The sequence below is a fragment of the Styela clava genome, chromosome 12 (genome assembly GCF_964204865.1).
Source record: "Styela clava chromosome 12, kaStyClav1.hap1.2, whole genome shotgun sequence".
Lineage (NCBI taxonomy): Eukaryota > Metazoa > Chordata > Ascidiacea > Stolidobranchia > Styelidae > Styela > Styela clava.
Window position 1 is genome coordinate 8,069,682 of NC_135261.1, and position 245,160 is coordinate 8,314,841.

General features: G+C 34.8%; 22 protein-coding genes and 1 long non-coding RNA gene across 28 annotated transcripts in view; 8 read left to right on the forward strand and 15 right to left on the reverse strand.

The window, feature by feature from the left end:
- Positions 1–6,754: 6,754 nt before the first annotated feature.
- LOC120330104 (dTDP-D-glucose 4,6-dehydratase-like) lies at positions 6,755–14,378 on the forward strand. The gene is made up of 12 exons (XM_039396932.2): positions 6,755–6,835; positions 7,494–7,560; positions 8,921–8,989; positions 9,244–9,350; positions 9,646–9,778; positions 10,149–10,250; positions 10,461–10,520; positions 11,005–11,048; positions 11,333–11,498; positions 12,054–12,109; positions 13,161–13,258; positions 13,802–14,378. Exons 1-12 carry the CDS (start codon positions 6,786–6,788, stop codon positions 13,933–13,935), a joined length of 1,086 nt encoding a protein of 361 aa, XP_039252866.1. The 5' UTR covers positions 6,755–6,785; the 3' UTR covers positions 13,936–14,378.
- Positions 14,379–18,748: 4,370 nt separating this feature from the next.
- Positions 18,749–20,655, reverse strand: LOC120329524 (microtubule nucleation factor SSNA1-like). The gene has a single exon (XM_039396170.2). It carries the CDS (start codon positions 20,597–20,599, stop codon positions 20,252–20,254), a length of 348 nt encoding a protein of 115 aa, XP_039252104.2. The 5' UTR covers positions 20,600–20,655; the 3' UTR covers positions 18,749–20,251.
- A 4,094-nt stretch (positions 20,656–24,749) lies between these two features.
- On the reverse strand, positions 24,750–28,350 carry LOC120329606 (NADH-ubiquinone oxidoreductase subunit 8-like). Its single transcript, XM_039396315.2, has 2 exons — positions 28,042–28,350; positions 24,750–25,274 (listed from the first exon to the last, which is right to left on the reverse strand). The coding sequence occupies exons 1-2, from the start codon at positions 28,313–28,315 to the stop codon at positions 24,931–24,933; spliced, it is 618 nt and encodes a 205-aa protein (XP_039252249.1). The 5' UTR covers positions 28,316–28,350; the 3' UTR covers positions 24,750–24,930.
- A 3,511-nt stretch (positions 28,351–31,861) lies between these two features.
- LOC120330270 (arylalkylamine N-acetyltransferase 1-like) lies at positions 31,862–34,227 on the reverse strand. Its single transcript, XM_039397151.2, has 4 exons — positions 34,021–34,227; positions 33,228–33,386; positions 32,946–33,073; positions 31,862–32,272 (listed from the first exon to the last, which is right to left on the reverse strand). The coding sequence occupies exons 1-4, from the start codon at positions 34,177–34,179 to the stop codon at positions 32,053–32,055; spliced, it is 666 nt and encodes a 221-aa protein (XP_039253085.2). The 5' UTR covers positions 34,180–34,227; the 3' UTR covers positions 31,862–32,052.
- A 12,451-nt stretch (positions 34,228–46,678) lies between these two features.
- On the forward strand, positions 46,679–50,065 carry LOC120329949 (protein SSUH2 homolog). The gene has a single exon (XM_039396756.2). The coding sequence runs from the start codon at positions 46,993–46,995 to the stop codon at positions 48,451–48,453; it is 1,461 nt and encodes a 486-aa protein (XP_039252690.2). The 5' UTR covers positions 46,679–46,992; the 3' UTR covers positions 48,454–50,065.
- A 10,444-nt stretch (positions 50,066–60,509) lies between these two features.
- LOC120329881 (uncharacterized) lies at positions 60,510–61,370 on the forward strand. The gene has a single exon (XM_039396674.2). The coding sequence runs from the start codon at positions 60,510–60,512 to the stop codon at positions 61,368–61,370; it is 861 nt and encodes a 286-aa protein (XP_039252608.2).
- Positions 61,371–64,646: 3,276 nt separating this feature from the next.
- LOC120330342 (T-box transcription factor TBX5-like) lies at positions 64,647–67,208 on the reverse strand. The gene is made up of 5 exons (XM_039397251.2): positions 66,674–67,208; positions 66,410–66,575; positions 66,022–66,298; positions 65,704–65,844; positions 64,647–65,612 (listed from the first exon to the last, which is right to left on the reverse strand). Exons 1-5 carry the CDS (start codon positions 66,813–66,815, stop codon positions 64,875–64,877), a joined length of 1,464 nt encoding a protein of 487 aa, XP_039253185.2. The 5' UTR covers positions 66,816–67,208; the 3' UTR covers positions 64,647–64,874.
- A 3,782-nt stretch (positions 67,209–70,990) lies between these two features.
- On the forward strand, positions 70,991–74,646 carry LOC120329612 (T-box-containing protein 2-like). Its single transcript, XM_039396322.2, has 6 exons — positions 70,991–71,434; positions 71,817–72,018; positions 72,376–72,484; positions 72,570–72,731; positions 72,945–73,091; positions 73,354–74,646. The coding sequence occupies exons 1-6, from the start codon at positions 71,152–71,154 to the stop codon at positions 74,509–74,511; spliced, it is 2,061 nt and encodes a 686-aa protein (XP_039252256.2). The 5' UTR covers positions 70,991–71,151; the 3' UTR covers positions 74,512–74,646.
- A 1,495-nt stretch (positions 74,647–76,141) lies between these two features.
- Positions 76,142–78,155, reverse strand: LOC120330124 (uncharacterized). Its single transcript, XM_039396963.2, has 3 exons — positions 77,973–78,155; positions 77,164–77,363; positions 76,142–76,366 (listed from the first exon to the last, which is right to left on the reverse strand). Exons 1-3 carry the CDS (start codon positions 77,984–77,986, stop codon positions 76,182–76,184), a joined length of 399 nt encoding a protein of 132 aa, XP_039252897.1. The 5' UTR covers positions 77,987–78,155; the 3' UTR covers positions 76,142–76,181.
- Positions 78,156–79,064: 909 nt separating this feature from the next.
- LOC120329883 (uncharacterized) lies at positions 79,065–81,297 on the forward strand. The gene has a single exon (XM_039396675.2). It carries the CDS (start codon positions 79,129–79,131, stop codon positions 80,098–80,100), a length of 972 nt encoding a protein of 323 aa, XP_039252609.2. The 5' UTR covers positions 79,065–79,128; the 3' UTR covers positions 80,101–81,297.
- Positions 81,298–83,975: 2,678 nt separating this feature from the next.
- On the reverse strand, positions 83,976–87,460 carry LOC120330107 (ribosome biogenesis protein wdr12-like). Of its 2 annotated transcripts, none has more exons than XM_039396935.2 (2): positions 87,217–87,460; positions 83,976–85,324 (listed from the first exon to the last, which is right to left on the reverse strand). In XM_039396935.2, the coding sequence occupies exon 2, from the start codon at positions 85,310–85,312 to the stop codon at positions 83,996–83,998; it is 1,317 nt and encodes a 438-aa protein (XP_039252869.2). In that variant the 5' UTR covers positions 85,313–85,324; positions 87,217–87,460; the 3' UTR covers positions 83,976–83,995. The 2 variants fall into 2 exon arrangements, with proteins under 2 accessions (XP_039252869.2, XP_077974896.1); XM_078118770.1 differs by lacking the exon at positions 87,217–87,460 and adding an exon at positions 87,036–87,065.
- Positions 87,461–95,115: 7,655 nt separating this feature from the next.
- Positions 95,116–96,241, forward strand: LOC144430365 (uncharacterized). Its single transcript, XR_013479491.1, has 3 exons — positions 95,116–95,229; positions 95,765–95,836; positions 95,925–96,241. It is a non-coding gene; the product is annotated as an uncharacterized LOC144430365 (long non-coding RNA).
- A 5,589-nt stretch (positions 96,242–101,830) lies between these two features.
- Positions 101,831–123,486, reverse strand: LOC120330486 (uncharacterized). Of its 3 annotated transcripts, none has more exons than XM_039397448.2 (9): positions 123,330–123,450; positions 115,878–116,078; positions 112,819–113,015; positions 110,945–111,148; positions 110,468–110,556; positions 106,132–106,332; positions 105,448–105,582; positions 105,142–105,249; positions 101,831–105,034 (listed from the first exon to the last, which is right to left on the reverse strand). In XM_039397448.2, the coding sequence occupies exons 2-9, from the start codon at positions 115,936–115,938 to the stop codon at positions 103,060–103,062; spliced, it is 2,970 nt and encodes a 989-aa protein (XP_039253382.2). In that variant the 5' UTR covers positions 115,939–116,078; positions 123,330–123,450; the 3' UTR covers positions 101,831–103,059. The 3 variants fall into 3 exon arrangements, with proteins under 3 accessions (XP_039253382.2, XP_039253383.2, XP_039253384.2); XM_039397449.2 differs by having other exon boundaries at positions 115,878–116,098; positions 123,330–123,344; XM_039397450.2 differs by lacking the exon at positions 115,878–116,078 and having other exon boundaries at positions 123,330–123,486.
- A 1,814-nt stretch (positions 123,487–125,300) lies between these two features.
- LOC120330308 (P-selectin-like) lies at positions 125,301–133,840 on the reverse strand. The gene is made up of 19 exons (XM_039397196.2): positions 133,585–133,840; positions 133,071–133,156; positions 132,719–132,829; positions 132,403–132,523; positions 132,076–132,216; positions 131,848–131,971; positions 131,662–131,774; positions 131,311–131,505; positions 130,698–130,919; positions 130,424–130,618; positions 129,456–129,647; positions 129,132–129,326; positions 128,233–128,430; positions 127,709–127,897; positions 127,444–127,629; positions 127,046–127,157; positions 126,465–126,616; positions 126,097–126,260; positions 125,301–125,775 (listed from the first exon to the last, which is right to left on the reverse strand). Exons 1-19 carry the CDS (start codon positions 133,646–133,648, stop codon positions 125,599–125,601), a joined length of 2,937 nt encoding a protein of 978 aa, XP_039253130.2. The 5' UTR covers positions 133,649–133,840; the 3' UTR covers positions 125,301–125,598.
- A 6,336-nt stretch (positions 133,841–140,176) lies between these two features.
- On the forward strand, positions 140,177–144,477 carry LOC120329787 (uncharacterized). 2 transcript variants are annotated; one of them, XM_039396568.2, is made up of 8 exons: positions 140,177–140,553; positions 140,817–140,856; positions 141,367–141,572; positions 141,909–142,199; positions 142,646–143,008; positions 143,254–143,404; positions 143,496–143,690; positions 143,804–144,477. In XM_039396568.2, exons 1-8 carry the CDS (start codon positions 140,419–140,421, stop codon positions 144,127–144,129), a joined length of 1,707 nt encoding a protein of 568 aa, XP_039252502.2. In that variant the 5' UTR covers positions 140,177–140,418; the 3' UTR covers positions 144,130–144,477. The 2 variants fall into 2 exon arrangements, with proteins under 2 accessions (XP_039252502.2, XP_039252501.2); XM_039396567.2 differs by having other exon boundaries at positions 140,182–140,553; positions 141,906–142,199.
- A 796-nt stretch (positions 144,478–145,273) lies between these two features.
- On the reverse strand, positions 145,274–148,798 carry LOC120329788 (uncharacterized). Its single transcript, XM_039396569.2, has 8 exons — positions 148,640–148,798; positions 147,719–147,888; positions 147,391–147,464; positions 146,774–146,916; positions 146,447–146,581; positions 146,195–146,316; positions 145,793–145,909; positions 145,274–145,449 (listed from the first exon to the last, which is right to left on the reverse strand). The coding sequence occupies exons 1-8, from the start codon at positions 148,742–148,744 to the stop codon at positions 145,314–145,316; spliced, it is 1,002 nt and encodes a 333-aa protein (XP_039252503.2). The 5' UTR covers positions 148,745–148,798; the 3' UTR covers positions 145,274–145,313.
- A 468-nt stretch (positions 148,799–149,266) lies between these two features.
- LOC120329789 (dehydrogenase/reductase SDR family member 4-like) lies at positions 149,267–151,350 on the reverse strand. The gene is made up of 2 exons (XM_039396571.2): positions 151,078–151,350; positions 149,267–150,979 (listed from the first exon to the last, which is right to left on the reverse strand). The coding sequence occupies exons 1-2, from the start codon at positions 151,318–151,320 to the stop codon at positions 150,386–150,388; spliced, it is 837 nt and encodes a 278-aa protein (XP_039252505.2). The 5' UTR covers positions 151,321–151,350; the 3' UTR covers positions 149,267–150,385.
- A 2,181-nt stretch (positions 151,351–153,531) lies between these two features.
- Positions 153,532–201,349, reverse strand: LOC120329891 (uncharacterized). Its single transcript, XM_039396682.2, has 17 exons — positions 201,163–201,349; positions 200,071–200,249; positions 199,519–199,665; positions 199,034–199,158; positions 198,169–198,271; positions 197,649–197,815; positions 197,262–197,330; positions 196,915–197,056; positions 196,205–196,566; positions 159,863–159,988; positions 159,307–159,467; positions 158,233–158,386; positions 157,402–157,562; positions 156,299–156,506; positions 155,824–156,003; positions 154,911–155,226; positions 153,532–154,191 (listed from the first exon to the last, which is right to left on the reverse strand). Exons 1-17 carry the CDS (start codon positions 201,283–201,285, stop codon positions 153,987–153,989), a joined length of 2,928 nt encoding a protein of 975 aa, XP_039252616.2. The 5' UTR covers positions 201,286–201,349; the 3' UTR covers positions 153,532–153,986.
- Positions 201,350–203,579: 2,230 nt separating this feature from the next.
- Positions 203,580–205,068, reverse strand: LOC120330205 (deoxyhypusine hydroxylase-like). The gene has a single exon (XM_039397065.2). The coding sequence runs from the start codon at positions 205,065–205,067 to the stop codon at positions 204,171–204,173; it is 897 nt and encodes a 298-aa protein (XP_039252999.2). The 5' UTR covers position 205,068; the 3' UTR covers positions 203,580–204,170.
- Positions 205,069–205,305: 237 nt separating this feature from the next.
- On the reverse strand, positions 205,306–207,513 carry LOC120330204 (RNA-binding protein NOB1-like). The gene has a single exon (XM_039397064.2). The coding sequence runs from the start codon at positions 206,648–206,650 to the stop codon at positions 205,517–205,519; it is 1,134 nt and encodes a 377-aa protein (XP_039252998.2). The 5' UTR covers positions 206,651–207,513; the 3' UTR covers positions 205,306–205,516.
- A 1,877-nt stretch (positions 207,514–209,390) lies between these two features.
- LOC120330203 (uncharacterized) lies at positions 209,391–229,938 on the forward strand. 2 transcript variants are annotated; one of them, XM_039397063.2, is made up of 21 exons: positions 209,391–209,619; positions 210,344–210,410; positions 210,830–211,130; positions 211,538–211,633; positions 212,853–213,118; positions 216,052–216,210; positions 216,749–216,889; positions 217,310–217,372; positions 217,633–217,798; positions 218,485–218,660; positions 219,083–219,220; positions 220,045–220,248; positions 220,473–220,520; positions 220,900–221,177; positions 224,672–224,840; positions 225,306–225,450; positions 226,363–226,448; positions 227,242–227,337; positions 228,040–228,154; positions 228,817–228,914; positions 229,349–229,938. In XM_039397063.2, exons 1-21 carry the CDS (start codon positions 209,582–209,584, stop codon positions 229,460–229,462), a joined length of 2,964 nt encoding a protein of 987 aa, XP_039252997.2. In that variant the 5' UTR covers positions 209,391–209,581; the 3' UTR covers positions 229,463–229,938. The 2 variants fall into 2 exon arrangements, 1 of the variants encoding a protein (XP_039252997.2); XR_005567818.2 differs by lacking the exons at positions 226,363–226,448; positions 228,817–228,914; positions 229,349–229,938.
- A 3,558-nt stretch (positions 229,939–233,496) lies between these two features.
- Positions 233,497–238,627, reverse strand: LOC120329960 (scaffold protein ILK-like). Its single transcript, XM_078118497.1, has one exon. It carries the CDS (start codon positions 236,580–236,582, stop codon positions 235,239–235,241), a length of 1,344 nt encoding a protein of 447 aa, XP_077974623.1. The 5' UTR covers positions 236,583–238,627; the 3' UTR covers positions 233,497–235,238.
- A 4,970-nt stretch (positions 238,628–243,597) lies between these two features.
- LOC120329962 (trafficking protein particle complex subunit 3-like) overlaps positions 243,598–245,160 on the reverse strand; it is a 2,056-nt gene continuing 493 nt past the window's right edge. Inside the window, exon 2 of the mRNA XM_039396768.2 lies at positions 243,598–244,944. Within this exon, the coding sequence (XP_039252702.1) occupies positions 244,587–244,944 (358 nt within the window). The 3' untranslated portion in view covers positions 243,598–244,586. The remainder of the gene's footprint in view (positions 244,945–245,160) is intronic.

Consider the following 245,160-nt stretch of genomic DNA (forward strand, 5'->3'; position numbering starts at 1 on the left):
AACGTATAGTATACAAATTAAATTAATAGAATTGGCATACATGAGTTCAGGATAGAGCTAAGATCAGAAGCCCGAGCCTGACCCGATATTCGGGCCTGAAATGTCAATCATTACGTTCGGGTCGGGCCACGAGAGACCGTGGTCTGCAAAAAAACAGAAGTTGTCTCATCAACACGGCACATACTGTATACTAAACTCTAGCAATAACAATTCAAAGAACTCCTAAATAAAATATGTAATTTGGTGTTTGCTCCGGGCCTGCAAATCCAGTTAATTAGTCGGGCTCGGGTCGGGTTTAATTCTCACGGGCCTGGGTCGGACAGGGCTAGTATTTTTGGGCCCGATCTTACCTCTAGTTTTGGATAATAGGACCAGACGGATTAGTAATGTTCAGCATACAAGCAGTAGTGACAATAGTTTTTTTTATCGTCATTACAAGCAGAAGTCCCTTTCTACATTAACCTTATGGACACTCTTACAGTTAGTTGAGTTTTAATACATCCTGGTAATTTCACGTTTTAGCTACAAACAAGAGAGAAGTGGTCAAATATATGGACACAAAGTGCGCAACAGATCCAGATATTTATTTTCGAGCATGAAGCTCACAGGTCCCATAGAGCCCACAGTAATTTTGAAAAAATAAAAGTAATAGCCTTCTATAGAAACAACAACTATCATCAACCGCTAACAATTTCAAGGCAATTGGTCCAGTAGTTGAAGATGAAAGCTAGAAACAAGAAATTGAATACCAAGAATGCTAATAACAACAACAGCAACATAACAACCAACAAAACGACCCATAGGCCCATTTCGTGTCCAATTAAACAAATGTCAGTTTTATAAAAATTTTGGACAGGTTTTATTGTAGAACAAGTCTTTAAAATTCAAGAACGACTCGAAAATGAATGATAGTTTAAAAAAGAAATGACGAGTCCCGTAAGGCTTGGTAAATCTGGCCCTGTTGATATTTCATTTTGTTGTAATACTCCGGCAGATGAGGGCCTTTTTGGGCTCAACCTTGTTTTCAAACATAACGTTTTTTTTCTTTGTGATTATTCATATTAGGGTCATTGTCCAATGTCCATAATTTCTACATTGGGTGTGGAGTTTGCAGCCTTGAGTAATTTTTTTTTACGGCTCGATATTTATATTAGTGTTCTTCGTCAAATCTGTGCACCACAATGGCGCACAACCTGAACACTGATCTGTTACAATACTATGTTCAGGTTGTGTGCCATCTTGGTGCACAAACTACGCAAGCACCAAATTTACTAGGAAATAAAATCAATAACTTTTAGGTATTTGTTGAACCCAGCTGTGGGTCGCGACCCATATATATGGAAATACTGTTGCAACATACGCGTAAAATACTTTTTCAAAATATCCGCTTTTGTTGCAATTAACAATACAAGCCTGCTAATGCAGTCGGCAGTGGTTCAAGTGGATATACACCCGGTGAAAACAGTCAATTATTTGTTAGCAAGGATTGTCATGCAGCGGGATGATCACGACAATGCAGTGAAAAATAATGCTATCACTAGAACAAGTAAATATATATATATATATATATACTCCAACCTTATATACTCCACAACCACCCATCTTCAGATCGGTAAGTATGTTGATAGGTATCTGTCTGTCTGTTAGAGCCTATTGATTTTGGATGAATTATGTCGTATAATTAGCGAGGTATTAATTAATTAGTGATGGGACACGCGGTGTCAATATATAGTCATGAATCGAAACCGCTGTTTCGATCGATAAATCTTCGGTCTCCGACCGATATTCTCGTTATTTATGTCATTGACATTATATCTAAACAATAAAAAAAACTTTATGTCCCAAAATAATGTTAAACCCCGATTCTGCCGGACTATAACGGATTCCATTGTAGCGAATGTAGCATTATTAGTATGAATTTTAATGTTATTTCACTCCTTTGTGTTATTAGTACGTTGAATACAAATAAACTGGGTCATTATTCGCGACAAGCATGGTGTCGCGCTATGTGCCGAGAAGATCCATACGAGAGTGGAGAATAATACTGTTTTCAAGATTTTTGTCCAGTTCTGAGTTTGGATTTCAACAATATACTTGCATTAGGTTTTAAGTGTTCACTCCAATATACATTTTATTTGACTCAATTCGACTGTGCAACTGTACAATATATGAACATTTGGCATTACAATCTATTGCGTGCATATTTGGCCTCTGAAGGAGTTCAGTTTGGGCTCACTCTGTTAAAGTACGTTTGATAGTTCTAGAGAAAGAACATGCAGAATAGGGCCCATCTTTCCTTATACCATAATTCCCATAAACCTTCTTAAACGAGCTGTTGATGATGCGTATGTTTTGCACAAAGCTTCTTTATCAGGTAATGAATAGTCTGCTATAAAGATAATAGGTTAGTCCGCATTCGGTTAGTACATTATCCTACATACATAGCTTCCCGAGCATCACCGCCATCCGTTTTAAACGGAAGTAATGATATTCGTATGAACATAATACTATGATAAGTGGAAGATGATAACTCCAGATAGTAAAAACGAGATGCGGGGTAAAATGTTCACTTTCAGATGGCTATAAAAACAGCCATGAACGTATACGAGGCATACGATTTTTATTGGTAGTGCGAATCATATCTTTTCAATTGTAACTAAGAAGTTGCAAAGGTGGGAAACTACATGTCAAACGAGGCGTCTGTGGGGGGGGGGGGGTCACGGGGTCCTAGATTCTATATAAATGCTTCAAGTATTTCAGAATAAGTTTTTTCCTTCAAATTAGGTACGTGTTTTCGATTTAACTATGTTCAGTATTCGTATTAAAGTCTTGCGCATTAGAAGAAACACCATCACGCAGTCGCAAACAGCTCCAACGACAAATCACATTACTTAGTAATGGTACTACTTAATATTCGTCTGTCGATTTAAATCAGTTTAAAATGGTATTGAACTACGTTGTAATCCATTGATTTTTTGCTTATTTTTTTTTATCTTATAGAAGAAGTCAAATTTATGAATACAGTTCCGGTAGTTTAGATATTTCTATCATGAAGTGATAAATTGCCTTTAGTCACTTTCTATAGTATAAGCGTCAAAAGTCAACGTGTTTCCTTGTTATTGATTATAAAATACGTGGCCATCTTATCCGATATCATATCTAACAAATAACACAGTTATACTAAGCGAATGAATCGAAGTTACCAGAAGAATAGATAGGAAATCATATTATCCATCGGATGATGGAAATAATGATCAATGTATGTGAATGTGAGGTCTAGTCAGTACCATATGAGTTCGTCCGTTTCAATTAGCGATTTTTATTTTGAAATCATCACGAAGGTATGACAGAATAGAATGTATGACATAAGAATAGAATAAAACAGACAGGATCATTTCTTCAGTTTTATATTTTATTTGAACCAGCGTCAGATGAATGATAATGCGTCGTTTAGTAAGTGGTATACATAATGTTATTTGGTACAAGTACATTAATACACTCTCACTGAGTCTGTTAACAAAGCTTACGATCATTTTGAAATGATGATTTTTAAGAAGCTCAACCGAAATTATACATAATTTTCAATCGCGAATTCGAACTGTTATGCGATGATACTGCATTTTAGATTCCATGACCAATCTTCTGATCCGTCTCGTGATACATCCTGTAATAAAAACACTGGGACCGTAGAAGAGTTCAGTTGACCCGGAGTTTGAGTGTGTTGAGTTCGAGCATTAGGTTCGAGTCGGTCTTCGCGGGTTTATAACTCCGGGTGTTTCTGTGCATCTTTCAAAAGTTCTCTTGCGGTTCAAGAACACACGGTTAGTATGGTACGTGATAATCGTGGAATGTCTAATATGGCACTGCGGCATCTTTCCGATCCACAAGAGGCTGGTGGGAGTTCGTCAGAGAAAACTTCCAATTTTTTGAGAACCACTGTGCACTCTTGGATAGTTTCAAAAACGTCATATTTTGTTCCTTCGTGTGTGCCGACTGAGTATTGAACGAATCCACGCATTTTTGTGACTCTGATTGCACATCGAATCCGTGTTATTTTTATCGAGTTCTTATTCAATTCTGTTTTTAATATTGTCGCCTCCGTTATGCGCGTTCACCTTTATCAGGTCGGTACAAGCATTATGTTAACAAAAATTTGCTAAAGCGACAAAATTATTCTCAAATCAAAGTTACCACTCAACTCGAAAGTAAAGAAACAACAACAATTGTACCTTTATGGCTAAAAGCACCTGCAATAATGCAGACGTATGATAATCTAAATTGAGTTTCTTTAGATTGACACGCTAAAACGTCCATAATGAAAACTAGGTTGCTGAAGTAGTCTAACGGCTACCTACTATACAGTTTGGCAAGAAGATACGGGATACAACGTACGCAGTCGGAAAGGTGTTCTGACGTCCCCATTGTTACGTAACAACTCGGAAGATTCGAGTCGTTAACTAACCTATTACTCGGATTCGCCGAATATTGTGGTTTTTCACAAATATTCAATGCTAAGAGAGATAGCCATTCATATTTTCTGTCTTCATTCCTAGTTTTGATTGTAGGTTTACCGACAACCTGACAAAAATTTTGGAAAGCTTTTTTTTTTATCTAAATATTTCTTTCTATTGGGACTGCTGGGATATCTGATTTTTTGGACATGCAAAACGCCTTATTAGACACGATGTTTTGTTTCGTCTTGAAACTATTTCCTAAAAATACAGCAGGAAACGAGCTCCCCGAAAGCTGACTAGTTCAGGTAAATAATAAAGGCAAAAATGTTCACTATTCACCACCGTGAAATCACAACGACAAGGAACACGCATGCTGAACCATAAAATAAAATAGAGTTTTTTATCAATTCGTGGGTAGGGAACAACTGAAAAACGACCTAATCATGTGACGAATTATTGCCTTCGTACAACTATCAGTAAATATTTTGTGAATATATTATATATATGGGTATAAGCGTTATCTGAAATCAAGTATAATTTATTTAACAAACTTTCAAATGGCAATATTTGACTGTCTGATAAACAGCGCCGTACGAACCTTGGCGTCATGAATATGTTGATTCGGTAGTACATCATTTTTTAAGTGATTTTAAAGCGTTGGAGATAACGGTGAAACATCGGGAGCTCCAAAGGCGAAGGCTCCGAAGAAATAGCCTATGTGATGCGATAAAAGTTGTGAGTACTGAGAAAGAATCTGGAAAAATGGTATCTGGTTGAGGAACAGTCGGATTTTCGGTAAAGCGTCATATTGTACTATAAGGAAGTGTAAAATACTTTTGTAAAGTATTGAAGGACAAATGGAGCCGTAAAACGCCTCGATAAAAAATTAAAAGTCAATTTGAAGCGTCGTACAGAACATTTAAAATCGATTAATTCGTTAATTGTGGTTAAAGGCGGGGACATTTGAAGTTTGGCATTTCGTATTACGTAGCTTATGTGGATTATCTACAATCAAATAATATAGATAAAATAAATTTTTTTACCCTATTTTATAAAGCTGTACGCTGATATCATGAATCATTATATCATGTACCTGTACCTGTGTACCATATTGATACTGAGTCATTTACATAGTCGTATTCCTGTTAAATTTAGTAAATTCGTATTGTAACAAGAAATATCGATCGAAAAGATTAGTATAAAATAGTTTTTCGACAGGTGAAGTAAAAGTTAGTAAGTTGATAATAAAGTGTAATAACGCGAACTAATTCTACTTAGTCTAGACATGCGAAATAGACTAATTATCGATTAATAACATATGTACACAGAAGATAAATAAATAAATATAATAAGTAAATAAAAAAAACATTTTGATTTGACATTTAACTGGATTGGATTTAATCTTTAAAATGTTTGTCAGCAACAACGCGGAGGGAATTTGCATTTGCTTTTGTGAGAATGAAACTTCGCGACAAAGAAAAGTTAGGAATTTGATAAATGGAAAGTCAGCGTATAATGCCTCGAGTTCAGTGTACCGTTAATTGTTGTATCCATTGAACATTATAAATCTAGTTGCATTTAGCTCAGATAAGAATAGTAACTGCGGTCGCTTGAAAAGTCGTACCTCGCCGACCGCATGAGGCTATACTCTGCTGTTCGCATTTTTCATTTGGCGTAACCCATTTCATATATACACTCTAACTTGAATTTCTCCAAAAAAATTTACCGAAAACCTGGTGCAATACTAACGAATTTTTTGAAATCAAAATATTTGTGTTCTTGGTCTCTTATCTGTTGTAGAGGATCTTAATTACACGTCGTTTTCCTGATTACTTTTCAAAAAACATTCTTTTTTGAATGTCGATTTGTCTTTTGTCGATTCATGGCACATGCAATTATCGATAACAAAAAGTATCTGTTGCCTCCACACAACTGTAATTTTGGTAATTCGTAGAACAACAAGTAGCTGCCACCACAGGCCAATTTATATATATATATATATATTCACACATATAAAATACGCCTAAGGCTTTCCTTCAAGTCCGTCTAAAATATAAGATAATAATATATAAGAATAATCTCACTAATCGGTTAGTGTAAACTAATTTTAAGGCATAAGGGAGCATATTCAACAGCAGGTTGTCAAAATAGACTTTAATTTGAGAATTATTCGAAATAAACGTAGGAAATTACTACGCAGCATCATAGAATTTTTAGATAAGACCAAAACAGCTCTTTGTGATATTTAGTAAGCATGTCGAGGCCAGAATATTATCAAACGGAATATTTTGTTTTGGCAGGTTTAGGATTGCTGTATATCCAAACTGAAATATGGCAATGTTCAAAAAAACTGTTCTCGTTACTGGGGGTGCTGGATTCATGTAAGTCTGGACGTTTTTATTTGCTCAATGACTTGATTTTTAGGCGCTTCAGAAGTGTGTGTACCAATATGGAGGTAACTAATTTTGTTCGCCTACTTTACATCAAGTTGTGTAAAGGGACCGAAGCCTATGGGCAGTGTATTCATTTGTCTAACACAGACAGTTCCCGAACTCGTAATACAAGTAAAATAAGAAAATTATCGTCTAACCCTAACCACTACGGTACGGTACACATACTACGGGAGTACCGATTTTTTATACTTTTGTCAATGGTGTCAATATAGCATGTATATTTCCTAAATACATTGCAGGGGCGTAGCCAGAAATTTTCAAAGGGGGGGGGGGGGTCTGAAATTTCTATTTGTCAAGTTAGATCGAAACAGCTAGCGGGTCCGCCGAACGCCGGAAAACTTGTGTTTTCATGAGCCTTGAGAGTCTAAAAAGCGTTTCAAATTACGGAAAATTGCTATTTATGATACAGAAAGATGCTTTCTATTTTTTACATTTCAAAGGGACTCCTAAAACCACCCCCTAATACACTGTGACAGGGGAGAAAAAAATCGATAATATTAAATGGGATTTAGAGTTGTTATTATTTGAATTAATATTCATCATTCTGTTGTGAATAAATTGAATAAACCTGTATTCAATTTTGCAGTGGTTCTCACCTTGTTATCGGACTTGTCAATCAGTTTCCTGATTACAGAATCATTAATTTGGACAAGGTAAGGTGACATTTTTGATAACATGACAATTATCACAGTCTAATATGTTGGATAGGTCACGGGGCAGATATTGTAAATGTTTTGAGAGATTGACTTGCTTTTACCGGTGACACTACGCTGAAATTATCGAAATTGACACGTCGAATGGTTTCAGCGGTTTCTTACACAAATTGACTACAAATCCGAGATAAGATGAAGTTTTGACGTATTAAAATTATTGTAGATCTTTGAAAAAAAAAATGATTGAAATCCAAATTTTTTTTGAAAAAGAAGTAAACGAATCGAATATAAAGTATGGCGGGGTATTTTTCATGGCATTTGTTTGTGAACATGTGAGAGTAAATGGAACGGAACTCTCAATAGCTTTCTGTGTAGTATTGCCTCCAGCTATTATATGATGGAATGATATAGTAAAATTTTGAGAAATGTACGGCCCTTCGTACCTGGAACTCGTAGCGCCCATTGTCTAGGTTGTGCCATAGGAATAATATTTAGAATTACTATTTTTAAAAAGGGCTGATAATAAAGAGATCCTTTACGATACGCACCAATTACACGGAGTCGGAAATTGACGAATTGTCGCGTGATATGTCCAAGGAAGTGATTAAACAATCGCATATTTTAATTATCAAAACAAACAAACGATTAATGTTATGATGAGAGCAGATTGCATTTTGCGGTGGACATATTAGATTGCCACACAAAATAAAGTATTAAACGAAATCGGTTACAACTGATGGTATAGGTAAAGATGAGCCCCATATGTTCTTCTCCAGTACTATTAAGAGTACTTTAGCGCTTGAAACCCCCAACTGAACTCCCTCATAAGTCAAATAAGCACACAATGATGTGTTGCCAAATGTTCGTATGTTGTAAAGTTACACAATCGAATTGTCCCAAATACAGATATAATGAAATATACCCTTGAAGTTTAATACAAGTATATATACGGTTGAAAACCAAATCAGAACTGCATACAAAGAAAGCATGAAGGCCGGAAATACTTCATGTCTCGGATAAATCACCATTAAGAAACAGGCCAGAATAACCCACTTTCATTGTATTCAATAAACTATTACCACCGGGGGGTTGAAAACCATAAAATCCATATTAACCATTTCACCTTCGCTACAATATAAAATCAAAATAACGTGCAATCTGCAGGTTGATTTCAAATCACAAACAGTTTATGAATATAAATAAAATGATATAAAAAAACGTAATGTAATTACCTCTTTGCAATTTTCGGGCACCAGTAGAGCTAAACAGAATTACCTCCAGTAGTTACTACGACCAAAAAAACTTTTCATGCTAGAGGTTACAGTATATAATTTATAATGAAATCTTTACTTAATTCCAGCTGGATTACGTTTCAAACTCAAAAAATCTTGAGGCAATTGAAAATGCACCAAACTATTTGTTTATTCTTGTAAGTATCTTTTTATAAAGTTTAGTGTTGCTTGTAGTCAAAGCCTAACTGTATTTTTTTCGAGATTAAATTTCCTTCTTCCTTACTTGAGTGTATTAAAAAAATTTGTGAGGGATCAAGATCAACATTAACCTATATCGTTTAATATAGAGTTTGCTAGAGATATAGTAAATATTATTAGATGTTTTCCTCTTCGTTTCTAATTTTATTTATAACAAAACCCTTTCTTATTTCATTTTTCTAAACTTTTGTAGGGTGATATCACAGAGCCAATAAGCATGAAGAACTTGTTTCTGTCGGAGAAAATAGACATTGTTATACACTGTGCTGCAAAATCTCACGTGGAAAACTCCTTCTTCAAGTACGTTTGGAGATTGAAAAATTAGATGACAGATATATATGTTTTCTTTCTAGTAGTTCTCTCATTTCATGTCGATTTTTGACTTTTTCAAATCAATCTACTTTTGTATAAAAAAAAATGAAAAAATTATTAAAAAAGGCGGTTTGTAGGAAGTGAACGTAACATGATTAGATGAAAAACCGATATCATGATCAAACAGGTATATTCGTTGTTAAAAAGGCGTTTTTTCAGTGTTTCTATTTTGTAATTTTATTGTTCCAGTTTTCGTTTTGGTATTTTTTAGTTTATTTTACAGTTCTTTGGAATTCACTCGAGACAACGTTTTGGGCACACATGTACTTCTCAATGCAGCATATATGTTCAGTACTGTCGAACGTTTCATTCATGTCAGTACGGATGAAGTGTATGGGGGAAAGACAGACGACGCGGTTGGTATTCGTGATTTTTGGTCGAAGTTTTTACCAATTAGAAAATTGATTCAAGTATTTACGATGGAATATCATAAGCATTGTCACTTGTTGTGCACCTTGACAATTTGTGTTCGAATTTTTTTTTGTTAGGGTAACAATTCCTAACCAATTTATATAATCATCTAATAATTCGACAAGTTATCCCATTCAATGATACGCACTAGTTTTCAAAAGATAAGTTAATTTTATCGTCCAATTCTATGGCCTGAAAATGTAGTGAGTGCAGTTCATCGCAGTAGGTAGATCAATGTTTCACGTCGTTACAAACTAATCTACATTCAACGTTTCAATAAATTTATTTGAATTGTTCATTCCTTTCTCTTTGCAGACGATAAACTACGAGACCTCGATTCGTCAACCAACCAACCCTTATGCGGCCACAAAAGCCGCGGCAGAGTGTATAGTCCAATCGTACTTCGAATCTTTCAAGGTATTACATATCTGGGAATTCTACTTAAATGTGTTGATACTTATGTCAGTAGAAATGATGCAATTGAAAATATAATACCTTACATTGAAAAACTGGTCATTTTTCTGTACGCTGTATGGCTAGAATTATATGCATCTTACTTACTAATCATTATACTCACTAATCATTATTCATACTCCGGAAAAAATAACGTTCTTCTTTTTTGTACAGTTTCCTGTCATAGTTGCCAGAATGAATAACATATACGGACCTCATCAATACCCGGAAAAGGTTTAATAAGAATTGCGATTTTGTTTATGTATATATAATTTTAATATGTATATGTAGGCATATTTGAATACGTAAATTATACATATCCGGTGAGAGTTAATGATTCTGAGCCGTTCACATACTGTTTCCATTTATGAAGTGTTGAAAAGATTATAAATTTACTATATAGCCACAATTGAGTGGTTAAAATATGCGAAAGGAGAAAGAGATTTAGAATAGCGACGTGGGGGCATTAAACAAAAAAGGAAAATTTTTGACTTGACTTTTAAAAATGGAAATCGGCCTAATGCCAAAATTTAACGTCACGTACGACAGTAAGCTATACTGTCATTATTTATGAAATAACACACAAATATGTATTTAGGACTAAAACAAAAAATTCGAATAAAGCGTTAAAATAGACATCGAGCCTAAAAATTATCTATATAGGTAACCATCTAGAATTGACGTCCAAACGTTCAATATTTTCCACCATATGTTTCAGGTCATTCCCAAATTCATCGAATTGCTGAAAAGGAAGCGAAAATGGTAAGATATTTATTTCTGCTACTTCCCCCATGTACACAACATAAACTATCGTATTTTTATCCTAATTGACCTAATACTTTAGCGGGAAGACACTCTTCTGAAGCTACAATAATCAAGTAAGCAAGCGTTCATTTATGCCCGTCTTCCGAGGTGCTGCCTCATTGTTTAACTAGGAAATTGTTAGTGAAGCACGTGTGCTACATAGCCACATATATATTTATAGAAAATAGATTTATTTCAAGATAACATATATGCAATAAAACCAAATTAATTTGACTTTACAGCTATTTACATGGAAATGGTTTGCAATTGCGTAACTTTCTGTATGCGACTGATGCCACAGACGCACTGACGCTTCTAATGTGCAGAGGAAAGCCAGGAGAGGTATACAATATCGGCTCAGAATTCGAAATTACGATGAAAGATCTGGCTGTATTTTTAGTAGAAAAGGTAAGATTCGTGCCTCCTACTTTTTAGTGAAAAAAATAGTTATCGAAATAAAATTTTGTATAACAAGATAGAGTTAGTTTACAAGTTAGATTGACTCGGGGAACACAATAGAAATGAATAACCCAAGAAATATTTTAAAAACAACCAATTTTAATAGTTCACCATAAAATTTATAAATATTTAATTCTCGCTTATTGTTGCATTGGATCAAGTAAAAATTCCATACAACTTTTTGTTTTCTGATAGCAACAGTAAATTTAGGATTTTTGCTATACGAGCAGCAGTATCCAGTCGCGAGGCCCTACAATGTAGCAGATATGACGAACTCTCTCTCTATATATATATAATTTGTACAAATTACACAAATTAGATATGGTAGGAATTATATCAACAAAGCTTGTTACGGTGGTGGCAATCTAAAAACCGAATAACCACTGATTTACCAATGAATAAACTGATGGATTTTGAGAATTTTTCTCAGTTTCTCGGGTATTAGGTAAAATAACAGTAAATAATTTTGCAGTGTGACCAGCTATATTGTAATTTTTTTTCTAGATTCTTCACTTGGATACAGAGAAAGCCGAAGAATATTTGGAGTACGTCAATGACAGGTAAGGCGTGCGATTGGTTGCCGCTTTGGTATGCGATTGAGATCATGTTGAGCAAGAGAAATCACGTACCAAGGCAGCTTTATGACGCCGAGATCGCATACTAAGTGGAACCTGCGAATCTGTGCAATATGTCACTTTTGAGACGATAATAAACTTGAGTCATATGTTAAAGGCGAAAATTCACGCAACTATGACTGTAGTGGCATCGATAAATGACCGTCGAGGCGTCGATACTATTGCCTATTCGTGTCATGGATTACTCGTCTAGCAAAGTGGTTCCCAGCATTACAACCTCGGGAGACCGGGAACATTAAATAAAATGATCTCGCATATCGAAATGAAGCAGGAAATAAAAACCTGAATTCGAGTAATATACTTCCATGTTTTGGCGCCGAATCATGCAATTATGGTATTAGACTATTAGATTAAAGTCACTATAATGTCATCTGCGGCGTTGGAAAAAAGGGAAACCCGCGGAAGATTTCATAACATGCGGTTGCATATACAAACCACAAATATTACGAATAATAAGTGAACGTTGAGTTATTTAGTGAAAAGCAGAAAAACTTGAACATATTTCGGATCTAACTTTGTATATTTCAACATTTTTTTTTAATTTCAGTCCAATGTTGAAATATTACAGATTATCCCATTAGTAATTTCAAAGTAAAACAAAGCAAGAAAATAGGTAAAACCCGCACGGAGTCTCATGTTAAAAAGTGTCGTTTCATTTTCTTGAATTTGTTGTCGTGTTGTTTTTAATTCGAAATTATAAAATAGGACACTAGAATAGCAATCAATACCATACTTGTCTAATTTAACGACGGAAGAGAAATTGCGTATTAAAACAACGTTACAGTTATATTTTGGTAAGCAAGCGGTTACACTGGCAGAGAAATAGCAAAACAAATTTTCTCGCGGAACGGTATAAAAAAGCTTCACGGAATGACAATGGTCCAGGGACCAGCGATTGAGAACCACTGGTCTAGCACATATATTATGTATAAAAAGATTTCTAGTATTATTTATATATATATACTTTCTATTTTAGGCCTTTCAATGACCGACGATACACAATGAACAGTAACAAGATGAAATTGCTAGGATGGGAACAGAAAGTCACGTGGGAAGAAGGAATCGAGGAAACAAGTAATTTTACATATCATTTAGCTATATAAAAATATTACACCCAGTATGTATAAGATTATATGTTTGGCGAGTGTTCACGCGCGATGCCGAACTACGAAACCAAATATTCTGTTGGTGATCAAGTTCAACTGTTCAATTTTTTCCGTACGATAACTTCGTGCTTCGATAACACGATGGAGATTTGGATGACATTTACACTTCATATATATATACATATCTAAGTTGTCACAACAGGAACTGGAATAGTCAACACCAAAATATTTTAGATTGTTATAGTTAGATTTGAACGGAATCAGAACTTCACATCATAAAGTAAGACATGTTCCATTTTTTCGATGAAGAAAACTTAATCTTCTTTCTATTGATACACCACATTTGTTTCTTCCCCGAATGTGTATCGGATTGCCTCGTTGGCTATGCAGTGGACAATTTTTAGTGGTTTATAATTATAATAAATTTTCACACCCCAAAATTGTCATGTCAATTACTATATATAATTATTTCTACACAATCCATAATTTAATTATTTATTACATATTCCAGTTCGCTGGCACGAAGAACATCCCGACAGATGGCCTTGCATGGAGGACATACTGAAACCCTTCTCAATAGCTCCAGGATATGTCGACAGACACCCAAAATTTCATGACCGAGGACAGTACCGCGATATTAACTAAAATTACGATCAATCGATAAGTTTTTGTAGCTATTATAATTTTGTAAACCAATAACAGGATTTGTCAACAATTATGCAGAGTTTTGCTTATTTATTACAAAAATAAGGGCAGTAGAGTACCACAGTAATAAATCATTGCCTGTTACAATTTGTGCAGCGTGTTTCAGCATCTAAAAACATCCAAAGATTATAACGACTCATTTCTTTCAGGTTGTTTAAGTTGAAGAAAATGTATTTGCAATATATATATATATATATGTAAATATATTCAAGTATTTTTGATTTTAAAATATATATTTAAAGATTGTTCTGTAGCCAGATCTTTTTCTTATGTTTACAATTCAGCGTTCGAGGAAATATATACCTCCAAACAGTTCCTCCAAGTTTAAACTGATGTATGATCATGCAGTCATTATTTTTAATAAACTTGCAATATATATTACTGTTTTTCATGTATTCAGACTTGAAAAAAGCTTTCTTTTATACAGGAAAATAAAATATTACGTAGTCCACAATTGTGTATTGACTTATGCTAAGATAATTTCGTCACGCTAATAACCGAATTGCGTGGGTCATTTTTAGCAGTTTTGAGAAAAACGTAAAAAACTTCCTAATGATATTGTTATGCCGTTGAGAGTCAATAATTTACCATGGTTCAATTTTTTGATCGTGGCTGGGTTTAAGTTAATTTGTATGACGCAGTTATGTGACGTCATAATGGCGCACTGTGACTTTGGCAGAAATGTGTCTATGGCTTGGGGACATAAGCAATTTTGCAACTTGACTATATACACCAGTCCTGAAAACCAAACAATCCAAAAACGAAAGCAATTCTCAGTATCTACGATGTCTAATCTCCAAAGTAGCTAATCTGTTTCAGCTACATTATTTTTCATGTTCAAAAATATATATTTTATAAATATAACACGCTCTGCACACCCGCCGAAATGACACTAATATCAAAAAATATAAAGAATAAAACAGCAATTGACCCTTATTTGAAAGCCAATCTAGGTGAATTGGACTCAGACAGTGAATATCACAAGTACACGCCTTCCTATACTGAAGTATAAATTCAAATTTATAAGCGCTAAGCTAGAATCTGAGATGCAAAAACTCGGAAATCCTTCGCAGAGGTTATTTTGCCTTTGTGGCGTCACAATAGTCCTACATAACAATGATAATACATTATGACGAAACAATTGCACAAATGTGCATGTCATACAAAATCTCCATTTTTATGGATTTTTGAATTCTTAAAATAAAATCTGAGTTAACAGACAGGTGCGCAGCATTACATAAATACTCATTTTATAAAAAAAAACTCAAAAACCGCAAAAAATGACTTACGCAATTCGGTTATTAGCCTGGCGATTTGCTTTTTAATATTTGTGATACAGAAAGAAACAAACTTGTATACTAGGCCTCTATAATTTCAAAGTCAACTAAGAGTCTTAAGCATCACAAACCAGAGAATGACTTTCAAATAAAAACGCCATGCTATTGAAGGACGAATAGTATACGTCACAGGGTCAAATGTCGTGGCTGTTTTCACGCGTTGCTAGATTTTAAGACATAAATCACCACAATATTAATTTTGGAAGAGAGGAAAAGGGATAAGGTCACTCAACTAAGTGGCAAACGACGAATTCTCGATTGAATCCGAAAACTAGTGAAGCACACACCAAGGCAAGGTTGCGGAAAAACAGGATGTTTTGGAGGAAATTTACGTTCCTACCTATTCTACGATGTTTGACTGAAACAACATGCCATGAATACATGAACAACGGAAACAACAATATGCATTGTCGTGTTTTTTGTAAAAAATCAAGTTAGTTTTTGAATATTTGGAATGCGTGCCACTTCTTTAGCCTAGCTTGCTGGCCCAGAAGCAACACTGTGCGATCACAACGCATACAGCAAATCTATTTTGTACGAAAGTTGGAACTTCGCATATTGTTCCTCTACTATTTCCAAGTAGTGAAAAGCGGGATTTTTTTTCGTGGAAATACCTTAAACATATTTCAGGTTCATTGCCCTTTCTCATCTCTATAGAAAGCTAAAATGGAGTAGGACTGTAGATGGTAGGGCGAGCAAGCATTCTGATAGTTGGTGGGTAGGTAGTGACATAAGCTAGTGGTCTGCTACAGTTAGGGAAAACATGCTAAACAATTAGAATGAAGTATAAAACCGAAAAGAAATGCTGCATTTGATTTAAGCAATGTGTTGAAGTACGGTGCGCCTAGCCGATGCATGGAATTCTAGCGATTTTAATGCAAAAATAACATCCACCGTTTACGATAGTTAGAACTTTGTGCATGATTGTCTATTTCACTGTTTGCAACAATAGGATTATTTTCTGGCAATAACTATCACCTATTTCAAAATAATGATATACCGATGTCGTAGTTAGGCAGGCAGATATAAATTATGGCTAAAGTCGACGGCCGGTTTATTGGTGATTATGGCTGTCGGGCGGAAACGGGACTTACAGGGTGGCAGTAACATTCGTGAATAGGCGAGTATTTAAGCCAAATGTGAATCATATAATAATACTTCTCGTTTCTGTGCGTCGTTTCACGTCGGGATTCTATCTGCGAAAAAAAAAACACGACTACAGCTGGGGGCTTACGTCTCTTTACTCGTCATCAAATCTTGCGCTTATGGTTGTCAAGTATATATATCGAGAATAAAAAATATTACTAGAAATAAACAGTTTGCTTGTAACCAGGATATATTGCGCCACTTGAATCACGCCCTCTCCAGAATAGAGATGTACCGATACCACTTTTGTCGCCGATACCGATACCGATCCGATACCAGCTAAAAACGCCGATACCGATACTACAAAAAGGCCGATATTACCGATATTCCGATACCGATACTATGTAATTATTACTTAATTAGGTGTGCTGTGTAGGGCAGACGGGTTAAAACAATGGTCTTTGAGCGTTGTTCATAGTACACATTATTTCAGATCGAAAAAAAAGATATATCACATAATATGAAATTGATGTCTGGTGTTTGCTTCAACTGATTAAGAAACATTGTACAGTAACGCTAGTAATCTCGGTGTTCAATTAAAACTCATAAGCCGGGATGTCCAATTTGAACTTGATATGAATATCGCGACCTTCGAATATCGTTATTCGAGTTTAAAAGAATATCGAATATCACCCACACATTCTAGCGCCGCCGTCCTACGTTCAAATTAAAAGCATTTTACAAATATTTTTTTTCGTGGCTAATCGTAATCGTCGACGCAATAAGTCAAAGCCAAATTGAACGAATATCAATCAGCACCGACAAAAATAAGGCCTACCTATAACCGTCGAGGATGTTTTTTTACTTTACTATTTTATAATATAAAATATTTTACAATTGCTATCATAAATTTGAATTTCGGAATTTAGTTTATCGATGTCGACGGACTAAATGACACTCGTACTTGACGACAAACAGTCAGCATTTATAGCCGTGCCAAAAGTCCTTGTGCCGTTAATAAGGACCCCAATTCCACTGTATGATTTAAAACTGGGCGCCTAGTTGCTTTTTGTTATGTGCTGATATATTTCTTCATAAGTACTATGTAATATTAAAAATGTCAATATAAAAAATTGACAGCGAAAATAGCCAAATTAGTTGAACTAGTTTGGCTGATAAATAGCTAAAAACATGTGAATCCTATTCTTTCGCGGGGGTGGGGACATGTATGTCTTATAGCTCATGATCTCTCCAGACAAAAAATAAATTAAAAAATAGTATTCCAACTTATCTTTTAAAACATTCTGGACCATATCAAAAAGATAAATATATCGGAAATATCGGCCTTAATTCAACCGATACCGATACATGGCCGATACCGAAAAAATGGCCGATATTGCCGATACCGATACCGATACATCGGTACATCTCTACTCCAGAATGCCTACGTGGCTATTCTAATTCATCCGACACTAGGAATCTGGATTCAACCAATATTAAATTGGTATCGCGCGCAATGTTATTTCATCCAGATCCGATGATGAAATATAGATTAGGGATAGGATTTACATATTTATCCCGGGGGAGAGGAAAGCCGATAAGACGGCTTATCCATATGGCGAACCACGGCCTCTCGTCCGGTTACCATTCCAAGTCGGGTATGAGATTAGTTATATAGTTTGTTTTCGGAAGCATGGACTTGGTGGTGGAGGAAGCCGTAACCGACCAGCGGTTACGTGAACCACCCAACGACGGCGAGGAGTCCAGCAATCCTCTCGCACATAACCATCCCTGAATGGGATTCGAACCTGCGAACCCACGCAGAGTAATTAGAGGTGCGGTGGCGAGCGTATTCCTAACGCTTAATATGCGAGATTGTTTATGCTACGAATTGATTTGACTGTTTCTGTTTCAATATTTCACGTTTTCCAATTTTGCCATCGAGCTGTTTGCAAATCCACAACGAATACATGGAAAGTGCGTTCTTGATGCATCGATACAAACCCCGTTCTCTTCGTTTTTTCATGATTTCGAGCGGCCGACGATTTCCTGCACTCGTGTTTTGAACCTTTAATTTCCCCCCAGTGTTGCCGGTCTATTGGTCTAACTCTAGGGTTTTAATGGCTTTTTAATTCCCGCCTCCATTCAGGGCGGAATCCAACAATCAGTCAGTATAATAGATCACACTATGAACTTGATCCTGTAAGAATCAATTATGTTGCAAAAATATCTGACACATCGCTAAAAGTTGTCTGTAAACTGAGTAAAATGAAAAGTTCTGTATCACCTGAATGAACTCTACATTATCTATGAAAGCATCAAACAAAAAATCATTATCACTAAACTAATATATTTCTATCCAAAATATAGAAATTAGACAATTAAATACGGAAGACAATAAACAAAAGATTTCTGATTTATCCGAATATAAGATGCAATATATAATGACTACTTTATGAAACTTAAGTCATTCATGTATACCCAGTTACAATAAAGATTCAATACTCGAATTATAAACTCAAAAAAAACGATAAGCTCTGGCGCAATCAAAAATCATTTATTAATATTTTTAAAAATCGAGGTGAATTTTTACTTTAATATACCGTTAGCTTCAGAAAGTCTTCACCGAAATACTCCGGTATTTTAAAACAAAATTAAGATGAGCACATAAATAAATATGTTCTTTTAAAACTAATGAATTACATTATATATTTTCACCTTTGAATGTAATAAGATATATACATTCTTGACATGGCCTAATTCAAAATATATTGGATACTACAGAGTCACTGGTAATTTTCATGTTCTTAGAATAAAAATCATGTGGTAATCAGATGTTTTGACAATCAAGTCAGCACTGCCAAATTAATCACAGAGTTGATGTATCCAAGTTATCATTTAGCCATAGAATGAAAAAATATGATAAGACAACTCAATTTTGTCACACATCACACCCCTGATGTTCTGGTTACTAATACGAATCAGATATTGAAATACAGGGTGCCCCAAAATCAATAAAACCTGTTAATATAATTACCAATTTTGTGGGATTCCTAGAGTAGTGCTCTTCAACCGGCTATACAGTATACCGGACCATAGGTTGGGTATACAACTGATAAAGGGTATACAAAGGGTGTACACTGTACAGCCTAAGTCAAGGATTCTAAACTCTAATATAATAAATTATCGAATATTCAAGTGGAGACAACAATGCAAACGCGGCGCACATGAAATATAAAATGTCATTAACGTGAGCACATTGTTACATTACAAATTATATAGATAATGTGTTCACGTGTCTGAGTTGATGATTTGGGCTGCCATGCACTTCGTTTCATTTACGTTGAACATTATTCCCATTGACGCTAAGGCGTCAGTCAAATTTATACCTTGCGAACACTAGCCTATTAGATGGCATGATGATTTTGCAGTACAGTATGCGCTTAAAATTTATTGTTTATTCAAGCCTTAAATAAACATTGGTATTTGTAAGGTATACAAAGTTCTTGAAAAATTGTAAAAGGTATATCACGATAAAAAAGGTTGAAGAAGAGAGTCCCCTGCTTGTGGACTTAGTAACGAGCACAAAAATCGCACATGAACATCAATTATAGAATTAGAAATCATTTTCTGTTATCAGTATGACAACCAATATTGCGAACATAACGGACAGCATTGAAAACTGAACACTTCAATTTTTTGGTCATTGGCCGCTGGACATCCTTTTACAAATATTCCCTCATATACTCGAAAAAGGTACATAACATGTGTACAAAAAAAAACAATCACATTTAAGTGCGCAGGTATTCCTACAGATAAGGAGTGAAAAATTATCATGAGGCATAATCTACATCATGTCGTTTTCCCCCTTCAACGTGATTTAAACTACCTTTAACAGAGTTCAAAAGAGTTTGAGATGTTTCCAGGATTTTCATATAAGCTGCTTCAGTTTCAGCAATCGTTTTGTCAAATTCATTTCGAGAAGACATTTTCTTAGCAAGGCTTTCATTAATTTTTGCCAAACGTTCAGTTAAGATTCTAATATCACTCTGTAACTTTTGTTTTTCTTCTTCTTCCTGAGATATTTGACGGTGAAGTTCGTCTCGTTTCGAGCACAAATCTTCAATACACTTCACCAATTCATTGTTATAACTTTGCAATGCTGCACCTTGGTGTGACATTTTATTATAAAAAGTATTACAGGTTTGACTCTATTTCTGGAAATTATAAAAACATTAGCTCAGTGCTCGATGGCAAGCATATACATTTTTCAACTAAAAGTTGATTATTTCATTGCACTATTGGGCTAATAAAATTCGAGGACATGATATCATATTGCACAAAGTACAAATCCATTGTCAAAATCGGATGAAGAACATCATTCCAGCAAAACGAGTAGTATAAATAATCAAAGCCACAGTATTTAACAGAAAAATCCATTTTTATCTCGCACCCACTGTGTACTGAACTTTGAAATTCCAAAAATCATAAATAAATGTATATGTGAATAATTCTTAGTTTTTGAGTATGATACATAATGACTTAAAAGGGTTGTTGTGAATATGAAGAGCCAGCGTTCTGGGGTTTGATGTCATATGGGTAGGCCTATACTCCACCAATTAGTTTGCAATAGGATACTGAATAATTAACATAGGCTATTATTCTTATAAGCAGCAAAGAAAAAGTGGACTAGTCACAACCCCAAAAAAGAACAATATGAAAAAACTAAGAATGCGATGCTGCTGTAGTAGTAAGGTTAAAACCATTATCATGGCGCAATCGCCACTAGTCCCATACGATGCCTGGATAGGATTTACACATTTAACTCGGAGGAAAGCCGATAAGACGGCTTAACCATATGACGAACCACGGCCTCTCGTCCATTTACCGTACCATCCCATGCAGCCATGCCTGTTACAGTGTTATGCCTGTTGCAATGTTTAAAGAGACAGACGGGATTCCGTTTGCACCAACCATATATTATGACAAAATAGCTGCCATTTGTCACTACATCAGTACGGTACCGGTACCGGTAACAACCACATAGTAATAAACAACAATACCTCAAACTACTCGAAGACAAACCGAATTTCTGAATGAAGGAAACTGTAGACTACCAGGATTTTCGTATCCAGCGGTTACAAAACATCCTTGGTCACGCAACGTCAGTTTGGTGTTATTTATTCGACATCGACTTTGCTCTTGGACGACATCTTACGAAAAGTCAGAGATAATAAGTATACTGTAAGTATATTTTGATTTTCCCGCAAAAAAAAACATACACGGGTATCGTTCGGGCGTCAAACTTGTGTAACATAAACACTCGGTGGGTCCCAATTACACTTTGACAGGACGGAATGCATGGCTATGGTATGTGTATTACAGTGCTTTTCCTACAAAAATAAGGAATAAAAACACTCATTGACATAAAACGGTGATGCCGTAGTTCAATTTCATTGCAAAAATAACAGAGTGAAAAAAATTGTTACTAAAAAACAAGCTCTGTAAATAGATTGAATGTTTCATAAGTGTATGCACAAACATGGATTGGGATACCGGGTTCTTTTGTCGTTTTCGATTAGTTCAATTTGAAATCATTGTATCCGTTCCAATGCTTCCAACATTAATACCGATATAGATAGATATTTTCTTGAGAGAGAGAGAGAGAAAGAGTTTATTTTATTTGTCAAACCATGAAACACACAATACATGCATAAATATATAAATAACCAGCTGCTTTGGTATATGACTGGGAGACAACGATACGACCTTTTAAAGTCATCAGTGTCTGTTGTCACCCATACAATTATATTATTAGTAATAAAATAATTCAACGGGTATGGTGTAAGCGTAAGGTAATTCACTACCTCCCGTTAATTCATTATATACACTATTCACAAGACTCATTTTTGAAAAATAAGAAATTTCGTGTTGAAAAATACTTTTTGTAACAAGATATGCTATTCAACATATATGTAGCTCAAAGATTGTTATATATTGCATAGTATCCAACCGTAAATATATACTACTACGATCTAACTGCATAAAATTATGCAGTACGATCTTACTGCATAAAATTATGCAGAATATAAAAATGCTTGAGGTGGAATTGGTTCGCAAGAATGCCAAATACTTTGACAATATGTCATACTAGTACTGAATGAAATTGGGCATGGATTTTCAATGTGCATACATGGGGGAAATTTTATTACAATATACACAAAATGAATAGAAAAATAAAATTTCCGTATTTCCGTAACAATTACAAATCAGCAATAAGCTAACAATGACGTACCAATTGAAATTTATGCCGTCGCTCAGACACTTCTTTTGCTCAGACAGATATTCGAGCGTGGTTGTCAACATTGCCTTTTGGTAGTTTTGCGTGTTATTCGTCGTTAAATGGGCTTCGAAAAAACAGGTGTAAATCAAATACCTTAATTGTCATTATGTCTCCCGGGGACCTTCAGTTTAGTTACAATAATCAAAAACTGATACCGTAAACTATGCGATAAACTAGCTTAAAATTAGCTATCAATCCTTTTAAGCTTTGCGCGTTTTAGTTTTTTTGAAAAAAAAATGATAGTTTTGAACATGTGAGCCAGTTTGTAAGCGCCAACTCCCCAAAACACTCTCAAAATCAGCGTTGAAAATATTGCAATAATAAAGCGTCCATATCCCAGCTCTCGGCTTCAATAATATAGAACCGTGTTTTGCCGAAAATAAGATTCAGATATTTTAGTCTCTTATTTCATTTTTCTTCCGAAAATAAGTATTATTTTGTGGGAATGTCTTTTATGTTCATTTAATAAAAACAAAATTGCAAAGTAGAGAATAACGAGTTTCTTGATATCGACTAAATCAGAAGACTATAATTCTTTAATAATGGAATTCCTTTTCAAACTCTCCAAAAAAATGTGTGGGTTCAAGTCCGACTATTGACAAATGAGGTCCCACTCGACGTCACCGCTGATCATGTAGTTCCCTGAAATCGCTCTCTGGACATTCAAGGGTGTGATTTGATGTGTGGAGGACGCCCGATCAGGCTGGAACCACTGGCCACCTCTAGATCTTCCAAGTGATATCAAGACCTTTTCTCGGCACCATCACGTGGCCTTAGGCATTGACCGTTTGAGCCCTTTTATTTTCGCCTTAAACCAATACGACCGATTATTAAATTTTTAATTAACTGCTTGCTTACGCCATGCCGATGATCGGGACAATGGCTGATCCCGTTTGAGTAATTGATACAGTATATTATTTGACATTTATTTTCCTTTCTATATACAGTGCATTAAGTTGCATCGTTGGTTGTGGATTTTAAGAAACATGCTCATAACTGTAATGTTTTGCTTTTACAAACCACTCATGATCATATTTTTTAATATTTTGTTTTGCTTTTTTTCTTATAATATTTTTTGAAGTGTTTTGGTGTTTCATTAATTTTTTGTGCTCACTAACCTGAATCAGCGAGCTTTTAAGGTGTCGCTGCCTGAAGACCTTATATGAGGTCCCTCGCGACTCCTGTCACACAACTTAAGTTCATATTGTGTTTGAAATGTTTTTTTTCCTTATGAAACGTTTATTTTGTGCTGACGAATAAAATGATGATTGATATGCTATGTTTGGAAATGATTACCCAAGCCGCGCACTTAAACCGAGTGCAACGGTCTCAGCGGTCTTTCCTCAGAGTTGCTGTGCCGAAGTAAGCATTATTATTGTTAATGACATGTACTGACAGCAGATAGTGCGCTTCAGCTTAGACCAAGGGAGTTATTGACAATTTTGCGTAACCGATGCAAGTCTGTCTCGAAGGTCAAGAGGTAACTTGAAACATATTCTAAATCCACAAAGAACATAATTTTTGTACCAAGCGTCCTAGATTTTTGAAACTTTTCTGTATAATCATACACAAACAGAAGTCATAGCGCGAACAAAACTAAATAATTTTTTTTCATTTTCGTAAGAGTGATTACGGAATTGATGGCTTTCGTTTTTTTGGGGCCACTCTGTGATCCTATCACAACAGCGGCAACCTGCTTTTTTCTCAGTAGCAATGATTCTACCCAGAGAAAGAGTACAAGCTGCCGAGCCCCTTCAGAGTTGTTCATCGACCCCCTTTTAAAAGTAGAGATGTACATGACCAATACGAACAATCTTGAAAACTTATTGAAAGCAAGAAATATTTTTAAATCTCGGAATTCACATCCAGGTTTCTTCAGCTTCGTCCTTCCCTGACCATAATTGGTTAGGGTAAGATCTACAAAAAAAGAAGAAGAAGAACGAAGATCCCAGCAACCGTTGCCAATTTCCTAATTTATCAGACTTCGGTAAATTTTCCAAGATGACATTGTTAAATCTAGGATGCATTTGCTGTAGTAATAGTTTACCCAAATAATATATTAAGTACCAGTAGCCATGGAGAAGTACAACTACCCGAAAAAATATTTTCAATCAACTACAAAAAAGTAAAGAACTCAAATTTTATCATGCAAGTACAAATAAAAACTGATCATCTGTAAAGATAATCAGCTTCAATATTCGCTGCTATCTCCGCTTCCCATTTGTCACCATTATTAAGTAATTTTTCTTTGTTATACAAAAGTTCTTCATGTGTTTCTGTAGCATACTCAAAATTGGGACCTTCGACTATGGCATCAACAGGACAAGCTTCTTGGCAAAAACCACAATAGATACATTTTGTCATGTCAATATCGTATCGTGTTGTTCTACGACTCCCATCACTTCTTTCCTCGGCTTCAATCGTGATTGCTTGAGCTGGACATATTGCTTCGCACAACTTGCAAGCAATGCATCGCTCTTCACCAGTTGGATATCTTCTTAATGCATGTTCGCCTGAAAAAAAATTAATGATTTATGATATCATTATTTCCATCTGAAGTAATCAGATTACTTCAAAGATACGAGGTGTGGCTAAAAAGAAACGAGACTGACGTCACAGATTGCGCAACACGATTAACCATTGGTAATCAACACTTTTACAGTGTGGTGTAATATGTGTTCTTTGTTCAACAGCTTTTTTGACACAATATCGCAATTATTTTTGCTCTTTAGGAGCCATAGGTGAATGTGATTAATTGCTTGTTGAAAAAAAAATTGCCGTGCGAGATCTGATTGAGTTTTTTGGCGATAGGGGGTTCAATTGCAGAATGACGATTGAGCAATGAATTAACATTAAATTTTGTGTCAAACTTGGAAAAACGGCGACTGCGACTTTGAAGAAATTGTGTGATGTTTATGGAGATTCTTCCATGTCCAGAACAAGAGTTTTTGAATGGCACAAGCGATTTGTGGGATGCAGGGAGGATGTGGAGGATGATTCGAAGTCAGGAAGGCCTTGCACTTCCACAACTGATACCAACATCGAAAAGGTATCAGTTGTGAGTTCAGTTGTGAAAGGCAGTTGATTCGCAGCGACCGTCGCTCAACAATTCGCGTCATTGCGAAGTTGGAAAAGACAAAAAAAAACGGTTCGCACCAGTTTGGTTGACACTTTTGGCTTGTGAAAGGTGAGTGCCAAAATGGTGCCAAGGCTGTTGACTGAGGAGCAGAAAGCTCAACGATTAAATGTTGCCCAGTTGACATGCATTTTTCCAAGTTTGACACAAAATTTAATGTTAATTCATTGCTCAATCGTCATTCTGCAATTGAACCCCCTATCGCCAAAAAACTCAATCAGATCTCGCACGGCAATTTTTTTTTCAACAAGCAATTAATCACATTCACCTATGGCTCCTAAAGAGCAAAAATAATTGCGATATTGTGTCAAAAAAGCTGTTGAACAAAGAACACATATTACACCACACTGTAAAAGTGTTGATTACCAATGGTTAATCGTGTTGCGCAATCTGTGACGTCAGTCTCGTTTCTTTTTAGCCACACCTCGTATGTATTTCATTGTATTCTGCCTTTATAGATGGAAGTCTTATATATTAACTGGAAAGTTCGCCAAGAGGAAACTTACATGCATTACATATTTATCAGTGGAGGTTACGCGAGACTAACCATCCTTCCTCATTGCTTTTGCGCTAGTGGATCCGTATGCGTATAATGCAAGGATGCTGTAGCAGAAATATCAATGGTCCTGCTGCACACTAACACAAATGTATTTCTGTAAAGTTCTTTTCCGGTTATTGTTGCAAACTGCTTGTCTGAGGAAGTCTGATTTTTGTCAGACGAAACGTTACAGAAATACAATTGTGTTAGTGTGCAGCAGGACTCATGAATTGCATAGTATGTATTATATAGTTAGTATATTAATCAAAATTATCATTTCGTCATTATCATTTGATATTCGTAGTTGGATTCAAAGGCCCCTAAGTTCATTCATAACCGAATGAAGTCAAATTATGCAAAGATTTCACTGAAAGCATCTAAAGTTAAACTCAATCCACTGTTCAAGTTATTAGTTGAGTATCATATTTCTCGTAAGTTGAGTCATTCCAGCGATTTTAATTTTTATAGGTCATCCCCAGTTGGGTCATAATATAAATTGGACTAAATTTTGGTTGTTGTCATGAAGTCTACTGTTGTAGTTCTATCTCAAGTTCTATACCTATAATGTAACACACTACACTTCAATAGTGTGTGAAAATGTGGCATTGTCTATGTGGTCTGATAAATGAAACAATATGCCGGCCTTAGGCATATGTTGGGATGATGATGAAAACTTCGTTCAAGTATATAAATTACAGAATTACTATTTTCTAATTTCAAATTGGATCAAACTGCTTTAAAACACAGTATTCGAAATTTGATTTTCAGCATTGTCTCAATGAAAATAAATGTGCTTGATATTTAAAAGACATATTTTTTACTCACAAGGGCACACATGAAACAACTAAAACTTCAGGTTGCATGAATAAATAAACATAAAAAAATTATCACGTAATACATAGTAAAATCAAATGTTGGTGCTACATTTGATTTCTCCTTCAACCGAGAAGTCCATCAATCCCTCTATATTCCCACGGGATTCAAAAACACTAAACATATGCAGCATGCATAATGATGACTAGCTTTACAGTACATGTTTCAAAAAAATTTGGACCACCCATGGAAAAGATTGCTAAAATGTTTATTTCTTACTAAACACAGATGAATAGGATACATGGATAGAAATCAGTTATTCATTTCCGATACCTGGACTTGAATTTAATCAATAACATTGATCTTTCCACTATTGTATTTTTGTATAAATTTACATATTTATAACAGGGTAGCAAAAAGTGTAAGTTAATTTTGACTTCATAATCAGCAATAGACGATAAAATAATAGATAAAAACGAAAAATAAAAGTAACTGATTATAGAATCGGGCAAAGCAAACAAAACCTCAAGAAGGTTTGAATCGTACAGATTGAAAGGTATTGAAAAAAAAGTAGTACATGTTTGCTCACCCAAGCTGATAAGACAGATTAATCATACAACTCTTAATATCATACGGCCGGGTATGGGATTAGTTAGTCAGTTATTCTGTTTTCAGATTCGTGGTCTTGATATAGTGATTTACCTATTACTGGTATGTATTAACCATTTGCTGTTGATAAAGTACGTACCGGAAATATCAAATCAGCATATCGAATGAATATTGAGATGCTCACCTCGAAACCTTGGGCTGAGGGGTCCTTTTTCGAAAGGATAATTGATGGTCGCTGGCTCAGAAAAAGTCTTCGCGAGAGCCATTCCCAGTCCACGTAACATTTCTGTGGCAAACAATGAAGTAGCATTTGCGTCTGCAACATTTTTCCATGTAGGGTCGACTTTGCTTGCATTCACATACTTATACGATGAGACCGTCGGTGATACAGAAAACTCCCTGGTGCCTAGTTGGCAAATCAGGCGATTTCTCAACACGCTCACCCCGCGAGCTGCCATTCTTGGACAAGTTGTACTGGGAATGAAAAAATATCCAGATGCAACATTAGCGGTAGTGGTTGGAGGCTGTAAACAATATCTGGTCTGAGATGAAATGCGCTACTGAAACGAATTTAATCATTTATTACACCCACCGCCCGACAAAGTTCATATTTATTAATCAATAGTGAGTTTTTTTTTATTGTTCTGTATCTATATTCACATTTAACATATTCAGTATTCACATTTAACATATACCTGTCAATTGCGTTAAGATTACGATAACCTCAACTTCAAAAGAATATCCCATATACATGCCATACAAAATATAAAGCTTAGAATTGCAAACATGAATATATACCGTGTTCCCCAAAATAAAGACTTAGCTTAAATTTTATAAATGATTTCAATATAAGCCTTTCCCTTAAAATAAGACCTAGTCCAGGGTGGTCCAAACTCAGGCCCGCGGTCTCATTATCTGTGGCTCGCGTTGCATTTGCGAGAGGGTAAACAAAAAATTGCATTTGGTGTTGTTTTGTCATAAAAATAACCAGAAAAATCTTTTGATATATTGTTACATCGCTGATCTCACTGAACTGATTAGTCTTATGGCTAAGTTGAATAATGTGCTTGACTAGTCTAAATTGTTACTGGCTTTCCATCTTTTTGGTCGAGAATATATGCTAACAAAATAGGCTTCGTGGAACACTAAATATCGAATGATGAATCTATTAGCCTATGTTGGCTATGCCTGATAACTAAATATTGATGTTATGGCCGAACAATATACTTCCTGCCGGGTGAATAAACAGTATTACAAAAAATGCTGCCTATATGTCAGCAAATATAGTATGTAATTACCCTCCCGTATCTCAAGTTTGTAATCTTCAGTTATCATCAACCCGCAGTTATTTATAAGTTATTTTGGAAACATATGTTTGAAAATAAAGTTGACCTATTCAAACAGATTTTTGACTGGATATGAAAAGGTAAATACCACAAGGCTTGCTTGATATGTCTGCAAGTTGGGTCGGTGACAATCTAAAACGGCATTTTCTCTGTTATGAAAAGTTTAAAATCTTACATTAAATGTAGATTTAGTAAGAATTTTGCAAGTTTTAGTGAGTTTTTGCGTTTTTTACCTTGCTAAATGACAAATAATGATCAATGTGTTTGGACAATAAAAGTGTTTGTGTTGTATTGCACTGTTTACCTATTCTTGGCACTATTGTGGCCCGCAAACAATAAAAAAAAAAAATAGTGTGGCCCGCGAGACCAACAATCTTGGACCACCCTGACCTAGTCAATAAAACGGATTCTTTTTTACTTACCGTGTTTCCCTGAAAATAAGACCTAGCCTGAATTTTAAGAATGATTTTAATATAAGCCTTCCTCTTAAAATAAGACCTAGTGAATAGCACGATTTTTTTTTCTGACCCAGTCGATAGCAAGAAATCCCTCCAACACGTTTAAATGATTCATCTAAAACGTGTGAGAGAGGAAAACGTGTTGTTTAAGTAAATGGATATCGGTTTTCATATTTTTATCTTTATATCTCGTATTTCTCTACTTTGTAATTTAGTTTTAGATAAATGAAAATGAAAGACATTCCCCGAAAATAAGTCCTAGTGTTATTTTTCGAAAGAAAATTGAAAGAGGACACTGTCTTGTTTTAGGGGAAACACGGTAGTCGATAGTATGAAATCTCCTCTACACGTTTTATGATTGATAACCTATGTTTTGCAGTTATTTGAGATAAAAACGTGCTATTTATAAGTAAATAGATATCGGTATCATATTTTGTATATTTAAAAATCTCGTATTTTTCTACTTTATAATTTTGTTTTTGATAGATGAATATATAAGACATCCCCCCAAAATAACTGGCGCACTGGTTGTGTACTTTCTGTTACGTAGTGTCTGCCTCTATTGTAAAATAACTGTTACTGGTAGATACCACTCGCTGCAATTTTGGGAGCTGCAGTTCGCTGAAGCGAGTTTAGCAAACATTATTTTTTGTTTTGTTTCAGTATTTCAAGAACAATCAAGCAGAGATGGAAAAGAAGAGTTGGCCTTTTGCCTTCATTCCTCAGGTCCACATGTTCAGGAACTTTGAAAAGCATAAAGTACACATTACCCATCACAAAATTGTTTCATAGTGACAAAAACACGACTTTAAAAATTATTTTCCATCCACCTCCAGTCATAGTGTGTCTTCACAGAAGAGTGGTACAATATGATATGATATCATGTATATTTCAGATCTAACCGATTGTAGCAAGTCTAGACTTTGGGCTATATGATTAATATTGCTCAATAGATAAATACAGATGGCAGAGATTATACGTTATTTTTAAATTTTTTGTTTTTTACAGTTTATATATATATATATATATAAATACGACTGTTACATCCGAATACCTCATTCATCTTCAATATTAAACTAAGTTTCATAATAGTTGAAAATTGAATTTTATATTTCCATACATTCAAGACATTAAAATTAAGGCGTATATTGAATTGATCATTATTAGCTCAAGTATTTTAAAAGTATAACAGCCCGAAAGTTCCATACATTCGCGTATTGTTGTTTGTTTATTTCTGGCCCGAGCCTCATTTAACTGGGTTTGTGATCTTTGTATTTTGTGTTTGTGTGTGCTAATGAGCGGGCGCATGATATTTTTCATGTTTTAAACTTTTTAAAAGGATTTGTTCGCTATACAAAATCTCCATATTTAATTTGCGTGTATTATAAAGTTTGCAAAATAGCCTATCTATCTATTCACAGCTACAAGTATGCCTACAATATTATGTAATCTGTGTAAGACTTGTTTCTTTGTTAGTTATTTATTTAGATACTTCGGACAAGAAATAATTTCAGGTCGTATTCGAACATTATCATAAATTTAAATAATTCGAGTAATTATTTTAGAGATGACGATTAAATTACTTCGAATGTCATTACAGAAAACCATTACATTGATTTCATTTAAAACAAATATTTTTTAATTTTCCGCAAGAAAGAAAATGCTTTCCTTACAATAGGTCACAGGGATGACGATCCTTTTTCAATGAGTGGGTCAAAAATTATATTTTTATCGCGGAACAGAAGAGAGTGGGTCACATATTTAATCAATGTTTGTATCTATAAGAAACTTCCGCACTCTGATAGTGTTATATTTTTTGATCAGCTTTCAACTACAGTAAGGCCATTTTACACTACCCCGTTGTTATTTCAGATTTCTAGGTTTTTATTTCAAGACTGTAAGATTTTGTTTTCTCAACGGCATTGTGGGCGGGTCACTAATAAAACGCGGTGGTTCACTTTGTGACCCGCGGGTCAGTGGTTCGCCATCCCTGCAATAGGAGGTTATATATATTACACCAAAATATAGTCACTGCTTCCCCAAATGAGGTTAGTATGGTAAACTAAATCTACGCTTTCAGAAAAACGTAAGTTTGTGATTAAACAATGGTCGAAAGTGAAAATTTCCATCGCCACGTTTTGGGACTACATTATCGAAAAAGTACGTAGTGCTTCATTATTCTCTATATATAAGCAATATATGGAAATTAATATCTTATATTTTTATCGAAACGTTCCCCTTATAGCAATGAGAAATATTTAATCAATCATATAAACAATAATATACAATATCGATTTCAAATGATTCCAGTTCGAAAGCCGCAACATATTATTATTAGTAAACGTAATACAATTTTATTTATACAAATTTATTCCGGCGATTATTTTGCGATTAGTCGTATTTCAACGATTTGTTCAACACTGTTAGCACAACGTGAGGTTTTTTCATATTCTCCAAAATGTTCTTATTTGTCAGGGGATCAACGTAATCGGCGTAGTTGACATGCTTCTGGGCTTTCCAACCAAGCTTAGTTGTAGTTTTCAAGGTGTAGGCACTTGTGCAGGCAACAGGCAAGATGTCTATACCCCGACTTCTGGCAATTTTTTCCGACCTGCGAATACAAGACATCAGAGCTTTGCTACAAGAGAGTAATTTATTAGAATAATTAGGACACTTTATCAAAGACATATCTTTCATTATGATGAAAATGGTAAATTTTAGTTTAACCATTTTGCAGTGAACGTGATGTATCAATGGAAAAGTTATGGAATTCTGATTGGTATAAAAAAATTATTTTAGCAGAAAGTATGGATTCCTACTTATTTATATTCGCTTCAAATTGAATTCCAAAATTTAAATTTATTCTCTTGAAATAAAACGTAGAAAAAATCATTTATTATTATTTGATACCTTGTTTCGACAAACAACTTCATTTCTTTTATTCATATTTTATTTTTATTGACATGAAAAAGTAATAAAAACGAATTCCTTCAGAGTTTATCAATATGATTTCGAAAAAAGCTGAAGTCGAACATTATACAAGTTTTAAAACTTCCTGCCAGTTCACAATTATTGATCTATAGTATTTGTTTATAAATATAATTAAAAATACATTGCGCAAAGGTACATTTTCAAAATAAATTTAGTTTAATCTAGTTTACAAATTTGGTGATTTTTATTAACGGGGTGACTTAGTGTTTGTGATACTTGTATCAAGTAGAAATGTCAGGACTTTTTTCCGACAAATTTCAAGATGACTTCTCGTGTGATTAACTTTTTCTCACCTTTTATAAAGTTCAGTGGTAATTCCCTTTTTTCCGTAATCCTGTCTCACAGCTACCAAGAATAATTCCATATAGTTGGAAGTACCCAACGACTTTGCCATGTCAGTTCCGAATAAATAAATCAGAATCTAAACATTTTTTTCTGAGGGTCAATTGTTTTGAAACAGAAAATGGATTTGTATGGAGTAAAATAATCCTCCACGCTATGTGTACTGAAAGAGTCAGTGCTATTCATTCAAACATTAGCTATAATAAGTCTCAAATACATATAAAATATTTTACCTGGTCAAACTGTTGAACATTGAGGGGCGCTTCCTCCATGTTATAAGGCAGTGGTTGTAGTTTATCTTGGTTTTCTCCAAGAAAGTTGATTCTGATTCCGACAAGTTCGCCAGTCGCCTTGTCATATACTCCGATGCTTACTTTTTGCCACAGAGCATTCTGGTGAACGAGAGTCAGAATTGATCGAAATTAATTAATACCGTGATTGTATTGAGAATGCAGTCATAGTGCATTTCGACGACGTTGTTATACAGATAACCATAATTTATGCTATATTATTTACGAACGTAAACTGTAATTTTAAACACACTTATATGGGCAAAAACAGGTTAATTTTATTCTTCTATCATCAGACTAAATTCAATGTCATTGACATTGTGCTAACGGGCATTTTATATATGAGAATATTCTATTTTTAGTATATGCAAAATATGGTAATAAAGTTCGTCACACTCTAATTTAAATTTCCAGATGTTCCATTCCATCAAATGCCGCCCATATATATAATTTCTATAAAACAACGAAATTGTATGTTTGAACGAATTTTTTTCTTTAATCACGAAGTATGTGAACCAAGATGGCGGACACAGGAACGTAGTATGTGTACCTGGTTAGGCGATAATTTTATTTCAATTTTCCTTATTTTAGTTCTCTTATGAGTCCAAGTGACTCCCATAGTATTTGTACCTAAAATTATGGTCTCACCCTAACCTGGTACACATACTACGTTCCGGTGTCCGCCATTTTTGTTCACATACTTCGGTTGTTTCTACGGCAAAAATAGTCATATTACCTTTACATATGGACCAAATAGCATTTCTCCCTCCTCGGGCGACAACTGTAGATGTGTAGATATAGGTTCTTCGCCAACAAAATGCTTAACCATAAAAGCAGTGATGACTTCACAATCACATTCTTCTAGTATACGATAATCGTACTCTTCCTCAGACATTTTATTGCTTGATAATTATTTTATTCAAAACTGAATACATTATAACAGTTATATATTTTAACACAAATTGGAATCTGATATTCTGATGTATTCTTTTATATAAGATATTCTGAGTATTCATCTCATGTAATCATAATCGCAAAACTGAGGGATCATGTATGCTTTCCTTGACATCTGAGTACTGTTAGTTAATATTGCATTGTTAGCACAGTGAAAGTTGAGTAAATAAAAAATTCGTTATACGCTGTTATATGTGTAATGAGTAGTTTTATACCCAGTACATATATTTATCATTTGTATCGTGTTACTAGTTGTATATAAGACGGGTCAAAACGACACTGATCCGGACGATGCTCTCCCTTAACAACGCTTATATACGTTTGTGCTACCACAAATATGTCCTCAGAGACTATTCTTATATAATGTGAGTTATAATAAATTATATAAGTATTTAGCGATCGATACTCATTTGATGAGTTAGACTTAAATTCCAATTTCGAGAACTTTGTAATTAGTTATTTTTAGTCCTTTTCTGAATTTTTATAAACATTAGGTAAAATTACCAATTTATCCCTAAACTTTCACCAGCAAGTAAACGTTAACAAGGATTTCTCAGCAGGAAATCAGATATCTCTCATGTTTGCTGGGTAAGTACGCTGTGGAACTATGCAAATATTTCTCACAAAAATAGATAAAGACAGTTGTATCATACGTTCAGTCTGACTTTTTACAAACTCTTCCTCATTGCGCCTTTGTGGGCAATTGTTCAGACGTTACACATGCTCGCATAACCGAAAACAAACGAAGTGTATAAAGACATAGAAAGAGAAGAGAGCGTTAACCCATCCGTGCAGTAATTTTACGCAATTCCATCGCAAATCATATTCTTCTACGTAAATCAATTTGTGAAGTATTCCTGCCCATTAGCATACTGAGGGGAGTGCATTGGGACACGTCCTCTCGTGACTGGAATGGGCATTATGGCGTGACATCTCGTAGAACTAATGCATCGTAATTAAGTATTTTCTTAACACTTTCATCCAACATTTTTTAGTATTATTTAACTCATTAATTAACTCATCTTCATGAACTGGCTCTATAACTGTAGAAATATTTTTGATAGCAACTATGGTAAATATTTTATGACCAAATTTCTCAATAAGACAAAACATAGAATTTTGGACACCGGATCTTATCGACCAAAACACATAAGTTCAGTTCTAGATAATGCACATGTGAGGTTCGAATGATTGGCATTTAACATCACAGTTTATTTGAGGGCATGCGTGTATTAACCTTAGGCAATATTTTGGGACATAATATTTTTCGGTTACCACAAGCACATTTTGGTTTGTTTCCCTTTACTACACATATTTATCAGAAGGCATATTTATTAAAATTGCGACTCATTAATTATTTGAACCGATATCAAGATCTAAACCAATCAATGGGGCTTTTGTGTACATGCGAGACAAATCTAAATTTTAAACGATTCACACAACTCATGCTGAATAATTCTATATTTTAGTTTACTAATGTAGACTTTCAGTTTTTTGCCAATAGAAAACGATTTGATATAATTAACTATATTATCGATGCTCAAGCCACATATCTCTCTCATCTGTTCTTACTCAACGAATACAGTATCGCTACCCTCGGTGTTTCGTTCAGGCAAGATTTATAGCATATTTACCGGTAGTTTTTTTAAATTTCAAAAGCTTCAGAGAGACTTGTAAAAGTAATGGCTGCACGATGCCTGGACTCTGTCTGGCATTTACGAGCACGTAAAATATATTTTTCAAACACTAACCGCTGTGTGAGGGGCAAATAAAACTTTGCCGCGGGGGTTTCGACTTCCCGCTACAATAAACTATACTTAGGTGAAATAAAGGGCGAGTCATGTTAAACGAGACGGAACGAGTAGACAATGCGTTATAGTTGTGTGACGAAGCCGATTTGATAATGCGCCCAGCAAGGACAATTGGGCAGTCAAAAATCCTTCGTTGGATATGATATAGATCAGGGATCACCAACCAGTTGCCCGCGGGCAGCGAGTCGTCCGCAAGGACGGCATGAGTCGCCCGCAGGTCTGCTTTCAAATAACGACGATTATCAGTAAGCTACATCTATTGATTTTATTCTTGCTATTTTTGTTTAAACCTTATATGAAAATATATTAATTTTTGTTACGGTCAACCTTTTCTATTTATGACATCGGTAATATTACGGGTCATTCCAATTGTGACATCACACACACTGGGTCAGCTGGAGCCATGCGCGTCGTACATTTCTAACCTTTTTAATGGAACTTGGATATGTCAAGCATTATTGAGCAGCGTACAGCCTTGATGCGACAGATGGAGCTTAAAATTGTAATTGTAACACTGCTAAATCATCTCCACCTCAAAGCCATTTAGTGCATGTCACATTTTAGGGTTCGAGTTGACATAGAAAATGCCGTGGTGTATGAACAGCAGCTTCGATGGTCGCAAGCTTGTTTTGTTCAACTTACCTTTGTGAATCAGCCTTTTATTATATGAACTTCATCAAGAACAAACACTGAATAAACACTTGCAAGACTCACTAAACCAGAGTACAACACAAGGGTGGAGAACATGCAATACCAGGTTTCCCACGTACCGAGGAGGAATACACCAGATTTGGTCTTCGTTAAAAATATGATGTTCATGATTTGTTAAATGTTTTGTGAAATATAACATTTGTTAGCACAACTGCTGTTGATAATTTATTGAATAATTAACATGATCAATGTCTTCATGGCTAAATACCATTATTTAATATTAAATTGGCTTTTCAGAAAAGTGCTCTTGGCTTAATCGGTACTCAGAAAGTAGCCCGCTGCTTCATAAAGGTTGGTGACCCCTGATATAGATAGATGGTTCCTTTACATTTGAACCCACGACAATTGCACAATAGATATGAACCCGCGGATATATGGGTGCAAATGTATGGGTTTAAATGTACGTGGGTTGAAATGTACGGTCACCGATATAGATATCTTGGTAGAGCAAACTGAGTTTTAATCTTTATTGATAATAAATTATGTAAGGAACTTGTTGTTAGATAGTTTGATACACAAGGAAACCCGTTCCTAAAATTCTAAATCCCACCACAGCATGTAAAACTGTCTAAAGTGATATTAATTTTCTCAGCAACACGTTAAATTTTTACAGGAATGTGATAGAAACACAGGGTATTTATTTAACGGCAATTTGAGTACGTCGTCGTGAAATTACGACTTCTCTCTTTCGCTTTTTTTTGGTAATGATTTATTTCAAATTATTTTCAAAATAGTACGCATTGGTAAAGTAGATTGTTTTCACGTTCATTGCACTACAATGCGCTGGCGTACATTTGATATTTATTCTGGGTCTTATTTGGAGATATGAGGTAAATGTTTCATTTTGAACGAAAATAATCGACTAAATCTTATTTTTTGATAGTTTCATTCCCATTGTTCATCTCAAAAAATCAATTTCTACGAAAACACCAGAACTGATACTAAATTGCGGCCAACACGTAAGTGTCTTCGTGATGTAATAATTGTGTCTATTCGAAAATAATTTTTAAGTGATTTTTTTCTGTTTCAAATTGACCCTCTTCAGCAAAAAGCTTCTACACTTGAATGGTATATGGTGTAACCAGATGGTAACCGTCAAGTCCAGAACAAGTCGATTGATTTTATCTGGAGTTCTTGGGTTTTTGCGATGGACGTGATAGTAATAGGGTTTTTTGTATAGTGCGATTTTGAATTGGAATACGCCGTCGTCGTCTGATACGATGCAGCTATATAATATAATGGCAATGATATAGAAACACATCCATTTTACATCAAATTCCTTTTTGTATTAGTTCATTCAGGCCTTGTTTGTTGTAATTCCAAGCCTATGGCTATATGATATGACCAATGTATTAAATGTAGCGTACAACTGACTCAGGTCCACATTAGATGAGAGGTGACAGCCAGGGCCGGATCATGCCTTCCAGGGGCCCTAAGGACTTCAGATTTTGGTGTCCCATATATAAAAAATAGTATTAATGAAACTGGTGTTTTCTATGTTAACTGAATTTTAAAAAAATAGGAAAGTTTCAGTATTTATTACTGATGTTGGTTACTGATTTGTATTTATTCTCTCCATGTTAATTTTTCTTGTCCCGCTGCTGATTTCACTTCACAACTTGCTTGCTCGAATGTATTTTGTTTTTTCTATTTTTATCTATCTAGATTTAGCTATTTTCTGTTCGAAGCATCAATAGTCACGGTGACGAAGTTGGCTTTGCCCAATACTTGTTGTAGATCAGCAGCTACCATCGGGCCAATGCATATCACAGTTACTGCTTCGCATTTCGTCTGCAACGGTACGACTTAACCGGAATACCGGTAGGTGCTCGCCACTGATACAGTCTAGTAATACTGTAATAATTAGTTCAGAAGATCCAATGTGCTGCAAAGACACACAAATAGGTTCGAAGTTCACGATGCAAACGAAGAGACTTTATTAAAATAGTGTAAAATCCACGCTTAAAGCAGATAAAATAAGAGCGACAAAATACGGTTTTTACTCAGCGACAGTAAAAGCAAAGAAGACAGACACTGCGAATCCGAAGCGGTTCACATATGCAGTGGTGGTTGGAGTCGAGTAACTGAATACAACTATTGGGCGAATTAGGGCTCAGACTCCACACACCAATGCATATGCAATAACCAGACAAGAAATATAAATAAAATAATAAACAATAAAAAATAGTACAATTCCAGTCCCGCCACACGTCCTTGCAAATTTAGATTCAACAAATTTTGAAGCTAGATTTAGTTTGAGGTATAATCGGAGCTCTTGAATCTCTCTTCGTGAATACGCTTTCTTTGCTGCTAACTTCAAAGATGGATCAGAATTAACCGGTTTGTAGTAATTTGTTACGCGCGACGACGACGCGGCAAATAATTAGTAAATACAGTGAGACAATTCAATAAACCAGCCTACTGCACCGCAAGCATAACCTGATAAAAGATTACCTTGACCATTACGACTACCAGGCTACCGAATACTGCAAAAGTAGCTGACCAACACCCTTTTGACATATCACGCATTCACCTTCCGTAAGTAGGCTACCGGTACGCTACACAGCAACAAAAGTAACGAGAACATGCCGATTGGTAATGCCGGGACTTTTGGACGTATGGTAAGCCTAAAGATAATGAAACCTGGATGTGATAATCTCTTTTGTCGGCATAACTGAAAAGTCTCGTAATGGTTGAACTTTCGTATATTTACTTCAGTTGAACATGCCCAGATGTAAACAACTGAAAACCTGTTAAATTTTTCTCCCGATATTTCATGTACTGATTCATTCCAAATTCGTTTCGGAATGGCACATACGTATTAGTGAAAGTAGATTCGTCATTTTCCTGACCCTATTATCCTAAACAACGCAGTAGTGGACACCCGTAATTTCTATATCTTATTTGGAAATATAAATAAACAGGCCTGCCAGAACGTCCTTACTTCTAAGATTTGTTCTTATTTTGAAGATGTTTGTCCTATTTCTAAGGAACGTCCTTATTTTGACCATGTGATGTTGATCATTATTTTTGTTTTATTTTGAGGGAGAGGTTCTTATACCAGGCACGTGGATTGGTCAATACGAATAATTGATTTGCCATAACGGATATTAGAACCTCACTAATTGCTAAGCGCGTTAATTGTATAAACAATTGTTCGCAATTAGAGCTGGGCATTTTCATATACCTAGTGGTTTCAGAATTAAATAGAATATTTTTCGAATCAAATCTCGAATACTTGAAAGATTGGTAATTAGCGACTTTTTTTTATTGAATTACTGCAAACATATTGTACATCACTCAGGCAGTTGAATTAGTGTTCACGCAGAATAAGAAACCTGTTTCATCAATAAATCACTCGCATGTCAGTTTGTATTGTTAAAAATATGCCTCAACAAAAAAAACCGACCTAGATCTTTGGTAAAACAAAAAAAAAGATGGCGGCGATTCGAAATTTTAGTCTGCATGGACCGATTCCAAAAATTCAATATTCGATTTAAAATGCCCAACCCTATTCACATTTCACAATGTTAAAAATCAAGTGCATAAAAAGATTTATCATCAACATAATATATATTTTTATTTTTCCAACTCTTACTTTGCTTTCAAGCATAAACTCCAAGAGTTTTATGTAATTCCACCCACTACACATTTTGTCAATCTGTAAAACCATTGTTGTTGTTAAAACACAATTCCGAGTTTATGCTTTGAATACAACTTGGATATTCTGCAAGATGAGACAATAAATTATCATCAAAAACAGCTTTATAATGGCGGACTGGGAAAGGGCCATTCCTAAAGTTGCGACCAGGGGAATGTCTAGGTGGGGGCTATAGGGGCAGCCGTCCTGGGAAACGCGATTCAGGGGCGAGCTTGTTGCTTAATTAGAAGATTTAAATAATAATAATACAAATATTTCACTCTTACTTGATCATTATTTGCTTCATACTCATGTATAACAACATCTATAATTTGTTTATCTATAGTATTATTTTTGAAGTTAGGTAAGTGGGGTAGGTTAGGTAGTGGGAATTATTACAAGAAACTCGCCCCGGGTAGCAGTAAAGTTTGACACGTCCCTGCAACTTGTAACGCAAGTTTTTCTCGCTGGCGCATTCAAATTCCAGCATGTATTTTAATATAATGCTTTCAATACCTGTCTTGGTGAATGTAAGATACAAGACCCATTTCCTGATTTTCAATAAATGACGCAAATATTCTACAAAATTGAAAAGTAGTTGAAACATATTTTTTTAATTCTAAGCAGTGTGTCGCTAATTACATGCAGGCCTGTTGTTTCTGCAATTTAGTTGTTCAAATGAACTGTTGTAGCCTCTATAAATTGTACGACCTCATAGCAAAATAAAATACTTCCCTAAAATTAATATTGCTAAATATCGCCATCCCATAATTTCATGATGTTGTTTGTCAACAAAAATTATACATACGTTAATTACTCAATTACCAAAGCAATGTAAAGCAAACGATTCCAGCATTGTTCCAGAACTAAACCTACCAACTACGGCCATATTTTTTTATTTTCATCGATAATTAGGTTATCGTACGAAATTCTGCCTTCAAACATGCTCAATTTCCAATCTGCATTGAAAAATTTTCAACCTACTTGTTTCTAAACTTGTCAAGACAATCTTAAACTATGGAGGTTCACTAAACCGTCGTATTACATGATGTTGTCAGCAAACGCGCAGTTTGATAGCTTAGTGGGTATATGGGCCAACCTATCACAAAAAATGTATGTGTTGTTAAGAAACAACGAAACTAACGAAAGGGTTAATTCCTATTATATATCTGTTATTTTGCGGACATTGCGGTATTTTACTGTGCTATGCTTATTTTTGTATTCATTCATTTGTTTGTGTTATTTGATATGGAATTTACGGTCTGGAATAATAAACGAATTGCATCATTTTTGGAAGCAGATATACTGAACTCGTGTGCATGGCATACTGCCATGACAAAAATTAAATGGCCCATAGTAATTGGGGACTTGTGACTCCTACCATGTTTATATATTGATATATAGTCCCTGTTATAATAGCACTTGGCCTAACAGTTGCGGAAAATTGATGAGCGTTCAAAATGAGTTTGTAATCGCTTCTCTGATCATTTTGAGCGGGCTCAACGCTGATTTTGAGAGTATTTTGGAGAGTTGGCTCTTACAAGCTGGTTCGCATGTTTAAAACTATCATTTTTATTCAAAACAACAAACCACGTGCCGATTATAGCTACTGATAGCTAATTTTAGGCTAGTCTGTCGCGGAATATTGTTTCTCATATTAAAAGCTGTTTATATGAATCAATAAATTCATTTTACCTTTCTATGTCGTTTCCCTAAACTTTAGGTACTTTCTGTTATGGTTTCTACCTTTATTGTTAGGTAACAATAAAAGAAGTAACTACTTGCAAGCTGCAGTTTAATTATCCGCTGAAACGAGCAAATATGAGTGATTTTTTTTGTATTTCAAATTAAAACCAGATAAAGATGTGGAAGAAGAGTTGGCATTGCAGGAATTCTTTTTTTCGTGTGAGTGCGCCGTGAGTTTTTTTATGACAATTTGCCGCTGCACGATCAAAAAGTTTTGGAAACCGTTGGAATATGGGATTGAGTTGATTGATGACTTGAGTTGAACTTTTCCCTAAGCTTCAACAGAATATAATGCCCATATCTGATTAACCAACGCTTCAAATTAATGTGCTAAATTTATTAGAATTTTGTTTAGCGCCATACTAATTACGCCAGAATACGCATTCTATGTTTTAGAGCGGAAGTCGGTATCCATATTGTGTATAACTCATATATCGATATATTAGTTTTTTCTGGTTCCATGTTGTTACAATCTTTCCGATTATAAAATTTCAACTATTTCCGTTCCTATTTTGTTCTATAAATAAGTAACCTATGGTGTTTTTTAACGTAATCTGTATTGTAGTGAAAGTTGCAACAGTTTTTTATGGTTTTCTCTGTTAGGTATGCAGTAGCTGGTACAGTAGCTGCAGTATCAAAATTGTTATAGCTAGTAAGAAAAGTAATGAACGACCAAAGGAACCAAGTGAGCTGCAGGGTGCCATAAATTATAATTTGAAAAACTTTACAAGCGGAGGAGAACAACCAGTTGTGTGTATCGTCGCAGAGGGAAAACTCTATACTATAGTACTACAAATACTACTTACATACTTTTACAAGTATGTAAAATTTTGAAAACTGGTTGGAGTCAATGGATGTTTCCCGATCCTTGACCATGGAAAATTCTTCTGGAAACACGACTACGACTGAAAACAAACAAATACCATGCAAAATCACGAAAACGGTGCAATATTTACAATTATGCTTGAAAGTATATTTGAGCGAAAGAAGTGTTTGATCAGAGCGGATGCACAATTTGCAATTGTTACGGTACGTCATTTTGTTGATTTTGCCATGACGTATTGTAGCGCCACCGTTGAAAATGTGACGTGAATACTACATCACGAGTAATATTTGCGTAGCCTCATCGGATTCTCGAAATGGCGTTCAAAAGTTTTCATTGTGACTTACGTTTGATGATTCAATCTTAGTTTTAGAAATTCTTTCGTTAGTTTTGTGGACTTGGAGCAATAATCACTGAACTGGAAATATAGGCTAGCTAGGCTATGGACCTTTCCCCGACCTTTGACCCCCGAAAAATTCTTCCTATATTTTACCATTGCAAAATTTTCGGGGCTATTTTAGGAGTGCTTTTGCGAGTTGACGCATGTACAATGGGGTATGTGCTTCAAACCATCATTATGATTCATCGCATACAAAAATCGGTTTTCAGAAGTACCGGTAAGGAATTTTAGCCTAGTCTATCCCAGTTATTTCTACACTAATTTTTTATTACTGCAATTAAATTAAAACTTGTACGAAGAGAGAGAGATTTATCATTTGTCAACCAGAAAAAACATAAATACATTGATAATAATAATGAATATAAAGCAATACGCATAACGTTTCTTCGGTATGGACTGGAGGGAACGATACGACCATGCGGTCATCAGGGTCAGCTCCCACCATGTTCGCACCAATTGAAATAAGTTCATAGTAAAAATATTCATTATTATAAAGCGGTTATATATTCTAGAATTCTGTATCTTTGGAGGGACCTCGACCAAGGGTTTGGCCTGTTCTTAAATGAGAAATATGTATTAGGAATTTGAGTACAAAAGTTCATAATATTTGCTTAGGATTTATAGATTTGGACATTATAAAAACCTTTGTATTTCATCTAATACAAATAAGGAAGTGGCAAGCCATGAATAGGACATATTTGGTCCTATCGTTAGTCGTTGGTCCTATCAGGAGATTAGAAGACAGAGTGATCATTGAATTATCTGATTTGTATTTAGGTTTACTAAACAAAACTGAAAACTAACGAATAGAGTTCAAAAACGCAAAAACAAGGTAATGTTTACGACCACGCTTGAAAATCTGTTTGAGTGAGAAAAGTGTCTTAACGGATGCGAAAAGAGAGCATTGTTACGTCACTTTTTGCATCTTGCTGATTGGCCAATGTCACGAAATAAACAAGGAAGTTGAAGCTCCGGGAAAGGTCCATTCCATACCTAGACTATAACCAGTAACTTTGTGGCAGCATGAAACCGGGAACTGGTATTGGTTCAGGGGAATTCCACTTGTGAGTTTCTCCTTTAATCTTGTGATAAGTCATAAGATGCCGGTAGTGCAATGGCGGGGAGGTTTGTTGCAATATTCCAGTAGCAGGGTACGGTACCGGTACTGCTTTGTACTGAGGTTTGGTACCGGTAACTGTTGATTTTTCCCAACTTTCCTTATTACGGTACCATATGAGCTGTGTAGGAATGTTTCTCCGTACCGGTACCGGTGTCGTTTGCAATGGCAGAATGGTGACGTTGTAGACTATTCTTGGGAATGAAATAGCGTACCGTATTACCGATACAGCGATATTGTATTAAAGTCATAATTCTGTCATTTGCGTTACGATGATTGTATAAAGTAAACATGGCCAATATTCTGATATCAATCAATTTTATTTGGTCAATCTGATAGAAACAAAACACAAAACAACAAAAAAAAAAAAAGAAAATTGTATTATATCATTGTAATTATTAAAAAAACATTATTATCGTTGGATACTTATTACTGATGAAACAAACTGGAAATACTGTTAAACTCAATTTAACAAATGGATCATGAATGGAATGTGGACTATAATTTATTTTATTTGTTTATTTATTTTTTACATATTTATTGAAATCACTCAATGAGTGAACCAATTAAAAAAAAAAAAAAAAAAAAAAAAACAACAAGAAACGGACAAACAAAATACAGAGGACCGGGATATTTGAATGGGAATGTTTTAACTTTTAACACATTGGATAATACAAAAACACTAGTTTATTATTAAGTGAAATGCCTCTTTTTCAGTGAAATTTCGAAATACAATAATAAATCCAGAAATCAGTACAGCAGTAGGGTAAATGTTACGAACATTAAACACTGAAACATGTACAGTTGTATCTTGTGTGTAAAAATGTATGGACCCATATCTTTATGATGTTGTTGATAGTGTTGTACCTTATCCTGTTATCTCAGCATCTGTATATCATATGCAATTATGGCTTTAATTATTACTTATCGATTTTAATCGATAAGTATGTTGATAAGTATTTGTCTGTCTGTTTGTCTGTTAGATGCACGCGACATCTCACGAAAGCGAGATTTAATCTGCTCCAGATTTTGCATGTGCATTCATCTTATCTCGGACCAGAAGCCTATTGATTTTGGGCGAATTATGTCGTATTATTAGCGAGTTATCAATCAATTATTGATGAAGTGATCCAGATTTTTGTAAAGCGAGAGAATTTTGAGGCCCGCCGAGTATGTGTGTGCGATGGGCAGTGCGCAATTACAAGAGCGGATGAATCGAAACTGCAGTTTCTGTTTTGGGGGATCCCCTAACTATCGATCGATAAGTCTTCGGTTTCCAACCGATATTCTCTTTTTTTGTTATTATGTTTTGTTATTGTTTTTTTCAAGATAAAATAGCATAGGGCTTAGTCTACTAACATAATTAGCATTAGGCATTGGTTCAAATCTATCAAACCTGCAAACTAGACAAATTTGAGCATTCTTAACGCAGGATAATCAAATATTCTTTTTGGATTTCTAAGTTTTCATAACAGGAATGATTACGTTAAGTTGCCAATGTTGAATTTTTTAGGATTGCACTGGATGAAATGTTTTCTTTATAACTACAAAAAATGTTTGCCTTTTGTCACTTGCAAACATAAATAAATAAACTTAACTAATATCTCATCTCATAAAAATGACAAAAATTGGAAATAACTCATGAAATGGACACTAATATATAGACTACATGCTAATTGATATGGTTTATAAATCAATGTTATTTCATAAATTAATATCAGAATATGTTACCTAAATTAATGATATCCCAAGGGCATGATCAAAACAATGACATTTTATGATCATATAATTATATGTATTTTTGGTTGCGAAATTTTTAAGTTTCTGCTTTTTTTATGTCTGTTTTCATTCACAAGGTGTTAGGGTTAGTCAGTGTACAGGTGTATTAAGGTATAGGAATGAATGATTGGCATCTGCGTGAATTTAGCTAATAGATTTGACTTAATGTAATAATCGTCCAACGCTGATGAAAGAAAATTAGGTTTGCATTAGTTCGACTCAAGTAGCTAATATCAGAATATGGAAAAAAATAAAATAAATTGCATATATCTCCCAAAACAAATTTGAGTATCCTACGTACACCTTGCTCGTATTTTTTTGTTAATCATTTAACAATACGAATTTATGTTTTATTCAATGTTGTTTGAAAATTAACATTACGAGCAATACGAAGTTAAGTTTGTTTGGAAAGCAGCCATTACACTTTCACTCTTGGGTAATCAATATGAAACTGTAATTCGAGTATACGGAACTGTTGAAAGTGAGCGCAGAAAACAAAAATGAGTGATGCACAAAAATAGCAATATCACATTTGAAGTAGGCCTACAAAACTACCATAAGTGATGTTTCAAATATGACTTATCAAATTAATATAACAGTTTTTATTTATGGAATAGATATAACTGTATAAGAAAAATACTATTCCTTAAATATTAAACACTGATTTTTTCATTTGCTTGTAATAATCTTTTTATCGAATTAGCAGATTAAGCTATTGTAGTTTAAAATGGCATCCAATAATCCAAATATGGGTTATCAACAACAAGGATATTATCCCCCTCCAACCCAAGCAGGCGGTTATACGGGGCAGTATCAACAACAGCCTCAGCAATATCAGCAACAACCTCAGCAATATCAACAACAACCTGGCTATGCCCCTCTGCCGCAAGGGCCATACCAGCCCCAGCCTGGCTATGCTCCTGCTGGTCAGGTCCCCCCAAATGCATATGCCCCTCCAGGTGCCGCTGCACCCCCACAGGCCTATCCTGCAGCATCTGGTGACCAAGGGCAAGTGACTGAAAAGACCCCATGGAACCCAAACCAAGCGACAGCATACAGTGGGCCCGATTTGCCAACTGATGATGTGATGGAAAATCAGGCTGGAGATGCACCTGCTACTGCTCCACCACCAAGCTATGATCTAGCTGTTTCTGGATATGAAAATGTTGGGGTCACATCAGATAATCCAGTTGGCCCTCCTCCTGCATATGAACCCTCTGAAATGGTGGAAGCCAAAGTAGATACATCAAAGATGCCAACTATTTCAGATGATGAAGCGAGAGATGCGTTGTTGGTGCTTGTTAATAAAAGTGCATGCTGGGGAGCTGGAGCGGCAAAGAAAATGAAATTGAAAGATATGATTGCAACTAATGCATATCACTATACTCTCGAAACATACACTGAAGGTCGCACAACCAAGTATGCTCAAACCCCTTTCAGAGGTGGTTATGTTGATGGTCCTGAAAATGGTCAGGCACCGCTTCCATGGGAAATCTCATGTAATTCTACTGCTCTTTTTAAAACTGAGCAGCATAAGATTCCAGTACCACACACTGAAGTTGTTAAGACATGTAATTGTTGTTGGGGACGCGGATTCAATCGTTGCACAAGATGTCATGGAAGAGGAAATGTCAGGTGCTCGTTTTGTCATGGTTCTGGCACAAGACATGTTCATAATTCAGATGGCCATTCACATCACGCCCAATGTACTTCTTGCCATGGCCGTGGAAGAAAGCGATGTATTACTTGCCATGGATCGGGATGTGTTTTGTGCATTGTTTGTGCTGGGTATGGCAATGTAAAGCAATTTATTCAGCTTACTGTATTGTTTACAAATCGTTTGAGCGATCACATTGTGGAGCGCACCGATTTACCAAATGAGCTCATCAGAAATGTTCAAGGAGATGAAATTTTCCAGCAAACGTATCCCCGAGTCAGCCCAATTGAGAATTTTTTTGAAACGGAAATAAACCAGAGATCTTTGCAGCTAGTCAATACTCATGCATCCTCATGGCCAGCGGAACGTATCTTACAACAGAGGCATGTTCTACGTTCAGTTCCCGTGCATGAATGCCATTTTGAATTTAAGGATAAACCAGGTCGTTTCTGGGTTTATGGTCACCAACGTGAGGTATATACAACAGATTACCCTCACACTTGCTGTTGTTGTCAGTGTGCTATTCTCTAAATAACAGTCCTCAGTTTTCCAATCAAAAATGATCAATGGAGAAATTATAACTTGTTTATATTATATTTTGTTTTTACAACTGATTATGAGAAATACAGAGAACTGTTTTTGATGCATGGTGATTTTGAACAATGTTTTTTTTTATATATATGACAATTTCAAAAAGCATGGTGAATAACAAAATATGATTTTTCTCTCATGATATTCCTATTTTTGAATGTGGTTCCGTCGCTTATCTAATCTATGTGCAATATGTACAAAACTTTAACACTAGCCAAAGTAAATATTTGTAGTTATGCTCTGCAGTATTTTAGTTGCTTAAAATACATTATAGATGTTATTTCTTACGTTTATATTAGCGATGTTCAGGACTGAATGATTTATGAATCGAAATAAGTAAAACTTCACCTTCAATATATTTAAGACTGCTTTTGTTATATATATTTTACCTGTCACTTGTATCATATCTGATTTTAATTGGTTGGAAAGAAATCCTAATCAGCTTATATATATATATATATATGACCAATATCTAGTTTAATGCTATATTCTGACTGTCATAACAACTTTATACATATCCTTAATGCTTCCTGACGATTGCATGTGATACTCGAATGTCATACAGTCATACTATACAGATTTTTAACTAACTAATGATTCTTTCTGGTTTTTATTAACTTTTTTTGATTTCTTAATAAGAAAAGAACCATTATTATACATTTGTATATGGATCAACCGATCAACACATACCTTGAGCACCATTGCTACCTGTAAAATATCTCAAAACAACATTTTTTGATTTCTTCACATATAAAAGTCAAATCCTTTTTTTGATTGCTTCACCCTAATACCCATATAATATACAGTATTGTAATTCTCAAAGTCCGTTTTATATATGCTTAGCAGCTTAGTTATTATCTTTTATTTCACATTTCTTTGCAGAAATTGATTCTTTCCTAAAGGTGCACTATATTTAAAAAAAAATTGCTTTTGCTATTTCCCATAAAATGTAATTATAGGGGAATTTTAGGCATTACAATCGAACTTGAAATTGTAAATTATTTTCATAATTAAATTAATTCACCCTTCAGAAATCAGAAAATATAGGTATTGAAATAATGGAAGATCTGATTATGGGCTTTTTGACAGGTTATGGAGTAAGAGTTTTTATTCAAAATTCTGCACGGATTTATAGTTTATTAGCTGCGTGCTATCTGTAAATTATTATTATTTGTGTTCAGGTTTCATTTGCCTACATGCCTTTGCCTGTACAATGCCTATGCTGCTTCCGTGAAGATTTATTTCATGCTAATATCATTCAGCAGTTTTATTAATTTCATATATATGTAAAATAAAGACCTCATAATTAAGAAAATTTGTTTCTGTTCAAGTTGGATTCAATTTGGGAATGATATATGGGATACAAAGATTGCAAGTTTTGGCCAGGAAATGAGTTGTTGGGCCAAATGAATGTCGCCGTGTGGTTTCCGACTTCCCACGAAGTATTTCTGAAAGCTGCTTTTAACATGAACGAGAATGTATATGTCGCAGGTAGGACTGGGCATTTTTGAATACATTGTGATTTTTAGAATCGAATAGAATATTTTTTTTTTAGAATGGACGCTCGATTACTTGGAAGATACTTACTATTCAAAGGTTACATGTGTATTTATTGTAATGGTCGTCCAGGCTCCAGTCACATAAATTACTGAAAACAGAATCCATCACTCATTCAGTTCGCTTAGGTTTCGCACATAAATAGAATCATGTTACATCTAATATCTATAAATCATTTATTTTTTTAAAGAAAAGAGTCATGTCAGAATTGCGTTTTAAAAATATGACTTCACAAAATAATACAAGATGGCGGCGATTCGAAATTTTGGCTGGACTGATTCAAGACACGTCCAGCCCCAGTCGCAACTGTCATGAAATTAATGCCTAGAAATACCGATATATTTGCTGCAAATAATTTAAGGACGTCAAACTTCAAATGAGGCTTAGCGTGCGACAAAAAAGTTTCACCTTTCCAAATAGAATGAAAGTGAAATATCCAATCGGATTACGTTCGTTAACTATGGTAACATCATTCTTTTTTCTTGAACTCCGTAAATACCGAAGATAAAAAAAAGACACAATCTGGGTACAATCTTTCCTAACAAAAACCAATTTTCTGTATATTTAATCATACATCAATACCTAAAATGTTCGTTCCGAACCCCCATATATCCCTCGTATTCACATGTCCAGTTTCCATTTTAGAATGTAGATCAGAAGGATGCCTCTCCAACGTAGGTAAATAGCGGATTAATTATCGTTCGCGCCGCCCATTTTATGCGATAGCCGATCGCCCAGATTATATATATATATACGTTCCCCCTCATTTTTTTGCCCGGCAATTGGGCCGACAAAGAATGCATTGAAACTTATACATCCCAATTTAAATCTAGCTCAATTTTGGTCTAATCTAGTAAAGATATTCACATCATATGCTGCGCGGCCGCATTGTTCCCCTATTATATTTCCGTTATCCTATTATGTTTATAATAGTGTTGACTTTGTTTTGTGGCAGTAAATCTCTCTATCTATGTGTCCATTGCACAGAATAACTCTCACAACTCATTCACTGAATCCCTCCAGCTGTATTCAATATTCACTATGAACGATGCAAAAAATACATTCACAAATAGGCTACACGCTTTGAAGAACTTCAATTCAAACAAAAATCAAAAAAATTATTCCGGGAAGTATTCAATTAACCCGCCGACATCTTGTTAGCAGAAAAACGAGAGATTCGTATTCTATATTCTTCTCAAATCATACGTCATAAACCTTTCCAAATTGAAAATGTGACAGGCAAAGTAAAATTTCGAATGGTATTGGGAATAACGCAGACAGAGAGGGTCCTAAATTACTTAGAATACATCTCACAGCGATGGAATACACTGGTATAATGCTCCTAGATAAAGTCAACAAAAGAAAAACTCGAGTGCGTATATCTGGGTGTTCGGATGACATAGCACGCACTGATGCATTGGCAACACAAAGAAAATTTACATCATTAAAGCTAAATATTATGACGTAACTTAAAAATGATAGAACGTAATTTTTAAAGTTGAGGGCGAGTGAAAATGATACACAGCCAAACAAAAAAATCAAAAGACTCGAAGCTAGCAGAATATACTTTCTTTCCAACTTGTCTAGAATTCGTCCTCCTATTATTGACATCAGCCAACCAAAAGCACTTGCCACACAAAACAACAATCCTGCGGCCTTATCGGTGAATTCTGGGAATGCGTCAAGGATCACTGAAGAAGTAAGTACATTAAGCAACGGAATACCTGCCATATATAGAACATATTCAGCAAACATGCGTAAAAATTTACGATCGCAGAATAGAGAAAACGTCATTTTAATTTCAGAATAGAAGCCTGCGAAATGTTCAGTGTTGATCGTCCTTTGTTTTTCTGGAGGATAATCAGTTACGAAGCACATTGAAAAAACGTAACATATCAGCGCCACTACAGCTAAGATAAAATAAATATGGAGAAACGTGCTGCAGAACACTATCATAAGACTGTCTTTTTCGCTGATAACGGTTGTAGCGTTGAACGTGTTATCTTCATTTGAAAACCGAAACGTCTGTGTCGCAATTATATTTGAAATTACCATGGAAGCACTTCTTGTAACCCATATAATTGATGTTGCCGTTCCCTGCTGGTTACGAGGAAACCAGTTTTGTGACATAGTTTGAACAATTGGAGTCGAAATTGCTGCAGCCGCACCACTCAAAATTTGCCCAATTGCGACGATTTCATAATTTTTCCTAGAGTAGACTCCTGTCGCTATTAGAGTGTTTCCTGCAAACACAGCAGCAGAAGCGAGGAGAGTCATCAGCCGAAGATTGATGCACTTGGCCATGACAGCCAAAGATAACGCAAAAAGACCTCTAGTCATATGATAAAGGTTTGATAATAGATCAATTGTATCTGGAGATTTTTGAAAATAATCTGAAGCGACATCATTTACAAATCCAAATATGCCTTGACTGAAGTTGTCCAAAAACACAATTCCAGATATGATGCACAAAATACCCCATTTTTTATAAGATATGAATCCAGTTCTTCCTTTCGCTACTAAACCGGTCCTAACAGATATATTATTTGAGATAGAGCTTGCTGGCTTCTCTTCATCCATCCCCTTATACATAAGTGTAATGAAATTATGAATATCAGGCAAAATCACTTTTAATTGATTAATTATATTCGCGACGATGTAATGCAAACGTCATATTATTTCCTGTTCTGCTTATCACGTATAATATTACAACGGTAAGTATAACGAATATAGAGTATGTGTATATGGCGACAATATTTAAAAATCTTTCCCGGTAAGCATTCAGACACTTGTTTTTGGTTCCACTGGACTCCAACAGTCACTGAATGATACGAAAAGTGACTACATAACAGATTCAATTACATCTGCAGTGCAGGGTATAGGCCTAATATCATATATCCAGCGTACGAGATGCACAGATCTTTTTGATAAATGTTTTATTCTGTAGGCTATACTTTATATATACAGGGTGGCCCCAAAGTAGGTTTGTAGTTTTCATTTAGGCACTTTTAAAGTTCAAGAATGCGTACAGTCTCAGCATTTTCATACTTTCAATATTTCTTTAATATCCATTTTCTTTGCTCTTCATTTAAATTATTTGCCATTAACCCTCAAATAAAATAACGATTTACAAAATGTATTACTTTCCAAGCAGCTAGAAAACTAATGTAAAATTCACACTAGAGTTATTATCTGAAAAACAAGCAATTTTTGTGGTACTTAACAAGTAACATAAAGTGAACTGCAAGTAGCTTCAAAGCATATAAAATAGTTTAATAACTGTATACCTATTTTTGGGCCACCCTGTATATATATATATATACATATATCAATTGTCTCAAAGCCAGCTCAACTCAGTGGAAAGTCATTACCAATTTTGAAATTGTCTACAAATGTAGATAAATTATCACGAATTAATCATGGTTGCATAAAGAGTGGCCCATATGCTTCCATGCATCGCATTGTAACGATATTTGAGGTTCAAGTCAACGCGCCATGTCGGAGCGAGTAAGATATCACAGCCAATGGATGCTTCCTCGACCGTTGAACCAAGGAAAATTTTTCTTATACTTTACCACTGCAAAATTTTTGGTGCTCATTTTTAGAGTGGTTTTGGGAGATGGCGCCATAAACCGGTTTATATCTTTCAAACTATCATTTTGATTCAAAACATTCAACAACTTGTCTATCAAAAGTACCGACAGAAATGTTTAGCCGAGTCAATCACAGACAAATTGATCATTGCGTTATATATATTTTGTTTTATGCTTAAAATTTCGAAACACGACTAAAATTAAAAAAATACCACGAAAAAGCACGAAACGAGGTAATATTTACAACCATGCTATGTCTTAGTGACCAAAGTGTCTGAGCGCTGTTAAAAAGATCTATTGTTACGTCACTTTTTGCATATTGATGATTACCCAATGGTATCGAAGTAAATAAGGAAGTCGATATGCGGGTAAACATCTATGAATCCCGAAGTCTGAAATATTTACGGCGTTGAACTTCCTACACCATCCGCGCTTCTTGGATTAGAAACAAAGACGTTGTGTGGTTCACCATATGACTATGCAGTCTATGGTCTCCAATCGGTTGATTGAATACTTAAATCTTATATCAATACCCCACATAAAGACGTAGTACCATGTCCGTACTCATTTTAGTTCGCGCCCCACGAAATGGAAATAAATGCCTTACTGAAACTTTGAATTTCAATTTCCAGCATTCGCTTGCAATAGCAATGGGCCGTTCAATTTGCTACTGTAGTGTATATTATATATATATATATAATAGGGTTCATTTTCAACAAAATGTTAAAAGGCATGTACTTGCCAAATTATTGTGCCAAATTGTGATTTTCTTGTAGCGGGAAAATAGACTCGAAATAATTGTTGCGCCCAGTTAATTTGATTTTACCAAGAGTCATGACTCAATGTCAGATTTTTTATTGACCCTGTTTCGGATTGAACTTTTCTGAGATTCCACGGCCCTGGATGAAATACCCTTTATCGTTGTCACACAATTTGGTATACAGCAATTCATTTATGGTTGTGGTGATAATGAAAGATTGAATTAGAATGGATTCGTGGATAGATAATGGCGTAGATATTATTATTCACAGCCCGTTTTTGAACCCAAAGGTTGAGATTTGTGAATTTTGGAATCTTCGGAGTCCGATAACATTTTTTCTGACCTATAGCTTTGGTCGCGATCGTCGACAAGCAAATATAACTCAAAACCACAATCATGCACATATCTATACTTTTTTTTCTTGATAACTTCATAACCAATCGGCGATCCCTCTTCATGAAACATGATTATTACTGGTCCTATGTCTATTGATATGAGGAATAATTCATGATGCTTCGAAAAGCGACGTGGGACGTGCTAACGGCGCAATGTCTAAAATTTCTAGCTTTTTTAATCCTGTAGATTGTAGAACACTAGCACACCGTTCCCTAGAAGATAACAAAATAAACTAATAGACTTCAAGAAATGGCAAAATTTCTTTATCATGAAGTAATGTTTAATATGAACAAAAATATTGAATAAGAAGATAAAAGTATTTATGTTTTTTCTTTGAAATATTTTGTGAATTGATTCGCCATCTTTGTATGAGGATGCTTCTCTTGTCCTGGGTGCTGACTAGCGCGTTTTGATATTCTGTCTTTCGCAATTCAATACATGAACACTAGCCTTCATGTCCTCATTGCAAACTGCTTATTGGGCTTATATGAATATTTCTACTTGATCTGTGGTTGTTTGATTTTTTCAACAATGCTTTTTTTAGATACCTGGTACTGAAATTGAACGTCGCCCCACAATATACTACTTCTTTTTCTTAAATTGGTCAGATACCATTGTGCGACACAAGTCACAAAACATACATGAACCAAACCGGTGAAACAGCAACCAACGAACCTACGCATGCTCATATAAACAGCTCCATGTGCGTCTATATACTTTAAAGATCGTTGAAAAACAGTGTGTTTGGTGTGAATAAAATTTACGTTTCACGATAAACGATGTGCATAAATGTTAAGTAATGATTACTGCATATCAAATTACATATTTAATATATCATTGTTTTATTGTCACTGAACTTTCATAACAATTTGTTGCATCCCGACTCCAACGACACCTTCTTTTTGTAGAGACTGAAAGTGTGTTACAGTGCCGTCTATGTCTACATTCAATTCTGTTCTGTATCGTTTTGATGGCTGATCGTTTCCATTAACCAACACTGCCTTCCATAGTATTGACAAATCCATATCATCTTGTTTTGAGTGCTCGTCAGCTACGTCCGTTTGGGTAGATTTGGTATCGGTTTCTAGTTGTTTTTCCATGGTTACATTCAAATTGTTGAGCTGAGTATTGGCGGCATCCTCCGAAGAGGCGATTTCGTTCGTTGGAAGATTTTGGTCATTTTGGGTTGTTGACTGTTCTTTTTCTGTGTTTATTTTATCTTCTGAAATTTCTAAATTTTCTTGATCGGTCCTCGGTTTATTATTCCAGAGTAGAAATGCCAAGGCCGTAGCTACCACGGCGAGTGTAATTTCGAGAAATAGTGAATAAGATGGCTCGTTTTCTGCCATTCCGCCCCGATTACGGTTATGACTATGAAATAATAGTTTTCTGTTTAATTTGTAAATAGAAGTAAATAATTAGGAAAATATATAAATCACATTTATTACATAATAAAAGTATAATCAATGGGTATACATATAATATTCTTTCAGTGAAAATAAAAAGCAAACAATTCTTAACATTAGCCGTTATAGAAAAGCTGGTAGCCAGAGCACAAATTTGCATATTTGCGTAAATTTGGTCAGATTACGTCACGTTTGTCGGCTACTTGGCAAAATTCAGCTCAGTTAGGTACTTTTCATAACTTTCGTTCCTCATATAGTTCGTTCATTTTTCGTGAAACGATTTATAAAGGGTGAAGTCTAGTTTGATATTTTTACGTGGAAGCTCGATCTGGCATTATAGTATCTTGCCAATAAGAAAGTGTTATTCACCGAATTAATTGTTGTCTCAGTTCAACACCAAGTCGTAGACTCGAAAACTCAAAATCGTGTAACGTGGTTGATTAGTTCCTGCTTTTGGAACGATTACCTGGATAGGTATTCGCACGTAGACTGGTAACATACATATCATACGCCGTGGGATAAAACAGAACAACAGTAATAGTATACGGTCTCTGAACACCATCACAAAATCAGATGCAGCCAGTAATTCAGCGAGAAACTTGCTCTTTGAATAACGGCATAATACCGAAATTCCACGAAAAAATATCGAGCCTTCCAATCTTTTATTATCGAATGTAAAGTAAATACTGAAGCTAGCTGTCGTAAAAGAATACGAAATATGACTAAAACCACCGTACCAATAATGCAACACATTCTTCACACCCCCTAATGTTGAAAATTGTTCGTTCGTGCCATTTTCTCGCTGAGGGTGTGTACATTTGATGCTATTAGGTACAAATATACATTCGTTTAAATATTCTTGTCGCAAACTGCATTCCCCAAAATAGGCAAAATTTTATTCTCGAAAACATACTACATTCTGCAAAGAATCTATACTCTATAATAAGTAGTTCGTAGTACAGTTAACTGATGATCAACATTTATGCTATAACGAAATATTACAGACTAAAGAGTATAAATTATTCATAATTTGGAAACCTTTATTCTTAGTTGATAATTACATTGTCGTTGCGTGACTTTTCTACGTTATTATAAGAGCATTTAAAAAGTTCATATATTGACACCCAAATTATCTGGAACGATGGATGAAAAGAGTTCAAAAAGTTTGATTAAATAATTAAGTTCCATTTATTTTCGGAAATATCATAACGGCATAGACATCGGATATCAGTCACACAGGCCACAGCATAACAATTTGCTACACCTATTTTCGAGATAGACTATCGGTACCTGTCCTACCATAATCAAACTGGTCCAAAATTTGCAATCGCATTTTGTCTCCGCAGAACTAATCAGCCTATTAAGTCAATACTACCATCTCTGCTCTTTGATAACCAGCAGTGTGAAAGCAACCAGCAGTGAAAGTATTGCTTACGTCGCAATTCACCAAACGCAATTCTGTGTGAAACCGATGTGACCGGGTTTATCCAAGCGAATCCAACGAGTGATCATGTCGCAGGAATAACCTTGGTTGAACTGTAAAATTTAGGTCGCTGCAATATTGATGAAACGGACAGACTTGGCATTTCGTTTCTCAACGCTGCTGACGAGAAAGTCATAGAGAAATCTAATATATGGTATAGCAATTTAAACGACGTGCCTACCTAGCGATTTTGAATAATAGCTAATAAGTGATAACTCGCCTCAAAGTCTGAATATCTCTCCTGAATAAATCAACTAATTAAACCTAGGACTGGAATTTGATAGGAAAGAAAAGCTATTCTAAATTAGAAATTTGAATCCGCGAAATGCCTCTGGGATATAAACAGCAGTTAAAAATATTACCTATTAAAACCAAGCATGTCAATTTTGTTGTTAGAAAGCCTTAACTGAAATACATCGTACATTTCCAGGTTGGCGAATATTTCACTAGTTGTGAAAAAATATAGTACAGAACTCAGAAATAACCTTCCACAGTATACTATTCAATTAAGAACAGAGCTTGCTATTATATATTTAAATGTACCAAACTGTGACTATAACACAGCGTAGTATGACGTCAACCTTTCGACTTTGACGACAAGCAGCCAGAGATGAACGTCAAATATGTCCTTTCACGAATACGAGAAAGGTCTTCAAATTTGTATTATGTATCGCAGTAAAAAATCTCATTCGGTTTATACGCTTTGTCTAAAAGAAAATAAGATAGTAAAACAGTAATATCTCAACTTTATTTAACGTTTCTGTCTACCAATATATACAGCTAAACACTTTGACTGTCCGATCGCACTGATTGCGAAATCACTCTGTCTCTTTATCGATGTTATGCAATAAATTTATACACGAATATATGTAAACATTTCATTAGTATCGAATTGACTGTAAACCGTATATCTGCTGGCTGCTGCTATGTTGAAAAATCTATAATTTACTCAACATCCCACTCGATATAAAAGGGAACGTGCATGTTCCTCCGTTGCTTTTTGTTTTGCACCATAAATGTATTTATCCAGTGGGTTAAACGAGAATGTTTTATTTATTCCAAAATTGTCACAGCGAAATGGTCATATCAATACATTTAAATTATATCATAATGCCTCTGTACATTGTAAAGATTGCTTACAATAAGAATAACATGACTCTTTGTCTTACCTAACAAAAGTGAACACTGCGCTTGTCTGTAATAACTGCAACAGGAAGTGACGTGAAACAAAACGTTTGGTATTGTCATTTATTGAGTGCATGAGAATGTCGCACGTTGTCATTATTTCGGTTTTGGCATGATATATTATATTACATAAAACTTTTAAGGAAATTGTGTTGAAGATAATAGTAATGATTGCAAATGAATATATGGATATGTCATTCGTGCTATGATAGGGAAAATAAAAAATGATTTTTGTGTGTACAATTGATGGATATGATATCAGAAAATGAGCCAGAATCATGCACTCAATATTATCCTTCATATTTAATTACGTTTATAAATTATGTTATGTCCAATCGTCAATGTATTAATTTGAATACACTGGCTCCAACCTTTTGAAATAAATAACGTTCTCTTCTGTCACTAGGTGCGATAATGTGATACTGAATGTATAGGTATATCGAAATACAATATTCATTTCAAAATGTAAAGTATAATGAAATTGATCAAGCAAATTTAAAGCGATTACTTTTTCCTCGACCGTGCAAAATGTTATTGAACAAAGCAATTCGTCCAGTTGTTCCAGAATTATATAGGCCTACACAGTGTTTGCAGTATTCTAAATCGGCTCCATTTATATGTTAATTATGGTGATCTCTCAATAAATCCTAATTGGATACGAACATGTGCTTCAAATTTTCATCAACCAAAGACTGAAGAAGTTGTCAGAAGTTTATTGCATTCAATTATCTACTTCAATTCGCTGTTTTTGTTAAAGTTCTTTTAAAGTACTGCCCAATTCTAAATCGCGTTTTTCTGTGTTTGTTTTATTTATTCTTCGGTGGGCCGATGATTGATTGATTGTTGACGAGAAAGGACATGAAGAAGAACAACATAACTAGGGCTGGGCATTTCGAATCGAATATCCGAATCAAATCGAATAGTGAGTTATTGGAATCTGCTCAGACGAAAATTTCGAATCGCCGCCATCTCGGAATTACTCGGAAGTAGGTCATTAATTTTTTGTCCAAATTTTGAATGTTAATTTTTTTCTTGACAAGATTTAATGTACATGGATGGAATTTAAGAACCCCGAATAAATCACGGTAAACCAAAAATGTTACGGATTAGCAAACAATGTTAAACACTATTCGCAAGAACTGCATGGATGTTTGACATCAAGTTCTCTCGTTATACAGTACTGTGTTTGTAATAATTCTGTGTTTTATAATTAATGCGAATGCGACCAAGACAAGCGTAGACTCAGATCGCTCATGCGTGAAAACAAAACAAGCAAATCCTCTCGAGTTGCCGACGATTAGAAGATATTTTGTTCCATCGCAGCGTTTGGCAATGCCAATCTGTAGCTAGTATATAATATGTAAACCAGTATAATGTTTTATCCCATTACTAGTACAGAAATGTGACTGCCTATCGGTATAATTTCCTTGTAGAGTTAGTAGATATGTGAGGTGTTGGCACAAGATAGATGAGCATACTATCGCATCTCACCGTTTTGTGTATGTACCGGTACCTTAATTAAAGTACCTTTGATTCAAAATTTTAGGTTAGAATTTACTTTGTATCCCTACCGCACACCTACTGTGATTGGTTACTTGGGGGAAACACTACCTACCATGGAATCCAGCAATTTTATTGACTTATATTCAGGGGAAAGTTTAGCTGAAAAATATTTGAAATATCGACCTTCCTACCCTAAACACATAGCCGAAACTATTATCGACCAACTCAAAAAATCGGGCGCTAGACAGTCTGAAAATGGAAAATTTTCGCGCATGCTAGATGTTGGTTGTGGCAGTGGGCAAGCCACTTTCGGATTTTCTCCTTACTTTGATTCCATCCTTGCGCTGGATATCAGCGCCGATCAAATCAAAATGGGTAAAAAAGACAATAAATGCGACAACGTATCATTTCAGCAAATGTTTGACAAGTATCTACCAGTCGAAGACGAATCAGTGGATTTCATGAACTGTGCTTCAGCAGCACATTTGTTTGACATCAAGTACTTTACTGAGGAATGTCAGCGCGTACTGAAACCGAATGGTTGTGTCGCGATTTACTTTCGCAGTATAAAATCAATAATGACAATTCCTGTAAAGCCTGCTCCAAACCAAGAAGAACTTAATTTGAAACTTCACGGATTAAATTTTCAGTTTCTCCGAAGTGTTGGAATGCATCCCAGTATGGAAATTTGCGAAAGGAAATATGTACCTATCTTCGAGCAGATCCCAGCATCGTCGAAGGTCTGGCTCCCTGGTTTGGAATTTTTCGTTGAATGGACGCTGAAAGAATACCGTCACTTTCGAACTACTAATGGCGAGTACCATAAGTTCATGGAAACAAACCCTCCAAATGATCCATTAAATGAAGCAATGAATAATATAAAACAATTGCTTAATGTTGAAGGACAAAGTGAAGAACAAATCAAGACTAGAGTCACTTGGGATGTCCCTACTATTATCTTTAAAAAGGAATGAATCTGTTGGGATTTTATTGGTAATGTTTGATAGTTTATTCGTTCGATTAAAATGCATTTTGAAATGTAGTTCGTTACTAAAATGTGCCGTATTTTGAAAATTGACAACATCGAGACCGCGAATTAAATGCACGTACGTCATGCACCCTCAATATTTCTAAATGGTTGAAAAGTTGAAAATATTTTATTTTTCTTCAATTTTGACTTTGATGATTTTTGCCAAATAGTTGTATATCACAACATTCGTATTTACAATAATCACTAACATTAGTTTGAAACATTTCTGAAGATGTTAAAGATATATATGTTTATGTAAAATACAAGCAACCGGAGCAAATTAATGAATTCTGTTTTATCTTGGGTGGTTGTGATTCATGTGTGCATGAAAACAGGGATTCGGATACATATGAATCTTTTCATGAGTTCAAAAGAGTATGGGAAGCTGTCAAACATATTTTCACCAATTCAGCCAAAGACAGATTAAGCTGTTTACTGTTCTACCTCGGCCATCGCTGTATATTAAGTTTCAAATTACCTACTACTACCCCAAGTCGAACTTATATGAATGGCGAGAAGCATGTGATTTCATTTAAGATATTTATATATCTCCAAATTCAATATAAAATCAGCGACTCTAATTCGTGTATTCTTAGAGACCATACCAAGCCCGGCGGTCTAATAAGCTATTGCGGGGCCCCATGCAAAACGGATTCGCGGATTCTGTATGGGTAAACGGGTCCTCTGCGAACAGGTGGCCTAAGGTCGGTTTTCAATCATGCTTTATACAGCAGTGTACTAAAAGGTCAGAAACATATTTGAAATAACACACAAAACAAAAATGAAAAAGTAATAACGGGACAAACACTATTTCAACAAACTCATTGGAAGCATTGCATGAATTTTCTGAGTTAATGAGTCATATACATGATTGTTACGTCACAAGTGAATCATAAAACAAATGATTGATTAATCTGTGTATTGAAAGCACAATTGTTTTATCGGACAACGCTACAAAATTAAATGGTATGGTAAATGGCCTATATTCAAATTTGTATTTCATATTTGTATTTCAGTTCTTCATCTATTGAAAGAGGTCAAGGTTGAATCATCAACCTTTTGCATTAAAAACATGAAAAATCAAAGACGACAAGCCCATAAGATTCGAGGACTTGTCAGTTCGACTATGGGTGCGGCTGTTATTTATCGAATATTCGATATAATATGTTAATATACGTGAAAATGCTTGAGATACAATAGAAAATATCAAGTAGTAAAGAAGTGTACTGTGACAACCGAGTTTCAAATACCGAACCGTTATTTTAATGTCTTGCTTCATTTTGTATCAGTCTTAGTTATATTATTATATCAATAGTTTTACATTAATATACAAGTCGGGCGATTTCTTTGTTTTAATCGCCATATTGGTTTTTATCGCGATCGACGTCAGGAATGGGTTCTTCCCTATTGTGGCAGAAGCCATTTTCATTCCATTCATTATGCTCTTCTGCTTCTTCGATATATTCGTTCCCAGTGCATCCGAGGACATCATCAATGACTTTTGCGCTACAGTAATGCATTCTGCAATCGAACTTAGTCCCGGCATTCGAACGAATATCGTATTTTATATTCTCATCATCGTCATAATCAAATTCAGCGTCTTCATCGAATCGGCAAAGATAATTATCTTCTTCAATTCCAAAATCGGTTACGATTGTGAATTCAAGTTGACATTCTTCTCTGAAAACTTTCCTACGTTGTTTTATATTCTTTTGACGACCTTTTCGACGATAAATCGGACTTCGTTTTTCGCGAGACTTGTCCAACTTATCATAAAAAATTTCAACATAATCACTATATTTGCATTTTTCAGAATTCCCTTCACACTTGTCGCTTCCTGTGTCTTTAAGGCATTTTTGTCCAAACATGCACACTAGCTCCTTCTCCCTCCTTAACTTACGAATTCGTCGCGATGTAACATTTTGGTTGTTGACTTTGCCAGAGCAGTAATAAATAAGCATAACAGTTGTAGAAAAAATTATTTATGAACAACCTTTTATAGATGAAACAAAATATATACATATATATAAGTTTAGAAATTTTGTAATAAGTCAACATCGCAACCCATTATGTCTTTTTATCTGGGTTACAAATAAAATCATGCGATATCTTCTAGTGAAATAGAAAATATGATAAAATGAACCGATAACCCAAGCAAACTTGGTTTGACCCGACACGACACGTACGTGATCTCGTACCCAAGGTGTTCCTTACTACGCGTCTACACATTTGAATGAAACTATAAAATGATGAGGCGTATGACAGGTTTAAAGAAACGAGGAAATAAGATGATGAATTCCATTTAAAACAATGTAAAAGTAATTAGATTTGTTTTTACGTCTGGCTCATGTTCGTATCAAGAATGGTCCGCTATCTGAAAGCATGATTACGTCATACATCCCGGGTTGTCACATTAAAATTGAATATTCAAATGAATAGTGGTGTGATTGTGAGTAGGCGTATCATATATATCACAAGATTATTTAACATGACGTGGATCTATCAATCGTTTTGCTAAATTCTTTTTGTTTGTGGAATTGTTGTTGAACGAGCAGATTTCCAATCATAGTCATGGTGGACAAATGGCGATATGCATCTTGACTATTCTATCTAGTTGAAGAGCCCTGCTGCGCACTAACACAAATGTATGTCGGTAAAGTTTCGACTCGCCAAAGTCACACTTCCTCACACAAGCAGTTTGCAACAATGCGTGACGTTCGTAAACGTCTATTGAAACAACTTGTGTTTGTTGGGTCATTTACGTTTGCTGATATTGGACACGAAATGGACTTGTGAATCTATTTGCTAAATTGTTGTTGTCAGTACTCTTGTTGTGAAAAAATCCCTTTCTTTTCAACTACCGGACCTATCGATTTTAAATTTCCAGTGTTTCAAGATTGTTATTGTTTCTCGAAGGCTATTATCTTGAAAAATTTCTGTGGGCTCTGTAGGATTCGTTTGTCACTCCAAAGTTTTGTGTAATGACATCATGGAAATGAAAAATTTCGCATCGTGTGGCGATTCCGCGATCGCACTTCAGAAATATGATGGTTTGCAGAATCGAGAGTTATATGATAAGAAAGACTACCGGTACTGTAACATATTTGATACTACTTTGTTTTGGCTTTCGTGTCCATATATTCGAGCATTCCAATATTCTTCATTCTACATTTTTCGATATTAAAAATAGCCCTATGTTACCCTGCATTATGATGTCAAATCGTGTTCATGGTTATTATTTATTTCAAATAGGCAATGGCAAATGAGGAACTAATAGGGATAATACAGCACAAAACAAAATTTATATTACATTACATCCAAGTATATACAATAGCGCGAATTTTCGAACAGTGTACATGGTGTTGCCGGCCTTTCTCCAATCGAGGCTTGAACATTTTGGTGGTTCTTTGCTCGACATCTACTTGACCATGAACAAACACATGGAGATTTAGTTGGTTTGTACGATGTTGTCATTGATTGGTGAAGAATATCCTTCATCTGAATATGGTTTGTAAAGAAATTCTGTTGAGTTTTCGTCCGAACATTCGTCGATTTGATGTGGAGTGATATTCTGCACATAGGGTGTATTCTCGATAGTTTGCCATTGAGGTTCTCCTGGATGTTGTTGCTGCTGGTATTGATGTTGCTGATCTATCGACTGAGCAGGTAGTTCGCCATATGCAGTCGAGTAAATTTGCTGGCTCGTTGAAGACGCAAGATTCATATGCTGGGTGTACTGTTGCACATGCCCATTTGAGTAGTCTTCTTCCGTTATATTAGTTGTAGGTAAGTATTGCTGTGCTTGGACTGGATATTGTGGGACATGCGAAGCATAGTCGGAATATCTGTAGTTGTTTGTAGAATAATAACCAGTATTGTGGGGTAGAGAAGCCGAAGCGTAAGTCGATGTCACCAAATCATCGGGGACATATGTTGACGGTAATGAATCTGTGCAATAGGGTAGGGCGGAATATTGGCTAGGATCAGCTGATGGAATATTGGAAACAACGTTTTGTACGTGTGGCACACTTTGTGGGTAATCTGGTCTAAATCTCTTTGCAATAGAATAGTCCGGTATTTGATATTGTTTTTGTTGGTATTGGGCTCTTGCTGATTTACTTCCTCTTGCTCCGTCTTCGCGAAAGCCTTTTGCGAATGGATTATTTGCAATCTTCAGTTTTGTTAGCTGATAGAAAAGAATTGATATATTAATTATCAGGAAATTAACAATAAGAGCGTTCGACTCAATTTTTTAAATTGGAATTACGAACACTTACCTCTGTGTTCTGGTATGCTGTAACGGTAATGAATGATGTCACTGGCAGTGGAAAGGTTTGCATTGTTTCGAGATTTGATGGATCTTCAGATTCAATAATATGTATACGAACGTGATATTTGTGCATTGAATGCATGATCAACTGAAATTAAAAAAATAAAATGTCAATTGTATACAATTTAACGTTACGAACCAATGAACAGGACAAAAATGATGTAGTTTTTTTGGGGGTTGCCATTGTATAACTCACAAACAAATCTATGCTCATAGACAGATGGTAGCTAAGTTTGTGCATTCAATTCAATTTGAAATAACTTACTTTTCCGTTAACGTAATTTGCAGCCGCGTTAGAGTTTGACAATTTTGCTTTGTGGAAAGATACGAGCCCTTTCATTAACTTTGCTCCAGTAGCTGGTGAATCTTGGTGGACAAAGTAGCGAGGAGCAAATTCAACTTCCCCTGGACCAGCAGCAGTCCATTCTCCATTTTGAAATCTGTATCGATAAGAGTCATCTCTGGCAACGCTCATCAAAACACAATACTTTGATGCTGGCTTGAGTCCTGTTAAGCGTATTCGACATCCAGGGAACATTCTCCTGTGATAATCAGAATAATAAATAAACTAAATTTCCTTACTTAAATTTAAATTGATTAAATGTAAAATAATGAATATATATAAAAAGTACAAGTGAATAATATTAATATACCTTCCAGTTTTGGTCAAAATCATTTCAGTACCGACATTGTGAAATTGTTCCCACAGTTCGTGTTGATCTAGCGAGACGTTGATGGAAGAACTGATGGAACTGGATACTAGTTGTGGAATAGTTGTAGAAGTGGTGGATGATTGTGCTGAGTATGGATGGAGCCGTTCTAAAATTTTAAAAATAATTGTTTAAAATACCCATTCATTTATTATGTATACAAACATTATTGTAACAAAATTATTTAGTTACAACAATGAAACTTACCTGTGTTCAAATGACCCCAATATCTCTGTTCGTATTCAGTATTGTTTTGTTGCCCCTGTACATCGCAGGGCTGGTATCCATAAGCTCCATATTGGTTGGAATATAAATCCGTTGAAACTGCTTTATGGCTCAACAAATTCATGATTGAATATATATTTTTAGTCAACGTTTTCTTGTACTTGATTGCTTGATGGTGGATGCTTTGCAACTGATGTCTTCCTCGAGATTTTCGGGAGATTTATACCTTATGATATTCGTACTCACTGAGATATTTTTTTTGTAGACGACTATAAAAATTGCATCTGCTTGTGCTTTGGAGATATTGATGCCGCCGTCAACCTACATTTTCGCAGTTACCTTCGCAGGAAAGCACAGAACTTATCTCATTTCTCACCTAATGCTCTTGATCGGTTGCAATCTTCTCAGTGGGTTCCTGAGCAGTAAACTTAAGTTACGATATGGTATCATGCCGTTAAGATAAGCTTTTGATTTTCCGACAAGAACAGTCGAGTCGTATATTCTGATAACAAAGTGACAAAATGATAACGACAAGTTATGATAAGCCTTCATTAAAACGGGAGATAAGAAATTCGATATTAAGATAATAAAAATGTTTAATATACGCTAATGAACAGATAAGAAAGTAAACCTAAACAATTCAAAATGGCGTATATTATTAAATTCATGATCTTTTGTATGTTCAATGATACAACCCAAAACTTTAAATTTTTAAATTCGAATTTTCAACAAACCCAGGAAAAAGGCTGCAAACTTTTGTCTCTACTATACTGTAATTTTCCACCTTACAAATACGTTTTTAAGTTGAATATATAATTTTTACATTCTCCTGAGAACGATTACCGTGAAACAAATAACTAGATTATATGGACTGGTATTGACTTTACAATAGCGATACTGTACAGTTGTTCTCAGATGATAGAATGGAAATGAAATAATATTTTATGATCACATGAATTAGGTTTTCTTTTCTACCCAATTTCACGCGTGTTGTTATGTATGTTTCCCGTTTAAATACAATAAATTTACGATTTAAGGCGATTTCACGCATTTCAATGAATGGTTCAATACAAATGTCATGGCACACTTCACACTTCCTAACAACAGGTAGATGACTGTTTGGATTTGCAATAAATATTCATTGTAATTGTCCGAAGCGAACTATCTCCTGTTTTAAGAATGTTTCTTCAATATATTGCTCGTTTTTCATCAAAGCAATTTCATCATATTTTTGCATTACAAAATTTTACTTCCATTATGAACAATAGTTTTAAGTAATGTTCATCGCTGACGAAGCCAGATACTTCTAAAATATTTCGATTCACCATACACTTATTGTATTGCAAATGTACCTATGTTGGTCCAATCCGAAATTATTTTTCAAATCGCTAAAACAATAGTCAAACATGTTTTTCTAGCAATGAAATCCCACAGTCAAGGCAAAACATTATTATGAAAACAAAATATTGTCAATGTTAGATTTAAAAGTATTCTTCAATGCACCAAACAACCGTGAATATTGGGAACTTCCAAAAGAATATTCAGTTTAGTACAGTAAAGTTCAATCCACACTGTATTTGGCGCATAAACTAACAACAAAACTAGCACTGAAATATTATTAGGTGCACATGCTTTTCCTTCCACGTCCACGATGTTATATTACAATCAATAGTTTAAAGCAGTAGCATTTTAGCGTAGAATAAGTACAAAATATACTTTCTTTAATTTCCACCACCATACAATAAGTCCATCAAATAATATATATAATATAAATTCACCGGAAAAAATATAGTAAAGAATTTGATGAAAGTAAGACAGTAACAAGTAATAAATACTAAATGATGCAAATACAGAAATTACTTTTGACTGAGAGATATAGTATGGAAATGTACTGCCTGTTTTGGTGACATAGAATGAAAAACACAATTGTAAAGTTAATAATAATATAAATTCTCCCAAAAAATATTCACTTCAGAAGTGCGAGCAAAAGTAAATATTATATTATATAATTATATGTAATTTCACTCTGTTCTATAAAAAATAAGGGTATTGTTCATCGAACCAATGAACATCGTATATTGATAACATCCGCAAAGCCCAACATATGCGGTGATTACATATTGTTATCATCGGCGTAAAAACAACTGTCGGGAACTTCAGGAGAACGCGAAGGCGATAACAAAATTGTTTTCATTTCCGTTATCCCCGCTAATTACCGTTAAACAACGTTGATCAATTAATATTCTGATAGTGTAAAACATTCTCTCAATTAGTCAGTAATAACTGTTTGAAAAGAATAAATTAATAACCGTGTAATAAATATTATATTTCCGTTATGATTTTAATGTAGCAATTTTGTAAACTCGTTTTTGGAAATTGAATACATAAACTTTCAAGGTGAAATTTACGTTTTTTTTAAATGTATTCTGAAAGACCCATATTTATTTTATCTCTGATTTTTACAAACTATGGAATTATTAATATATCACATGTTAGACTAGGATTATTTTGAACAATCTGCAGAAAGAAACACCCAATTTACATCCTGGGTAACATTTACCAATTTAATTTACAGAGTGTCGACAAAGTTGGGGCACTGGTGATGTACATTTGAAGTTAGTGTTGAAAGAAGTAGAATTAACAAAACAGACGCATACTTGAGTTATAATTCAAATATGTCATGTGTTTTTGCTATTTTGCAAGAATTGTACTATATCAACTTATATATTATTGCCTATTCTTAATTTCTAAATCTACAAAAAATAATATTTCCTCATCAACTAATAAAAAAATTAAAATTAAGTATACTTCAACAAAAATGAGCATTTTAGCTCTTCAAAGAAATAGCACATATCCAATATCTTCTGCATTTACTTTATGAAAATTCGAGTATCCAATCAGCCTTAAGTTGCAAGTCTTTCGAACTTGAAGAGACTTGTTTGGCAATAGTTTTTTAGTTTTTCTCACTTACTATAAGTTATTTCGTTTGAAAATTTAGGCGCTGTCATATGTTTCCACGAATGTGTGAGATATCGTGCTAATAATGTTTCTCCTAGCAACTGCCAAAATCGTATGTTTTCACAGTTTTGCGTCACCATAGGCTTTCAATACCGAGAGATGAGTTTAATTCATAGCACCCTAAGCTCAAGCAGCTGCGATTTATGTCGCTGCTATTCGCAGAGTAAAATTTTACAGTTGGTGAAATTCCATGGAAAAAAACAAAACAATGACAGTGCACCGTACGGAATTATGACAGTTACGCTTACATCTTTTAGTTTCATCTACCCGAATCTTTGATCTCTTGCTTTCAAATAAAATACCAGTAGAATTTCTTATTTTCGATTTGTATGTTCATCATTGATACAGAAACTTGTTGAGAAGTTACTGAATTTACCTCACTCAGTTACAGAAATTGTCAACAAAGTCCATTACTAGTCCACGGTGTTCACCCAATTGGAGTAAAAAAAGAGACCCCAGATCATTTCAAATATAACATTTTCTACATCAATGCAATGTAACCTGAACTGACATTTATTTTATTACAAATAGTAATAGTAATATTACTCCGAAAATCTAAACACAAACAGAGTATTAAAGTTAAAGACAGAAGGCAGTGGTTTGTTACAACACGACAAACTCACATTATAAACCTGTGTGTAAGTATGACTGTTTTACAGCAACATCCTAATTTCAACTTGTATTATGTGAATTGGGATTTAGCTCTTTTGTTGCTTTGAATTCCCAGCGTCATCTTATTCAAGAATCCTGGAACAGTACAGTACAGGAACGAATAATAGACAGTTTGTCACATTATCCCACAACAAATATCCTGAATATTTGAGTTGAAATCTCTCATCTTGCGTAGAGTCTGCCTCGATACAGCAAATATCACACAAATACAGCAAATTTTAATCAATGGAATAATTAGAATTCCATTGTAGGGACATTGGATATATTAGGATCTACTTTCTGTATTCTCCAAAAATATTGGTCCCATTTTGTATAATTTTTAAATGAATTGAAATATGTCATTTTTACTTTAGAGAAAATTTTTGCATATTGGCCAATATCTTTATTTAGATAAATGTTGCATGCCGCCCAAGTGCGAACGAATGTATCTTGATACCACCCACAGTTTTACTACGTCAGATAACCGCTGTATTGGGCGGTTGAATAGGAGATGCCGACACGTTATCTTGCATCTGTACGAAAGAGCGAAAGTGTGAAGAAGAACAATAGCGGACGACAATACAATAATTCAGCCACCGATAAAAAGTTGCGCGCGATACAAAAGCTACGGAACCAAAGAGGAAATCAGTCATTATAGAATTGTCAGCTTAGTAAAAGGTTCTATATTTTGTTACACCGATTCTCTGCCAGAATATTATTATATTGAATTATAGTTTGAACGCATTTGGTCAGTATTGAAAGAAGAAACATTAAGTTAAAGGTTTCTTACAATGTCGGCTTTCCCAATGCCAGATGTCTCAAGCACTTGGGGCTACCATCCAGGAGCTACATCGACGAGCGTATCAGGATATCCAGGAAGCAACGCTACACTGCCTATGCATTTTAACGGGTATTCATATATGGGAGCAACACCTTTAACACAGCAGCCACGGAGGCATTTTCCCAATGCAACACCAGTTTTGGGAAATTATATTGGAAATCCAACAGAAAACGACCTATCGTTAGATCCATACGTTTCAAAGTTTTCACCAACTACACAATGGCAAATGACTGGTGAGATTTCTATTTTTTTAATAATGTTAAGTCTTGAAACAGCAACTGTAAAATCTTAGAGGATTAGTAAAAATATAAATTGCCAAAATTGAAAAATTGCTAGTTTCAATATCATGTTTTATCATAAAACCCACGCTCAATACGTCTGGAAAAGAATATCTTGGCCCAATGTATCGATGGAGATTTCATAGAAAGATATTCTTTTTGTCTAGTATGGCCAATTTTGTTATAGCGCAAGTGACAAACTTAAGTAATGGCCTAATAAATCATATTAATATTTATTACTATCTTTCGGATATTGTATGTTTGTTTTACAATGAAAGTTTTAATTAGCAAAAAGATAACATAATTATTTATTGTTCAATTAAATTTGTTCCCACAGGTAAAACATACACGGGAGATAATGATCATTATTCACCGCAAGATAACATCGATAACAATAAGAACTTTTACGACTCTCCGGTTAATAATGGACAATTAATGGAATTACCGGATCCAAAAATGCAAGTGCAGTTATGTGACAGAGAATTGTGGGACCAGTTTTCAAAAGCTGGAACAGAAATGATTGTTACTAAAACCGGAAGGTATGGTTACTCACATTGAATTTGGTGTACTGATGAAATATTAAGCATATATTCTGATAATTTGAAAATCACAGGCAATAAAAGTCTGATACATAATAAATTAAATATCTCATACTTAACACCCTGTATGTGATTTAATTTTTTCGATCAGAATGCTCGTACATGTTTTCAAATAGATATTTAGAGTTATAATAATCACACATCAGCTACTTACGCATAATGTAACCAGGAAAACTGCAAAGCATTGAAACTGCATTTTGATCATTGAATGAACAATCGCGAAGAGTATCGTTGAATGTAATCCCATACATTTTATAAAGCTCTGTTTTTTAATTATGACTTTATCTTCTCTTTCAGACGAATGTTTCCTGGCTACAGAATTAAACTCTCAGGGTTAGACCGAGACGCAAAATACTGTGTTATGATGGATATTGTTAATGTGGACGACCACCGATATAAGTTCCAGGTAAGCAATATATTAACAACATTATTGTAAATAGCGAGCTTTTGTATTGATATAGATTTGAAAAATCCCCATTTTATCTTGACAGCATGGTGAATGGACAATTGCGGGAAGGGGAGAACCACATCTTCCGCAGAGATTTTTTCTTCATCCTGACTCTCCAGCAACAGGTGCAAAATGGATGAGTGAAATTGTGTCTTTCCATAAAGTGAAACTCACGAATTCAGTAGGAAGAGACGTGGATGGCAAAGTGAGTAAAACATTCAGTTTCTTTATTTTTTTTTGTGACTAAGATTTTTACTTTTTTCACATTGAGATTGATTTCGTGTTATAAAGAATCAAAACTATATTTTTCTCTATTTTTCTATATTTATGACTTTCTCAAGCAAATTCTATTTAAATCCTCTAAATCAACCAACTTTTAAAATAATGAATTTTACAAATGTTTATACATCATTTTCAGATTGTCCTGAATTCAATGCATCGATATCAACCTCGTATACATATTGTTCGCACCAATGATCCTACAAGAGTTCACATGCAACGATTATGTACGTTCGCATTTCCCCAAACAGTTTTCATCACAGTTACTGCATATCAAAATCCAGAGGTAATATTTTATATATAGCAGTATTTTCAAATTCTTACTTTTGATCTCCAATTCAGAGAACACTGTTTGTAATTCCCTTCACCAAAGTTACTAGGATCATACGACTGCTTATTTTAAATTACCCATGTCATGTTTCCATTGTTTCTGCTGTATGAAAGTTGTGTAACGACATAAATAAAAGTAAAATGAGGAGGAGAGGAAATGATAAACGGGAAAATACCAATGAAGACTTATTGTTAAACTTTATATTATAATTTTATAGGTAACAAAGTTGAAAATTGACAATAACCCATTTGCAAAAGGCTTTCGTGAAGATGGCGCAAGAGCGAAGAAACCAAGAACGTCGCAGAATCAGTTTAATAACGAATTTCATCAAGTAACACCTTACGCAGAATCAAAAAGGCCTGCTTATGAAATGCATTACAGACAAACACCTTTGCAGCATACCCCGGTTATGGGAAATCCTATTTCTCGATTGGGTTTTGACAATGGCGCATCTCCAGAGCTAAACAAACTGAGGTCGCACAACAATGGCTTTTCTCAATATAGCGGGACAAGTTTTTCAGAAGACTACAATTCAAATGCACATACCAGCTACGGCCAAAGTGTTTCTAATTCCACATTTCCAGACTATTGGAAGACACTTAAATCGGATCAGAACTGTTACGGTTCCTCAGAACTTTATTCACAGCCGGGGCAAAATATGCAAATGAATCAAAATCACCATACAACAGTTATACTAGCTAACAATCTGTCAATATCCCAAGGTACGCCAGGAGCACAAGGTGCGAGTAGTTTGCCGCATTTCAGCCTTTCACCAGACAATAATACAATATACAAATCCAGTACACAACACACAGATCTGAGGACAGGATCCCCGCAAAATTTTGACGATATATTGGAAGAATCTGTTCATAGCATCACACCATGTCAAAGCAAAGGCCAGGACAAAGTTACTCGTTCTTCTGATAGCGGGATTGGTTCTTCGCCATCTACCATGTCCGATGACGACAATTCACAAGCGCCAACTATAGCTATGAACAACAGTGTACATTCAGAGGCCAGGGATATTGGAGAAATGCCCAAAGCGCGCACAGAAATAACAGAAGAGCACGATAGTAATAAAAGTTTCGAAGACCTGCTGACTCAGTCACCACAAAACATTCAAAACCTTCAAGTTGTTAATCCACTCACCGAAGAGAATTTGCTAACAAATGATTCTTCAAACGATTCGGCATCTACTCATCACGACAACTCATTCCCAACAACGGCTTATGTTCCTGAAAGCCAGCAAAGTCAATTTGGAAACCCAGAAGCTATTTTTGCTTTTTCACAAGATACGTTTCATCGTTCTTTCACATCAGAATCGAACGGAACAGATGATGCCATAAACTGGGAAACAGGACTTGTTAAGATGTAATTTTGATAGAAACAGTCAAACACTTACCAATTGGTCGTATACTGGGCGATCAACTTTTTGCCAATGTTATTTATCTGTATATACTGATTTTACTTCACTGTCTTTTATTTTGAAAATAAAATTTCGAACCGATAACCGGCCAGTTTGTTTATGGAGAGTGACGTCAGGTCCAGTCACTTGGAATCGGCATCGCTAATTGCGCATTTATGACGATGATTGGCTGGCCATATGACGTATTTTGTGACTGTGACAGTTTTAGGTTTAAGTTTCTGTGCAAAAATGAAAAGTGATCCGGATTCATGAAAAGAATAGCTAGAAAAATGCTTTGCCAAATTATTATCTGTAGTAAATTCAAAAATGCATTAGAACACAGTTTTTTTTATGATAGATTACGGACGCAATCACGCAACACTTCATCAGCATTTTGTGCTAACTAGATCAAGATGCGATGCACATTTATATCGAACACACGATGAATCCAAATAAAATGGAAAATATCTCCATGGAATTTCGTAACAAATTTATTAAATTGCCTATTTTTTTACGACCTGATATAAAATTAATAACTGGCACACTTTCCGCCAGCAACTGTTGTTGTGAGAAATGTGGAAGTCGTTAAATCACACGGATATTAGTTTATAATGCGGCATGTCGGTGACCCCTTGTTGTTTTGTTTCAATATTAATAAAATATAAATAACGACATTTTTTAATATTTACGTGGGAAGTAAATTTACCTCAGCGGTTACTTGAAACATTACTTCATGCATTACTTAAAAACCTTAGTTGCATGCCAACATGAGGTCAAAATCAACGAACACCATATGTTATCATGGCTTGACTTTGAATCGTTTGTTATCAACATAACGTTATATACATATTTGGGTGAAAAAATGGTAGTTGAGCCTACTTCTTGTACTAATATTAATGATATATTTTTTTACAGATCTGTGTATACTAATCATATATATATATAACATATCGTATAACAGAGGTGTGCAACCTGCGACCAGCGGGCCAAATGTGGCCCACGAAAATAAGTTGTGCGGCCCGCGGAGAAGTGCCAATTTTGAATGGTGTGCGGCCCGCGAAACGAGGTTTTGATTCAGTTCAATCTGGTACATGCGAGTAATTCCAATCCCTTTTGCGTTACCCGATTTCTATTTAATATCTATGCCTATGACGTTACAACGCCGTAACAGCTAGTTTGTGCGAAGCGAACAACGCATTTCGTGAGACCAATAACTTAAATTTATGGGCCTGCAACTACTAGAAAGTCTATGTGGTGCTGCCCGCGGTGTCACCCAGTTATTTGTATTGGGCTCTCATGTATTAAAGGTTGCACACCCCTGTTGTACAACCGTCTTGTTTTAGCAATGCGATTTTTAATCAGGATGTAAAGAATATTTGGTACTCCTTAAGTATGCGCACCAAGATGTCGCATAACCTGAACCCTAACCTGGTACACAACCTAAGTTCAGGTTGTGCGCCATCTTGGTGCGCATATTTCAGGAGGTCCTATTATTTTTAGCAGCATTTTCGTAAACAGAATAAAAATATTGAATTTGGAATGCTTCGATTTAACCTTATATTGAAACGTACATTTTAAGGTTAATGAATTTATAGCAGTTTGTATGTCACAACCTTAAACCTCTTATGTTTTTATTGCAGCTATTTTTCAGTTAAAACATAAACATATCCAATGTTATTATTTTTTCCGCGTCGTATATTGACGCAGAGTGGATCGTTTCTGTATTGTTGAATTAAACTTGCTTCTGTTATTTCGCAATCAGTTAAAGCAATGTCCGCATAATATGTTGCATTTTTTGCAAATTGCTTTTTCCATAATCTGCTGCCTGAGAGAAACGAAATAATTTTAATATATTGAAAGCAAGAGAGCAATGCCCAAGTAAATGGACACGAAAGTACAATAACTACCTCGATGTCAGGAAAATCGCAGTTAAAATGTAAAAAAACTATAACGTTTATGGGTCTTGGCATAAATTATTTATAAAAAGATTCTTAATATGGGGTAAAATATCAAACTTTACAGCCAGGGACGTGCAACCTGTGGCCAAATGGGGCCAAGGAAAAGTTGTGCGGCCCGGAGCAGTGCCGATTTTAAATGGCGTGCGGCCAGTAAAACAATTTTTTAATTTTATTTAATCTGATATGTGCCAGTAATTCGAATTCTTTTTCGCAAAACTTAGATACCTGAGTCTAATTTATTATCTATGCCTTTGACGTTACAATGACATGCCCTCGCAGCTGGCTTGTGCAAAGCTAACAACGCATGTCATTGAATCAATAACGAAATTTTTGTGCCTGTCGCTACTAGCCTATGGTAAATAAAGCTGCGGCCCGCGGTTCATCTGATTATTTGTACGTGGTTCTCCTGTATTAAAGGTTGCACACCCTGCCTTACAGTATTCAGAGAGAATTCAGCGGAATTTAAAGACGTAGCTTCCTAGCGATTGCGTCCATCTTTAAGTACTTAACATTAGGAATTGATTGACCCATTAATTACGAAGAGAAGCGATTTTTCCAATCACCACAACAAAAATTAAAAGCAAGCCGGTAGGCGCCCAGGATCTCCGCTGATAACTTTTTCCCCGGCGGAGGGTATCGTTCTCGGAATTTTCAGTATTTTTACCTGGCATAGTGTAACATATATATCTGCTATCCACAGTCCACGAATATCCGATATAAAATCGTTTTCCCTGATTTCGAGCTGATTCTATCTTATCCTGCAACTGATTAGGTTCACACTGATATATAGATCTACATTCCGTACATGAATGAGCTTCAAATGTTGGAAAATATGTCGGAAGTTTCCGAATTGCGTCTAGTAATCTATATGAATATATAAGAATTAAAAACATGAGTACGGATGTCAGAGTGCCACCTATTGGCAAAGAGAAATCGAGAACTACCACAAGTAAACCTCGTCTTATAAATATACCCAGAGTGTGTCCTATGCGTATTACGATAAATGGAACTTTTTCCAGTGACAATTTAGCAAGAAAATTTTTCAGCAAAAGAAGGCCTCACTCGAAATTTTTTTACGACCTATTTGTATGGTATGACGATCGAAGGTAACTTAAACGGTGCCAATTTGGTATGCGTTCAAACTCATAAAGTCATTCTTATAGAATTCAGTTTCTGTCCCTAGCAAAATCACTTAGATTGCATACCAATGTAGCACCACATAAACTTCACAGTGGATTATGTATCCAGAATGATTGTATTTGGCGGCCGCGCGCTCCAGTATCTGCGAGGTTGTGGATAATAAGCAATATTGCAAATTTGGCTAAAAATGGACTGATGTTGCGTGTATTGACCAGATAGATATAATTCTTTGAATTATCGTGGTCCATTTCTCCTTCAAGACCAATTTGATAAGCAGTAACGACCTAAGCAAGTATGCAAGACTGTCAAGTGAATAAATCAAATGCTGCTCACCTCGTTCGTAGCATTTTTTATCATGTTTGAAGGCTTTTGCTTAAAAATACCTACATCTAACTTTAACATCAATTTCTTCTTTCATAGTTGCATAGAGTTGTATTTATTTCAAGGCCTAGTAGTCCTCCAAATTCACCATTTATTATCACATGATTTCAGTAATTTTGTGACCTTCTGACCTGAATTGTATTTGTTTTATCTTGATCTTCTGTGATGTCATAAATCACTGTTAGTTATAATATGCTTTCGTATTCGAGTATATGACAAACACGAAAGTTGTAGGCTACTTTACCAGAGTAACAATTCAAATATAATATTTTGGTACTTCTATTCACTCATTAACATACTATCTATGCGCCATGATTTAAAACAGTTTATGACATTTCTTCCGAAAATAAAATTATTGTTGGTGATATATTATTTAATAAACAGTGTTTATATATTTCCACATTTGATGAAAAGCTGGTGTCTCGACGGGTTATCATCAAGATACCTAGACGAGTTGCTATGAACAAATGAAGACCCGGGACTTACAGAAACACAGTTTTTATTAGGTAATGCATGAAGCATAAGAGTAAAGTAAAATATAATTGTACAGTCTTACATTGGGGGGAATTCCGTATTGACAATAGCACGATGTACTCGCAACAAATACACATGAACGGGAAAAATTCCAATATATCTGCTTTTGTTGAACACGAAATGGACTTATGGTTCGTTTTGGTATTTGTTGTTGTTCTTCTTCATGTTGTTACAAGTTACCTTATGAAAAAATGCGCGTTTTCCATTCACTAATGGACCAATTGCTTTAAAATTTCGAGTGGTTGAAGAATGTATTTTCCGCTAGAAGACTTTAATTTATTCTTCATTTTTCTATGAATCCTTTGAGTTCTGCTTTTCATCCAAAATTACTTTATATTCTAGAAAGTTTCATGGCCACAAAATGCTTACAACAAAGTTGTCATTGGCGCGAGTTGATTTATCTTTAGCTCGCTACAGATATTCAGTCTTCAAAGTATCAGTTTCCGTATCATTCACTTGAGCATCATTTCCGGATGATGCTGTGATGCATGTCATAACCCTGTACAAAAATTCACATTCTCTACTCAAGCCGTAGGGCTTTACTGTTACAGCCGATAAGTCAGACTGCGGAGAAATGGAGATACCGGTTATAAATATTGCAAAAATACTTTCTTTGAGATCGGAAAACGAATCCAATATCGGGTATTCCGATTCAGTAAAAGTAGGTGAAAAATTAGTCAAATCATTTTCAACTCATGGATTTGCATTAGTCGAAAATCACGGAATTCCTAAAGAAAATATTGATGAAATTCGCTCTTTATCTTACAAGTTTTTCGCATGTGACTTGGATTATAAAATGAAGTTTCTCTCTAAAAGTGGAACCACGTTATGTTATGATCCGGTTGGAAGTCAATTTGCTACACCTGGACGACCTTTTGATTATCATGAATGCTTTCGTGTGCCGTCATGTGCTTATGATTGCGACTGGCCAAATATTAAGGAACTGAAAACAAAATGTCAACAATTTGAAAAAGTGTGTAACAAGTTGCTTCTTCGTCTGCTCACATCTATTGGTCAAGGAATGGGTTTGAAAGATTCTCAATTATTCCTCAGGTATCACAAAAAAATTGGACACAGTACCAATACGACCAGACTAAAATTTGTTCATTACCCTCCAATACCTGATGACGTTGTAATTCAAGAATACCAGCTTCGAGTTGGGGAACATACTGATATCGGCTCCCTGACCATTTTATTTCCGGACGGTGTTGGTGGCCTACAGATAAAAAGAAGGGATGGAAGTTTTATGGATGTACCTTACATTCCTGGAACCGCCATTGTCAACGTTGGTGACATGCTACAGTACTGTAGTGGAAAGAGATTGAAGTCCACCGTCCATCGAGTAGTCATACCAGAAGAAACAACTAATCGAGCAATCTCCAAACTGACAGTTGGATATTTCGGTTGCATGGACAATGAGGCCGAGCTCAGAAAAGTGGAATTCAACGATGCGGAACTCGACAGTGAAACCACGAAATCGATGGATTTCATCAAAGCGGGTGATTTCTTCAACAAGCGATTCAACGGTTTTGTGAACTACGAATAATTGGGTTCTACAGCTAAGAGAGATGCAAAAATGCAGATTGATCAGGACTTTTGTATTCGTGTGATGCACTCACTACTCTATAAATCCATCCAAAATACGTGAACTATAACTTTCTTTGATTTTTGAGCTCAAGAAAGCTTTGCAACTTCAGATCCCTACTACTTTTTTAAGGGGTTTCAAAGTTTTTTAAAGAAGGATTAGCAATTTTTTACGAAAAATTAAAATTTTAACAAACATATACTCGTGAATGGAAAAAAAATAATTTCTGTTGTTCAACAAAATTTAATTATCATAAACAGCCTACAGAAAAGTTGTCATTGTCGCGAGTTGTTCGTTATAAATTTTTAGTCATACAACATTTCATTATCAATCACTTAGACATCATTTCCGGAAGAATTTGTAACGCAAACAACGTATCAATTATGATGTTGCTACTGTATAAGATAGGCCATAGTACAAATTCTACTTTTAGAGACTTTCCGCCCGACCTCGAAATAGAAATACTAGACTTAGACTGATTTTGGAGAATTATCAATTCAAATATTGCATGAAGTCTTGTTGATTTCTTCGTCATTGGATTCAATGGCTATGTGTACTGTGAATAATTGTGTTTTTGATTAATGTTTGACTGATTTTATCTGAAACTAATTTAGGATGTAGTCAGAAATGTAGATTGGTCACGACATTTATATTCCTTTGATGTACCTACCCCTTGATATCCATTTAAAATTTGTGAACTATAACTTGCATTGATTTTCGAGTTTAAAAACGACTTCCAGCGATTTCAAACCGCCATTTATATATTCAAAAAAAGCGAAAGTGGTTCAGGAGAGAATCAGTAGGCTAATCGGTACCAATTTTTTATGTAAAGAAACAAGCTGAAATGTTATTGAATAAATAGATTCAAAAGCCAATGCCGCATTGGTAATCATCCATTAGCCCATGAGGCAATTGGACTGATAAAAATTCAGTATAATTAGTAATTAGGCGTGAATCACTGATACTGATTGGATGGTGACCGTACATTTGAACCCATGTACATTTGAACCCATGCGTATATCCACGGGTTCAATCTATATGCGGGTGCTAAAACCCATGGGTTAGGGTTAGTATGGGTTCAACTATCCGTGAAACAAAAAAAATTCCATAGGTGCAATAGCATACAGGTGCAATTGTCATGGGTTCAAATGTACGTGGGTTCAAATGTAATGGAAACTGATTGGATAAAAAGGGACTATTCTTGTTTACTAATAAGAATTGATTGTCTCAAACCGTTCATGAAAACTAGCATTTTAGCACGACATGCTAACTGGACAGCAGTCTTAGACAAATAAGTTTTTTCACGCTGCACTACACTACTTTGATTGATATTCATTTTATGGATGACAACACCCTCACACGTCACAACTCTCAGAGTTTTTCAAGTAATTGGCCAAATTAATCATTTTAAACCTCGGACCACATTTGCGCAAAATTTCAGGCTTCGTCTTAGCGTGCATATACGTTCGACAGCCTCTGGTTATGATTCCTTTGTGACGCTTCGATTACTTTCTTCGCCCTCATATTGCAAACGTGAAAAAAACGGAAACTAACTGGCGGCTAACTGAACCATCATACAACGATTTTGCGGCATTTGCAGGGAGACACAAATTCGCGCGTCATTTTCAACACTATTTTGGCCACTTTTTCGTGGGCGATTTACCGATAGGTCGACGTTTTTGGCGTGACTATTACCAATCCTTCCTCCAGCGCAGGGCTGCTCAACTGGCGGACCGCGGTCCGAATACGGACATTTTAAGTATTTGATTCGGACCTCATCTCAATTCTATATTTTAAAGCACTGCCCTGTTAAGTTAGGATATGTATAGATTTTCTTCCATTAAATTCCTTTTTTTTTTCAATATTTTTGGAACTTATGTTAATTATTTGCTCATATTGACAATTATAAGAAAAAAAAACTGTGACGACTGTGACGCCGTAACATTTAGAATGGCGTTGTCTGGATCAAAGTGGTCTGGATTAGCGAACAACCACTAGCCGGAAACTACCGGTGCGTTTTAAGTTTTTGCATTCACCCAGTTTTTCGTGAATCGGTTTTCTGTTTACTTTCTAATCTCAATGTTGAACGCACTGAAAAATAAATATGGAGGCGCCACGTACAATATTATGTTCTGGAAAGACCAGATCCCAATAATTCTAAAGTTTTGTATAGGGATTTTCGGCGAAAATAGTTGAGTAGCCCTGACTAGCGAACCAATCAAGATTGCGCGTTGTATAGCTTGGAGAACTTCGACAGAAAAGTCTCTGCAGAGCTTCTATAAGATGTCATTAGTACTATTAGCCGTTGTACATGCCTTTGGAGTTAAACCCTTGAAAGCAGGGGTGCACAACCTTTCTGCTATTGGCGGCCACATTGCATTTATTTGTATTCAATACGGCCACCAGGGGTTTGATGAGCGTTTTTTGCTTTTATGACGTCATAACCGCGTATTCGACCCATGCGAGGTGCAGTCTGCACAATTATGAAGTATGTAGGACTACTTGGAAGTATAATATTCGCATTATAAACGGATTTTTTTTATTTCGGGGGACCTATTCTTGAGCAGATACATTGTAGCAAGTTGCATAATGGTTGCACAATTTTGAAAAAAAATCGAAAGTCGGATAAGGGGGAGGGGTGGTCTTCCCCACTTTCTTGTCCCCAAGAGTATAATAAAATGTCAAATATTTTAATGAATTTATTGGACACGTAGTGGATCGTTTCAATATTATGTTGATCTTGTTGTTTGATACAGAATACCACACCTAGTGGAAATATTAAAAAACCGCTTTTCTCTTCGAATACTGGACCAATTGCTTTGAAAATTTCAGTGGTTGAAGATGAAATTTTTCCCCAGAAGGCTATTACTTTTACTCATTTTAAATATTTCTGTTAGCTCTGAGAGATCTGTTTTTGTTTGCTATGACGTCATTAAACGTTCTGCGGGCATCGGACGCCATTTTGTGTCCTACTAGTCTGTACTGCTTCGCTTGGTGTGAATATATTTGTAGACTGACGGCACGGTAAACCGTACTGCGAACAGACGTGTCCATATATTTGGGCGTAGCTCTCTTGTTCTATACAAGTTTGCAAAGCATAACCGCCAAATCCTCTATTCTGAACTTTTATTTTGTTTATAGGATTTTGTAGGTGTACGGCCGCACTATTTTTTCACGACGGCCGCAGGTTGTGCACCGTTGCTTGAAATGCATGAATAAGCGTCGTATTGAAAAACAAATTGACACACCTCCAAAATTTTGGACTGGCTCCATCCTTGCCTATGAAGACTCTCTATAGCAGTGGTTGTCAAATTTTTTGAGCCGCGCCCCTATTTAGAATTTATCAAGTATTTATCCCAGGGCAGAGGAAAGTCGGTAAGCCGGCTTAACCATATGGCGAACCACGGCCTCTCGTCCGGTTACCATTTCATGTCGGGTATGGGATAAGTTACAGTAGTTATTTGTTTTCGGAGGCATGGACACAAATAGGTAGAATATTTTTGAAGTCACATATTATCGGAAGATGGTTTAAATATATGATGTAAATTTCTTTTTAACAATGATCCAAAGAGAAGTTGATAAGCGTGAACTATTCTTGGTGAACATTTGTTTCACATGGAAAGTGACTCGGCAGTGTTGCGCATCGTGCTAAGCGTTAGGAAGCTGGTATTGATTACATTTCGTCTCATAATATTTAGAATCCATTCTCTTGCTAAAGTGAGCCAAATCATCAAAGGATAGAAATTGATGTTTAAAACATTGCAGACATTCAGTCAGACTTAGAATGTGAATTCATAGGCTCAAATCTTATTCCTATTATTAAGAGAATACTCAGATTAAAAATCTGTATTTATTTTCATGATACAGAATTGTATCGAAACTTGTACAAATTTTTATCTGCACCTCCACTGAATATAATGTCATCATTACTCCAATCCAAACACATAACTTTATCTTGGTGTGCATTCACATCAAAAAGTGGAGTTTGCGGACTTCGTATATCCCATAATTTAACTGTATAATCGAGAGATCCAGACACTAGTTGATATTGATTACTGGGTGACCACTTTACACAGGTGATCCATCCAGTATGTGAAGTTAGATTACATTTAATTAAAGATCCTTTAGAGAATATTTCATCTTTTCCTCGTGGATCCCAAATTCTGATATGCCGATCCGAACTTCCGGTCGCAAGTAGATTACTATGAAAAGAGTAGTCACATGCTAAGAATACTTTTGCTCCACGCAAGTTTAATTTTTCTTTACCCTCATTTATGTCCCAAACATTGATTGTATGATCCCAAGACACACTGCATAAATCGGAAGATGATAACCATACAAGTGATGACACTGCTTCTCGGTGACCTGCTAATGTCGATTTTGGAACTCTAGTAACACCACGCTGCTCTATACGCTGACGTTTTTTCTTGTTTCTTGCTTTTCGAAAATCTTCTGGCTCATTTGAGTCATCTTGTGGAACAGGAGATGTCGACCATAATTTTATTGAACTGTCCCACGAACCGGTAGCAAAGGCTTCCATTTCAGGATGAACTGACACGCAATCAACACTTTTAGAATGCCCCCGGCAGCAAAATAAAGGTTTTATAGTTTCTTCACCTTTTTCCCATTGCCATAAAATGGCACTTTGGTCCTGGGATGAGCTTATCAAATAAGCAGTCTTATCATTATTGACACGATTTACCCATGATACTGCCTTTACAGGTTCTGTATGACCGAAACCATATATACAAGGTTTTGAACTATCCATATTCCAAATTGATACAGTGCAATCATACGATCCTGTCAAAATGAATTCTTTTGTACTTTGTACACTGCTAATCCAATCATCCTGTGTAAATTGATCTTCTGGTTTCGGACTTTCTTGTTTCAAAATGTATTCAATTTCCACAACCTTTTCTGTCGATATACCTTTATTCTCGATGTATTGGTTAAGTGGAATTCTCAAAAACTCTCCATTCACAAGAAAATCAAATTCCATATTTTGATATTCATTTTCATCATCTATCGCATCTTTGACTCCTTCCTTCAAAACTTTATTTACGAGATTTGTTAATTCTGTAACAGTTACTTCTCCCGGCAGTTCAAACATGGTATCTGCAATCTTATATTTCTCATCCTGAGTTACAAGCTTAGCTTGAATATGATCCGCCATATTGTTAGGTATCTTTTAAAACAAAATATTATTAACACATTATTACATAAAGAGTACATGTGAATGAGGCTCTTTGACACACGATTTACGTTCGTTCATTCACTGAATATGCAGAAAAAATGTGAATCACATCATAAAAAATATTGTTTTTTATACAGTGATTTCATGCGTCCACCCCAAACGCTCTATAGATACATTGATATCTGGATATGCAAGACATATTGTTTTATTTCTGGTTCAGCATTGCCAAGCAAATTAATACACCCCAGGCAGCCGGGATAAATGGTGGACAAGAGGCTTGTACCTGTGATCATGAAAATGTGATGTTAACATAGTTAATTACAACGCTTCATCCTTTGCATTAGAATATAATAAGAAACATGAATTATTCAACATTGGCCTATGTCTGTATGTATTACATATAATCGGATGAAGGCAACCAAACCCAAAATAATGGGTCTCGTGTAGTTTCATACCATAACTAACTTGTAAAGATTTTTGGGGTCTGGTATAGTTTAGTACAACATGTACTTCTAGTTGACCTGGCTCAACAATTTTTGCATATGTCAATCCTAACCCCCAACTGACTACGTCACCGAAAAATTACGTCATTTCGACGTCACAGTGGCGTAATAAGGCCCTCCGAAGCCAGTCTGGATTTCAGGGCCTTTTCGAACGAGAAATCGGGCGTGCAATCAGAAATTCCCGCGTGCAAATAAGAATTTCTGGCGTGCAAAACAACTGCGCCCGCTAAACTGATTTCGAACTAAGATGCCTCTCAATACATCCGCGTAAAAATAAGTTGGATCATAGCAAAAATGGACGTTTGACCTTTGACCCCAAAACATCATTTCTATATTTTGTCACTAATTTTGAGAGTGTTTGTGCGACTTTAGATACCGGTACTGTTCAGTACATCCGTGTAAAATTATTGTATTAAAAATGCGCTGAATCAGAGCCATAACTGCCCAGCGTCGGTGAGGAGGCGATTTTTCTCACGGGATTCCTATCATTCAACACGATATGGTGATTTTTGCTTCGCATTTTTCGATCAGGCCAAATCTTGCAAGAAAGTATTAGTCGACAATTGTAAAGTTATAATTTTTTGGCATCTTTATATTACTAGATTATTGATTTAAAAACTATTTAAACCGATTTACATTGGTGAGCAATTGCAAATTTTCGGCGTGCAAAATTGAATTCGCTCGCGTGCATTTTTGTGGAGCGCTAGCGCCCTCGGGCGTGCATCTGCCATGAAATCCAGTCTGGCACCAAAGTACAGAAGTATGTGGATGGTCGTTTAAAACGCGCAGACGATCACCCGAAATCGAGCAAGCAATTTCTCTCGTTTTCTCGCCACAACAATCACTATAGGAGAGAGATCGCCGGCTTTAGCAAGTTCGTTATCGGCGGCGCAGATGTCATTTCGGGCGATCGTAATTATACTTTGGCAATCTCTATGACGTGATGGTGACGCCGTAGTGACGTAATTTTTGGATGGCATAGTCAGGTGGGGGTTAGGAATAGCATATGCAAAATTCGTTATGCTACGCCCACCGGAAGTACTTGTGGTACTAAACTATACTAGACCCCAAAATACTACCGGTACCGTAATTGGTATGCAGGTAATGTACCGGTACGGTACCGGTACCCGGTCATTTATTTTGGTTCTCTGACATAAACAATACAAAAAGTAAACAGACAAAACAAAATGCAGAGATACCTGAGAGACTGGCATAACTTAAAAAGCGTACAATGTACGTGCCCGCCCACCAAAAAAGATGAAAACAAACACAGAAAAACGCGATTTGCAATCGGGCAGTACTTTGAAAGCAATTTAACAAAAACAGCAATTGAAGCAATTGAACAATTGAAGTAAATAATTGAATGCAATAAACTTCTACCTTTTAAATTAAAATAGTGCTTTTCCTACAAAACATGGAATAAACCATTTTGCCTGCCTACGCCTTACGAAAGTCTGCACACGTGCTAGTTGTAGTAGTTCGATTAACTTCAAAGTGACGGACAATGAAAACTAAAATACAGTGGTGTATGGAGTCGAGCATGCTTCTAATGGACGTTTTTGGATACAAAATAGAACTGTGGATTGTTTTGTTCTTGGACACGAAATGGACCTATGGTCATGAATCGTTTTGTTGTTATATCATTTGTTTTGGAATATTCATTGGTTAAAGATTGGGTACTTCTGCAGTATGCGACAGGAGCACCAAAGTTTGTATTTTTCGCTAAAAGGTTATTACTTTTATTTATTTCGAAACTTTTTGTGGGCTCCATGGGATTCGATCAATGCTGAGTTTGTATTTTTCGCTAGAAGGCTATTGCGTTTATTTATTTCCAAAAATTGTATGAAATTTATGATTTGTTTTTGTGTGCGATGAATTCATCAAAATTAAAAATTCCCATCTTGTGGCGGTTCCGCGTTCGTATAACAGCAAAGCGAATTCGTTGAAGACCCCGGTACTTGTAGTCTTTTGTAACCGGTATGTTAGTCGTTGTTTGTAACAGATGGCATAACCGTACTACTTCATGTCCATATATTTGTGCATTGCTCTTTTGTATCTCAACATAGTATAATTTGACAACAAAAAAGTAGAAACTACTGAAAATTTAACAAAAGTATAATTTAGTGTTTAATCTAAACTAAAAACTCGGCTCCACGGTATGATGCATCGCGCTAAGCGTTAGAAATACGCTCGCCACCACTCTAATTATCTTGCGTGGGTTCGAATAAACAAGAGCTGGATATTTCAATGAAATAGAAAATGTCAGATTTACCTGTATCCAGCTCTGTGTAAATATCTCATCCCAACCCCACCGCAATTTAAAAAAAATGACTAACTCAAATTGTACAAGGACAAGAAAATGGCAAAATCATCGCTGTTGAAAGTGGGATTGATAATTACTCCTCATTCTTATTCCTATCTACAAACTAATAACTATACGGCGTCTTAAACACCTATTTGGAAACCCAGCGACAAGCAATTTTTATATCTAATTTGACGAAGTTTATTTAGCGCCGGCCTGGTCTGTTGAAATGGTCGAATCGGTCTCTATATATTCTAACCTGCTTAGAATTAGCTTTCAGTAACCAAACCTGGTTTTATTTTGCACGGGCGGTATCCCCCTGCACCAACTCAAATATTGAAGTCTTGAGTCTGTTCAAGAGTGCTGTACTACTCTCTTGATGAAGTTTAAAGCTGGCCAGAGAAGAAAGGCAACATCTACGAGGCATTGATTATTCGCTGTATAATTAAGGTTTTAAATCTAACCTAAACTAGCAGAATAGTCTAACTTGATTCTCCCCCTGCACCAACTCAAATATTGAAGTCTTGAGTCTGTTCAAGAGTGCTGTACTACTCTCTTGATGAAGTTTAAAGCTGGCCAGAGAAGAAAGGCAACATCTACGAGGCATTGATTATTCGCTGTATAATTAAGGTTTTAAATCTAACCTAAACTAGCAGAATAGTCTAACTTGATTCTTCGCTGCCTATTTTAACATCAATTCCAGCGTATATCTCAAACATCCACAACAACATGGCTTCGATCAATAATACCACCAAACCAAAGCCTAAGCAACGCCTGAGTAGAAGTCTTCCCGATCCAGGCCTTTCACCAATTGGATCTGTATTGCAACAACAGAAGGAACACTCTAACTTCCAGATAAACCTACAGGAGGCAATACAAACAAACATCATGAACCAGTTACCATCCCTAATTGCCAAATGCTTAACAGAAAACTTCAGCTCTGCAAACTTTTCATCAGAATACCTACCAATGAGTCCAGGTCTAAAAGAATGCATGGAGGAACAGATGATATCTCTGAAAGAAATTAAACAAGACCTTGCTTCTATCAGAGAATCACAAAGCTTCCAATCTGAGAAATATGACGAAGTTATTGCAAAGCAAAAAGTTACAGATGAGAAACTTACTCTTTATAGCAAAAAAATACGAGATCTCGAAGAGTTAGTTTACGATCTTGAAGATGAGTTATTTTATGTCACAGAAAAAATAGAAGAACATGAACGTCGATCTAGGATGGATAACCTAGAATTTCATGGCATTCCATCAACCGAAAATGAAGATACTGATGAACTAGTAACACAAATCGGAAAAATTATCCATGTAGACATAAAGCCTTCAGACATCTCCGTAACACACCGCTGTCCAACAAGGAATACCAACATCCATAAACCAATTGTAGCGAAATTCACAAACCGCAAAATCCGAGCCAAGATACTCAAAAATCGAAACTTGATCAAAACCTCTAACAATACAACATCTATAAGAGACTTGTCAAAGGTGTTCGTGGTTGAAAACCTAACCGAAAGAAATAAAAACTTATTTTACCAAGCGAAGGTCCTCAAGAAGCGATGTGGTTACGCCTTTCTGTGGACATCAAATGGCAAGATATTGATTAAAAAGAACAAAGACACGAACACTCTGTCCATAACTGATGAAGACGATCTGGATAAAATAAGATAAGTCCAATGATTTTTCCACTGCTATACTTAAGTAAATTATTAATTCCCCTTATGACCTATTTAAGAACCTTCAGTATCTTTTGGAAAATTTCAAGCTATGACATTCCCCCCATCGCACTAGCCTATTTGATCACAATCTATTACATGTTCTTTAAAATTGTATCCATTATCATCACCTATCTATGACCTAAACAGTGATCCCAACCCAAACTGGGAATCTATCAACTTTCACCCTGAAATTTCTTCTACCCCAAGTCAATATCTTGAAATATCTGATATCAACAGGGTAACGTCAAGTTTTCTACCTTCAGAGTTCATCATTTTGCACCTTAATATTAGATCATTACCTAAATATTCTGATAATTTAGTTGAATTGATTTCCAATTTTTGTACTCCACCTCAAATCATCGCCTTAAGCGAGACCAGGATCATAAGTGACAGTGTTGCGAATGTTAATATCCCTGGGTACACCTTCATACATGCTCCATCCCCAACTCGAGCAGGCGGTGTTGGTTTTTATATTGATAGCAATTTAAATTATCATGCATGCTCTAAACTCGGCTTAGAATTTCCTAACTGCGAAGACATTTGGATTGAATTAAAGAACTTCCAACCAACCTCAAAAATTCAAAATCTTGTTGTTGGTGTAATATATAGGCATCCCAAAAATAATATTCCAGCGTTCACCACAGCAATGTCCTGTCTATTCGAGAAGCTGACAATGGCTAAAAAGCAATTTATAATATTAGGTGATTTCAATTTAAATCTTCTTGATTCTCATAACAATCTCACTACCAAGTATTTAGACATGCTCATGACTAATTTTATATGCCCGCTCATTACCAAACCAACCAGAGTTACCTCGACCTCTCACACCCTTATAGACCATATTTACACCAATACCGTAAATTTCTGCAATTCATCATTTATTTTGCTCAGTGATCTCACTGACCACTTTCCCGTAATGTGCACAATATCAGCAACTACTGGCAATATAAAGACAAACACTCGCATGAAACGTGACATGACTAAATTTTGTGTTGACCTGTTCAGATTGGAGGTTGAGTCGATCTGTAACAATTATACTAGTATTAGCATACATGAGGAAAACTTCAATAGCTCATTCGATCTTTTTCTTAGTCACTTCAAATGGTTGATTAATAAACATGCTCCATTAAGACCATTTTCGCGTAGAGAAAATAAACTTTACTCTAAACCGTGGATTACTAAAGGAATTCGTAAGTCCATCAAACATAAAAACAATATGTTTAGAAAAAAATTCTTAAAGGGAAACTCATCCCAGCGTCTCCACTTCAAAAAATACAAGAACATTTTGACGCACTTGCAGAGAAAATCAAAACAAATGTATTACCATAATATCCTTGAAAACAACAGAGGGGATGTGAAGCACACTTGGAAAACTATCAATGACATTATTAAAGTTAGGTCCAAAAATGAATCCATCGTCTCTGAATTGGAGCTTGAAAATGGTGCCACAGTTTCCGACCCCGCCAGAATATCCGCCGAATTCAATAAATTCTTTTCATCTGTAGGAAAGAAACTTGCTGACAATATTCCACATAGCAAGAAATCTTTCAAAGCTTTCTTGAGTGCTCCCTCACAGCACTCTTTTTTTCTGGAGCAAACGACACCTTCCGAGGTTCACCAAATAATATTGAACCTGAAAAAGGGCAAAGCAGTTGGACATGATGGTATTTCCCCGTTTTTCTTAAAAATAGTTGCAGATATTATTTCTCCAGAACTGAGTCACTTTTTTAATTTATCATTCAATTATGGTATTTTCCCCTCCTCATTAAAGATTGCCAGGGTTATACCAATCTTCAAAAGCGGCAACAAAAATAATCCCTCTAATTATCGGCCAATTTCCATTCTATCTTCAATTGGTCTTATTCTGGAAAAGTTAATATACAAGAGAATGCTAATTTTTTGTACCAAATTCAACTTGATCAATAAATGCCAATTCGGATTCCAACCCGACCACTCTACTAGCCATGCCATCCTAGACTTAACATCATATATTTATGACAAAATAGATAAATGTGAGTTTGTCTGCTGTGCTTTCCTTGATCTAAAGAAAGCCTTTGACACGGTGGACCACAAAATTCTTATTCAAAAGTTGCAACATTATGGTTTCAGAGGTAATGTAAGCAAACTACTAGCTAATTACCTGAGTGGTCGTTTTCAATTTGTTGAATTAGGTTCTCATAAGTCCCCAATGTTGCCCATTCAGTGCGGAATTGTCCAGGGTTCAATTATCGGGCCTTTGGCTTTTTTACTCTCTGTAAATGACTTGTCGAACTGCTCTAATCTTCTAACCAAGCTCTTCGCCGATGATGCCTGCCTGCTTGCTAGTGGAAAAGACTTGACCACACTCCAACACACTGTAAACTCAGAAATAAATAAAATATATGAGTGGATGTTATGCAACAAACTTACTGTAAATGTCGAAAAATCTAAAGTCATGGTTTTCAGCCGAAAATCGCTAACAACACATGCCAACATTCTAATCAAAATCAGGGGGGTTGCCTTGGAAGTCGTCCAATCCTATATATATCTCGGGCTCCATATAGATAATAATTTAAAATGGAACACCCATACTATCGAATTACATAAGAAATTGTCGAGATCGGTTGGGATATTGGGAAAACTCAGACATTATGTCCAGGATGCCACCCTGCGAACTGTCTACTTTGCTCTCTTTCAATCCCACATACAATATGCCATAACCGCTTGGGGCTCAGCAGCGCAAACTAACATTCATAAATTGGAGATCTTACAGAATAAAGCTGTTAGAACCCTCTCTAGAGCATCTATTCGTACAAACCTAAACACCCTATACCATAAAACAAGGGTGTTAAAACTATCTGACATTCACACTCTAGAGATCTCCAAAGTTATGCACCAATTTCAAAACAACCACTTGCCCACAGCTTTCGACAATTATTTTGTTTCGCTTACCTCTGTGCATGAACACAACACTCGCTCTTCAACCAAGTCCAATTTTTTCGTACCTCGCTTTTCACTGAGCAAATCTCAAAATTCCCTGAAATACAAAGGTGTCATAATATGGAATAGTATTCCACAAAGTTTACGTGAAAGCACATATGTCTCTTTTAAAATAAAATATAAGAAGGTCATGCTTTCATCTTACCTGTCTCGGGTCACCACATCTGTTTGATGTGCTGACACCCTCCACCCCTTGTCATTGTCAGCTCAACACTTGACTTCCCCAAAATCCACAGTAACTGAAATAGATAGAGACTCTGTAAATATTGAACTTGTTATTTCCCCCACCGTGTCAGTGCACAGCCATGTGCCACTCATACAATAACCAAACTATTTATCTTGCCAACATCAGGCTCAGACGGGTTATCTTGGATCCAAACCATACCGGTAGTCTATACCGGTGGGTCACTTCACCCATGATCCATAATTTTGGTCTCAGATTGTGTACAAATACTTAGCTATCCTTTATGTCTTTGTCAAGTGCCAGTATACTCACCAATTTCATAATTTTAATGATATTGCAACTTACTAAATTTATGTCTTTTCCATATACTGTTTGCTTGGGTATCGATACCGTAAAGTGTTTACTGCATTCATGTTTTCAATGATGGACTAAAATTTTCTAATATACTAGTTTCTTTATGTACATATTTTGTCTAACTAGCAATACTATTTACTTCCACATTTATTTATTTTGTCGATTATTTTCAATCGCCAATTAAATTTTATTATTTTTTACCTTTAACCGTCAGGTTGGGTCCTTAGGCTCTTCCCTCTTCACACGACGTCTCCGGCACCAAAGCACCTTACCACTATACTTCCACTTGTTTACACACTCTCGTATCCCTAACTGCGACAAACAAAACTATTTTATAATAATATAAATATGCCAAGTTATCGGCTTCCCCTCGCGGGATAAATATGAATTCAAGCTCAACTCAGGCAGTGTCTGTATTCCGCAGTATAAGATTTCGCTGACGTTGCCATGGTTACTAACAAGACGGTGCTCGGAGTCGTTATCCGTTTCTCCTTGGATCGGGTGTCTTTTGGGTATGCAGGTCGCCTCGACTTACTTTAACGTAAACCTGTTCTAATATTTATTGTTTGTTTGATTTATATATTACTGTTATTTATCTATTACTGTTAGACTTGTCATGGGTGTCGCTGCTCGATCACCAGTCTTGGTGTCTCGCGCCTCCCTTCGCCCTAAAGTACCATATTTCCTATTTCTTGTATTGTGTATTCACATTGTGTGCTTTAGAATGGTGAAAAAATAAATTACTGATTACTGATTACATAGAAGACGACTTTGCTTTGGCGAGCAGTTGGTCTAATCGTTTTCAGTTTCAAATTCCAATGTTTCACCACCATCATGTTTCTACATGGTTTCGGAGTCTAAATAAAAAATGTGCACTGCAATTTGTGTGCTATAATGCTAACGTACTCATCAACTACCATTCGCCCTAGTCTAATCTACCTTACCAGCAGCTTGGCGCTGGTAAGGAAGGCTTTGCAACATTGACTCGGGCTTCAACAAGCAGAACCCCCAGTCACTATTAAACATACCAAGACTTACGTCTCTGAGTGAAATAGTGGCCAATGGTTTTCAAATAAATCCGAATATCGAAATAATCAGATCAAATGATTCAAAAACTTTCTCAGACCATTTTTTTGATATATTTAAAATGTATTGCCATTTATTGCATTAGAAAAGCTCCTTCCGATGTCTTTCGTCTGCTTTGTCCTTCAATTTGTAGGCATTCATTCTGTACCATGGCCTAACATGCAAAGGGAAAAACTAAAGCTTCATCCAAATATGAGTGACCACAAGAAGCTATGCTTCAGAAGAGAACGCAAGCTCACGTATCATGTGAATAAGTGTTCCATATGGGCTACCGATTATATTTAGGAGGCGTTGAAGCTTAATTCTCTAAGAGAGAACCAAATCAGTATAAATTTACGGTCAAATTTAAGGAGCAAATTTTGCAAGATTCCAGAGATACTGCTAAATAAAAGTCACATTACTAATTAAGCATAGATAGGCTTAGGCATTGAATCGAGAAAACATGATTAATTCACCTATTAGCCTACGCCACTTTCAGTTATTGTCCATATTTGGTCCTGGACAGCCACAAAAAGTAGTCCACGAGTTATTATTGCGTGGAACGAAACAACAGAATTGTAAACAACATGATGCGCAACTCCGGCATTTTTGTCCGAAGATCGTATTCGATAGCACGCTCCAATGCACATACTTGACGAGACGAAAAGAAGCGGATGTGTGCTGCTTTCAAGGCGTAGCACGAATGGTGTTCGTGCCTGCTTTGACAGTTGTTGTCGATTTTAATGATATTTTTGAAAGTTGGGGTAAAAAGAAATCAGTAAAAGGTAAGGTGAATACCATTGTTGTATATCACACCCGGGCATCGCACTGTTAAGTACATGTGGGAAAGCCAGCCTTTGTCAAATACTACGAAGTTATTAATTCAGTACGGTACGTAGTTGCCCATTTGCCGAAATTACATATTTACTTACCCGTTATGGTTTCAAATAGTTCATGCACCTCCAGTTAGATTTTTTTAATCAGTGAGGATATATACTCATTATTGATTGCTGCTCATTGTAACATACTATTACGCATTCACTTTTATTTGCGTATTGAATCAAAGTGTTAACAAGTTCACCTAACATTTCACTCACACCGGTCTATATTGTATAGTCTGATTTCTCAAGTATTTGGAGCCACGAATGCTTGTAATTTTCTGATTAAACCCTTTTATTAGTTGGTTTATATACCAAATTCAGTAAAATATTTTTTAAATAAAACATGAGATATTGGATTTATTAGCTTTTCCATTCTGAATCATATAGACTGCTTTATTTATTCTTAACGAAAATTAATAAATCTCCTCTCTTTCTTCAGATGTGAAAGTTGTGGACAAACCTGTCTAAGCATTGTGAGACTCTTGCAGCACAAGAGGCAATAGCAGAAATAGTAAGTATATCAATCAAGAAATTAAGCCGACATAAAGCAAAACTTTCAACTATTCGTCTAATCTCAATTTCCTATTATTTTATTCAAGGGACAACTATAGCAGACGGGGAGATATCAGAAGTCTGGCGACATATCAGTGACAGTGTGATTCCAAGAAATATAATGCAATTGAAAATAGAAATTTGCAATAGAAAAACAACCTATGGAGGCATGCAAAGACATTTGACCCTCCGGTAGAGTTGTGTATGGCCCCCACATCCTGCAGGGCTTGAGGAAAATAACTAAAAATTCCAAAGCGTAAGATTGCTTAAGCGGTCTTATTTGTAAAAAGGCACAAAACACGCCAGACATACTTAAAACAGCTTTGGAAATGAGGATTACGGGTACCTCACTGCACCTGTGTTATATTTGGTTCATCAACTATACTATAGAAGAAATAGTACTATAGAAGAAATTCCGGAAGGGGTATAATCATCATTCATGATAAAATACTATCATATATTTTTTGAACAACTTCAATCTAGACCAGGGATCTCAAACTCGCGGCCCCAGAGAACTTCCAGTGCGGCCCTCGATTAACAATAATTGTAATAGTATTTTGGAAGTTTTTTTTTTTATCTAAATGTAATAGATTTTTCAAACCTTCTAAAGTGAAATTGATTATTTACACAGAAAACTATTCACTGAAAGTAGTTTTGGAATATCGATTTTTTTTGTCCACATTTTGACCCAATTAAGAATACACATCAAGCTAGCAAAAGAATACTTGAATAAAACACTTGAGTAATTAAATTAAACGCAAAGTACATGAAGAAGGTGGCATTTTCGAAGAAAATGGGAGTTGTAACATTTCTGCTCTTCACAAAATTCTGAAGCACATTGTTTAATTTGTCATATTTCCATCAATACAATCAAAAAACACAATAAGCTCAGCAGTCAATATGACAAATTCGAAGACCAACTTCGAACAGAAAATTTCCATGTGTTTGTATATTAATATAATTATACAACGACTTAGTTACTAAAAATCAATATCAATAATAATTCAAGCAATCCTATGCCACGCAATGTAGTGCGAAATGTCTTGTCGAAAAAATCTGTCATTTGTTTTTTTACTGATCTATACTTGAAATGATAAAAGTAACTTTTTTGCATTACTGGAATTAATTAAACATTCGTAAAGATCCAGATAAACCCATGATCATGTGGCCTCGTTAGTTAGAGTTGGTACTATAAAATCATTTCAGACTGGCCTTAGTATGCTGGTGACACAAAAAAGATGCCAAACGCCAGGACAAATGTAATTATTAAAACATTGAGTTTATACTGTAGTATTTTTGTTAATTTTAGGTTCATATATTTAGATTAAGTTATTTTTAGTGTATGTATTATTCTTTCCTTATTCAAAGCTTGTTCAAAAATGATTTTGATGGTTGTACATAGAATTTTACGATTTTTTATAATAAATACTGTAACTTGCAAATGTTGCAATAATAGTGGAATGCAAATATTAATATGTAATTGCATTTGAAATTGAAGAAAATAATAAAACTTAATCCAACTGTTTAGTTGCATCACAATATATGTCACAAATTAAAACTATCTTAAAAATATCTTTTAAGTATACATTATCAAAAACTGTTTGCGGCTCTTTTTACAATTTTCAAAATGCAATGCGGCTCTCGAAAACCCATGAGTTTGACACCACTGATCTATTCTAGACGATTCAAGCATTGCTTTGGGAGATTATATCACTTCAATTAAATTGAAATAATCTCGCTATATTAAATACAAAATCGTTGCTATCATAAAGGTAAACCAATTCAGCCACTCGAAATATATTGGCCTTCACAAAGCAATGGAGGCAAAATTGAGAGTTCATGAGCTATGAACATTTGTCTTTTTCTTTGTCTTGAACTTTCCATACTCCACAGCCCCTATTAATTTTTTTTAATTTTAATTACCATGTGATGGTCATACATATCTTTAACTTGTATTTTCTGTCATGATGTATTATCTCAATGTGCCAAACTATTAATTAGTGTGCATATTTTGCTTCCAGATGACATAAATGTATTGTCATGTTTATTACCTCAGCTTGGAGTATTGACAAGAAAAAGGTGCCAGTAAATTAGGTAAAAAAATTTTCAACTCATTGTTATAATCAGAATTCACAATCAATAGGAATTATAAACAGCCAACAATCAGTGAGAATTATATGCGAAATCCCTCAGAATAAATTTGTCTAAAATCGGAGGAAGGCAAAAAATATAGGTAGTTTCCATCCACACAAGCATTTCAAGGAGACTTGCTCGAGCCAAACTAAATGAGCATCGTCAGGTGATTGGTAAGGCTGCAAGTTGAATTCAGCCCTGCAACCTCCTGCATAGAAGATAATATTAATTAGTGGGCTATGAGCTAAATTCCTAAATTTAAACAAACCTCTATGATGCATTATGTACCAGCAATGTTACCTACGATTAACTGAATATGTAATATGTCTAATAAATTCACCTACAAAAGCAAGTTCGATAGGTGCAAACTTTGTGTTATGGAATTGTATCGCAGCACAGTTTTGTATGACACCCTCTTTAAATGAAATTTCAATGATTAAGCGCAAACATTAAAATTACTAACTTTGAACTTTGTCATTATCTGCAAAATGTTCCACACAAATCTTTCCGCTATCGCGTTTGTAATCTTCTCTGATAAAAAAAAACGTCTATGATGTCCAGAATTGCTCTTTACAGCTTGCCTGTTATTCCAGCTTTCCAAGTAAGCAAAACTTCTTAGATATAGAGATTATTTTGTTTCGTTACAGGCGCAAAAAGGCAGGTACTACACGTAAAAAAAACGCCGAGTAGCAAAAGCGAGCGGAAAACGGACGCGAAAGGCGACGAGAAATATGTGCATTGGAGCGTATCATGAAATACAATGTTTTGCCTGTAGTCTTATGGAGTGACGTCAGAGTTGCCTATCATGTTGTTTAATGTCATTGATTAAACTAAATAGAAGTACAATCATCAATTTACACTGGCAAATGTATGCATCATGTACACGCCCATAAAGAGCAGATTATCATTAAAAAAAATTAATTTCTAAATTCCTATTATACGCGGACTGTTGTTCCCAACTCGACAGTGTTGACAATAGTATTCTGAACACCTAGTTAAATTCGTCAGTCGAACCTTATCTAGTCATTCATTGCTGACTAAGTGCAAATCGACAGACGAGAACAAAATTCCAGTACCATACTAGTGGCGAATCCTTTCAATCTTTCATTTTTGTGCCCTTTGCTCTTCGCCTGATGGCTCTGGTTCTATATCGTGAAAAAATCGTATATATATAAGTATTACAACCTTACTTTGTACTTTGTCATTCAGATTGAAATTCATTATATCAAATCATGGGCATATTATATCATAATGGAATATCTATTCAGTTCAGAATTTCCCAGTTGAAACTTTACTACTATATTTAACCTGGGACTATATATTTATTTTCAGTAGTTGCATTCTGATTCGTTGTTAGATGAGGAAGGTCCTTAGTACTATAGTAATATACATTTTAATTATATACAATATTGCACTCCAAACTTATATTTCAGTATAGGTGTCTGGTGAACACTTCCTGTGAATAAAATATATATATAAGACTCGTTGTGGCTTGACCATGGTTTTAGGTATCATTGAATACAGTATTTTCTTCCATGTCTGATATCATCATTATAGTCCTGGAGTAAAATCAAATCATGCTAACCATAGTGTTCATTGTAAGTTAATTACTCACAACCAATTCTAAAACAAATCTTTCAAGTTGTACACCCCTATGGTTAACCCAGCACTAAATTATACTTTAACATTGTATTTGTGTTTTGGCCAATTTTTTTTTTAACATCAATATTCTTCAACTTGATATATCTTACTAGCACTCATATTCGGGATTGTTTACAAATCATCATATGTTTATTCATGTATAACTTATCTCACCAGTGGTGCTCTTTATATTCATATTTTATGAAAATGATGGACTTCATCTCTGCATAGTATTTGATGTAATTTTGTTATTACGATGACTGCTATTTATTTTGATTGACAAAATAATAAATCTCTCCCTCTCTCTCTTAGTCAGCTCGTGACAACACAAACAGACATGGCAGGAATTGCAAATTAGGTTTCAAGATCGTCGTCCTTAACTGAATCTTTTTCGGCTTCTGTGAAACGTTTAGGACTCAGTTATCACTGCAATTATTAAATATTTAATAAGTATCACGCGTATGATGCAGGAGCAGATGCCAAATTAAAATGATTTTATGATTTAAACTTAAGTTCGAATTAGGTGAGAATATTTGCAAACTAATATTGATAAGATTTTTCAAATTTATCCCGTCGAGAGAATAACCGACAGTACGAGTCTACGACCTATATTCATGACCAGAACTACAGTTTCTCGTCGGTTGCCATTTCAGCTAAATGCGTGTACCAGATGGAAAGCTATCTACAACCTGCTTCCGCCTGAACCACCTTCTACGAATGTCAGGAATTTATCAATGATACAGAACACGGATTCAAACTTACGAGTTCACGCAAGGTAATAAGTGTTAGTAGTGAGCCGGATTGCATCCCTAACGCTGAGCACTGGGTACCCACGGTTGAGTGGAATAAACTCATGAAAGTCCTTTGACATCTTTGAATAGCATGAATAGACGATTGCATTTTCTTTCGAATAGACAACCTCTCTGAGTTTGCAGCATGTTATATATATTACAGTGAAACAATAAAATGAGTTGATAAATCATCACACTTGATCAAACACCTACTCAATTTCTATCAGTCTAATGCAGGGGTGTGTAAACTGCGGCACGTGAGGAAAATTATGCGGCCCGCGGAGAAGTTCCAGTTTTGAATGGTGTGCCCACGAAACGAGTTATATGGTTTAGTTATTCTGGTACGTGCGAGCAATTCCAATTCACTTGCGTCGCAAAGGATATACCAGTACCCGAGTGCCACTGTAATATTAGCAAAACTAGCTAGCAAAAACTTCAACTACTTTAACTACTAGAAATTAAACCTTAGATAAAAGTGCGGCCCGCGGCTTCACCCAATTACTTGAATCTGGCCCTCCTGTAATAAAGGTTGCACACCCCTGGTCTAATGTATCACTCAGTGACAACTAATCGATTCCCATCAGTTGCCAAGTAAGCTAACTGAAGAATAAACTGCCGCACTTCTAGCACTGGGTGCGCCTGCACCGGTGATGACTGACCTATGGAAGCTGATCTAAAACAAAACAGTCCAATCAGACACACCCGCCTGAGCGTTGATTACATCGGGCGTTTTCGCGAGTTGGCTTTTACTAACTTATGTACATGGATTGATCAGTCATTTTGTTTCAAAATATTCAAAAACTTGGCATTGAAAATTACCGGCAGTTTATTTTAGCCTGTAGTATAGTCTATATCTATAGTCCATCCCAGATTTGAGTCCGTTTTTGATTAAACCTCAACCCTCCTAGCGGCAAAATTACCAGTAATTTCTTTTATTTACGTCTAAATGTTACAAATATGGGGTGAACTAGGGTATTGTGTATTGAACTGCAGGTCCTTTCTCCTCAACTAAACTAAATAATGACTAATACTTGTCGACACTGTGATGACTAGTCAACCACAGTTGAATATCTGGCTTTCAACTGTTATGTCAACATTATGTTATTGCTCATTGGCGACTGCTACGTTATAAGAAATAAGTAACGGTCGGGGAAAAACCCATTCAGGGCCAGGGCGAATCCCGTCGAAATTAAGATAACAGAAGATAATAATGATTCATGAACAACTGATTGACACAACCGTGGTCGGGTCGGCGTTGATTACCCTGAAAATTATCTAGTTTCTAGATTTTTCGGCCCATCATCCACTCTTTGGTATGGCCAGAAGAATATCAAATCACCCGTTGAGAATAATTAAATATCACCCTAAGACACTGAACACAATAAAAATCAAATTTGCTCAATATATTGTCATCGTAAGTGCTTCACAGTGAACATTGTACATACAAACACAAACAGAAAGTAAAAAAAGTCGAAAACCATTCAACACTGAAAAGTGACTCAAGTATATCATCTTCTTTCAAACATTATCAGTGAATAAAAATTATTTAATAATAAAAACTTATCGAAATTAGGATTTTCCACAATATTTAAATCGTGTGGTTAATACAATATCAGGCAAGTATAAATAATCAATCTATGGCTTATACCGGAACGGAAGTAGTTGTTGCAAACTGAACCCAACACAAAAGAAAGGGCAATGTAACTTTCTTTGAGTTATGCTAGCAGAGTTTTGTACAAGTAAGACAGCAGCACATTCACTAGTATTATATGCAGGTTTAAATGTTTTTGCCAATATGTTTATATATATATCATTCTCCACCAAAAGTATTGCATGACTGGTCACATATATTTCACCCAGTGTTATCTGACTAATGGGAATAGCCATTAAAACACATGTCATCTGTAGGTCTAAAGCTCTATACAAGGAGCCGAGATACACCATTGTCAAAAAGTAAGAAAACCCGTATTTCTCCATATGATAAAATCATTATGGCTTCAAAAATGTGCTTGATAGCAATTTTTTTATTCGAACCTAAATGAGAGCTCATGATTTTTTAATTATATGAAGATAAAAAAGAAAGTTAAAATGGCTTTCAAAAATATTGTGAATTGAAGGCTTTTTAGATATTCTTTTCACATGGCTTTGAAGTCTAATAATTATAGCAGATTTCATTTTTATTTAGTGCTTTGACTGCTATACATAGTATGGCTCAGTTTGGTTTAGTAAAACACAGTCGAATTATTTCATACAAAGAGATAACAGTGCAGATATAAACAGTGCGTCACCTAAAACTATTCTTCAAATAGGCGTCGATAGAAGTAGACGAAAATTAAAATTTGGAAAACTAAAATTTCACGACCACAAAGACAAGGAAATATCAAACAAAAATTTGGTAATGTAAAGTTAAAATGATTATAAATGGCTTTCTCGTCTTTGTATCGCAAAATAATGAGCAAATCCAGCTCGGATACACCTATTTAAATATTTCTCCTTCTCCTTCTTTACAGCATACGGAGTGAAATATTTAAATAAAATAATAGCAATACTGCATTGGAACAACATATGCGTACACTGGGTATGGCTTATCAACATAATCCCTTTTCTAATTAGTATCTCAAACTGCTGATTTGTACCAGACACCTCTATTTGGACTTTTGTATTCTGGGCTTTGTGTTTGAGAAGGATGCCGTTTTGGTATATAAGGATTCGTTATCTCGTCCTCATAAATGTTCAAATCTTTTTCTCTCCCAAAATGCGATGCAAAAGTCATTTCGTTCTGTTTGATTGCATAATCTACTTGGTTTTCAGAAGGTGTGGTAAATCGCCCACTAGTTTTGTAGGTCGATGTTGGATTGGTTTGTACTCTTAATATCTGAGTACCGTTAGGAGTCCCACTTGCCCTAATTCGCGACTGCGCTTCTTCACGTTTTCTCCTTTGAGAAGAAAGGTAGGATAAAGCAGCAGAAGTTGCGTCGTTCGATCGCGGAGATGTTGGCTTCATGATGTTGTTTTGAGCGGTTTGCGCTGGTGCATCTTCGCCATTCATCAGAGCGTGGAATTTTTCGATAATTTCTTTCACACCACTGGCTGTGCCGCCTACATTATTTTGTCTCACATTTTGTATGGAGGGAGATTGATGAAAGTGGTATCTGGATGCCAGATTGCTGTAACCTAGCGGATTTGTTGCAACGTCAGTGTGGTTCCTATCCGTTGATATAAGAGGCAACAGTCGATTTGGCGTGTCGGAATTACGACTGCTATCTAGACTGGTTCGGTTATGAAAACTAGGAATTCTTTGTGGAAGCGTCGGGCGACCAGCGTAGGTACCCACACCCCTGGTCGATCTTGGACTAGTGTAAAATCCATTAGATGGCAGTGGAGAGCGAGCAGGACTACCCGATCTTGTGCTCATTGACAATGGCGTCGGAGGCGGAGAAGTTTCTGGGAGTTTAACTCGGACCGGTGCAGTAGCATTAGGCAACTGTTTTGATTGTTTTTTACCAATGTGTGGTGATCGCCGCTCCCATTGCATAACAGGCGGTGTTTCAGTATACAGCTTGCGCTCTTTTATAGTTGTGGCTCCGGAATCGCTTTCATTTCTAGACGATAGTCTACGGAACTTGTTCAATTCAGGGCTTTCAGATGTCCCTTTTTCTTCGCCTTTATTAACTTTACTCTGGCCAAATAGGCTTCGTCTCTGAAGCACGTCTCTTGCTCGAGACATGGTTCTCATCAAATCCCGCATTGACGTTGGACCTCGTGATTTACGTTCCGACTTTCCGCTCTTTCCTCCCGGCGTAGATTTCAATTCCAGAGTTTTTGAAGGCGTGGACTCGCTGATTTGCTCATCGATAACATTGTTGATTTTGTCGTGAGTAATATCGTCATTTTGAATTGTATTCTGCTCCTTTGCTTCATTCTGTTCAAATCGTTTTTGTGCTCGTTGCAACCTTTCTAAAGTTCTGTCTATTTCTTGTTTCGATTTTCTGACGCTGGATCGATTAGATGAGGGTGGGGTGCCATTTCTCATCAAATCGTTTTCAATTTTGTGGTGCACCATGCTTTGCCCTCTTCCGTCATTCTTATAGTTAGAACTACGCCCGCTTTGACTTGAAGATTCTCCTACGTGCTTGACAATCAAATCATTAACAATAGTTTTATTACAAAAAGTGGACCCGGAAGCGTCTTTTTGTTTTGACTCCAACTGTGGAGTGGATGGTTTCACTGGTCCCTTGAAAAGAGATTCTTTTTTGAACGCTCCATTGAATATGACGTCGTCGGTGACGTCATCAATGTCATTCAGTCCTTCTTCCTCGTCACTGCTTTTGTCAGATTCGATTTCGTGATCGAGGTTGCCATCGCTACCAATGATATCATTATGGCGTTTCTCGCTGGGTTTTATACTTGATTTTTGCTTGTATAATAGGTAATATGTGGCAAGTGCTTCTCCCGGCCTGTTCTTTCGTACGCAGTTCAGAACGTCAGAAAATTCAAATCCGTGTCGTGATGTCATTTCTTTGATAACGTCGGTGTCAATATCTCTTGAAGAGTATATGCTGGTATCGAGGCTGTTCAGTTTGCTGTATGGACTGAAAAATATAAACAGAAACATATTAGTTGGTTAATACTTCCTCATCAACTGTGGTTAATTACCGAATGATACCAAATAAACCTGATCCAACTATTATTAGCTTACCTGCTTTTGTGTGCTTTTCCGTTAATACTGATCCAAGACATTTTCTGTACTTGAGATATTGTGGGCCTTATATCAGGATCGGGCACAAGCAATCGGCGAATGAAGTGTCTGAAAAAATAAGGTTTTAGCATACTTAGTAATTAGCTAACTTGAGACTAATACAAATCATTGCTTTTGCACTCCTGCACGGAAACGTCTTTATGAGTATAAAATGCCAATTTGTAGCGACTCGCTAGTCGCTACCTCCATTTGAAGTACCGTTCATATGGCCTGCCACTAACAGACATCACTTTATGTTAACCGTACCTGCAGTTTCCAGATAAATGAGGTGGAATAGGATTCATGTCTCCCAGGAGCATTTTACGACAAAGCTTTGGAATTCTGAAAGGCTCTACAGTGAATGGTAATTTTCCGACTAGAAGAGCGTACGTAATGATCCCTCTGAAAATAAATTGTTCAAATGAAATTTAACGAAAAATAGAAGATTAGCAACGCAACGTCACGCGCGAAGTGTGCACTGATTGAAAAATGATTTTATTGTCCGTTAACCGTTAACCATATCATATCTATACCAAATACGGTAATTCAATTCAAAACATTTAAAAAACACCTCGGCGATAAATTCTTATCTCAATATGAACCTGGATTCCCTTTGGATAAGCACCTGGCCGCGGCTGACGCTTTATATTCTATAAAATCCATTTTGAAATTGTAGGAGTTTCGGATGTCAATATTTGTTTTACTTATAGTTATAGTTTCTTGAAACCAGTTTCAAATAGCAAATTTTACAAAAAAAATTAAGATTTAAAATTTAACTTCAGGATCTACGAAAATCACTTGGATATCACGTGATTGAACGAAAACTCACAAACTATCGGGTATTAAAAAATATATCGGTCAAACATTCCGGTCTTTCTAGTCTCAAGGGTACTCGTGTGTGTACAGCGCCTCACCTATATAGCTAAGGTTGAAGCATGTTAAAAAACTTACATTGACCATACGTCCACTTTTGGTCCATATAAATTCTTTGCTAAAAGTTCCGGAGCGGCGTATGCAGGGCTTCCACATTGAGTAGCCAGAGCCCTAGCTGGATCGTTTGTGGTGACAGCGTTAATTACATTGCTCAAGCCAAAATCGATGATTTTTACTTCACCGCTGTCATCAAGTAATAAATTCTCAACCTTCAAGTCCCTGATAAATGAAATTATCGTTGTTATTTGGATTCTGGGAGAATTGAATGCCCTTAGATGGATAGGATTGATGGTGAGAAAAGCCTACAAACCAACAGCACTCGCATAGCCTTGCCAGAAGAGTAAAAGGATAAGTACGCCAATTTAAATACATCCAGGCCTACTCTAGAAAGTTACCGGTACTTGTACAGTTTTTTTTAAACAAAAAGTTTCTATTTCCTTAAAAAGATTCCAATGTATTCGAAAATGAAAAAGTGTGACATATTTTGTGTGAAAATGAAAAAGTGTGACATATTTTGTGCGAATATTTCATATTTATACAGCGAACGCACATTTTCAAAAATATTTTTCAGTACATATACGTTTTCAAAATCAAATATTCGCCGATGCGGATGCACAGTTAGAGCCCTAATTACGCTCAGATATTATCTATTTAAGCGGCCATGTTATCCGTCAACCACATACCTAATGTCAAAACTTTATAGTGGTATGTGGGTTACAATTAAATACAATTATAAAGACATAATAAGCGTCGGAAGCGATAATTTGTATAATTTATTGATCGCATATATGTTTCTGTTTGAAAATTTGAAAATCAAGCCCAGGCCACGCAAATTTCTTCACAACTGGCTATATATGAATGGATATTAAATTATCCTGTTCACCCTACTGACATGCGTGATAAAGTATAACACTGCGAGTATTTTTCGAAAAATACGAGCAGGTAAAAAACGTTTAAAAAGAAATGTACACATTGGGACATATGGGCAGATGTAATTCATTGTTTGCACAGTGACAGTATAGATAGCGTTGGTAAATGATCTACGTTTTAAGGATTTCAATATCAGTAGAATAAATACCATTCAGTTGAGTATCGAAAATTTCAGGAAAAACAGATTCACAGGTAAATCTTTGACGAAAAACAACATGTTAAATTAAGCCGAAAATTATATACAGAATTCCTAAAATTGATGTGAGGAAAAAAAAAAACATTACAGTTGACACGACATTTGTGTTGAATGTGATAAACTCCCTCTTCGCAGAAGAGAAGGGCAAAGTAGCCAACAATAAAGCCACACTGAGCATAGCTTGAGTATGTTAACATACTTTCAAGGTATACACATGATTAAATATGTATATTAGCTGTAAATCTAAACATGTCAAATCATATTTTTGGATAAATATTTCATATAATTCACACAGCTGCATTCGGGCTTATAAATTCAAAAGATTTACGCAAAATAAACCCGTCTATAAGGAAACCTGCCCGGGATACACATACATATATGTCGATAATGTTTACATAAATGGGTGCGTGAGACCGTCTTCTGAGATGAAATCGTTGTAGTTATGCGGAGAAATATAAATAACATGTCAAATCACCATGTTATACCTTGCTTTGCGTTTTTACATATAGTTTACACATAAAGCACTAGGAAAGAAATTAAATACTACATAATCACACAATAAAAGGAAACAAAAAAAGTTTGGAAGATACAGTCTTATTCGAATAAATAGCGCTTGATGGAAACCTCATAGGAAGAATTCGAAAATTGGATCAAATTTATCTCTATAAGATTATATATTCCAGCAACCGGTACTGGCAAGAAATCATTACTAGTAAACTTGCATAAGGCCCATTTGGGAATAAATCGTACTAATTTGTATTCACGATGCTATAATGACGATATCGGACTTTGTAACGGCTCAACAAAGCCTGAAATTGCTGAGTTTCGTAGTGCGATTACTGAGCTAAGTATAGTCCTTTGGGAGCTTTATAATGCAATTGCACTTACATATCGCTATAAGGGGAAATAACATTGGTTGGTCAATAACTCATTTTATAATCAACGACTAGAAACGTTTGAAAATTGAAATCTTTAACAAGAACGTGACTATATATAAGTTATATGGATACTTCCGTAGTATGTGTACCAGATTAGGGTTAGGCCATAATTTTATTTCGATTTTCCTTACTAGTTTTATTACGAGTTCGGGGACTGTCTGTGTTAGCCAAGTGAATATTCCCCCTGCCCATAGGTTTCAGTCCCTTCACACAACTTGATGTAAAATAGGCGAACAAAATTACTTCTGGAACGCCGTTATAAGTACTCATTGTTTTTTAAATGACTATCGATAACAATATCGGTCGCCTGTTTTTTCGATCTATCTCTATTTGACGTGTGGAAACGCCCGAGGTACATCAAAATTGTAAACTTAAGAAAGGCGAATTATCATTAAAAAACCAAAATTGGTAGGTACCGAAGAGTATATTACATATTATTACTATCTTTTTTAATATCTTGTATTATAATATGTAATTATCTATTAGTCTTTGCGCCCTTGGTAATTCAACGCAAGAAACGATACTTCATTATAGCTTTTGAAAAAATACAATTTCATAATAATATATTGGAGTAATTCACTATAATCGACAAATGGAAATTTAAAACAACGATAAAACGAGATGATACTTCCTCAATATTGGTCGAAGTCTTAGAAGATGCTTTGATGTTTCAGCCTAATGGATTTGGGTAATGTACAAGGCATCGCAAATAAAAATAAAAATAGGCCACTCAAGCCAATGCGGAATTTGTATGTGGAGAACTTTGAATTAGAACTTCATAAGCATTTTCTGCGTCTGGTTTAATATATGATTCAGACAAATGCAAATTATCGATTCACATTATCACGGTATAATTCGATAAAATTTAAAATAATCGCATGGTAATACTTATCATTTGTCACATTATCATTTAAGGCCTTGACCGTGCGTACAAGGTATTAATAATGGAGGATCAGTCAATGCCATCTAAAGAGATTCACTATTCTCGATATACCATATAAATATACCAGCACATCGATGTATAATGATATAATAATTTGTCTGCGGTTGTCGATGCATATCGCGATTAACATTATGATATACTTGCATTATATGGAATTCAGGATTCAGCTCTAATGTTGTCATAAGTTAGGATTTAAAAATCAATGCCATATAGAGAGGCCCATTACAACAAGCCTACAATGGTGGTAACTGGTAATAGATCAGATAAATCATTTTTTACGTAACATGAAAATCCTAGAGCGAGTTAGAATCGATATGTTTTGAACTAACCAACTAATTCAAATTCGTAATATGTATTGTACGGTATTTCTCCCGGTCAGGCGGTCATTTTATTTTTAAAATCTCATTGTATATTTCTACACTCTGACCCTTTAGACCCGTTGAAAATTATTATCTTTTCTGAATGACATTCGGGCGGTGAAATTTGAGATCTTCCGTCAGTTAAAATAATTCTAGTAATTGATTCCGGTTTGCATCTAACGAACCTTAAGATGCAAATTGGTTATGTATTTTGCATGCAATCGCCACACACGCGGTTTTTAAATAATTAGACTAACAACGAAGCGATAAATTGTTTTCCTTGCGATTCGGAAGAAATTCTCAATCCATAAACGAGGTGATGGATAATTTTAATAGTAAATAGCAAGTTTATCAACTAGAAATTACAGCAGTTCGCTAAATTTACAAAGAAACAATGGCGCAATATGATTATTTGTTTGTGAGCAAGTTTCCGAGTTCCGGAGTAAATTTCCTCTTTCTTAGAATAGTGTAAATTGTTTATGACGATGAACGCCGTTCTTAAAATTGTTTCACTCATAATTTTTCTGACAATTTAAGTTTTCAGTTTCAAAGAATAAAGAGATGTTATAGCAGACTATTTATAATCATTTGAACGATATAATTTACCTACGAGATGAAATTACATATCATGATTATATAGAAAAATAACGACGAATTTCGTGGTGTTATGATACCATTTGTTCATATTACAAAACCTCAGTTTTACGTTACAAGTGTACAATCCAACATGAACTAACTATGTTTTATGCTTGAGAAAGAATGATATTTCACTTGCGAAAAATATATAGTTTTACACAATCGAATGGTCGCAAATCGCAATGGATGTGGCGCGTTTCGAGCTAAAATGATATTGTCTCTCCAAACACAACTTCTCGTTGTTCAATGTTAGATTCAAGTTCGATCAAAATTGCCTAGTGCTTTGTTTGCAGCATTAGTGCGAAACTTTCCTATTTCAAAATAAGATCACTAATAATAAGAACATAATCACCTGTGAACAATTCCATGGTCGTGAAGATGGGCTACAGCAGAGACCAGTTGTGCAATATATCGTCTGACGTCATTTTCAGGCAAGCAACCCTATTAACAACAAAAATATAACCAGTTGGTTAATAGCCTAATTTAAAATCAAATTGAAAATCGATGTAAGTCAGGCATTTTACTTCTAATGGGTGGGATTTTTAACTGTAACAGTATTTAACTGCAGTGGATTGGTCGCTTGTATTTCAATTTAAGTTTGTTGTTTAGGTTCATGGTTGCACTGGTGAGCCCGTTGCATCTTTCCTGGGTTTGGAGTCCATTGCAACCACCTCCCTCGAAATGTAATAAATTGGTAAGACAGTGCCGACCCGTAAACATTTAAGTCTTTTTGAAAATAACAGCTCCTTACAGCCACGGCCTTGGTCCAAATGGAGGCGTGAAAACGGCCTAAAAAAGTTCCAAATCTGCTAAATCTCAATAAATTCACCTTATCTGTTACGATGTCAATGAGTTCTCCTCCTCTGCAGAATTCTGTCACAAGGTAGTAATTGTTGTCTGTTTCTAGAATATCGTACACTTGCACGATATTTTTATGTCTGGCCATTTGTAGGATTCTTCCTTCTCTTCGCAGATTTTTATGAACGTATGCATCCTTTCGAGCGCGGGCTTTGCTCATAACTTTGATGGCGACCTGTGGTGAGAAATACATATAATGCATTAAAAATGATACGGCTCGTAAAAGAGTCGCTTAGCATCGGGTTCGGAGACATTTAATCAAAGCAAGATCGCTCGTGCTCACTCAGAAGTGAAGGAGACTTATATCTGAGCACGGTTAGGAGTGACCACTGTAATCCAAGAGCTACATGCAGGAACTAGATATTTAAAGTGGTACATCGCAAAGTTTGCATGGTGAAGCTTCAGCGATGGTTTAGATCAAAAATGTAAGATTGTTTTCACGAGAAGCAGCCGAATCTCAAAAGTCGATAACACCTGTGATCTCGCGGGCGAGAAATGTCATGTGAACAAGACTAATGAAACCCTAATAGAATTGAAATCAATAATTGGTTTAAAACGGCTTAAAATCAATAGAACGCTAAAATGAAGGTCCTTTTCTGAAAATGACATATGAATAAAATGAATGTTTTTAAAAAAAAATTTAACATATACGCACATTTGAAATATGCCAGAGTTAAAATGATAAGGCATCATGCGCTCTTTTATTTCTATTTTGTAAATAGCTTTGCATTATTGTTCAATTTGTTTAGTCGTAATGCCCTTCTTTAGAAAATGACTACCACGAAGAATAATGTTATTGCAATAAATGGTTTCCTATATAATGCCAGTGTCGGATTATTAGAATCGGCAATGCAACGATGATAACCTTTACCGGGTCGTCCTTTGACATTTGACACTTGACCCGATATTTATGAAAGAGGACTTATGTTTTATCCGTTGTTAACGTTGTGATAGCCTCAGTAAAAGTATTTCTTTTGAGTCGAAGAGTCGCCCGGTATAATCATTTCAAAAAGACTTTCAAGTCGATATTCACTCGCCAATGGTTGACCAAACATGAAAGAATTGATATCCATGTATGTACAAACGCAAACACGTCATACGTTATGCACATTATTTTACTATGCTTGCAACAGCTGTACGTTCTAATCCCAGAGAGCTGTATCGATTTACGTAATAACTTCGTCGATACGTGGCTACGTCGTACATCATAAGGACGCTAATGAGCAAACGGTAATAAAAATATAAATAAAACGACAAACTGGCCTAATTATGGCTTTGAATGATAGAAATTAGAACGGGTTAAATAATTTTAATATTTATCAAATTGTATATGAAAATAAATTTATGAATTGCTGTTTTATCAATGATTCATGAAATTAGAATCTTTTTGTTCGCAGTGGGAGCCACATAAAAAGATGAGAACTGGAATTGATTAACTGTTTTAAATAATTTTATAATAAAAAAAACTCATTTGGATAAAAATAACTCTCTAATCGATATGAAATAATTAAGCCTCAGTTGATTTTGAATTCATCACTACAGATGGAGGTACAGATAATCAATTTGGCCACATCAACTTTTGAAAGTTTATTTTTATCTAATAATGAGATTCGAAGGACCGTTGCCATTTCATTTGATTATATATCTCTAATACGAGCTCTTCTTTTATAACTTTTGCATGCGTTTTGGAATATATCTGTTTTTCATTATGAAACTCATTCAGACGCAAAACTAGTTTTAACCGGTTATAACCAGTGCGTGATATATTCGAATGGCAGCTAACTTGTTGATTCGATTTTATTTTGCGGAAGAACAAAATTGGCACAAATAAGTTTGTATACTTACTTCCTCGGCAGTTTGAACATGCAGTCCCAATCTGACTTTTGCAAACGATCCTTCGCCAACACTCTTTCCCAAAAGATAGTCCGCTACTCTTTTGTGGTGAGAAAAATTGGCAACTTTTTCTTGTCTAGCCATTGCTACTTCATCTAGTTCACCTTTGACCTCGCATCCGTTGATAAGATTGTTGTTTATCCCGGTAACTATAAAAATTATTGAAAATAAAAATGAATTAGAAATACAAAAGAGATATACAACTCCATTTCTGTATGTAAAAGATCGAATATCCACAAACGATTGGTATATAATAATGTTATTAAATGATAAAACAATCAAAAAAATATCTGATTATGAACTCTTGGGTTCAGAAGTTGCCTTAGTGCATCTGAGCACATTTAAAGTTTATATTCGCCGTCATTCGTTCGTGCGTAAATAAATTTGTCAAGCAATTCAGACAGACGATCATTTTTAAGTTCTCGTTGATAAGATTTTACATGACTAAGAGTTCGGAATTTTAACCAATTTCCATTACTGCTTTAATAAACCTAAGAGTTCAATATGTCTAAATGTCACAACAAAGAGTTCTAGTCGTTCGTCAATGCTATCTATTAAAGGTCGATATTTTGATAAACAAAACATTTTTTTAACAGTCTAATGCTGTAATTTTCAATGACACGCACTATCTGACTAATAGAGCATAGCTTATTCATGCTAAAAAATCTATCTCATGTAACTGATCAAACATGATTGGACCAAACTAACTCATGAACATGAACTATCCCCCGATCTGATAAAAATCGTACAAAGATAACATAACAATCATAAGATTTAATCGCTGATAAACTTCACAAACAATAAACAAACCTTATTATTACTGACCAATGTAAAAACTAAACGCGGCCTGTACATGAAATATATATAAAATTGCTCAACTTTTTTACGAGAATACGTGGCCTTTCCATAGCTACCGTAACTATTTGTCGTGTTTTATGATCAGAAATTACGGGATTTTGAAAGCAATCTATCGCGTTTTAAAATCCTGTACAGTACGCGAATTTACTACAAAGGCCGACGCAATTACGCTTTGGGCGGTTGCCTTGGCACCAAAAGGTAAACAACAGTCGTGGGATAATATTTCTCCAACGACGATCAATCACATTTGAATAAATACAGTAGCTTATACATTGATTAGTGATAAATTGGATGAATATTTGCTCTTTGCTCAATCTATGCCCTATTGCCCTAGTCTCATATTTTATGTACACAAAAAGGGCGTTAAAATTCAATACCCATTTTAATAGCAAATTGCGATACATCTTCGGTTCTTATATAGGTCAGGGGACCGCGAAGCTGTACAATAGTTAAATTCAATATTAAAACTATGTTTTGCATAAATCTATGGTTATATAAAATAAAAAGTTAATACCCTTGACAAGCAGTATTACTTATTTTTTGTGAGATGTATGGCTGATTGTGAGCAAAAGCTAAATGAAATCTGTTCGATGTTTTGAAATATTCCGGTATATGATTGTTAATGACATTTCCCCTCCCTATTTCTCAGACACTCTTCCTTTGGGAGTAAATATAATATCAGACCACAATAACGTATTATTTCATTTTAGTCTTTTATTTTCCGATACTATTGTTGGACGTAGCGGGTGGCATCGGTCTAGTTTTCAATTTTCTATCAATTAAGATACTACTCCCACGACGCTTGAAGGCTGTTCCCGACGGGGAGCCTGCGCTTCATTATAGCTACCGCGTAGCGTCGACGTTTATCAGGCGCCTGGCCAAATCAATCACCAACAAAGTATAGCTTGGTTGTATTTAGTCATTTTCATTTCATTATTTTCAACTGAATGTTATGTGACGTATTCTCATGCGAACAGGGTTACTGATCAGGCGATGTACACTGCGTGCAATCAGCAGGTGTTTCCGTTAGTTGATCAAATTCGCGGCAACGAATATTGTCTCAATCTTAATCCGATTTCGTTTGAAGTCTACCAAAAATTTCGAATAGTGTTGTGTTCATCACTTCAAAAGCGTAATTTATGCCTCAAACACCAAACACCTCACCAAACTTTATGTTGAAAAATAGCTTATTCCTTGTTGTTCTCTATAATATTAAATTGAAAACCAGACAATAAAAAATGATTGACTGCTTTTAAAACTGCTTGTATGATAAATTGAGCTTATATCTGGATTATTAAAATCTCACGATTATGAAACATCCGTCCGTATAAATGATCGATAAGTTGGAATTCTTTAATGATATTAATCATGTTATCAAACTTGACAAAGCTTTAAAATATAAGCATGTGACAACGCCACAATAATAAGTATGCTATTAAATTGCCGCCCACATAAAGCTTGTTATTTATCAGAAAGTTAGTACTCCACATTTCATAAAATTCTAATTGAATCCTACGCTCATAAATATTTGGAACTGAGCATGTGGTTTGTTTCACTTATGTAAAAAATATGATTTAATATTATGAGTCGTTTTTCAATCTGTAATTGCATCCAAACAACTTCATCTTTTATATTTTGTAAATAAACTGGATTTATGAAATTTACCAATTTGGGATCATATATGTACTTCTACTCCGGGAATCGAAATAGTAATTTACGTATGACAGGTTGATATATATATCGAAATGGCCGTTCTGATATATATATATATATACATATAAGGTATTTTCTGCATTGCGCTTTTTTAGCACATTCTTATAACACAACAAGACTTTATTTACTTCTCAGACGGATAATGGAACCTCAGGTATATCTTATCTACCACATACCGGTTTTGTAATCATATCTGCGCAATAAGGATGATTTCACGTATATAATATGCAGCCATAGGCTAAATAATATTCGGAATAATATTTTAGCATCGAAAATGTAACGTATTTCCAATGTTTGCTGCAGCTAAAATCTTGGATTGAAGCATAAATTTCACAAAAAGAGGATAGAACATATATACTTGTTTGAATGAAATGTAAAAAACATTGCGTCAATTGCTATTGCAACCAAACCTGTAAAGTTTTACACTACCATCCACCTACCGGTACGTCGCCTCCGTTTTCGTTCTTCATTTGGCTTGATATCATGTGCCGGTAGCCTCATTTTGTACGCAACCGTCTTATTATTGTTTGCACCTTGGTTTAGTTTTCTGGTATGAATTATATCCGTGTGAATAGCTTTAGCTGTAAACACTGTGCTCTTCTCTATATAGATACCATATCCTCTATGTCGTCAATGTTGTACTAGTAAATAATAAATACCTCTGCGTATGGGACAAGAATAAATAAATAATTTAGGTGTTAGTTAATTATACATTACACGCTCGTATATTTGGCCTGTCTGAGGCGAGCTTGAAAATTTGGTAAAGAACTATGGATGGTTATATATGTGTCTGCGGTTTAGTTTTTGAACGATAACACCTTTTTGAGAAAATCAAACGAAATCCATGTGTAGACTGATACGTAAGACGTTATACGCCGATACTTCCTCGTGGACTAGTTAACACCTTCAATCGGAGCCTTTGTATTGATTTATCTGCAATAAAACTAACGCTGACGACCTTGTTGCAATTTTTATTCCTTCAATAAAGAATTTTGCAAAATAAAATTTCAGGCCGAACTTTGAACAATAACGAATATCATCCATTAAACTGAAAAGTACTGGGATATCGTAAATACTGAAGTAAAAGATTCTATAAATCTATGTTATCCTGTTATGCCGATAAAGTATTTGCCTCTGTAGTGGTCAATGGGCGTATACTCACTATTTAATCCTAGTCTATAATAATATTGAACTATCAGTTGGGTTTGCGTGAAACTAACCAACTTTTCTTGTTCTACGCCTTTGCGCAAGGTGGTCCGGTCCGTATACGTAAAAGGCAAGGATACTGTGGCAATAATAAAGATAACTATTCAATTCAAGAGTCTTGCTGCACACCAACACAAATGTGTTCATCTATAAAATTGAGCCGCAATTTCAAATAATAAAATTATTTTATTGACACGCATTCGAGGTACCCGACGACTTATCTCAATGGGCCCTGTGCGCAAATGAGTGAAATCTTCGACGAACCGTCCGCACTGCTGATTAACAGTTGCCCGACCATCCCCAGGGCGAAATATGAAAGCGCCGTTCTTTAATTCTATCTAATTATATATTCCAAGGCCATAATTATAAGTGCTTATGAAACGGGAAACAAGCTTCGACAAAAGACTAAGCCCATAGTGCCAGAAACGCTGCGGGGAAATAATTATAAACTCTTACCGACAATGTCTGTACTTTTAGGTTTCGAGTAAGTGTCGCGACTGAAAAACTTAACAAAGCCCGTTTCTCTTAAAACAAAGCACTTCAGTTAAACAAAAAAATGGACTTTTGTATCCTATACTTATTTAGTTACGGAGTAATTCTCGTTTTACCGTTAGATTTACGCCATAGTCCTGCAAACAGCGATAAAATTTTCTCAATTAACCGTTTTAAACAAAATTTACTTCAAATTCAAATTGTTTTTCTTTTCACTAGTTCTCGTTTTCATTTGAAGCTAACAATTAAAATTGAAGTATTGGATCAATGAATAGCCATCTCTTTCTCTCTCAATAAATCATTACCGAAGGATGGGCGGTTGTTAAAAATCGTTTAAATTAAATTGAAAATAAACTTCGATTTCCAGGGCTTAGTTTAAATAAATTATTGACATGAGCTTACGCTCGTCACCTCGTCAGAACCTAACTTTGTTACATATTAATGAACCAACCTTAATTAACTATTGAACGCGGTGGAAATCAGGATTGAAATTAGAAATAAAAATAGAATTTTAGTTTCGGGCGTGAAAAACGCAAATGGAACATATAGTTGGTTGAATTAAATTATATATATATATATATATATATATCATATTTAAATTGTATTTTGTAAACATAAGCACTACCAATCGATAAGCCCGATGTCAAATCATATGAGACGCTACGTATTACAACAGCAAAAGAAACACCACAACTTATTATTCAAACTGTTTCTTTTTATATAAGGGCGTAAAGTGCTCATACTATCTAATACCTCAAGAATTAATCTATTAATTCTTTGTTTCTCAACGCATACCGAAATATGGTGGTCTATGAAGACCGAAGCATGACAATATGCCTACATGTAGATAAATTGCTGAAATACAAATTCGATAATCTCGTTGGCCTTTATTAATACGCGTAATCTCTCTAAGTTAAAAGTATAATTGTATCTACGTTTTTTAGCATATTTTTTGCCTCTTTTTGTTCGTAATTCGTTAAAACCAAGCTTCCCCATACAAACGAATCTGCGCTAAACGCAGCTTAGACATAACATAAATAAATACTGCGATTCTTAATCCTTTGTTGCAATTGTAAAGAAATATAATAAGCTCTCGATTTTGTTGTTAATGATAGAGCATGAGGCATAGCTTGAACTTGCTACTAATATACGGGCATTCTTTGGCTCTTTTTCGATAGAGTTCTAACTGTAATTCGATTCACCGAACGGCTAACTTAAGCCGATAACTAGTCGCTACAGACGACGGTTTTATGACGTCACGCCCGTCGGGTCGCTAACGACGGCGATCAATATGTTCTTATAGCTCGGAGCTATAATTAAAAAGCTAACTTGTTAACCTAAAGCATCGCGACCGAGTTTTAATAATCATAAAGTTATACGAGTACCTTATTCCCAGCAGGCAGTGGGTTAATCGATCATTTACCTGTAGCGATACATGACCTCGCGTTTCCCATGAAATTATAAGCGCGACGGGATGTGGAGACTAACAGGGTTAACGAGATATAACAATATGGCCGAAACGGGCATTAATTTCCATATACGAACAATAGTCGATGCGGGGTTTATAAAAACGTTTCTGAAACTTTTTATACAACGATATTATCCGTATTTCCGAAAGAAAGAGGTAATTCCGCTAGTCGCTGTTTGCGGAGGCGTGGGTGTTTCTAAAATTTAATTAATCTAAAGTTCTTTGTATCAGTCACAAGTTTATCAGACTTGCACGAGTCTATATCACGTGATTAATATTCCAATACGATTTCCATCTAATATAGCGTCATTGCAAGTTGGCGACATTAGAATGAAACGAACGATTAAGCGATTGTGGGTGGGATATTCCGCGACTTAATCATCGTCAAACAAAGAGGTTGGAACAATTTATGACGGTCGTTATGTTGTTAATTCATGAACCGGAGAAAATCGCAAAATTAATAAGATTTCTCGGGGAGAATTGTCAATGTCAAGATTTTACATTTTTTTCATTAATATCAAATTTGAATTATGAAGATTGTAATATATATTAAAAATATACGACATTGAAATATTGAAATGTGTTTTCTTGCTTATTTTTTTTCACTTTGCGCTATAATTCCATATTAACAGTATTAAATGAGATCTATACACTAAAAAAATCACTTTCTAGCGATAACATTCACCTCAAAAGTTTTCCAGGCGGGTAGTTAATTTTTCTTATCAATATTAAATTAAGATCATTATTTCTGTTTGAAATTTCAGTTAAAGTTTTGTATATTTCCGAAAACTGCTGAGGCAATATTACATCGATAATCCTATATTTTTATTCATACCGATATACATTGTTACAACGTTATTTCAAATGATATCTTGTATTGAAACATGAATGCAATACTTGATTATTGTTGGATATTCGTTTAGGAAACATGAGATAATAGTGAGAATAATATCAACTTTGAAAGAACCACGCATACTGATGAAAATAATCAAAAATTCAGTGTAGGAATTCCACGGCGCTGCGTGAAATTTCAATCGGAATTTTTTGGAAAATTTCGATTAATTTTTGTCCCAGGCAGCAGATTTGTTACTCGACAAATAGGACCCGAATTCTTCAATGGTTAAATGGTGATTGTGGGTATTTACGATGTTGTATAGGACGATAACTTCACATATGATAAGGTCAGGTATTTTCAATTTAAAATGTTCGCATATGTTATGCTATTGATGGCAGTAAATCATTTTATAGTCGTACATTAATAGTCTTAAAATATCTTGTATGAATATTGTACACGGCGCCAACATCAGTCATACGAACTTTCCAAACACGCCATTCCCATCTTTCCATAGTTGGGCATTAGTTAAAATTCATTGAATTCGAGTTGACATCGAGGCCTACGCACGGCGCATAAAAATTTTGACGACTAATTTTGTGTAGACAGATAGAATATTAAAGTTTGAGATTATTATTTGAACAGACGGTGTGGCTTATTTGAAGATTGACAAAGTTAGCATCGTGTCTTCCTTAACTACAAGACTCAGCAAACAGTCTAATAAAACGATCTTTGTGCTCTGGTTGCGTTTCATAGAATTTTGAATGAATAAATTCCTCTACGCAATTGTAAAATATATCTCGTGAGTCGTGACCTCGAATTTTTAGGAAATATTAAAAAAGACTAGGTTTCCATTTATATTAAACATGGATATTAATAGCCAGTCGTGTATAAGACTCTGTAATCTAGTAGATACACAATTCCAGTATCAATAATAAGCCTTCGCATAATTTCAGGCTTATACAAAGTCGAACCTCATTCTTTATTACTAAAAGTATATCATTTGATAGGCATTTTCACTCGACTAGTTACGATGTCAGGATGTTATATTCTTTCATGAAAATTTGTAAAATCATCTTAATTGCGTTCCGTTTTCTCAAAGGTCCAAAATGTTAAATCATACCAATAAAATCCTCTATATACGCACTGCTTGCAAGAGGACTAAGCAACACTCAACTCATACGCATCTCATTTCCTACTAAAGATTCTGACTAGCTGCGCGTTATTCACTTTCCCTGTCCTGAATGCGCAAAAATCGCGTACAATTAATTTAACATCAACTCAGGAGTACTGTCATGGGGCCAATTAAATGCGGTAATCCTCCGAATAAATATGTCAATACCAGATAATCTGAAGATATCCCCTCTACTTTAAAAGATTGTCGTTTATGACAAGGCGTGAAAAAGGCTTTACCGACGACAGCCGTATTCCCGAGTCTTAACGATTTCCATATACAGTATGATGACTATTATACTCAGCCTTTATAAAGCCTAATCTGCAAAACGCATTAACTTCAACAAGGCTACATAAGCTACAGTTCTTAATGAACGAGCACACGCTATGAAGAGGGGCAGACAGATTAAATAAACAGAGTGATGCGAAAAGTACATCGGAGAGGTTGGAACACATTAGCACTCACTTGACGTGGTTACTTCGGCAGCTAATGTACCCGTCTTCCTCATTTTCAATCTTAAAAGCTGATATCAAATTATCACTATATTGAAAAACAGATTCTGTATAAATCCAACCTTTGATTTAGCTTGCAACATAATCAATTGAAATGAGTGTTGCAAGAACTACATCGATGTACACCATTACATTCCTCAAATACGCCTTAGTATAGATTGGACGGTCTGTTTTAAAATGCCTTATCACCTCATAGGAGGTTCCAATTTTAGAAACGTTCAATTTAACGATAAGGTAATGGACGAGTTATCTTGCTAACGTAGGATGTGCATGTTACGCTAGTTACATAACGGAAGACCTTCCGCAGATAAGTTTCTATTGGTGGAATTCGTTAAGAATTTATATGATGCACAGCCCCAACGGAAATATATTCACAATTATCTGAAAAGAGGTCTTTTATCTAAATGGCTGATACCGGTTTCATTGTACCGGTAGCGTGTCCATTTTATAGAATGGAATCGGGTTAGCAAGTCTTAGTGAGGAGCGACAAGTCATTTCTTAAGGTTCAGGTACGGTGACCTTGCTCCATGGCTACACATGTCGGCATATATCGTTGAGCAACAAATTAATAAAACACATCCATCATACTAACTTGAGTTAAATCACGTTATCAAGGGAAGTGGGTAGCTCAATGACTCTTGATAACCATGTATGACTAATTCAAATACATATACCATATTTCAGCAGCTGTTCTACAAAAACAATTGTCATTTCTCTTCACACCTGCGTATAACCGACAAAATCCTAGAATTCCCCCAAATCTTATAACACTGATGAAAAGCTTACATGTCACATCTAACCAACTAATTCTCAAACTGTTCCCTATAGCCAGGCCAAACCTTCCGCCTTCTACACACACACGAATAAACTACATAACAGCCCGCGGGAGAACCATCACACGATGATAGACAAACATTGACATCCTGTTTGTTTATTCTAACATGAGAAAGCGAGTTTCTCGACCTCGTAAATTCGCGTAATATACGAAGATAGCTTCACTGTATGTATATTCATTTCAAAATAGAAGATTCCGTGTGAATCATGTACGGGGTACCTCACAAAGGTAACAGGATATTATAGAAAGCATCTTTCGACATAAAACGCGAGATGAACGAAAATGCGCTCATATTGTACAAGGTCACGTTTCTCGTTCAACGCTATCTTATCGCATCGGCCTCACCATCTGCTCTGCGATTAGAAATATTGCGTTCAAATGCAAACACAAAGCGCGCAGATATTAGTATTATAAATCATATCGTAAGTAATATTCTACTTTCCAAATATATAACTCAATAACCATGGAAGTTTGTTTACACTCCCAATTACCAATCTAAATCTCTCGGTTTATAGATATCGTATAAACAATCGGCAGAGCTGGGTAATTTTAGTTTCTAGACGTAATTCAATTCCAATATCCTAATGCGGATGCCATATAAAGCCGGAAATGGAAATGTTGTGGGGATTATTCTTTGTGGGAATATTATCAATAAAAATTTGGTTTCAGTGTCGACTACGCAATAGTTTTCGTTCCGTGAATATATTTATTGCAGCCCAAGAAACCGCATAAGCAAGGATTTTCTAATTGGATTGGCGGAGTTTTAATTTCACCCGATTACTATTTGAAAGCGTATAAGACAAACGGTTACACGAAAGTTCGGATAGACCCACATCCAGTTATTATTGTTTTCCATCTGTTCCCCCTTAATATATCATTTGAATTTGAGCCAAAACTATGATATATACCAGGTGGATGGAATAAACTTAGAAATTTGCTTGAAAGTTCATAATTTAAAAACGCAGTGCAGTATCCGGCTGTGACGACGACGTGTTTAAATGTCGATATTTTTATGAAATTTATCCCGTGGACGCGATCCAGACCTGAAAGCTTTCGTTTAACGTTCATGTAGATAGAAACATCAAGGTGACAATGCGATTTGGTTGTGTTTTCAAAGCGATGTGCTAAATAATTAAGGAACAGTGACCGCGACCTTCAACACCCCGTATTCATGGTGTGCGCATTCCACTGCCCTAAACAAGACGATGGGCTTCGATCTACCGAGTCCATTTATTCACTATAAACCTTAATAAGTTTTAGACCCCACTGATTTCGACTACATTTGGTCGTCACTCGCAATCGGGGCATTTTTGAATTAATGGTTGACTTTTGAAAATGATTTAATCATAATTTTAAATAACAAAAAAACTTACAGCTCTTCTGGAATATTTCATCTTTTTCTTCCAAATCATCGATCTCGAAAATGCATTCCATCGTATTTGTATTCCTCATGCGACGAAGTTGGCTTGGACAATGAACATCAACTGTTGACCATGCCGCATTATGAAATTTTGTTACACTAACTAAAACAACAAGGCATAAATTTGTGAATTGTATCCGAGTTCGACGGAGTCCATTCACTTCGTCGAATATGGGTGCTATTAACAAAGTAGTGCGATTCACAAGAGTTCAATAATATTTCTATCATTGAATATTCATTCAAATATGATACTTGTCTAAAGTGACCCGCACATGAGGTAATAGAGAACTCAATGTAGCACAAACGACCTCTCAGAAATAATAAATACTGGTAATTTTTTGTAAATTACTATTAATATACTGCTGTTTTTTAAAAGTCTTCTACGATTGTCGCTATTATTTGCGACCAGTATATCACACATTGTTACGAATGAGTTGTAATGCTTCCAGTAAAAACAAAATATTGCATGGAATTAATTACTACCTAATTTATGCTGTTGGTAAGAGCCATTTGAATGAAAAGTACCTGAGAGTCAAGTAGATTTACACCATTTTTAGGTACTCGAAAGAAGCTCAAAATTTAGACCACTTCATAATTCTTGTTGACGTAAACAAATCATTGTTTATTCGAAGTTGTGGGTTTCTAGTCCACCGGGTCGAGAGCGATTGTTATTGGTAGGGAATTTTTCTAATGTTCATACTAAACGGGTCACTGGATATTGTTGGTAAGTTTTAAAATACTGATCACAAGCGCGAATATACGAGTATTATATTCCTAAGGATAATTCTCAATCTGAGAATGGCTCCGATTGTTTTGCGCCAACGTCATATAGAGTAGTACAAGACCAAGTGTGTAAGCGTCTATGGCACCTTTATTTGTCGATATCTCCTCCCATTTGGTTTCGATTCAAAATGGCACGAATGACTCGTTCGAAAGGGCTGGCAGAGCGCATTCCAGGAAAATAAACAAATCGTTTGTATCACATATTTGTATACTACATCACTCGAAAAATAGTTTTACTTCAATTTTTTCATTCAATTCTGAAAAACAGCGCGGGCCACTCAAAATGCTTCGCGGGCCACGGGTTGGACGACCCTGCTTTAGATTAAAAAGCATTTTTGAGAACAATTTGCAAAACTTCGCTTTGAATCTCACGTGAAATTGCGTTGTAATCAAATTGAAAGTCACCCAGACCTACGTGTATCATTTGATTGTAGAGTTGAAGGTTGGCAATGACAAAGATTGAAACGGAAGCTCAACATTCATTTAGAGTCTTATGATGTCATATTTTGTTAAAGGGACAATAAAATTGTGCATATCCACGATCGTCAATGTAATTTGAACTTCACTTCAGCATGTAGTAAGATATTCATCTCTATACCGGCACCTAGCGATATCGTTGTCCCGCAGGTCATTCGACATATAGCTCCAACAGACACTTTTACATAGAGCAGTTCTATCAGTACCTTTTCCACTTTTAGTTGAGGGATCATGACCATTCCCTGAACAAACATGTATGAAAAACTATGCCTAAGAGGTTCATCACGTGAACGACAAATTTGGACCACTTTAGGATTAAATCAGACCTGTTCGGACTCGGAAGTTTTATCCAAATCGTTATGAAAACATAATCGCAGCCAAGTTCATTCATATCAAGATAACAAGTAAAATCTGTCACTGCCGTTTTTTTTGTCGGATTTGTCAACGTGCACGAAACGCATATATACAGAAAATACTATTTTTCTGGATGAAATGTATGAATTAGGAACATTCGAGTTCAAATTGAACTTGAGTTTGTCAAGCTAGAAAAATATTCAGTCTTAATAGGGGAAGCAATAAATCCGACTCTCTTAGAAGCAACGTATGCGTTTACGCCGGTACGACGCAAACTGCAGTTCCACAATTGTACATGATTTAATCAAGGAATTACACTTTATACAATAAATCTAACTTGTATTGTGCTAAAATTAGAAAAGTTTTTCATGCCAATAAATAAAATGAAAAAAAAAAACAAATTAAACATCGCTATTGTACCTCCAGTATCACAATACGTATATTAGAACCGAAGCACATTTATAGTGTAATGGCCATATTATATGATTGACTATAATGATACAGCGAAGAATGAATATTAATTGAAAAACGAGTTTTGTACTCTGAAAAATGATTACATTTTTATGTTTTAAAAAAAGTGTTCTTCAAAATGTTGAGAGATGATTTTTTTACTGATGTTCGCAAGGATCTCCACAGATGGTTCGACTTATTTCTCTCGCAAATTCAGGAGTCAGTGTTCCAAATCCATATTCTGCTAAGGATAGTCTTGATTCTGATCCAGCAATATCCATCAATTGATCGTAGTCAAGATTTCCATTTCCTGGCGTGATTCCGAGGGCAAATGTCTAAATAGGAGATTAAGTATTAAAGACGGTGAGGATCATTCCGAGCATATTGGTTCAATTGGGTATGAATATTTCCTTATTCGTATCGGAGGCTGTTAATCTGCCATATACACAGAGGGTTTGATTCTTAGGGCTGCTAAACAAGAGGTATAGTCAAGTGCCAGTCAAGTGCAATGTATCATGCGAACAACTGTTATATATATAATTAAAAATGCTTCTATTGTAAATAAAAAATGTTGACAAATATGTGAAGATATATGTGAAGTTTGTTACAAAAATCCTGAACTATTACATTGCCAACACGGTTGCAGAACAACTTACCAGAACTCCAGATTTTCGCAATTCTTCTGCAGGCATTTTCACGCTGTCTTGTGATCTTCCGTCAGTAATTACGAGCACAACATCCGGGGCATTTTTTCGATTTCCGTATTCAGGCTTGAGCATGTGTTCATGAACGTATGAGATTGCTTGGCCAGTCCAGGTACCTAAATAAATATAAATTATTCTTAGCAATGTTAATGCTAAAGTATAAATATTATTAAAAAGTTGAAGCTGCTCATCATAAGCCCAACAAAATTAAATTTAAAATAAAACAAAATATTTCCGCCTTTAGAACGATTTTTACGTAAATAATTATCAGCCATTTTTAGGTTCATTTAGTAACAACAAAGTTTAATTTGAATTTTTACCTTGACCATTGTATGGTAATTTCGATACCAGATGTTTCAGCATAGTTACATTTCCAGGGCATTCATTCAAGTTAATTCTTGTTTTCGTATCGACTTTTCTATTGTATCGAACAACCCCAAAATTCATGGCGTCCGGTTGCACAATAAACAAGCTGCCAAGTCATTAAATTAAATTTAATTCATATCAACACATTTTACAAAATATTGTGAATTTAATTTGGCACCAGTAGCCGAGCAACATTCCTAAACATGAAAATCAATTTTTTTTATTTGGCAAACAGTTAGTTGAGTAGTTAGAATAGTTTCGAAGCGATCCCGTCAAAACGACTTATTAAATTCGAGTACTATTGTAATGAAATGAAAGTACTTTTTAGCAGATTCTGAAGTCTAAATTACGGAAAATTTTCAAATTTTTTTAACAAAGAAAGACCAAGCGAAAGAATATCATTTTCATAGAGAATCAGATTTCATATAGAATTACAGTGCACCATAGCTAGCCCGGTAACATAGCAATATGTCATTATTTACTACTATGGGGATAGGCATATATATATATATCAATTTTGTCCTCAGATACTCACTCAAATATGCTATTTACAAACTTCAACATCACTTTCCAGCTGGATGCCCCAATGGAAGACGAAGAATCCAGAATAACAATAAGATCCATGAGAGCGTAAGGAGGACATGAACCTGTATTCAAAATAATATGGAAGTATGATACAAAACCGAAACACTGACAGACGACGCAATAGAAAAAATCTGGCACTTCGAGTTTTATGAATAATAACTGCGTCGGATACACCTACAGAATTAATGCGAATTAAAATCAATATTATAAATATTTCCAGTCCGCAAAAAATCTGTCCTATACAAAATTGCGAATGAAATTGAACACGCGCCTTTACTTGGTAAATGTGCATACATAGGTTTGATTTGTGATTAATATAATGAATAAATATATGAATCTTATACTTACGAGCACAACATGGAGGCTTGGCAGACCACATGGTGTCATACTTGCATTTTATCGAGTCTCTTCTTCCCGGATATAAACTGTAGCCATCTCCGGTACATTGAAATTTACATTCCGAGTTTACGTTGTGTCCATCTGTACAGTTTACTTCTCCAAACTTGAGATTCCTCAGTACAGGACATGTGATTACTAAATAGAAATAGTAGAACAGAAAATATGTTTTTAATGTGACGAGTAGGAACTGTTTCGATTCGGATAAATAACCTACATTCACAGACTGGTGCTTGGTTTTTCCATTTCATATATCCGTTAGAATCTTCTTCACAAATAGTTTGTGTATCTCCTACTAATGTGTGAGTTTCTTCGCATCCATACACGCATTTGGATCCAATATATTTATCATCAGTACAGTCGATAAAGCCGTTGTCTGGTATTTGTATGGCATCACACTTTTTTTCTGCAAAAAGTCAAATGTCACTTCTTTTTCAAAAAAATTTGCAAAACAACATAATTATTTATTATTTTGAAGGAATTTTCATTCAAATGAGTTGAATATATTATCAACAATGAACAAGAAATTCTAAAATCAATTACCAGACCAGGATTGCCCAAACTATAACTTAGAATCTGGCAACTATCATCGAACCGAACGAAAGTACCGTGTGATTGCTTTCTTTGCTTGTCGAGATATAACAGGATTTCCAATTAGTCATTTTATTTAAAGGTTGATGAGGAATATCATTGTTGTTATAGGTATTGATTGAACTTTAAAAATTAGCTGGTAGTTCTTACTTTCACAATATGGCGATTCGAAATCCCATTTAGGTTTGGGATTGACTTCTTCCGACAGTTCACACATAATGTAAGACGGTCCAATTCGTTTATAATCATCATAACATGTGAAAGTACACACTGATCCGTAAAACTTCTTATCTGAACAAGACATGCTTCCATGTGCCGGAATTTTAGGCATGTACGAACATTCCTTCCCTGGAATAAAAAGTATTCAGTTGAATTAACCGTCGAGAGTTGAATTTGCGTTTGTGAGAAAATGTGCAACGGCGGTGAATATAAGTTTAATTTAATGGACATAAATGGGAATATATACCGGTAACTATGTTTTTGATATGGGTATGTAATGCGAGCCTGGAACTCAGTAAGCAGACTATGTGCTGTTCCATTTCCCATGCAATGGTGATTATCGTAAGGTTATTTTGACTAACGCTACCAATAGATTGTAGCCCGACACTACATAGAGGTACGCCTTCAAAACGGCAAAGAAAGTCAAGAAGATAACCGTGTGTTTATAAAATATAGAATTGCGATATTGAAAGATATTATACTTTTGTTCAAAAGACATACTACCTGTTGAAATGGCATCTTTTATAAGAAAGGCTTTGATGATGTATTTCAATTAATAAAATAATAACTTAAAACTGGGGAGATAGAACATATATATTTTTGCTGTTGACTGGTGCCTACATCGTAGCTGCACGTCAGCATATCATAAATGTGTAATTGAAGGCAAATTAATTTCATGCATGATCTTAGTAAATTATATTGTGTCCAGCGATAATATAGCTCAAATTTTGACCGAAACTGTATATTTTTCATGTTTCTGCATGAAGATTGATCACAGTTTTTATACTTACTATTCGAATTACTATAGCACAGAGTATTAATATACTTACTTATGCATTCAGGGTATTCATTATCCCATTTTAAAAGGTGTGTTTCATACTCTTCCATGCATGTTGATATTTCAGAACCAACAATATCATAAGCATGTCCACAACTAAATTGGCAAACCGATCCTAAAAATTTCATATCACTGCAGATAACAAATCCATTTGTTGGCGCTTTCGGATTGGATGAACATTCTTTTCCTAGTAAACGGCAACAAAATAAATGAAAATTATGTATAAAAAATATGCGAACGAAGCTCACGTTGTTGCAGTCTTTTTATGTCATCGATTCAAATAAAACACGGAGATATGCAAACGAATACAGCTTACTTATACATTCGGGAGCAGCTCTGTCCCAAGATAGCTTCCCATTTCCATCTTCTGAACATATTGTGAGCTGGTTTCCATTTCTGTGATAATCCTTCTCACAAGTGAACTCACATACCGAGCCTAGAAAATCTTTTTCTGAACATTTCAGCTCTCCGTTCAGTGGGGCATCTGGCGGGTTGCCACAGCGTTTTCCTAAACAATACAATTTTGAAAAAACATTTAGATGAATATTACTGTCGGAGAAACAAAGTCAGTAATAGATGTAAGTTTCCCCAAACATCGACTTCCTCGAGCATTTCCCCAGCAATGGATAATCTACAAGACATTGACAGTGACGTACAAATTGCAATTTATAATTTGCCCAGACACTTTTTTACACTCCAGCACTCAGACTCTCGTGCATGATAATAAACACGGATATTTTTTGTAGTTTCGAACTTCATCTCTCAGTTTCAGCCCGCTATGGTTTACAAAAGAGTTTTAGTTTAGTTGCAATAATCGAAAACATGGTTTTAAATTTAGTTGACGCCACTTTTATAGATAGGCTGCTTGAATATTTAAAACAAAATGGTAATTTTGAAGAGCTTATTAGTGTATCTACAGAAAACACACACACAAAATGAACATAGTAAATATTGCAATGGTAGAGTTTAAGAAGATATTTTGGGTCAGAGAAACATACATTGGATATTATGGAAACATTGTACTTTGGCTAGAGGGCGCAAACTAGCTGTTGTGAAATCCCGCACGTTTGTGTGCCCTCCATGCAAATGCGTTTCGATTATTGAAATATTCACCGATATCCGCTTACAGTCTTAGCTAATCGTTGTGGCTTGGGATGTACAGATTATTACGGATCAGCATATGAACTATTGCTCATATTTAAAAAAAAATATACAGACATGTAGGAACATGAATTTCTTCCAATTTTCAACTTTTTAGAGTTAGACGAAAAATGTCGTACGCACTTTTACACTCGGGCGTCTCTTCATCCCAATGAGGCATGTCGTCAGACTTTCCTTCTATACATGTCGAAGATCCTGCACCGATCAAGTAATAGGATTCATCACACGAGAAAGAACAGACTGATCCCAGATAATGACCATCATTGCAATAAGTGCCGCCATTCGGTGGTGGTTTCGGTAAAGATTTGCAGTATTTTCCTGAAATATTATACATATAAAATTAGGTTTAGGATTCAGTTTGGTCTTTTGCATTGGGCTACAAGAGCTGACCACTTACTCTTGCAAGCTGGTGTTTTTTCACTCCATGACGGATATTTTTTCGTAGTTTTTTCTCCTGTCAGCTCTGAGTATTGAATGTTTGTGCAAACGGTAATAACCGGTCCCATCAGATAAAAATTTTCGTCACAAAAGAATTCACAAATTGAATTCATGAACTTCCCGTCGGTACACACCATGTAGCCGTTCGATGGAAATCTAGGTGAATTTCGACATTCTTTTCCTGGAAAATATTTAGAAAATTTTGCAACAATCAAACGAAATTATGCGAACTAACATGACGCGAAAACACTTTATAAGGCGGCGAACATATCAAAACGGCTTCGACTCACCATTACATATAAATCTCATTTGTATCAGGCATTACTCACAACACAAAGCGACAAAGAACTTGAGCGACGTTAACATTATTATTTAAAAATAAATGATCAAAATTGTAAAATATTCCTATTTGTTTTGTCTACTTCTATTACTGTTGAATCTAAGTATTTCTACAGTAATAGGTTTAGTGAAAGTATATGTGTAAATTAAGAACTCTCTGAAAATATCTGAGCATCCATTCAGATTAAATATATAATTATATCAATGCATTTCTGAACAACGAGCATATTTACTTTTACAAGATGGTGCTTCATAATCCCAGTGTGGATTTGAATACATTGATCCCTCTACGCACAAGACCTCAGTCGGTCCAACCAACTCATATTCGTCGCCACAAGTGAAAATACAATTCGAATCAACAAAATCTTCATCTGAACATGTAATATTCCCGTACTTTGGTGCACTTAGTTGGTTATCACAGCGCTTTCCTGTAATATCAAATCAATTTAGGAAGTGTTATGGACAGTGTTGGGTAATTGCAAAAAATATATTCTGTAAGCAATATATCGTGAAATGAATGATGAATGAATGAAATTTGATCTGCTCTCCCATTCGTTTTTTACCGAATTGACACTGATACGTACGTTCACAATATTGTCCACCGGTTGTCCAAATTCCTTCATCACCGCCAGACTCAGCAGCTTGACAAATTGATAATTCCGGCCCTACTAGTCGATATCCGGACTTGCAGGAAAAACTGAATGAGAATTTAACAGAATTAGATAATCAAACTGTAATTTCAAATTTTGACGCATTTCTGACATATCTACCTGCAAATACTCCCAACGTATTTTTCATTGGAACATATGTAATTTCCATGTTGTATTAGTTTCAAATCTGGACAAATAGATGATTCGCACGTAGCTGGAGCATATGTCCATCGTTTGTTATCTTCTGCAAATGATAAGGAATTAATTTTAAAAAGCAATTTTCTGATAAACTTAGCTGTATAACTTATTGTCAACAGTTGCATATACACATATATTATTTTTACTCACGGCATTTTGAGACTGAAGATCCACTTATGTAATATCCACGTTTGCATTCAGAAGTACAGACACTTCCTACGTTGCTTCCATCACTACAATGAATCTTCCCGTTCTCAGGCTGTGGGAGAGATGGAAAACACGTCGGTGGCTCTAAAGTAAAAGAAAGGTTGGAATACAGTATCAAAAATGATACCAATTAAATACTTGTAAATGTGCACAAAAAAAGACAAAATGAGGGTAATAGTGAGTAAAATGGAGGAAAAATATGGCTTGCATCCAAAGGTACGACAAACAGATCCTGAATCCCTCTGGGAAAAGGAATGGCTGAGAGCTAACCTTCCATTGTCAAGCATTTCAAATCGCCTCTGTTACACTCATCACCCTCACAGCAACATCGACAAACGGTATCTGGATATTTCGGATTACATTGAGTCATGGCCCATGCTTCTTTTGAGTTCTGAAAAAAATTAGTATGACGAGTGAAAAAGACAGTACGATATTTCTGCTTGCCACCACAGTCTGTATTTATTGCCTTTGAATTACGGTGAACCAATTCAAATATCATTAAAAAGCATAGCACACCTATTCAGAAATGCGTGCTAGATTCGGAACTTCAGTGGGTAACTAACCTACTTCTACAGAAATTTGTTACCTGGAGTTGATTTTGCGCACAAGCGTGAGATTGCTTACAAAATTTAAAAACTTTTATTTGAGATGAAAGCTGCCAACCTCCATTGTATCGAACTACCATTTCGCACGAGTCCTGGAAAGGGAAATTGAAATTGAAAACTTGAAATTGAAGTCTAATTTGATAACACAGTAAATGCAAGCAAGCCTTGCAAACAACACAGGTGTCATACTTTTGAAATTATTCAAACGTACGATGTAAATTGGCGATATGTATACTGAGTTGTTTATATTTATGATCGAGAGAAATTTTATTCAGTAAAAATGTATTATGTCAACTCTAAGTATCCGTAAACTCCAATTATTCATTAAAATACCTGATTTTCATCGCATAGAGTTATATTTCCAAGTCTATCACACTCTTCTATGCTGTCAGCATTTTCACAAGTTAAACATCTTAAACCTACAAAACAAGAAGAAACATCAAATCAATTAAACAAGACTAAGTTTCCCAGTGTTAATTTCTCTCCCAAGCGCAGTTTTGTAATTGATGATTCGATTCTATAACTGATTACGGGCAAATTCGATATGATCCATATTATAGAAGCGAAGCCAAACACTGATCGTCACTGATTTTACGGCTTCTTCTAGTTTATATTTTAGTAATTGAGTTTTATTCATACAATGAGGATTTCGACTTGGTTTCTATTGTTCTAGTCATGTACACTGGCCTCGGAGTTTTAGAAACAAAAAGATTCACGTTCTTTAGAATAGTTCTCTGGACCTCAAGTGCAGAGAATATGTATTGAGCCCGATAAAGATGAAAACATTTGAACATAACAGACTTCTTTCTATTCATTTACATTTAATCATTTTAAGAAAATTACTTACCCTCGGTTAACGCAAATCCCAGTAGAATGTATGCCAAGAAGAGTATAATGATCCGGAAGTACATTCTTTTTTCCACGAAGTTTATTAAAATCTTTATATATCAAAAACCAATAGGTTTCTAGTTACCTGCTTTAATTAATATATAATACCGTTTAATATCAAGTCACGTTCTATTTCTACCAATGCGGGATTGTCTGTAATCCAGGACTCTATTTCTTTCTTATTGTTCAAATAAGAGCCTTCAGTGAAATAAATCCTTGTATTCTCGTCTAACCCGAATCTACACTGCGCCGATAAACTTCTTTACATGAAACTTTTCCAACATTGTCAATATCTGTGCTTTTATACAAAATAGAGTATCTATATTTACAGTTCAGTTTCACTAATAGTCCAATCATATCCTTGTTTAGATATAGCATTGATTTTATAACAAATTTCTAATATATTTTTATAACAACACTTAGTTAGATGCCATAAAATCGACTTGTAACTGAACAAACAGTTTCTAAAACTAGTTGATGGACGATTCTCCGCACATAAATGTGAGAATTTAGGAAATAATAAAATTGTTATGTTTTCAATTATCTTCTCGTAATATTACACATCAAAGGCGGAGAACGAAGTACGATTCTGCTAATTGAAATCGCAATAAAATTAGTGTCTTGTTAAATAATCTTACTTGTACTATTTCTTTATTTGGAAAAAATCGATTTTAGAACTTTTTTCTAAATCTATATTGGAGAACAAAAAAAAAAAAAATCGGCAATTTTTATTTAAATCTGTGGGCATCATACCTTATGACATCATGTATTATGACTTCTCGTATCACGTAATAATGTCACTTCAAAATTGATCATTTCTGTAAAAAAAATTTGGTGAGTTTTTTAATCTTTCCGGGGGTCTTTGAATACCAGAATTACGATTTTCAATTCGAGTTCAGACGTAGAAATCATGTTATTTATCGGACATTGCTGTGAATTCTCCATTTGAAGTAAGGGTAGTCCGCGTTTCAAGTTTTACTAAAACAAGTTTGCATCAAATTTACGTGATGCACTATGTCCAAGCTATAGAAAATCGGAGAGAATATGTCGAATCGGAAAAATATTGGGTACCCTGAAGCAGTTTGAGTCTGTATGAATAGGGTCTCGTTCAAATATATATATACGGCGCTAGTTGCTAATTTAATTAAACGTAGAAATATTTAACACGGTCACACATATATCGTGTCCTTTTCTGATTTGTTTTCTTTGACTCTGCTTCTCTTAGATTAGACTGGGTTGGTTGCACCGCTATTCAAGATATACAAAATAAATAAAAAGATCTGAGTAATACTGGTTGGCAGCATCAGAGCCCATATATCTTACCATTAGTGGTATATTTATGATTTTGAATAGGACACATTAAAACTAAAGAGCGTTGCCCAAATGTATGGACACGAAAGTCAGAACGAAGTTGTATCTAATGTTTTACATTTCCGGTAGTCTAACCACCAGATCAATGAGACGTGATCACGGAACCACGGCACGCAATCTTTAATTTTGATGACGTCATCATTCGTTGTGAATGGAGATGGAAGTTTACGGCAGGATATGGCTCGAATAATATGATCTTCTATATCGACATCACCTAAGAATAACATTGGAAATTCATGTTAGATGTTTCATTTATTATACCCAAATTATATAACATTGACTTGACGGTAATCACGATAACACGGATTTCGATTGTGGCACCTTCATTGCATGAAGGCAAAATGGCGCTAATGCAAATTGGCAATATTTAGACATCAATTGTCTAAATGTGGCTTCGTCTTCCAATATCTGATTGAAATGTTGTGATATGAAAGTTATTTACAAAGTTTCATATTTTCGATTAAATCTTAATAATGATGATAAAAAAAAATATAGCCACGTTTCACTGAATAAAATATTTGAATGTAGAAAATATATTTTCAATACCAAATCAAGTTTATTGATCTCGTCAAAACAGTTCCCATCTCTTGTGACACCAAGACACAAGCTTGTCCATGGGACATATTTTTCTGCCCATTCCATAGCAATTTATGCCACATCACATGGGATTCCCATTGGAATACAATTTAATAAAACCTATTAAATTTATGAAAATTTAGGTTTAGTGTCTACTAAATAGGACTACATGTACAAAGAGACATGAGAAACAAAACTTTAAAATTCAGAGGTAGTCTTCGACGCCAAAGGGCCTGTAAACCACAAAATCATTCGAGTGTAACTTGATCGACAGGTACCCGCCTTCAGATCACAAAATGAAAAATTTTCTGGGTTATGTGGACACCATCCAAAACCTACTTGCCGAAATTTCAACCTACAAGTTTCGTCCGAATGTGCAAGCCAGTTTCCCGGGAAATCCCGAAATGTTTTCGCGCTACAGAATTTCTCATTATTACCTATCACTTGTCTTACGCTTTACGCGCAACGATTTCTGACTCTGCACCATCATCATCTGAAATCCGCGCCGGTAAGGACATACTGTTAATTTTTTACGCACAAAACGTAATATTATCTAAAATTGTTCAAATTGTCTTACGTGTCCCGCTTGTCCCAAATACCCCATGAGTACACTTGTCCCACCGTAAATACAAACGTGTCCCATCCCATGGACCAATGGACGAACCTGCTGAGATACTTTTAGGCGGCGCATGTCAACAACCATAAGTTGTCGAGTCGGTATGATTGACTTACTTATATTCAGTCCTATGGCAAGCTAAAGATATACCGATACCACTTTTGTCACCGATACCGATACCAACTAAAAACGCCCATATCGATATACCGATATTTGAAAACGGCCGATATTGCCGATACTATGCAATTATTGCCTCAAGTGTGCAGGGCAGACGGGTTAAAACAATAGTCGTTGGGCATTATTAATAGTGCACATCATTTCGGACCAAAAAAGAGAAATATCACATATATATATATATATTGAGAAATTGATGTTTGGGATCCAAATGCGTTACTTAATTCAGATGCGTTGAGCACTGGCGCTAGTGTTCAATTAGAAAACTAATATGATTTGGCTACTGTTGGTGGTAAGTGTTTAGACTTCTTATCCAATCAAAATGATACATTGAGATACGTGCACAGGATATTGTGCCAATATATCGTCGTATTCTATAATATATCACAAACATCGGAAAATCCATTAATATTCGATTGATATATTTCTTCATAATTGCCATATAATATTAAAAGTTCAATATAAAAATTCGGCAGCAAAAATATACAAATTGACTGAGTCAGTTTGGTTGATAAATGACTAAATTCAGGTCAGAATCCGATTCCCGTTTCTACTAGCGGGGATGGGGACGTGCATGGCTAATAGTTCACGATCTATCGGAGCAAAAATAACTTTTAAGATCATGATTCTAAACTATTTTTTAAATCATTCTGGATCATATTGAGAAAATAAACATATCGGAAATATCGGTCTAAATTCAGCCCATACCGATACACTACGGATACCGAAAATTTGGCCGATATTACCGATACCCGATACATCTCTAATAGCGACTCGACACGAGAACGTCGAACATCACGTTCGAGTTCCCTATCAGCAATTCATCATGAGACTTTACATTTGATTTACGAAAGCCATTTAAAGATAGATTGATAACTCTGGGAACATTTCACCATATCACGGAGTAAGATTACAAATTGAATTCATAAAACAGAAAAGGATGATTGGAAACTCTTGTGAGCGGTAATTCTGAAACAACTGTTCGTTTTCGTTAAATATATACAACTTCTTGTATTAGGTATGGTTCATTTGGATGGTGTTTTATATTGCCTGACGATATATCATTTGAAAGATATATATTTTGCATTGAAGACATTTATGCTAAAGCTGAAATACAGGTGTGGTGTAATACGCCTGGAAATATTTTAAATATTAGATTAGCGCAACTTCCAAACCAAATTTAATGAAACTATTCGCAGTATAAGTTTTCAAAACAAAATGTTTATATTACTTTGAAATGTAATAATATTTTATCTATATTTTCGTAGTCGCCATATAATACCGTTCACTAAAGTACCAGATTACAAGTACTTGACTTCTAATTTATAATGCTTGATATCTATGTTGGTGATTTCCAATCCGTTCGAGATTGATAATGACCTCTAAACTCATAATGCAAAATATACGTTCCATTCTTGTTGTGTTAGAAAAATCAAATTCTAAACAATAATATCAGATGTTTATGTTGAGTGGCAATTGGAAGTTATCAGGCTATTTTCCAGGGTCCATACTGAGGATACGCATAAGCATGAATACATATTTCTCTATAGGTCTGATGCGTTAGTTGTTCACCTATTAAGTATGCCATGATTCACTCCAATGTCTACTTATACGAATCTCATTTTGGATGGACGAAGACTTATTATAGCACTTCAGATTAATAATGATATCGGATATATTCATTCATGTACAAGAGAAAAAATTCTTCAATAAAAACTTCATCAAAATAAACCTTATAAATAACTATGTGTCAAACTATATATAATAGAACGTTTAGTAATTTACTCTTTAGCTGCTACACCCAATGGTCGCAATGGGTAAGTTAGCTTTCAAGAAAGGAATTTTATTTTTATTACCTGACATTATATTTGTTGCCGTGATGTAGTTAAATACTTTTGGGCGATCGACTGATACAGTTACGTATGGTTTTAGCATAGCATTGAATTTCGAAACGATTATTTTAAGTTTTGAGAACGTTGCACCATTCGTTTTTAGTATTATAGCCAATAAAATACGTTTCCAACATTAAAAATAAAAATTAAGAGAATCGTATGCTATAAAAAAAAATTTCAATCTGACTTCGCAACTCAGAAGAGCGCTGAATTTAAATAAAGAAACTAGCTATTTATTAACAATAGGATTTAGAAGTCCAGATTAAGGGAACTTAATAATAGTTTATGGAACGTAACTCAATTAGGGCGCATTCAATTTCATTGCCAATTGCAAAGCGACCTTTAATATCTAACGTTCAACTAGCCGCCGTGTACTCAAAGGTGATCATTTGCGTCGCTGAATTAGAATACCAGAATTGAAAGAACGAATTACAATAATGTTCAAGCACGAAACATGGATATATATTATAAAACAAGTATTTTCCATCTCTGGTTCATTCATGATTGCAGACATAGCTTAAATATATCGCCGACGTCTTCACGTTTAAATATCGGTTACAGGTCATTTCTAATTAATTTTATTAAACTGTCTTGAAAAGAAATCCCTATTTTTTCTCTATGTAAAAGAAGAATGGAAATATTTAACGTTTAACGATGGTATATAATCTCTGGAAAGGTTGAGATCGCAGGATTCATTCATTTGAGTTGTAGGAATGATTTTCAACGCGTGGATTATGCAAGAAATGAATATTTTATGTGGCTTTTATGTGGCCTATATGTGGCTACTTGAAATTATTGAAAGAAAATCAAATTAAAATATGAGTTATTTACTTTATAAACCATGCGTTATAATGCATTAGCTCGAAACTACTTTGCTAAATCCTAATTTATTTTAAATTGCGGCAAAATTCAATTTTTGTAACGTGTATTTGCAGAACTAAATGCAGAAAAATAACGTCAATGATTTTAACAAAAATTTGAAATAAAGCAATTTTTAAGTAAAGTCAAACTCTGATGGAGGCTTTAATGGAGGCAAATTTGCTAATTTGAACGATTTCAATTTGCGATTTAATTAATATAAATATTCTGCCATTAGAAAATAGTTTATCAAAAATAAAACAAAAAAGTAATATATAAATAAACCGAATTTGACATGATATGAAGGTGAGAGTCATTGAATTGAATAAAAAATTGCCTAAATCCATCAGTTTTGATGCTTAATTAACAGTATTAGTTAAAATTGGAATACCAAAAGGTTTACTACATTAAAAAGGTAGTAGGTTTTTAGAAAATTCCTCGTAGAAAAATTCGAATATGTGCAAGATAACAGGTGGTGTTAATTTTTATTATCGATAAAGAGTAACGTTAAGTTTTATTTCATCTACCGCATTGTTTTGGCGCACGTTGCATTAACGTGCGTATTACCGTATTATCTTTCTATTGATATAAATGGCAACATTACTGCAATTAATTACACCTAGTTATTATCGACCAAAAACGAGAATAATTATTGAAAGATGTTCTGGCATTACTTCAGAGAATAAATTCATTAATTGTTTGAGCCCTTTAGCCCCTCAGGTATATTATCTGATGAAATAGAGGGTAAGAAAATAACATTTCATCTCTTACTTGGGGTTATTCGTATGAGGTAAACGAAGAAGTAATTTTTATATTTTAGCAGAGTATCCCGCGGCAGATTATTTCTGAAATGACGGACAATTTGTCTGGATATACTAATGTTAGTAGAAAAGATCCAGAGTACATAGAGACAGATATGCCTGAGATTAACTGTGAATTTTCAAGTTATAGATATTGTTGAGTGTTTGGAGAATGACCAACTCGAGTACTTCAAAACTGTCAACTGTCAAAATGGCTGGTGGCTCTTAACTATTTACTTCTTCAGAGCGTATTATATTTACTCATATTAGGTTTTTGTTTTTATATTTCATATTAGATTTTTGGAAATTGAAATAGGAATCGTTACCAACGTTTATTTTTCTGTTTAGTTTTAGGCGTGGCATCTTACAAAACTCGCTTGTCTACCATACAAACGATAATCGAGAATCAAGAATACACATCCCATTATTAGGTTGCATTTCTTAACTCTTTTTTTCTTCCAGTTTTATATTTCTAGTTAAATTATTTTTATAATAAATTATCAAAAATGGAAACTAGACCATTCCATGGTGCCAATATAAGTCAGCAAAATACGATGCCTATTTCGTATGTGCCAATAGCGTCAGCACCAAGTCAGTTCATTATTGCATCTAATGGCCAAGAGTATTACGTAACTCCTGAGGTAAGTTAGTTAAATAACAGAAATTTGGAAATTTTGTGGAGTAGTTAAACTATAAACGGCACCACATAAAAAGTTTTGTATCAACGTGTCATCTGCAAATCTTTTGCATAGTCTGTCTGCGTTCTCATAAAATTCAAAAAGACAAATTGCGTTATTTTATTTGTTCTCATTTTATTTTTCAAAAAGGCAAATTTTCTATTAAAATAAGTTTGTGACCTCAATGCAAACTTTAATTTTCAAACATCTCCAAATCTTTTTTTCAGGCTCCTCATTCGAACTGGAACATGCATATGAGATATCAAGGTAAAAAAATTAATTTCTAATAAGCTTAAGTTCCATAAACCCTGTAGGTTTCTACCAGGATTAGAAAGAACCTACTATTTCCGGTCTGAAATTGCTCAAACAACTTTATACTATCAATAGCGTAATGAGTTTTTGGTCGAACAATGAACGATTTTCAACTTGCTTCATAAGCATAGTTTGGCATTGAATTAACTACTATCAGAAGCATGTTAATCAGTTCTCAAAACTTCATCGCAATCTCATCAAGCCATATTTAGCTAAGATGATAAAAAAACAGGCGAACCATATCATTGCACGCGTGCTTGAAACAATATAGCATCGACGACAACCGACGTAAAATGTGTAGTTTCTCCAACAAAACTGTACGTCATGCCTGCCTTAATGACTTATCCGACTTTATTCGCCATTCCCAGCATTATCAATATTGTAATTCTTCTCCTATAACATATTATTTCGAAGGATTTGCTTTTAAATAAACTTGAACAATATAATATATATATTCAATTGCAGGTTACCCTGGGTCTCAACAATGCTTCGTGATGGTTCCTGATATTCTACAAAGTGGTGCCATGTTGACAGATAATTCGGGCAACGGCCATCAAAAAGTTGCACAATGCAACTACGTTCCAGTTTCTCAATGGACCCATATACCAGATGTAAGACTAAATCCGAATTCTCAGGAATTCTACCAAAAATCCCAACCGGTCCAATATCAGGTAATAGTCTAAATTTTAAAATTTCAGATTTCCATATCTCATTGTTTTTTTACACTTTTTGAAGTACACTTTAAAAGTTTTACATAGTTTTTTAATTTAAACAAACTCGAAAAGTGACACGAGGGAAATATATTCATATGTTTGGTTTAGTTTTCTAAGCAGTGCCCATTTTGCTCATAAGAAAATACTTTTAAATCAGTCTTCCCATTTCTCATATATCTTGCGCTATTGATTGCGTATTATCGATGGATTGTGAACAAAGCATCAGAATACAGTTTATCCCTAATTTTCATTTTTGAGACTTCAAAATAAATGCTATATTTTCATTTTCAGCAGAAGATTGAAAGCTCAAAATCAGATCAATATCAAGAAATAAGATATGTCAGCAGCGAGGGAGAATCTATTTCCGGTTCCAGCATCCATACAAGATCGAATAGTACAGACAGCAGCGAGAACGGATTGAGTTCGAAACTTGACAAACTGAATCTGAGATACCAGAGTGGCGACAGTGGAATCGCCGAAACTTCTTCTTCTTCTGCGACATGGAGTAGCGATGATGACGTCGATAATATTACGTCACAAAGAATTACGTCACAGAGATTACAAACTTCACCAGAAGAGATACAGGTATAAAAAAATTAAGGATAAGGAATCTCTGGGATTGAAAATATTGCCATTTTTATAGCCATCGGTATTCTGACATTTACATATCTATTTATATATATATTTTGGCGCAATATGTCATATTCTATTTTGCATTGACTAATTCATTGTTCGGTTTTCGTACCTTTACCAAGGCTGCTAACAGGCTAAAATACCCGCATATTCTTGGTTGAATGTATATCCATGAGGTGGATTGGGTCCAAACAATGAATTTCTAAAGATTTGAAGGCAATATTTGTAACCTGTCAAAGTAGTTGCAATATCAAGCCTTCAACATTTCACCAACTTAATTCCAATACATACTCATGAGTATGATTATGACATCCATTCCTACTACTACTTTTAAACCCATCGTCTTAGAATCCACAAACAATATAAGATTTAGAATTTCATGTTCTGTCTTTTAATAGGAAAGATTGTGGAATATTTGGGATGATGAACGATACTGGAGAAACGTTAGAAGACCACCCCCAGACAATGTTCTGTGTTGTGTCATTGCGAAACAAATAGAATTCTACATGTCTGACTCGTACCTGGCCAAAGACAAATACCTACTCAGACAAATACGATGCAAGAAAGATGGCTACGTTAGTATCAAACTGATGACATCATTCAAGAAAATGAAAAAGTTGGCGCAAGATTGGCCAGTGCTCCGTAGTGCCATCGTTCGAATGTCTCGTACTCTTGTGGTGAGTGGTGAAGGAATGAGAATCAGACGCAAAGTACAACTTTCTGAGGAACTGAGGAAACCACGAATGTTAACTTCTATTTTGGTGAGCATATTTATTGTACTAATTACCTAGTTTGAATATAAAGATGATGCCGACTAAAAATTACTATACAACATTTTATTAATGATTGAAACATTTTCCCAAGAAATAATTTGGTATTCAAACGCTTACTATGAAATAATAGTTCTTTTTGTAATTGGGTTCGTCACAAACGTGTATACCTTTAATAATAATACACTATGTAGAAAACGTTTCGATATGTTATATGCAACTTCATTTTTATTCAGGCCATTCGCCTACCTGACACATATAACGCTGTGGATAAAATTACGTCTCTTTTTCGAGTATTTGGAGAAATTGGCTTAGTTCGATTGCTGCGCCCAGATAAAGCTGTTCCTGTAGACTTGCGAAACTATGCAACTCAAGTTCCTGATATAGGTAAGTCGAGTCAATATTGTATAACTCAATCGCTTTAATTTTTTTAGCTACAAAATATTACAGCCAACATGATGATTTCTTATATTCTCAGGTGTTTCGCTTTGTGCCGTGGTTGACTTCGAGTCACCAATTGATGCACTTGGTGCCGTAAGAGTTTTGAAGAATAGAAGCCGTGAGTTAGCAGGGGAGGAAAATGATCAGAATGAAATCGAAAATCAGGGAAATATTTACAAAGAAAGTGAGTTGTCAGAAGAAGACGGCGAACGTTTGAGAAAAATTGTAGAAGGTTGGTTATTGGTTACTTTTGATTCATATCTAATGTAAAGAGTTTGTTTATATGTTATGCAAATTTTTCGTCTACCTCTTCCATTTTTCAATTTTGTGTTGTATGTTTTCTAGAAATGCCAGACCTGGCCAACATGCGCCTTGCACTACTTGGACCACGCGTGCGGAGAACTTTATACCGCCAAGACCGAAACAATAATTCAGCCCATATAGAAACTACGATGAAGTTTCCGTCACACTATAACGATATCTCCACGGGGCGAACAGCAGAAAACATGTCATCTTTTACAAATGGATACGAAAGAAACTCAAACACACTATCTTGGCGAAATTCCCGTCAAGCATCAGTAAGCCCCACCAAACATAATAATGTTCTACGACAGCCAAAGGGTGCTCAGGATGATGGCGGTTTCAAATATCGCAGAAATATTAGTAAATAAAATTGTATATATATATATTTTTCAATACTTTGTAGCCATTGTACCATTTTCCAGCTTTTATACCAACTTTATATGTATTTGTTATATCCAATTACAATATTATTTATAGCATGCAAAGTTTTAATGTCAAATCTCTAGATAAAACCATTGAACAATTCTATAAAAGGCTATATATAAGAACCGAATTTTTGTATATAATGTAAAGGATTTTAATTTAAATTTGCTCAATTCTCTTGGTCATATATGAAAATGAAATGTACATTTTCTGTGATGCTTTTTCATCTTATTTTTTCTAATAACCTATTCTCTTTCGTGCCTTACAATACATTTTTACTTTGAATATGAAAATTTGCATTATTAGCATTGTAGGTCTACAGTGTAGAGTCTACACAAAAAAAACTAGTGCAGGACCTATTCAAGATAATAATTGCTAGTATGGACAAGGGGGTTCGGATTGTGTCTCAATTGGTGGAATGAAATTGAGTTGAAATTGGTAGCACTTGTGACTATATTAGTGAAATATTGCTGTTTGATCCCCCAAATCGCGTGAATGCGAAAAGAAAGAAGGAACGCCTATATGTTTGACTGACTGAAAAATCACAGTAATCTTTCTGTAAGTCTTCAATATATATACAAAATGCGTTGGCTGAACGGATCAGCATAAATGATGAGTAAGTTGACAATAACTGAGTTTGACCGTAATCTATACTATGTACAATAGTCTGAATATAAAAAAAAAATATTGCATTTTTCACATTCAGTCTTCGACTTTCGGGTAGCCCAGTAATAAACGCACTTTTATATACTAGTTTGGTAATTAAGTTAGCAATGCGAACCGCGAAAATCGTTTAAACACTGTAGCCTGGCCGCCGAGTATTATATTTGTTGGATATCTCGCAATGTTGAGTAACAAGGCTAGTCTAGCATTTGTCGCTCGTGCTCTTCTATATTGTACATATCATTGTCCTCATCATCTGTTTGGATTTGAACTTACAGTCGAGATTTAAATTCATCGTTGAACGCGGTAATTTAAACAACCAGTGTACAGTGTACAGATATTTAGAATGGCAATTTCCCTTTTGTTTTGTGTTTGATAACCAGCGCGATCATTTTGAGTCCCAACCGTCACTCCAACACAGAAGAATACGGTAAATATCATTGCTGTTTATTTTACTCAAAATTGTTTAGTATAAAGGATTGATTCTTGTCTGCATCGTAGACGGCGTCAGTTTGAACGGGTTGCATGGATAAACCAAAGTAACCATACGAGACAATGGGCCTTTAGAATGTAACCCAGGAACCGTATAGCCAGGAAAGTTACTGAAAAATAATAATATACTTGTTAGTTCATTTTTGTAGTTGCGGTTGAGCATACAGATATAATCGTTGCGCTACGATAACGTGACTGTATATTCTAGGTCATATTAATTATTATGTCCGATTAATGTTTCAAAATTACGTTATCGAGCACGTTGACATAGTTTGGTTAGCACCTAAGCATACGATGATATTTGACTTAACCAGCACCACATCATGCTGGCAGTGACCTGGAACCGGAGAGTACTTTGAATAGAAATTCATTTCACAATGGTAATCTGTTTACTGTCATATCAATAGCGATGTATTTCTACCTAACTTCGACTAAAACAGAGACTTCACTTACTGATATGTACTCGATGATGATGTTTGGAAGACACCTTGTCTCTGTGGATATTTTATTCTTTCAACTGGTTCTCTCGGCACAAAACCACCATATCCGGGTAGCTTTCGAACACGTGACCTACAACAAAGAACATGTTATAGGCCGTGTCTATAATTTATCGAAGCTTTTTGGCCAGTGATTGTTAAATCATTCCACGTCAAATATTCTAATATTTCGTTGCATGATAGAAATCAAATTATGTACTGAGGGACGTTACTAGACGCATGCTTCGAATCATATTCGAACAGTTATTCGACCAACCAGCAAATGAACTCTAGTCAGTGAAAAATGGTCAACAAAGCTCCATTGTTTTAAAAAACCGCGCCTATCTTTACAACAGTAATTGCATAGGTTTTCACTCACTGATCCGCTATAACATACGAACTATTTGTTCTGTAATTTTCAATGCCTTGTGTAATCGCCTTTTCTACTTCAAGCTGATTTTGTTGATTCTTTGAAACTTTATTATCTTTGCAACATGTGCTCTGGCAAAAAGGTGAAACATTTTTCTACAATAATTTTTTGGTTAAACCGAAAAGGCATAATATTTTACAACTCTGTTGGTGCTTTTTGTATTTTGTTTTGTAATAGTGAAAACGTAATAAATTGACTCACACGTGATATGGGCTGCCTCATTTGCAATCGATCCCAGGATGATGCCACTGTTTGCCAGGCACCCACAGATGATTCGTATCTTTTCGGTCTGTTCCTGACCACATCAGCATTTTTTTCCATTGTTGTTCGCGGTACCTTGATAATAAAACGAGAAATAAGGAAATATTGCAATGTTGCCATTATTTCGTATTGTCGTAGTCTACATTAATATCTGCTAACCTTCTATTTTTTTGCTCTTCTTTTCGCCCGCCCAAGTGGTTATTTTAACTACTTATACAGCGTCGTTCGCCTTCTCTTTCTGCTGCTCTACCTAATCCCAATACAAACCTTCCAATTCGGAACCGTCAAGCATTCTTCTTCTTGTTGTCTAGACGTACTTGGTATCCACCTTAGACGAACAATCATATCATCTAAATGCTCCCCCTGTCTCAATGCATCTTTTGCTTCTACTACATAATTCCCCGAAGAGTCTGAATATTATTGGAAAAATACCTTGCGCTTCAATTTTTGTTGAATTTGTATTAAAAAGATCTATTGAAACAATATGCAAAATGATCCGAATAGCTGTGAAATTGATGCTGTTAATAATCGCAAGCAGTTAATCCATTCCTTGGAACTAGTTTGATCTAATTTAAAGCACTATTGGAACCAAATAACGCATAGAATCGCATTAATTCTCTAATTAATCTCATTATTCAACTCAATTAATTAACTCAATATTTCTCTGCAAGACTTTTATATAAAAGCAATAAGTCTGACAATGGTTTACCTCACATTATAAACTGGGGAACTCTTATCCAAATTAACAATTTAATATGGGTTGCTCTATCGGCAAGGTTCATAATTTTCATAAGTGCGTTTCGCTATTTTCTCATTATTTATTAGATGACAACTTGCTTTCATCCATGACTGTCAAACCCCAACATCATGTCAAACGTACACACTTGAACACTTTTTCTTTCCTCTTTTAAACTTTTTATCTTGTGGTCGTGGACAAGAAACTATTTCTTTATGAGCACTGTAAAAAATAGAGTAAGTTATTCATGGTAGGAAGCAACGGATTTTTTGTTATTTTGAATCAGAAAAGTACGATATTTTCCTACAAATTTTACGCTGTCTCAAACATGTTGTGTCCCACACTTGTCTTATTTAGTTATTCAACTCTTACAAAATAATTGGTCTTTTTTAGCTCAGTCTATTTCAAAGTATGACGTTTATTTCAAATAAATTTATGTAACGGACTTGCTAACCCAAGTTCAATTATCAACTTACTTTTCAACAGGTGCATCAGTAAAACTGCCAAGACCCAGACAAATGGGATTATCATGAGTGAGACCGATAGGCCGAGCGTATTTTTTTCTGTCTATATAGTCAGCATGAGTTCTGCATTCGACTAACTGTTTGTCACCATGTTGAATAACTGGGAGAAGAAGTTGAGTTGGCTGTTGGGAAATATGGAAATAAAAATTACCATTCATTATGTGAAATAAATCAAAGATATACAAGAGATCAATGCTTAAATATATTGACACAAAGTTCAAACGATTACCGCAATGTCAGCAAAATTCCAACCAATTGTCTTAGGAAATGTACCGAATATCATATGGAGGGTTGAATCTTGTTTAAAAAAAAACAGCAAAAATTGGGATAAAATATCGATACTTGTGGGACTGCGAGAGTATTTGGGAAAAATCAAATGAAGTAATAGTCTTCTAACGACTTCTTCTAGTAGCCTACTGAAAATGGATAGGGCAAGTGGAGTGAATTTTTTGTAACTGCGCAAAAACAATTTTGCAAAGCGATCTACAGTATATATAATATGTTCATTTCGTGTCCAATATGTTTTATTGTTGTGTGGAATTCCCTTAAACCGAGTTGTTTTCATTTTTAATAACCTTGTTGATGGCAGTTTCTCAAAGAAATTGATCTATACAGATCTCAGTGTTTTGCAACTTAATTATAACTATCGAGTTTATCTTTCGTTAAGCCAATCCACATTATAAAAATATGATTAATTAGTTATTGTATTATAATCACATCCCAATAAAAGATTCAACTAGAATATATTCATCTACATAACATTGCTTTATCAAATATTTTATCAGCATTTTCTGGCAGAATAGTTATCTTACTTATTCCTATTTGTGAATATTATAGTGCTAATTGAGATAGAAACTCGATAAACTGCTTTACCTGATGCCTCAGTGATATCGGCCGTTGGTATCGCGTTGGTCCTTTAGCATAAAAGGAGGAATACGTAGATTTGAAGTGATCCTCCCCAGTATATTTGATAACCATTTTTGCTAGTCTATGTTTTCAGACTACCAAGAAATATCAGAAATACAAGCTTCTAATATATTTCCAAATTTCATTCTAACGTTACCCAATATGACGTCACAATAAACTTTAATTTGCTATATCGCACTCAGAAATCGATATATATATATATAGCATAATTCTTATGTTTTTTACTTAAAAAATAAATAAATCTAGCACATTTGTTGCCGATCTATGGAGTGCTGGCCTGTTGTTGGTCACAATAAAACGATATATCCGTGATAATTGGCGGACGAAAAGGAAAAATTAAATCAATTCGTATGACGTATCGTGATGTATCACGCTGTATACATCAAGATAACCCGTCATTTCTATCTCCATCTGACGTTTGATTAAGTGGAAAATACCTGGTGTCACATCAAGACTAACATGCTCACTCCACAGTTATTTTGTAACCTAGTCCTTTAGCCTAAATTAAAGTCTCTTTGTAATATGGAGATAATTTGAAAGTTTTGAATGCGAAAACAGATCAGAACAAAAGTGAACTAGTGATACAAGATTCATTTTATTTATGCCCAATATTGTCAAACTTTTAATTTACTGGAAATGTTAATTATATATATTTCGCACAAAATAAACCATGATATGGATCAATTAGCATGGCTGTAGAAGCAGAAACTGAAGAGAACTCCATGTTGGTGCGTTATATTGCATGCAGTGATTTTGAAATCAAACATTTATACAATTTGAATGTTTCTTATTTCATAAATTGGGAATTATAGATATACATGGATTATAGTGTAAAGCAGCCAGTTGAATTCAACTCGCGTAAAATCTGTTTGTTAATGAAATTTAAAAAAATCAGCGACCACGTGAAATAAAATAACAATCTGATGGATCCCATAAAAAGAATAGGAAAAATAGTTTCACAGAAAACACAGCAATGCTCAAATATATGGACACGAAAGCCAAAATAAGATAGTACGGGTATGCAATCCATCACAGTAGACTATGGACATAATATGCGCACTTTTTGAATTTGATGGCGGCATCGCACACAAAAAACGAATCCCATAGAGCCCACAAAAATAAAAATAAAAGTGATAGCCTTCTAGCGAAATATACAATCTTTAATCACTAAAAATTTGAAAGCAATTGGTCCTGAGGTTAATGAGAAAAGCGATTTTTTCAAAACAAAAAAATGCTAACAAGGAAATGAAGAAAAACAACAACATAATAATAACAAAACGATCCATATGTACGTTTCATGTCCCATAATTGAGCATATCTATCAATAGGATCAATCCACTACATGTTTAAAAACTATTTACGTGGATATGCTATTACTTTTCTGTTAAACTTTTGTAAAACGATATGAATTCACGAACATATTGAATCTTCGTGTACTATAATACTGGCACTGCATTTGTATATACTAATATACCTACTTTAATGATTTAGATATTCAACATTTTGTATTGTTTGGTACTGTTTAAAGCAACAAATTAAAAAAAATTCAATCATTTATTCGTCAGAAAAAGTTCTTATATTCTACTACCACATATATATACCATATCTTAAGTCCTATAAAACAGCATTTCATGCTTTCGAACATTTTGCGTGTTTTAAGCTTATCTAGTGATGTTCACTTATTTACCTTAATTAAGGCCTCGTGTAAACACCGCCAGCGATAACAAAATTTTCCCCAGTAATATAGCTGGAGTCGTCCGATGCTAAAAACGCTGCAAGTCCAGCACATTCCTCGGGCGTCCCAAATCTTCCCATGGGCAAATGGCTCAGGAATATTTCTTTTGCTTCCGAATTTCTCTTAGCTTCTTGAAGAAATTTTGTTTCAATTCCACCGATGGGTATGCAATTTATTCGGATGTTTAATTTCTGTAAATCCGGCATAAATCCACGTGCCATGGCGTTCACCGCAGCTTTCGTAATGCCGTAGATGCCAGGGTAAAGGTGAGTGACGTAAGATGCTACACTTGATGTGAGTACTATAGATCCCTGATAATCACTCTTAGCCATAAACGGAGTAATTTCTTGAATCATTTGAAAATTTGCCTTGATGTGAAGTTCTAAGGTCTTATCAATTACACTTTCAGGCGTATTCATGATGTCGAAGGGATGTGGGTTCACGCCTGCGTTTGAAACAAGAATGTTTATGGAGCCATATTCGTTCATTGTGAATTCGACGAGCTTTTTCCTGTCCTCTGGTTTTCCAAAATGACAAGTGACACCGGATGCCTAATAAAGGGTGTACAAAATTAATTCCAGGCTCGGTTGATGTTAGTAAACAGGCATTTGAAAAAAAATATTAGTGGAACATTGATATATATATATACCTTGTATCCGAGTGTCTTCATTTCATCAACTGCACGATCAACATTCTCCTGTTTTCGACTGCTAACAACAACATTGGCTCCATTCTGCCCGAGTCTTTTTGCTATTGCGAGACCTATTCCATCTGTTCCGGCGGTGACAATTGCTACTCTTCCGTCTAAATTTCCAGGTTTATTTGAGGCGCTCGAAATAAAACGGGAAGGACGGAACGAAACAAGCTTTAGTAATGTTGTAGTTCGAAACATATTGCTGATAACTGTTTAATTAGGTTTATAATTTCTATGAAAATAATAAATAACGCGAGTTGAATTTTTCTCCACATCTTAAAAGTTCCATCAGTCTTTTTTATTCTATTTTAAAATAGTTGGAGTAAATATTGCGAGTGAAGAAGATGCGAAAAACAAAATTCAACATAGCTGAGGTTCTTGGAAAAGGTTCATCAAAATTTTACGAATAAGCGATATGTTTTAACAGGAATTTCCAGACAATTTTCCAGGTTTCTTGAAAGAGATATTCCTGATCACCTTATCAGAAATACGTATAACAATGAGTCTTAATCAGTTGCTTAACTGCAGTTCAATGGTGTTTTTATTTATACAGGGTTAAATATGTATATATATATATGAATGCGTTATCTGGAGTGCTATGGTGTTCCTCAAACCCCTTTTGAAAGCAATGACTGACCCTTTTTACTGTCTTTCACTCTCAACCTATTCGGAGCTATCTCTAAATACTTATTCTATAACTTCCTATTAACATCCAAATATTCTCAAATAATATATTATCTTTTTAAACCAGCTTCATTTAAACTTCGAAACTATATTTCTGAGCCACTATAAAAAGCAACAACACTTGCCGGCAACAGTTTCGCAATTGGTATGCCCTTCAGTCCAATAGTTCATGCGAATTCCGAACTTGCAAAATTCACTATCGTTTTTATGTTACCTTGACACATTTATTTCGTAATTTCGAGTACTCAACGCCGATGGCCTTGGACATTATTACGCGACCATTTACCATTCCAAATTCCTAAACACACAGAATAAATGTTTGATTACGCTAGAATAGTCTTGACTCCAATACGAAATTTGGATAACTTTTGAATTTTGGTGATTTTAATTATTTTTACCCATGCGTTGTGGTGACACAATCTGGGGCGAATTCTCGTAATTTCTCCAGTACTTACAGGAATTTTTATCAAACCGCAAACATTTCGAAGACTTTACTTCATGTATGGCCACATATAAGGCAATAAGAATAATGAAATGACGAGTCAGCCAATGAAGGTCGATGATAGTATTTTGAACTATAAAAGCCAGTATATATTTGCTCAGTATACAACGTCGACCTCGACTGGTTTGCATAGCAAATATTGCATTTGTACGATTGTTCACAATGCAAAGATTGGTGAACGCATAAGTGACTATGCTTTCCTGATGCCTGTGGATTTAAGATTTATGTGTACATGTATGTTATAAAAATGAAATTAATGATATTATACGATATTGGGTTACATACAATTCATATCTTCACTGACTACAGTAGGCAAAGCATAGGCACCTAATTGTATTTTGAAGTGTTTTACTTCCAGTTAATGCCATAAATAGTCAGTCGCCGATAACTGAGAGGGGGTAACCTTTCAGACTAATCAAAGTAATAATTTGTTCATTTTGAACGCCGAGAAATGCTGTTGTTTCTGATGCTGCAAAAGACATTTGCTGAGCATTCAATTCTGGGTGAAACACACCACACGAAAATGTGATATAATATGTTACAGACAGGGTTCAATCCAAAATTACAAACCATTGACTCAATGAGACGATTGGTAGGTTTGGAGTTTGACGTTATCCGTGACGTCTCCTTCTACTAAGCTCTGGTATTAGATATTTATCAAACCAGTTTCTTCCAGTGCAGATGTTGTTGTCCTCCGCAAAAAACTCGACGCGAATAAGTCACAAGACCTTCTATTCAGCTATTCAATTTCGCAATCCTTTTTATTGATACGAGTCGTGATATTTCCGACAGAACTTGCGTAATCAAGATGTAACTATTGTGTAAGCGTCACGGCCAACTCCATGGAGGCTTGAATTTGATAGACATAGTGGGAGTCGTGTTTTAGCCTACCAGACGGCGGAGTCGATCTTTTCATGAAATAAATGTGGGCCCACAAAGGAGTTTTTAGTATCAAAATTTAATCTTTGCAAACCGGTACATTGCTAGTTACCACATGTAGACTAGCAGCTTTGAATTCCATGAGTATAACTATTTGCAAGAGGAATGCTGGATTTCTTAAAGCCATGTCATGTCGACGTGGCCGTAAAATATGACTTGGCGGCAAAAGACTGTGAAGCTATTCTATTAGCTAACTTTCGCGTGGAGTATGTAAGCATATATAAAAAGTCCCCTAAGCATTGGAGTGGAAACGAAAAAGAACATTTTGTAGTTAAAAAAATTATATTGTTTGTATAATATATCTATATATAAATGTTAATTACAACAAAGAATAATATTTAAATATATACGAATAAAGCATAAATATTTTGAAACAACGAAAAAGTGTGTAGAAGGTGAGAACAAAACTTAACCGAAAAAATTCTATGAAAAATCAGATTCGTTGTAGTTCTAGTACATATCTTAAAAAACTAAGTTAATTCTCACTGACCACGGCCTACCACAAAATTACATCTTAGCTACTTTGAAATAACCATGCCACGAAGACAATAATGACATAAAAAAAAGATATGAACGCGACATGGCGCTCATCTAGCACAGACGAAAATAGAAGGTTGTGTTCGGATGAAAAATTATTGGTGCCAGACGCGGTCTTCTTTCGAAGCGATTCTTTTTCTAATTTGATTGTCTCTATCTTTTCGGTAAAATTATAGTTAATTTTTCGTTACTTTCTCTTTATTCAGGGCAAAGCAGACAAGGAATGTTTTGACGCCACGCTCCCAGTTTCATAGTAAGGCTCCTTTTCTTCAGACAATTGTGAGCGAATGTTTTCAATAAGATAGGATGCCAAGGCTATTACGTGAACAGTAAAAATAGGATACCAAAGCACAGCCAATATGCATGAAATAAAAGCAGCGTGCATCCTGCTGACTCCTTGTCCGGGACTGCAAAACAGTATCTTTCGGTTATAAAATGTGATAATGCGAGCAGTGGCCCGCAAAGTTTTTTTTAGGTGAGGGTCAGATAGTAAAATGGAGAAAGTTTCAAAGCCCACTAATCATAAAGTTTGTGCGACCCACAGTTCTCCGACCACTGTGATAGAGGATTATACACCATATATAAATATTATAATATATTTATGTAACCGATTTATGTGCTCTCCAATATGTTTTTTTCATCTTCTTAGGTTAAGATAAGTCAGGATCAGATCAGAAAATTAGTCGTGGGTCCACAATAACAGGACAGTACCCATTTTTTTGGAAACTTTTTTTTACTATTGTTATGATTAAAAACATTCATTTGGAATCCATTAGCTAGCCAATCCACAGAATAAATATACGAGATAACGAAGGTTGGATTCTCTAATACATTTAAATAAAATTACTCGTAAAAAGACAAATCTATCTATTGATTTATTTTACTTTTCCCCACCAGCGTTACAACAAACACCACATGACATATGCGAGAAAGTAAGAATACAAGAACTGTGAGGTGTCTAGCTAGAATGTTAGATTATTTAAAATAGAATGTGCAAAGCTCGTTAATTAAAAAAATTATTTGATGTGACTTTCACGATAAATTTGATGATTCTTGCTGCTGTACAGTAGGAATGTAAAGACAAAAAAATTATTTTTACTATTAGTTATCGCTAATTATCTCTTACCTGCCATCAATCTCCAAGATAAAAAATTTGTTTTCTTCCATTTTATATGCAGTTACGAAGTAAATTTCACCGAGTTGCAGAATCAGTAGAAATATAAACACACAAATTTTTACAGTGTTCCCTTTGAAAGGCGCTGTATCCGGCAGTGGTTCGTCTACGTGAGGATCCATCATCACATGACTCTTGGCTGATGTCCAATCATCAACAGTCTCTGCTACCGCGTCGTAGAAAACGTCAGAGCGAGCAGAAGGAAATGGTGAAGATGGCGATCCAGTTTTTTTCGTGCGACGATTAAATTTCTTGACTAGTTCTTTCACTAAATACAACAATTCAGAACTGCAAGCTGTTCCATTTGTTACCAACGTCATGATCTCTTGATCATCGTTCGTTGATGGTTGCTACACATCAACACAGATGCATTTATGTGGCGTTTTGTCTGACCGGAGCAGCCGCGGATATTGTCATTGCATCCGCTGACAAAGGTGCGCATAATCTTTCAGAGTCACTGGAGGCATGAGGCATCTAGCAGACAGCTCGATGTACAGGCACTTTACCAAAGATATATCCGGACAGATTAGAAATAAAGTCACAATTGAAGAATGATCAGACGAAACGTTACAGAAATATATTTGCATTAATGTGCAGCAAGACTCTTCTATCATGCAGAATTGTCATATTTATTCTCGCTACAGCATACTAGCATTACGCGCATACGAATCGACCAGCGTGAAGGCAAAGAAGAGGAATAGATAGTTAGTCTCGTGTACTTATAACTGATAATCACGAAAATGCTGAATGTTATTTTTACAAAACTCTGAAAAGTATTGAGCGCATAAAATATACATAACTATATACTATCAATAAATTGAAGTCGACAAAACTTATTATTTTATGTAATAAACTCAGATTATACCGGAATCGTTATCCTTGTAATCTGCGCTCTGTTTGTCCTCATGCTGTTTAGTCTTGCTTTCATTCGATCGTGATCGTTTTTTTCTGAGAAAATCTTTCTTTTCTCTCTCGTCTTCAAATCTAACTCCCTTCTTTCTTTGAACGCGTGATTCAGGCTCGTAATTTTTATCACGAGATGGTGCTATTGAGTAGTGAAGAATCCGATTTTACACGTCAAACCAATTATTTAACAATTTTTCTCAAATAATCATCTCGTTAAACATAAACAAGCACGCAAACTAAGATATTTGCAGAAAAAACGACAACAGTTATTAATTAATTATGGATTTCATTACGCACCCTAAGAAAATAGTGACATTTCTTATTAAAATAAACTTGGGGAACTTATTGATAAGCATATATAATCACATGAATCTTTTGGAAAAAGAACCACAACACGCCCGATCAACAATAAAAAAGTAAAATAAAAAGCAAACCGGAAGAACTCCTTTTCTTAGGGATGGTCATCTTCAAGCCGCGTCCTTTTTTACATTTTCCAGTTTCCGAGGAATCTTCTGATTTTCTTTTAATCTCGTATGTTTTTTTCGTCACGGATTCACGAATGTTTTTAATTGAGAACTTTTTCAAAGAACTCTTCTTTGGTTTAGCTGACGGGCAAGGCGTTGGTGGTGGTTCGTAGTAAGTCTACAAATTATAAGTATTTCAAAATGCAAATTAATACTGCAACATCATGGTGCATGGACTCGTAAACAAAGACAACATTATGACATCATTAAGCTAACTCAATAGTTCGTAGATTCAGTAGAAAATTTCGCTAAATAGAATTAATGATAATTAAAGGATATAGACCTGGCAATGGCAAACTACGGCCCGCGGGCCAAATCTCACCCGTTGGGTACTTCAATCTGGCCTGTCTGATGCTGATACAATCAAACTGAAACCAAATTTTGATGTTTCAGCTAAAAAATAGATCATTGAATTTGTTGAGATTGCGATAAAATTAGTTTTGGCGCGAGGCTTATTGTTTTTCACTTTTGCTTTTGTAACACTGTAAATATTGCGCATAAAATGTAACTTTTTACGTCACACTCACATGGCCCGCCAGTCAAGATGGGCAAATTTTTTGGCCCCTGGCCCAAAAAACCTTGCGCACCCCTGAATTATAGACGCATTAAAATTGACGCAATAGCGGTGGCCTAGTGATTAAAAAGATTTAGGTTTAAATCCTATGCCTACCAGCTAACCCAGGGTGTAATAAATTGGGTTGACACCAAAATAAAGTAGCTCCTCAGCGGAAAGCGTCATATAAGAATATACACGCAAAATCAAATATTATTAAAGGAAAACGAAAGACTGAATGCAACTGTTCCATTACAATATCAAAAGAAGAAGTTTTTAAAAGCTTCCTCTTCACTTCGATTATTTCGGATACAGCGTGTATTGCCTGAATCGAAATTACCAACGCGAAACTTCTAGTATAGTACAACTACAGCACGGTAAAGTCATAGTTTATCATAGTTTTCCAAAAAAATTTAGCGCCATAATCATTATTCTCTTCGTAAATTATTGAAATACTGGCCTCGCTATCTCCGTTGTTCATTAATTGAAGCCCCGAATCAGCTGCACCAGCTGGAGGCCAAGGTGATTTTTGATTGTTATTTGGAGCAGCAGGAAGGTGTTCTACCATTTCCTGTAAACTTATGGCGTCTTCTTCGGTGAAAAATGTTAAATTGGATATACCTAGAAGCAAGAAAATTTCAAATACACTTGTCCCATTTGATATACTTACTATTACCATTGGTTTTGGTCTTTACAGTTTATTTATACTTTTTTAGTATTATATCTACCCTTACTCAGAGTATAGAGTAAATCCCATTTTATATCCTTACTTTAACCGCATATAACGGACATAAAAGTGAGTTTCATCTTAACGTCCTGTCTATATATGATTGATATGTTATGACAGGGTACTCAACTGACGGACCGCGGTCCGAATCATCACCTTTCGAGTATTCGATCCAGACCGCACCTAGTTCTTTATTTTGCATCATTGAGAAGGCTTTCTTTTATTAAATGACTTTTATAGTTTGAAAAGTTATTTTATAATTTGCTCATATTTGCACCTTACTATATATGAAAAGAACTGTAGCGACATAATAAACAACGTAAATAGCGTTATATTGTTTAACGAATAATCATAATCACTAGCCGGCCGAAGAAGTACGCGTTTAAGGATGTCGAAATATAATTTCTGGAAAGACCGGACATCAGTAATTTTGAAGATTTGTATACGAATCTTTGGTAAATATAATTGACTAGGCCTGTGTTATGGTATCGATTATGGTAAAATAAACATGCGTGTTTTAGTATGATCACCGTTACGGTGCCGACAAAAAATATCGCCACTTACTTTGATCTGGATTTCCCACCTCTCGGCAACATTTTCTCGGACAGCAATTGGCAAATTTATCAGGTTTCTTCCCCGGCACATCTGCTGCCCCCAAGTGAGGAGAAACCTCAAAACATTCAGCTATCACAGAATTATCTCGTATGTGGCGCTCAGCCTACAAAATGAACAACAGACGGTTCAACGGACGAAGGTATATTAAATCGAAATTGAAACTCCGCAATATAATTATATTCCCCTGATACCGATATCTTGTTCATTTTAAATTCGTTAAACCAGAGTGTTATCTATAATAGATTTGATACCTGTAACAAGTATTACCTCAAATTGTGAGCGCGTGAATTAAAATAAAATAAACCGCACGTTAAGTAGTTAAGTACACTATGTAGTCTCACTCCTGTACCTACAGACGCACGCATTCGAGACCATATACACTCAATACAGAACTACGTATCAAAAACAAGTACGTTCAAGCAACCTTGGAAGATATTCTCGTTCGACATATAACCTGAAATGTTTAGTGTCCATCGGTTCATACTAACGAGTAGTGCCCGCCTTAATTGGTAACACTATCTATTTAGTTCAAGCTCTTGACACTACAGGTTGTCCGTTAGATCAGTCTTCTTTACTTCTAAGTGCGCGTGATTTTACCCTAAGCCGATATTCTCAAAAATAATATTTCACGGATATTATTTTTTTTTAATTAGAAAAATTGGGACTCCAGAAGTATATGAACCAAGATGGCGGACACCAGAACGTAGTATGTGTACCAGGTGAGGGTTAGGCCATAATTTTATTCTAATTTTACTTATTTTAGTTATATTACGAGTTCGGGGACAAGTCAAGTGAATCCCGTAGTATTTGTACCTGAAATTATAGCCTACTAACTTTAACCTGGTACACATACTACGTTCCGGTGTCCGCCATCTTGGATCACATACTTCGGGAATACCGAAAAATTATTTGAATATTTGCCTGTAAATTTGCTAACATTGGCGTCTATATTAGTCATTTGACCTACGTGCCAAATCATTTCAGTATTGCTCTTCAGTTTAATAAAACACATTTTAGTCAAACCTGCTGCACTAATCTTTCGCAATATCTAGACACTCTCAAGACATCGCCAGAACCATCAGGTGTAGAAGTCGGAGGAGGCATCTGTGGTGCATCAGTTGATTGCGTATGAGATTCATGTAACACGTCAGGGTGTTTCAAACCACTTTGCCCACTCAGAATAGCTATACCAAGAAAAGCAGGAAAGACATTTTTGTTCACTATAGTTATGCCAATAAATTATTTCGGCATAGAACAACGTAGCCTAATTATTTTAATTGCTGGATGAGGTATCAAATGAGTGAATAAAACCACTTTTTAACAAAGTTATTCTCAATATTAACGCTTAATTGCGAACAGTTTTTTTAAAAAAAAAGCTATTTTGAGAAGCTATTATGAGAAGCTATTTTTTGTGAGGACCGCAGTTTTTTCGATTGGGATATTCCGTCCATCCGGGGTGAAGTGTGCTATCGCTCCATTGGTGACAAAATGTTTCATATTTTGGAATGCCGCACAAATTTGAATTCAATTTCTAACTTATTACGATTCTAATCATATATAAGGTAATAAAAATTCATACTTTCGTCTCGGAGATTTGCCATTTTGGTTCTCACATACGCTATAGATCTGGCAGTAATATGATCAGCAGGACAGTTAGACAGCAGAGGTTCCATGCGCAATCTACGGGAACTTGTAACACATGATGCTGGAAAATATAATGTTTAAAAGATGTAAAACATACAGGAACAAAAATCATTTTAACAAAGAAGACAGTTGTATTTAAAAGAATCATGTAATACTTTCAATTTTTATGAGGATTGTCAATAGCAGTAAATCTTCTAACAAATATAATTAGAAAATACTGGTTACTCAAAGATTACAACAACATTATAAACATTTTCACATTATAATTTTCCGTAATATTTACAGTTCAAGCATACATTGTCAAGGATACTTGTTACATGGATGACGAATTTATTTAACAACTTCGAACTATACTGCTATAACTCTCGCAATCATATTAATTAAACAACTTATGCCGTTTTCTGCTTTGTTAGAAAAGCTTGAAAATTTCACACATTCACGAATGTATTCGAAAGCGGTGAGTAAAAATTAGTCAAAAAGCTGGCCAAAAATATGCACAGTCGACGAAACACACAGATAATCGGTATACAAGTTTTTGATATTTGAAAGTGGACCGGTAACTGTTTCCAATATGTTTCACTCGGGTTGTAAGGTACAGAGAAATATATATTTATATCGTTTTAAAACATTTTATTCATATCGTGGTAATCAGAATGGCTAAGGAAATCTTAAGGATAAATTTGGATTTTTAATATTTGGTTGCTCTTGTCCATAAAATAATATGTAACGGGAGTATTTACGTCAATATACGTCACGGCCGTAATTTCAGTGGAAAAATCTAACTTTCGGTTCTGTTTAGTCAGTCAAGGTCAACTCATGCTTGGCAGAAGACCAATTATCTCTGGATATCTACACCTTGCGACAATCTCTAAATAGGGAAGAAAACGAAACGAAAGAAAACCAATGATACTATTAAGTTGTATACATCCTTATACCAAGTGAAATCAACCAATGGAATTTTACACACAATAAAAAAAATAACAATGAATATACACGTATGTACACGTTGCGGAGATACCAGAACACCGCAGGTTTCGAACAAACTATCAGTTTTGTAACAATAATGTATGGTCACAAGACAACTAAATATTAAGATTAAAATGGCGCAACATTCCGAATGGTATAATTCCTACAGTAATTGACATATGTTAACAAATAATTAGTTCAAGTACCTTCCTCCATTTTGAAATATTTGTCCGAAACGTATTGGTACGGAATACATTTCCAACAAATTTTAAAAGGAGGATTTGAATCAGTGACGTACCAGAAAACGGAACTGAGAAACGCTATTCATAAAATTATCACTACAGAACAGTGGTTCTCGAACTTTTTAAGCTGCGCCACCTTTTTAGAATTTGTCAAGTCTCGATAGAGCATATTATTACATAACAAATACAAGTTTCACCGCTGCCAAGGTTTAGAAATAAACTTGCCGAATATCGTGTATCTTGGCTGACAATCGATTCTGCAATAACTTCGGCAGTATACGAAAGTTATTGTCTTGCTCTAAGAGTAGTGTGATAAATTTTTTTCGCAACGATAGCAGTGGCATCAGAATGTCCAATTTTTTCCAATTCCAAGCGAGCGAAGAATCGGACTCGGAGGAAATTGTAAATTAGATACTAAAGTTTCAGCAGTCATGTAACATTTATGGTTTTGGAATATTCATTTTTCGCTGTTTAGATAATACATGAATACTTGCAATGTTTATTGAGGGATTTTCAACACTTACGACCAAAAATTAGGCAGGTGTTAGATCTGAATTGTATGATTTAAAGAAATCTCAAATAAATGATGAAACATATACTCTGGGTACCATTACAAAATCAAATTAAACGGAACATAAAAAATACAAAATTTTGTGGCGACTCCATTAAAAATGCGCCCAAAGAACCGCTCTTATTGGTAGCGGTGGAAATTTTTATGCGTGTGTGCAGTTATCTGCATATTCAGTGCTCATTCATTTTTGTGTATATATAACTTTAATACCAATCAGTCGATCGCGGTCGAAAGTAGGTTGGCCACCCCTGATCTATAGAATACACTCTAAATATATTAGTTTCTCCAAATATTTTTAGTGTCAATCACGTGAAACTTTTTGTACGGATTTGGTACAATGAGGGCCGATTGTGTACTAAAAAATAGATATACTAAGAGAGCAGTCAATCATAAATGACAATAAATATATATATAGATATATTAGACAAAACTCTTTAACAAAACCGACAGTAGTTTCCCTAGACCTGAAGCAATTAAAATCAAAACAATCATGGAAATCTTTGCTGCAATAAAAATGTAAGAGATACGAAGAAACTTTGGTTAAAATTATATTTTATCTATAAATAATGAAATTGAAAATAAGGATTCATAGGAGTGGAAACACAGTGAACAAAAAAGGCAAGAAAGTAATTGCAGGTTTTTACAAATATTTTACATTTCAGATTAAACGTTCTGGCAAACTCTATTAAAGAACGACGCGCATATGATTGATTTAGTCTAGTTATGACTGTGCGATGCAGCACGGTTATGTACACCATTCCTATATGTTGATGTATATAATTCACACATGCCTTTGTACCCACCCACAGGGTCTGTGACCCTTTACATTATTGAAAATTTTCAAATCTTGCTAACCTACGGTGATTGATGTGAAAAGGGATAATGTGCCTATATAGAGTTCGAATAAACAATGTGAAAAAATATCTATAATTGAAACTAATAAAACTGATATTAGAAAGGAAATTAAATGATATATATATTATTGCAGGGGAAAACAAGTATGTACATTTTACACAATTACATGAAAAAATTTATTAGGAAATTGTAGGGGATTCCAGACAACAAGTAAATAAACAATTGTCCAAAGAAGAAGAAAAGAACAAGAACGCATCGGATGAAACGAGATGATCCGCTTCTGATACAGTTAATTTATATTTGGTGAATTGCCTGAGTATGTGTGGACCTTATTTTGAAATGGGAAATTGTGCAATTTCTCGACAAAGTGAAACAAGAATCCAAATGTAAGTACTAGAAATAAAAGTAGTTGTGCAAAGACGCACCAAATATAGGTAAAACAATAACAGTTTTTTACGTCACTCCATTTGAATTAAGCAAAATAAAAACTCCGAAACCAAAGGATATTATTTTAAATAAGCGTTCTATATATATATTATATATGACATCGATTATGTTAAAGATATTTCCGTTACGATTTGAGATACCATACGGTAATTTTGTCCACTGAATTCGATATAAAATGGGCTCTGATTTCCTATGTAGTCAGTCTGTCGGCCGAAACTCGTCCTATAGTGATCAAATACCTGGTTTACTTAACGATGGCAAGATTTCATTTTGCAGTGTTGTTATGCTTTTTGCTGATGGTTTTTTGCGCTTCACCATGCGATGGAAAGAGAAAAAAAGCTTCTCTTGTCGATTTTGAAATACAATATAGTGAAGTCATCTATGTCGCAAACAATTTTGCAAACAATGACAAAGCTCTAAATATGGTAAGTATTAGAGATTAATGGCAAGAACTTCTAAGTATGTATATGTATAGCTTTTGCAGGCACTTTTGTCTAAGTAGCAAGCTATCAACATACTTTTTCTATCATCAACGGTTTGTGCTTACATTTATCAAAAGAGAAAAGTTATAAATGATAACATAAAAACTTCTTATTTCAAAATCCTCTAAAATATGATTTGTATGAAGCAAAATAATCTGATGATGGCCAAATAAAATGTTTTTCTACGTTAATAATGTTCAGCAGAACTTTTTGGAGTATATTTAAAATTTCGTTATCTCTTTCAGGTAGAGAAGAAAACAAGCAAATCAGACATAACTAAATCCGACTTGAGAAAGTTGTCGAAAATCACAAATTATCTGAATGTAAGCGAAGAATTTGTGAAAGCCTTCAATTTAAGTCAAGAAGAAAGAAAACTGTTGATATTACAAAAAAACATATTGTTTTTGAAAAAAATCTGCGGGTTGTCAAAGAAAGGAATCAAGTGTGAGGTATTAACTTTCTTATTATTAATAAAATACTGAATTTTCATACAATATCTTAGTCTCAATTTATATTGGCATCAAGATACTAAGTTGATTACTTATAATTTCTTTGAATCCTTACCATTTACTTACAACTGTGATAATTTGATATCAAATAATTGTCATCACCTTGAAACAATAACAACATACGTAAATTTGCATTTAAAATGTTATTGTATATTTTCAGGATGCCTGTGAAGAATGTCATAATATCATATCCATAGAAAATCTTGTGAAAGTCAAGAACACCAAAAAGGTTGGTCATCAAGTTTACGGTATATATAGAGAAAATAAATCTCTAACGAAGGAGTCGAATTTTATGTAAATCTTGCAAATCAAAATCACAAATTTTCATTTAGTATATGAAGCCCGCCAAATATGTATACCGAAGGAAGTTTGGAATATGTATAGTGTTGATTATCAAACTCTTTTTTTATGTAGTTGTAACCAATGCAGTGTCATAAACTCTGTCCGTAACATGAAAATGGTCACAATTGTCAAGTTCACTATACTAATAAGGCCGAATGACATAAATAACTAAATTTCTATTTGATTTTCTGATTTAATAAGCAATATATTTGATGTTTTACAGCGCGTTAATTTCGAAAACACTGTAAAGAGTTTTCTAAAGAATAAAAAGAAAGAAAAAGTTCCAAAAGAGAAAAAGAACCATAGAAAAATGTTGATTAGACAATATTATAAAGTTAAGAAAGTTGACCGTCGTATGAAGAAAAATGTGTTGTATCGATTCTCCGTTCATAAGATTTTACTTGGAGAAATTCGTTGTAATAAAAACAAAGAAATGAAATAGATTAACAAAAACAAGATTTTTAGTTTTCATTGATCTTCACGAGATGTTCACTCTTTTATCAGTTTGCGCTGAACATATGAAAAGAAATTTAAATTTTTCATGCTGATTTCGGGCCTTCAAACGAATTTCAACAAATGATTGTTAACTTTAATTTGAACAGGTCTTGAAGGTCCCTCGAGCATGTTGTTGTGAACATTTGAAATGAAAAACAATTTCCGAATATATAATTATATATCAACGTATATTATTTAATTAAAATATATCTTTTATTTATATTCCACAACCTATTTATACGCAATAAAAACACAATATTCTCAAACCGATATTTTGTCGAGTTGTCACGTCAAGGTAACTTTCTCAGGAATGCATTATGGTTACACAACAGTTGCATACTGTTAGATTTAGTATTTCTACTGAAATCAGTGAAGAGAGAAGTGTTTAAGAATATTATGTGTTACTTCAAATCTGCTTATCAATCTTGTTCGAATCGGGATCTAGTCTCAAACGAAAAAAAAAGATCTCGAAAACCATTGTTTGACACAGTTTTATAGATTCTAGAAAGAACTGAGTCTGAGCCTATAAAACAGAGCCTGCAGAGAAGTGAAATTTGGATTCTGATTAAGTGATGTAATATTGTAATGTAATATTGATTACTGAAAAGATACAAATAAGATTGCAATAACAGTTGGAGCATACTCAGTCAAGTATATTTGTTAAGTACGCGTCAAATATAACTAACAAACTTGCACTTCTCCGGTAGATTTCCAGCAAACCATCCAAATAGTTCATATTACCTTATGTTTCAATAATAAAATTAAACATTTGGAAAATTTTAATATATGCACATGTAATTATTTCAAACTGTCTGTATGAAATTTATGAGAGCTAAGTTAATAAAATATTCACATCTTTGAAAATCTAATTGCTTCATAAACAATGTAAGTTGCTTTACATTTTGCTTGACACACTCACACCGCTTCACATATTTTTCTTCCATGATAATATTGCAGTCAAATTTGAATTCATTTATAATGAAATAAAATTTCCCCCAGACTACACGCACATTTTATACAAGAATCATAACAAAAATATATTAACTTAGCAAAAGGTCTGTTTCAAAAATATGTAAAGTCGTTGACGAATACAAAGAAAATCGTTGTGGAATTTACTGTATTTCCGGTCAGACAGAAGGTTTCGGATTATATTTCGTTTGGATTGTGAGGTACATAGACATATATACCGTTTTATAATTTTATTTTATTATTGCGGAAATTTCCATAGATAAATTTAAATAGCTCTTATTTGGTCGCTCTTATTCATGAAATCTTACATGGACGAATTTGAGCATTTATGTCAATGTACTTATGTCGCAATATGCGTCAGATCCAAATTGTAATTTCTGTGGAAAATTTCTAATTTCAACTCCTGCTATTTCAATTGAGGGCCAGTGATTTGCTTCCCATGTTTGATTAAAAACAAATAGTCTGGCCACAATCTCTATTAACATAAAATGAGCAAATCGAAAACAAACTAACGCTACTATTAATTGTCATTACATCATCATGCCTAGTGAGAGCAATCCTTACTCGGTCAATACTCAATTATATTCAAAAACCAATCATTGCGGGGTACCAGTGAAACCATGGTCGTAACTCTGGTCTCGAAAAATCAGTTTTCTAACGGAATTCTATGATCACCGCACCATACCAGTCATTAAGATTGAGATGCAGCAACGATTTAACTGCACAATTAATAAAGTTTACCTTTGTTGTTGGCAAACAGGTTGGAGTCCACTCAAATGTTTTGCAAATGTTTGTCAAAAAAGTAGCGGAAGTTAAAATACTGAAACAAATTTTTCTCATGTGTATTGACAAACGTATAACAAAACTTAGATATATACAAAATTCGATATTATTTAGACACTTCAATCCAGCGAGAATATTGTTTAATATGTATAACTTCCAATTTCACTGAAGTTGATTTATTTGGGACTGGTATGAGTGAATTGTTATGGGAAAAAAACAGATACTAAAGATACTAAAATTATTTTTTTCAACTTTGTGTGGTCAAATTTACCGAGTATATTATTCTCCTCTTATTATAGTGAGTTATTAAATGAGTTGAACAAAGCATGTAACTGGTTTCTACTCCAAGGGCCATAATTTTGAAACGTCATCGTTGAGATAAAGATGAAAATATATCTGCAAAAATTGAACAGAGAGATTTTTGATATCTAATGAAGGAGAATAACGGGAAGAAATCACAAAAAGCAATTTTTGATTCCCATATAATTTTGAAGAATGAATCTGTTTTTCTTGAAAGTCAAAGCCAATGTAGGTCAAACCCAGATTAAGTTGGAATTTTTTGAAGTCTTTCATGGTGTACTAAAATGCAAATATTCATTACCTAGGATATACAAACCTATACAAATTACGAGTAGTGCCTAAAATTAGATTACTTACTGCTGAAGGAGTCGCAACTGACGCACTGGGGCTTAGATATGGATTTATTTGCATTACAAAGATATCAGTGGAAACCGTCTGAGACGAGACACCAGGAGGTTCAAGTTGACAAACTCAGGAAACAGTTTCGGGAAGAGAATTACACAAGGCGGTATCTAAACAGTAGTTGTTAATAGTTATGATATTCCCGCACAAAAAATTCATCCAAAATTTTTGAACTTGTGAACATGCTTGTATAAAATAAGCTGTGTCGCCATTTTGTTTTCTTTAACTTTGTTAAACTTTCTTTAACTCATTTAAGATGAGCTTAATTTTTAATTATCGCTACGCCAGGAAATTGGACAAACTTCCAATACATTTAAAGATAAAAAAAAAAATATTTATATAATTGCTTCCGAAATATATTAAATTTATTGAGTAGTCCATATTGTCTTCCTATACGACCATGATAAGAATAGGAATAACGTACGTATAACAGACCCAATCAATACACTTTATTTCGAAAGAAGACGTAATACCCTTTTTAATCCAAAAATTATGCAATGCTATAAACTATTTACTTTTGGTTCCAACCGTTTTACAATTGCAATGCCAAAAATAACGAAGCCGTGACATTGTTATATTTATTTTGATATTTCATTATATTATAGTGAAACGTCACATTTCAAATAAGGAGGATTAAATAGTAATTATATAAATAAAGCATATTTATTATCAAACAATCGGTATATTCAAATGTACGAACAATAACGTAACAAAACCCGATATCGGGGATTTTAAGAAATGACTATTGTATCGTAGTCATCCAATAGACAAAAAATTGCCCCGCACTTGTGAGCGAGTGGCTCATGTGTTCTATGAGTGGCGCAAATCGGATAGGTACGGTAACAATTGCGACACGAAATTTGTCAGGCATCTGAAAAATAATTGACATAATATCAACATCTGATTCTAGCGGTCAAAATTATCAATTTGCAAACAATTGATGGGCTGTTATGCCCAATGGATTCGTAACAGTAACAACTTAATATTGCGGTTAGATAAAATTTGTTGGATAAATATTTTGGGTGGTTGGCAACGTGAACTTAATATTCGTGACACTCGCGCCAGAGGTCGTTTTAAATATAAAAAGCCAACATCTACATCAATCACTGTGGCAATTTACATTGGTAACAATAATGGCCCAGTTGAACCCCAGGTTTATCTTTCACAAAAATTCGAAGTGTCATCTGAAAACGAAAGGACTCGACCTGAAATAGGACTTGACAAACGACCGAAGACACTTTTATTGAGTCTTGAAGAGAAATGGTAGCGAGTGTTTAAAAAGACAAAAAATAAAAATAAACAAATCACGATATACCAAGTACATTCATTAAATCTTGTATTGAAAAAATCGGAAATTTAATAGTTTGTTTCAGCGATTCAGCTATGCTAATGTCAAGATAAATATTGTCAATGCATGATCAAATCTTCTTTTTTGACTTTCAGAAGAACGTTGATATAACGCAAGTGTCTTAGTGGCAATTCGACTGTTATTCATACATTTCACTGTTGTTTATGAAATTTACAAAACTCAACCTGTGTCTAGTGATGTAGTGACTCGACATAGGACTCAAAATACACACAATATATAAAATTGTGTTTACTCATTTTTTTTGGCAGAATTTTCAAATTTTATATTTGGTATAGCTCACTGACTTTATAAGCTTACCGAACCTCTAGTATTCAGTCACTAACGGGCGAAAAGAAAAAATCAGAATCAGTATGAATTTTACTGATTCAATTTTCTGAAACACTAAGATGAACATATTATGAAATGTGGCAAATGATTTACAATTTATATCAATCAATATATAATGCACTGTTATTAGGAAAATTAAAATATAAGAAAATTTAGAACAGACGTAGTGTTGAAATTTACGGAAATTTCGAATGAGCAAACTGGGTATAAGTTTCAAATGAGTTTCTGAAAAAAAGGAAGATTTCCATACCCCCCAAAAAAAACAAATAAAGACATTCAATTGTGGTTTAAATTTACTCAAGAAATTTTTGCTCGAAAATGTTCTATTTTGAATTTCTACTTACTCGATTCCGACAAAAGAAATATGTCGATATTTTGTATATTATTCAATCAATCAAGATAAACATCGACCGATTTATATTTATCACAACCACTGTAATATGCAGTATAACTTCCACATTCGATGAAAGTCGCGAATTACGGCTAGAGAACAGAAGCTTTCATTGTAACAAAACGTAATGCCATCATTCAAAAACTGTTTGACAGTCAAATATCCGGGAATAAAGCAAATACAATAAAAGCACGATACTAACTAGTGTGTCACGTGATACGTGGATATCCCCGTCCCGGAATTTTTTCGGACATAAATTAGTTACCAGCGGCAAAGCCGACCTAGCAAGAGTGTTATGGTGATATGTGGATTGACAGACAATACTCAAGCCTGTACTGTATTACATATCAGTAATGATGTTGCCACAACATGAAAATATTTGAAGATTAAACAACCCAATTCGATAAAATTAATTTCAATTATCTGTGTGGTAATTCTATTCAATGTTTCTAAAAATCGATACCCGCGTGATTTAAATTTCGTCATATCGCCTATGAGATCACGAACAATATACATACACATACGAGGTCATTCATCACTATAGTGATATAACCACAATATAATAATATTTGATGATCAAATAATTTAAGTCAATAAATTCTTGCTATAGTAAGTGCATGCCATAACAAATTTCATAAAATTCCTAACATCTAGGCGTAATTTCCACGTGTTAATATTGCTCCATAATACAATGGCGGTAAACTCGGATAAAAATATGCAAATTGCATAATAAATGTAACAGCCTTAATTGTGGGTGGACAAAAAAATCGACAGCGACGGAAGGTGGTCAACACAATAAATATCCAACCATTTTATAGATTTTGCAAATTTGTTGAAACTTGTTTTTCGAATTCGAAAAACTTGTTTCAAATTGTATAATTTTTTGAGGGAATTTTCTAATGATAAGACAAACTGTTCGAGTGCGCCTATAAACATAAATATATAATAAAACTTCAAAATTGTGCAATTAACATTCTGTAAGGAACTTTGAGAAAGTGTTTGTGCGTCAAATATAACTAACAAACTTGCACTTCTCCGGTAGATTTGCAGCAAACACACCAAATAGTTCATATTACCATATGTTTCAATAATAGGCTTAAACATTCGGAAAATTCCAATATAGGCATATGTAATTATTTGAAACTGTCTGTATGAAATGTAAGAGAGCTGAGTTATTAAAATAATCACATCATTGAAAAGCTAATTGCTTCATAAACAACGTACGTTGCTTTTTCATTTTTTTTCGACACACTCCCACCGCTTCACATATTTTTCTTCTATGATAATATTGCAGTCAAATTTAAATTCATTTATAATGAAATAAAATTTCCCCCAGACTACACGCACATTTTATACAAGAATCATAACAAAAATATATTAACTTAGCCAAAGGTCTGTTTCAAAAATATGTACAGTCGTTGACGAATACAAAGAAAATCGTTGTGGAATTTACTGTATTTCCGGTCAGACAGAAGGTTTCGGATTATATTTCGTTTGGATTGCGAGGTACATAGACATATATACCGTTTTATAATTTTATTTTATTATTGCGGAAATTTCCATAGATAAATTTAAATAGCTCTTATCTGGTCGCTCTTATTCATGAAATCTTACATGGACGAATTTGAGCATTTATGTCAATGTACTTATGTCGCAATATGCGTCAGATCCAAATTGTAATTTCCGTGGAAAATTTCTAATTTCAACTCCTGCTATTTCAATTGAGGGACAGTGATTCGCTTCCCATGTTTGATTAAAAACAAATAGTCTGGCCACAATCTCTATTAACATAAAATGAGCAAATCGAAAACAAACTAACGCTACTATTAATTGTCATTACATCATCATGCCTAGTGAGAGCAATCCTTACTCGGTCAATACTCAATTATATTCAAAAACCAATCATTGCGGGGTACCAGTGAAACCATGGTCGTAACTCTGGTCTCGAAAAATCAGTTTTCTAACGGAATTCTATGATCACCGCACCATACCAGTCATTAAGATTGAGATGCAGCAACGATTTAACTGCACAATCAATGAAGTTTACCTTTGTTGTTAGCAAACAGGTTGAAGTCCCCTCAAGTGTTTTTCCAAATGTTCGTCAAAAAAGTAGCGGAAGTAAAATACTGAAACAATTTTTTCTCATGTGTATTGGCAAACGTATAAAAAACTTAGATATATACAAAATTAGATATTATTTAGACACTTCAATCCAGCAAGAATATTGTTTAATATGTATAACTTCCAATTTCACTGAAGTTGATTTATTTGGAAATTTTATGAGTGAATTGTTATGGGGAAAAAACAGAAACAAAAGATACTAAAATTATTTTTTTAAACTTTGTGTGGTCAAATTTACCGAGTATATTATTCTCCTCTTATTATAGTGAGTTATTAAATGAGTTGAACAAAGCATGTAACTGGTTTCTACTCCAAGGGCCATAATTTTGAAACGTCATCGTTGAGATAAAGATGAAAATATATCTGCAAAAATTGAACAGAGAGATTTTTGATATCTAATGAAGGAGAATAACGGGAAGAAATCACAAAAAGCAATTTTTGATTCCCATATAATTTTGAAGAATGAATCTGTTTTTCTTGAAAGTCAAAGCCAATGTAGGTCAAACCCAGATTAAGTTGGAATTTTTTGAAGTCTTTCATGGTGTACTAAAATGCAAATATTCATTACCTAGGATATACAAACCTATACAAACTACGAGTAGTCGCCTAAAATTAGATTACTTACTGCTGAAGGAGTCGCAACTGACGCGCTGAGGCTTAGATATGGATTTATTTGCATTACAAAGATGTCAGTGGAAACCGTCTGAGACGAGACACCAGGAGGTTCAAATCGACAAATTCAGGAAACAGTTTCGGGAAGAGAATTACACAAGGCGGTATCTAAACCGTAGTTGTTGATAGTGATGATATTCCCGCACAAAAAAATTCATCCAAAAGTTTTGAACTTGTGAACATGCTTGTATAAAATAGGCTGTGTCGCCATTTTGTTTTTTTCAACTTCGTTAAACTTTCTTTAACTCATTTAAGATGAGCTTAATTTTCTAATTATCGCTACGCCAGGAAATTGCACAAATTTCCAATACGTTTAAAGATAAAAAAAAAATATATATATATAATTGCTTCCGAAATATATTAAATTTATTGAGTAGTCCATATTATCTTCCTATACGCCCATGATAAGAATAGAAATAACGTACGTACGTACAGACCCAATCAATACACTTTATTTAGAAATAAGACATAATACCCTTTTTAATCCAAAAACTAAGCAATGTTATTAACTATTTACTTTTGGTTTCAACCGTTTTACAATTGCGATGCCAAAAATAACGAAGCCGTGACATTGTTATATTCATTTTGATATTTCATTATATTATAGTGAAACGTCACATTTCAAAAAAAGGAGGATTGAATAGTAATTATATAAATAAAGCACATTTATTATCAAACAATCGGTATATTCAAATATGCGAACAACGATGTAACGAAACCCGATATCGGGGATTTTTATGAAATGACTATTGTATCGTAGTCATCCAATAGACAAAAAATTGCCCCGAACTTGTGAGCGAGTATGTGCGAGTGGCTCATGTGTTCTACGCGTGGCTCAAGTTGGATAAGTACGGTAACAATTGCGACACGAAATTTTTCAGACATCTGAAAAATAATTGACATAATATCAACAACTGATTCTAGCGGTCAAAATTATCAATTTGCAACCAATTGATGAGCTGTTATGCCCCGTGGATTCATAATAGTAATAACTTAATATTGCGGTTAGATAAAATTTGTTGGATAAATATTTTGGGTGGTTGGCAAAGTGAACTTGATATTCGTGACACTCGCGCCAGAGGTCGTTTTAAATATCAAAAGCCAACATCTACAACAAACACTGTAGCAATTCACATTGGTAACAATAATTGCCCAGTTGAACACCAGGTTTATCTTTCACGAAGACTCGAAGTGTCATCTGAAAACGAAAGGACTCGACCTGAAATAGGACTTGACAAACGACCGAAGACACTTTTATTGAGTCTTGAAGAGAAATGATAGCGAGTGTTTGAAAAGGCAAAAAAAAATAAACAAATCACGATATACCAAGTACATTCATTAAATCTTGTATTGGAAAAATCGGAAATTTAATAGTTTGTTTCAGCAAATCAGCTATGCTAATGTCAAGATAAATATTGTCAATACATGATCAAATCTTCTTTTTTGACTTTCAGAAGAACGTTGATATAACACAAGTGCCTTAGTGGCAATTCGACTGTTATTCATACATTTCACTGTTGTTTATGAAATCTACAAAACTCAACCTGTGTCTAGTCATGTAGTGACTCGACATAGGACTCAAAATACACACAATATATAAAATTGTGTTTACTCATCTTTTTTGGCGGAATTTTCAAATTTTATATTTGGTATAGCTCACTGACTTTATAAGCTTACCGAACCTCTAGTATTCAGTCACTAACGGGCGAAAAGAAAAAAATCAGAATCAGTATGAATTTTACTGATTCAATTTTCTGAAACACTAAGATGAACGTATTATGAAATGTGGCAAATGATTTACAATTTATATCAATCAATATATAATGCACTGTTATCAAGAAAATTAAAATATAAGAAAATTTAGAACAGACGTAGTGTTGAAAATTACGAAAATTTGGAATGAGCAAACTGGGTATAAATTTCAAATGAGTTTCTGAAAAAAAGGAAGATTTCCATACCCCAAAAAAACAAACAAATAAAGACATTCAATTGTGGTTTAAATTTACCCAAGAAATTTTTGCTCGAAAATGTTCTATTTAGAACTTCTACTTACTCGATTCCTACAAAAGATATATGTCGCCATTGGATATATTATTCAATCAATCAAGATAAACATCGACCGATTTATATTTATCACATATATACATATATGCAGTATCATTTCCACATTCGATGGCAGTCGCGAATTACGGCTAGAGAACAGAAGCTTTCATTGTAACAAAACGTAATGCCATAATTCAAAAACTGTTTGACAGTCAAATATCCGGGAATAAAGCAAATACAATAAAAGCACGAAACCAACTAGTGTGTCACGTGATACGTGGATATCCCCGTACCGGAATTTTTTCGGACATAAATTAGTTACCAGCGGCAAAGCCGACCTAGCAAGAGTGTTATGGTGATATGTGGATTGACAGACAATACTCAAGCCTGTACTGTATTACATATCAGTAATGATGTTGCCACAACATGAAAATATTTGAAGATTAAACAACCCAATTCGATAAAATTAATTTCAATTATCTGTGTGTTAATTCTATTCAATGTTTCTAAAAATCGATACCCGCGTGATTTAAATTTCGTCATATCGCCTATGAGATCACGAACAATATACATACACATACGAGGTCATTCATCACTATAAAGATATAACCACAATATAATAATATTTGATGATCAAATACTTTAAGTCAATAAATTCTTTCTATAGTAAGTGCATGACATAACCAATTTCCTAAAATTCCTAACATCTAGGCGTAATTTCCACGTGGTAATATTGCTCCATAATACAAAAACGGTAAACTCGGATAAAAATATGCAAATTGCATAATAAATGTAACAGCCTTAATTGTGGGTAGACAAAAAAATCGACAGCGACGGAAGGAACTTGTTTTGCAAATTTGAAAAACCTGTTTCAAATTGTATAATTTTTTGAGGGAATTTTCTAATGATAAGACAAACTGTTCGAGTGCGCCCCAAAAACTTAAATATTTAATAAAACTTCAAAATTGTGCAATTAACATTCTATAAGGAATTTTGAGAAAGTAAAGACAAACGTTACGGTGAAAAAACAAAACAAAATTTGCAATATTCAAAATGTCTGTGCATTTGTCAAATTTTGTTTCAATTCAATATGATTCTTTAAGCTAAGGGACTGGATATGGCTTTAGATTTGATACAATGACAAAAAGTAAGCAATAACACGATGCCACACGTTATTCCTGTTTTCATAAAAGGTTTCATATCAACAAAACTAGAACATTCTTATTTAAAAAAAATAAAACACTGCAATCAACAAGAGTAATTAAAAAAGTTGTACACTGAGTTACATGAAGCAACAGCTAAAAGTAATTTTAATGAATTTGCTGACTAGCGCGGTAAGGCCATTTGGCAAAGCAAATGTCAAAATCAAAATACGTGAAAATCAAAGCGGGAAAATAAACGCACTTCAGATTCCAAAACATGCATATTCACCATTATTCATGGTAAAATTTGATCTACATTCAAATAGTTTATGTCTGGTTTGTCACGCGCATTCATTCATAAGTAAAGAAGAATCTTCTTTGTGTAAAGTTACGGACGGCTACTGAAATACCAAGATATGGTGAGAATTCTAAAAATTCCTAAATTATCATTTTCCTCACAAATATTACACGTTCTCTACATGGAACTCATTATTTTGTCGACTGAATGTTAGAATCAGTACTGTTCAATCGTAACAAAACGCAAAACTGCACCTCATTATGTTTGACTACAAAATATACCGCACCAAGATAAATATTATGAAACCATAACCCGGCTTAGTGTGTTAGGTGATCGGTGAATTCCCGAGTCGGAAATTTCCAGAGAAGAAAGTATATGACTTTGCAACAATTACTTGCATGTAAATATAAAACATTAAGCAAATATATGCTCAAGTGTGTTAGATGAAGACAAATATCTTTTAATACTCATCTATACAAGATAGGATGTATAAAATCTTTGAGGTATGGCGATGGAAATTTACCCGGAACTGATTTCTGAGGGCGCTCCAGAAGTATGTGTACCAACATGAAGGTAACTAATTTTGTTTGCCTATGCTACATCAAGTTGTGTATAGGGACGAAAACCTATGGGGGTATATTCACTTGGCTAACACAGACAGTCCCCGAACTCATAATATAACTAAAATAAGGAAAATCGGAATAAAATTATGGCCTAACCCTAACCTGGTACACATACTACGGGAGTTTCTAAGTATGCTATCATAGAAAAATAGTAAAAAATATTTGTTAAGTAATAAAGAAGATAAAAATCAGAGACAGCTATATATTACCCTTCGACGAAAAAAAAAACTGAATGCGGATTTAAATTTAATATGACACATCGCTGTCGAATAACATTCGCATTACAGAACGAGCTTCGTCATATTCTAACGAGAAATTTGCATTTGAAGTGTGAAGTTTTTTAAAACATAAACAAAATAGAATCAGTTCAAATGACATTATACCTTCATCAATGAAGTAACGAATATCAAACGCAATCCGCGGCAGTGACAATCGATTACTTTTGGGCCAAGCACGATTAGTAGGTAAATGTTATAAAACGGAAAATATTACCACTTTATAGATAGTCAAATAAGAATCTCTTCATATATAGATACCATAGATACCATAAACAGGAACAAGTACCAATATTTAATTTAGAAATGCGCTATAACACTTTAAACAAACACTCAAATCTATTTTGTCTTTAGTTGGATGTTAAATTTAGCATAATTATTTGCTTACCATTTTTGGCAGTTTCTTTCTAGTTTAAAAATAACGAGAGCATCATTCAACGTGTACATAAGACGATTGCGACGGGAATCAAAATGAAGTAATTTTTATGATATATTTCTGATTAAACAATAAACTAAGAAAAAAATCATGAACAGATTAGCTTTAATTAGGACATAAATTGTTCTGTATCATGGCAATAGAAGGTTAATATATTTGATTTATAATTTATTCCCTATCATTACATCAAATTAGATGAGTGATCATATTCTAACGCATTTAAAAAAAAGTATGCCTGCAAACAACCCTACAATTACGTTGACACCAATGCAGTGCAGACATTTACTATTCATTTTATAGGAACATTCAAACACCCAAGAGTGCTTGGTGATTTTAATGTTACTTTATAAAGGCCTGAACAAAAATCGAAGCCAAACGAAAGTAAAAAAATAAAAATCAGAACAAATGAAAGTGAGCAAAACTAAAAGTGATCTACGTTTATTGCGTCACTTCATTGTCAATAAAGAACAAAAAGTCCGAAACTAGCTTGAATATGTTTATTAAAATATCGATCGTTATGGTGTTTCCGGCGTGTAAGTGAAAGATATCTTCAGGTAATTTTGGAAATATTTGGTATAAAAGGTGTTCAAGATGTGTGAAAATCATTCGGTTGAAAATATAGCTCAGTAATACATCTCAATTTTTCATTATGACGAAAATTGTCAACGTTGTATTATTGTGCTTTGTGATTTTCATTCTTAATACTTCGAGAATTCAAGGAAAGAAAACTTTGTCAGATTTTAAAGTTTACTGCGATGATGAGACCGGACTGAAAGACATTTTTAACGTAGATGATATCTCCTCAATCAAGGTAGTGTCTTCATCTGATTCATCACCTACTTTCAAGTAGTTTGTATACTTGTGCTATATATTTATACATTTCGCCATTTGAATGATCATGAATTTTCTTTTACAGACTACACGAAGAATAAGGAAAAACATAAGCAAAATCACTAAAAGTTTGGATTTAAGCAATGAGTTGTCAACAGCTTTAGGCTTGAGTGAAAATGAACGAGAAATTTTTATACTATACAAGATTATTACATTTTTGACGAAAATTTGTGGAAAGGTATTTATAATTTAATGTGCTTTTTATCTTATAAATATAATATATCCACATATCTAATATGTGCGAGTCAAATATGTTTCATTGAGGTATTACAGGAATAATTAGTATTTGTATCATTTAAAAAACGTGTATATAAAAAATTGCACTTGGCCCGCAATGCACATCGTCTGTCACTGCCATGAAAATCTAACCACTACGGGAGGAGGCCATTCAAATGCAAATCGAGACGATATATCCATTACTAATACTTGTAATTTTAAACGCGTACGACGCATATGCTGTTTTTCCGATAAACCTCAAATATGAAACCAATAAGCATTATAACACAAGGCCTTCGATATTTCAGCACCGTTCAGAGTGTCCGGAAAGTGAGAACATCAATAAACTAAAGGAACATGTGACACTGGAAAATTTGAAAACTTCAGGAAAGCAGTCGTGGGGAAAAGTCGCGAAACAATTTTTGAGAAAAAAGAAGAAAACAAGCGCACGCAAACTTAATAGCAAACTTAAAAAGGAATTCAAAATATTCAGTAGACCTTTAAAAGTTTCCCAAAAAAAGTCAAAATTTTTGTTAGATAATTTACTATATAGAATTTCCATTAATAATATTTTAAACAGCAAAATTTGTCAGTAATATATTTGTATTGTGCTAATCTGTCATTTGTAACAACACTTCGTACACACTGTCTATGCAATTTTATTTTAATTTTATTTATATATAAATTTGGCCGTACGGCCTCAAAAAAGGTTGAGTGGTCAATTGGTCATTGAATAAGAAAAGCCCATATCAAAATAGTTCTCGTACGATAAAGTCGAGCGTGAGGTTTCACATACACGGAAGCAATCCTTCGAAAAATTTGGTGAACGTAATAAGTTAAGACATAATGTTGTAAAATACGATCGCTGATAACTAATGGGAGAATGAACTTGTAAAAAGCGTTTTATCCTGACGAATTTCGCTTTACATTGAAGTAAATTTGTATCGCGGGTTATTTCAAAATAGTTTATCATTGGACAGAATGAAATAAAAAATTCATTCGTGCCATCAGCAACAAATCTGAAGAATAATTTGTTGAACAGGGCGAAACTAGAAAAGGTCGATATAAATTTTGGGAATAACAGTACTAGTCACGATTTGAAACGCTTTGTAAAACGATATAAATCTGAATTGTAAGTTAAACAAATGAAAAGTTTATCAATAGGAAATCGTCGAATAGCTTTTATAAATAAGATGTACAGGTAAAGCAACTAAGCTCAGATGAAAAGTGGGATTGGAAGCGGAAATAACGGAGCGGACCAGAAAATAACGTTTACAAAAATCGAATCAATGTGTTGTGAAACATGGTGAGGTGTGTGTGATTGTGTCAACACACCAAGACAGGATTTAAACATTGTTTGATGATTAAATATTGTGGACAAACACATGTACAATAAATACTCTTCAACGCGTGATTCGTGGAAATCCCCATCGTGGAATTTTTTTGAGATAGAAATAAATCATAATACGCAGAGCAGATATGAAATAAAAACAGCAGTGCGTTAAATATAATGTGCATAGTGCAATTTATTGAATCTAATATAATAAAAAGAGTAATAAACAATAGAGCAATGCTCGAATATATGAACATGAAGGCCAAAACGAATTTTTTTACCATAAATTCCCCGAAAATCATACGATATCCTGAACGAGGCTTTAATTTTAATTTTGTTGACGTCACCACACGAAACTTCAGATAGATAAACGAATTCCACAAGAAGTTTTGCAATAAATAAAAGCAATACCCTGCTAGAGACAAAACAATCTTCACCACTGAAAATTTTCAAACAATTGGTTCAGTAGTTAACAAGAAAAGCGATTTTTCATACCAACAAGAAAAAGAAAAAAATACTATCAAGAACAACGTACTGACAAAACGATCCATAAGTGCACTTCTTGTCCAATAACCCATTCTAAGTTTTTTTTTTGGTCCCCTGATAGATAACAATTAAATGTGAATCGAAAATTTAATTTTTTAGAATCCGAGGTGACATGCACCAAAATTATTTGTAACATAATCTCAAATGACCATCATCATCACACGTTTTGAACAAATACGCATAGCTGTAACTGCAACATGAGTTGGATGAAAACAAATTGGCCACATAAACATCGCTTTTCGTTGTAATTATGAAATGTGAAAATCCACGACTAAAATAATATACACTGGCAATGTCTTTCTTATTGAAGAAAAAGTAAATGGATCAAAATTTTGATTGACGGTAAAATGTCACTAGATATTGTTGGTGTTACTCGAATAATTCCCAGCAAAAAACTGAATTATAAGCAAATGCGGTCGTTCATTCTAGCGTATATGATTTACCACAATACCACAATAAAACAATATTTGATGATCAAATACCTTGAGTCAATAATATAAATTCTAGTAAGCGTACGAGACAATGCCGTAAGTGAATTTTCCACAAAATTATTCACGTGAGTTGTGGTTTCCAATACAGGGAAGTTTCCGTTTGGAAGATCAAAGTAAACAAATTTTTGAAATAAAAACAAAAACAACAAAGCAATGCTCAAATATATGCAACAAAAGTCACGACCAGTAAATCCTTATCGGAGCACCGAATTTACTGGAGAGATCGCCGGACAAGTGGGATGAAATAAAGTGTTCCCTTTCGTCACAAATAGTGTTCTCAAGAAGAACAATAAAATAGCAAATTTGTGTGTTGAATATCGGATCCCACGGGGCTCAGAAGAAATTTGAAAATATTATTCCAACAGCCACAAGAAGAATTAAGCAAAACTATTGATACGTATACTTCCTCTTCAAAAATTGCAACCGATATACATTATATACATATAATAATACAATTCTTTCGCTTTCCAAGTGAGTGAAGCGACGACAAATAATTGTTGCCAAATTTGTTTGTCTTCTGAGTTCTGATTGTTTTTGCATATGACTTTTAACATTGTAACATGTTTGCGTTCAGACCCAATCCGTTACAAATTGTATACAAATTTATACATGTAAGATGGGGGAAACCATTGAAGTACATCACACATATACAGAAATGTTACGTTAAACTACTGCGCCTGAAAAATCAGAAGTTCAGAGATGAGACAAATAAATTGTAACATGGGAATAAATTGCATTGGACATGTGCGATATATGTCGGTTCGCAAAAAACGCGGCTCATTACCCTCTTCAAACAACCAGACGCCAACTTCTTGCTAATCTTGCTTGCCACACAGAATATGTTAGAATAGAGCAGAGAAATTACATTGTTTATTTGCATAGCAATAAAATTCATTTCGATATATTAGACTAGGAAAATAAAAATATGTGTTGTCATGTCAGGAGCTCATTCAATATTTTACAGAATTAATTCCCCCACGTCATACCACAATATGCCGCGCTTATTTCAGTGTTTTTGTGAAACTCAAACCCAGTGATCTAATAAAGTGAAAATAAAGATAATTCATGACTTTTAGTCATCAATAATTTTTAGTTTTTCATTACGTTAGGTCTTTTTAGCAAAAAGCTGGTATTTACACAATATGGTTTACGTCTAAAAAGAAAATAGTGGGTATCGGGAGAGCTCCTTAACAGTGTTTTTGACAAATATGTCTCAAAGTGTAATAAGCGGCATATTGAAACTCAAGGCAGCAAAATTTGGGAATGTTATAATTCTTGTAAAATTTCCGGTATAACCTTCTTCGTGTTTTTTTACCACGGGAGCGCATATTCTTCTTTTTTCGTAAATATCTTTGGATGACTTCTCCGACCAGAGACTGAAATATACATCAAACTTTAACAAATCAGGATTTGCAATATTTACAAGGAATCTTTTATTGAGTATATTGAAATTCACATACCTACTCATACGTTACTGAATAAAACGACCTATACATAAACAGACCACTGCACTGAATAAAATTCGAAGATATTATCTTGCTCAAAACAACTTTTATGATTCAATTTAATCAAATGTAACTTACACCTGAGTGTTTACCATCCAAGTTCGATCCGTTCCGCTCGATAAGAACAAGAATACTACTCACTTCAGTTTTGTTGAGACAGTGAGCATCCTTCTACGTGCAAATACATATTTTTAATAAGTATATAGTCAGGAGCATTATCAGTTGACTACATGAATGTATTTTACAGCAAAGTATGTTTCTCAAAAAAAAAAAAAATCATTCCGTTAGCCTACACCATTCATTTCATGAAAATTAATATGCTGATCCGTAACGTGACTAGTTTGAGAAATATCTAAAGATTCAAAATTAATAAGATAATATGTAACTTAATGTAAACAAAATGTCTAAGTAACTTGATAATACGATCAAGAACAGATTTAGGAAGTGTCAGAAAAGTTTGTGGTGATGCGTATTTTTAATTTCGTTCGTGATTACATTGAAAAACAATTACAGATCTTCTTGAAAAGAAAAGAAATTTAATGGGAATACAGGTAGCGAAAATAATCAAGTTTGGTTAGTTTTCAAACTCAAATTCACAAGCGCCCCAAAAATTGTCCAGATGTTTAAAAATCTAGGTACAAAATTTTAAAACAGTACCCTTCCGATCATTCCTTTTGTAAACATGGCAAGCTTGTGCACAATCAATAAATCTTTTTCGCGTGCAGTTAAATTAAACGCCGAGAAAAACTTGTCAGATTGCTCCCAGTATGCCCGGTATTTCCGTATGCGTTTCCTCTGTCTTGCTGTTTTCTTCTGAAAAAAAAATATATAATTTCTTAGTGATAAATCATTGAATGTATTCGGATAGCAAAAACAAAGTTTAATATCTGCGCCCATAAGAGACAATGGCCAGTTGAAATAGCCAAATAAAACCAATGTTTCTTGTTTCAACATCACTTTATCTTGATAATCAAATTACTTCTTTTCAGGAGACTTTACCTTCTGAGATATAACTCCCGGTTGAAACTTTTCCGCAACAGTCAATATCAGGTTGGGATCCTTTTCACATGCTAACCTAAAATCAGACAGATTTAAAATGCTACCTGCCTTTCGACGAGAACCACTTGCAATTACAAGGCAACAAAAAACAAAAAGAATGTTCGAGATTCCCATTTTTCAGTTTGTCTCAAAGCCAACGAACTTGGTCCTCGCAATCTGGTCTTGGAGAATGAGAACGTAGTAACACATCTTGGCATTTATATATACGAAGAAGAGCTAAAATCACCATAAGGTACAACTTCGAAAAAAATGACAACTATCAAATTTTGATACGGATATTTTTGTCTTCAATAATCTTACTCCATAGAAGCACAATAGGCCATGCACGGGCAGCAGATATATTTTTGAGCGTCGGCAAGGTTCAAAGCACACAAACTGGAAAGTACAATGTTTTCGTATCGGACATTTCTTTCGTTTCAGAAAACTTATTACGTCAAGTACTCGTATTTATTTTATCACGCGGGCTGAAAATAATAACACTTGAAAGATATTGGATTTTTATTTTAAATAAATCCGTGCTTTAACATATACTCTCACGGCATTATGTTTATTTATTATGACGCAAAATGATGTCAACTCAAAAATTTCATTGATAAAATTCCATTGTTTATAAAGCACCCAAACACTTTGATAAACAATACACAAACAGCGAATACGCTACAAATCGAAACGTAGCGACTTATTATTCCTTTTCTTTTTTATGATGTGGATGCGCATCTTCTTCTGTTAGTGAAATTCGTTACACTTACGTGTAGAGCATATACGCAAATTTTTGTATATGCGCGATTCCGGTATTATAAAATCAAAACCAAAAAAGGATAAAAACATTCCGGTTGCGTTTTGCGCACGGCAACAGATTAAAACTAATTGTTCTCAATCATAATCAATAATATTCATTCAAATTGTTTCAGTTGCCAAGTCCAAGCAAACTGAAGCCAAAAAACATTACATATTGTTTTTTGGCGAAACAAACATATAATAATATAAATCACTCGAGCTTGGGGAAAAATATAGGTATATGATTAATGTATATTTTTATTCAATAATTCGATTAGAATATAGAAAAAACAGTTTTGATGAAATTAATTTTGTGAAAATAAAAGACAAACATTTCTAGGTCATCGACACCAAGAATGTTGGTAATTAATCAAAAAGCCCGACTAGTGAAACAAAACTACGTTTATTTTTGCGACGTTTTACCTATTAAGCGAATACAATTTTCAACTACTGATTCCGGACCGATGAAAATCAACCTTCGTTTCATCTCGCTGTTTCGTCATGCTAGTTGCAAAATTTCGAAACGGGGCGTTTAATTTACCGTCAATTCGAATTGACTCCCAAAGCAGTTTTTCTACCCTTATTAACAGAGGGGGCATTTGATGCTTCCGTGGAAATTTGAATGTATTTTCCTTCTTCTAACTGTATGCATTGTTTAGTTAGATGAAAATTTTATCACATGGCGACTGAGTAACTTACTGTTCTTCACAAATTAAGTTTAACAAAAATACTATGTCATGTTATACAGGGCCATTTTGGAAAAATTCTGACAGAAACATCTAATTAAAAATTTGAAATTTCATCCATACTTTTTTCCTACTAATCTTTTTTAATTAAAATTATTTAATAGTGAACAATTGAAATACAATATGTGAAGATTATATAAACTATTAACAAATGCAATCTTCGGTTAGAAAATCATGTTTATTTGTAGGACTGTTCTCTTATGCTTGAATAAAAGTGATACTGATTATTAACGTGACATTTGGAAACTTTACATAAATTGCCGTTTTTCTTAACCAATTGCTGCAGGAAAAAAAATTATTTGAACTTGAGCGAACTAACATGATTTTTCATATCAATTCTTCATTTCATCAGAATTTATTTCCCAATATTTTTTCAACTTTAAAATCAACAATTTTGTTGAATTTTTCAGCGATTCCCAAAACGTGGAGCTCAAATTGAAGGTTGTTTGCACGAACAATTATTCTATCAGATATTAATACTTCAGTCAATCACAATTACCCTATAGAAAAATATCGTGTATTTGAAGAGTGACGTAAAATGTCTACCGTGAAATAAACTTCCACTTTCAATACAACGACTTTTGCAAACATGTAGATTAATACAATAGCAATACAAATAAAATTGGAAATATTTTTGCGAATAAAAAATTGAATTTTACGATTGTAAGAAACAAAGAATAACCAAAATCTATTAACAGTTGATATATTTATTTTCCCGGAAGAAACCAACGTGATGAGATATTGATGCCACGCCCTTTGAACTTGAGATGGGAAAATTGCCAAAAAATGGGAAAATTGGAGAAATTAAATTGACATTACACAGATATTTAATTTCATTTCTTGTCCATATAAAAGGTCTTCTGTTATCATCTTATCACATCATATTTGACTCGATAACAAGAGATAAAGTATAGATAAAGAAGTTACATTATTTTTACATGATGACTTATTTAAGATTGTTGCTCAGTTGTATTTTTTTGCTGAGTTGTTTTCTCGGAGGTTTGGGAGCAAGAGGTAAAACGAAAGACAAATCAGACTTAAATTTGCGAATTTACTGCAGTCATATTGGAGTGGTTAGAAGACAAATTGAAATGATCCACCAAGACATCAAAGGAGTAAGAATTAGTCTATTTAGTTCTTGGGCGTCTATTTTTATATGAATGTTTCTACAAAATATATGAGAAATATAATTCAATTCTATTTCCCGGTTCATGTAGTCTAAAATCTCGCGTCATTGCAGCATCGCCTGACCTATTCACGCAATAAGTCATGCGTATGTGGCACTCAGGGCATAACGTTAATAATAAGAGTATGGACAAAGCAATGGATGTCTTTGAGTGCAATTAATTGAATGCGTTTTACTTTAATCACAGAAATCAAAATCCAAGAAAATACAAAGTTTTACAAAATATTGGAATTTGGACCCTGAATTGATCTCCATATTCAGTTTATCCGACGAGGAACAAAATCTCTTGACAATTTATAAGATGACAGTGTTTTCAAAAAAGATGACTAAAAAGGTAATAAGAATTGTTTTGAACTATGCAATTGAGTGGAAGGATATGCAAGGCCTGAACGCCACGGATTCTTCTACTGGAAAAGATCGATAAATGAGATTGTCAAATAGCATGGTTTCTCAAAGTGGGGTTCGAGGTCGTTCATCAATTTCTTTTTAAAGTCCGAAAACCACTGTTGGATAGTCCGCTCGAAGTACATATGTGTGTGTGTGTGTGTGTAGAAAACAATAGGCGTCATTTTACAGCAATATGGTCATGAAAACGTTTATTTGTAGAAAAATGCTTGCAAATGTATGGAAAGCCGAGACAAAAACATCGTCAATCTTCTACAGGAACTTATGATTCCGAAAAGCATGAAGAAGAAAAAAGTAAGTTTTTGATGTCTAATATGATAAAATTGAACTCGCAGAAAAAAGATATATGTGTCATATGTACTAAGATGTGGAGAACATTACAGTTCAAATACAAACATACAAATAAACAATCATAAGCGAATTATTAACTATTGTACAAAACTTGTACCGAAAAATGTCTCAAAAATGTCGTGCCCCAATAATTCTACTTTTGTTCCCTTTTCTAGCGCACTTGTCAAACTCTGTCCCGCTGTTTTCGAGTTGTCACAGATATATATTATAGGGCAAATGGTTTAAGTGAGCAGATAAAACGGGATTCATTCTATGTTCTGGGTTGGGATAGATGTAATACTTTGACTAAAAGTTAAGATAAGGATATGAAGTGGGATTAGCGAGACAAGTGTCCCAATTTTGTAATTAAGGCTAAAAATGCTGCGATAAATCAATAAAAATACAAAATATAGGCAATCCTGCTGATGGTGCGTGTCTTGCTGCCAAAGAACAAACAAATACCCTGTTAAAACGTCCAGTCTGAGGACAGAAAAGTTTAGAAAATACAGCTCAAATGTATTTATTGTAAATTACAGGTTTCATCGACAAAGTTGATCAAGAAATTTTTAAAAAGCAAGTCCAGAAAATCGTCAAAAGCATTTAGAAAATCAGCTGGAAAACTTATCAAATCTTTCAAAAAAATTCCGAAAAAAGTCAAGTTCGTTTGTGACGATTTTATCAAATCCGTGATAAGTACTTTGCATGAAAATGTATGGCCTTGTGGTAACACAGGAAATTCTTCAGAAACTATTACAGCGGCGTGAAGAAAAAAAAAGGATGCCACTTTTTGACAAGAACATATTTTGTTGACGATACTACTTACCCAGAATGATTTAAGATTATTAACTACTTATTATTTTATTCTGTATTTATTTTTATGTGTGTGGATATGTATGTAAATTTAATTTCAAATCCATTTTACAATCATATCGAAGGTATACACAAAACATAGTTTTTTCCAGCTTTTTCGAAGCTGGAATTGTCGAATTCTTGTCTGACAATTTATTACACTGAATACTAATGTACAGATCTAAATATAACAATGTATTTTACTTTTTTTTGTTCACGCTAGTAATATAGTGCAATACCTTGATAGTACTTTATCGACTCAAAGACATTATTTATAATATAATAAAACAATGTTTTTATGCAGAGTAGTGTGCAACACTTTTTTTTCAAATTTGAATCCTTTAATTCCGCAATTCCAGAATAATTTTCCAAGAATAGGTTCTATAGCTAAGTGTTTTGGAGCTTGGAAGTAGAGAAAACTATCAGCTTCAGCAAAAAAAGATTGCGACTGAAAAAAAAACAATATAGGAATCTTAGTAATGGCACTAATAACGACTAATGTTCCGAAAAAATAGAGATATGGTAAAATTGATCTATAATGTTCTCATTGTTCGTACATGATTTGGACGAAATGTAGGGTTCTATGTGGCTTCAAGGAATCAGAGAGAAATGATTTTCACTCGAAAACAACAATAACTATTTATTAAATCGATCCATTTATACACTTCGTGTCCTATAAGTGTAAATACCAGAAAAGTTATACGCGAGGCAAAGTACGTCAGTGTCGTTTATCTATGATCATATTCATAAATATACTATTTACATACGTCTTCATAGTGTATTTAATCTAGAATGTATGAATTCCGCAAATGTTTATGAAGGCCTAATCCGTGGAAATGGCCATAAAATGACTGTGTAAATCCAAAATATTACCACAACTATAAAAATACCCTTATTGAAGACTGTGAAATATATACAGATCAGCTATAAAACTTCTTTTTAGTGCACACTACTGCATATATTTCGATTGAAAATCATCAATATACCTAAACAAGGTCAAAGGGAAAATTTACAGTAAAACCATCATACCCATGCTGTATTTTCTTCAAAGCTAAAATATGAGTTATAATTATATAAAAAAAAATCCATGAACGAGATTTGATAAAATGATATTTTCAAAATATTCTCTTTGTATACGGACACTAATACCAATACTCTGTGGAGTCGTCATTTTTTCAAATAACCAAGAAAACTGAGGCAATGAATGTGTTTGAATACAAATGCAGTAGCGCACATGACTCTAGAGCGAATATTGTACTTGGTAATATTCCTATTGATTTTTCTATTTATCTTTCATTTCCCCAGTCGCCATTATTCTTTACCGTTTAACCAAAGCATCTTATACGTAAGAATGTGCTAAATATAATGACCTAGACAAAAATAGAACAATTTACAATGAAGAAGAAGTAGAAAGCAATTGTAACAAAAGCTTTCAATTTCAAAGTGGAAAGAAGACAATCAATAAAGCCATTTTATTTACAAATTAAATTTATAGTCTATTTGTTAAATAAAAAAATGAAATAAATAAAAATTATTACCCTATTTCACTAAAATATATTTTTTTTAAATTGATAATACAGAAACCGCCCCATGGCCATTTTTAACACTTGACAAATACTACGTTTCAAACAGAAACGGAAAGATTTGAAATATTTTTTCACCTTAATTAAATCACAATTAATTTCACTTTTTCCAATACATATATATATATGAGTTTGAAACCTCTTATCACATTAATCGTGGGGTGACAAACAGAAGTGATAAACGGAGTGAAAATAAAAAAAGAATAAAATTGAAATGAATATTACCGAATTGACATCTTTTTTCTGTGTAATATTTGGTTGTGTGATGACAAATGTTGGAAGAAAAATAAGAACAAATGACTTGAATTTGCAAATTTTTTGTAGTCATGTGATTGGAGCGAGACAACGACTGGAAAATATCCACCAAAACATTGAAAAAGTATGAAAAATATATAGTGAAATTATTGAATTACCTAAGCTATCTAAGTTAACAACTGAAGCATATCACTGGCCTCAGTTGCCTTCAATAATAACGGCAATATTTGCATCAACATCAACTGAAATTTCGTTTGCTTTAATTTGTTATAATCGTATTGTGTATTTATCTTTTATTTTATTTCTCTTGTAAATACGCGGGACATATTGATTCAATCATAACATGAAAATACAAATTTTATAAACCACAAATAAGACCGATTATAACCGAACAGAATTGGGAATTGACAGAGATAAATCATCATAATCTAAAGTTATCAAAGTATGTGGAGATAGGGAGAATGTGGCGCATATTCACAATATTGTACAGTTAGTTAACTATTACTCAAAAACCTTCGTTCACGTCAAAACTTGTATTTTTTCCAGGTGACGACAAAAGAACGCAAAGATTTCGGAAATGATTGGAATTTAGATTCGAAATTTATTACTATTTTGAATCTCAACACAGAAGAGTCAGATGTTTTAACAGTTTATAAGATGACAACATTTACAATGAAAAATCGTAAGAAGGTCAGTCTCTATATATGATGCCTATATATAAATTAATGTTCATTAAATATAAAAAACTAATTATACATAACTCGAAGTTGTTCCAATAAGAATTTTTTTTTACAAGATTTCCAGTTGTTTCAAGAAGCAAGATGAGAATTTCATCGCACTGTTAGAAGATATTTTAGTTCCAAAGTTTCTCAGCAGAAAATCGGTGAGTATATTTAACATTATAATACCATCATTTTCAACATCATATTTAAATATTTGTATCCGGTATTCGACTTTTCATAGCTTGACCTCATACCAAATAGAACTGAATGAAAACATGCAATTTTGTGCATTAGAAATCTAAAAGTAGGACTTGGATAGACCAGCCATAACATCTATTATTGACATTCAATATTTCAGAAAATCAATTCATCGAAGCTTGTGAAAAAGTTTCTAAAGAACAAATCTAAGAATTTGCCAAAGACATCGAAGAAATCAGCAAAGAAATTGATTAAAAGTTTCAGAAAAATTCCAAAAAATGTGAATATTATATGCGATGACTACATCATATCGGTGATGAGAACACTACACGAAAATGTATCTTCTTGCAAACAAGTTGAAAATCAATTTAAAATTATACCAATGTTATAAGGTCAAAAACATTCAAAAGCTATCCCTAAAATAATTTGTAATAATATTTAATATTGTATATAATTTAAAGTTTCTTGTTATTATTTATATTTATTTTCTCCAACCATCCAGTATATTTTATTCATATTGTAATAAATTGGGAAAACGGTGGTATGAGGGCTGAATTATAAATTATATGAGTAAAGTATACAGTTTTGAGTAGACCAGGGAAAAATTAGTTGACCAAAAGCAGAAAATGTAACAGTTATGATTATGAATCCCATATATGATATATGTCAGTCAATATATGAAGTAGATGACAAGACAATGAAAGAGCTTTAGCACCTGAGCAAAGTTTAGACAGGTTTATGCAATATCAATAACAGGACGATGGTGTGTGCAACCCTCGATGATCAGGCCATGGATGAAAAAATAATATGAATCGTTTTCAAGGAGACTTTGTCTTCTCTTATCCCCCCTTCCCCAGTCATGCTCCAGTGATTTTGGCTTTTTGAAGGCCTCTGAGAGAGGTATTATTAAGAATCTAATGACATGGGCATGACTGGAAAAATCATTCAAATCATTTTCAAGTCAATTTTTTTCTCCTGTAACGCCCCAATGATTTTAGGTCATATCTCGAGAACAGCAATAGGTAGATGCCATATTTGGGTAATATAAGGCAATTGTGTATGACAAAAAATTGTCGTCGCGTTTGAGTGATCACGGACCTAAAACTGATAAAATTCGATTTCCATTAGAAGTGTTCAGTTTATGACGTGGTATTTAAACTACTTAATGAACTAAAGCGGACGGGAGCAACGACGCGGGTGCATCTTTCGAACTCTTTTACTTTTACCGCTTTTTTAATTTACTAAAATCTTTTCTTTAGTTTTACCTCGCGGGTAGCGTAGCGACCGTCGCTAGATGTAAATATATTTTGACACTTTTTATAAGACTTTGAAGATTGTTCATTTTTCCCACCTATGGCACAATTTAAGAAATCATAATGGAAGGTCCCGTTTCCCGACTTAGTCAAAATTAGTTGATTAATATCATTTCACGAGCTAAAATTTTAATAAGCTTTTCTATTTTGAACTCAGCTAATTAGCTTCTTCTCATGCGTTACGAATCAGTGCATAAATTTCAACGCATGGCGAACTGCAGCAAATCAAATACATCAATATCAAGTTATATGTTTATATGAATAATATTTTAACTTAAACTCGCAAACAGTTGTTGAAATGCAAAACTAATTTTTGCACATCAAAATTTGTGCGAACAGTTTCTTTTAGCTATTTATCCATAGTCGCGCATACCTAGATCATAATACGTTCTAACATATAGAGGGGACAAGGCAAAAAAAAATTAAGACACTGATGTGTTCGTTTGGTTATCTTGAATTTTGACAAAAAGGAAAGCAACAACAATGAAAAAAAAAATATGAAGACCACCAAATACAGCAATTGAGTAAAACGATCTATTGATCCAGATCGTACCCATTAAATACACAAACAATAAATATTTATGAGTAGGAAGAATTGCGAGAGACACGCACGTCACCGAATCAGCGACAAGAGAAAGATAAGTAAAATCATACCAGACAAAACGTTATTGCGTATATTCTATTCTTAGACGATTTCATCAGTTCATTAACTCAATATTTGCAACCTGCGACACCAACGCAGTTTGGTTCAATGCCTGTCCCCCAAGGTCAGGGATGGCGAACCTTTTTTAATGAATTAATTAAAATTATATTTTTATTAACGAAAAGAGAATTGTGGATTATATTAGATATTACTCAATGTCTGCATCAATGAGAAACTTGCTGTTTCATCGCTTCCAAGTATTACAAAACTTGGTCGTTATTGTATAGTTTCGAGATATACTCACCCAGAAATTATACATCAACTCTAAGGCGATTTCTGACACTCGATTATATGGAATGCATGTGCCAAAACACGAATTCGCATGCACATGAATCAGCAAAACGTTTAGAGTGCTACGCCAAATCTCTTTATGGCTTCAAAAGAGTTAGGGCTTTCCACTCCGAGAGAATCCCTAGCATCCTGCTAAATTGCTATTTCAGATTTCTGTAATCGTTTATAAGTTGATAAAATTTTGTTTTCGAACGGTGCTTCTATAGTAGTTCACTTTGTTAGAGCTCCAGGTCGGTTTTATCATCAAATTTTATCACTAAAATGTCGGTATGTTTGTTACATTAATTCGTGACTCGGTGGGTCACCTATGAAAATAGATACTCCCGTAGTATGTGAACCAAGATGGCGGACACCGGAACGTAGTATGTGTACCAGGTTAGAGTTAGGCAATAATTTCAGGTACAAATACTACGGGAATCACTTGGCTAGTCCTCGAACTCGTAGCAGAACTAAACGAAGAGAAACTGAAATAAACTTATGGCCTAACCCTAACCTGGTAAACATACTACGTTCCGGTGTCCGCCATCTTGGTTCACATACTACGGGAGCGCCTGAAAATATGGTGGGTGACTTTGTGACCCGCGCGTCAGTGGTCAACGTGTTTACGAATTATACGAAACGAATATCTGTGATCAAAATGCGGAGGAATACTAATTTTCTGAAAATCATTTGTTCTTTTTATCAATCGAATCCAAATGACAATACTGAAAAAACGTATCGATAGGAAAGGTTTTTCTTCGATGTAGTTGCATGTACAAATGCATCTATGATGCCAAGCCCAATTCATCTTACTTTTTTCAATCAAGACAAGAGAATAAAATCATGTATTTATTTATCTTGTATACACATATTATTACTAATAAAATCTAACATTTACTATCTGTATTTCGTTTCGTTTTGCTGATGAAAATTGTTGTTTAATACGTGAATATTACATAAATATAATCGTTATGTATATGAAATAAGGATACGAAATTACGGTTTGTAGTGTAACCCTTTAATAAATAATTTTCTAAAAATAGCAAAATGTAATGTTAAGAATGTAATCGTAAATTTCCATAGCATATATAAGAAGAATACTTGTATTAGTCAAATAACATTGGAAGACTAGACGGAAATGCAATAAAATAAACTTTCAATTTCGGGCAAATAAGGAAATTCGTGGGGTAGCTTTCAAATATGATCTCTTAAAAAGACTTTTCGTATCTTTGATGAACGGTATAAAATTCTCATATATACGACAGAAGATGGGACCGTCAAAAAAAAAAGATCGTCGTGGTGTCGCTGGGAATGGAAAATTTTGTCAAAAATTTTGGTAATTACATGACATAAAATTATACCGAAGGCTTCAAGTATTTTCACTTTGTCACCGATATATAAATGCTAAATCGAGTTTTATCTTATCATATTCAACAAGTGATATCGATAAGTGATAACGAACACAAAACCCATAAGATACGAAATGAATCTTGTTTATTTAATGCCCTTTTGCTTCATTATGTTCAGTTTCTTGAGGTTAAGCACGGGGAGCAGAAATGATCTTAATTTGCAAATTTATTGCAGGCACATTGTTGAAGTAAAAAGACAAATTGAAATAATACACCAGAGGGTGAGAACGGTAAGAAAACCAAAAGTAATAGAACTGAATAGAAGTAATATAACATATATTTTCAACATACATACACAAGTTGCAATACCTATCAAGCTATGGTCGATATTTTTGCCATACAATTAATTATAATATGTAAACTAAATAGAATGATTAAAAATCGTTCGGAGTTTGATTGACATGCTGTTTTGTTTATACACAATTTTTTTTTACTTTAATAGGATACAGCGAATATTCATCAAGATTTTACGAAATACTGGAATTTGGATCCAAAATTAATCTCAACCTTGAAACTTAGTGAAAAAGAATCCGACGACCTGACAATATACAAGATGATAACGGTGTCAACAAAGATTAGTAGTACAAAGGTAAGTGAACATTATGTATTTTTCAAACAGTGGTGACAATATGTATTTGATAACAAAGTTTTCGGTGTTACTGATAGAAGTGTGAAATATATACTTTTATTCAGAAATCATCAACTCAGTGTTTAAAAAGACGCGATGGAAACATCATCTTACTTTTGAAAAGTATATTGCTTCCAAAGGACTTTTCCCCTCACGATATGGTAAGTATTTTATTTCCTACTCCACCTCATCAGTAATTTACGCTGCCTGGAGAAATTCATGCTTTATAGGCTTTGTCAAATTTTATAGAATGTAAACGCGAAATTGGGATATACCGGTCAATACACATTTGTGATTGACTGGGTCAATGATACCGGCGTTAAAATTTTATCATCACTGCAGCATGACATAATATAACTGTTCGAGAGTTACCCGTTTCTTTGGTATTCTTTTTATAGAAGTCTGCAAAAGTAACTCATGAACTATTCAAAACGCCGACAAAGCTGGTGAAAAAATTTTTCCATAACAAATTAAGGAAAGTGGATAAAGCTTCGAGAAAAGCAGGAAGGAAATACATAACGGAGTTTAAAACAATTCCTGAAAACTTAACATTCATTTGCGAAGATTTCATAATATCGGTGTTGAGAACTCTTCATGATAGCGTACCTTCATGTGAAGTGCTGATGAATCCATTTCAAATTATTCCAACGATATAAATGCAAGACATTATTCTTGCTTTAAAACGATCACAATTTAAAGAGTTCGAACGTCCTACAGTGTTGTTTAGTAAATTGAAGACATGATAAAATCTACATGGTACTTTATTTGTTATTTAGTTAACACTTCAATTAAACTATTTGACATTGTTTGCTATTAGTTCTATATTAACAAAGTATTCAATCTTTATTTATTACTATTATTATTTATTATTTTTAATTTGTTCTTTTGTGATTTATTTTTCAACGTGCAGTGCTCGTTATTATTAATAAAAATGAACATTTTGCATAAAGAATATGCATGGTGCTATAATTTGTAAGGCTGCGGTCATATAAATTGAAATGTAAGCCAACTTTGATCTTATCGACTTTGTTGAAAGTTGCCAAGTACTTATTTGTAAAAGATTTTCTAATTAAAACAAATATTTGCTGGGTATTTTAGTGAATAGTGAATAAACATTCAACATAAAATCGATGAAATACAATAAAAAGCAACTTAGCTGATAAATCAAAAATTGATTTTTTATTTTTCCCGCCCGAAACCGACGTGACGTATCATCTCAAATAAATGAAACTACGATTCTACCCAAAGTAAATAAAATACAAAATATATCTTAATCGGGTTCATTGACCCGATCGATTTTCCCGTGTCACGTGACAAAAATACAAATTCATATAATTCATTGTGTAACTAGTTAATATTTGCATATCATAGAAAATAACTAATCTAGATAAAAGTTAAAATATATACAATTCTACAAATACCGGTATATTTGCCTCAGTGGTGCCAAGAATCTCTTTCTAAATACAATTGCTAGGCCTAAGTACGTACCAAAGATATAGTTGAAATCTTCATTTGTCGTCGACCACGTGTGATTCTATTAAAAGGCGATGACGCAAATGTTGTTAAGCGTACGGGAAAACGTCGCGGTCAAACAAAAAGCGGAAAAAGGTCGTCATTGTTTTAGTATACGCTATTAATATCTCTATTTTGTACCGATACTGTCCCTAGTCCCGTGTGTAACTTGTATCCCTAAATTTATTCAAATCATTCTTAATAGAAAATTTAATTCCATTTGTTTAGTTCAATTCATGTCTATCATCAAATTTTTAATATTTAGCAATTTACAAAACTTGAAGAAATACCTGTGTGAGTGCTTTTACACTCGAGTGTCCGTAGCATCAGAGTTGTTCCGTGTCCAAAATTATCCTCCCAAAGATCTTCTTGATCGTCGAGCCCGGCCGATACCTTGGGCGCTTCTGTGCCTTGGATAGAATGACGCGCTGATTCGTGAGGAGTTTCAATATTCCTGCTCTGCTGCTTAGTTAGGAGCTTAGAAGTTTTTTTGTGGAATGATCTTGGTTTGGAGCGCGCTGAGATGTGAGGTGCGCCACTATACCCGAAATGCAGGGCTGCTTTTGATTTAGAAGCAATGTCCACGGAGTATGGCGGTTGGGCATCTTCGAGAGCTTTCTCGAATCCTTTACCACCAATAAGTCGAAACAACCTAGTAATATAACATCGGGTTTATAAACTACTTATTTGTTTTTTATAAAGCTATCGATACCCAGTAAAAATGATGGTCGTTGTTAAATATCTTCATAAATATATCAATGAGAAGGGAATAATGAACACAACGAAATCAACAAATCGCCATATACTGTTAGTAGGCTACTCGTCCGAGGGCACAACTTAATATTTACAGTCAACTATATAGTAAAAAACGCAAAAAATGAAGGGCGCAAACTAGAACTTCTACCGCTACCATTTATTGATTCAGCGATGGAAAGATCGCTAAAATAATCCTAATCAAATAGGTATTGCTAACACAATATTCATTAAAATAAGTTATTACCTGCACCATAGTAAAGACAACGGAATGATGAATGAACTTGTGATAAACGTAATGTAAACAATCTGGATCATGGGTACAATGTAACGGCTGAAGTTCTTGAACATATCCATCATATCGAACTTTTCAATTGTGTTAACGGCTCCTGCAAACAGAATAGAAAAATTGCACTCATCTCGTGTTATCAACGTTTGACTATGTTTATCACAGTTTTCAGTAACCGCATGAGTAAAGAAATTCATGTAAATGAACACGACAAATTGCGCGATGTTATAATATGGCCGGGGTCACACAGCACAGTCTCTACCATTTTTTTGCAAATATGTAAAATGTTAACTTGAATCGCATACCGGGGGTGTTATCCGACAATGACTTTAACATCGGTGTGATTGCAGTTACACCAAGAAATTTCTCAATTCCTGAAAAACAATAAGAATAGAATAAGATGGGCCTTGGATTAATACGTTGGTAAAAACGTCTTTCAGATTAGGAAATTACATGAAAGCAACAACAGGACAATGGATGACATTGCTTAAATAAGAAAGAACCAAATTCCCAGTAAAGTTTAGTAACCAAAACTCGAGTAACTAATGCATGTTGTATAATATATATCGAATAACAAAGGTTGAAGAGGTTGAAACTGAAATGTACTCGATTTCGTTGAGAATTTTTTTTCCCTCTTTGCTGGAAGTAATGCTTGGTGAAAATGGTGAGTATGTTTTAATGCTATTACTTACCATATGCATACGAGCTGCTGACGACTACAAGAGTTGCAATCATATCTAAACACATAACCATTGTGTGATCAAGTTGGGAATATTCACTCCATGGTTCGTGCCATGATGAAGCTTGGGACAAAATGTAATGCAATGATCGAAATCCAATCCATGCCTTTTTCTTCAATCTACAAAACAAAGAGTTCCTTCAGTTAAATCTGACTTCGACACAAAACAAAAAATGATAAAAATTGGTTCATGACTAAATCAATGATAGCAATGTTTTAAAATACGGATTGTAATTTTTTGTATTATTTTGGTAAATTTCTATCAATATACACCGATTTGTGCAAATTCTCTGTTAAACGAGACTACCCTATAAGAATATATTCATTATCGCCAATTGAAGATTTTTTAAGAATGCCATAGTTCCTAATCAACTATTTGCTCAAGATGCTCAATTAATTCAAAGAAAAGTCATCTCAGATGACGATTTTCCTGACAACAATCTGGTTTCTTCCGAATTAAAAATACAAATTACGTTACGGTCTCCTCCTGCAACGGCAATGATGTAGCGACATCTCGTGCTCTGACAGTAGAACTGTGTCCCGTTTCTGGCGCTGACACTCCAAGTACACCGACTCCTGTAAGAACGTGTGAAACATAAATAGAGCGAATACCTCTTTTTGTTGAACGGTGGGTCTGTTGTTCTAAGTGTGATAATGAACGCTTGACTCCTAACCGTATCAAGATAGTTACGTGAGTTGCGGCAAAACCTTTTTTTGGAACTGTTATTTAAGACAATGACTTTTTTCCGTAACGCACAGTTTAGTGAAAACAGACTTTGGCGAGAATGATATTTGGTTGTGCAAGGGTGTACTCTCGAAAATGAAGTTACGCAAATATGGAATTTTAATGGGGAATCGGCGCTTGCTTAATTGTTTCTTAAAAAATTGCGAGAATGTAGTTTCAGCAGAATGTCTACTTGGTATGAGTACAGGTTTTAATTTCATTATATTTAATGGCTGCCATGCGCTATTGCAAACCTGGCACCCTCCATTAAATCCTCCACAAAAAAAAAGTTATTGCAAACAAAATTATAACAAAAGTTGGTGAACCTAGAACAACTTTAAAAGTTCAATATACCATATATATATTATTCTAACATTAACTTCACGCAAGGCAGCGTTCTCACAAAAGTTATTTTTTTGTAAAATTACGCTCTTCCAAGCATCAATTTTCGCAAAAATCGTCTTTCGTTACGGTGAAAATGTTTGCGCACATGGTCATAATCGGTCAAGTTTGGAACTATAATGTTACTTGGATATTTATGTTGTCAGGCCATGTGCCATTAAAATAATAAGTTTCTGTGGTTTTTTGGAAAAAATAGGAAAGCAAAAAGTAACCCTTAGCCGTTGTCAAGGTTTCTACACTTGTCCAAGTTCGAACGTTTTTAGATAAAGCTTCGAATGGAGATTCCTGATTTTCTAGCATCATACGAGTTTTGCTGTTGGCCAGAGCATCAGCTTTTCTGTCAAATACAGAAGATGAAGGTAAATGTTTCATACTAGTGTTGGCTTTGTGTTAATGTCCAAATAATATTACTGGAATATTCAAGTTTTAAGAGTTACTATTATGAGCTACTAATGGACACATCAGAATCTAGAAATTATGATCGGGTCAAATGAGCATCCAGGAAATATGTGTTCATATTACGACATTATGCAATGTCATTGAATCTGTTAACCTGGTGCGCAATACAGGACAAGATTTCTCTATGGACAGACTTCTAAACAAGAATAGATATGCCTATATCTAGTGTTTGATTTTATATTGCGCCCAATATAACATAGTTATGTATGAAAGAACTTATTCAACTGTTAAAACTCACCTTGGAAGTTTCCTGATGAACAAATCTGAGAACGAAAATACAGACATTCCTTCATCAAAATCACTGTTGTCACCTGCTACATCAATTTCGACAACAGATCCAAGATCAAACGGAATAGAGACTCCTAGACTCAATGTTTTCTCTCGTCTATAAATGACAACATAATAAATCAAATTGTTTGTATCAGGATTTGGATTATTAAAGTGGAGTTAAAATTGTAACAACTAATCAAAAATTCTCGACCAACCGCCAAACTTAACTCAGTGATTGATTCGAATAACCCGTTCGTTACTCGACTCCACCCACGACTGGGTGTGGGGATTTCGACCCAACAATGAATTACGACAATCTGTTACATCTTTGTAACAATTTCTAGTCCTAAAGTAACTGAAGTGAACATTGATATTTGTTCATAATGTATCTTTTCATTCAAGCTGTATCGTGATATATTAAACTAGTTAAATAATACCATAAAAGAGATTGTAATATTAAAAAAAAATCTAACTTAATGGAAGAGCATCATAACATCTCGATCGACATCAATCAACTTACGCTATGTAAAATCCATCGTAGTCTCTGAATAATACCAGGGGACTGTCCTTCTTTGACCCGCGGAGTCGAAGTATCAAATCTGTTTGTCCACTGTATACGTAAGAGTCATCGAATTTTAGAGTTACAATATAAATCGGATCTCTCGTTGGTATTTTTTCTTGAAAATATATGATATCCGTCTGAAAGAGTAAAATGGTAAGTCAAAATCCAGAATCTCAGTTTAGAATTAGATGCATATTAATTTAACCTATTACTCAGAATCGTCTCATTTGACCTTTAAGTGCTTAGTTCAAAAAAGGGCTCTTGACTTTTTAAGGGCCATCTTTTGCATCAAAAAAGATGCTTGGGATTCGGGAATGCGTCGCCCGGCTAGCTCAGTCGGTAGAACGTTGGACTCTTAATTCAACATTGGGTGTACTTCAGTTTCTGCATATTATAATATATATCTTGAGGATAACTCCCGTGAAACAACTTAAGTCGATATAGAGATTTATGTGAGTAACTGCAACGCTGCTTACATGTTATTAACCAAGCATTTATTAGAACGTCCGGGTAATTGAACTTTCTACCCGGCCAATCCGTAATCTTTTGATAAGTTTCTAAAGCTTATTTTAAGTGTACTGGAACCGATCGGAATCAGAACTTGTGAAAAAAATAATAAAATCAGACGAGACAATTTCGACGTGTGTGATGTGCATTGCACATATTAAATCTAGGCCTATATATATTTTGATTCCGATCTCGGGAAATTTTTATTGAAATTTAAGAAGAGTTTACATTTAAAGGATATTAAAAATTAAGTTGCTTTCTCGTACCGTCTATCATGAGTATGGGAATCAAACCATATACATTAAATATTATTGTGAAGGGGCTTAAAAACATCGAAATACCCAATAGTGCTGATGTAGCCTACATTCTCAAGCGTTTCATTACTACATAATTGTACACAGTCACGATTTTTACCTATACTGGTGAAGAATAGTTTTGTGGTAGATAGCCCGAGCATTATCCAAATTTTCCATACAGACAGGAGGTTATTAGGTTGTCATTTAACCAGTTTAGTGACGTTAACTTACGGGTACAGCAACTCACCACCGCGTGTATTTCGTCCTTGTCGTTGTTGAATGCGAGAAAACAGCAGATCATGAATACAACACACAGCAATGCGGCTATACATAGAATAGTAAAATCCCCAGATGGCAATTCCGCAGCCATAATGTAGATAGCAGAAATGCGACGTGCAAGCAAACACAAACGCGGAAGCACCCTGAACTCCCCAACCAAGCCTGCGCGCTTATGCTATTACCAATTGTGACGACACTCATAATAAACTAAGACGGTCTGGAATATACTTACCAGAAATCTTGACGAAGTGCGATACAAAACACCGAATATCATATATATGTAACCAGAAGATAAGAGAAAAGTAAAAATTACAAATAAGACAGCAACATTCTCTAGAGCAGATAATCTCTGGATAGCTTGTTTAAAATTTGACTATTCGCTAATTGGCTCAAATAAATTAGTGACGCTGAACATTGGTGACAAGCGAAATGAGAGGAATCAGGAATTCATATCATGCCATGTTTTGAAGTCTTTTGATTCTATGACGTAGCCATTGGGGATTTGAAGCCGGTCAAACAATAGTTTTGAATAGAGTAGAGTTTTTTTTCTATATTTCAATTCAAACGTTTGATACAAGTCAAACCATCTGTGAGCTTCATGACCTGTGCAAGGTGGAGGACAAAATGTCTAAAAACTACCTATTCTTGATATCAAGATACTCCATAGTTGAGACTAACTATCGCGACGTGTACGGGAAAGAACGAAAATTTTGAATTATTGCTAATTTTTATTTGAAAGTGCCAATAATAACTTTGCATAGTTTTTGTCAGCAGTTATAGATGGGGTCCTAAATGGAACAATTTTTATGCATGCAACTTAAACTAAATTTAAATAACGAGTTCTCTAATGGGTATAATCGTAAATATATACTACTACGGGTATTATAAATGAGTATTTGCCCTAAATTAAAATATCACGAGCCAAATAATCTCAGATATGCCTGGGACCTAATATCTGTTGTTCCATAGACCCCAAAATCGTCCATTATTAAATACGAAATGTACTTCTGGATCGTTTTGTTATTAAGTTCTTGCGAGGGCAAAGGTTGTAATTACAACAACAGCTTTTTATTAAGAAACACTTCGTAGTTAATTTCAAAATATTGTTCCCATATAGAAATATTTACCGTCATCTTTTCTTGTAAACTTTATATAGGATGGTAAACACGGTGGTAACAGACTTTGATTAACGCAATTTGGTAAAGTTTAGATTTAGACCAGGGTCGTCCAACCTTTTTGGCCGAAGGAGCCACATGTAGTTTACTAATAATTGCGCGGGTCACTTAACATGGCATTATGTTCTAGTTTTGTTACACTGACTACAGGTTAATGAAAAAACAAACAATACCCGAACACCAAACTTTCACAATTATTATACCAATAAAGATGTTGTTTCCCAACCATTGATGGGGTGCCATCAGTAGAGACAAGCCAACCGCTTGATCTTTTTCATCACAGCTCCCAACAGACCAATGCCTTTAGTCGTACTCTTTTTATGGACAATGGCTGTGTGCTCTGCGGTAATTTCAAAATCAGTATTTACTCCCCGCAAGAAGATCGTTGAGCAGTAACCTTGATGCCAGTTCTTTCATCAAGCGCCAAGGAATACGATGAAAATTTTCCCGCTTTTTCAATTAAAGTTTCCGCTATAGAGTTACCCCTTCGACACGACGAGTAATGGTCTGTCCTGACAAGATATTTTTGGCAGACAGACAAACACCTCTTTTATTTCCGGACGTAATACATTGGCAACCCGAACAATACACAATAAACATTTCTTAACGAATTCTCAATCTGAAAATGGCTTCGATAGTTTTGTGATAACGTCATATAGAGTAGTAAGAGACCAAGTGTGTAAGCGGCTATGGCACCTTTATTTATCGATATCTCCTTCGAGTTGGTTTCGATTTAAAATGACACTAATGGCTCACTTGAAAGGGCTGGTAGGGCGCATTTCAGGAAATTAAACAAATCGTTCGTATCGGTTCCATTACTTTTGAATTTGAATCCATGACAATTGCACCTGTATGCTATTGCACCTATGGAAATTTTTTTTTTTCGGATAGTTGAACCCATACTAACCCTAACCCATGGGTTTTAGCACCCGCATATAGATTGAACCCGTGGATATACGCATGGGTTCAAATGTACGGTCACCGTTCGTATCACATCACCTGAAAAATAGTTTTACTCCAATTTTTTTTTATTCAATTCTGAAAAAACAGCACGGGCCACCCGAAATGATTCCGCGGGCCACGGGTTGGACGACCCTGGTTTAGTCCATGCCCCAAAAATACATCCCATAAAACCATTGCTGGACGCTTCCCAGACTGGCCCGCATGATAACTGGCCAGGCATATTTTTATCGGACTGACAACACGGACATAACCGATTGGCAGTCATATTATTTCAATGTTCAGTAGCACGGAGTTTATAAAGCAAGATTGACTACAAACTTCTAAGCATTTTCTTAGTATGAATAATACCAATATACAACTTCACATCAACCCGACATTTCAGACCAGAACATTAGTCTGTTTTTGGACACGTCAGTGTACATAACGATCGTTTCAATATTATGTTGTTGTTCTTGTTTGTCTTCTTCTCTTTCGTCACGATGAAATCGCTTTTCTCTTCGAATACTGAACCATTTGCTTTGAAATTTTCAGTGGTTAAAGATTGATTTTTTTGCCAGATGGGTTATTACTTTTACTTATTTCAAAAATTTCTGTGGACTTCAAAAGATTCGTTTTTACCTGTCAGAATAAAAAATAGCGACACCTTGTGACGTGTCCATATATTTGAGCACAGCTCTCTTGTTTATGATCATATGAAAATGAATGGCTGAATTTATTAACCAAGATACACCATGTATTTTGTGAGATGGTACTATTAATATGGATTGAATCCCATAGAGTTGAACAATAAATTGAAAAGTACAGATAGGATAGTACAGACTTCTAAAAATTGAGGTAATTAATCCGCATCGGATATTGCATACTGAAATTCAGAACTTCGTTCATAATCATACATATCTAATGCAACTTCACAACTTTCTCTCACAACATCATCAGGATCCGAGAGATAACTTTTTAAAATATTCAAACAAGTTTCATCAGCAATTGATCCCAAAGCTTCAGCACATTCATGCCGAACCATGCAGTTTTCATTCGAGTCTTTCAAGCTAGCATTGAGTTGCGGTACTACATTTGGGAGCTGCATTTGACCTAAAACATATGCAATTTCATGGCGGAATAATGCGCTATCTGTACAATTTAAACCTTCCGCAAGTGCTGTCGCTGCTTCTTCAGTGCCAATATTGCGCAGTGAAAACATTGCTTTATATCTTTCAAATAAAGGCAATGTCATATTCACTAATTTATTTTTTATAGAGTTTATATCTTCATTGTTTTTTACCCCTGATGGAGCAGGGTCTACAGATTCATATGGACTCTCATAGAGTACTTCTTGTCTTCGTTGCTTTAGCCATTTTATCCGGTCAACAGCCAATATGCAAGTTTCAGCGACTTCTGGAGTTGGATCATTTACATATTTCTCAAGAGTTTTCAGTGCGCTTTCATCTCCTATTGCACCCAATGCTTCACCAGCTTCATGCCTTACCATAGCTTCCTGTAATGTATCTTCCAAGACAGATATGAGCACAGGAATTGCTTTTTTATTCTGCATTTGTCCAAGACAATATGCCAGTTCATGTTTCAACAAGGCAGATGAATCTTTGAAACATTCTGCAATATAGTTCACGGCTTGATCTCCACCAATGCCCTTTAGCATAAAAAGAGCTCGAAAACGTTTGGCTAGACTTTTATTGTTATCATTTAGCAAAGCGCCAGCACGTTTCAACTTGTCCTCCATTACATCTATTATATTCTGTGAAATAAGGTAAAGACAGATAAGTAAGAGTGATGAATGAATATAAATTATTTACCAAACACTGCACTGAAGAGGACAGACAGTAGTCAATATCTGGAAATTATTGTATCTATCTAATAAATGGAATTGTCGAGTTTGAAAACGACCTCTACAATAAATGTTTTAATATAATATGCACAAAGGGAGGCATTTATCAGTAAGTTGGTGCAATTATTTTTAATAGTTTTCAAATGCGAAAATCTCAAAATTCTATACATCCTTATATTCACACTGAATAAACTTTTAACATTAGGGGAAAGCTCATAGTATTTGGCAAATAACATTGAAAACATACATGCATCCTAAAAATCAGTCCTCTAACCACAATAAAATGGGTAAACCGTAATTACTAAATACGGTAAATCAAGTCAATTGAAAAATTCACGAAAATGTTATCTTCGCTTTACAAATTTTCGATTTACAGCATTAGGGTTTCCACGACGTCCTCCAGATCTGTTTCCTTGTCGTAATCCAAGTTTAAATGACCTACTTTCAGTTTCATTCAATGCAAAAGGATTCCCATCAATGGCATATTCATCGCTCCACACATTAGTCTTCTGCATTGCTTTTTTACTCAATCTATTCTGAGGAATGGGCTGGTCTTCACACAGAATAGGATTGATGGCATGCTTACCACCCTTAGGCATTGGCAAGGAAACTTTCTTACCTCTTTTGCTTAAAACTTTTGGATTACGCGAAAGGAAATATTTTACGGATCCGTCAGGTTTTATTTCAACAGGTACACGTTTCAGGGTGTTATTCCCACATTTTGGACAAAACTTTTTCGTCATGAGTTTTGTAATGAAAAAACAAGCATGACACCTTAAGACATAACTCCTGACAGTTTTAATGAGCATTCCATCAACTGAGAAGACATTGAGTCCCATTTTAAGTAAAACATTCTGCATTGCAAAATCTGTCGTAATACAAGCAACTTGCACATTGAGGTCTGAATCTCCTCTTTCATCCTGCTGGATCTTTTGAATATTATCAGGGGTGATCCATCCTTCATCTTCATCAACATCATTTTCCTCCTCCATAGGAGTATTAGAATCATCTGTGGTTTCATTTGGATCACCCTCCTCTGGGTCATTTTGAAACTCTTCTTCGGTGTCTATTTCACTGTCTTGTGATGGAACATAAAATCCAGGTAAATTGCCATTCATATCATTTGATCCTCCAAATTGGATCTCGCCTTTTGCATCATCCCCAATTTCTTGTATTGACTCTGGAGAATTTTGTTTTGTCAGCTCATAAGTCATTGCCAAGACTTTCACATCAACTAACGATAAACTAGGATAATCACCTGTCCTTTTTGATGCATCGACAATTTTTTGTATGGATTCAGGTGTAGGTTGTTTAAAATTGATTTCATATGGAAGAAACGAAAGTCTTTGTCGTGTGGCTTTATCCCTGATTTCTGTAACAACCTCCCTTATGCTGTAAATTTTTTCTCCCATGGATTGAATATTGGCATTTTTTAAAAATCCACCGGAATCTACAACTAGATGTTGTGCTTTTACCATGATTACAGTAAATGTAAATAAACTTGAATATTTCACATATAAACTAAAAAAAAAAAGGAATGTAATTCAAAAATAGAAGATATATAACTCAATAAAAATTTAAATGGTCTTAGATTACATACAGCCCCATAACAATAGGCCAAACATATCAATAAAACTTTGACATCATAACAAGACAAAAGAAGTCCAAAATATAAAAGAATTGGATTCATATTCAGAGGACCACACCTTTTTAGCTCCCAGATAATCTAGGAATATTTCCAGAAAAAGGCATAATGTCAATAAAACATAGTACAGTGGAACATACAGAAATTTCAATTAAATCAATAACTAGCTATCCACCTGATGCTAACAATGATATATGAAAAGTATCTTTTACATGAATATGCACTACTTTATATATATATATATATAGTTGCATGGAAAATAATCTGGTTTGATCAATTACACGTCAGGAGGAGGTTTACAGTGGAATGTGACTTCATATTAACGAAATCATTCATATGTACACTTCTGTGTCCAATAATTAAGAGATTACAGGCTACTGGAATGATTTTGATTGTTTCAATTCTCATGCCAACAACTTTTAATACAGTGAGCAATTTTCTCAGAGCACTAGCTAACAGTATTGATCGGAACCAAAATAGTTACCCACAAACTCTGTACTATCAAAATATTTAAAGAATCCAGATTAATAGATTGTAAAGTAAATTCAAGTTCCCAACCGCATTGCTGCATTATGTGAATTTTAGAGATCAGACACTTAATACAAAGATTGTGAAAAGAAAATATGAAAAATAAATGGTTAATCTACATAAAATATTAAAATCTTAACAGCATGAAAATCAAATGACCAACATTAAATTTCTATCAATCATTCACTATTTTTGATTTTCCTCTTTTTCTCTTGTGCCCAGGGTGGTAAAATTGAAATCATCATAACAAAACCCATCATAAGAAGAAACAAAATTATAGGAGTCATAAATCTGTACACTTCCCACAATGTAATGTTCCAGAATATTCCTGAAATGACAGCAAATAGAGTAGCAATAGGAATTGAGTATGGAGCATGTTTTTCCCAGTCATCTGAAGACACATTTTTGATTCCACTCAACCAAATAATTAGATACAAACATATTCCAACTGGCATCACTGATGTAGCAATGCTGGCATAAAAATAGTTCATTTCCACTCTGGGATCGATTTTGAGCACATTGATAATGTCCGAGTAATACAGAGTCAAGAAGCCACCAATCAGCCAACAAATGGTATCAACTTGAAAAGGATTTCCCATAATACTGTAATATCAAAATTATCATAAATACTGCAATTAATGTATTGTGGTGAAATAACATTAGATGGATAACACAATTATATGAATAAGACGATACAAATATTCAAGGCATGAGTCTAGCTATTAATACGAAAATGTATTTTTGTATGACTAATGTCTGAATGTGTAGAATTTGCATTTCATATCACTCATTTATCTTTTTGGTGTTTTAAAACAACTTAGCTAGTTAGATATTCTCAAAAAATATTATCAGCAGCAATGAGTTTATGACATTGACAGTTTTTCCTATTCTTCTACTTAGAAAAACAAATAGAACTAGGTACATCCAGATATCAAACAGGCAACAGGAGGAAGCACATTTCAATGAGTTATATTAGGAAGGTGGGCATCCACATGAACTAGCTACAGAGGGACAGAACTTAAAAGTAAGGTATCAATAATAGACTTAAACATGGGCATGAACATTGAATTAAAATGTGGATATTACAGTACAGCAGTAAGCTACTGTTATAATACCGGTGCCGTCCATGGTTATCACATGCCGACCGCAGCATAAAATAAATACTGACCTATCTAGGCTCTGACATTACTGCATTACAGTATTGATTATTTTACTGTCTGCACATGGACACCTATTTCTGTATTTTCTAATTCTAACTTTTGACAAACGTGTACCGGTCAGCCGGTGCCAATGCCGTGGCTGTCACAAATCGGTCTTAGTCACGAATAAACACACACGAAATGCGAAAATTTTATAAACAACTGAACACATCGTGCTGAACATCAGACCATTGAAGGTGTATTTTCAATGATCGTGACCTATTCAACTACGGGTCAAAAGTTTTGTCTCCAAACCCATGGCATTGCGTAACACGTGTGCGCAGCGCAACTCATTATCGGCCCGCAAGCGAGGGAACCGCACGAGTCGTTTGCCATAGATCGCCTTTGCAAATAGAGTTTTAGACGATAGAATTTTTACAAATTTTCGCCAAAGCCCACAGAACAGAAGCACGGATTTAGTGATTACATTCCATACTTTTTCGAACATTTGCGGATTTTTCTACAACTAACAAGAAATGAAGAGAATTTCAGTGCTGCCGAAACTCACAATGTTGGCTCACTGTCGTGACAAGAACTAGAAGAAAATGAAGAAAACTATAGCATTCTCGCCGTCTTCGATGGTGAACCAACCATTGGTACGGAAATAGTTAATTTGCCAATTTACTGTTTTGGATGCATGAACTTGGACAGTGGAGGAATCCGTGACAGATCAGAGATTATGTGAAACCCCGCTGCACCGATGAGGAATTACATTAAAAAAGTTACGGAAATTCGAACTTCCGAACCCACGGTGCGACGAGTGCCTTCCTGCGTAACACGCTGTATATCAGGCTCTCAATTCCCTTTTTCTTTTCCGCGCGGCCAGACAACATAAAGTAGAAAGAAGAAAAAAATCTATAAGGAAAGAAAGCAGCCCCGCCGGTAGTCACGTGATTTAATAATCTCCTCGTGTAGTATATTGCGCTGCATGTGGAGCGGGTCTCCGTCAGCCACGTTCAACGAGTTTTTGATCTCTCTTGTACGGTCAGGCGAATTCAGACGGCTTATTTACCGAAGAAAGCTTGGGAGCATTGAAGATGAGTGGATACTTCGTTCATGGTGGAACACAATATGCGTGAGTCAAAATTGATTACTTATGACGTGACATAGGTATCGTAAGACTTAAATTATCATGTATCCGTGTATTCTGTCGTCTGTGTATTTGCTTTTGCAGTTTTGAATGAACTATCTGACTACAGTTTCAGACTTTACCTAGGCTACTTCTTTCAATTTTGCGATGGAATTGTACCATGGTCATTGATAAGCACAGTTCAGTAGTTAGTCTGATATTTCTGAAATTTATGGCATTGTCAGATTGTACCATTCCAGGCATTTCGTCCTGTATACTGGTATTGCTGTATTGGAATGAATTCAATCATATAAAACTCACTGACTCATGACTGCGCATTGACCATATAGCCTATTTATTGTGGATATTTCAATTTGATTAATGCTGTAATGTGGCAAGAGACACTTGTATGCCTAGAAGTTATTATTATGGATTTTAATGGCGTATATTTGTGTAGTTTCTAAATAAATATGCAATGATGTTAAGTAATCTGTCAATCCACCGAAAGTACTATATGCAGATATGTCAAAGGTACTGTACTGTGGATACCAACATACTTTCTGAGCATAAATTTATCTCAAAGTCTTTCTATTTATTTCAATAGTTGCTGGATATTAATAAATGCTTCAATAACTATAAATCTCAATCTTTTTCTTTTCATTGAGAAGAAAAGATATGTGAACTCCTTAAAAATTTTTTGTACGTAATGTTAAATATTTTTATTTTCCAGCTACAGTCAACAACCAGCTCAGCAAACTGCAGCTGCTCAGACAGCAAGTTATCAACAGCCAGCTCAGGTAGTTTTCTGTTGACATACTCATACTATATAGTCTGTGAAAACTGCGATGTACATAAACAGGATTTGCTGCTTGTTCCATTGTTGCTAAGCTTCCATAAATGCAGCTTTTTAGTAATTCTAATTTCAATCCAAACTCATTTTGATGTCACAGATATTTTTTTTTTTAGGAAATTTTTTATCTCAACTTCTTGCTCAACAAGATTGAACGAAATACTGTAGTAGGCTACTATTTTTTCATAAACAGTGTGGAGTACAAATGAATTTGAGATGGCTTGAGACTGCCTACTCAATTTATTGCCTCCATTACCGGATTTAAACCTGAGATTTTTGACCTGAACTTGCATATGCAACATATTTGTTTTCTGTTATCACCATTGAGCACTGATATTTATTTATTGTCGATTTTGATTGTTTCAGACCACCCAATTTTATCAAAGTACAACATATCCTGCTGCACAGCCACAACAGACAACTAGAACTGCTTTAGCTGCTAACAAACCAGCAGTTGCAACTGGCTCAATCTATGGCACAGGGTATAGTTCACAAACACTTGGTCAAACTGCTGCATATTCTAATCAACACGCTGCTGCCACAACACAGTCATATGCATATGAGTCAAATTCCTACGGTCGTCAAACGTCAGCTGGAGCAAATTCATATGGAAGAACGAATTATGGCACTTCGGCTGCCAATAGTGGATATGGAAGCACCGGATATGGTAAATTGATCGTAGTTACTCTGATTCAATTTAGGTAGTAACCCTTTTGAGCATTTCCTGACTTGAAAATTCACTTGCATCAGCTTTCAAAAATGATCCCAATGAACACAGTAATCATTTAAATGAACAGACTTATTGAGTTGATACTGATTTATATGCCTACAGAGAGTATAAGTGTCAGCAGCGGTAATCATTTTTAGTAAATTACGATCAGGTCTTGAATCACATACCTGTTATATTTTGCAATGATGTATAATTTTATCTGTCAATCCACAGAATGTACTTTGTGTCAAAGGTGCATTGTTGTTGACATAATCATATCTGAGCAAGGTTTTTTGGATTTTTTTTTCACTGACTAGCCTTTAATTAATTACCGGTATGTAAATCAATCGATTCAATTTATTCAGGTGCTGCGAAGGCAGAAGACAAATATACCGGTGGGAATACTTTTACAGGATACAGTAAGCCGGCACCAAGTGCTGCAAGTTATAGTTTGGGATTAAGTAAGATCTATTTTTCAACTTTATTGAGTTAAAAGGATTTGCTTCATTCAGGATTTTCTGAATATTCTTCAATTGGAGGCATGTTCAGTAAAATCATCCACTTTTTTGGTTTGTAATTCGATCATCAGCTATTTTAAGAATTGTTACTAAAATGTTAATTTCAGGATTTAACATTGTGCAACAATGCTATCAAGGTAGCCTTGTTTACGGCATTGAACAATACAATACATTGCCTCTGCACTATTTACAAGGCCCTCTTGTGTGGACATCATTGATACCTAGAATTTTGTGAACTCCAATTGTGGAACACTGGATTGATTGACTAAAATCCATTCACTAATTAATTGGAAAGATCACTATAGCTAAGTGATTTCTAAATCAGCTAAATCGCTTCTGATAATTAATGCTTCTGAACACAAAGTTTCAGAACCAAAACAAGGAGTACATTGGTCTTGTAATAAAATATTAATGTACTTGATGAACTACTAGAAAACTTCTTCATAAAATAATTTGTAACTACTAGTATATACTGAAATGAGATGTGACTTTGTCTTGCAATGATGTTAAGTAATCTGTCAATCCACCGAAAGTACTATATGTCAAAGGTACTGTACTGTGGATACCAACATACTTTCTGAGCATGAATTTCATCCAAACGCATCATCATTCAATTTAGGGATGCATATATATATCCCTTTGATATATATCCCTTTGATTCATGTAGTTCCAAAAACCATATGATATTTGCCGAGTATTGCATAGCCTTTTATGGCAAAATTGACTGTAAAAATTTGGTTTCATATTCTAGATCAGGGCTACTCAACTATTTTTACCGAAGATCCGCATACAGAACTTCAAAATTATTTGGGTTCTGTCTTTCCATAAATTATATTTAGACATTCTTAAACATGCACTTACTCGGCCGACTAATGATCATTAGCTAATCAAGATTGTTTATTGTGGTGTTATAGTTCTTTCCATATATATATATATATTCAAATCTATAAAAGTGATTTTATAAAAGGAAATTTTAAAAGTGGGGCTAATGATCCAAAATAAAGAATTGGGCGTAGTCCGAATTGGATGCCCGAAAGGTCCGGATTCGGACCGCGGTCCGCCTGTTGAGTAGCCCTGCACTAGATTATTTGGCATCTCTATTTGTTTACTTACTAACGAAATAACCAAATTTAAAATTCCGACCATCTTATCTCTTATTTAGCTGGAAACTCCCTTAGCTCTGGAGGCAATAGCTCTTATTTCACACAACCCTCACAACAACCCAGCTACAGTACATCCTATCCTGCTATTTCAACATACAACAAGCCAGAAGAGGCTTCATCTTCACAATACTCGTATGAAAAAGCCCTCTATGTTGCGGCAAACCAATACTACTTGAACAAGAAGAATGAAGCTTCAAACAGAGGAGGAGCAGGAAGGGGTGGTGGTGGTGGCCGAGGGAGGGGTCGTGGCGGCAGAGGAAGCTTTGTAAGTGCATTGTTGTTCCACTTGTTTTCTGTCTGTGTACACACCGAACAAAAAACCTTACTTAAAAAATGTGTATCCCAGAACTTCATTTATGTTCACTAGATCAGAGCAGTTTCCTTGATGATTGTATTTGTATGAACTATCTATTTCTTACATTAATCGGTACTTATCATTCTATTCACGATCATATGCAACTAAATATTTTTTTTAATAAAATAAGTTTTGTTTGAGGATGATAAGAAGTTTCAAGTAGTTTTCTACTAGAAATAGTCATATATTCAAATTTTGGATATTCGAATTTTAAATATTTAAATTTATTTGAAGTTAAGATATTCTGAAATATTTCTCAAAATCAAAAATTTTACTAGATCAACGAACCACATTTTTCCAGGGATGGCCATTTCCGAATACTAAACTATTCCGAATACATTCTAAAATAATGTTTTCGAATCTGGAATTCCGAATACATTCTAAAATCGAAAATAACACATTTTTGTTTTAGTTGATTAAAACCCAGTAAATTAGGAAATAAGCTTCAATAGAAATATCAGAATGAAGCCACAGACCAACAGTATATGTACACAAAGTAATTGATAGTTTATAGCTATTATTAAAAAATAATAGCAACTTGTGACACAGTCAGTTTATTAAAATTATTCACTTTGTACAAATGACCATATGAAAAGATAGCCAAGGAGTTGTAGAGAATAGATGACCATGACCACCACTGCCAGCCATTGAGGTGTATATAACCTTCAATGCTGCCAGCGCGCAGCCAGGATTTTCGAAATCGGAAATTCTCATTGCCGCCTGTAACACCCACCGCGATTCCGCGCTCGTTAAAAAAGCCGTCTTGTCAGCGTATAATGATCATTCTGTTACGTAAAATATTCAATCCATGACAACTACGAGATTCTAAAATATCTTTATATATTAATTTAATGTGTCCAACATAACTCGCGGTTGCTTATTCTTACGTCAAAAAAAACATTACTATTCGGTCCACGGCAATCTGTGACCTAAAATTACGAGATAAACTGCTTGATGTATTTAATTTTAATATGTATTTTTGCAATCTTGCCAACTCGTTATCACCGTTAGAAAAATCTCAAATAATTATATAAAATCCTGTTTAAGTGTAGAGAATAATTCATTTCATACAATGAATATACATATAAAGTTTAGCAGTAAATTAAAAATACATATTCATCGCCGCGATTATGCCACCTGTTAAAAGAGTCGACTTTTACAACAAATAATATAACAACGAATATATATTTTTCTGTTGTGCAAAGTGATGAATTCGTGACCGACATGGGCATATTTCAAATGTCTTGCTCTTATTAATTTAATTGTCTTCAATTTAACCTGCGGTTGCGTCGACAAAATAAAATCCTCACCACTCTTATATACCATTGCAATCCGCGGCCATTAAAAATAAAAACGTGAGGTAAGCTGTCCGATTAAATATTGTTTGTATTCGTATTTTGCGAATTCGGCAAATATTTAGATGTACTTGTTAACAGTGACTCCGCTCGATCGAAATGCTCAGAGTAAAATATCTCAAGAGTAAAATTTATTTCATCACAATAAAATTGATTGAATATACTTTAGATTAATTATATTATATACATCCTCACAACCAGGGAAAAAGTCGCGTTTCAAACCTTGTATCGTGTTAACCCGAAAATATTCGACGGCAATTTAAAGTAATGGATAAACAGGCAAATCCCGGCCTCAAATAGTGACGATATGTTTCCAAACGCCGACCAAACATAATGTGTGCCGGAGGCACACGAAATTTTGCGGTTTTCACTGCTTAGAAAAGCGTTTTTTAAATTTTCGCGGGCCTCAATAAAACTTATGTTGTTTACGGTTTTATTTTCTGTATTTTAAATTGCCGCTTGCGTTGCGTTGTCTTTAGAAACTTGCCGCCGATGAACGTATTTACCAGATTCACAATTCCGTGCGCGTACAAAAATAAAATAAATGTTATCGTGGAACAAATTTGTGGAAAATTTTCGAATAACACAAAAATAAACACAATAACACAATCGAAAAGGCGTTTACGGGCCTAATTAACACGTTACGCTGATGAGTGATAAAAACAATCACGCGCAAGTTTCTATCGAGAATGTTTTCATTCAACGGAAACGTCTTGAAAGCGGCGTCGAAAATGTGTGACGTCACACAAATATCCGATATTCTTATGAACGTGAATTCCGATATTCGAATGATGAGATATTCGAATACATTTGAATACTTTATTGGAATTGGCCATCCCTGTTTTTGACAAGATTTTTTTTACCAGCGTTGGACATCCCTGGCAGACACTTTTTGCATGTCGAAAGCATTTATTATCTAAAAGATAAAGTCAATTGTTAATCTTGCACTAATTAAGCCGACCCTTTCTTCAAATTTAGTTAGGGTGTGCATACGGTGCAGACATAAATATGGAGGCGAATTTCTATCATGTTTGGGAATATTTATTTCACATACAGTATTTGCCTCCATTACAAATTCCTGATATTTCATTTGTGTTATATGACAGTTGTAAGCTTTGTATTCTGTAATACATTTGGTAATGCAATTAATTATTATATGGGAGTCATACTGGCACGGTATGGTATTGTGATAATGTATAATCCAGTTAATTATTTTCTATAAATTCTTCTTGTACGACATGATATTGCTGTATTGTATTTCCCCCACAGTCCGTTATCACCATTTCTTTGTTCAAGATGGTTGTTCGTTTGCTGTGCTGATGCCTTGATTGTGGTTTTATACTCGGAATAAAATACTTATACTTAATTTATTTAACTCTGGAACAAGTTAAAACTAGCAAAGGTATTTGCATTGTTTGTTATTCAAACACTCAATACTGAGCGAGTTCTCGTAGTTTCAACATTCAACAATTGATGAATTCATTACAGGGTGGCAGTGGAGGTGGCCAAACTTCGACTGGCCCAAAAATCATCAAAGCTACTGAAGTGAAAGCTTATCTTTATGCTTGGTGTGGACAAAGAAGATTGAAGCCTGAATACACCATAGAACCCTGTGGAATGCCTCCTAGGATGAAATTTGTTTGTACCGTGAGTTGGATTATTTTACAACTTTCTGTACAACGATGAGCCCTACACTCCTGAACGTATTTTCTTGTGCCAATTACACCATGTTAGATTTGTCACTGGCCCTATATCTCCCTATTGACTTTGTTAGTGGATCCAGTATTGCTGAAGCAGTTTAATAAGCCTTTGTCGAGGTGTCAGCAGGTGCATGTTGGCCAACAGGCTTCAAGACACCTAAATACAAATGCGTCTGTCGATCTGCCGGCTCTACATGCATTACTGGCAGCCTCTGGATTTGCTTTTGTGCAATCTGGATCTGCCGCAGTGTCAATTTGCGAGCTGCATGGTCAGTGGACGTCATGACACGGTGATGTATTTTGGCACAATCATAAAAATATGCAATTTCAGGTTCTGAGCACAATCTAAGCTCGAATTGATAGAATTTTATGATATGGAGTTGTTCGATTTTATTTCTTAATTATCGTTATTCGTATATATTGTCGTAGTTATTTTGTAATTTGAGGACTCTATTTCTTGGAACTAATATTTCAATCCGTTCCAGCTCAAAATCTCTGGACTAGAATATATTGCAAAAGTGACTGCTGCAAGTAAGAAAGATTCACAATCGAAGGCTGCATGGGATTTCTGTGAACATCTTGTTAAGACTGGTTATATGAAGGAGTCTGAATTACCCCAGAAACCAGTAAGTTGGTTTTTGAACAGAATATTATTACAGAACAGGATTACACATAAATTAGTATTTTGTCAATGTACAGATTAAATTTTCCTGATTTAATATCAAATTTGTCTCTTTTCGCTGTATTAAGTTAAATATATGAATCATTTGTAGCGGGCCCAGTGACTTTTACAACTTACCCAATATGCCCAATATGGTCGGATGTGACATGTTTGAATCGACTGCTTTGCAAAGTGATCAATTTAGATGAGGAGACCTATTATGCTATAAAAAAAATTTCACAAATATTACAATTATTATCAACAGCACTCTCCATAATACTCGATATAAAATTCAATTTATATTAAATCTAAGCTCGGAGGGCTATTTTTTGTTTAGGATTTGTCTCAATCACAATGTCCAAAATATATGTTTTGATTAAAACAGGTTGACCCTGCACCAAAAGCACCTAAAGCAGAATCGGAAGCTGTGTCAGAAACACCGGAACAGGTAAAGCTCCTCATTTCTGTATCTATTTATTTTAATGCAGTCTGGCACGCTCCTAAGATTGGCACAGCAGAGATTGGTTTACTCTATTGAGAATCAAAGCGTATTTGACATCGCCCATTTTTTAATTGACTGCTTTTATTGTTTCACTAAACAAAATATGCTATATATTTGGAACCTTGGTCTGGATAGCTGTTTCCCTACCCAGTTTACCCTGGAGTTTGAGCGGTCCATATCATCAATTACATCATTTTTCTTACAAGGTTGAGGAAAACGGGGGATGGACTTTGGAGAACTGCAGACAACGTTTGAATCAATTCACCCAACGTTGGAGAATTCCATCAGAGTTTAAACATGAAACACACGGACCAGAACATGCTAGAAGCTTTGCAGCTGAATTGTCACTGAGAGTTAAATGGCTGGATAAAGGTAAGAGCACTACATATGGGAACATTTAATATTTTCTGGTGGCTGCTTTTTGATCTGTTGCTCTACCTTGAATGTGGTAAAGTGATTAAAGAAAAGCAAAAATTGAAATCGATATCGTGTAGCATGTTGCACTGTTTCGTGTGCAGATATGTATAGGGATTTATCTAACATTCCCATTCTAGCGTTTGTAGACTATATTTTTTGTTAATTGAGTAAAGGTAATAAATCATACAACCATAGTATCTGTAAGCTGACACTAAATAATTGGTAAGATATTGACTAACAGTTGCACCCTCACACTTTTTCTCTATTTATGGATATTTAAAATACATGTACTCTCAAAAACCTTCTTTCTTTTCATTAAATTCTTCTCTTCGTCTATTTTGGAAGTCCTTATTTTTCTCTGACGATGGAATACTTTTATGTTTTGCGCATTTAAATGGGTGTCTAATGTCTAATGTGCATAAATTTGAATTATAGTAATACAAATGAACTAGAAGATAATTAGTAATCTACCGCAAAGACTAAGTAACACTTCTCCCCCTGGGAGGAACGATAACATTTCCCCCTGGGAGGAATTACTCATCGGTTGGGATACATTGCGCTAGGGATTTGCTAGTTCCTAGATGAGATAATAGCCTTGTATCGACTGAAATTCTGAAGTTTAGCAATTTGAATTATTCCAGAATTCACTGCCAAGGAACGTGGAAGTAACAAGAAACAGGCAACAGCTGTCTGTGCACTGGCAATGTTGAGACAATTGTACAAAGAAGGTCTCGTCGAAAAACAAGGTGACCCGATAAAACATCCTCGGAGGGGAGGAGAAAAGAAAGAGGCAACTAAAAGAAAAGCTGATGAGGAGGTTCGTCCTTACTGCATGTGTTTATTTTTACCACAAAGTCAAATGAAAGTTCATGTTAAAGTATTGTCAAGTAATAAATTATTAACAAATTGATTGTCTAAGGAGGTATTTGCTAAGTGATTTTCCAAATTAGCTATATCGCCTTTATCATGTGCATCAGTTTGTTGGATGTCAAATATCAGATATTCAATGTCTATTGCTATGGATCCAGTATGCTTCTTGTAGTTTTATTTTATGCCAATATGCTCTTTGAATCATTCTGTTTGATAGTATATTAGTTCTTCATAATAAAAATACTCACCAGATCTAATTATTATTTACCCTTACAGAAACCACTAGGCAATCAGTGAGTCCCAAGCAAACCCGAATTTTTTTTTGTATTTTTTTATTCTGTTGATGATCATTCAGCAATGTATTTTCAGTCTAATGGATCAGACGACATTGATGAGTTTGGGAACTGGAAGTTAGACGATAGCAGACAACGCTTGCATATATATTGTCAGTCCACAAATCAACCTCTCGATATCAAGTACACACCTGATGATAATACCCCACCCAAGGTAAATAGCTTTGCTATCACAAGAAGTCTATGGGTATTGTTGATAATAGTGACCAGTTTATGACACTGTGACACTCTCACTTTGAGTGATGTTTCGTAACATTCACTGATGGGGAAAGCACTACTATTTATGAGATTACTGTTTTGGCACTGCTCATTAGCAGCCTACCTATATCAATATTTGTTTCATTTCAGTCTTTTAGGTTCCAGATTATTCACATCCTTACTTTTTGGAGCACTAACGTATGTCTCATGTCATTATTTTGACTTCGTGACTTCGGAAGGTGCAACATTAAATTCATGATGAAAATGTGTAGCGTAGTATACTGCACCATGTTTTCTATGCATAGGGAATTATCGTACATGTCATGCCTTGCAAATGTGTTTGGAATCAACTCTTGTTGAACATTACACAAATTAAAACATATTCAATATTTTGTATTCGAAAATATTATTTTTGATTGTTTTCATCCCTCGCTGTGACAAACTAGAAATAATTTCCAAAAAAAGAATAAATTAAATAGTCTTATGTTACTCGAGTAACCTTCCACGAAGCAAATCATTATTTTGTATTTTCGACATAGTCCTGTGATAAGTGGGAACACACTTGGCATTGCTCTTGATTACCCTATGCTGCTTTGCAGTTTCGAATCCTGTGGCTGGGGATAATGTGTGATGATAGCTGGACTCATGGCTGTTGCTGTTATAGGTTGGTTCCATACTCAACCTGGACTGGTTACCATAGAGGCCGTGGTTTGCCATAATTGTGTCGTATCATCGACTTCCCTATCCCTTGGAATAACATGAAAATCCTATTCTTCTCAGATGTTCACTGCCTCGGTTTCCATCAATGTGTCTGTCGACAGTGAGGACAAGACATTAGATGCTTCATACACTTGTGCTGGAAAGAAAATAGCAGCCCAACATGTTGCACAACAAATTATTAAACAGTTATACGATCTGTCACTAGTGGAGCCTAATCTTGGAGTTCAACAATCCAAAAAGAAGAATCCAAGACCTAGAGGCCATGTAAGTATAAAGACAATTTTAACTCTAATATCAGAGTTATCACATTATTGCTATCATATGCTAGGCAGAACAGTAGCATTAAAACAGACGAAAATGTTACACATAAATTTTGTATTCGAGACTTTTCAGAAGATGATACTTTCCATTTATCATCTATCATTTTGTTTAACTCATTTATTCCTGCCTCTGATTGCTAAGCATTAAACTATTAATTTTCACACCAGGGTGAAGTGTTCGGAGCAATGGATTCTCTTGGATTTGGTGGACCTATGGTAAATCATTTTTTCCTGTTTTATTGGCTGTATTTCGTTCAGTTTACAATATATACAATTTACTCCAAATTCCTAGTAATTTGTTTAACAATTTTTTTTATCCTTGTATAGAAAAGTTAACACGATATCTTTCATCCTAATTGTAAAAACTACAGCTTTGAGGGTTTTAGGTATCGAATCTTCATGCCATGATATTCCATTACTTATTTTTTTTGAGAGAATTCGCTCTCGAGTACTTTACACACAGGAGTAAAGAGGACTCCTATCTGAGCCAAATATGGGGACTACTAAAATACCTAGAGATACTGGCAATCATGAATACCTGGCTGATTTTAGCGAAAACTATTTAAAATTTGTTAAACTCTAATTTCGTTTACAGTTTGGTGGACCAGGGCCGATGTTTGGACCATTTGGTGGGCCTACACCTCCGATGCAACGCAAAACACCTTATGAAGATGCAATTATTTTTGAGAAACACAAACGAATTTATCCTACAGAATTGGAACTCAGATTGATTGAAGACACTGTTCGAACGATTGAAAAATCATTGAAGCAGGTTTCAGATGAACTTTCCGATGCCATGGCTGCTGACGGAAAGAAACCAATCAAACAAGAAGTGAAACAGGAACCTGATGAAAAGGAAACTGATGAAAATAGGTATGTGGATTTTCTAGTTGAATTGAAGAATGACTATATATGTTATTCACTGTGATTCTGCTTCTGGGTAAGTATCTTGACAATACGTTGTTAAGAATTTTTATGAAATATGTATTAATTTTTTGCTGTAATCCAGCCAAACTAAATAGGCGTTGGGATAAATATCTCTAATTTTTATGGATACTGGCAATGTAACACTTATTTTAATGTGAATTTCGTTAAAAAGAATTCATCTTTGCTTTTTACACAGCGATGTTTAAAATAAATCGAAACATTATGAATCTGAAAGGCGACAAAGTTTTGTAGCCATGGATTACCATAATTAGTTCTTTTACAAGGGACAACATACAATAATTTCCCATAGTATATTCTATATCAGGCCTGCACAACATACGGCCCGCTAGATACTTCTGTGCGGCCCGCAGGTGATTTGGAAACATGCCACTTCTCGGGTCTAACAATCAAAGCCGGCATTGTTATGCAAGCGCGCCGCTACTCAGATCATATTCGAAATCGTGAGATTTAGGTTTTGCACTAGTTTCAATAAATATCAAACTTTGTTTGAAATTGGTGTGCCCTTCGCGACCACTAAAATTCGTCGCTCGACCCCTCGCCCCCCAGTTTGGGAAACCCTGATTTAGATATCTCAGTATTCAGACTGAATCACGCTTGAAACAATATCGGTATACAATCTCACACCCATTAGTGCATATTAGCAACCTATTAATAATTTATTATTTTACATTATTTTTTACTAGCAGTTTATGAAACTGAAGTTTATTTTTTGATTCAAATTTAGAACCTAAAAAACAATTCCTTCATTTATGAATGGTGCAGGAATTCTCGCACAAAAGATTTTGCTATTTACTGTAAAATTTCAAATAAATTGGAGCAGATTTTGTTGAAAAATCTAATTTAACAGACAGAAATATCCAATAATGGTAGATATTAGGCTTGCACGTAATTGACAAAAATCAATTCCGTAATTACGGCCAAATCGATTACGTAATGACCCCGTAATTTCGATATTTTTTTCACGCATTTAAACCTATCATAACAACCAATTGAATCCACTTCTATTCCGAATGGGACATCGAAGTTTGGTTTTCATATTCCCGGCAGTACTACACGCCGGCGACAGGTGTTAAAGACAAATATCAAGGAGTGAATTCAAATTAATTTTATTCTGATTTTTATCTTTTGTGTTAGCTTTATTTTCCCTTATCACATTTATCACCCAATTTTATGCGATCAATTTTATCATTACCGACACTGGTATACGGATATTTATGAAACGATAGTTGACTTTTTTAAAATCGTATTAGCGTATTAATAGGACTTTCGTATTAAATAAAAATTTCGGGTTTCAAATTTAATAATCAGACTTGTTATTTCACCGTTTTTATACAATATCCGACTTTACTACTTAGTTAGCATTTTATAATAATTATTGATGCCGACTTATTGACGATATTCCGATTACCATGCTTCATTTTACATTAAATCATTTCGCGGCCTAAATATTATAACATTATTTGCGATAATTCAGATCAAATACTAATTATTTGCGCATAATTTAAATACCGTACTTATATGACATGCCTTCTCCGGAAATACAAAGTTATATCGCAAAACAATGCATTTTGTGACATTTATTTTGCACTCACGAAAATATTAATTTATTTTTCTAACTCAAGTCGACAATCCTATCGGCTAAGATTGGCACAAGTTTGGTCGAATGCTGGCGGTATTCGAGACGATGATAAATCAAAATAATTGCCGCATTTGGTGAAGACATTTAATTAATCATATTTGGCCGAAATATTGCGAGGAATTGTGAAAAACATATTGAGCAAGGCCAAGTCTGGAGAGATATTTAACGATAAAACCGGTAACAGAACATCAAGATTCTGTAATAGAAAATGGTTCTCGCGCAGAATAAACACGGGAAATCCCGTCGTTTCTCTGCCGGCTCAATCGCTTTACCGATGCCGAAAAGACTAAGTTGCGTTGGTTCATTGCGCAATTTCTCTTCCGTCGTCATATTGCTGTTTGATAAGCGCGACACTAATTATCACGGCATTATCTACGGTTAATATGTACATTGGCCATGTTAGATAAGTTGATAGTAGATTAGTAAATGGTAACGCGTTATGCCTTCCCCACCTGCGTGACAAGAGAGAGAAAAACGGCTGCGAATACCGGAACTCTAACTTCTTCTACTTATTAAACTTTAATTTTTTACAATCGATGGAATTGACTGCTCTGAAAAGAGCTCGTTTCAATTGCCAAAGCGCTCAACCAATAATTACGACTTTACGTAATTCGTAACTTCGCTTCCGTAACTCGAAATAATTCCGTAATTCCGTAAATCCGTAAATTACGTGCAAGCCTAGTAGATATGAGACTAAATAAATTGTCATACATATATTTGGGACGTTTTCACAAAACTGAACCTGAGTAAAATATTTTTCTGCAGTCAGTTTTTCACTGCAACATGCAATACCTAATTCTAATAAAGAAGCCCGCAAAGAATTTTTTAGGCCCACGTCGTGGTTGAGATTTTTCCAGAAAAAACTAAAATAGTATGATGTCAACTATGAGTTTTATCGTGTTATTTGACATCAAGAGTCAGATACAACAAACTGTTGAAAGTAAAACAAAATACCCCCGTTATATCACTTTACCACCACCAGTCCACCACTCATATTTTATTCCATTGTAATATTTAAATTGTAAATCCAATCATTTCATTTCGCGTTTTCATTATGACGAAATAAACAAGTTTCGGTCAGATGGTGGAAGTGTGCAGTTGTGAATCATAAGATGAATATGAATCATGTGCAGTTAACGCAAACTGGATTATTATAAACTTATGGATCATTACACAGGGGAAAATACCATGTTTATACTAAAACAATTTGCCACGAAAAGGTATCGAAAATGAAATTTTCACTGATGAAACAGAAATTTTACTTAGACAAACAAAACTTGTGAAGATTCGATGAAAGTAAGCATTGCCATAAGTGAGATATTTGCTAAATCGATGCGTCCTTTCGTTGATGGTAGCTTCATTAAAGAGTGTATGTTGAAGGCTTGTGAAATAATTTTTTAACAATGAGAGTTAACAAATCAGCCCTTCGCACACGACCAACGGACGAGAGTTTGTATGCAAACGCAAAATAAGGCCAAACATAGTCTCTCACCGCTACAAAACGGTGCCAAGTAACCAACACAAGTACCGTAAATGAATATGTTTCATGTTGCTTGGTGTAAAATTCAAGGGTAATTTCAACAATATATTCAGATTTACTTTGTTAATTTACAATTTTGTATATAATTTGTTAGTTTGCGGCCCGCGTCGTCAATAAATTTCAAAAAGTGGTCCGCGACTTATTTTCAGTTGGAGACCCTTGCCCTATACCTTGGTTCATCCTGTCCACATCTGTGCAATTATTGAACACCTCGTCGAATTCTCTATTGTTTTATTAAAGTGACAAAGAAGATAAAAGAATGCTTCAAGGTGTTATGAGGGTTGGATCGCTTGCTAAAGGATTGTTGTTAGGTGGAGATGTCTCGGCTCAGCTGGTCCTGCTTAGCGTGAATGTACCGACTACCGGAATGCTAACAAAAATTGGGTCCATATTGAGCAGAGTTCTAGAGGTAAATTGCGAGGTTTATCAGCATGATGCAAACTAGTATTTACTATGTGTTTTGGTTGGAGGCCAGAGTCACATGTTTGACTGTGACAATTGAGTGTCCTACATGTGCTAAGTGTTCTCCTAGATTAATTGTTGAGTACATATCCACTGGAATGCTTTTTCTGTGCTAGCTGGTCGCTGTATCTCAAACATAGTGTAATTGATAATAATAGTTATAACATTATGTTTCATCCGAGAAATTTGATTTTTCTGAATTAATAAAAGAAACTTATTTAGCAATTATTGACTTGACCTCTTCATATGACAGCATTAGAATTTTTAAAAGAATACCATAAATATGTATCGATTTTTGGTGGTGCACAACATGCCAGTAAATACCCGTTGGAACCATACTTTGTATTAATTGTAATTGATATGCACCAATTTGTTTGCCTTAATAATATTGGGAAATATTTTTTATCTTTAGGAGGGAGGCCAGAAATATTTGGTTGAAATCCGACTTCAAGAATGTATGATCACTATTATTTCTCCACCTGAGATGAATGATAAAGATGAGCCAGTCAGATGCACTGTCAGGGTTTATCTTACTTCACCCTTGATGCGAACTCTTGGTTTGTACTTTTACGTTTTATTCTTATATATTACTACCGTAATTGTTAATAGGGATGTCCATTCACATAATATTCCATTTTCTATTACTCTCTTTTGCAATAATCTGAATTGATTTGAGCCAAATTTCATTTTTGAATTTACTGTAAATTGTATGGTAAAAGCAGTAATCTTTATTTTACTACATTTTTGGAATACAAAAGGTAAATTTTTTGGACATCCCTAATTGATAATCCGATATTAGACGACTGAAGTGATAGGAAAAGCTGGGGAGCATATCTAAGGTATAAATATATTGAGCAGTCCTACATGAGTTGATATTTGTTGGCTTCATTATCTTATTTATCCTGAGAAACGACGAGAAAAAATTACATAGACAAAAAAAAAATTGTTCTGGGGCTCAGGATATTTACTTCAAACCCATAGTTGCAAGCTTCTCAACTCCACTTAGACATTAGGGCTTTGCGGCTCAGAGATGTTCAGATATTAGTACAAATGCAAATTTCTTTATGTGAATTCAAACAAATTTGTAATGAATCTGATTTCATTGTGGAATATCAATCTTCAAAAGTTTTTTGTTTTTAACAATGTCTCTGGTAAAGAAATTCCTTGCTAAGTTGGGAAACATGATTTCGGTGTATCTACGTTGCTTGCTTCTTTGGCTTTGAAATTCTGGTATCTGGTATACTACGTTTTGGTAGAAAATTTAGTTTTGTATCCAAAGTTAAATAAAATGGTTCAATACCATACTGAGGGAAAGTTCTTCATTAGCTTTGTAGCGAAATTCATTTCTAACGATTGCTCCCCATATTTTCATGTCTGAATCTTGCGAACAACGCACGACACACACACACGTCAATACGTTGCGCGCGTTTGTGTTGCGTGCTGATGTCATAATCATCACTACTCAATAGAACCAACCACTGGGCCTGCGGACATGCTAGACAGGGACAAATGCCTCCAGTCCTTGGCTGAACTTCGACATGCCAAGTGGTTCCAGGTTTGACTTGATTTTTTGTGGGAATGTTTTCGTTGTTGTCCTTCCTTGGAATTTGAAGACTCCTTCTTTTATATTTGGGACAAATCATAATTTTACAAATAAGATTTTATTGAAAATTGACCAACATTCCAATTTTGCTGAACTTTTTAAAAACAACAATTCAAAAATGATTTGTATCGAAATTTGGGCAAATTTGTCTTAATGATTGGCACAATAGCGAATTTGCTGAAATTTTGTTGAAATCTTAGCAGCATTTCCCATTTATTAGAGTTCTTAAAAACAAAGATTTGAAAATGATATGTATCAAAATTTATGGAAAAAATATTTCTGTGCTTTGAGGATTCTCATTTATGTATAATATTTTCTGTGGCTTTTACTTTGTATTCGGTACAAAATGTGACTTTGGCTCAATTTTATTGAAAAATGACTTTCCAATTTATTAAAGGTCCTAAATACACCAAATCCGAAATAATTTGTGAGTTTTTGGGAAAAAATTTGATGTGTTTTGATAAATTCATTGCCTAATTGATAAGTATAGGTTTTTTATTTGTCAAATGAGTGGAGTATTTTTATCGCTTGTTCCAAATTCTATTGGACAATGTATAAAGTACTTTGAACCAAATCACTTGTTCCATAATGGTTGTTAACTAATTCCTATAATGTTAGAAAAATGTCATTTCTTTTTTGTAATAAGAAAATCAAAATTTTGTACTCAGTGAATCTGTAAACTTGGTACTTGATCGTTATCATACCGAAATGCGATTCCCATCATTAATTAGTTCTTGTGATATAGGCTTGTGCAAAAGGAATTCCATCGTGTGTCATCTTGATTAGAATCTTCAAGGATATGAAGAGAAGAAATTCGACATGGAATCCACTATCCGACTGGGTATGATTAGCCATTTTGAAATTTATTTTTCATAGAAAATTGTACAAGTTCAGTGGTTCAGTCTGGATCTGTATTTGATAACTATACAGAGGTCGCCATTCTATAAAGTTTGGGAGAAAATATCCACCTTTCAAAACTGTTATGATAATTGGTTTGATACCTCTAGCGTGGGTTATTTTTAACAAGTTAACAATGTGCCATCTTTTAGCCATTAGATTTTAGTTCTTTCAAATGTAAGGTTTTGGTAGTTGTTCAGCTGCAAGTCCTACTTGTTTTAGTATATATCGTTAATAATGGAGGCCAGAGTCACATGCCTGACTTTTATAAAAATGTCCTGTATGTGCTAAGTGTGCTCCTATATAAAATGTCGGGTACATATCCACTGGAATGCTTTTTACCGTGCTAGCTGGTCGCTGTATCTCGAACACTTATGTATTTTGGGTTCCTGAAATTCTTTTGCTTTAGTTTGGTTTCATTGATAACTGTACTCGTTTAGTTAACAGGACTTACTTAAGCTAGGCTGGAGTGTAGAATTTTTCTCTCCAAGTATTTAATTTGATGCCTTATAAATTATTCAACCACTTTCTATTGGTAACCCTGCTGCTACAAGAAATTTGATAAGGATTATTGGAAAATCCGCTGTTTTTTGTGGACTGTTTTGCTATATTCAGTCTTATATACTTGCTCATATATATATTTCAGGCTCTTGAGTTGGTCATTGAGAAAGCTCTCCGCACTTCGTTGTTCGGACAACTGACTGTGGGAGAAGGACTGCGACGTGTACTAAGCTGTTTATCATCTGGAATATTGCTTGCTGGTAATATCTTGTTTTTTCAATTCCCATTAATTTTTTTCAATTTGATCTCATTGCTTCTGTTTGAACTCAGTGTCACCTATATTCGTCAGCAGGGAGGCGAACTTAAATGAACGACATGGGGAAAGTCAAATAATTTGGATAATAAAATATGTTTTCAATAAAATGTTTATTGAAGCAATTTTCAAAGTGCAGGAATATCAAATAAGTCCTTCATTGTTTTGACTGCTTTGTCGTGTCAAATAAAATGTGGATTAGAGATTAACTTAAATCCAAATCAATAATATTCCACATGTATTTTAAGATTTAGATTTTTACTTTTTGTATTTAAAATCCAAAATTGGTGACAGAACCTCTATTGTAAAGGATCCTTCCCTATCTCTCTTGTCCCATATTTGACTTGTTCGTTGATATGTCTTTTCATTATAGATTTTTCGTTAACTTGTAGAGGTTTATCGTACTTGCATATCTTTTATAGTGATATGCTTGTGCTATCCGCCTCTTACAGAAACCTATTACGGTGACTTTTCTACTAGCCGATGTGTTGTTTGAAGTGTCACATCGGACGATAAAACTCATACAGATTTTTTACCTACTTGTTTTAGTTTATAAAGCCTTTTGGAGGTTGAGTAGAAGCATAAACTTTTTTTAATTTGTTACTACAGACAGTGGTGGCCTTTACGACCCGTGTGAAAAGACACCAACAGATGTGATTCAGTCTATGACACTGCAAGAACGAGAAGACGTCACCGAATCTGCTCATGTGAGTTATATTTCTGTTCTTGTTTGGGGGGGGGGAGGGGTTTAAATGACTATGACATGGGAATTTTAATACAAGTGGGTGAATGGAGGCCAGAGTCACATAACTGACTACGATAATTGTCTTTTATGTGCTAAGTGTACTCCTATATAACTTGAGTACTTATCCACTGGAATGCTTTTGTTGTGCTATCCGGTCGCAGTATCTCAAACACCATTTCATTCATGATATTTCTGGGAAATTATTGAAGCGTTTATGTATTACATCACTGGTTGGGCATTAGTATAGATATGCTGTACCTGGCAGGATTCCTTTCCAAACCATCAATTTAAAACGCTTAGCCTCCCTGCTTGATATAAACTGATTTGGATTGAAGGCATTAACTTAATAATTGAAGGCATTTTAAATGGTAAGATAATCGCTATTTTGTCATTCAGCATGCACTGAGAATGCTTGTGTTCCGCCAGACTCATAAGATATTGGGAATTGAACCCTTGCCACAAAGAGTCCGAAGGAGCACAGATGGGGATTCAACTATGGAAACGATTTAAAGAAAGACAATTTCAGCATGGGGAACTTTTATCCTAATATTGTGTTGGTTCCTCCAAGAATGTAATTCCATAAGAACCATAACCATGAAGTTGTGGATTATATTATTGTTTTTACTTCATTTTTTATTTTGTTTGTGCACCTTTGTCCATTTTCTTTATCAGCCACATGGCAGATTTCATTTCGTTCTAATCTGTGATTTGTAACTATGGTGGAAGATTCAGGCCATTGACCAATCACATGATCTTGTCACACTGTAATCTGCGTCCGGTATTTGACTTGTCACTTGCTTGCCATCTAACACATCTGCGGAAATGAATGACTTCTTTTTTGATATAAAGATGGGCATAACTTGAACACTTTGCGCTTTCAATTTGTGTGAACATTATGTGGTCTCTGGCTTGTTTATAATATGCTACACATGGATATTTAGGACTCCTTCATTCCTTTTATTCAATGAAATTCTGCTTCATTGGCATTGCGTTGTCATTTAGATTCAAGTTAAACTGGTGTGTGGCCTGTTAAGTTATAATGCGAAGAAGAATAGAAAGCCAATGAGTGTCTTGTGTTGTGATGGTTCTATGGAACGGCCTTGGTGTAGCAATGCAAGTCTTATGCCTGATGTTGTGTTGCTGCTGTTAAGTTGGCATGTTTTAATTGTAGTCTTGCAACTCTTTGAGAATATGGAACACAGCTGTTTAGTTAAGAAAATTTACGAAACTCGACAAGCTTTGTTTTGAGCCATATTCAATAGACACTTGGTAAGTTTAGTGGTTTTAGAGCAGGGGTGTGCACCATTTTATGCCAGGAGGACGTATAACCAACTTCAGGCATCTATCAGGCCCCGCAACAAATTTAGTTTTTCCATGTACACAACTAATTGAACAATGAGGGATTATTATGTCACAATATAATGTAAATAAGCGTTATGAAAACCTGCAGCATAAGTACATTCGCAATAACCAGAGCGCTGCGGGAAAAGAATGTGGCTATCGCTTAGCTTCACGGTAATAAAGGGATCGGGCAAAAGATTTAACGTAGCGACAGGAATAAGATAACATTATGTATATTTACTAGGGCTGGGAATTTCACGGAAAACACGTTAACCGAACGTAATAATTTTAGATTGTTACGTCATAACGGTTGCAAAGCAATTTCGGGTGATCTTATCCCGTGTAACGTAATTTCTGTTGCTATGCGTATTCAATAATGTTGCAAAGAAACAATTGAAAATTTGTTACACCCGGTATAGCTCAAATTATTCACGAATGGGGATAGTTTCGTGATCTCTCTGCTGCAAGAGATATGCAGCGTGCTTCGGGCATACGGTAGTATTTTAATAAAACCCGAATTCTTCATTATTAAATGTCATTTATATGACAAATTTCCAATTTTCGACGTCCAAATTCTACTCTGAGATATTATAAAGAAAAACAGCATCAACTGCGCAGTTGTGGAATGACATTGCAATAAAATCGTGAACAATATATATATTTCGACCGAAAACTGATTCTGAATTTATCATTGTCAAATTTTTATAATCAGCAATCTTGGTACTTCAATTATTTTCACATTTATTGGGTCCTTACTAATACAGTTAGTGATATTCTTTTGAGTTAAACGACACAGGAGATAAATTTGCGATGACGTAATCATTTTTGAAGAAATTGTACATAATAAAGCTGATTTGTACCAGAGGTGTCAGTTAACGGATGATTTAAATCGTAACCGAACTAGGCTTGCACGTAATCGACCAAAATCAAACCCGTAATTACGGCAAAATCGCTTACGTAATTACGTGATTTTAATAGTTTAACTTACATTGGCACTCGCCGATTTCTCTAGTCATAAAAGTATGGGACCAAGATGACACGTGTTACAAGCATTGCGGTACATTTAAATTACTCGAATAAGCTGATACTTTGCGAACAAAATGAAACAGACAAATAACTATACCAATCATAAACAACAAAATGAAACCGACAAATTGCCAAGCGAACAAGCAACATTAAAATCGTAATCGGAAATTCCCAAGCAACAGCTTTTGCAAAGGTCGTCGACTCGACGCGATTACGCGTTGTTAAAAGAGTCCACCCACGGCAAGTACGGAAATTTAAAATGTCTTTCTGTATTAATTTAACTTGCGGTTGCGTCGACAAAATAAAAGCATCAACACTCTCAAATACCACGACAATCTGCGGGCATAAAATCTGTGAAAAAGTGCTCGATTATATATATAAATATTATATTGTTTTGATCCGTATTTTTGCTATTCTGCGAATTTGAAAAAAATTGAGATGTACTCGTAACACTGACATATTGTTAGTAACAATGCGATCATTTTTAAGATAAAAACTTTCGAAAAATTCGTAAATCTGCTGTAAAATCTCACGGAGTAAAATTTTTTTTTTAAATGAAATTGGATTGAATATAGATACTTTATATTTATTATCTTATATATCATCAGACCCGGGAAAAAGTCGCCTTGCCAACCTTGTATAATGTTAACACGAAAATTTTCGACCCCCATTCAAAATAGCTTGCTTTATTAATTAAATCGTCTTCAATTTAACTTGCGGTTGCGTCGACAAAATAAAGTCATCAACACTCTCAAATACCACGGCAATCTGCGGGCATAAAATCTGTGGAAAAGAGCTCGACTATATATATATATATTGTTTTGATTCGTATTTTTGCTATTCTGCGAATTTGAAAAAAATTGAGATGTACTTGTAACACTGACATATTGTTACACATCGCGATCATTTTTAAAATAAAAAACTTTCGAAAAATTCGTTAATCTGCTGTAAAATCTCACGGAGTAAAATTTATTTTGTTACAATAAAATTTGATTGAATATACTTTATATTTATTATCTTATATATATATCATCAAAACCCGGGAAAAAGTCGAGTTGCCAACCTTGTATAATGTTAACACGAAAATTTTCGACCGCCATTCAAAATAGGAGAGGATAGGATTTACATATTTATCCAGTGAAGAGGAAAGCCGATAAGACGGGTATTCATATGGCGAACCACGGCCTCTCGTCCGGTTACCATTCCACGTCGGGTATGGGATAAGTTAGTTATTTGTTTCCGGAAGCATGGACTTGATGGTGGATGAAGCCGTAACCGACCAGCGATTACGTGAACCACCCTACGGCGGCGAGGAGTCCAGCAACCCTTCCCCACCTGGGATTCGAACCTGCGAACCCACGCAGAGTAATCAGAGGTGCGGTGGCGAGCGTATTCCTGACGCTTAGCATTATGGATAAAAAGGAAAATCCAGCGCACAATTCACCGTTTCCGTTTTAGTGACGATATGTTTCTAAACGCCGACCCAAGATGATGTGCGCCGCAGGCACACGAAATTTTGCGATTTTCAATGCCTAGAAAAGCGTTTTTAGACTGTCGCGGACCTCAACAAAACTTATATTGTTCACGGTTTTAATTTCGGTATTTTAAATCGTCGCTTTTCAATCGAAACATTTGCGTCGCCGGTTTACTCCTTCATTTGTCTTTAGCATCCCTCCGCCGATGAACATATAATAACTCTCGCCAGATTCATAATTCTGTGCGAGTACATAAATAAAATAGTTATCATCGATATGTGGTATAAATTTGTGATTTGGAGAGAATAAACACAAACGTAAAGACGTTTACGGCCTAAATACACGTCACGCTGATGAAAACAATCGCGATTTTGACAACATGCAATTGCACACGTCAATCGCGACTTTTTCAGTTTCAAGAAGTTTCAAAAGGGGGTTGGGGTTTCGACCCAGAGAACCCCCCTGGCTGCGCCATTGCTGTCAATATCAGTTTGTAAAAAAGTTTTATATTGATTTCCCTCCCTCTTCTTAAATTATTATTTTTTTGTTCAACTGAAATAAGAACTACGAGTTTAACGTCAATTTTCACAGACTCCACTGCTCGGGCCAATGACATTATATCACACTAGGAGTTTAGCCTCACCCTTTAGCTGTAGAATACTAGCCTCTTGAATATGCAGCTGTATTTCAAGAACATTGGGATAATGTTTAGTTTGCTTGTATTAGAATTTATGCAATTAGGCAATATAATATCTGTGTAAGGAGACATTAGGCTTCCATCATCTGGTGTAGTGAAGAGTTGTAAATTAGCATTCAAGATTATTTTTATATTATACAAAAAATATATAAATAACAAAGATTTTAAGCTATTATAAAGGTAGCCCATGTCACTCTAAATTTTACTGAAGTCATATCAAGTTTATGGTTCTGGGACCACAGACACACCAAACAGCATGAAATAAATGACATCTTGATTAAGTACCTGTATGTTTATCATTACATGATCTGTTTTGCAAAAAGTCATAGATGAAAAATTGTGCTTGCAATTTGACACAATTTTCCTGCTGCAAAAATGGCAACTTTCAGAGTAATTTTTATCACATGAACCCCCAAAAAACCCACCAAATTCTATGAATATCTCTAGGCCTAGAGAAAGCATTAAAATAGAACAAATTTAAATTTCAAAAGGTGTTGTCGATGTTTCCTAGTGTGTCATAATTTGAGTCAACAATTCAGAAAGTGATACCTCTATTATTAAAGAATGATCTACCTAAACGTTAGCAGCCGATAAGTATAGAAAGTGATAAAAATAGGATTAGTGAAAAGACTTTATACAAATTAGCTATATTTTATGTACTTTTAAATTAAAGTGAAAATTCATGGAACAACCAAAAAAAATGAATAATAAACATGCACAAAAATAGTAAAATTATAGTAAAAAAGATGGGACATGCTGTTATGAAACAACAGTTAATTTCGTTACAAACATCCAAGTAAATGCTATTCTTACACCTAAACAGACACTAATGTGTTTCACTGTTACTGTAAAAGAAGGAGATGTATGATTTACCAAAACTGGTTACCGTCATTACTATTATGCACAATCTCAATTTCATCATACTAAAAGCAGAACTTGATCTATTTTTAATATGTCCAAAGTATGGAATATAAAAATTAAAAAACTGTTGTTTTATTAGGTTATGATCGTAAGTCAAATTAAGCATATCAATGTCAATTGTTTGATAAATATTTCTCAACTCATAACATTACGAAGTAAGAATGTTGGCATATTTCATGTTAAATGGAAAAGTAAGAAATATACTTTTATATAGTATGTCCCCATAATATATGAAAACCACATCTTCTAGTGTTACCAGGTTGATGGGAAGAGACTCTTGAGAAGTTGGAATAAATCAGGAGTACTCTTCAAAAATGGCATTGAACGTTATTAGAATGGGATCGACCTAAAGAGTGTTAAGCTTAACGCTCTTTAAAAAACAGTAAAATGATGGTTAATTCAATGTGAAATCTAATAATGCACAACCAAATATGGCACTGAGTGTGGGCTGATTATATAATAATGTTCTTTATTATATTGCATGTTACCTAATATAGAATTCGAACTCGGCTATAGAAGCGGTTATATATTCCGAATTGCACAGGAAATATTTGCGAACACTTTTTGAATTCTATTAGTTTTTACTACTCTATCAATAATGGGTATTCGTTAATTACAATACCGCAGCTTATTAGTCATGTACTATATTCTTTCTTTAGCTTGCCAGTCTTAAGATTGCTGGCAAGAACGGCAATATTACGTTGAGGCTTTCCGATTAACATAGATGAGTTGATAATGTATTCTGTCTGCAATATATTTGCTACAGATCGCTTCTTTGCAGCAACATTCATGAGCGCATATAAAAATTTGGTCAGCTATAATAACATCAAACGACCATTTTCTGCAAGATGGGTAAAATCATGTCAAATTTGGGCCGCTTCGCAGGGTCTTCATTCATACAAATCCTCATTAATTTCATTAGGTGTGGTGAAACCCCAGGTGGTATAGATACTCTCATTCCCTCAAGTGCAATCCTCATGCCGCACTCCATATTTGCCAAATCAGAAAATGGTACTTCCCTCGTAGCCATTTCCCAAAGCAGAATGCTAAAACTCCACATATCTGCTGATTTACGATTAATTTCATTTGATTTCTTTTGAAGAGCCTCTGGTGCCATCCAAGCGGGATTGTATAGTTTTCCTGGAGGTTGGAATGAAAATCCTGCATCACCCATGTTCACTTTGCATGTCATTCCTTCATCTATCATGATATGTTTGCTGTTGATCAACAAGCGGTCAATCATTGGTTCAAGTGAATGTAAAAATTGCATTCCAGACGCAATATCTATTGCAAAACGTAATGCAATCGATTGATCTACTGTTGTTGTTGATTCATGTAAGACATGGTACAGGGATCCATAACTCGCATATGGGCTGATAGTTGCCAGATTCTTGCTGTTAACAATCCCCATTACTGGCAGAACGTTGGGATTCGAAAAAATTCGTAAACGTAGATATTCTTCATGGAAAGCCCTTGATATTCTTGATGTTATATTTTTGACTGCAAGAATTTTTGCTAATATTTCTGTCTGTCCCCATCGTCCTTTCCATGTTTCTCCAGAATGTGATGATGCAATTTTACCTTTTAGATTTAATTGTCGCAAATCGACATTTTCATGGTTCATAGTTCCATTTTTAGCCCTTGTGCGGGTTGTTCCTTTCCATACATTCTCCGAAAAGGGAATTTTCGTTTTCAAATCCTGGCCTTTTGAACGAGCAAGCTCTGCTAGTCTTCGAGCTAATTCTGGCCTGGCTCTAGCAAGCGGTGTTTCTCCCTTTTTGTTACACATGCTCACAAGAGCACCACAAGACACTAGTTCATCTGCAGAAGCTGGGTGGTTGTTAAAACAGGCATAATGTAAAGGTGTGTTACCATGTTCATTCAAGGCATTCACCTCAGCCTTTTCTCGAATAAGTTTGTGGATAACATCAAGACGTCCCATTTGAGCAGCATTGTGGAGGGGCGTGTCATCACCCATGTTTGCAGAATTTACTCTTGCCCCTCTGGACAATAGCATTTCTACAATGGTATTATGGCCATATCTGGATGCCCAATGCAATGGACTAAATAAATGATCATCTCCTTGATTTAAATCATTTTCAGTGTTATCCAGCCAAACTTTGACTGCCATGAGGTTACCATCACGACATGCCGAAAATATATCATTCATTTTTGTTTTGAAATAAATTAAACTTTTTTGCTGCAATTAGTTCAATGATAATTTTTATTAGGTTATATCATTCTAATGAAAAGATGAAATTACATGATGGAATAAGTTGCTTGGAAGAAAAGCACAATCACAAATTCTGAGAAATTAGTAAAAATGACTTATCAATATGCTATACGGATTAACATCATATCCAGAGAAAACATTGCAAATTACTGTGGCAAGACAGTAAGAGAATAACAACACTGCATAAACAGGTGATACTGTATGAGTAAACAATCAAAAATCAACTCAGTTAACGCAGTTTCAATCTGCCTGTATATCAGATATTCGCACAACGTTCAGTGATTTGGGAGAGTACGAGTTAGCAAAATAACCCCACTGACAAATACTACTGGGCTGTGAATTCCAGCTTAGAATTATTCTTATAAACATTCAGCATTTGAATTAATCTTCAATCTTTTTGTTCATAATTACACAGACATAAAGTAGACCTCAAAATTCGAAAAAGGGTTATCGCTATATACATCAGTACAGATATAGCCTACCGCAGTGTCTAATGCTTGATATGAGAACAAGAGAGAGTTTTCATATAAACAACATCAATGATAAGAATCTGTTACTTAGTTAAATTACTGAATTGTAGGGATAAAGGAAGAAATAAGTGGATAAAAACTTCAGAGGCAGAGAAAGTTGAAATTATTGCTGTAATGAGGCCATGTGATTGTGAACCCAATCCATACCAACACACATTCAGCATCAAAAAGAATATTGTTATAATACTGTAATAGAACAAGTTGAGTTTGTTTTTTCCAACAAGTACAGAAGTGAAAAAATCAGTCTTACACAAATTACAGAATTAAGAGATAAAACTGATTCTGTGATGTTTAATTCATACCAGTCTGCCAGTAGACTCCAGTCTGTCAGTAATTAGGCCAGGGTGGTCCAAGGTTGTCGACCTCGCGGGCCACAATATTGCTAAAAACATGTAAACAGTGCAATACAAAACAAACACATTTATTGTCAAATACATTGCTCATTAATTGACATTTTTTTAGGCTAAAGCATGCAAAAACCACAAGAAAACTCACAAAAATCTTACTATATCTACATTTAGTGGGAGATTTCAAACTTTTCATAACGCAGAAAGTGTCATAAGGAAAACTGCCGTATTAAATTGTCACCGACACAACTTGCGGACATATCAAGCAAGCATTGTGGTATTTTCCCTCCCACACCCAGTCAAAAATATGTTTGAATTGGTCAGCTTTATTTTTAAACTCATGTTTAGGCTACAAAATAACTTACAAGTAACTGCAGATTGATTGGTTACCAAATTTTACCAAATTTGAGATACAGGAGGGTAGGCTACTAAATTTTCTGACATATAGGCAGCATTTTTAGTAATACTGTTTAGGTTGGTTACAAAAAAAACTGGCGGGAATTGTATTGTTCAGCCATAACCTGGGCTAATAGATTCCTCATTCGATTTTCAGTTTTCTATGATGCCTATTTTGTTAGCATATATTCCCGACCAAAAAGATGAAAAGCCAGAAAAGACGAAACAACACCAAATGCGATTTTCCGTTTACTCTCGCACAAATGCAGAATTGCGATGCGGGCCACATGTGGCCCGGGGGGGGGGGGGGGGGGGCCTGGATTTGGACCACCCCGTCTCAGGCCATTTTGCAGTTAAACGGGTTTTTCTGTTGTATGGAATAAATATCCAATACAGGCATGAAATACAACAACGTATGTACCGGTACCGCTTCACGTATTTAAATACGGTAGTCTACTATGCCGATGGTACCAAACCTGTGAACAGTTACCGTACCGGTACCGTAGACTGTTCTCCACTTCTTGTCTGCTCGTGGTTATTTTCCCCATATGAACTTCAGCACTGTAATACCTGAAATGGTGAATAACAATATGCAAGCCTGAAATAACATCATGGCTTGTTATATCTATCTTTCAGTATTTCCTATTAGGTACCGGTATAGGCTAGACGTCTATTACCGGTACCAAGTTTTCAACGAAAAACGCGCATTCCCAAAGTAGAAACTCAGTTACACCCAAATTTGGCAATGGCGCCGCACTGCCTTTTAGTGGATGGATATAGAATTTCTCATTCCCATAAGCCATAAGCCGACTTCCACCTAGGGTTGGGATTCCGGAACCAGTTTTTTAAATCCCGGTATCGGGATTTTTTTGGATTAAGTAAAAGATTGAAACAACTTGCATGACAATAAAATCACGTATTTATTTCATGTAATTGTGGATCATATATTAATATTCTAGTTCCAAGTATGCATAAATACTTATAAATGATAGTAGCCCATTTGTTAATTAATTTAATAACCTTTATATATTGTGAAAAAGTGATTAACTGCAATAATAATTGCATATTTAATTGTTCATATTCAACTGTGGGTCATATATTAACTACTATTCTATTTCAAAAGTATGTATTAATACTTAAGAATGTTGGTAGCCACTTTTAATTCAATAACCTTTTTATATCGTGAACTAATTAAGGTGTCAAACGAGAGTATCGGTCGGAGACCAAAGACTTATCGATCAAAACTGTGGTTTCGATTCATGACTCTATAGTGACACCGTGTGTCCAAACACCAATTAATTAATAACTCCCTAATTATACGACATAACTCTACCAAAATCAATAGCCATCTGGTCCTTGAAATGATGAACGCACAAGCAAAATTGGATTGGGTGGAGATTAAACCCCGCTTTCTTGAGATATCGCTTGCATCTAACAGACAGACAAACAGACAAAGATCGATAAACAAGATCGACAAGTAATGATATTTTTTACATCATGCACTCGGTCTATTACTGAATCTGTGATAATATTATTTTTCGTCCTTGGTATTCATTTTTGATCCCGGTCTGTGTCCAATAACAAAAAATATGCTTTTCGTGAAAATTTTTCCATTGGACATGTCCGGCTTCAACCAACACATGACCTCTCTAAATCCTAAATTGCCCTTAGTAACTTCCATAATACCATTAAATTGCCGACTCGTTTCCTTTCTCCTCGTATTTATTTTTTATATATTTATATTTAATCTCATTTGTATCCACCTATGATGAACTTATATATAGCACACACACAAGGGTCGGGAGCCTAGATGACTTTAATCGGTCTTGCACATCGACCCGCACAAAGCAATAATCAATTACTGTGGAATATTTTCGTTATTGTATTATGTTTATATTAGCACACCTATCATAAAACACGACTATTTTCTACCCATAAAGAGTGCGATAGTCGAACACGAATAAATGGATTAATAGTTACCGATATTAGAACTGTTTTTTTTACATTGTAAACGAGAGCTTCTTCGAAGCACCTCTCATTATTGTAAATGTTGCGCGGCCGCACGGGTAATACGTGGTCTTCAAACCGACGCTGATCACGCGCTTCGGTTTTACTCGCACTTCCACGTTACGCTTACGCCCTTATTATTCTCACATTAATTAATTCTCACTTTATCAAACAACTTAATTCATTTTTGTTACAATTCAATATGTTTCTCCCATTGCCAAAATCATTCAATAGTGTTATTGTCGGCGGTTGCGAGAGAAATGAAAGTGGAAACAAACTGTATTTCATTACAACAATTACCGTAATTATTATCCATAAAAAACACTAAATAGGTTTAAAGTAGTTATAAACAATTTTCACAGCTGGACGTATCTTTTCACGTTATGAATTTCGTGCAAGGCCCGAGCATAATTTGGCAAAGATCATAGCATTTACTATGTCGAAACGCTTCGAGCTTTCCGACCGCCGAAACTTTCCGAAAATGATAACCGTTTTGTGTTCGAGATATGGAATAATCGTCGATTCCACCACGCTTTCGTGAAGTAATGCAGTTTACTAAATATAAGGTTTTATTAAATTTCATTGCATCAGTGTTTGGACTACCACGCGTTTCGCCAGATTACTGACGTGATTACAGATCGCAAGGGTGGTCAAAAATCACAATAGTATATTTTCATCGAATCTAATCATTTTAACGAATTGTGGTTGAATTCGGGATTTTATTCCGATTTTGAAATTTTGGGTCGGCTTTGATCTTTCTTGTCATCGTTCATAAATTACCTGTCCCAATTTTAAGCTAAAAACCCTATCATTTCTGACGCCGGAATGCAGATATTCATAAAGACGATATAGTTGACCTTTTTTATTTTACTTTGTGTGGCTGTCCTATTTTCGTATTAAATAGTGAATAAAAACTCTGCAAAGTCAATGCGTGAATCCTGAATGCTAATTTGAGTTCAAATTATGATTAAATACGTCGGCAATAATGACAATTCTACTAGTCAAATAATAATTCCTAATAAATTTCGCACAATAATTCCACTTCCACTCAAACTGTAAGCGTGGATGGCTTTTTTTTAAATAAGTATTTAAATAAAATGGTATAACCTACCATTTGCGAGAATATCTATATGTGGATAACAAAGCCTTAAAATTCCGGGATTTTTAGGAAATAAATGCGGGATCGGGATTGAAAAAAAACAGTCCAAATCCCGGGGTCCCAACCCTACTCCCCCCCTCACTGGTTGGAAAAGGTAAACTACTGACTGACTAGGCTATCTGAACTTTTCCCCTGATCTACTGCGGTATTTTGTTTTAGATGAATAAACTGATTGATCATCAATTATGTGAAATTAAATGTGGCTATGAATCATATTTTCACGTTATCATGCCAGACTTTCCTATTAGAAAAAGAAGTTCGATTATTCTTATTATTTCTTTATTTAAATTAAATTTTAAATAGGTTTCATTTATTGAAAGAGAAATGATACTTATGTATTGTGTTCTGGTATAGCCTACAAGTGACTTGACAAATCAACAAATTCTGCCTCCGTATCTCTCTCTATTACTGACAGATAACGCATCGAGCTGGGGCTTAAGAATACGACGTCATTCACTCCGATGATTATCCTGTGTAGGTAAAAGGGTTTGAAACCCATAGCCTATGGATGATTATGTTCGAAAGGATCAATCCACGAGATAAATATGAAAATCATCATAACAAATGATACATATTATTTTACTGTGCTAACAATGCGAAGAAAGAAGCCTGTATATTTTGAAAAAAGCAATGCTCAAATGCATGGCCACGGAAACCAAAATGAAGTGATAAGGGTATGCAATTTGTCACAGTGAACAATCGGTGCCGTAACCTTCACGACTTCGCCTTGGTTATATGTACGATTTGACCAGAGCACCAAAACCGGCACAAAGTGCGCAATTTTTAATTTGATGACGTCATTGAACACAGTAATGAATATTTTCCAGCATCGACCTGTTAGTATGGTTATAAACATTGGCTCGAAAATTTCAAATCAATGGCTACTGCAGTTTATGGGAAAAGCGATTTTTGCGCAACATGAAGAAACACTAACAAGATGAACAACAATAACATAACAACAAAACGATTGGATTTCGTGTTTCAACCATGAGAATCGAACTTGAAACAAACTATAACGAAAATTATATATACTTCCACAAAAAATAGCCAAGACTCGTCTCCCAATTATCCGGAGCATGGACCGGAATATGTATCTGGAACTTAAATATTAGCATCAAATATTTAGCGTACATGTTTGGTTCTGGCTTTTGATATAATACAGGTGTCCAAAAAGTTTCGCCCGATTGTAGGATAGGATTTACATATTTATCCCGGGGGAGAGGAAAGCCGATAAGACGGCTTATCCATATGGCGAACAACAGCCTCTCGTCCGGTTACCATTCCAAGTCGGGTATGGGATTAGTTTTTACTGTATTGTTTGTTTTCGGAAGCATGGACTTGGTGGTGGAGGAAGCGAGGAGTCCAGCAATCCTCTCGCACATAACCATCCCTGCGTGGGATTCGAACCTGCGAACCCACGCAGAGTAATTAGAGGTGCGGTGGCGAGCGTATTCCTAACGCTTAGCCCGTTGAGCCACACCTGTTGTAAAGTCTTTATTATTGTAAAGTCTTTATTATCAAATATATATTTTTTTATTTTAAAAAAGATTTATAGTCGACCGGTTTCTTATTGGATGTTATAGATGTTGAATGTTGTAGTCCTAATTAGTCATACAAAAAAAATTATTCAAATTTGCAATTGGTAATGCTATGAAATCGGGCAAAACTTTTTGGACACCCTGTATATCAATCTTGATGAATGGTTCTCAGAATTTCGTGAACAGTCGAAATAACTCCAGTAATTTCGTTTTCACTTCAGTGACGGGCACCTTTTGTGGCCAGACAGATAGATAATTTATTTCCAAACTGCGCCACGACACAAAAATGACAATACAAGTCATAAAAAGAAAGATAAAGTCACACATGAAAGACCTTTTTCTAGGTATTCTGTTATGTTTGCTGCGAATCACGCAGTAAAATAAATTATCTTGATGATTTTCGGATAAAAATCTCAAAAAAAAAAAGAGTTATATATTGAATAAATTTCTGGGCCTCGAAATTGACGCAAAAACAGACAGTATGTAAGTAGATAGTTTCTTAAGAGTGAAAAGCACAGTTTCTAATCTAAATTGGTCGCTTCACGTTTGTTCTATTTTTCGCGCAGCATCACGTAAATGTCACGAACGCTGTATTGCCAAATCACTACCTATAACTGTATTACGATATTTTATTTCCAAATGTGAAGTGAAGGATCAATCGATATTGAAACGTTGTTTTGCTTATATCAGAGGTAGATACTGTACTCATATTATTGTCTCGTTTTATTCTTTCAATATTGCATTATCGTATTCAAACATTGTGTCTTCTGCAATAGCCATTTATATGTAATACAATATGGAATGCGTAATAATTCATTGAATTGTTGATAGTGATGACGAAATACAAAAAGATACCCAAGCTATAATTAAATTATCTTTTTACCTAGATATTAGAAGTGAACTTTGGGTGTCTTTGCTAGATATCAAGATTTGGCTCCCGGTGGTTCCCTTCCAAAGTAAAAAAGTATAATTACCTCTTTTTTGAATATTGTTTGTGTTTATTTTTTACTGGTTTGATAAAATAAACTTGACTTGGGCAACAATTATATCCATTTTGGCATACTTTCCGAATAAAATTAAGCTATTGGTGTAAGGAATTTGTTCAAAAATTATACATGCAATGACAAAATTGGAAATTTTCTATTTCACTAAAGATAAAATGAAATGCTGAAGAAATATAGTACTATGAATGTCAACTGCACTGATATTCTACGGCTATACGCAGTGAAAAATCCCACTTGAGAAGCAAGCAATACTTGGAACAATAACAGCAGTAAAGCATGTGTGCTATGATTTCATGTTTTTTAGTCAAAGAATCAATGTAGCGATTTCCTGGTAATATATTGTAATTTTCATTAACCTAAAATAATCTAGAAATTTGAAAAAACGATACTATAGTTCATTAAAAATGTATCAATTTGAATTGCAAAATCAGAATAAAGAAGTCATCCATTTTGATATTATTCTATAATTGATACCCCTAAAAATTTAAGAATCCCTCCGTCAATTATGACAGTTCACTTGACATATTTTCTGGAAACATTGAACAAAATCTTCGCATAATGAAGGGTAAAGAATTCCATGATTGAGAGATTAGGCAATAACAAATTGGAGAAACCCTCTTTGAAACAATACATGAAAAAGATAATATTATCAAATATACATAATTGACTAAACCCAGTGATAACATGCTCAAATATTTCTTACTAACAGCAATAAGTTTATTGGTTTTCTTTAATCATGAAATCATGCTTTAATAATTATGCATTGAAATTGCTTTGGTTCACAAAAAATATAGTCAATCCGTTTGATTCATCGCAAAAACTAATTTCATCTGCAATCAGATGACACATGGAATCAACCTTAATCTGGAATTTTTTTTTGTGTGATGCATCCAACATTTACCGGTAATAGAATATTAAATATTTTAAACAAAATGTAAAACTACATTTAAACCATAAAAATCATTCCTCCCCAGCTGGCAATGCATCAGTCAATCGCTTAATAAATTTTATTTTAAGTTCAGTGACGTTATCACCTTTTAAAACATCTTGTACAAAACTTGCTTCTATTTCCATTTGCACCATTTCCAGTGCCCCTCTTATTGCACCACAAAGAATGTTTGAATATTCTAGTTCACTGTGACTTTCTGGCAATTCCACAAATTCAACCAGTGGATTGTTGTCAAAAATGAGAGAGAATTCATCACCTCCGGGTGACCAGTTTGTGACCACTGGAGTGACATTGAGATACATCTTAAAAGCAACTTTGGCCATCACATCAGCAGTTTCTCGAAAATCAAAACATCTTCCAACTGTTGACCTGAAATATTTTTCATGTCAATTTCATAAAGTATGTACATAACAAAATATCATACCTAGTATGAATTTTAATTGAAACTACTATGCTATGGTTACTGACAATTTATAAAATACACAAAATCTTCAGGATGATATATGATATACTGTTGAGAGATTTTATATGTCTCCAGCTAAAATGAAAAGTGGCTGTAAAGTTTAGGTATAAAAATTTGGAAAC

Bases quoted from the DNA above. Each gene is read 5' to 3' on its own strand.
- LOC120330104 (XM_039396932.2), top strand. From the start codon at position 6,786: ATGGCAATGTTCAAAAAAACTGTTCTCGTTACTGGGGGTGCTGGATTC. The intron at 9,779-10,148 runs GTTGGTATTCGT...TTCTCTTTGCAG, and splicing joins GGGGAAAGACAGACGACGCG to ACGATAAACTACGAGACCTC. The intron at 10,251-10,460 runs GTATTACATATC...TTTTTTGTACAG, and splicing joins CGTACTTCGAATCTTTCAAG to TTTCCTGTCATAGTTGCCAG.
- LOC120329524 (XM_039396170.2), bottom strand. From the start codon at position 20,599: ATGTCACACCAAGGTGCAGCATTGCAAAGTTATAACAATGAATTGGTG.
- LOC120329606 (XM_039396315.2), bottom strand. From the start codon at position 28,315: ATGGCAGCTCGCGGGGTGAGCGTGTTGAGAAATCGCCTGATTTGCCAA. The intron at 25,275-28,041 runs GTGAGCATCTCA...ATTTTTTTTCAG, and splicing joins CCTCAGCCCAAGGTTTCGAG to GCGAACATGCATTAAGAAGA.
- LOC120330270 (XM_039397151.2), bottom strand. From the start codon at position 34,179: ATGTCTGAGGAAGAGTACGATTATCGTATACTAGAAGAATGTGATTGT. The intron at 33,387-34,020 runs GTAATATGACTA...CTCGTTCACCAG, and splicing joins TATTTGGTCCATATGTAAAG to AATGCTCTGTGGCAAAAAGT. The intron at 32,273-32,945 runs GTGAGAAAAAGT...TTGTATTCGCAG, and splicing joins ACCACTGAACTTTATAAAAG to GTCGGAAAAAATTGCCAGAA.
- LOC120329949 (XM_039396756.2), top strand. From the start codon at position 46,993: ATGGCATCCAATAATCCAAATATGGGTTATCAACAACAAGGATATTAT.
- LOC120329881 (XM_039396674.2), top strand. From the start codon at position 60,510: ATGGAATCCAGCAATTTTATTGACTTATATTCAGGGGAAAGTTTAGCT.
- LOC120330342 (XM_039397251.2), bottom strand. From the start codon at position 66,815: ATGAATTTGTTGAGCCATAAAGCAGTTTCAACGGATTTATATTCCAAC. The intron at 66,576-66,673 runs GTAAGTTTCATT...TTAAAATTTTAG, and splicing joins TTGGGGTCATTTGAACACAG to AACGGCTCCATCCATACTCA. The intron at 65,845-66,021 runs GTAAGTTATTTC...TTTTAATTTCAG, and splicing joins CAAATTACGTTAACGGAAAA to TTGATCATGCATTCAATGCA.
- LOC120329612 (XM_039396322.2), top strand. From the start codon at position 71,152: ATGTCGGCTTTCCCAATGCCAGATGTCTCAAGCACTTGGGGCTACCAT. The intron at 72,019-72,375 runs GTATGGTTACTC...CTTCTCTTTCAG, and splicing joins ATTGTTACTAAAACCGGAAG to ACGAATGTTTCCTGGCTACA. The intron at 72,732-72,944 runs GTGAGTAAAACA...CATCATTTTCAG, and splicing joins GAAGAGACGTGGATGGCAAA to ATTGTCCTGAATTCAATGCA.
- LOC120330124 (XM_039396963.2), bottom strand. The intron at 76,367-77,163 runs GTAAAAATACTG...CGTTTCTCTCAG, and splicing joins TATATGTTACACTATGCCAG to GCAGCAGATTATGGAAAAAG.
- LOC120329883 (XM_039396675.2), top strand. From the start codon at position 79,129: ATGGAGATACCGGTTATAAATATTGCAAAAATACTTTCTTTGAGATCG.
- LOC120330486 (XM_039397450.2), bottom strand. From the start codon at position 123,408: ATGAGGAATACAAATACGATGGAATGCATTTTCGAGATCGATGATTTG. The intron at 111,149-112,818 runs GTAAGTATACAA...TTCTCACCACAG, and splicing joins ATGTTCAAACTGCCGAGGAA to GTCGCCATCAAAGTTATGAG. The intron at 105,035-105,141 runs GTAAGCTAATAA...TATATTTTTCAG, and splicing joins GGAAAAGCACACAAAAGCAG to TCCATACAGCAAACTGAACA.
- LOC120330308 (XM_039397196.2), bottom strand. From the start codon at position 133,648: ATGTACTTCCGGATCATTATACTCTTCTTGGCATACATTCTACTGGGA. The intron at 132,524-132,718 runs GTAACAAATTTC...AATTTTTTTCAG, and splicing joins GTGCGCAAAATCAACTCCAG to AACTCAAAAGAAGCATGGGC. The intron at 128,431-129,131 runs GTAAGTATATTA...TTTTTATTCCAG, and splicing joins TGAATACCCTGAATGCATAA to GGAAGGAATGTTCGTACATG.
- LOC120329787 (XM_039396567.2), top strand. From the start codon at position 140,419: ATGGAAACTAGACCATTCCATGGTGCCAATATAAGTCAGCAAAATACG. The intron at 140,857-141,366 runs GTAAAAAAATTA...ATTCAATTGCAG, and splicing joins CATGCATATGAGATATCAAG to GTTACCCTGGGTCTCAACAA. The intron at 142,200-142,645 runs GTATAAAAAAAT...GTCTTTTAATAG, and splicing joins CTTCACCAGAAGAGATACAG to GAAAGATTGTGGAATATTTG.
- LOC120329788 (XM_039396569.2), bottom strand. From the start codon at position 148,744: ATGGTTATCAAATATACTGGGGAGGATCACTTCAAATCTACGTATTCC. The intron at 147,889-148,639 runs GTAAAGCAGTTT...ATTTCCCAACAG, and splicing joins CGATATCACTGAGGCATCAG to CCAACTCAACTTCTTCTCCC. The intron at 146,582-146,773 runs GTTTGTATTGGG...TTTATTATCAAG, and splicing joins TGACGGTTCCGAATTGGAAG to GTACCGCGAACAACAATGGA.
- LOC120329789 (XM_039396571.2), bottom strand. From the start codon at position 151,320: ATGTTTCGAACTACAACATTACTAAAGCTTGTTTCGTTCCGTCCTTCC. The intron at 150,980-151,077 runs GTATATATATAT...ACCCTTTATTAG, and splicing joins TGAAGACACTCGGATACAAG to GCATCCGGTGTCACTTGTCA.
- LOC120329891 (XM_039396682.2), bottom strand. From the start codon at position 201,285: ATGGCTGCGGAATTGCCATCTGGGGATTTTACTATTCTATGTATAGCC. The intron at 200,250-201,162 runs GTGAGTTGCTGT...TTACTCTTTCAG, and splicing joins AGGACGAAATACACGCGGTG to ACGGATATCATATATTTTCA. The intron at 157,563-158,232 runs GTAAGTGGCGAT...TCTTGCTTCTAG, and splicing joins GGTGGGAAATCCAGATCAAA to GTATATCCAATTTAACATTT.
- LOC120330205 (XM_039397065.2), bottom strand. From the start codon at position 205,067: ATGGAGGACAAGTTGAAACGTGCTGGCGCTTTGCTAAATGATAACAAT.
- LOC120330204 (XM_039397064.2), bottom strand. From the start codon at position 206,650: ATGGTAAAAGCACAACATCTAGTTGTAGATTCCGGTGGATTTTTAAAA.
- LOC120330203 (XM_039397063.2), top strand. From the start codon at position 209,582: ATGAGTGGATACTTCGTTCATGGTGGAACACAATATGC. The intron at 211,634-212,852 runs GTAAGATCTATT...TCTCTTATTTAG, and splicing joins AAGTTATAGTTTGGGATTAA to CTGGAAACTCCCTTAGCTCT. The intron at 228,915-229,348 runs GTGAGTTATATT...TTTGTCATTCAG, and splicing joins ACGTCACCGAATCTGCTCAT to CATGCACTGAGAATGCTTGT.
- LOC120329960 (XM_078118497.1), bottom strand. From the start codon at position 236,582: ATGAATGATATATTTTCGGCATGTCGTGATGGTAACCTCATGGCAGTC.